Source organism: Cottoperca gobio, chromosome 16, assembly GCF_900634415.1.
Source record: "Cottoperca gobio chromosome 16, fCotGob3.1, whole genome shotgun sequence".
Taxonomy (NCBI): Eukaryota; Metazoa; Chordata; class Actinopteri; order Perciformes; family Bovichtidae; genus Cottoperca; species Cottoperca gobio.
This window is the reverse complement of record NC_041370.1, coordinates 13,254,013-13,538,849: the sequence shown is the minus strand read 5'-3', so window position 1 is coordinate 13,538,849 and position 284,837 is coordinate 13,254,013. Positions and strand designations below refer to the sequence as shown.

The following is a 284,837-nucleotide window of genomic DNA, read 5'->3' as shown; positions in this document are numbered from 1 at the left end:
TGCTAATTGACAGAAGTTTTGGGCATGCGCATTTTCCTACACTCCGGGCAAATTGTGGCGCTATCCTCACACAGGCTGTGTCTCAATTCATGGGGCTGCAGCCTGCGCAGGACGCAGCCTTCGCGGCCAGGACCTCCGTAGACCGAAGACTGAACCGAGCAGTCAACTTCCTGGTACGTCACCAGTTGTTCACGCCCCTACCTTTTGCCGCTCCCGTCGCCTAGCAACTCTCTGAAGTTATCAAGCACAGTTGACTGCTTACATTTGTTCCCAGAGAACAGAACCAGAGATAATACTTTTATTATTATTTTAAATCATTATTGAAGATGTGCTTTATCACCGGCGATCATGTATTGTAGATGATGCATCAGGAGACACCAGGGGCCTTATTGTGGCAGCCCATCCAAGTCCAGCAGCAAACTTTATCTGTATATACTGTAAATGTTATAGTTTTATAATACTTTTGTTTATAATAATCATTCAATAATTTTCTTTGTTCGATCATTCATTTCCATTCATTGAAAGTTTTCTAAATTAAATAATCCCTTTTCTAAATGAATAAATCCTATGTAGAAAATAAATCCTTCTTGAACCTTGAAATCAATTAAGTTTATTACATTTTATTTATAGTTCATGTAAATTAAATACACAATATATTCATCATTATATACATTATTTATTTCAATTAATTTACATTTAATTTGTCAACAAGTTTCTCCAGCAGAGAGAAGAGTCTGTCCATCCTCTCCTCTCCTCTGCCTCCGTCTCCTTCTCCCTAAAACAAAACTAAATGTTAGAGCACGTTTATTACACCACTAAACAAAAACAGATTAAATTGCAAAATAAGTACACATATTACAAATAATAAAATATGTATAATCAATCCGAACGATTGCACTGGACTTAAGTGATATTCAACTGGTAGAAAACCAAACAGGTAATATGAAGTATAAATTATCTATACAATCGCCACAATCTATGTAAAATATAAATCAACATTTAAAACTCTTTGAAAGTTAAGGTGTTAAAAGTTCTACTTTAAAAGGTTAACTTAGGTCGGATGCCGGCAGCCAAGCAGCCGCTCCTAACGGCTGCTGAGCAGCTAGCTTAACTAGCATCGGCACTAACGTCCCGTAACTTAACCGTCATTTTAGCGAAAATGTTATGTTTTAAGGTCCTTTGATTTTATAACATTTATATCGTTAGCTATTCAAGCGAGTTGAAACCCAATACTTACATTTAAAAGTATTTCCATGTGCCGCTGCTGCTGGGCGCCGTTCTTCGTCAGATTTTTGTTCTCTGGGCGCGCAATGAATCTTGGGATACCTGAGGCCGTCTGCAAATCTGGCAAAAGAAGACCGCTTTTGTCGGCTGCATTTTAAGGAGTCGCCGAAATGGGACAGCACTGTCGCGGCCGCTGTGACGTAATCCGCCTACAAATACAGCCTGCGCAGGCTGCAGCCCATGAATTGAGACACAGCCACAGTGCAGCAGAAAGAGTTACGACACTTCTTGATCTCGCCGCCACGCGGTCAGTGTGTATATAGTGTTACAGCGGTGACATGCGGTGATGTTCATGGCTGGTGAGGCACCGACTCTTTCAGAGTCAGATTTACAAATATATGAACCCAACAGAGTAGCTTACTGACCATTTTCTTAGCAGCATTAACTACTGGTTATGTTTCACATCAGCATTCTTTACACACACATATTTGGCATAAGCTACATTTATAGTGGCTGAGAGGGATTTGCTCTGCACCCTCCATGAGTTCTAAATGTGCAGACATTATTCTACAATTCATTCTCCTTCAATACAAATTAAAGTATTAAGTGGTGCGGCAAACGGATTTCAATTTTCAACATTAATCGAAATATTCAGTTTTTAAAAGCGGTTTTAGTCTGATGCTTTGATTAATTTTAATACAGACTGTTCAACAAAAGGATAACCAAAAAAACTAGAGAATATTTTATTGAAGGTCAACATCTAGTTTTTTATTTAAATATTGGATTGTTTTCTCTGTCAGATCCCATTTTCAATAAAAATTGTGGTCTTACCTTTACTTAAAATTGTAAAATCTTAAATTTCTGGCCGTCAGCCGACCGTCTCTACGTAAAAGAAGAGCAGCAACAAGAACCTGTGGGCTCACGTGCGCCCTCTTCAGTGCGGCCTTTTATGTTTTATGTATTGCATTAATCCAGAATTATTAATTTCTGAAATACTCAGTACCATTTAAAAACTGCTGCCAACAGGTGGGGCTTTGCACCACTTGCCTCAAATGACCAAACATCAGTATTAAACTACAACATAAATAATCAAATACTATGTAAAGTAGATACAATTAGCTCCAATTCAACTGGCTACATTAAAATGCACCAATAATTATAATTTGACAGAATATGCATAATACTCTGATTCAAGACCCAAGATTCAATACTTTATTGATTTACTTTTACTTAAGAAAATGATCTGAGTACTTCTTTAAACCACTGAGAAAAACGACTCAAAAATAGGATAAAAAAAGATAAAATCATAGGACCACTTTCTAATAGGCCGCCTATTAACATGTATGAAAGAAGGGGACCAAAGACTGAACCCTGAGGTTACAAGGTTCATGTTGAGACACATATTCTCTCCAAAGTTACCCTGTAAGTGTGTCCTTGAGGTAGCATGTGAACAGGGAGAGTGCAGAGCCTGACACCCAGTTACTGTAAGTTGATTCTGTAAGTACATTTGGATGATGACGCTTTAGTCCCAAATTGGACTGAATTTGTGTCTTTTTTTTAGGTTTTCCAGGTTGTTTATGACAGAATAAACCAAACCAAACCAAGACAAATTCTTCATCAATGATGTAATGTAACTAAATACATTTACTCAAGTTCCGTTCTTAAGTACAATTTTGAGGTAATTTCTTTGAGTATTTTATTTGAGTATTTTTCTTTTTTAGCTACTTTATACCACAACATTTAAGTGATAAATATTGTACTTTTTACTCCACTCCTTTTCTTTTACAGCTGTACAACTGGGCAGATTCTGTTTTAATAAAAAAAAAAACTATGACCGTTTCTTTATTATGATACATTATAATAGATTCAAATGCTAGCTGCTTATACATATATGTATCAGTAATAATAATTACATATATATAGCATAATATCACAGATAAGGGCCATTCTGCACCATAATGAGTACTTTTTATTTATACTTCAACATCTGATTTTCTGATTATACTAACATACTTTTACTTATGTAATGGTTTTGTTATGGAGTAAATGGTGGCTTTGCTACCTTTACTTACATAAAGTGTTGTTTGACCCCTGTTGTTCTGATCTATAATGGATTTGTAAATATTCTATTATTCTGTCATATGCGTGTTTCGGTTTTTGGGTGTATCAGGACTTTCAACTTAGTTATTTGAATTCCTCAAGGGATCCTATTTGTCATGTTATCATACTGTCGTGTCTGTTATGTGTAATGTTTTGCTTTATTTATTTAAAAAAAGAATATATTAACTATTAATTTAGGAACTTGTTTCTACATATTAGAAACTTTAAACATTAGAAAGTTAAACCTAAATGAATGTCTAGATAGAACAATGAGACTGTCTCACTGTTATCTGCCATACCCAGTTGACCCTTTAATACAATTTAAAAAATAGATCATAGATTACAATAAGAGATACACACGATTATTACACCAGATGTCATCATAGGATAGTAAAATTGTCATTGTGATTTGTAGGGACGAACAAACGTCCTGTAGTAACAGTGAAACCCAATCACTCAGCTGTTTACCTTGACTGCCCATATTTGGGTCGGGCGGGGTGTCTCTCTCGCGCGGAGACAGTCAGCGCCTACTCACGGCGTCGAGTAGAGGAAGTGAGTCACACTGACGGTAATCTTACGTCTCTGCTGCTGCAGCAGCGAGAGCAGAACAGAGAACAAGGAAGCAACATGTGCTGACCATAATAACTCCAACACATCAGCACAGACAGCCACGAGACAAGAGACAAGGAGCCGAGGGCACTGACTGCTGGGGATTCACAGACTGGACACGTTATTGTTTTTAAATCGTGAGTACCACTTTGTTTTGTAACTTTTGTGTTTCTTTCGTCTTTAATTAAAACACGTATTTCATAGTGAATGTAGCCTGTTTAAAGCACACGTATTGTTTGATTTATCACTGTCTTGTTTGTTACAATTGTGTTATAATTTAAAGTATTTTATGTCTCGCTCGTTGTATTTTTAATGATATTATTTTTCTTGACTTGAACATCTTTTTTCTAACTACCCTACTAAGTACCATTTTAAATAATGATTCATTTTTTTCAATTTAGGCTATATGCTACATATTAATGACAAATTACCATGATAAATTTGGTTACCTCGATAATTTACCTTCTATACATAAATTACATCCGTAGGCTTGTTTCTACTAAATTCCACTGGGGGGTTTCCGCGCTGTCAGAAACAAATGTAGTATGATGTCTTGTTTATCAAAGCAGAACAAAACGCACTAAAGAAGACAGATGTCGTCTGATCTTTTTTCTTTTTTTTTACTTCTCTTTTTCTGGTTATAATGAACTTTATGAACCCACATATGTGTGTGTATATATATATATATATATATATATATATATATATATATATATGTATATGTGTATGTATGTGTGTATATATATATATATATATATATATATGATACTATAACTCATATAGTGTACCTATGAGGAATAATATATTATATTCTGTCACCTTGGATCACAGAGTTGTGCCTTCTTTGTTTCACACAGACGTGGAAAAACTAGTTAACTTACTAAAAAATGAAATAACTTCAACCTGTAACGCATTTGAAGTTATGGTATGCTAAACCTACAGTGAAGCACCACAGCAAGCTTTTGAGTGACTCCCAAAAGAAAGGACCCAGCCTGTCTTCCCTCAATACACTAACATCAGAAGTTTCCATGCAGTATTAGCAGCAGGGGCTAATTCTTAGTATGCAAATGGTTCAAAAGGTGTCGTCTTCACACATGAACTCCAAACAGTATTAGCAGAGTCTGTGATAATGGCAGCAGGTCACTGTTCAGTAAACAGATACAGAGTAAACAGATTGAGAAGCCATCTCCCTTGTCACAAGCTTCTTATGTTTTTGTTTTGAGGATCACTGAAACTGATTAGATCAAACAATTGACATGCATTTGTGAAGTAATTAGAGAAGACCAACGCCATCAGTGATGTGAATGGCATTAAGTTCCTCTCTGGTATCTAGAAACAAACATTTGGTATGATGCAAGCTAGTTGAAGACATGACTCATCTTGGCTGTCTTTAATAGAGTACATAGTACTGAATCAGTCGTGATACATGGTATGTTGCATGTTTTCAGTGAACACCTGGCCCCAGGGACAAACATGATGTTATGATAATCATAAGAAAATGTTGTCCTGTGAAGAACATTCATCTCCAAACTATTAATTGTGTTAAGGGCAAAGCAAACGAGTTCTGTGTTTATATGGTTTATTAGTTCACAAAATTAATTTTTCAACCCATAAAGGAACTCCTAATCTTTGAGTTTGAAATGATTAATTGATCATTTCTTTGGGAATTGATTATTCCCGTAAGTGTGTGTGTAAATACCAAAAAATATAACTTGTTCCAGCTTCTCAAATATGAATATATGTTGGTCCTTTAAGGCATTTAACAGAATATCTTTGTGTTTTTTAGTTTTTTAGTGTTTGGACAAAACTTATATAATTATGGCGAAATTGTGATGGTAATTTTCACTTTTTCTAACATTTTAGTGCTAACTCTTTTTTAGCTCTTTAACTCTTTTAATGTCTTCTAAACCCTAAAACACAGCTTAAACACTGTGTGTGTGTGTGTGTGTGTGTGTGTGTGTGTGTGTGTGTGTGTGTGTGTGTGTGTGTGTGTGTGTGTGTGTGTGTGAAGCAAAACAGAGAGAATGAGGAAGCTGCTGCAACAACAACCCTGAAGAATACTTGCTATTTGACGCTGTTTATCTCGCAGACTAATGACTGACTGGAACAGCTATAACATTTGAACATCTATAATAAGATAATGGCAACACACATTTGTTAGGGACTTAAAGTTACTACTACTTTTGCTTGTTGTGTCACAGGCTCAACACTGCTCTTAAGTGGAGGCTGTGGCTTCGTCTACCAGGGCAAATAATAATTTTCTCTCACAACATATTTTACAGGCTGAAGCAACAGTGGTGTGTTTCAAGCCACAATAACAAATAACTGTTTGCACCTCAAAGTTCAAGGCACCACTTTCTTGTCAGAGACATCAGCAGGATGTTCGCACGCTGAGCCAGTTCAGCTGCAAACTTTGAATTGCCTTGGCCTTTATCACACTCTTCTCTCTGGTCAGGCTGACATTGGCACACAACCCAAACAGACACGCTATCAGAAGATAAACAGCACCGTGAGTTTATTGGATTTGCATTTGAAAAAAATGTAATGCCTACACGGTAGCGCTAGTTTGCATCTTGTTTGGCTGTATACAAACTCTAGTCCATGCCGAACACATTGTTACCCACGCTTAACACAAAGCTTCTCTGGAGGCAATAAAAATAGACTCAGGGGCAACTGCATAGGGAAGTGCTGTTATCAGTGAAACTGAAGTTCCTGCTCCCCCACATCTAATTGAAGGGAAGTCACAGTTACCAAAAACTCAAATTACTTTTGCACTTTGGTTTGCAAAAAAATGTGATTACATAGCCACATACTCGCATACACAGAAATGACAAGATGAATATGTTGGCGACCTCAAATGATGTTTTTTTTATCATTGGTTTCTACAGTCACCATGAAAAGAGAGGTGGAGGCTGGAGTCAACTTCCTGAAACGCCTGGCTGTGGCACATGGCAAGCTCAGTGAAGCCAAAGCAGACATGTTTTCTGAAAAGCTACAGAAACTTTTATGCAACAAATATGATGACCACTGGTACCCTGACTGCCCCAGCAAAGGCCAGGCATACAGGTAATTACACATATTAAATATTATAATAATATTAATTATCCACAAAAACTTTTTTGTCTCTGCAAAGATCATATCATTGTATCCCCTATTATAGTCTGAGAACTCTGTATTATAGAGGAAGACCTAAGAAAACACAGAATCTTTATCGTTGAATCCTTTCACAGATGCATCCGGATGAATAACGGAGTACCTTGTGATGAAGTGATCCTGAAGGCATGTGAGGAGAGTGAGCTCACACCCAGTGAACTAAGCCTTCCGTCTGAGTTAACACTGTGGATCGACCCACTGGAGGTGTGTGCAAGGTGAGTCACCGGCTGGCCTGCGGAGACAAAAGCAAAGAATGACACACACACACACACACACACACACACACACACACACACACACACACACACACACACACACACACACACACACACACACACACACACACACACACACACACAGTCATGATGCATTCTGTTAAATGATGAATAAAATGTCTGTTGTTTAAAAGAATGCACTCCCTCTTCACAGATCTGCAGAGAAAGGCCGGCCCTTCACAGTAGCCTGTTTTGAAAAGGAACCTGTGGAGGGAAAACAAGCTGACTCCTCAGTGGACTCCATAAATATGGACACGTCAGACTACCACTCTGCTACCTCTTCGGATTGTGGTTCCTCTGCGTCGAGCGACACAGAGGAGGAGGCAAAAGATGGTGAGACAAAAGGAGTGCAAGAAAAAGAAGAGAAGGAGGTCGTCAAGCAGGAAACGACAGGAGGCAACACCTACACGGTAGCAATGATGCCCAGGATTCGGAAGCGAAACGGAGAAGGACAGCATACAGTCAAATACATGAGAAATATGGTAATTTCTTCCCTCTGTTTGAGGACCATCTGTAGATGTCTCACAATTAAAAGATTAGGCCGGTGATATTCTATACTTCTCTCACTGTCAAGAAATCCCAAGAAAAAAAGACCAAAGCCAAAACAAGAAAGCAATGATATGAAGCTGGATATAGTTCTCTGTGCCATAGAGCTTAATTGTTGTATATAACTATTAAAATAGCCACAGTACTGTATTGATTAGTAGATTTTGGACAAATTGTGTGGTGAATTGTTTTATACTTACCTACAGTAAATTGACAAACTAGTATTGAAGCATACAACGTATGCACCCCTAAAATTGAAGAATATATGTCTATTTTGTGAATTAGTTGTAAGTTTATGAGTATTAGCTGCTGCTGCGGACAAGGCATTCCCCTGTAATGAAGTTTCAGTATTGCAATCTTGTAATCTTTTGTACTCCTTCCAATCTTTCTCTCTGTCCAGCTCCCTTCCAGTCTCCAGTACTTCTACCACCCTGCTCCGGTTTGGCCTCAGTACAAGAAGGGCGCTCCAGTGTTTCTCAACGCAGTGTGCACACCTCCGCCCCCTCCACCACCGCCCCAGCAGGTATTTGGCTACTACATCTTGCCGCAGCCGTCTCCGCAGTTCATTCTGCCTCAGGCCACGCTGCAGCCGTGGGGAGCTGTGAAGGGTTAGACCGTCCAGGAAGTGTGGCGTGAAGGTGGATGGAGCATTACAAGCTCCTTCAACGGAGCCATGTCGTGTCAGTTCTCTGAGTTCAGCTAAACTTGGGCTAATTAGTTTTTAACTGTATAGCTTAAAGTTATTCTTTGTACAACCTTTTAATGATTCCTCTTTCCTTTTTTAATTTCTGGTGACTTGTAATTGATGGCTTATACTCTGGACTGAAACTGAACTGGAGTGAAAAACTATTTTTAAAATCTGTCAGGTCTTCACTGCTGATTTTTTAATGTACTGTACACGTTAAGAATGACTTCAATCACTGGGTGCTTGGACTAACTCAGGAACTCTCAGCAATATCCTTAATACCAAATAATTGTCTCTTCAGGTGTTTATGTCTGTTATGTATGTTAATCCCTTTCTCAGTTCTCTCACCAAAATGGTAGAAGTCTGCACGCCACTGTTAATCAATGTAAAATGTGATTCAGGGGATTCATCTATTGTAGCTAAAGTGACAATATCTGTATATTAAGAAGAATATTTTTACTAAACTGCTTGTAAATAATACAGAACTTGGATACCGTAGGCTGACTCGCACTTTCTAATCTTCTCGTCTTTTAGTTGTAATTTATTTCGCCACCAGTGGATGGCACTCAACTCATAGCTAACACATGAAATTATATATTTTTGTAACAACAGTAGATGCTGCCTTGTGCAAATCTAACTTCACAGAACACAACCACGACTTTAAATCGCTTAAACTCTCTGCTATCAGTACAATGTGTAGATATTCAAGTGTATATGTTTTATGGCCTGCTTAGAGCTGTGTGTTTTTTAAATTTTTATTGTAGATAACTTTGCTTACTATGAAAATCTGCAACAGCTGTATGAGCTCTGAATACAAGATTTACTCACTGACTCTCATGTACTGTGATTATTTAATTATATTGAAGCATATTTATTTAATGTCCATGCAACCTCAAAACTCATCTGTATGCATTGTTTTGCTTTCACCTTTTTCACTATCCATTTACCTTTTTATCATTGCAGCAGATTAAATCAACTCCTACCTGAAATGAATAGGTGTGTTATTGTTCTTATTTCTATAATCAACACTTTTCAGAGCAGAGTTTGGTGCTGTAGAAGTATTTACTCTCTTAAAAAATATGTTGACTTGACCTAGAAAACACCTGTCAGTCTGAACGCTCTACTTACTGTCACTCAGAGTTGTAAGGATCATCATTACCGTTGGCACAATCAGCAGGATGCTGCAGCGGAAGGACTCCTGTGTGCTGGATGCGTCATTAAGCCCAAGGTCATGACGCTGTTCCTCCTTGAACAGGCCTAGCAAAGAGAGTGAGGGGAAAGTTTGTGCCGTACTTTTTGTTTTGCCTTGTGGAGTTTTTGCGGGAAATGAAAGGACCTCTTGATACTGAAATTTGATTGGAATACAGCTGGATTATATGGCAATTAATCCAAGAGTTAAGTATCGGGGACGGGAATGGGAAGTACTCCAATAAAAAATAAAGTAGGCATATTTATAAGACCGCGATAAGAAAATACTTTTTTTTAAATAGATGGCTGAAGAGTGAATGAACAGTTAAGAGTCATTGCCAATGATAGTAAACCTAACCTTGACTAATGTTTGGATTAGACCACAGCAAGTCAAAGCATGAAGGTACTCAACCACCAGATGTCACTCTACAGCTGTTGAGGAACTCACCACACAGTACACAGTGCCTTCACAATAAATAAATAAAAACATGTAACATGAGGTTCCTAGTGTTTTTTTTTTCAGATTTAGAAAGCAAATAATCATGTGTTTTGTTCCCTGACAATTAAAATATAAAACAGACTAACATATTGTCTAAAGGAGTTTTCTCAACCAAAAATAGAATTTTAATCTTATCAGATTTATCCAAATCAAATGAAGAATTATCTAAGGGAACATCTGTTGTTGTGAAAATACTCTTCTGAGAGTACACACGCACAGCACCAGCACACAAATAATTCATTTGGGGCATACTGACGCACACTCTTAAAATAATACCGCATGCAAATAAGAGTACATCGCTCACTGCATTGTATAAACGGCATTACTGCGCGTAACCACACCGCGCCGGTTGGTAGGAGTGTTAAGGTGAGGGTGTGTTAGAGGCCAAGTGTTTTGGTAAACCAGCTACTTCGATGAGCGTCAAGCGAGAGAAGGGCCTGGTACACAGTGCGCCCATTGGATTATGCCTTCCCGAACTCGGGAGGAAAGCAACGGGGAGACCGGACAAACAGAGGACGGAACAACGGACAGCGGCGACAGGGAGAGAGGGACAGGCGGCCGTCTCGCGTGCGCTCTGGATATGGAGATGACAAGCCTGCACGGCAACTCCAAAGTGGATAGTGAAAATTGCGATGGCTTGGTTAACCGAAACGGGGGGGACTCGGCAGAAGTGTCAGTGCCGCTCTCCCTTCCCTGGAAACGGACAGCTCACATGGAGGGAGACGACCTCTACAGACTGCGAGACAGAAAGTTTTTATTAGAGGATAAAAAGCGCCTTTGCGCGTTGGCTTTGGGGACTGCTCTGCTCGGGATACTGCTCACGATAATCCACGCCGAGATATGTCCCCTCGTTTATAAACCGGTAGGTTTGTATTAAACTACACCAAAGTACTGATTTAAACATGTACAAATTGACTGCATAACCAAATCATATAATAAGATTGTAAATGTTTGAAATGTGACACTTTTTTGTTTGCACTTGTTGCTAAACCATATCATTGGAGCATGTTAGCCCTTCTCGGTTTGCACATAAAATGTCTCACAAATCAAATTAAAACTTGACCTAATGTGACATATTGCACTTTAGCACACATTGCGGAGTTAGACGTACAGCGTGCGTTTGCATCTACATCTGCAAAGTTAGAACATTTAAACAGCATTATCTAAATGTATCCTGCTTTGGTTGTCAGCTGGTCAACGCATCATCAAATGATGAAATATTAACAAAATCATCATTGTCTTGCTTTCAGCATCACATATCGTCATCATCATCATCATCATCATCATCATGTGGAGATAAAGCCTGTTAACCATTGGTCTGTGTGGCTGCATCTTAACTCTTCTTCAACTCCTTGTGTCGCAGTTACAACTGCTCAAAATAGTTTTTCACCTAGACCATGTGTGTCAAACTCAATTTCACTTAGGGCCACATGGCGAAAGGCTGAATCACATCAAGTGCCAGACATTTATATTAATTGACATGCTTTAATTGAAAAAATAAAATATCTGTGATTATCCCATATAGCCTTCTCACAAACAATTGGTTCAATAAACAGCCCTAAGAAAGTCAAGAAAAGAGTTGTAGTTTACATGTCCCATACAGCCTATAGCCTTCTTGCATGCAATCGTCTGCACATGAAACCCTAAATATGACAAATAAACTTTGCAGTCAAGCAAAACCCACAAACAACCTAATTCACTAATCCTAAATGAGATGCATCATATTGAGATGCTATTTAACACAGATTAGCCTATTTCCAGCCACCAGCCACCTGCCATCTACTCTTCAAGTTCATAAATTCTTCTTCAGCTACAACAAGGCGGGCCAAAATGTTATGAGAACCTCAATTGATATGAGTGCCTGATCAAAATTTGCAAGGGACCAGATTTGGCCATGAGTTTGACACATTGACAAGAATGGATAAAAACAAATGAATACATTTAAATTAAACCATGTTATCTTTTATTTGTGACAAATTTCATTGACTATATTAATCATAACTGGTGCAGAAACACCCTTACACAACTGGCTCTATTTGTTATCATAACAACTTCCTTGATTAGCAGAGCCTCATGCAGCACAACAGCAGAACCTGCACCTGGGCTTTGAACCCCCCTGACCTACTGATTAGTTAGTCCATTTCCAGACGCACTATTTGGTTGCACAGCCTCATGACATTAACATGCAGATCTCAGTGGATAACAATGCCAGGCCACACAATCAACAAATTATTAACTCCCCCTGACATCCTACAACACACGCCAGTTCCACATGTGGAAAAAGGTTCTCATGCACGCCGCAAAAAACATCAGACCACCTCTGTGCTGTGAAGTCAGTGATTGATTACAGTGTCAGAGAGCCCCCACATTTCTAACTCACATCAGCTACAATCTTTTGAGAAACCTGTGGAATTGACCTTCAGTGTTGAGAGAGTTGGACCGGGAGAAGCATGGCTGTGAAATTAACGGTGCTGGCACGAATAGGACATTACTATTCCAGTTTACAAATATGAACCAAGAACAGGTGTTGTCTGTCCATTCCTAACAACAAGCATCAGCTTCTGTACTATGGAAATGCTGATGCACTGGAAAAGTGTTCTTTGCCGCAGTTAAAGCGTATTATTTTTTTTCAAGTGGCTGCAGTGCTGATTTAACCACAGCTTATATAACTGTTTTCATCTTTCAACTTCATGTGATGTCTAAGTCATGAAGGTGAGCTGTGAGATCTTCCTCCCCTCTGGACTGACATATAGGGGCTGTCTTGACAAAATACAGCCTCTATGCAGTGACCGGTAGCACACTTCAGTATTATTGTTTTTTATTATAAGTAGACTGCAGGATGTTTTGGAGCTACCAAAGTTTACAGCAGTCTACAAAGTTATATTTTAAGCTTACCTTTTCATGGTTATGCATGAAAAACAGGGCTATTTGTGGAATGCTTTTCCATTTCACCTACAGCGAGACTGCTCAGAGTACTTCAGGCTATCTTTCCACATCATTTAGTGTATAATTAGAGTGTTTGTATGGCCAGTCTAAAAGTTTATATGTCTTGAGTTTGGCTGTGCTCAAGCCAGGAGTGTGCACTTTTACCTGGATGCAACCCTGTGTCCTTTTTTCTACAAGTCTTTAACAACTTCTCTACAACCCAAAACTAAATTCACATATTGAGGCTGAAAGCCGAGCATGATGTCCAGTATTTAAAAGATTAAAATTACCTGCACAGGGGCTTAACTGGATAACTTTGATGAAGTCTATTCACTCGGGTTCTTAACCACTACATTGAACCTCAACAAGTTCAGATTTATCCAGAAATATCTAACTTCTGAAGCTGCTAAGATTTATTTGACATACTGTTTAACCTCTTTGTCTCTTAGAACTGATATAATAGTACAACCTGCTCAATCACAAACCTGCAGGCTATCATTATTGTAATATACTTCCTAGATGTGCTCTCCTTTGCTGGGATAATTTTATTAAATGCCACAATGTTTGTTTAATATACAAACATGTTGTTATGTTTGAACTGTTTCCAGTGACAGCTTAAAAGGTTTTTGTTTTGAATTAATTGCTTGCATTGTTGTATTTCTGACCGCCCATTATTTTCTTCTTTCAACTTTATAATCCCCCGTTCAACTACTTCATTACTGCCAGCTCGTTCCTGTTATGATTTTACATGCTAATTGTTTTTCTGTTTTAAGTAACATCTGGCCAGGGCCAAGGGCGGATTAAAGTGCCGAGTTATAATGGAGGGCAATTTCCTTTCAAGCTAGTTATGACTCATTAATTTTCCTTGCCTGTCAATTGCTAAATCCACACCTATAAAACTTAAATGTGTTCTTCCAGTATTGCAATTATTAATTATTATATCATTTTACTTGACAGTTTAAACAATAAACTCAAAAATATTATCATGGAAATGAACAGTAATGATGGCTCAGTTGAATTCAAGTGCTCCGAGTGAAAGTGGCAATGAGCCAGTATGCACGATACCAGGAACCTGAAATCAAAACAACTAAATGGAATTCAGCCATTATTAATGTCATTATTTACACCTGCACTTCTTACTGTGGCAAGTCAAAATGTCTTCTGTGAAAAAGGCCAAGACTGGTGAGACTGGATCTGGCCAGTAAGAAAGAAAACCATCACGGCTGAGAGTCCCATTGACCAGGATGGATAATCTGTTTTACAGGGCGCAGTGACATGTCCTACTCAACTGCTGTTTTCGAGGACAAGTGATCTGCAGGCTTTTGTTCATCTCTGACAGTTTATCAGCCACACTTGTCTTGTACAGTGTCTACCTCATCAGCACAGATCCAACCAAGAAATCTCCAACATTGGGATCATCTGATGCAGTGTTTGATCTGGTCACTCTTACTATAATGATAACAAAACGTGGTATTAACTAAACCTTCAAATCTTTTACCTGCTATGACTGTCCCACTGCACCAGTATATTATTCTTGTAGGTTCCTTTTTTCAAGCATATTATAGATTATAGATACCTCTAGTTCCACGAGCACAAGAATCTACATGAAAGCTAATGAAACCACACCGACTAACAAACCAAATAAGAACATTTAGGTCAGACCAGCTTCTTTTGCACTGGATTCAGTTTTGGCCACTTTTTTCTGTTGCTATGCCTTGGGTGGCCTTTACTGGTTGACGGTGGCTCGATGTATGAGAAACAATCTGTGTTAAGGTTAACCCAGATTAGGTTCACCGGGCTTGAATGTTACAAAAACAGTTTTAGAAACTCGGCAAGAAACATGTTGTTGAACTCTCTGTTATGGAATGTGGTGAAATGTTGAGCTTTTGTGGGGTCTTCTAATTAGCCCTGGACGAAATACAGACATAATGTGGATGCTACAAAGAAACTGTGGAAAATGGCGTACTTTGCCAATGGACGTCACACCATACCACCTACACGCTCAAGTTTCCTCAAGTTTGAAAGTTTGTAATTATCTTTTTTACTGTAAACCACATGAAACTGCACTTCCTCTTAAAAACTTCCATTGACGTTGCATGATGAATGAAGGGTATAGGTGCTCTAACCTGCGGCGACAAAGTTGGTGTGGCAGAAGCCTATGCTTAATTCATCTGTTTCCCTGACTGTTTGCTGCAATGGAAAGTATTTAATTACAAGAGCTTGTTACTGTAACTGAGACACTTTTAGTACTGTACATTTCTAATGAAGCTCCATTTGGAAAGGCACAAATGACATTGAAGCCACCAGTTATGCTGTTATAACACAATCAGCAGTATATTACATTTACGTTTGTTTTGCTAATTTGCACATAGAGTGAGTTGGAATGTTTAATTTAAGTTAGCTGTCACTTGAAGAGAGCTTGGAAGAAGTCCTTTGCACATGATATAGTTTACTGTAGCATTTTCTTTCTTTCTGTTGCTATTCAAGTGCACAATGTGCTCTAAATGTTGCATATGCAAATCCATGAAATGCTTGAAATTATGTAAAAATATAATGTCATGTCTTTGTATGTGTGTTACTGAAATAGGTCTTACCCTCTTGTACTTTAATTGACCAAATTTTGGTCTAACTAACTGTAATTTGTAGGTACATAATGTACTTATATAGGACACCCAGGGAGAAGCTTTTGTACTGCAAAAGGTCTGTCAGGAGGCCACATGGGCTTGCAGGGACCATGTGTTTCTAAGTCACTGTCTGTTTAGAACTTTTATTTGTCATTTTCTTTAAAGGCAGTTAAACTTAGTAAGCACTTCTACTGGATTTGGATACTCTGGTACTCTTTCCACCAGTTCAGTTCAAGTGCTTTGATAAAGCCTTAATAATGGAAAACATTAATGGAAATTAAATCTTTATGCCTTATCTCCTTTGTCTCCATTTCTTTCCCAGGGCTCAAACATTGCCTTATTCATCAACTGTTCCATCAGCCTGTCTACTGGGTGTCTCCTGATCCTCATTATAGCTTTCCATTATAAGGACATCAGGGTGAGTTTGGCTTTCCCCCTTTGTTTCCAACAGTTTGGGCGCCCTTGATGTGATGTGGTGTGTGCCCAAGTGAGAGCATGTGTGTGTGCATGCATAGGTGCAGCCATGCCATATTTTGTGCATCACTTTTTTATACCAGAAAATGTTTGTTCCTAATTAGCTTGGTTAGAATGATACTTTGTTTGAGATACCTGAGGGCAATCGTTTTAGAAGAAGCTGTCGGTCCACTGATGGTAGCCTCAACACTGATTATCTGTGTTATATTTGCAAAGTGTGTAAAAAACCCTGGACCAAACCCTCAGCCCACACAAGCATGCACAATAAAGCAGCTGCGCTATTTTTCCAATCCACATGGCTCGCTGCCATTGTGTGTGAATTCAATATACATGAGGGGATTTGGTTGAAGTTAAACAGAGTAAACATTCTTTCATTTGCCCTCGTGCACACTCACAGCATGCACAGTCAATAAAGTGCAGAACGAACACAAGTTCAGGAAGGTTGTGGTTAGGCTGCTGGGTTTATACTCTCACCTACAGTGTTGTCAGTTTGGTTGCAAGTCATATGTCTCTGATAGAAGCAGACTCCTTGCAACTGCGAAGAGGAGATAAGGAAGTGCCAGGGTGGAGACACACAGGCAGTGTTTTGCGATGCCTGATGTAGCTTTAAATCTTGGTTGTCAGAGTTTCAAACTAAGTCAAGCGAAGAACATCGAGATGCTTTAAATCAGTGGAGCAAGGAGAGGAAGAGAAAGTTCACCTGCTTAATTTCCTTTACTTTCTTGAACAAACTGAGGCACAGTAAAGCTCTATATTGAGGGGATGAACACATTCTCATTTTCTCACATATGAACTCATAAAGTATACAAGTTTTCCTCCTAGATTTCTTTTGGATATCTGTGGTTTCATATCAAATCAAATCAAATCAAATTCTATCACAAATTACACATTTGTCTCTGTGGGCTTTTTGGAGGCTTTAAAAACCTCTTCTCACAGACAAACATGGCTTACTGTAGATAACTGTTTATTTGCATTAAAAAAACATCTTTATTGTATTTAGCTTGTGGTGAAAAACACACTTAGACACACACATGTGCATATCCCAGCATGCCACATAATGAGATTAGTTTTTGTGTTTTTGCACTGTTGTCCAGACAGAATTATTAAACAGCAGTCGTATCAGAACGATCAGAAACAGGTCGCACCGTGCTTTAATAATGTCCTCAACTAGTGTCGTAGGAAAATAAGAAGTGAAAACAGAGCCAGTGAGACAATATAAAGTCTTGTGTATTTAAGTTTCAAAGAGAGAATAGGATCATTTCCACACATTAACATTAAGATGTGATTGTATTTTCACTAGTTTCCATCAGCACGTTTGTACTTTTCTTCTCTCATTCTGTGTCTTTACTGTCTTCCTCCATCTTTCAGCTGTTTGTCATTGACCACAACCAGGTGGACTGGCGTATTGCCATGACCAGCCACAGGGTGCTTATGATCACTCTGGAGCTGATGGTCTGTGTCATCCATCCTGTTGGCACATACTGTGAGGTGGGCCTCCACGCCAACTCCTCTTCCTCAGCTCCACTCTGTGTGTCCAACCACCATGGCCTGATGAACATGGAGCTGCTGTTATCAGTGCTGATGTTCCTCCGCTTGTACTTGGTACACAGAGCCATCTTGCTGCATAGCAAAGTGCTGCTGAGCGCCTCCTACAGGAGCATTGGCTCGCTCAACAACATCAACTTCACGTTCCGCTTCGTACTCAAGATACTGATGAACAAATACCCGGCGCGCACGCTGCTGGTCTTCATCCTCTTCTTCTGGCTCACTGCGTCCTGGATGCTTACTTTGTGTGAGAGGTAGGGAGGAGAACTGAAATGTAATGTAATGTCTAGTTTGCACAAAGAAAATACATTGTACTAGCTTTTTGCTAGTAGTATGACTTAACAGAGAAATGACATAATATCTTCACAAATAAGGAACACATAAGCACCAACCCTGGAGATTGTCTGTTTAAATGATGAGGGACATCCATCAAACATAGGAATAGTTTTAAATAGGAAAGCCTTTAGTGAACAATCGACCCTCAACTATGCTTTAATTCATAAACTTATATTATTTGCAACAGTTAAGTAAAAGAATATTGAAGGAGATTGACATCACTCTTCTGTCTGTGTGCTATCTATGAAGCTACAGCCAGCGGATGATTATCTGAGCTTAGCATAAAGACTGAAAGCAGGCATAAAAAGCTAGCGTGGCTCTTTCTAAAGTTTAGGGATGGTTATGTAGTAACTTTATTTGAACCTTTGGACAGAGTCAGGCTAGCTGTTTACCCCTATTTCCAGTCTTTGTGCTAAACTAAGCTAACTGTCAGCTGGCTGTCGCTTCAGGTTAGCGTACAAATATAAGTGCCGTATCAATCTTCTCACTTAAAGTGAGAGAAGCAAATATGTGCATTTCCAAAATGTCAAACTATTTGCTTCGTCATCACAATTTTTCCAACATACAAACATACAGCATGAAATAAAGCCAACTTCAGTGTAAAAGCTTAGCTTAAAATATCACCAGCCTGCAACAAGCTAATGTTCCTCTGACATTTCAGAGAACAATCTTTAGTTAATTTCTTTCTAGTTTTATGAGAGAGCTGTTTCTGATCAACAAATTTTGACTGGACGCAACATGTAGAAAAAGTAATAGCGAAAAAATGGCAGTTGATTGCTTTCCCCAATAATCACTGTGGCCATTACTTTTAACACTAACATTCTCCATGTCCTGTGTTAAAGTTTTTAAAACACTACACTCAGTTATCGTGGTTTGAGCAAATATGTGACTGCCCGAGGCACATTTGTCCAATGATTCAAAGTACAATCTAATTAGGTGAGTACGTTTCTTTTCCTCTTTCAATGGACGACTTTGTTAGGATTTTAGTTATCAGAGACTTCTGTGCCAAATAATGAATAGAGCTTTTCAAACCATGATATCTGAAAGAATAGACAAAAATGTTTCTGAATAGTATTTCGTAGTACTCATATATACAGTAAACAATGATTTACAAAGTAAACAATACCTGCAACAATAAATAATGTTTTATGATTTATTTTACTGTTACTAATTAGTTTAGAGAAATTAGTTTTTATTCTCATAGGTGCCTACACATACACACACACTACAGCTCTGTCTGTTACTATCTTCCCCCAAACTTCCACTCCCCGTCATACACATGCACATTAAAAAACCTCAAACTTTCCTATTCAGAATGGATGTCCAATAACTGATTTGATAATTATCAACTTCTATGTCGTTACTCTAACAAATTGCTAGAGCCAACTAAACGGCAACTTTATACTCCGCAGTCTGTTTGGCTGTTTGAACAGTGTGAGGTCATTCTTTTGAACCGTTATCAGAGGTTTAGCCTTCAGTTTCACATGTCTCAGTCTTGTATATTTTGATTAGTCAAAATTAATAAAGGAGCTTATGATTGATTGCTGATAAGACCACCAAGCCTTTTAACACTGAACTGTTAAACCAGCCATGTTGATTACCACATCCAGGAGACAGATGCACACTTACACACTGTATAACATCTTTGTGTGGTTTCTGCCAAGTGTACATTGGACTTGTGCTTTATAATGTTTTACAAGTTTACACTGGTACCCACTTCCTGACTTCCTAAGTACTGTCGAGCATCTGCACTGATAACACAGTTTGATTAACACACCACACCTTTATCAAACTCAGAAGACTCACTGTGCACAGGAAATGTTTAATTTATTGCTGTATCTGAGACATAAAGTTATGTGTAACTGATATCACAAGAAGGTTCCTAGGAAGGACGATCTAATTTGGTAGTAATTATATAGAAATGGATTGTATTGAACTGGAATGAATCAATTAGTAGACTTCCAATGTAAATGCACAGTAAGTAGGTCAGTGCAAAATGCAACAATTTAAAAATGTGTCTATAGGCAAACACTCAACAAATGGATAGGGTGGGGAGATGTCACAATATAGACAATGAAATCATATAAATGTGTCTACCGTCAGGGTTTTTGTCACAATGTTTGTTGTAGTTATCACTTTGATATGTTTAGTTTTAATAGACTGGATTGTTTTATGGAAAAAATGGATTTTTACAGGATTACACAATATTAATATTGCAATATAAGATTATATATACTGTGATAGACTATTTTAGTTGTGCCACCCAATACTATATAGGAGAATAAGGTTTTCATATACGATAAATGAATTAGTAATGGGCTAGTTTTAATTAGAGCAGTCCTTGTGATACTTCTGGAAATTGCCTTTAAACTCAACTCTACTAACTAAACTTAAATAAATGTCTCACAACTTTGTCTCTATTTTCTCTAGGATATTGGATTACAAATTAATTTCAAGGAAACTTCCAAGGAAATAATTGCAGACCCCTAAAATAAAGTGTTACTGGTATATGATTAAAACAAGAAGTTGAAAATGGTTTTGAGTGTTTAAATTGACCACGGTAAGGTTTATGTAAAAGTTAATTATGACTACTTTTTTGTTAAGAATGTAGCCGAGACTTCGGTCTTAACTGGCCTACTGTCTGTCCTTAACAACACATTTTGTTACGACACAGTCTCACTCCTGCTTTCTCCCTCCTGCAGGCAGACCCAAGCAACAGCAACAGGCCAAATGAACACGGCTATGTGGCTCATAGCCATTACCTTCCTCACAGTGGGCTATGGGGATGTGGCCCCCAAAACCAGCTGTGGCAAGGCGGTGTGTCTCTTCACTGGAGTCATGGTAACTGGGTTGGGTTGCTTGTTGAGAAAGCATATTATCTAAGAAACGTAATATGTCATGCTCATTTGAGATCTATTAAAAACTAATCGCATGCACACTGTGTGCATTTTGAAGTATATATATACTTATAAATATACACTTATTTAGGCATTCATGTTTAATTTTATTTCAAGTGCTTGCTTTGGCTTTGTTGGTCTCTTTTTCAGAAAATGACTTCGCCAGAACAGCAGTAGTGGTTTTAACGCTCAGTTTGATAAGCACAAAGAAAATGTTATCTTTGTTTCACTTCTGTGTGTGTTCTTAACCAAACCACCTTCTTCTTTCTTTCCTCTGCATGGACTACCAGCTTGGTGATGCACACGAACAAGAAGTTCTGTTGATGTTCTTCTCATTTTCATTTCATTTTGTCTTGTTGTTTTTGCATAGGTCAATATACCACTTTTGTTCAGATTTCCCTTGTTTTCTTTATATTCAGGTCTATCCTGTTCCGTTCTGTTCTGTTCCTCCCCAATATATTATGTTCTGATGTTTTCTATTTCATTGCCTTCTGTTCCGTTCCATATTGTTTTGCTCTCTTCTGTTCCAAATCATCCTCTCTGGTTTGTTTCATTCCCTTCCGTTTCTGTTCTGTTCCATTGCAGCAACCCGTCCCCCATTTTCCTATTTCGTTTTTCCCATTTCATATTGGGTCAGTTCAGTTTGGTTCACTTCTCTCCTGTGCCTTTAGTGTTCCATCTCAGCCTATTCTGCACTAGCTGCACACCCTAGCGGTGCTGACAGACCTGAATGCCTTCATTCCCTTGCGTGTGTGATTTAGATCAGCAGCTGTAAATGAATGGTTGTTGCTTCTGCAGGACCTTGGTGGTACCAGACACTCACAAGAAAAGACTAAGGGAGAGAAACTGTCAGCATGCAGTGGGCGCTGCGCGGTCCACACAAAACATCTGCATGAAGCGTGATGTCATTGTTTTACTGCCCTCCCTGACTTTTCTCTTTGCCACTCCTTACAGAGAAATTGTAAAAAAAAAGGTGGAAGGGAGAGTCAGAGAGATGGAGGGTTACAGAGATGGGGAAATGAGATACAACTTGAGATAAAACACAAAGAGTTACAGTAAAGTAAAATAAAAAATTAGTCACTGAGAGCGAGGAGTGGCTGCGTGTTTGAATAGTCAACGGATCTCACCTCTGCTGCGTTAAATTCTGGTACACGCCGATAAGAATCACTGCTGTGGTTCTGGATGTGGGCACGAGTCTGGTTCAGACACCTCCGTGACAGAGTGGAAAACCCCTCTCTCTCTTTCTCCATCTCCCATGTTTTTATAAGCTTCCATCCTTATAAGGGAAAACTTTCCACCATATCCATTTTTAGGTGGTTTATTGCATTTGGCACCACAACAACAGGAGGGTGTGCCAACCTGTGCCTGTGATTTGAGGAAAAAAATTCTTACTCCCATCAGGGTGGTTTTAGGAGCCAGTCACTGGGACTCTCACACCTGTAATATGGCTGAATGCCTCTATGGTCAGCACTTCTGCTCAACTCCAGCCATAATTCAATTTGCAGCTGTGTCCAGGGGTTGAAAAAGCTGTTTGCGTCCCATCACTGAGTGTGAATGGATCCAAGGAAAGAGTTTGTACCTCCCAGGTTGAACAAACCGTGTAACTCTATATATTTTGTGGCTGTTTGAGTGAAGGATAAATATATCATTTAAAACTGTGCTTACTTATGCTCATGCTTGATCTTGCTCTTTCCTTCTTTCTCTCCTAAATGCAAGCTGAAAAGAGGAAAACAGGTAAAGACATTTATTATTATCCGTGGTAGACATGAAATCAGCGCAGGGATTTTTCTGTGTTTCCTATGACGTGTCTATTTGTGTGACAATGTAAATGTGTAGCCAATCTGAATCCTCACCATCATCCAGTAGTTCCCTGTCCAGCAATAGCACACAGCTATTCTCAGAGGAAACCAGCACTATCGCAGTACCACAGAGGCCTGTGTGTAACCATTGAACTCTCTGTGTAAATATAACTTTGATTTATTGGACAAAACCATATGAGGTATGAAGAAAAACATTCAGATTTCTGAAGAAGTGCCGACCCCTTGAGGGAAACACACAAGACCTACTGTTGGGGATTTAGACAAATTCAGGCTTAAAATCAGACTGTGAAAGTTTCTCTTGAGTCCTGCCTGGTTGATGTCACTACAGTCTCCGGGATGTATCGCAAACGCTTACATGATTATTGAGAAACTGTAGAGAAGACAGGCATATGGTAGATACAGTATATCAGTAACCATGCCAAATCCAGCGTGTGTGTGTGTGTGTGTGTGTGTGTGTTGGGTTTTAGGGTGTAGCCTGCACTGCCATGTTGGTGGCAGTTGTTACCAAGATGCTGGCGTTGAACAAAGGAGAGAAACATGTGCACTTCTTCATGTTGGACATCCAGATCTCTAAAAGGGTAAGTGAAGTTATTCAGCAAATGTATCTTATATTGTCACATTTTACATCATGAAAACACAAACTATCTCTCAACACTCACCACTTTCTGATACATTTTTTGCAACAGTTTCACAAAAATGACCTTTGAATTTAGGTGCGTGGCCATTTTCAAGTGCATATACTTTACATTACTGCTATGTTCAAAGCGTGCTGTAATGTTTTCGATTTTTGAATGTACCTTCCCAACTTGCAGAAACTTGTTTAAGTTAGGTAATCCATCCCAATGAACACCACGTCTGTGTTTATCAAAGTCACGAGAACATTGCGTGTTAATGCAGCTGTGGTAGTGCAGAATGATTAGGAAGGTCTGTTCTGCAGTGCCTGACGACAATAACATAACTCAATAAAAAGAAAAGTAAAACACTTTGGTAAACTTTGGAAAATGCTTGGCAGTTATATCAAATATGTTATTTATATTGAATGGGCCAAGACATGCACAATTCTGGTCATTTCAAAAGGCCAGACATTTTACTCTTAACCTAGAGAATAATAGACATAGTCCAATAAATCACGTGTGACTAAAATGTATTTTTACTTTTGAAGAATCTCTAACGGGAACTGTAGAACCTGAAAAGAGTTTTTTATAAACTTCCCTAAATAAACATTCAGTAAAGAGTACAAATACGATGAATGACAAAGGATGGAGTCAGGATGAAAGCGTCGCTACTTTCAGTGTCACATGCATGTTTTGGTTTTTGAGTCTTATTATAATCATGTTTTTTATTAAATAAGAGACACTGGAGGACAGCATAGTGTGGGAAAAGAGGAGGGAGATGCTAACCCCTTTATAGCATTTTCAAGGCGTCAAACAGAGGAAATCATCTGATCTCTGTCAGGAAAGAAACTTGTGTCAGTTCAGGACTGTGCAGCAATGGGCAGGAAGCTGGTTGAGTTTACGTACGTGTGTGTGTGTGTGTGTGTGTGTGTGTGTGTGTGGAAGTGGCTTGCAGAGGACTCTGTTTGTAGGCTTGGACAGGATTCAAGTGTTTGTATATTGATGGGAAGAAGGAGGTGTCTGATAAATAAACACTTGAGGAAACATTGTCATAAAGCTAGAAAAGTGTCTTAGGACTATACATGAATGTGTATTGATAGAGTTCTTATGTTAGTGCTACAGCTTCTCACCAAACTGTAAAGCAGTGTCTGACCGTAGGTGCTTTGGAGGATACAACCATTTCCTTTCTCCCAGTAGCTGCATCCTGTCACTCGGTGCATCTTTATGCCTTGCTTGTAGTTTCTCTACAGCGTGTGTGTGAGTGTGTGTGTGCATGCGTGCATCCTTCTGAGCTATCTGGTGCAGTCCAGATTTACACTGATGGGAACAAGGGAAGACATCTGGTTGCAGACACTGACAGCCACTATTAATAACCCTGACAACAGGGCCATAGTGACATCATCACAGGGCACTTACAGTGATTTGTGCAGGAAGACAAACAGACATGAATAGAATCAAAGAAAAGGTGCAAAAAGGTGAAACCTCACTTTTAGTCTCTCGGGTGGCCCGTTCAAATTCTTGTGTAGGGGCATCTATGTGAATAGAAGAATCAGAATCCCAGGGCAAAAAAGCTCCACAGGAAAGATCACTTGGATTTAATCAGCTGCCTCGGGCGACTCACACTCATCATTTCTGTGCTAAAATGATTGATACACGATAAGCGCTGTTGGGTTTTTGTCTGTCAAGCCTGCAATTTTGATCGACTTTATCTTGATGGTCTTATCACAAAACGTTTGTGCTCATGCAACCTCCACAGTTTGATGTTTCTGTCCCTCCACCAGATTCGCCACGCTGCTGCTAATGTGCTGAGGGAATGCTGGCTTCTGCACCGTGCAAACCTGACAAAGGGCAACTGTGGTGAGCACCGAAGACACCAGAGATGCCTTCTGGAAGCCATCAGAGTGTGAGTATCACAAAGAAATAGCTTCAGGCAGGATGTGTGGGCGAGGGATGTACGTGGGTGGTGGGTTGTGTACCTTACATGTGTATTTTATGGGTCATTAACTTAGTGTCAACATACTTAACCACAAAGTCAGTTTGTAATGGCTAATTCAGATTAGTAATTAGATTTGTTGGCCTCTTTTATGTGGGCAGGGCATGTGTGAACAAGGGTCCACCCTTTTATTACACAGAATTGAAGGTAAAGGTATGCTGACAAATAACAAATTAAATGACCTTGTTTTGTTTTTTACTATTGACAGTAATAGACAACATGTTGTACATATTCTTCTGGCACACTCATCAAGAAAAAGAGGATTAAAGTGAGGCGTTGTCGTTATACTTTTCGCACAATTTTTTCTATTTGAGTATTTGTATTTTTGTTATTGAGCCCAATCTTCTAAGAAAAAGTGGATTGCACAAGACAGGAAGTCCACAAGTGTGATTGTATACTTCATTATCTTGACAACAGCGTGTAAGTGTGTTTGCCCGGGTGGAGGGGTTGTACTTCCTGCTTTACACCGGGCAGAGACTCTATAAATAAATACACAGTGGAAAGTAAGAGCGGGACGCACCTCTACTCTTTGGGATTAAGAACATCATGAGACTATCACTCCAATGCCGTCAGAGACTGGCTGCTTCATTTCAATATTAGTTTCCATACGCCAGATAATATGTTTAGCCCTTTTCCACCTTTATACGTCAAAAACCTCCTAGCAATGTTTTATAGCTATTTAACAAACCCAGCATGACTCCTGCATGTTGTTGAGAAGTGGAATACTCAGTTGTCAGCATATTCCTGCGCTCCACAAATCAGGGGTTCTGTGTTGTGCCAGGACCGTTCTGTTTGTCCAGAAATAGGACGATCCATCCGTAGATGTGCACTTCAGAACAAAGAAAATAAATGAAAACCAATTCTACAGTTATATCATATTGTCTTTTTTAATCTACTAAATGATCTCGCTCTAGAACATGAAATAACTTCAAACTGTTTTTTCCTTTTCTGTGTCTCAGTGTAACATTTAATAATGTAATTAAAATGCATTTATGTTTGAAATACATGACATAACCTTTTTTTATGCACAGATTTCGGCATTTACGCCTCAAACAAAAAAAGCTGAGAGATTACGTCAGTGAGATGGTGGACCTCCCGAAGGTAATCGACAGCTGTCATTGGAATGTGTCAATAGAAAGGTTAATGCCAGAGAAGATGACAAAGATCCCCCTAAAAACACTCACTACTTACATAGACTATTATGCAGTATTCTGCAATCTGTTTTTTATTGCTAGGTGTTCAGACACATTAAATGCTCGTTAAAGAATCTCCATAAAATGTCTCAGGAGTCATTTGTGTCAGGAATTCACAGGCCCAGAAGTTTTCCACTTGGAATAAACTCAAGATATAAAGACGCTACTTAGTGAGAGGCACTAATGTGTAATTTGTGCAGTTTAAAACGTATTTCCTGATTGATTTATATGTAAAAAAACAAACCTTGTTTTTTGTCCAGACTGCAAGTGTAGCCCCTTGGTAGGATGTAAAAGACTAAATCTCTTACTGACTGAACTCAGCTGAGCCACAGACACAGCGAGCACACAGGACTAAAAAAGTAACCAGAATTGTTGCTGTTGGCTCCATTTTTAAACCAAGTTGATAAAGGGGCTGCCAAAGGTAGTGACATAGTTTCTAAGTTGGCGCAATGGGATGGTTGTGTCTGCCCCAGTCAGTCAGTCAGAAACATCAACTAATCAAAACTTCTCTATGAATCGTAAACATTCTTTTAAAAATGAGTCTGCGCAGTATTTAGTAATATCAAGATTAATCGATGTAGTTTGACCCGTGTTTTCCACTTGTAAATACAAGAATCTTTGCATTTGTATTGTGTGGCCGATTCCAACAGATGCAGATGATCATGTGCGACCTCAGTGCCAATTGGAATAACTCCTATCGGGAGCTGGAGCTGCGGATCCTCTCCATGGAGCAGAAACTGGACGAGCTGAGTCACTGCTTCCAACAAACCTCAGAGATGCTATCTCAGGTCCTACGTCACCGCAACCCAGAGATCAGGTAGACAACACTTACAGCAGAGCTGCCCGCCACATTGCACAGATCTGCTACAAACACAGTGCAGGGTGTGACATTTAAAGATGTTTTTTCTCCCTCTTTATTTTTTTGTTTGCAGGTGACATGGCTACAAACACTTATTACGGCGACAGATAATTGTCTGCAGTGCTTTTATCTACAGTATCCATGAAAGTGAGAGGGTGAATCCTCTCCACCTAGAGCTGCTCCAGACTCTTAACATGCTGAACCACTTGGGAGGACTGGCATACCTACCAACTATCTCATCTTCTGGCCCTGTGCTGAATGCACGGCACAATGACTCATGGCTGCAAAATTATACAGATAAAATAAGACTCACAGCGCATTTTGAGGAAATCTCTTGTTTTTTTCAGCAGTTATGTGTGAGAGTGTACAAAGAACTGAATTAATCTTAAACAAGGACTGTGGAGAGCTTACACACTGCCAAAGGCTCCAGAACTTGATCTCTTAACTGCATTTTGTAAAGTTTCAATGATGGATTTCATCACTGCCTTATTCCTGTGGAATAAGATGCATATTTTTATATGTTATTATATATATATATTAAAATAAAAACTCTTGCAAATCATTTCATTAACAGACAGTTTAATGGTTAAATTGTTGATTATGTTTCACAAACAGGCTTATATAATGCAATCTGTAACAATTCCTCATTGTTCCGCTTTCCTCCAAGTGAATTGTGAATGAAATGGTGTTTTGATGCTCAACCAAGAGAAGAAACTTAAATTTAAGTGTTGTGGGGAAACACCTTTATTTAAAACTGTAAATCCTTGGGCTTTTTATGGGATGTCCACTGAAACTCATAGATTAATGTGTACAGTGTAAGGTTGTAATTGTCTGATGCAGGAAAACAGTTAACACCTGCTCTGGGAATGTGAGTTGTTTTGTTTTTTTTAGTACCCAAACAGCACCATCTAGTGGATGAATTAAATACACATAATATTGCAGAACGTGACTTCAGAACCATGAAGATTATATAACAATAAAAAAAAAGTAATATGCTATTTTCAACTTGAATACCGAGACCTCTACATGTCTCACAGGGAAACAGCATTTGAAATCAGCTGTAGTGAAAACAAATCTGGAAAAACAAGAGGACTCAGAAACTCCCATACAAACCTCACTGTTAAGAATGCACTTTGTGTGAAACATTTGCAAAACTGGATCAACTCTCTGGAGGATAAACTGGAGTGTTTTTCATTTAATCCATACTGAACAAAGTGCTTTGTGGGTTAATTTGTTCTCTGGTGTGTCGTCAAAAGAATTAATGACTTGTTCCAACATTGTTTACTATGTATCATTTGCTCATGGTGAAAACATGTTAACATCCAGGACACGCTTATAATTAAAATCCATTAAGAATTAACGTGCATGTGATTTTTACTTTGATTTTGTCTTAGAAAAAGAAAGAAATCCTTTTGATTGACCACTTTGTTTTAAAGTGTGATGCACAAAGCTGGAGAAGAGTACTCCAAAGCAATGGGATGTGTCCGCTTCGTCATTGCAAGGGCTTCTTCGATTGTTTAGTTTTTGTCCTGTTTTTAAGTTGGTGCCATATGTATGCCGAAGGCCTAAAAAAGAGTTGTCCACAGTCACATGTAAAGGGCATTCTGCACTTTCTCTTAACTTTACATTTCCATGTACGTCCGGAACGGTACGTCTTCCGTGACTTGCCCTTTATGTGCTCAGCTAAGAGTTTTGCCCCCGTGAAAGTCTCCCCGCAGCTGACACAGATGTAGCTCATGGTCTCCGCGTGCTGAACGCAATGTCGCAGCAGGTGCAGCCGGTGCTTAAAGGCTCGGCCGCACTGGCACTGGTGCGAGCGCTGGCCTCGGTGGAGGTAGCGATGGCTGATGATGAGAGAGGGTTGCCGCAAGATGGCACCACACTGCCTGCAGGGATAAGGGGCCTTGGAGCGCCAGCCAATGTTCATACGTTTCATCAAAGCCACGTCCTGGCTGTCGTTCTCAAACATGGCCATAATTGTGGGCGATGGTGGGGTGACAGGGTCGGAGGCAGCAGTGGCACCAGGAGGGACACATTCAGGTGCAGACAGAGGCTGGTTGGTTCGACCTAGGGCGCCGGCTTTCCCCGATCTGACGGGTGCCGCAGAGGCCGCCATGCACATAGTGGCAGGTGGTCTGCCTGCGTAGGAGGAGTAGGTCAAGAGAGAGGAAGGACTAGCGCACAGAGACCCTGCATAGGTCTGGGCAACACCGAGCTTTCCATTCATGACCTGGTTGACTACATTGCGACTACTGATTGCTGCTGTGCCACCTGGTGAAACCTTTTCATCCACCAAGGCTGATGGATCGGTAATAATGCACACCTTGGTGCTGACCACTGACGTGTGAACTCTGGTGACATGGTTTAACAATGTTTTCTCAGAGTTGAAAAAGGATTTGCATATCTTACACGCTTGCGGCATTGACTCGGCACAAAAGAGGACCAGACGTGATTTGGTTCCCTTGGGACACTGGTAATGTTGGTATGAGTTTTCGTGAGGGAAAACTTGGCCACAGATTTCACAGGAATACAAAGGCATGTAGTGTTCTTTAAGATACATCTCTGTTATAAAGAGCTTCTTGCACACTGAACACTGATATTTTACCCTTATACCACTGCAGTGCAGCAAATGGAGCTTCATTGACCGATATGGCCCTCTACCACACGCAGCACACATTGAAGGAGGGGGGGGGTTATAGTGCTGACCATGAGAAGAGCCACTGGAACAATCCGTTGAACTTGAGCCACCATCTGATTCGGGATCATCTGGACACAAGTCTTCAGTAGAGCGCGTGTTCTCTTGGTCATCAGATTCAGTGCTTGTTGAATCATCTGATTTCTCACAATCCCTTTCCATGTCAATATCATCTTCACCCACTATATACTCTACACTGTTTTCAGATGTCCCAGCCCTCTCAGGCTTCATCTCAATTTTTTGTTGAGGCCCCAACTCTGACACGGAGTCGAACAGCCCTGACTTTGTGCTTTGCTGTGCAGTCACGTCGTTAGGAAAGTTATTCTGACTCGCTGAAACCAAAGAGGGAGTTTCTTGAGAAGGTGTTGAGCCCAAACAATAAACCTCTGCATGCTTGTTCAACTCCCACACGGAACTGAAATAATGATTGCACTTTTTGCAGAGGGGTGGCGAGTGTGCATTATCCAGGTGCATGGAGAGTGACGTCAGGCGTCGGAAAGTAATTTTGCAGATGTGGCAGGCGGCGTTGATATTGTGGCTTTTGTAGTGCGACATCAAGCTTGTTAATTTGCTGAATTGTTTGCCACATTCCCAACATTTCCTTTTTGATTGTGCATCATCCACCTGACTTTTTGTGGAAACACACCATTCTCCATCACTGCTTGAGTCATCAGACATGAGGAACTGGTCAAGGCTAACCTCTGGGTGGTCTGCAATTTAAATCAGAAAAGACAGAAGCGATATAAATAATGTTTGGGAATGAATACATACGATAGGTTTCATACAAGCATCACAGCAGACAGCTATTTAGTTACCGTTATTATTTTATTATTGTTAATGATTATAATCAATGATATTTAGTTATTTAAATAAAGATGTAGCCAAACTATAGTAATCAGAAACAATGATACTATAAATCACTTAGTTGACTGACAAAAAAACGAATAAGTTCATATCATAATTTCTAATTATTTTGAGTCAATTACCAAACAAAAATGACTGCCTACTAATTTAGCTATCCCTCTGATTTTTAATCTAACACAATCATCAGGTCAACATTTCAAGCTGTACAACATTTTGGTTTAAGACTAAACACCATGGATTGTATAAAATAGCTAAATACCTACAGAACTAATTACATTCCCATCAACTACGGTTTTACTTAATGTATAGAGCTAATTAGCAAATGTTAGCATGCTAACAACTGATTGTATACTTGCTAAACAATAGCATAGCATTGTAATTGAGCATGTTAGCATTAAGCTCACAGCATCCCTGTGCCTTAGTACAGCCTCACGGAGATGCTAGCATGGCAGTGGACTATCTTATGCCATTGTTATATAATTTAATTGAACATATTTGAGCTTCAAAACCTTTTGGTCTGACATTGGGACAGGTAAAGCTTTGTCTTACTGTTTGACGAAAAACAATTAATCGAAAAAAACCGAACAATCACGATTAAAATAATCATTAGTTGCTACAGCTCTTGTGTGGTCAACTTTTGGACTCTTGACGGCACTCTAAACGCTGCCTCGTTTACAAGCCATGTAAAAGAAACCCTCTTTATATATTAAACTTTCAACTGCACAGGAAAGCTGTAACGCCACTTACCTCTGTCCACAAGTACTGGACCAAACACTGCCGCCTGCAGCACAGAGCAAAGGTGAAATAATTTGATAAATCAAAACTAAAAAGGTGACGGTTCGTCCAAGACAGTTCACGTTACTTAAAAAATACAGTTAGGGTTAACATCAACGTGTATGTAATGTTTCGGGTTGTGTCTGAAGCGCATCCATCTATGCAGATGGCGATAATACAGATACGTTTCAGTACATTACAAAAAGAAAAACACTTCAAATTTCACATTTGAAGACCCCCGTCATATACTTCATGGCGTCCACTCACCGAACTCCTCCATATCCGGTTAAAACCGGAAGAGGGACGCCTACACGTCCCAGAATGCACCAGAAGGTTTCGCTCCAGTATTTCCAAACCTCGTTGTTGATATACTTTAATAGTATTACTTTAAATTTACAAAGTGGAAACTTCATGACAAGTTCAACTCAAAAATATTTTAGACAAAAAAATAAAATAACAAGGATGGTCTTGAATTCTTGAAAACATTATTTACGTTTTATTATTATTACTACAGTATTTTATAATAAAGGCAAACAAAAACAAGGGTAAACAAGAATAATTGGATGTCATGTAAATACAGTAAAATTAACAACAAAACGAGGTTACAGGTCGAAATGATCCCTAAAGTGGCGGAACTACTTTTCATTATGATGTTTCATGACGACTTCCTTTACCAGACGAACGAGGTTCGTTTGTTTTGCTGAGAGTTTTTTTCAGCGCATTAATAATTGAAAACCGGTCCATTCTCGTACCGTAACGCTCGAGCGGAAAGCTTTAGCAAGCGTTACTAAAGTGCTTTGAATTGAACTTTAACGATGTCACCACTAAACGTCTTTAAACGTATTTGACAGTAATGGTCACATGGTTACTAACTGTGAGCAGATTTATAGTTTCGAAGATATTTTAGTGAAAGTGATCGTATCTTTAGCTCGCCTCTGATTGGACTGGGTTCCGATCGTTAACTAGCTTACTGTTGGCATCAGTTGTGTGTTGTAGTGAATCAGGTGAGCAGCGATATGTCAGAGTCCGGTCACAGTCAGCCCGGGATGTACGGACAGGGGCGCAGGAGGAGGCGACGCCGGGGAGACAGAGATGCTGGACCTCCGGGACAAAATCTGTCCGGTCCCAGTCGGGATCGAGAATATCAACCGAGGGAACGAAGGGTAGCTAACCCACAAACACTGCGTGTTTAACATTTGCACATCAGAATAGTGACCCACTTTAATTTGTCTGTTTAGGATGGGAGCGAGGATCCACCAGGCCCACTCATTCAGAAGACTCCCATCATTCTTGCAAAACCCCCTGGGGAAAGGGTACGTTGGCATGTCTCAGATTCTAAGTTCTTATTGTTATTTTCCTTATTGAACACAAACAATAATACAGTCAATAATAATGACATCAGAACATTTTGATTTGTCTAGGAGGTAGTACTTTGCTTGCAGGATTGTCAGATTGAAGTTAGAGTATGCATTATGTGAAAGCAAACATCATGTTATCAAATTTGAGAACAAAGTGAAACAAATACTTTTACATTAATTCATTTAGCAAACACTTATCCAAGACAATGTAAGGTATTTACACATTTGCTTCTTTCCACAACTACATTCACAATGCCAAAACAAATGAGTCACTGTTAAAAAGTAATCATTACATAAAGTACAGTTCGTATACATAAAGCTCTTCTACCTCTCAGGTCATTCCATCTATTCACTTGTTGGATCTTTTTCAAGGCCAAGCCTTCACAGAATACACCTGTCGGTGGAGCTCCGGTCCTGGAGAAGCCCATCATGCTAATGAAAGCCAGGGACGATGGAGGGAAGCCGGGCACTCCTCCAGAAGCGGCAGCTCAGCCCTCTGGTCCTGGGCCCTCCAAGATGGAGAGGGAGGGGCAGCGTCCCACCCAGCCTGTGTACCAGATCCAAAACAGAGGAATGGGTGCTTCTGCATCAAGCAGCGCTGTGGACCGTGAGCTATATTAGATTTCACAAAAATAACTTTTTATTTTCCTTCTATAAATGTACTCTACTTGGACGCACTCATTAAGGCCAAATTATGTGTGCAGAGAAAAGAAAAGTAAATCTTGAATCTTTTCATATGACTTCCAGCCATGGTTGGCCAGTCTAAACTCCTCCCTCCGGAGAAGATGAAGCACAGCATTAAGCTTGTGGATGATCAGATGAATTGGTGTGACAGTGCCATTGAGGTGAGTTAATGTTGAGTGAATTTAGTTGATTGTGGAGCCATTTTATTAAATGATTTATTAGTAATCTCAATATATTGTAGTGTATGTACTTAAAGGATGTTGTGTTGCAGTATCTGAGGGACCAGACAGATATGTTGGTGGTGGGAGTCATTGGCCTGCAGGGAAGTGGGAAATCTACCATCATGTCACTATTATCTGCCAACACTCCTGAGGAAGATCAAAGGTAAGGTTTGTCGTAACGCCAACAATGAGCTCAAGCTTGTAAACTGCTCGTCCATGTGCGAATGATACATTCATTTAAAGTGGAAATGGTTAACCTTTTAACTTTTCACCCCCCCTTGTGTTTCCAAGTGGTATCATTGTTGGTTCCGTCACCGTAAACTGGATAACTTTCCGTTTCCCTCAGAGCTTAGCAACAACCAACAACACAAGACACACTGCATTTTGTTTTCCACAGTTACAAAATCTGCCATTTCCGTTAATTGGGGATAGTAATTACAAATAACTGGCATTAATACTCTTTGGGAACTGGGGCTAGCTACCGATAGCTACCAGACAAAACAAAAAAATATGTTCCTGATGCCAGTATAGTGAACAAAGTAAAAATTACTGTTAGACTTACAGGACAGTAGTTACAGTGCTAGACCAACCTGTACTATAGATATACAACTATAGCATTGTTAAACCAGTGACGGCACCAGAAACGTATCATATGTAAGCATTAAGTAGTTAAATGCTTTGATCAGGGCTTCAATAGTCTGATAAAAAGCAGAATATATCATATTGAATTTGTCAGTCATGGTACACAAACATCTCACCTATTATTATAGAGAGGAGAATATGTTTTGGCTTTAATACAAATGTATGCTTAAGATAAGTTAACTGTGTACTGCCTGCCACAATTAGTCTCTCTGTTCATTTACTTTTCATATTGTTAAGTTGAAACGGTAGAAGTGTGGTGCTCACCCATCAAAAATCTAAATTTGTAAGCTGCACTTACAAAGTGAAGGTACTCTTTCTGAACACACGGGGGCGATATGATAAAGCCCGTCTGCTTGTGTAGAGTCGAGTCGAGTGTTCTAGCTAATCATACATTATCTTTATTATTATCTTATTATTATTATTATTATTATTATTATTATTATTATTATTATTATTATTATAATAATTTGGATTTATTCAAATCAGCTCAGTGTGTTGCACTGCACAACGTCCACACACCAGACAACCATATAATGAAATACTATTTGTTTAGGGAAAAGTAGAAGTTCTAACCAAAACACTTATTTAGGCCTTAACACCCTATCTATGCATTTATTAGATTACAGGTCATTTAGTAGACGCTCTTATCCAGAGCGACTTACAGTGAACTAACTACAGGGACAGTCCCCCTGGAGCAACTCGGGGTTAAGGACCTTGTTCATCCCTGGTATTGAACTCACAACCATCTGGTGTTTGGAAGCCGTACCACTAGGCCACCACCACCCACGTCTTTTTTTTTTTAAAAGGTTAACCAGTGAAGTTCCTCTAATTGATGTGATGTGTGTTTGTTTGCACAGAGGTTATGTATTCAGAGCCCAGACTCAAGAAATCAAGGAAAGAGGAGGAAACCAGAGCACAGGCATTGATTTCTTCATCACACAGGAGAGAGTCATCTTCTTGGATACACAGGTATGAATGAAGTGATTCGGACACAGTGACCGCTTCTCTTTCTTTTTCTGTACTATTTTCAATTTGCTGAGTGTAAGCAAGAACTGCCTGAATTGAAATGTCACCTTGGAATAGAGAGTAGTTACAGTTGGAGTGTATTTGGTTGAGGATTGATGAGTTGTGTGTGTGTGTGTGTGTGTGTGTGTGTGAATGCCTCATTTGTTTCTTCAGCCAATGCTCAGCCCATCTATTCTCGACCACCTCATCAACAACGATCGGAAGTTGCCTCCGGAGTACAACCTCCCTCACACATATGTTGAGATGCAGGTGAGTGGCTGGCCTGCATATGGCAGTGGGTGAAAACAGTAGTTGTTTATATGGGGAAAACAACCTCTAGGGACCTCTGGTTCACTGTTTAATGGTTGTTATTATTTATTCTGTATACACCCATTCACATGTGACCACATTAGTACTCTCTGTATAATCTGTCAACAGTCTCTTCAGATCGCCGCCTTCCTGTTTACAGTGTGCCACGTTGTCATTGTGGTTCAAGACTGGTTCACTGACTTAAACCTCTACAGGTTGGTACTTTCTTATCTGCAATGGATCTGTGTTATAGTTACTGCCCAGATTCAGTGAAAAAGAAAGAAGAGGGTAACTCTCAAATCCGCCCCCCCTCCTCCCGCAGGAATGTTGAGTATTTGAACTTGGTATTGAGAGGATATTTGTCTTCTGCTTTTTCATTAGCTCAATAATGTTTGTCCTTCAGGTCTTGTAGACAACAAGTGCGGTCAGAGCCAGAACTGTTGAGAATGACTTGTTATGTACCAGTATAACTGGTGCTCATCTGCTCCAATACACCAGTATCTGTTAAAGACACCCACCTGAACAATTCTAGTCAATCATTTGAATAACTCTAACCTCATGGTAAGATACTTTCCCTGTCTATACCTTATCCTATTTTAACTGAAAACTATGGATCTGTTATTTAAAGCAATAGCTGTATTCAGCTTGGTGGTAGTTGAAGGTCCAGGACAGCGATACTGGAAAGTGAAAAAAAAAAAGAAAAGCATTGAAACCAAAAGTAACAATTTACAGGTTTTAAATGAATTCTTTTATTTTTGAAGTAAGCCTTAAAACAATATTTATATGTCCACATGTATGTTGAAAGCACGGGTGCTCACTTTAATAATTCCTTCTGTCTATATGGGCTGCAAAGACCTTTCAATGTAAATGAGGGGGGGGGGGACAAAATTCAGTCCTGTATCTATCAAAGCAGATGGGTATTTTAGAAAGAAAAATGTCCACTGCTGCCATGTACACTCCGGTTTCTTTCACTTACACAAGATTTGAGTTTGAATGCATCCTATGTCTTAATGTCTCATGAATGCAGATCTTGGTACCAAACAGGAAATTTAATGTTATGTTTGTGTTTAGGTTTCTTCAGACTGCAGAGATGCTGAAACCTTCCACTCCGTCTGCAAGCCACGACAGCACTGGCTCTTCAGGCAATGACGATGGAGCGGAGTACTATCCTCATATTGGTGACTTTTTAAAGCAGAAACGCACAATGTCACACACCAACAAGGTTTCATGAATTCACAATCAACTTCTATAAATTCCTCCCTCCTCCAGTGTTCCTCCAGAATAAGGCCAGACGGGATGATTTCTGCCCAAAGAATCTGAATAACATGCATATGGCGGTGGACAAATTAATGGCCCACTCCCATCTCAAATACAAAGGTTCAAGAATATTCTCTTCATACATAAATATATTGTGTTCATGCTATCATTGTTTTTAAGGGCACAATCATGTCTAAAAGTGAGGGGGCTGGTATAATACCATGGATATGATTAGTTTTTTATATTGTTTTATTTAGCCAGGAAGGTCAACACAAAGGAAATAGTAAAAGAGGAGAGACATGTAGGCCATACAAGCAATTTCAATAGAAGGTCGAGTCGAAGGTTATGTAAAATGGCAACGTGATTTGCAACTCATTCCATGCCCAGGATGCAGAGAGAGATAAAACAGTATTTCATTAACAAAATAGTGAGGCCACAGCTGTTCTCATTTAATTGCATGACGTTTGTTTTTAGGTACATTGTCCATGCTAGACTGCAATATATTCCCTGGCTTGGGGCAGGACTATCTGGCAACTGAAGTCAACATGTTCCTCCTTCCTATGCAGGAGAATGATGGGGAGGATAATCTGACTAAAGCAGGTTATTGAGAATTTATCTTTACATAAAGGAAAAACTCAGTTGTCCTCCTGTATATTATGTAAAATATAAATGAATCTTTATACTGGGTTTAGGGTCGGGAACATACCCGCTCTTCTCTCTGCTCCCGGGGTACAGAGGACATCCTGCCTTCTCCACCATGGTTTCAAAACTCCGCAGCCAAATACTGGCCATGCCCCGCTGTCAGCTGTCACACACCATCCTCACTGAGAAGAACTGGTAAACATCACATTCTGCTTTTTCTCACCTTTTTATTTATAATCTTGTTAACCTCATCTGTCTACCACTAATCAAAAACAGACTGCTTTACATTTCAAAAACAACACAAAGCTACCAAACACAACAATATAAATGTTATAACGGCAAGGATGTCATTTCATGAACAGGGCTCCTTCTCCAACGCTGTATCCAGTTATCTTTATACATTCACAGCCCCCCCCCACACACATACATACACACACACACACTCACACACACACACACACACACACACACACACACACACACACACACACACACACACACAAACATTTCCTGTCTGCCTCTCTAATATACACATCAGTTTAAAGCAAAATGCTCAAAATATAAATCTCACTAAAAACATCCAAACACATATTTTTTTGTCAAGGTGAACACACTTTCTGGTCTTTATAAATGTCTCGTGTTTTACAGGTTTCACTACGCAGCTCGTATCTGGGATGGGGTGAAAAAGTCCTCGGCCCTCTCTGAGTACAGCCGTCTGCTCTGCTAACACCGAGGTTGAAGTGCTGTTGAATAAAATGGCATTTGCAAGCTTATGTCTGATATTCAGGTCACGAAAACGAAAAATGTGACTGTGAAAGTGGAGATGGTCGCACCTTACAGGAAGGACAAGTGAAAATGGAGGCCTGGTCAGTGGTGAAGAGTCCGATGTAATGCAGGACACCTTCTGTAGACTTTGGTCGGCATGAAAACCTGCGGACTCTTGGCGCTCCGTATCAGAAAGTTGTGTATCCATGCCACGTTCAGCAGACAGCTGCACCCTGAACATCAGTGGCCAGAAAGAAACAGAATACTTGTATGAACATGTTTTAGCAAAATGTGATTTTATTTTTTTAATTTGCAAACCATTATTGATTTATGTTATGTTGTAGTTGAAGTTTTGGTGTACTGATGGTGCACATGTTTTTCTGAGATGGAAATATACAGTTCAGCATTTTATTTGATTTCAAACATTAATAAATAAATCAATCGTCAATTACTCAGAAATAAAATGAAGCTCTAGTGTAAAGTATTTTTTATGTTTGGTTCATAAGCTGCAGGGTGCTTTTCATTGCCCTCTTCTCGTACAAGGTGTTACATCATTTCACAAGACACTGGTATCTGCTGCAACACTATGATACTTAATACAACACTCGTGCATATGTAGCTTTCATTTTACGTTAAAGAAATCACAAATTTACAAACACCTTCAATTGCCATTAAACCTGTTTAATCTGGATTTTCTTTGTGACAGCATAGACTAAGAAATTAAATTTAAGAGTTGGTGCAGGTGGGAGAACACTTTTTGAGCAAACAGAGATACATCTACACACAGTCCTGAGGTTGCATTTGAGGTATATGACAAACCTTTCTTCAAAGTTGTGTGCAAATCTATAATAACATTCAGATATCTGGCTTCTGTTATAACCCAATAGACTCCGAGAGGTACACATACTGTACATCTCACCTAACTACCTATAAAGTAAGATTTTGGACGATTGTATCAAACTACAACCTCAAGTTGTCGAAGCAGGAATGAGGGAGTGGTCTGAGGATGAAGTCAACTCCTAACAGATCAAACTCAAACTCAGTTGTGTCCTGCCATCTCAAAATGCATCTCCTCACGCTGATCTTTGGGATCGTGCTTTTCCCTAAAGGCAAGTTTTTCTTCTGTTATCTTTTTTTAATGTATGTAGAAAAGTCAGAACTGCGCATGACATCCACCTTCATGCTGTGTAACCCATTTTTGTAGCTGTACTCATAATTTGATTTAGTTTATTTCAGAGTTAAGGTGTTCAATTATTGTGTTCACCTCTTGTAGAAAAGAAAAGTAGATTATATGTTTTACTTATCTGAGTTTTGTGTTTTCTCAGCCTACACCCTGAGTTGTTATTCGTGTACATCGGGAAGCTCAGATATCTGCACAGACACAGAAGAATGCCCTTTGCAACGTCATCAGTGTGGTGCAATAAGAGTCACTTCATATCCAGGTATTGTAATTTGTGGTGCATTGTTTATATTGCAATACTGCTTTGTGGTGTTTACAAAGGTTCCACTTTCTCTTCTGTTGCAGGTGATCTCAAACTGGATGAAATCAACTCACAAAGCTGTGTTTTGCCTGAAGAGTGTCTTGAATTCTCAGTTAACTTTGGAATAAGCAGAATTACCAGCGAGTGTTGCACTTCTGAGCTCTGCAACTCCCAACCTGCCTCTGGTAACTTACTTATATTGTGTTTTGGTATTTAGATTCTTCTTTGCACTGAGAGCTGCTTTTAGTTGCATGAGTAAAAGCTGTTAAAATGTGAAAACGACTTCCTAAGAGTTAGTGGTGTTTGCATTTTCCATGTTTCAGATGATGAATAATGACTTGTTTGCTTTTTGTTTGAACATTTTGTTGTCTTGTCTTGTGCCAGATATACATTGTGAATGTAAGTATAGTGGATTGATGATGTCAGTCCATGTATCAGAACCTGAGACAATATGTTTGGAGCAGATGTGGTTAGAGAAACACGACTCAAATTCTAAGACGAGCCAGTATGAGGAAAATTACTTTTCCCTACATTCCCAACTGTTATAGAGAAGCCCAAGCAAATCACATGTCACACAATTTCCAACTGTACTATTGTTTTATTACCTTTGTGCCAATCATTATAACAGCCTACTCTAAAAACAATCTGCTTTATTTTAAGATAATCATATTCAAATCAGTCAATAAACAAACAAATGGCATAAATATTTGCATGTTGTAGACATGTTTATTTGAAAGCTGTTCATCAGCAAGGACACACCAACAAATCATAAGAAGAAAAGCATTGCATCCCCAACAATATGAACCATATTCTATGTTACAGGCCGCAGCAAGACCATTCCAAATGGTAAGAAGTGCTTCCAGTGCGATGGACCGGATGGAAACTGCACCACAACTCTAAACTGTGAGGGGAATGAGGACCACTGCATCACATCAACAGGTAACAGGGCTGCAGCATTAAACATTTAACTGTTCCATATATTTCCTTTGCTCAGAGTGGTGTGTAGTGATTCTAGTAGATGCATTAAAACTTTAAGCTCACACCCTGAATTTATTTTCATTCCCTCAGTGAAAGTAGGAAATGAAAAGAAGACCATGAAGGGCTGTGCCTCCAAGATGGGGTGCTCAATGGAAATTGCACAGATATCCCAAGTCATTGGAGCGGAAGGGTTCTGCTGTCAGGGGATCTTCTGCAACAGTGCCAGCAGCACAAGTGCTGGCCTTCTGCTCCTGGTGGCACCGCTGGTCTCTTTGGTCGTGCTCTCTTAACTGGTGGAGACGGCAGCATCACTGCATCACGGCACTTTGCATGGCCTCAAAGTGCTCACATTATTTTAGAAAACAAAGCCTTAAAATAGAATGTAAGTAACAATATGGTTTGCATTGGTCTCTGGCCTCATACAGTTTCTAACCAGCTAATTTGCTTATTTTTGAGGTGTTGCCTTTGAAGACAATAGCAACTGTATTGCGCAGACAACAGCTTTCTGTTTTTCTTTGGCAAAACAAGAAACATTTTAAATGATATATATTGAAGCAAACGTTTTTTGTTTTGAGTGATATTGTTAACCTGCAACCTATTTTTATTTATCAAGAATATTTTGATGTTAATGAATAAAATAAAAGCTCAATAAATACATTTCTTAATATTTTGCTGTTTATTTTGCTTATGCTACTGTGTCTCATTTAAAAGACATTTTTGTTATATAACCATTCAGAATACTTAGTTTTTAAGTTGGTACATGTAATAGTTTGCATGTAACAATTGCAAGTGTGTTCCTATGTTTGAAATACCATAGCTACCTAAATGCATTTTTCTACTCAACCCAGTCAGAAATTGAGTGGCCCAGGCATGAGTTATGCATGTCCAACAGGCCAGAATTACACAAGTAATGGTCGTAACTAGTGATGGCGAGATGAAGCTTCATGAAGCATTGAAGCTTTCCATCCAATTGGTTTGCATATGTGCCGAAGCTTCATGGTGCTTCCTTTGCTCTACTGCGCCATCAAGTGGACAATAAATGTAAAACCGGTGAAGTGCAAGGCTGCAGTAGATTTAAAGTATCTTTGCCCTGAAGATTCTTTGACGCACACATATAAGACTGAATATAATGTTCTATTTAAAAATAAAGATTGATGTTATTACGTGTTATTGAGAAGAGAGTGCCTGGAAAATAATGTGGGCTTTTTACGCCTTTTATTGATAGTGCAACTTTGACATTTAGCCCTCAAATGAGTAGTGCTAAAACTTGTTTGTTTATTCAATTTTACCCAGGAACAATTTAATGCTTCGCAACCAGAGATAGTTATTGTATTTTACTCCATCAAAAATGGACAAGACATGATGATGGGTCCTAAATATCATCTGGTATAAATGGCACAGATAGTGAGAATTGCCCAATTGTGATATGAATAAGTGATTTAGTAGATTAATTCAATTATTGAGATTATTTTTGTTTCGGATCTGTATATAATATTACATAGAAAATTTGCACTGACATCAAGGTGAAAAGACAAACACGTGTCAAAATGGGGATCGACCTCCGGCAATATTATAATACTTGAAGATAATATTATAATACTTGGAGATATAAATATTTACGTTGACACCCCCTCCTGTCACTATGCAGCCGAGTTCCTACACATTCTGGACTGTCTCAACCTCACACAACATGTTTATGTCCCCACACACACACACTAGGGGACACACACTTGACCTTGTCATCACAAACTCTGCCCCCATTAGTAATCTATCACAATGGAGCTGCCACTCCTGCTTCCCCACACTAAACCCAAGCATCAAATCCATTTCAGAAATCTGAAAAACTTCAACCCGGAGAAAGCGGTCTTCCACTCATCCCCCTCCCTTATCCTCACCAGATGATAAGTATTCCTAAGATCAAGCTTCGTAAATATCTTAGCATCTTTTAATAGTTCAAAAGCCGATGAGATAAGAGGGAGGGGGTACCTGTTCTTAATGGTGATGTCATTCAGGCCACGGTAGTCGATGCAGGGAGTCACTGACTGTACCGGAGATGCAGGATCCGCAGGTTGAGGGGATCTCCGGACAGAAACAGAATGAAGACAGCTTAATGAGAAGTCCTCTCCCCATCCCAATACCCTCCCGGTGGACCAATCCATTTTAGGATTATGTTTCACGAGCCAGGGAAGCCCAAGGATGAGGGGGTGAGACGGGGAGTTAAACAGGTGGAAGCTCAGGAGCTCCGTATGACTCGGGTCAATGGTGAGCTGAATGGGTCGAGTCCAGTGAGTAACTCTGCACAGCAATCGACCATCCAGCGCGTTGGCCTTTAGTGACTTTGGCAGAGGGTTAGAGTCCAGGTTAAGTCTCTTTGCCAATCTCGTCCGCCTCCGAATCCACCAGAACAGGATCAGGGAATGTCTGGGATGGCGTTTGGATCAGAGCCTGTGTCAGAGGTCTGGAGCAAAAAGCAGAGGAGGTGGTTCGGCTCAACAGGACCCTCCTTCTCACTGGTAAGCCTTTTACTGGACATGTAGAGACAAAATGTCCCTTCTGCGAGCGGTACATACACCTTCCCTCCCGTAGGTGGCGCTGATGCTCCTCGGAGTGAGCTTGGCTCTAGAGAAGTGAGCTGATCCTTGATGATGTCAGCCAGCCCATGGAGGAAAGCGTCGAATAGGGACCATGAATTCCAGCCACTGTCAGCTGCCAGAGTCCGAAACTCAATGGCGTAGTCGTAGACTCTGCGCCTGCCCTGGTGCAGGTTCATCAGCACTCTTGCAGCTTCATTTCCGGGGGTAGTATGGTTGAAGAAATAAAAAGTCCCAAGGAGCCACAGACAGGAGAATCTCTGGCTCACTCTGCGGTAGCCCAGGCCTCAGCTCTGCCAGATAAATGGGAGATGATGTACGCCACCCTTGATCGTTCCGGCGGGTATGAAGCCGCCAGCAGATCGAAATGCAGCCCATACTGGACCAAGAAAGAGCTCCCGGAATCCCCAGAGAACCTCTCTGGTCTGGAGAGATGAGGAAGCGGAGCAAACAGCGAACCCACAGGAACAGGAGCAGGAACTGGAACGGCGGCCGGAGCTGGCGCCGGGATGGAGGACGGAGCAGTGATGTGCCATCAGCTGCAGGAATTGGCCCGACAGCAGGGAGATCTGATCACCAATGGAGGCTTGGAAACCCTCCTGGTGCAGAGACAGCTCTTGAACCCCCTGGCCGATGGCAGAAATTTGCTCATCATGCTAATGGGGTCGAACCACCTGAGCCCTCAATGCAGAGCGCACCTGGCTAGAGTCGGCTCGGTCCATAGTTTGGCCAGTTCGTACTGTAATGCCGGTTGACAGAATAGGACTCAGACACAGGGGAATATCCAATATACCAATCTTTACTTGCCAGAAACAGGTTCGGTACACGGGTGATCAATGGGAGACAGGCAAACAAATCTGACAGGAAGCAGGCAAAAAGGCGTAGTCCAAAACACAGGCGGAGATCAGGAATAATCAAGAACATGGAGACATTTAGAAAATGCTGGGACGTTTGGTAATGAAAACACAAAGACGAACTGGCAACAAACAAAGGGGCTGGAGTGCTATATAAAAGGGAGAGACTAATGAAGGGAGTGACAACAGGTGAGGTGGCTGCAGGACTGATGGAACAGGTAAATATAATCAGGGCAGGAAGTGAAGTTGGCAGCAACGAAAGGAGAGGTGAGTGACAAAACAAAACAGGAAACAGATCAAATGAAACTACAATTAAGGGAGAGGGCGGGATGTTACACTGGACCCCTTTCCCATAGCCCTGGTCAAATCCAACATTTGTGCCATACGTCTCCTGATCGCTGCAGTGATAAACCCCTACCTCTAGTCTGGTCATGTTCCATCCCCTTTAAAAACTGCTGTCATCAAACCACTCCTCAAAAAACCCACCTTAGATCCAAATGTCCTTGCCAACTACATACCCATCTCCAACCTCCCATTTCTATCCAAGGTGCTGGAAAAAGTAGTTGCCACTCAGATGCAGGACTATCTTTACAGTCTGGTTTCCGCCCTGGCCACAGTACAGAAACTGCCTTGGTCAGGGTCACCAACAATCTGCTGATGACAGCTGATGCCGGATCTCCATCTCTCCTCATCCTCCTGGATCTAACTGCAGTATTTGATACCATCGACCATGACATCCTCCTCCATAATCTTCACTCAACAATCGGATTCTCTCACTTGGCCCTAAACTGGTTCACCTCATATCTAACCAGGTGGACTGAGCACGTCACCTTGAGAGTGGCAAAATCACAAACACACTCTGTCACCTGCGGTGTCCCTCAAGGATCTGTCCTCGGCCCCACCCTTTTCACCATCTACATGTCCCACCTTGGTCGTGTCATCAGCCAGCATGGAATATCGTTCCATTGTTATGCTGATGACACACAACTCTACATCAGAACAAACCCAACCCCCTCTGAATCTCTGCCATCATCCACATTAACCACCTGCCTGGAGGATATAAAGGTGTGGATGAAGCACAACTTCCTCCAATTAAACAGCTCCAAAACTGAAGCCCTTCTAGTTGACACCCCACATCAGGTCCAGTCATCCTCCATAACCTGCATCACCTTCTCGGGTCAGAACATTCCACTCTCATCAACAGTCATCAATCTGGGTGTTAAAATGGATCCTCACCTGATCTTTGAGGCCCACATCAAGCAAACATGCAAGAACTCCTTCTACCACCTCATAAATGTTGTTAAACTCCGCCCCACACTCACTCTGTCGATGCTGAAAAGCTCATCCACGCCTTTGTCTTCTCTAGGCTTGACTACTGTAACGCACTTCTCATCGGGATTCCTAGCAAAAACATCCAGCAGCTGCAATACATCCAAAACAGCGCTGCTAGGATCCTGATGGGAGTGCCAAAGTACGAACATATCACACCCATCTTCAAATCACTGCACTGGCTCCAGGTCTCACTCAGGATTGACAACAATATGTTATATCCTGTTTGTTTAATCCATCAAAAACAGTGACCACTGTGTATGACATGTAGGAACTCACTTTTTATCTGAAGGGTTTCAGAGTCTGAAGTCTCACCAGGAATAAACCGAGCAGTAAAGGTTAGATTTGAAACTGCCTCATAGGTATTGCTTGAGATCTCTTTGGTTTTGAACAAACTCTGCATGTCTTCGTAGTTCCACACGATACTTGGTTTATTTTTCTTACACTTGTAGGAAACAACGCAAATTACATTCTTTGTCACACTCTCCGTTGCCTCGCTTGGCCACTCAGTCATTTTGATTTCCTCATATGGACCTGAGCATAAATGTGATAGTGAGGTTTAAACAGGAGCATTTTCATTTGAATTCACTTAACACATGGTCTCACATTGTACTCACATTCAACATTCAGCTTGAGCTCACTTGTGGCTTTCTGGCCACCACGGTGGCTCACAGTACATGTCACACTCTGGCCTTCCTCTTTTACAGCCCAAGTTCGCTCAGCTGTCCTTTCCCAAATCCCATCAGATACCAGATTGTCCTTAATGATGTCTTTTCCAGGTATACCATTTAAGGTCAGGATGGGGGGAGCAGAGATACAGGCATGCTGCACATTGCAGGACACTGTGCTCTCCTCTCCCACCCTGGGGATACCAATGATGCTCAGCTGCGGTTCCTGTGCATGGTCTATAAAATCAAAGCAAGAACACACATTCGGAGAACTGCCTTTCTTGGAATTTGGATTGAATGGAATAAAAAGGGAGAATGAATGCATCCATATACGGAAAGAGGTTTTTTCATAAAACGTTTGACCCAGGGTGTGGTATGAGGTAATAGGGTTCTTGTCTATCCATGGGTAAAGTCTATCCTGGTTGTGTGACATATCCAGCTTCTCGATCTTGAGACTACAATTCCTCTCCCCCACAGATCCAATCACTCTGGTTATACTGTTAAACTTACTAATAATATTCTCTCTATCGTCAAATACAGGGGGGTACCCATTGCTCTGGTAAAGGTACCATACAACTCGGAGGTCAGCAGGCTGGGAGATACTGTAGGTGAATGTGCAAGGAATGATGATACATGAGCCTCTCATCGCAGTTATGATGCCGGGGGTGGTGAAGGACCAGCCGCGAGAGAGCATGTTTCCTGTAAAAAGAGGAAACATTTGAAGCAAAGATTTGTATAAGCAGTTCGAGAAATGAGTCGTGTTTCCACTTTTTTAGAAAAGTAATAAATATTTTAGTGTAACTATAATTTCTCTATATTCTTTTGACACCCAATGCTGGGAGATTTGGTTTTAAACAAGCCAGTTCATGTGGCTTTTCATTATCTAGGTCAGTGGTTCTCAACCTTTGTTGGGACAGTGCCCCCCTATCCATTATCCAGGTCCCTTATCCCCCCCCCCCAATCAAATAAAATGTAGGCTTCCTGTTTGTCTCCCCTGAATTTTAATGTTGATTATAATTCTGTTTGTATTATTCTAATTATTATTCTTAGTATTTATAATTTATATTACATATTGATTATATTAATTTAGTATTTCAATTCTTATAATATTTTTCATATTATTAGGCTGCTATATTATGTTATTATAAAAGCTCAAATTCGCTGAGATTGAAGTTACATAATAACATTTCAAAATAATAATAAATATTATATTATTAAACAAATGTTTTGTTGTTTTTACCTTCAATTGTCCTGATACACCATGTACCCAGGGAGCAAACAAAGACATGTTATTAAGGAGTGTTAAACAAATGCAACGGTAAGAAGATTCAAACTTTAATCAGTGTTAAACACAGAAGCCTCAGAAATGTGAAACAATTTGCACTCTTAAGTGATCCAGCAATAAACGAGCACAAAGGAACAAGTCTGAGGTGCTGCCCCCTCACTAACGGAACCCCGTGTTTTATTTTATATATATATACGGCCAAATCACAACTCACTTTTCTTTTATTAAATAAACCCAACGCTTGTGTTATTTATCAAATGTATGTGCACGTTTCCGTGTTTACTGCGTTGCTTTGAGCATTAATCACATTCTCTCCGTTTCGCAAACACCTCCAGTCATTACAGATCATTTAGCAGATGCTCTTATCCAGAGCGATATCCATAACGTACATTCTGCAGTTAAGGGTTTAGTGGCTCTTGCAGTGAGACCGCCCCTGTGTTGTACGGAGTACTCCACAGTTTGGTGGTCTCTCTCTATGTCCAGTGTGGTCGTCAAGGTGGTTTTGGATGTGCCATCAGACATGGAGCTTTGAGTTAGACTGTGGCTTCGCAGTGGGATGTTGAGACTCAAAGTCGGTGGATACGTGGAACAGGTGTGGTAAATGTGTCACGGACTGTCCAACCTTTTTGTTTCCAGAGATCATAATATATGGTGTCTCTGCCCTGTCTTTACAAAATGAAATGTGAAGAATTATTGATGAAAATATACATTCATTTGAAAATGTATCTTTTTCCAAGCTCCCCATAATTACTTACTCACTACTTCAACTGTGAATGTTGTATCAAAGAATCTATAGGTGTTTTTGTAACTGGGTCAATTTCAAGGCTGCATTTATTCTCATACATAGAAGTAAATACACACGTTTTTCTTTTATATATGCCAATGACATCGTTTGGGTACCAATCGTCATAAACTATAGGATATCCATGCTTTACATACCGATACCAAACCATACGATTTGGTCTGCGAGGTGGATCCCGATAATAGTCGAAGGTGCAAGGGATGACAAGGCAGGAACCCACCAATCCTTTGATATTGCTTGGCATCTTCACATGCCAAGCCCAGGAACCCTGAAAGAAAATGTATCCTGCAAGAGCACCAATAAGCAAAAGTACAATTACAACAACAATGTTAAGGTTACGTCAGCGTTTATATGTTTTAACAAAAGTTGAATAGAACAAAATCGCATTACCTAGAATACAGACGCTCAGGAGAAACGGTATTAGTATTATGCATTGAAAAAAATAATACGTTTGTGATTCTCTTTACATATTACTTACCTGCTTTTTCATAAAACAAATCAGATTCATTCTACGGCTCCAATGTAAAGGGGTACTCAAGCAATTTGGCATTGGATTTCCATAAAGTTGTGGGACTCAGATGAGACAGAATCATAGACTTATAAAAGAATGATCCAAATCAAGGCAGCAGAGGGTAACTAAGAGTTCCTGTTTCGTATGTTTCAAGCTCAAGAAAATGTCAAGTCTACAGAGGGTGAATTTCTGCAGATGTATTTGGCGGAGTATCACTTTATGGGCCTCACCCATATTTTCTGCCAACTTTTAGACTGTTCGATCAGAACAGGTTTTTGAAAAAGCTAATACAAACCTAACAAAGCCATGCATGTTACAGCCTGTTTGTTTATAAATGGCCCAAATATCATGTGATTTCATACAGACAAATAAATGGTACTAACACAATAACAGTGGCTGTCTGCTCCATCATGTGCATGTACTGGAAAAAATATATCACATTCAGTTGTTTATGTATTTATTGTTAGATTTAAACAGAGAAACGCAATTTATAATAAAAAATGACAACAAAAACAAGTAGCAAAGACAAAATAGTTAGAGACTAAGAATACATCAATACAGATTACTTAATGAGATACATGGTTTGCCATAGTAATAAACAAACCATATTATGTGGTTTTCTATAGAGCAAACACTAATAGTTAACATATTGAGATAATTCCTCTTCTAAAGCAGTGAAAGCTTTTAATGTTCTACATATATGCCAGCCAGTGTTAATATGGTATAAAAAGCAGAACAAGGTAGAGTTGGTCTTCGAGAAAAATATTCTTGAATCCACAAAGCTCCTGAGACAAGCTAATAGTAACAAGCAAAATCTTCTTAGCCTTAAGAAATATTGTTTTGTGTTGTCATATTCTTTATGTTTTCCCCCCACAGGAATCAGAATATCAACCTAAATTATAAAATGCAGGAAAAGGAAAGCTGATATACAGCATTATATATATATTATATTATATTTTAACTGAATTTATATAGGGTAAAATTATTATTATATTTCCTTCTCCATATGTACGACTATTACCATTATAAATCCATGTTTTTTCTCTTGTTTAATTTTCTTAATGACTGTCCTATGTATGTATCCGCATATGTATTATAATTATTATAGCACTTGTTTGACATTTTGGTAAATACACTCATTCACCTTTTTGCCAAGAAAAGATCAACACTCTCATGTTTGTTTGGTAAATATGAAACTAGAGCTAGCTTAGCTTAGCATAAAGTATAATAATAATAATAATAATATTGTGCTTGATAGGAGAGAATACAACAATAATCATGTATAACAAAACAGCAGTCATCAGATGCCCTTAATACAAATTATCATTATGGCCGTGATTAGATTTGTGTTTTTTCACATGTTTCCATAGATGGCGTCCACATCGTTCATGTAATCATCACCATTATCGAGGTCCTGGGAGAGATTAGGGTAATTATTGTCACGTATATTGATAGTGCTGTACATATGTAATTCTTGGGAATAAATAATTGGTGATTTAATAGTACCTTTTGGCAATTGTAGGATTTGGGCTGGCTGAGACCCACCAACAACAACAGCAATAACAAGAAGACACAGAAAAAAAATGACATAAGACATTGCTTTACTAATATGATGTATATTTTATCAACTGCTTAGGTTCAAGAGGAGTAAGCCAAGTACCTTTTGGGGGACGGAAAACGAGTCTTGGAGATTTTCTGGTCAGCACAGGATTTTGATTTCACATTCTTGGGACTGTGGATTACAATTCAGGTCACAACATGAAAATCCAACAGTTAGCTACTTAATTTTCTAATGTTTAACACTCACATATGACCCAAATCCACCGTGTCCCCTGTAGGCCTTCTGTTATAGAGAAAAAGTACATAATGTTATATAAATCATTGACATTTTAATGCAGAAAAAAAGCAAAGATATACTAGTTTCAGTAAAATTAAAATGCATTATCAAAACTTAAGTTTGATTTAACTGCGAAAACAACCAAGTGAAGAAAACACTTATGAAACGTATCACTGGTGGCAGGCATGCTAATGTCAATGATGTTCATTTCTCACTTTGAAAATCTGCTCCAAATAGATCTTCTGCGCAAAAAAGAAGAACAGAAACTTTGCAAATGTTGTCAGGCAATAAATAAAAGCAGAAAAGCACCAAACTTCTGCAAAGACATGCAAATTACAGTGAGGGCAACCATCCAGCTTTACAAAGCTGCAGGGATGGTACAGCACTAGTCACTAAAATAACAAAGTGTAATAAAAGCGATAAAGACCTTTGATCAGAACGAGATGGTCTTGGGCCATTAGAACGAATCCTGAAAATGTCACCAAAGAACTACACATCAGTACAAGTACAAGTTGCTGTAAAAACTGTGTTTGATGATAAAATAAAACAATCTTAAACCACTTTTTTCCTCACCTATGAGACAGCCTGGACAGCCGATTCCACACGCTAAATATGATACAGATAATTACTTTATGATAATGAAGGAATATCATTGAAAACATGTGGTATAAGTGTGGCTCTAAGAACTAAATCTAATTTACAACATGTTTACCTGCCGTCCCCACTTTGGAGCTCTGCAATGTGTTTCCTGAAGCAGACAGAAAACAATATTATTTTATTAAGGAGCACATATTGTACAGAAATGTGGGTTTTTTTCTCGAAAATGTGATTACTTATGCGATGTGCTCTGTCAAGCAGTTATTGTCAGTGTACTGCAACACTCACTTGTATCTCTTCACCATAAAAATGTAGAAGACTGCAAAAATCACAGCTGTACCAATCACCGCCACTGTGGGAATGATGATGTGGTTGGAGTTTTCTGTACCTACAAATATACAGAGACATATTTAAGGCTTCCTTTATCTTGCACAAATGGGAAGGGGACTACATCCAGTAAACACTGTACACTTCAACAAGATCTCACGTTTTACATAGAGTGTCAATTTCCCAGAGGACGTCCTCGGTCCCTTAAATGTTGCTGTGCAGATGATCTCAGTGTGGTCGTCCTTCTCCTCAGGAATGATGGTCAGGATGGACTCGGCCTCCCAGTAGCCAGATCCAATGTCTTTGTGGACCTCAATCACCTCATCTGCGGTGCCCTTACTCCATGTGAGTTCAGGGTTATAGGAGGGGCAGGAGTGGGTGACTGAACAGGTGATAGTGTAGGGACGTCCTTGAATGGCCGTCTTTGGGTAATTCAGTTTAGGTTTCGGAGGATCAGCTATAAATGAAAAAAAGGCAGAGATGAAGTTGGAGACAAAATATTGTAATGTAGAAAATCTGTGTGACCTTTTGGAAAGTTGGTGACATACGGAGCATTTTGAACGTGACACAATCCTCCACAAAGGAGAACTTGTCAGTGGATGTATCAGTCTCTATTTCTGCTAATTCGATCCGGAAACAGAAAGGGCCGTTGTCATGATCCATTATCTTCGTAATTTCTAAGGTGCAGTTTTCCTGACCCAGATGTCCCAACAACCGCGTGCGTTCCCTGAAGTTTTCCAAGACCTTCATGTTATCCTGGGAATAGATGCGCTGGTTTCTATCAATTTGACGATGCCAGATCCCTCTGAGTCTGGATGTGGGCAAGTCTCCTTTAGGATGGGTGAATAAACAGGGTACCACAACACAGGATGAGACCAGGGCCTCAAGGTGTTTTACAACGTTGGCCTTCCATTCTCTAGTAAACACAGGGCTGATAATAGCTGAAAGAGAGTTATGGAAGTCACAGAGAAAGAAATTACTTTTAGGAGGTCTCTTTGACATATGTTTTTGTTTAAGTGGGGTGAATCAATGAATGAGATTGTAATCAAAGTGGTGAGTGACTAAGTATATTACCTGCTAAAAGCAGACAGAATATCATCATCCTTCTCTGTTTGTCCATACTTCTCTGAAGTGTTTGTGGTACAATACACTGTGGGATGTTTAAATAAAAAGAAGCTATATCAAAAATAAAATCATAATACACTACCTACTACTACCATATGAAAATTACTTCTTCAAACGGCACTAACCTTCACATGCAAGACACATTTAATTATACAGCAAATACTGGCATTGTTAATATCCTCACACATCTGAAACCACAAAATACATTTACAATTTTTTTAATGTTCTCATCAAAAGTAAAAATGGTTTCTTTCATATATGCACTACTGCACTCTCTATTTGTATTCATTTTCATGACTATTTTAACAAAGTCGCACACACAAACCACAAACGATAATAAATAGTAGTGAAAGAATTCCTATGGTCGGGTCCATATCAAACCAAAACACCCAGAAATGCTCAGCTGCAGTATTTCTGAGCCCAGCAGTATGTTTTAAAAAATGTAATTGACATATTCAAAGCAAATGTAGTGAACCAACATTCATTAGATGCACTGTTGCAACATAATTAAGTATGGTGTAGAGTTCTTACCTGATGAAGCTGCGAGTTTCTACAAAAAACACCTCCTTAAGAATGATGACGTGCGGTGCACTATTCTTCAGTTAAGTTGACAAAAATATGAACTCAGGAGGCAACTGGAAAAACTGTAGACCACATTAGAAAACAATGTATTTCGGTTTTGAAGGTAAACACAGATGTAGTCGAGGCAATAGCTGTGGAGTTAATGATGTAGAAAGCCGGGAGTGGTCTCTTATAGAGTGGCAGGCATGCGTGATATGAATCAGAGACCTTTTCCTCGTTTGCAAGAAGAATTACTACTGCCACATGATTTAAATTAACAGTGATCTTACAGTGCAGTCAGAAAGAATCAGAACAGTAACACAACACTTTTGATTATGTTGGCTATTCTGGAGGTTAAAGTGTTGACTTTCAACTTACATTTTAAGGGTTTATATCCAAATCAAATGAGCAGAGAACAAAAAAGGGAACAGAACAAAGGCAGACATGTTGTCATAAACTGCACTTCAAGTGATAAGGGACTGTATTGCACCGTTACAATGTTTATTTTATTTTATCGCTGTCCAACAATAAACAATATAACTGTAAATAAATATAAAGCCAATACAGTGGACAGGCAATGACTTGCATTACTTTGTACCAGACCTAGGTTGTATCTCATTATAATTACATGTCCACAGCCTCAAATGAAGCAGACGATTACTTGAAAGAAAACGTTTGGTGTGTTTCGTGTGTAGAATTTGCCCCAAGCAGCAAACTACGGTGTTGAGAAATTAAGCCTAGACGCAAGTGCCCAAAACTGCAGTTCCTCCTCATATACGATGTATGTATGAGGTCATATAAATACACATTCAAGTTGCTTAAATTCTTCAAATATTTTGTAATTTGCATGTGGTCTTGTATGTAATTTTCCCCCACTTCTTTTCATTTAACGTCCCAGTGTTTTACACCAACCAAACTTCAGAGTAAGTATGGATGAAAACAGAAAGATGAGGATATTCTGTCTGTTTCTTGTTCAATTAGTCAATCCTTTGTTTCCAATCTCATTCATTCATTCATACACACCACTAAAACAAAAACAAAAAATATCAAAGAGACTTCATAGAACTAATTTATTTCTTTGTCACTTCCATAACTCTCTTTCAGCCCTGTGTTTACTGGAGAATGGAAGGCCGGTGTTGTAAAACACCACAAGGCCCTGGTCTCATCCTGTGTTCATTCACCCATCCTAAAGGAAACCTACCCATCCTAAAGGAAACCTACCCACATCCAGACTCAGAGGGATCTGGCATCGTCATTACATTCCATCCATCCATCCATCCATCGTCTACCGCTTATCCGGGATCGGGTCGCGGGGGCAGCAGCTCCAGTAAGGAACCCCAATCTTCCCTTCTCCGGGCCACATCCTCCAGCTCCGACTGGGGGATCCTGAGGCGTTCCCAGGCCAGTGAGGAGATATAATCTCTCCACCGAGTCCTGGGTCTTCCCCGGGGTCTCCTCCCAGCTGGACGTGCCTGGAACACCTCCCTAGGGAGGCGCCCAGGTGGCATCCTTACTAGATGCCCGAACCACCTCAACTGGCTCCTTTCAACGTAAAGGAGCAGCGGCTCTACTCCGTGTCTCTCACGGATGGCTGAGCTTCTCACCCTATCTCTAAGGGAGACGCCAGCCACCCGTCTGAGAAAACACATTTCGGCCGCTTGTACCCGTGATCTCGTTCTTTCGGTCATGACCCAGCCTTCATGACCATAGGTGAGGGTAGGAACGAAGATCGACCGGTATATTGAGAGCTTTGCCTTCTGGCTCAGCTCTCTTTTCGTCACAACGGTGCGGTAAAGTGACTGTAATACCGCCCCCGCTGCGCCGATTCTCCGGCCAATCTCTCGCTCCATTGTCCCCTCACTCGCGAACAAGACCCCGAGGTACTTGAACTCCTTCACTTGGGGTAATGGCTCATTCCCTACCCGGAGTAGGCATTACATTCCACTACATTTAATTCCATTACATTTAATTTAGCTGACGTTTTTTTGTCCAAAGCGACTTTTTTATTGGCCAATTTGCTGTCTAAACAGGTGGGTTTTCAGTCTGTGATGGAAGGTGTGAAGACTTTCTGCTGACTTGATATCAATGGGGGGCTCGTTCCACCATTTTGGAGCCAGGATAGCAAACAGGCGGGTTTTATTTGAGGGGTATCTGGGTCCCACTCGCAGTGAGGGAATAAAGAGCCTATTGGCCGATGCAGAGCAAAGTGAGCCAGCTGGGGTGTATGGTTTGAACATGGCCTGGATGTAGGAAGGGCCTGATCAATTCACAGCACGGTAGGCCAGTACCTGTGTCAGGAAGCGGATTTGGGCCGCTACTGGTAACCAGTGAAGGGAGTGGAGGAGAGGTGTAGTGTGGGAGAACTCGTGTAGGTTAAAGACCAGTCGGGCTGCTGCATTTTGGATGAGCTGTAGAGTTTGGATGGCACATGTAGGTAGACCAACCAGGAGAGAGTTGGAGTAGTCAAGGCAAGAGATGACAAGAGCCTGGACCAAAACATGCGTCGCCTTCTGGGTCAGTAGGGGACTTACCCTCCTGATGTTGTAAAGAGTGTATCTGCAGGAGCGATGCTGGAGAGATCGAGGAGGGTGACATGTTTTTTTGAGTTTGGAGAAGGAGGGTTTAATTCCGTCAAATTGATGGAAACCAGCGCATCTATTACGAGGATAACACGCAGGTCTTGGAAAACTTCAGGGGACGCACGCGGTTGTTGGGACATCTAGGTCAGAAAAACGGCACCTTAGAAATTAAGAAGATAAAGGATCATGACAACGGCCCTTTCTGTTTCCGGATCGAATTAGCAGAAATAGAGACTGATACATCCACCACTGACAAGTTCTCCTTTGTGGAGGATTGTGTCGCGTTCAAAATGCTCCGTATGTCACCAACTTTCCAAAAGGTCACACAGATTTTCTACATTACAATATTTTGTCTCCAACTTCATCTCTGCCTTTTTTTCATTTATAGCTGATCCTCCGAAACCTAAACTGAATTACCCAAAGACGGCCATTCAAGGACGTCCCTACACTATCACCTGTTCAGTCACCCACTCCTGCCCCTCCTATAACCCTGAACTCACATGGAGTAAGGGCACCGCAGATGAGGTGATTGAGGTCCACAAAGACATTGGATCTGGCTACTGGGAGGCCGAGTCCATCCTGACCATCATTCCTGAGGAGAAGGACGACCACACTGAGATCACCTGCACAGCAACATTTAAGGGACCGAGGACGTCCTCTGGGAAATTGACACTCTATGTAAAACGTGAGATCTTGTTGAAGTGTACAGTGTTTACTGGATGTTGTCCCCTTCCCATTTGTGCAAGATAAGGGAAGCCTTAAATATGTCTCTGTGTATATGTTCTGTTTGTAGGTACAGAAAATGACATTTTTATGGTGAAGAGATACCAGTACATGTATATATTTCTTTCTTTATTGGTCACATTTAATTAGAATTTGACTACCCATGTACTGTTCCATCAAACCTTCACACACCAATGCATCACTGCTTTTACAGTAATCTCACATATCTCTGCAGGAGATCTCTGCTGCTTTTTGACATGTAAAATGACTTATTTTTTCTGTTCTATTTTTTTCTGCGGTCTTATCAGGAGCAGAATCTAAAGGTGAGAAGTGAAAGTTGAGTTGGCTTCATTAGTTGTGATGTCCTCCCAGTTAAAACAAAGTTAACTCAAAAATGCATTTTCTTTGATATGTAAAGCTGCATTAATACATTTATGGCTACAAGGAGGCAGAAGAAATCCAAAAACAAGCTTGTTCACACACAGTTGCAGAAGACACAGAGCAACCCATATATTTTGGACCACATTCACACCTGGTATTATCATGTGAGCTGTATTTTAATAAGTGTTATAATCTATCAGGGGGTAGCCCAAATTGGATGACAAACAACTTGTCAACAAACATGGCACGTCTTAGGTCAAAAGAAAACAATGAGCTCAATATTTTTATGTTACTGAGCGAGGGCTTATCTGTAATCTTTTGCCTAGCTTCCTTGAAATATCACTAAGAGGTAGAAGTAGTTGTCCTTTCAACTTTTTTCTTAATAATGTGTTGACAGATTGCATTTACTCCTGGCTGAGAACTGATCACAGTGGTATTCTGATTGCAATGCATCCTGTGTGCATTTAAACCCTTGCATTGACCTGCAATCTGTCCTCATCTAAGATATCCAGATATAAATCACATATTAATACCAAGTGTAAAAGGTGGTGTATTTCTTTTCGCATTCCTGAGAGAAATGTGGTTGTCTTGAAATGCTAGATTCTGGACCTTCTTGGTCTAAAAGAGGCTAAAAATCCCAGCAGAGCTGCGGAGTTATGGGTTTAAACTCTGTGTGTTTGTAACTAAAACGGATCCCTTTCACTTTACATGTCATCATTTAACTTGAAGGTCATATATTATTGATTAATGCAGCTATAAGAGTCAAACATAAAAATCTAATTGGATTAAAAGTGCATTTTCTTGTTCTTTCAGATAATAAAAAGAAAGCAGAAGAAGTGGTAGCGGCCTCCATTGCTGTCGGTTGCTGTTTCCACAGTGTCTTTTTCTGATGTGGGGACAGCAAAGTTGGAAAGTTTAAAATGCTACAAGTGTTTTGAAAGTTTCATATTAATAATGCTGATAATAATAATTTTTTTACTGAAATTGTAAAGTCAATTGCTGGAATCTATTTGTTTTGTCTTGATTTAATCTTCTCACATTAGCTTCATAGAAATGGTATTAGGTTAATAGCAACTTTGAAAAATATAAAACACAAAAAACTAATTATAAAGTTCTAAATAAAGTTTTAGCAGCCAGTTCCTAGTTAAAAAGCATTATTTTTGTACTGTTCACAATTTAGTTTGTGAGAAGAAAATACACTTTTTAGTTGAACTCATATTCTGCATATACCAGGAAAACGTTATTCAACGTCCATTAGCACGTGCTGTTAGAAGCACGGTGTTTAGTGTTCTCAGATGATAATTATAGCCCGTGATGACACGGTCCTGTGCGAATGTGTGATTTCTGATTATAAATCGAACTGAACTGAAATCTATTTATCTAAATGTATCTAATTTAAATGTATTTAAATTTGAATAGAAACATGTTAAAACTATTTTTCCATATCAATACTTAAGAAACCCTGTAATTGAAATGAACTAACACCATTTCCAGTTTTCTGAACAGATACTGTTTACTATGAGCAACATAAACATTTTTCTTTGGATATAACATTTAGATTTGTGCTCAGTCTGTTGTGTGTATATCATTGCTTGTTTGGTGAAGACTTTGTCCTGCACAGGAGTGTATGTGAAAACCTACTTCTTTCTGTATATTTAAGTTTTGTAAACATTCAACAGTCTAAGACATTGACTTTTGTATTCATTAAACTTTATCTGGAGCTCCTACAACAGATTTGTCAGAGAAACCTTTTTTTGGACAATGGGTGGATTTTTTATACAAACCGCCCACTATCAGTACTCCTTCAGTCATGTCGACCAGATGGTGGTGACTATTTAAGAGTAGCGGAAGTCGAGCGGGAGTGGAACAAGAAGAGGAAGCAAACTGAATAGTGTGATGGAAAGTTCAAGAAATTCTGCGCATTTCCTCAACAACAAGATAGCTCAAGATAAAGAAAAAACATCTGTGCTACACAAAAAACATTATTACATTTCCATAACAATCACTTTTTAGTTTCCAAGTAATAGGTGATCTAAAATATGTTTGTATTTAGGAAGTTCATGAGGTGAGGCCTAAATGAATCTAAACTAAAATAATCTTTTAGCATCAGATCAGATCTGATTAAAACAAATAAGTGACATAAGTTAAGTTTGTGATTCTCCTCCTTAAAATCTAAAAGGATGAATAAGTCAGTTTTGATAAATAGAATATATGTGCATCCCTGTTATTGGTGACTAAACATATCTCCAAAAAATGTTGAATGTGTCATACAAAGAGAGAGCAACAGCTCTTGGTTCAAAAATAAAAAATGGCTGAAATATTGAGTAAACAGACACATGTTATGTTTGTCATCATTTTGGAGATTGTTAATTTCACTTGTTTTATGTCGGAAAAGGTTCAAATTAAAGTACACCATCTCAAATTATACTAATGGCCACTAATTTCCATACTTTTAATAGAATCGAGCCACATGCTCATTAAAAAATGGAAATGTTGCATATAAGAGACACTAAAACTGGAAAACTAAAATGTGAGAAAGGATGTTATTAACAAATGCCACAATTTACACTGTGACTGATTCGACAAAAAACTAACGAACGTGCACTTAATCTCATACACTTTATAGTTACAGTATACTATATTTGATATATTTAGTACACCAACAGTACAGGGATGAAACCTAAAACAAAAGAAAATCAAACTGAAACACTGATGATAAAAACTTAAGCTTACATACAACTTTTAACAAGATGAAATGTATACATGCTTTGATTGTGTGTTTGTGATTGAAGGAAGTTGCCAGCAATTGATTGACTGACTGATTAAAGCAAACAACAATTAAGAGATCCATTCATCAGCAGTGATGTAACATTTAGTTGCTGCTGTTCTTAATCTCATCCTGGGAGATACAATTAATTGTTGTCAGACGACCTTCAGTCTGCCCCGCAGGACTGGCTTTAAAATGAAGGAGCCTGACCCCTTTTCATTCAACATTGGAACAGCGGACACACCAGAAGTGAGGAGGGACGTCACTGTGACCTGTTTTAGTTATCAGGTAAAAATCTATTTGTGTGGATTCTACAGATTAGCATCGTATTTTTCATTAGATGTGTAATTTCTGTTTGGTACATTTTCTGTTTTTTGATTCACAGATTCTTCAATTCAAGCACATTTCCTGTCATGGGTAACTCAGGGTGCACCAGCTTCATCACTCCTGCTACCAGGAAACTGTACTCGGGATGCCAGAAAGAGGACACAGTCAAGCTGGAGGACTTTTTGACACAACGCGAGGAGGATCGCTGGAGAGTTGAAGGAAAGCAGGGTTTATCTGTGAAAAAGGTCCACCTCTCTCGCAACATCCGTTACGTGGACCTGGCTCTCCAAGAGGGCCGCAGCTTTCATCCACACGGGGGAGAAATGCTGAACCCTGCTTTTGATGGAGATCAAGGTCCATGAATGACTGAATTCACTGTGGACAAATTAATCTACAACTCAGTAAGAAGGTCGTGACAGTTGTGATGTTTGAAGGGGTAAAACACAGCCCCTGTAATTCTACTGCAACATGAGAGGTCTGTCATAGAGGGCACATTTGAATTGTGAACCTATGAACAGGAAGTGAAACCACAGTGCGAAATTTAAAGGAAATGGGTGTCTTTCTATGAAATGGGTGTGATATACGCGATGTCAAAAAAAACTATAAAAAACTAAGTATCACACATAGCTGCTGAACTGAGGCAAAGGAAATCTTGTCTCTGCATCTGTGAAACACAGTGTAAAGTAGAGTAAATGCAATTTTAGAAAGATTAACTAAATAAAAAGAGATATAATTTGCAACTTCTATAGACTTTTTAAGGAATGTACTTGTCATTGCTTTCAATCTGCACTTGCTGTTCAGGAAAATGTTTCATATTTGCATAACATGGATTTTATATAATTGTATTATATCTTAGCACATTGTTTTAAAGGTATTTTAAAGTCATTTCTCTGAAGCAAAATACAGTTTGTAACTAATATGTAAGAACGCAAATACATTCAACCTTCCAGCTGGTACGGTGTTCGCCTCTTGATTTGTTTTAGTTATACAATTGGTCACTTTTCTCTGTGGTTTTCCATGAGTTTTTAACCATTGCTTTCTATTGTTGTCTTTGTTCAGCTGAAAGAGCAAACACATTCACACACAGCCTGTTCAAATGGTAAATAGATATGTTAGAAAATGACACCAAAATAGTTGCCCATTAACAAGTGATTTAAACAAATTATTTTTTAAATAGCTTAATTTGTTAAGCAAATTAGGCTATTGTATTGCATAATTAAGTCATTTTACAGACTCATTGTTTATTCAGTAACTCTTTAGTAAAGGTAAATTCTCTTATTGAATTCAGAGTGGGTCTGCACTAATGAATGTTGGCAGTACTCACAGCAAGTCAATGCTTTATATAACCACAATAATCATAATGAATAATTAAAGGGACCATGAGTGAAGTTTGTAGTTCTCCATGTTGGCCTGGTTGTTGGTCGGTGGCAATGAGCTCAAGGAGTCTGGGCTTCATGAAGTGGGCAATATGCCTTACGAAAATAAAATTGGAGAAGTTATGATTACTAAAATAAATCAAATATCCAAAGATGGAAGTGAGAGCATCAGGATGGCTCACGTTGTGATAAATCCAAGGATCATGATCTCAGCTGCACCACGGAAATAAGATTAAAAACACGTTAAAGGTTATTTAAGCTAATTGAACTCTGACAGTAAAACCTGAAGGGAATAGTTCAGAGCCCAAAGAAAAGATTAATGATCATTAGTAGAATTCTCTACTATAAGATTCTTTTTTTAGATATGATTTTGTGTGTGGCGCAGTGTACGTGTGTTGCATTAAAAGTGGAATCGAAACTAAACAAGTCATCTCGCATCAGAGGGAAATGCATCGCCACCTGACAAGCCTGAAAATATTTGTCACTTTATTTGCAGGTCTGACCACGAGAGGACCAGATGGATTCGTTCAAATGGCCTCTGTTTTTTGTGTGCTTCTGCCTTAAAGGTATGTTACATTCTCTACACTGCATATTTAACAATACGCTTTTACTGCTCACAAGAAGTATAATTAAACAGTTGAGTCAGCTTTTTTTGTTTGTGTTATTATTTTTTATGCTCAGGCCAAGAATGTAATTTGAATTAGAATTTAATTTTGTGCGAGTCCTTTTCGCCTCTACTTTCTCTTTGATTCACTTCATCACATTTCCCTCTGCATTTTACTCCAGTTACTCAAACTGAAGCCTCATCTTGGACAATAGATGTGCCGTCCTCAGTCAAAGGTCTCCTTGGATCGTGTGTGGTGATCCCCTGCTCGTTTAAATACCCAGATCCAGGCAAGAAGGTCACTGAATTCACTGGGATGTGGACCAAGGAGACACATCAGCTCATCTATCACCCCGACCAGTCAAAGATTATCCAGGAGTATCGGAATCGGACAGAGCTGCTGGGAGACGTCAGACAGAAGAAATGTACACTGAAGATTGATCCCCTCGAACAAAGTGACCAAGGGCCGTTTCAATTCAGGATTGAAATTGCCAACTATGAAAAGTATTCTTACCGAGATAACGCAGTCTCCATCACAATGATTAGTAAGTGATATTAACAACTGTCACCAGACTTCTGTAACATTGCAGTTAACTCCTGCATTCCCCCAGAAGTCTGTTTTTAATGTTGCTATCAGTATAAATGGAGTCAGGAAAATCAGTAATTTGATTACCTTCCTCGTGTAATTGACTTACCTTTTCTTTTTCAGATGTGATCTTATATTTGTGCCAAGAATCGAAAATAAATCATAAGAACATGTTTTAAATTGACCTTCTAAACCTTATTTCAGTTGTCTTTGAAAGCTGGGTTTGTAACTATAACCTCAAGCAAAGTCCTCTGACAATACGGTGTTAACGTATTGATGAGTTAAGGTGGTCTTTTAGGTTTCGATTGTCAACAACTCTTCGATTACCACTTCCTTGTTTGTGCTATTCTAAATGGTTGCACAGTTGAAACAGTTTCATTTCTCCGGACAGCCAGATGTATGACATTGAGGCCAAATACAACCCATTTCATCAATTCCTTTGTGTTAAATCCTGTGCCCACAGTAGTTAAGTCAAGATTGTTACGTGTCCTAAAACTGCCTTTTGTTAAGCCAGAATGAAGTTCCAGCTCTATCATTTAAAAAAAATGTTTTAACCAAAACCAAATGGGTTCAACACATGTGATAGATGCAGTAAAAAGAAATGCAACATCCCAAGTAAGAACACACAGCACCCCCTGAATAAAAAACTGAAAATATGTTTATTTCTATACTATACCTTTAACTTACAGACCTCTCTAACATGTTTTAGAAGTTCCTGTGTTGAGTTTTGGTTCGATGATTAGAGGAGGATTTGGGATTTTCAAGATTCTTTTTTTTATCTTTGTCAAATAAAGTGATTCCAAATTTCTTTAATATCAAAGCAAGTGAGGCCAGAATACAAAGTTTCACAAGATAAAACATTGCTTTTAATAGACCAGTAGATGAAGTGCTCTCCCTTACTTGCAATATGCCTTATGATCTTTGCCATTGCCTATAATGATCTCTCTTGTTGTTACAGGTGAACTAAATCCCATCCGTTTCTCTGCGAAAGACGAGGTAAAGGAGGGTCAAACTCAGTCTGCATCCTGCTCTGTGTCTCACTCCTGCCCCGCCTCTCCTCCTGTCTTCAAATGGAGTCACCCTGGCGAGGAACATTTCCAATCACAGCAGCTTGACGATGGCCAGTGGACGGCGACATCTACTCTGAGCTTTTACCCAACCAGCGCTGATCACAACAAGCCTTTACAGTGCACCGTAACATACAAGGGAGGGCAGCACCACAAAACATCCAGGATCCTCAAAGTAATATGTAAGTATGGCAGTGGCCACAATAAAAACACTGTAAACTTAGAAAATAAGTAATACCTACTAATATATAGCACTTTTCTAAACCAGGGTTACAAAGTGTTTTACAGTTACAAAAAGATGCTGAAAAGCCTTTGAATCAATATGAAAAATTGTTGAAGAATTAGAGCAAATCGGGACAAGGAAACACCCATAAAGAGAACAAAGATGAAATTTAAAACCAAACCACACTGAGGACAAAAAGTGGAAAGAAATTGTAGTGTGATGATAGGTTACATACGGGATGAGGGGTTTTCTTACCCAAAGTGGAAGCTGTTTTACCAACACACATACAGTACATTCAAATATAGCTTCAAAGCTTCTCCAGTTTAGTCACTGTCAGAGGATTTACAGTCATCATGTATTCATCTGCATTGGAAAAAGAGCATTATGCTGGACCTTAATGTCATTTATCTTCTATGTGCACGTATAAACCTATTTAACAGCTTTTTAAAGTTATTTCCTATTGCTTTTTTAGTCACATTGTGGCGTGGCTCTTCCAGTCAATCACTTTTGTGTAGGACTGAAATATCTTAACAACTATGAGATAAACTATTATGACATTTTGGTCCCCAGAGGATATATTCTACTGACTTTGGTGATCCCCTGACTTTGCCTTTAGCGCCACCATGGGGTTGACATTCATGGTTTTGAGTTGAAAATGTCTTGGCAACTATTAGATTGATTGCAGACATTCATGTCCCTCTCAGGATGAAGTGTTCATTTTCCTTTCGCTTAACCATCTGGTCTAAATGTGTAATCCTCCAATACTATGGTTGATGTCTTCTCCACTATGGTAACTTGAACACTTCATTGTATGTTTCCATACAGACGGCCCAGTGAATGTAAAGATTGAACACAAGCCAGACGTAAAGGAGGGAGAAGCTGTGCGGCTCAGATGCTCCAGTGATGCTAACCCTCCTGCCAGAAGCTATCAGTGGCATAATGAAACTGGTGCTAAACTGCATGAAGGAAACATCTACATGTTGCAAAATGTCTCCAGACACACAGGAGCCCTGTACTGTACTGCTATCAATTCAGTAGGACAAGGCAAATCAAACCCTGTGCAGCTCAATGTGTTATGTAAGTAAACAATCAAAGAAATGTAGTGATGAAGGAGAGAGTTGTTGAAGTTAAACATGTATACTAAAAGTATGGCTAACTCGTAACTACATGTATTGTGCTTACAGATGCCCCTGAGATTAAGAAGGCCTCTTCCTGTTCCTCAGAGGCAGATATAATAAAGTGTGTGTGCATTGTGGAGTCCATGCCTCTCAGCATGCCCCAGTTTGTGCTTCATGACAGAGTGCAGCCAAGCACCACGGTAGAGAAACACGGCTCCCTTACCATCGGGACTCTGCACGCAGAGATTGGATCTTCTGATGTTGTCTACTGTGTGGCAAAAAACACGATTGGAAAGGCCAACATTACACTCTCTTTACCTGATAACAGTAAGGAAGAATTTTTGAGTTCATGACATTTGCCTGAAGACTATAAATGGATGCATTTTATACTGAGATAGAGAAAAATGACACCACATTGTTTCTGTTTGGACAGATAAGATGCTGAATCTTTATATTATAATCGCTTCTGGAGCAGGCGGGATTTTGGTAATGCTTTTAATAACAGCGATGGTTGTTAAGAAATGGTAAGTTGGTCCTGTCATGTTCTGTAGAATAATTATTCTGTTGTTAGTAGGTTTTTTTTAACTATGGCATTCAAATATGAGCGCTATAACACATTTAAAAAGTGTGTACATTTTATTTTAAATACAGCAGTAATCAGACATCAGAAAGAAATATAAAGATTTTAGTCACGCGTGAGGTGTTTGTTAATATAGAGTGGAAAAGTGTATAATAAATGTCAAGCCACATCCTTTTGACCACATGTTAGCCGAAGGTCAGCTTGCAAATTCTTATAGGGCATGACAGCCTGTGTTCAATGTTGCAGTTTGCATCGATGGGTTTCAGTGGTTGTGGAAAGTGTCAATTGCTTTTTTAGATTCCTAAATTAAAAAACATTATTCTGCCAGCAGGGGGAGGTCTGAGGAAACACCAGCACCTTGTATAAGCTCAGTGAAGGCAGAAAAAGTTGTGAAGCTCTCTCAGTATGCTGCAACACAAAGGTTTTAGTCATTCACCTCAGTTTGAACATAAAATGGCACAATGAAGCTGACCTTGAATAGTCCTGTGTGTATGTATGTTCAAAATACAAAACATGTTTGTTTTCTGCATTCTGTCCTCAGAAAAAAAGAGAAGAGCTGTGAGGATGTACATTGCTCTAGCATTTATGCCAATGATCATGTATATGGCAACATGGAGGTAATAGTAACGTTTTCTTCATTCAATCATTATTTCCATGCATGAGAGAAGAGAGTGAATTTATCTTGTTTCCTATACAGACTGACTGGGATGACGCAATATACGCCAATGTGTAACATCTTGAATGAATTGGAGGAACAGCTGCAGTCCCTCTCTGCGTGTTGTCCAACTGATCAAAAAAGTCAAAAAATATATATTCATATGATATCTTCTGTATACATACATGTTATTTTTCTCCTGTAATTCACATTGGCCTATATTTTCTGAAAAAAGTTGTCTTTTCCCTAAATGCTTGTCTGATCAACAGTGAAAAATCAACCTTTAAACTACTGTCATGTTTTACTTGGAACTATATAAGTTGCACCTTTTGAATTTCCTCTTTAGCAAGTATGTTTGCTTAATCAGTTTGACAGGAACATAGATAGCTGTTAAAGTTTTGAAACTCTGGCTTCCTGTTGAATAACACTTACTGTGAAGTACGGCTAAAGTGTTATTTTTTGTGCACTGCTATAAAAGCAACACGGTTAACAACACAGATGCACTGAACACATATGAGCACTTACAAAACAGTTGTAGTGTAAAGTAATGTAAAAAATCATTTTAATGCCATATTAACTGACTTAATAAGTTTAAGAAAGCTTGCACTGTAAATGTATCTGTATATAAACACATGCAGCCTCACAGATTGTATTCACTCATTAATCAACTAAAACAAGTGACACAGTGAAAATATTCTGCGCACTCAGGTCAATGTGGAAAACCCTTTTGCGTGGCATGAACGTGTGTCGATTGTCAGGAAGGCAAAAGTGAAGATGGACCTCATCTCAACTGCTAGATAAGAGTACGGAAGTGATCGTCACACATTTCAAACACAGACATCGCTCTATTCTAACCACGGCGCACACCTTGAATTTCAGATGATTATAAACACAAATTAAGATACAGTATTTGGTTTGAATCTTGGGAAAGATGCATCCTCCCCTGCACATAATAATAATAATAATATTAATAATAATAATAATAATAATAATAATAATAATAATAATAATAATAATAATAATAATAATAATATTAAGCTTTATTTGTATAGCACCTTTCATACAATAATTGCAGCCCAAAGTGCTTCACAGCAAAAACATAACAATTAGTACAAGATTAGACAGAATAAGAGCATTTACAGTACAATAATCACAGTGTAGATGTAAATGAGTCTGAAGTACCATTACAAAAATAGCAGAATTAAAATAGTATAAAATAGCAGAAATTAAATAGCCAGAATTAAAATAGTCTAAAATAGCAGATACAATAGCAGAATTAAAATAGTATAAAATAATATTGGTACACCATTCTTGTAAATGTTTTAAACTATCAGGGCCATATTTTAAAAGTATGAGATCAACAATGGGCCCCTGTGGCCCTTCAACTGGTTTACTCCCTTTGCTACCCATTATTTACGTGTCAACCTCTTTATTGACCTTTTAACGTATAAAACACAGACGTCTCCGTGAGTCCAGATTCTTTTGGCAAAATCTTGGTCAAAGCCCGCTTCAGAAACAAACCCCTGTTTATTAAGTTTTATGAAACCTATCGGTTAAAGCCAGTTTTTCTCCAATACATTCTTTAATCTTTCACTTTTCCACTAATTGTGTAAAGAACATGCAAATACATTTATCAGAGAAACTTCCTCTTTTTCCTCTATTTGATCTCAAGTTTTTCAAAAATACACACTCTGAAATGTATCTGTTACCTTTACACATTCAATGTTAAACCAGTAATAATTCACCATTAAAAGGCTAAAGTAAAGAGATATAAAATAACACTATTAAAAGGCTAAAGTAAAAAGATATGTTTTTAGCTTACTTTGAGCAAGCTTGCCTCCCTAATGTCTGCAGGTAAAGTGTTCCATAGCTTTGGTGCATAATTGTAAAAGGCTGAATCCCCAATTTTCTTTTGGATGTTTCTGGGAACATTTAATAAACCAGTAGTGGATGATCGTAATGTTCTTGGGGGCACATAGTTGATTAGAGAGTTGGCAGTGTAACTTGGTGCGATTCCGTTTAGGGCTTTGTATACAAGAAGGAGGACCTTAAAGTCAATTCTAAAAGTTACTGGAAGCCAGTGTAGCGCGGCTAACACTGGACTGATGTGGTCTCTCCTCTTAGTTCTAGTCAGCAGCCTCGCTGCAGCGTTTTGGATGAGCTGAAGTCTCTCCGTTGTTTTTTTTGGCCGGTAAAGAGTGCATTACAGTAATCGAGTCTGCTTGAGATAAAAGCATGGATTAGTTTTTCAGCATCCTTTTGATTTATAAATTGTCTGATTTTAGCTATATTTCTAAGGTGGAAGAATGATGTTTTTGTCACCTTGTTTATGTAGGATTTAAAGCTTAGATCTGAGTCTATGATAACACCAAGACTTGTAACTTCAGGTTTAAAGGAGTAAGTTTCCCCATGATATTCAGCATCATCTCTCTTTTTTTTACAGGACCTACTAGTAGGATTTCAGTTTTGTTCTCATTTAATTTTAAGAAATTATTGCTCATCCATTTATTTATTGCTGACAGACAGGTGGTGATGGAGTTAATAGCTGTAGTATCATTTGGTTCAGCAGAGATGTACAGTTGTGTGTCATCTGCGTAGCTATGGAAGCACACATTGTGTTCTCTAATGATGTCCCCCAGTGGTAGCATGTATAGGGAGAACAGTAATGGACCGAGGCACCTCCCTTGTGGAACTCCAAAGTGGGCATCATGCTTCTCTGACACATGATCTCCAAGCCTGACAAAATACTTTCTCCCTTTCATATATGTTCTGAACCAGTTTAATACACAGTCAGAATGTCACGTCTGTGCCTGAACTCGCACCTGCCACGCCCCCCTCTGTCTCCACTCACTCACCTGCACTGCATCCACAATCACCGGAATACTGATTGCCAGCACCTGTGTTCACAGCATAAAGTCTCCTCACTCCCTTCACTCCGCATCTGGCCTCGTACAAAGTGGACTAAACCCCATGGACTTCCTCCCCAGATTCTGCAACGCGATTTTCCTGCCTTCTGCCTTTTTGCCCGTCTGTCTGCCTGATCCCGGTATCGTACCGTTTTCTGTTTGCTCAGTTGGTTCTCGTTTGTTCCGAGTTCGACTCGTTTACCTTGTTTTGACGCTCCCTGTTTTGTACTTTTTAGTTCACTGTGCTTTTACGACAGTCTCCTTATTTTCCAGTGCTTAGAGCCTGAGTATTCCTGAGTTCCTGATCCTTGTGTTCACCCCTCCCCTGTCTGTATGGTGTTTCCATCTGCTCGCTGGCTGAGCCTAATAAACTATTGTCAATTCCATCTCTGAGTCCTGACGTCCGTGACACAGAAAGACCAACCAATTTTTCTAGACGATTAATTAGGATGTCATGGTCGATCGTGTCAAATGCTGCACTTAGGTCAAGCAGGATAAGAATTGAGACCTTGTTTGTATCAGAGTTTAGTCTGATGTCACTAATTATTTTAGTTAGAGCAGTTTCGGTACTGTGGCAGTCTCTGAATCCTGATTGAAATTCCTCCAGGATGTTGTTTTCTTTAAGAAAGAAGTTTATTTGGACCGAGACTCTTTTTTTCTAGTATTTTGCTGATGAATGGAAGGTTAGATATTGGCCTATAGTTGGTCAGCGTATTACTGTCTAGGTTAGGTTTCTTTAGCAAGGGTTTTATAACGGCTGTCTTGAAGGCGTCTGGGAAGATGCCCGTTAGAAGAGACGTGTTTATAATATTTAGGACGTGACTTGAAATGCTGTCGAATATCCGCTTAAAGAATGCTGTAGGTATCGGGTCAACACAAGAGGTGGAGGAGTTACATTCCATCACAGTTTTAAGAAGCTCAGTTAATGTGATGCAGGTGAATGTTCCCATGGTTGCATCACAATGTTTGCAGATGTTCTCTGTGTCTGCATCATAAGTGATGCTGGCTCTGATTGAAGTTATTTTTATTATTGAGGAACATTGCGAGTTCTTCCCACTTTGATGCAGAGGACTGCGGAGGGGTGGGGTCAGTGTTCAGTAGTTGGTTAATAGTCGAGAATAGTATTCTAGAATTTCCAACATTCTCTGTGATAATCTTAGAAAAGTAATCCTTTCTTGCCAGTTTCATAAAAAACAGACAAATACAGTTGCATCTAAGCGGTATTTAATGTTAATCAGACACATTTAAATCATATTGACAGAAGAAGACTTAAACAGTGAAGCATTTCTGAAGTGAATCTCCTGAAGTAAACACACCATGTATGAGGTGGAAAATAACTGATCATGAGAGGGACACGGTATATATAGATCAGTCATTTCTGGTCAAGTTACATTATAGTGTGCAGTAAAGTGTTCCCTGCCTGATTGTGTTTCAGTGTAGACCTATAGTTCACTTTTGGTCCAACATCAGGGTAATATTTCTCTTTCAGCTGTCAACAGCTGTAAGACATTAAACTACTGATTAAAAAACTTCTTGACACATTATTTTACATAATTAATTTACTGTGCAGGAGGAAAGCTGATATTCAGGTCATGCTCTGGGCTCACGTCATATTCTGAGAATCTTGGAGCTTGTCACGTGCTTCCCACCTCTGTACCGCACTATGCAGTTCAAAGGCTTGTTGAAGTCGGAGGGTCGAGGGGGGGAAAGGTCAGGGTTGACACTGTTTCCCACTTCCACGTATTCAGCCTCTTTGATCGGCGGGTGACGATTCCAGAGTGGCTCCAGGAGAGTTGAGGGGGGCATCGTTGGGCAGGAGTGAGACACAGAGCAGAAAGCAGTCACTTTATCATTCACCTCGACAGACAGAGATGGAGGCTGTGGAACGCTTGCAGAGTAAAATATAATACCAACATGACTCATAATACAATGATTCAAATACTATTAACAAAAAAGTGATTAAAAATAATCTCCAATACTCACGTATGACATCCAGGGACACTACATTTGTTTTGTACAAGAAGCTTTTGTATTGTGGCATTTCAATCCTGAAGTGGAAAGGGCCAACATCAGTCTTCCTGACACCATCCAGCATACTCCACAGGCAGTTTCCATTTGGGGAGATTGGTTGAGACAATCTTTTTCCCATTCATCCAGAATCCTCTCCACCTGTTCAGGATCTTCCTCAAATTGTGAGATTAGTGCAGTGTCTTTGGAGCTCATATTTATAGTCAAGCTTCACCCTTTAAAATTGCAAGTGTTGAGCTCATAATGTGAGTTGGTGTTTAAACAGCTACATCAGAAGCCCAGTAGATGGGTGTTGTTGCAATATGTGATTATTGTCTTGTTGTTTGTCCTCTGTTTAACATTTGACTTATGTTTCTTTTTTCACCAACAAATGAATACAGAAATAAATTCCACAGAACACCAAGTTCCAGAAATGCAATACGCTACAGTTTGTGTCACTACAGATGAAAAAAAAACATGAAATGAAAAAGATGAGTCACTGAAGGACTGTTGCGTTTTAAAGACCATCATATGCTGTCAACAGACATTTTGAAGTCGGTCAAATAAGGTCGAATCTCTCAAAGAAGAAACGGCATATTTTGTATTTTTAATAGATGTTTAATGTATTACTGCTATTTTGGTTGCAACTCAAAAAAATACAGAAATTCCTATGTAGGAGGTAACATTCAATGATGCAAACATTACAACATGGGTGGAGCAGTTGAACGCCGTGTAATATATTGTTATAAATAAGGATTTGTTTACTTTGATCCGTCACATAAGAGAAATTAGAGTATAGAGATGCATGGAAAATAACTCTACACTTACACAAATAGTCTGAGAGACAAACTCTGGCAGGAAAACAGACTCTCAGCTATGATGATAAGCCAGAGCCAAGTATGCAGGATACTGATACAACCAAGGTCGAGAAAGGCTCATTCCTCAGCAAAATCTCATCCGAATGCAACTATTGCTCACCAAAATTAAAACAGAAAACAGGAGCAGCTTCACTAACCTCCACTTCATTTACCACAGGCCTTTACCTAGTTGGCTGCTGTTTAGTTCAGTTTTATACACTAGTTGCAATGCAGTAGAAGAAGAGTAGACACAGCAATGACATCCACTTTTAACACTTTATGTATTGTTACAGTCATTGAGTCATTGACGAGGCGTGTCACATTACAAGTAATAACTTTATCTTCAAATACTGAATCCGAAAAGAAAGCAGAAGTTCAAGCTGACAGCACTGAACACACAGGAAGTGAATTGGAAAAACACATTGAGAAAGACTTGAAAAAACCACAATGTACCATTTTACTAAACCCAAATTTGTCAAGTGAAGTTGTACATAGAATATCACATGAACAGATTACACAGAAAACATAACTCTAGTCATGCGATGTTACAAAAACTGATGTGATAAATGTTTTATATCATTTCCTGCATCACTCAGTGGTGCAGAACGGCACTAACTTTGAATTCCAATGTTGTTCAATTCTACAATATCTGTCACCCACGGTAATGCTGGGGCAAGATCACGGTTAAGGCAAATAAGCCATGGTTAGGGTATTTGGAATGCTTGGTTAAGGGTTAGGGAAATATTACAATTAAAAGTTGTGCATCAACTGCATGTTACACTTGGCACATTTGTAAAATTAGTAATAATGTGTTCAGGCAAATTTAAAGCCCTGGCTCTGAGCAATAACATTATGTACATTATCAATGGTCACATATTCAGTGTGATATATAAAGGCCAAACAAATAAATAAATAGTTGGTGCTATATGTAACTCCAAATAGCTTAAATCTGTGTAACATTGGCTCCTGGACAAAGACAAATAACAAACGATACAAATTGACTGACCCCTCACAGTTTCTGCAACCACCAGCGAGTAAATACAGACTGATTATAACTGTTCTGTGTTTTTAATTTAATGGCAGGTAATCTTTATCTGATAAAGAAATCCCTGAGTGAACGCTGTGAATCCGCTCTTCCTCGTGATAAGAACATAGACATGAACAAGTGCACAAAACAATTCATAATGCAGAAATAGCGTTTGGGGTTCCTTACTGGAGCTGCTGCCCCCGCGACCCGACCCTGGATAAGCGGTAGACGATGGATGGATGGAGAAATAGCGTTTATCATGAAGTTCAACTCTAAATAGATTTGTGAGATGTAGCTTTTGAATAATCCACATTTGCATATATATTGTCTGTGTAGTCCATACTTTGATCCATCTGATCTGGAGGGGCCTGCAAAGACATAAGTTGTGTTACATGTTGGACTGTGGTTTTTGCCTTTATTACCATCTTTTTATATTAAACCGATCTGAGTGGAAGTATTGTACCTCAATGTTGAGGTAGACGGGGTCATCAGTGGCCTTCAGCTCAGGAAGTTCCTGGTTCTCTTGTTTGTTGCAAGATGCTTTTCTGAAGAGCATGAGATCAAAAATGTGTTATTATATCTGCAATATGCACCGACTGGTGGAATATCAGTTTTCTCTTCTAGAGTAAAAAGTCTTCATGAGTTTAGTATTAAAATGTGATTCTTGTAATGCTCATATACATATATATACACAGTGATGAAACATAATATATCCATTGTAATTTGATTTCACAATTGTATCATGAAACAAACCTTTTGGCTTGGTTTAATGATGCTCGGCTAAAGTTTGCATAATATCCAGATTCCTCCCTGGTACAAGGTTTTGACCTATGTAATAATTTAAAAGATATCAGTTTACCAATATAGCATAGTAAGGTCTGCCTACAGATATTTATATAAAAAAAAAACACACACACATTTAAACCCTCCAGACATGTTTTATGACATAAAAATACTTTTCCACAAAAAGTTTAAATACCTCAATAAAAATTATTTAAATTACATTTAGCCTGTTCCTTTTATTTTCCATGTCAAATATTTGGCTTCCAAACTTGTGATGCATATAATCTCACACAATCATATGTAGATGCCTTGAACTCAGATTCAAGGTTTGCACACAGATGAATGTCAAACATCCAATTGAAGTAACAATAAGAAAAGCTTATAATGTCTTTATAATGTCTGCAAATGCATTACATTAGAAAAACACAAGGATCAATCATGAAACAAAACACTCAATTAACAAACAAGCTAAAAGGGAAATTACCTTTTGCATTTGATACAAAAGACGATTCCAGCAACAAAGATGATGATTAGAAGTGCAGCAACTGATACAAAGATGGCCGTATAAATTAGTTTTGAAGTCTTCTGGGTCGTACCCACTGTGAAGGAATATACAATTGCTGTGAACAGTGATCTACAGATTTTGACATATGAAATGTTGATCTGAAACTGTCCTGAGAATCAAACTGTATAAACTTACTTGTTATTGCTTCAAAGGTGATCGATTGTTGTGTCATGTCTAAAAAAACAAATGAGTTTTCATTAGAATGAAATCTTACCTACTTTTTTTGGGAGGAATTATATTCAGCCAATTAGCAATTTGAGGTGTACGCAGAAACAAATTATATGAATGAGTTAATAAATACTGAAAGGTTATACCTGGATTAAAAGTGACTGTTTTAACACCTGGACCTGTGGATGAAACATGTGAAGTATTTATTTATTTCTCTTTAATATATATAAACATATATTTCTCATAATTAAAATGTACTAAAATTCTTACCAGACAAAGAAATGGAGACAAAATTATTTCTGAAACTGTATTTGTCCCTGTTTTTGACAACCCTCACATAGATCATTGGTTCATTATCCATGAAGTTAAAGATCTTGAGGGAGCAGTCTCCGTTGGATATATTTCCAGTGAGCTTGGTCCGTCCTCTGTACTTCTCAAGCACAAATATGTCATTTGGGTGAAAAACAAATGCATTAAGTTCGTTGTCATCAGTTTTCATAGGACTGCTCTCAGGCTTTTTCCAGTAAACTTGAACATATTCAGTGCCGCTTTTGTTCGGATAGGTAAAGTTACATCTTATGGTCACGTTTGAACCCGATCCTGCAGTAATGCTTCTGGGGACATCAATACTCCAGTTTGTACCTGTGTTCAATACCAAACCAGAATTTATATTTACATCTAACGGCATTCTTAAAATAAAATTAAAAACAAATACATCGAGTCAATATGTCACCCACCTTTTGAGCTAGAGGCCAGGAACAATATGAGAGTGAGATCAATCAGGCCCGGCATCTTCATCTGACCCAAGAAACACATTCTGAGGTTAACCGAGAAAACTTCCTGAAACCTTACAGTGAACGCACTTCTTTTACAGAGGTATCTGGATTAAATACTCACTGTGAGAGGGACCCAGAAGAGTTTGTAAGGCTTAGGTGTTCTTTGTCAAAATGTATTAGATCTGAACATCGGTGTGAAATGGTTGGGTGTTTCCTCTTTCAGTGTGACTTGAAGAAAAAAAAGGAAGTTTGCACAGAGTGTGAACACTGGCCACACTATGACTTTCTGTTTGAGAGAAATTATTATACACATTATGCACGTTGTTGGGAAGGTTACTTTTGAAATGTAATAGGTTATACATTATACATACCAAATAACCCGACACCATTCTGAGTATTGATTTTCACCCCAATATTTACGAGCTCAAAAGTCTCAAATGTAGTCCCCACTCATAATAAATAAATAAAATGAAATAAAATACATTTGCTTGTATCTGAACTTACCTTGTTTGGCCTTCTCTCTATAATTTTCTCAAAAAAAAAGAATCTTCTTCCTTGCGCGCTTTTTGCAGCCTGAAAATAAGCATATGAACAAAATAAATAACAAATAATATTATTTTGCGTCATTAATAAAATACAATAAAAGCATGTGACCGCTGGATAACTAGTAAAAAACAAACAATCAAATCTCATCTATTGTAGGCTTGCCGTGCCTTGGCACTTACTTAGCATGTTATGGGCCATGGAGCCCTTCCATTCAAGTCACACATGAGAACACCAAGCCCACATTCAGGGGATATGTGATAGAAATCTTTCATTGTGATGAAAGATTTTTGGATGGTAGGCTAAAGTTGACACTGATGTTAGCTATTTGCCTTGTAATACTCTCTGCCTATATTGCTATTGGTAAGTAATGAACTAATCAAACATTTTTTATTTTATTTAACAAACTCATGTCAAGACAAATCAATTCAAAGTTTATTATTTTCAAGTGCACACCAACAATGCAGTACAATTATAGCTGTTAGCGTCAATGACATTTATGCAAATTTAGCTAATAACTGATGTCAGAAGTCTGTGGCAAGCAACAAACTCAGAAAACACTTAAGAGTATAAAATACTATTAATTCTGAAATTAAACATATTGCACAAAATCAATCTATACATGTACCGCAGATAATCCCAGCATCTTTGACTTGAACCTTCTTCTTCTTCTTCTTCTTCTTCTGGTTAGCTAACGAGTCCACAACCGACTGGAGTGTGGATGAGATTATGCAAGAAAATAAATTAATAGATAAGTAAAAAGTTGATTATTTTATTTTGATAATATTGCAGTATGGGCTATCTTACCTGCGGTTTTCCCTAAGAGACATGACAATGAAAAGTTATGCTGTTTTTTACTTCCTTTTGATTGAAGGTGATTGCTCTTGAATTTTAGTTATGAGCGTTGAAATTATAGTTTTCTCAAGTGCCATTGTATCTAAATCAAAGGAGAGGTTCACATTTTTTCAAAGCTAATCCTATTACAATCCTGAAAGGTTATACTTAAAAGGTTTGGGCAGTCTGAGTGAGACAAATAAAGTTTGATCTTTTTGAAATTACAGTCCATGAAATCACATAGGAGGAATTTCGTACTAAAATGACAGCTAACAATGATGGATAGGAGGATGACAGAGATTAATAAACTTTTGCATGTGCATAATGTCAAAAATTACAAAGTGCCACTGTTTTTTATTATTGCAGGAAACCAGGAAAGTAGCACGTGGGCCTATTTGCCGCAGAGGGAAAACATGAGAAATGGCTACAAACTACAATTTTTAAGCCAGGGCTCTAGATTGAAAGCTGATATAACCGTGGGATCAAAACTTATAGTTTTAACAGGGACATTTTTGTCCTTAAGTGTTTGAGTGTCTATATTTTGAATACACAGTTTTTTAATAGACTTATTGTAGAAGCTGAGGTTGCAAAGACAAGTGAAGTTGTACATAGAATATCACATGAACAGATTACACAGAAAACATAACTCTAGTCATGCGATGTTACAAAAACTGATGTGATAAATGTTTTATATCATTTCCTGCATCACTCAGTGGTGCAGAACGGCACTAACTTTGAATCCCAATGTTGTTAAATTCTACAATATCTGTCACCCACGGTAATGCTGGGGAAAGATCACGGTTAAGGCAAATAAGCCATGGTTAGGGTATTTGGGATGCTTGGTTAAGGGTTAGGGAAATATTACAATTAAAAGTTGTGCATCAACTGCATGTTACACTTGGCACATTTGTAAAATTAGTAATAATGTGTTCAGGCAAATTTAAAGCCCTGGCTCTGAGCAATAACATTATGTACATTATCAATGGTCACATATTCAGTGTGATATATAAAGGCCAAACAAATAAATAAATAGTTGGTGCTATATGTAACTCCAAATAGCTTAAATCTGTGTAACATTGGCTCCTGGACAAAGACAAATAACAAACGATGCAGCTGCGTAGTCTTTGTAGTTTTATGTCTCTTGTTGTAGCCTCTTTGCAGTCGTTTTTCTTGTTGCCTTTATAAATGTGGCTGCTTTAAGCTTGTGACCCGATAGTATGTCCACAGTCTCTACAAAGCTGGTGAGAGTCGTCATTTTCTCTCTACCAAGCAAGTTCATGTTTTACAAACCATTCCTGACTGACCCCTCACAGTTTCTGCAACCACCAGCGAGTAAATACAGACTGTCATACAAAGTTGGCCGTATACATTGGTGTTGAAGTCTTCTGGGTCGTACCCACTGTGAAGGAATATACAATTGCTGTGAACAGTGATCTTATCCATAAAGGAAACTGAATTACAGATTTTGACATATTAAATGTTGATCTGAAACTGTCCTGAGAATCAAACTGTATAAACTTACTTGTTGTTGCTTCAAAGGTGATCGATTGTTGTGTTATAATGTCTAAAAAAACAAATGAGTTTTCATTAGAATTAAATCTTACCTACTTTTTTTAGAGGCCAATTAGCAATTTGAGGTGTACGCAGAAACAAATGATATGAATATGAATGAGTTATGAGAATATGAATAGTTATGCTGATAGGCTTAGACTGCCGGGGACACCTCCCTGCTCTCCTTCTCTTCCTCTCTCCTCCCCTCCCTCTCTATCTGTATGCATTTATGTAAATGTATGTTACTAACTCATCATCCGGGGCATCATCCCCGGAGTTTCTGTGTCTCTCATGTGGCAGGTTGCCACTGATAAAGTTTACGTCAGGATCAGAAATCGTGGCTGCGCCTGCTGCCCTGGTCCTTCTTTTTGACATTTTCCTGGATTCATCCAAACTTTCTCTTTTTCAACACAACATAATTTCTGTTAAATGTTGTATTTGTACTATTTGTTTATCCTGTAAGACTTCTCATTGTAATTCTGTCTCTTTACAGCTTTGGTCCATGCTAGCCTTCTATCATTGTTCTTTAGTGCTGTTGGAAATGGAAATAGTTTGAACGGGGGCTTGCAGTCGCAATTTTTGCAATCGTGAAGCTCACAATGAGATTCTGCCCATTTATTTAGCTTTCTCCCACTGTTTGAACATCCTTTCACCACACAATGTCGGTGTCCAAATCCCATAACTAGAAGAGCGATGATTACACACTAAAAACTAACAAAATACAATGTAAACACGCTTGAAGAATAAGCTAAATACAATGTAAACACGTAGAGAAGAAATCCAATATGGCGGCCCTTGAGGAGTTGGTGCTCACTTTTCTAGGCTTGCCACACCAGCATGCATTGCGATTCCACCGGAAGTCCGAAACTCCGATTCCGTCTATACAAAAAGAGCAAAGTAAATTTCAAGAAAAGTGGACAGAGGAATTTGTATTTGTCCTCCACGAGTCGAACCCTTCGTGAAATGGGTGGGTGTTTCTTTAAAGGAAGTTTCAACAGAAAGAGTGAACACTGGCCACACTATGACTTTCTCTTCGAGTTTGAAATTATTATACACATTATGCACGTTGTTGGGAAGGTTACTTTTTAAATGTTATAGGTTACACATTAGTAGTTACCATGTTAAAAATGCTGCTTTTATTAGATACAGCTGAAGATAGACAGTAAAGGGGTAGCGAGGGGACGACATGCAGCAAAGGGCCGTGAGTTTTAATTAAAATGCAGGTGGCTCAGGACACAGCCTTAGTACATGAGGGACCAGAGTTCAAATCTGCACTGCTTGTTTTGTCTAATCAACAGTCCAATCATATTTTCCATCAGTTGATTAATCCACTAATCATCTCAGCTCTACTTCTTTATTCTGTTGGGGGGTTTCTTTTATGACGAAGCATCATATTTTATAAACACTTCATATGTTCTGTATGAAAAAATGATAATAAAGATTTAATTTAAAATATACTAATTATATTAATGGGCAAAATGTAAACGTGTGAGTAAGGCTAATAGCCATATCTTGAAGGATTTTGGCCACTGAATAATCAAATATTTGTTTCTATTTAGGATTATCACAGGGTGTCAAGTCAAACTGAAGCTGTCCAGATAGTAATAGGACAACCCGGATGCGACTAATCTGCCTGAGTGTTTCCCCATTTAAAAGAGCGCCGCTTGGTGTTATGGCAGCGCAGAGAGGATGTGTTCTTGACTATGTCGAAATCCGGAGCAAGATTGTGCAGGACCCAAATATCTATCGAGACCGAAGAGGCAGCCGGTTAGACGCTGAACCTTTTAGCTTGAGAGACGGTTACCTGCTGGAGATCGCTGCCGCTACTCGTTTGATTGACGCTGGATTTATGTCATGATCGGTAGCGTGTGTGTGTGTGTGTGTGTGTGTGTGGCTCGGTGAGCTGCTTGTGTACATGTTTGCAGAACGGCCTGTTTAATTTCTTATATCGTTTGTGATTTAAAAACTGACTTCATAATTGTATGTAATTAAAAATGATGAAGTACTTAAAGTTAAAATGCCGTTAGAAGTACATATTTACTCGGTAAAATGAAATGCATTACCTGTTAAAATGATGACAGCAGCTGTGCTTGTTATGTTCATTTAGTGGGAGTGCATTTGTAAATTAATTTAAGGTTCTAATACTTGATGAAATAGAAATAGTTGGAAATTACAAATGTGTGTATCTTGCTATTGACATTTATTTGAGTTGCCGTGTAATATGTATTAATTCTCTTTTCTGTTTGTTTTCTATTCAAAAGGTTTTTCATCTAAATACCTAACCTAAATATCTAAGCATCAAGTGCTAACCTTGTCTGACTTTTGCTGAACTTGCAAAAAATAAAAGGAGGAAAAAAGGAAAACAGCAGTTTGGTCTTTTGAGTGAAATCCAGTTAAAAAACTTTGGGTAGATGTTTCCATCCCTTTCAAGTAGGGAAGCTGCACATTTAGAAAATAACTTGACACAGGGGCTTAAAACCTAAACCTGAAATAAGCTTGGTCCGAAAAGATAGAACCATAAATGTCTTGGTATGATACTGCATACCAAGGCCAAAACTTTGTGTGATGAATACTAGTAAATATTGTCTATTAAGTATTTGAAAACTTTAGGTCATTATAACTCCAAATATTATTATTATTATCACAATAACAGGAATTTACAAATAGTAACACAACAATGAATAAAATATAACAGGAAGGAATGACAACAAACAAACAATATAAATGAAACATGGGAAACTCTTGACAGTGTGACAGCCATACAGAAACATTAACAGCAGGCTACCAGGTGTCCTCCCATGCGTTGCCACTGTGAATTAGTACACATAGCAAAAATTAGTAAATACATTTAGTAATGGAATTTGGATTAATTTACTTTCATTTTCATTGGTTTTCCCATTCACTTTGCATCTTTTACATTTGTACATTGTTGTCCTAAAGCGTCTGAGTGTCTATATTTTGACTACACAGTTCTTTAATAGAGTATTGTAGGAGCTGAAGTTGACCTTCCAAAATTAGACAAAAACAAGAAACTAACACCTTTGCCAAAACGTATTCAATATGCATCAACACAGCCAAATGATCACATAATATAATATAATAAACTAATCAAATAGTCTAATAATCAAATATATTTATGATAATCCCACCATGACGGTAAATTGGATCGTATTCCTGTGTAGTGATGAAAAACCCTGTCCGACGGATTTATTTTGGGACACATTCTCTTCAGCCGTGGTTACAACTTTAGAGCTTGATGCTGTTAAATGAAACCACTAGGTGGGGTGACACACACTCTCAAATCCATTGCGAACTTTGGCACTGGACTCCAACTGGAATGTGGGCCAAACTCAGATCTCAAGGTGCAGTCATATGACTCCCAGATGGAAGTGTGTGTGAGAGAGAGAGAGAGAGAGAGAGTCAACAAATGGTTCGCTGAAACTCATTCAACAAGTTGTGTGATCCTGAATGAGTCGACTCCTGTTGTCAGTCCTGGCTGGTTTGAGTTCCAGATGGGTTTCGGGAAGAGACGCGTTGGTTAGGGAGCAGCAGTCGGCAGGAGGATGACAGTTTGCTGGCTGTTGACAAGCTCTTCTTCACCTGTGCGTGGTGTGATCGCGAGTACCCAAGGCACTGATGGACGATCTGAACCGCGGCAGTCCGCAGCAGACAGCCGGAGAGGAGACGAGCTCCCCGGACAGTCACCAGTCAGATGTCCGCTCCCAGAGGAGCGTAGCAGCGGTCAGCTCTCCTGCTCTGTCCGCTGCACGTCTCACCTTACCTGGGGTCATGGACGCAGAGGGGAGGGTCGACGAGTCAAGACTGAGGATGCATATTTTCAAAAACGGTAGATCTATCTATCCATCTGTCTGTCTGTCTGTCTATCAAGAACAATACATAATTTTAGATGCAGGTATTACAAGTGAAAGTGATTTACCTAAATAGCATACTTTTAGTATTTATATAGCTTGACTTTACATATCGTCATTATGACGATATGTAAAGTCAAGCTATATAAATATTCAAAAAACATGATTTTATGCAATAGGCCTAACTTTTTTGCATGCCTCACAAGTATTTGTCTGTGGCTTAGTTTGAACTTTATGCAGTAGAAACTAATGATTCTGAGGTCACAATAGGCCAAACTGAAATCCTAAATAATCCCATAAAGCCCATTTAGAACTATAAAGTCTTTGCTAATCCAGTGAAATTCATGTTTAAAAGATTATGTGTACGTTTCTGTATACATACAGTATGGTACAAGAAGGAAATGCTTGGCATGATATTCTTATTATTCTGAACAAAACATTCTATTTTTTTCCATTTATTTGACTGTTTTAATCAAATTTAGACAATCAACATGAGAACTTCCTAAAAACTGTGACAACACATGCATTATTTTGCTGCTGCAGTAAATTCTTCAACAGGGATTTATATTATAAGATGTGTCCAGATGCATCAATGAATTTAGATGCATCAGTGACCATCCCTACAGACTAAGAGGAAGTCAAGTGATGCTTTGCTTCAAAACATTTGATGAGCCACAGTCAAACCATTCTCTAAAATCCAACATCTGACCCCCTCAAGCAAAGAACCCCAGCGTGACTAAACAACAGATACCAGTTAGGCGGTTTGTAAGATTTCAAAGAGAGCTTTTAAATAAAATCACATGAGATTCACGAGAAAAAAAGATTCAGTGAAGTGTGTGACACAAAAAAATGCATTATACATATGTTTAACCAGCCCTAACACAGTCCTGCCACTCAACTGGTCCTGGTACTTTCTTGGCATGCTGATAGGGAACTAGGCACAGGGAAACAAACATCTACACAGAGGTGTTCTCGCCAGGGTAAAACATCACTATGAATCTATCATTTATGAGCAGGAATGTGAAAACTCACCCTCCTTTTCTTCGGCCTTTTGACCTTTTATGCACATTCCACCCCTACGGGAATTGAAACCAAATATTAAAGAACCCGCAGAGCGAAACATATTATGAGATCTCTCAAATCCCAATGAAAGCAGGGTAAAGTTCATCAAACTTTCTTAAAGATTTCCTCTTTTCTCAGCTAATTCATGCATGTGATCTGTTCAAGATGTTTGTTTTGGTCTAGTGGAGATTACTTTGACTGAATGATAATAGCTCAAATAACCTTTGAGTTTAAAAAACACTGGTGAGTCACTTATATTGACCACTTTAGTAAAGGATCAGAAGGTTTTCAATCCCTGTCCAGGTGGCGTGTGTCCCTCTGAGCGTGGCCTGGTGTGGTGTTTCCTGTTTGGGATGTACCCATGCAGCTCGGCAACTTCAGAGCGGTCTCTGCTGCAGGAGCAGATGGTTGTACGTTATCGGGTCATGAAGAGAAAGTGGCAGCAGTTCCTTCCTTCGGCCGTGCGGATGCACCTCAACGGCACAGACGGTAAAAGCCCAAACACACACCAACACAATAACGAAAGTCATACAGCTCTCAAGTGTGTCAACCTTTCAGTCTTGTTTTTTTTCTCCTTTCCTGCCCTACTTTCTCTTTTTTACAACTTCTATGACCACATGATCCTATCCTCTTTCCAGCTGAGTTGGTGGCAGCAGTCAGGTACTTTGACCAGAGGCAGACACAGGCCCAGCAACAGACCCAGGACCACTCAGAGGAGGTCAGGGACAGATTGGCTTTCTTGGAGCTTCAGGCACAGGTTGGATGAATTAAATATATGTTAGTATAAATAGGTTTTTCTTATTCAATAAGTCTATGCTTCGGTTGTGTTTTTAAGATTTATTTTGTTCCATTAAATATATTTTCTTTGCCTGACGTTGTTAGAAGAGATTACGTGTTTCAAGTGGGAGGAGTGAGGTATGTTTAGGGAAATTACACAACAGGATCTAATTATGTTAAACAAATGGTTAATCATTGATTTACATTTGGTATCATTTGATCTCTTTGTGCGCAATTAAATATGTAACCCTCTGTCTGGGGAGTATGCGCACATGGGAACAGCTGATGTAGATTTGTGCATTGAGATAGTGACACTTCACATGAAGCTTCAACAGAATTAACTGACTCTAGTTTACAGCCCTTAAATGATTATTTCTATTTCTAGTGAAGATTCAGTGTATTTAAATGTTTGGACTCCACTAAAGCAGTTCTCATAGAAATCACAATCAATAGTGGTCAAATATATCTGTCTCTACATGTCTCTCCTGTTACCAGATATTGTTTGAGCGGGTCACGTTTGATCAAGAGGAGCTGCGGGAAGCCACACGGATCATTGACAAAGATGTGCCGAGAACTAACAGAGATCTGAACTATTACCAGTGAGTGATTGTTAGCCATTGTTGTGTTGATATACTTAAGATGTGTCAACAGATAGTGTGCGGGATGCGATCGCTTTGTGAGAGTAAACTATTTAGTATTTAAAAAGGAAAAGGGATCATTCATTTCTGCTTACCTCAGTTGATCCAGAAATAAATACAACAAGCAATAGACATTAAGTCAAGATTAATATATTAATATAAGACTGTAACACCAACACAATCTACTGGCCACATCAACGTTTTAATGTTTACAAGAAGCAAGGATTCCTGGCATATTATTGCACAGCACTTCGTCAGAAGTGTCTGTTTTTATTTATTTATTTACAACCAGCTGTTTGTAGGCTATCAGCATTTTCTACTCTAACAGAAATACTTTTGTCTTTAATTCGAAGAATAAGTCAAATAAACACTAGGCAAAAACTTAATTTGGGAGCAACCTAGATATTAAGTCTCCTACCCCTCAAGGCTCCAGAACCAGTCTGACTGCTTCTCCTAAATACAAACAAAAAATAATGGAATAATGGAGAGCTTAATTTTAAATTGTGGTTTTTGAAAGCTTGAATATAAGCAATTTTGAAACTGCTGAAAATATATTAAAGAATAAAAACCTTTTAAGTAAATTAATTAAACTAATTTAGTATTTTCCTAATGTAAAAAGGAAACATACGTTCATTTTTAGCTGCCCTATAAATACGAGGGAGCAACTATCATCATACCTTATGTTTCTGTGAATTATTTTCATCACTATACAGAAGCTTACAGTATACCATAAAGCTGCCAACTCTATATAGCACACATCAAAATCTGCAGTGTTAAACTCATTCTGCTCACTCGTGTGTCTGCAGAGGGGAAGGTTTGGGCAATCTGTTGGTGTTGAGAGATATCCTCATCACTTATGCTGCTTTTCATCCAGGTAAACAACAAGAATAAGCACTTATAAGATCAGACAACATTAGAGGCTGTGTGTTGTACCTTTTAAAGACACTAACTGTTTGTTGTTTGTGCAACACTTGTCTCGATTGTTGATCCAGAGGTCAGTTATGCCCAAGGAATGAATGACCTGTGCAGTCGGTTCCTGGAGGTTCTTGACTCTGAGGTCGACACTTTCTGGAGTTTCTCCTGCTACATGGAGAAGTTCTCCAAGGACTTCCGGGCTGATGGTCTGCACAGGAAAATAGGTGGGATTATTGAAAAAGAAAGGCAACATTATATTAAAGAATGCTATGTTTCCAAGATGTTGTGAAATGAGATGTGTTCCTAAATGTAATCACAAAAGAGATCCAGGACCTCTAGTGGTAAAACAAGGTCATTGAACACAATCATTCCAGTTCATGCAATCCACTGTCACATTATAGTGATATTATATTTATACATTTAAGTGTTGGGAGTTTTCTCATGCAGTGTCTTGGACTGATGCATGAAAAAATAACTGATTTTTGAAAGTCTTTATTTTTCCAATCAGACCACGCACATCTTCGAACTCGACCTTCATTTTGATCAGGGCAAAAAGCAGACAAACACTTCAGTTTTGAACAGATTTAACTGTTCCACTACAGATTCCACTGCAAGAAAGTTCAGTGTATAAATGAGTTTAGATTCTGCAGTATAAGCATATGAAAGAGTTGTGTTTAATGTCTTTTAGAGTTGGAGGCAGCCCTGTTGAAGGAACTGGACCCTCAGCTTTATGCTCATTTGGTCACAGACAGCATGGAGAGCTTCACCTTCTGCCACAGGTAGATTTGTGTAGATCTTTGGTAACATTTTTTGAATTTATTTATTATATCTTTAAATCCACATGTTTGTGTGTCCATGGGTTGTGCGTCCTTTAAGGTGGCTGCTGCTGGGCTTCCAGAGGGAGTTTGAACACAGTGACGCGTTACGTTTGTTCGAGATCCTGAGTTGTGACCACCTGGAGCTTATCTCCCAGCAAGTAGACCGAGCCCGTTATCAGGAAAGGCTGGCACGAAAATGCAGCACAGGTGAAACAAAGAACTCAAGTTGATAGAATAAATAAAGAGTGTGGTGGGATAGTTACCTGTGTTGAATGTCTGACTTTAATGCAGTGATATGTCTCTGCAGAGGATAATTCAGAGTCACAGCTGAAGGCAATCAACACTGACTTCACCTTTGAGCTCTTCATCTGTGCAGCCATCCTGTTAGAGAACAGAGAGTCTCTGCTGCGATGCCGAGATAACGTACAACTCATCCAGTTTACCAGCAGGTTTGTCTGTATGCTAACACATGAAAAAACCTTGTCACAAAAAGGTATTGTGTGTTTCTTAATGAATGTGATGGTTAAACCTTGTCCTTTTTGTGCAGCCTTCAGGGAACACTGGACCTGAACAGCACGCTGAAGAAAGCAGAGCACCATTTGTACAACTACTGCAAGCGCTGTGCTTGGGACTATATGAATGGGTGCTGCAGACCAGACAACAGCCAAGAAGAGGACTTTCTTTATCAACTGCGTAGTTTACTTGTTTTAAAGTGATATCTACTATTTAAATACCTGATGTCAAACACTCTTATGAAACTGTAATTTGGAATAAGGGATATATAATCCCTATTTAGAGTTCTCCACTATGTTTTTATTTCTGAGGGAAACACACTGATGGCTGCTTACCTGAAGTCACTGCTGTTTATTATAAATGTACAGTATTTATTGTATGACAGTTGAACAACACCAACTGTGAGTTATTTGAGTTACTCTCATAAAATGCCATAAAACAGGAAAAGCTTAAACTCAATATCTTAGTAGGAGATAGGAATCCACGCTTTAAAGAATTTGTTTTTCTGGGTTATGCAATATTCAACAGCTAGAAAAAGCAACAACTATTTGACATGCATGTGTGAATACTAAGATATGGTGTGTCGCAACAGGTGGTGTCTGTAACGAACTGCAGTTATATTTAATGCCAGATGGCCTGTGTGTCAGAGAGGCTTATGTAACAGGAATAGACTTCCAGTTTTTTTAGCTCTGGCAGAGCGACCATGCAGTAAGGGGAAGAAAAACGTACTGCACTACTGTGTCTTAAATAGAGAACGAATCACATATAAATAATTTGTTTTGTTCATGCGTTAAATGAAAATCCCTTCATATTACTAACCAACTACAGGTAATAAATCAACTGGAATAAAAAAGGTATAATCAATTTGAAATATTAGAATGCAAAATAATAAAGTTCTCTCAGAAACACAACCACAGTTATAGATATTCATACATACATTCGATTTACTGTTGTGTGGTCCATCGGTGTAAATGGATTACATTTTTAATGGCGCTTTTCTGTGTCAACATAAAAAGCATTTTACAATTTTTGCATCACCCCACCCATTCACACACACACCGACAGCAGAGGAGCAATTTGGGGTTCAGTGTATGGTTCAAGCCCCCTCACAAAACACTTAACTGCTAACAGGTTGAAGCTGTAAGCTATCTATTTCAGGCCCTATACTGCAAATGATCGTCCGGCTGAGATTTGAGGCCTTTTATGATCAAACATCTGTTTGAGGAAAAGTGCACATTGATTGTCTACATGATTCCAGAAGTTTAAGGCTATCCAGAGATGTTCACAATGGTTCAAAAGTATGTTGAAAAATGTTACACTATGTACTGTTTAATATCCCAGCAGTGTGGGCAATAGAGCATGTGACCAACATTACCCATGTTAAGGGAACTACTTTTTCATAACACAGCTATGCTCACAAAATGATTTAAACAGGTTTGGATTAGATACCAAATCAAAGCCCCGTCATTTGACATCTTTACTTTACTTTTAGTTTGTTTTGCTCAACTAACAGAGGGCTACAGAGGTAACATCAGCAAGCTTTATTTCATGGGAATTCAGTCAATGAGCGGACACACGGGCCTAGAACTTTCCGTGGTGGTCACCTGACACCCTGATGGGCTCTCCCTGCACAGGGCTTTATATACACTGGAGAGCAGAGACACTCGTCCTCTTAGTCCGCCTGCCAGGAGAGGGAAAGGAGCGCATGCTGGAGAGAAAACTAAGCACTGCTCTAACTCAGTAAACTCTCAAGTCTTGAACATCTGACAGCACAAGGTAACCCCTTCTATAAGAAGCATTGCACTCAGCCTGGCTTCATAGTATGTCTTGCTTGCTGCTTTAAAAGCCTGCCCAAATGAGTGAGGCCTGCATGGTTTCTGTCAAACAATGGCATGACAAGCTGAAGAAGAATTCTTAAGAAAAACCACACAGTTCAGTGACTGTCCAGTAGAAATTCTCTTTGGCACTGTTTGGCACTTTTTGAAATTTTTTTATTGAGTGGCATTTTTTGCTGGCATGTGACTGTTTTGTATGACATTTTTTTATAAATCACATGAACATGGTCAATTTGATCTTTGTTTTTACAAAGTAGTTTTAACTACTTCTTCACTTTCTAAGTAAATTGTATTAACCAAGATAGATTTTCTCTTAAGGTAGGGTGCAAAGCTATGCTTTCAAAGCTTCCCAAATACTGCTCTTTGGATATTTTGATTATTCATTTATATATCAAAAAAGTGTCAATTGGATGTGATCTTGCCTCTTCATGGTTGCCTCAACCAGGGAAAACTGAAAAGCATTAACTATACCGTAATAGAAACAGCCTCCATATGTGTATCACTTTGTCACAGGCCACAGTGCGGCTCCAACATATGTTATTTGTACTGCACATGGCAAGTTTCAGATGTGGGCGTAGGACAGGCAGTGAAGCAACAGCGCTATGTCAGCATTTTCTGCTCTGTGTTACACAACTGAATAACAAGTGAAAACTCAATAGTCTCGTTGATGCAGTTCTGGGACATTAAAGGAACAAAGTTTCCACTTTCCCATTAAACATACAGAAGGAAAACTAATCTAAAATCTTCAAACTTAAATCAAGGGAGTTTTTTGCTCTATAATTTGTTTGACTATTTGTGTGGAATATGTGTTTGTGGTTTTCTCTGCTTCTAATCTGATAATCTAATTATGCCTCAGTCTGCTGTTCTTTATCAGAGCACAAGAAGAACAGGAAGCTTTTGTTGAGTTTTTTTAATTAAATAAATGTGTTACTGCACCTCAAAGATGTAGTTTTCTGTTTTTATCGGGACCAGGCAAGTGTACCCTCTAGTAATTGATGAATAATCTGTACATGTTTAGCCTCCTTCCATTCATTGCCATGCTCTGATGCTTATTATAGTAACTGTAAGCTATTTGGAGACAGCTGTCGGAAGATAGACACACTGATCACTATTCCAGGATCAGTACATCACATTTCACCAGCCTGAGTGTAGCTGAGGAAGGAGTGGAGAGAGAAGTGGTGTGGAGAGGGAATTGAAGGACAGTGTTACATAGTCCAGTCCTTTGGTCTCGAGTGTCAGGAGGTGGTTTAAGCTACAACACCATGAATGCCACTCCACAGCTAGCTGAGCCTCACGTGGCCTTGCATATGAACTTACGTAATAGGGACATAGGTATACGTGGGTGTATTACATTTTTTAAAGTCACAGTAAGAAACAATTACGATCATAAACATAAAAAAGAATACAAAACTTTATTCAGTGAGGACATGCACTAATATGGGATTACTGGCCAAAAAAAGGGGGGGCTGCAATTACTAACACGTTTCTTTTATCTATTTTCTTTTATCCAAGATGTCTAAAGGACCAGCAGTAGGTATTGATCTGGGCACCACATATTCCTGCGTGGGCATCTTCCAGCATGGCAAAGTGGAAATCATTGCCAATGACCAAGGAAACAGGACCACACCCAGCTATGTGGCCTTCACAGACACCGAGAGGCTGATTGGAGATGCTGCTAAGAACCAGGTGGCCATGAACCCAACCAACACTGTATTTGGTAAGGACTGCAAAACCCAAACTGCAATAGGCTCAGAAGGAGTGATGCAAAATCAACATATGACTTACAGAGTCTTATTATTTCACTTAAATCTCCTTCAGATGCTAAGCGCCTGATCGGTCGTAAGTTTGACGATCCTGTGGTGCAGTCAGATATGAAATACTGGCCCTTCAAGGTTGTGAATGACTCAACCAAACCCAAGATGGAAGTTGAATACAAGGGTGAGCTCAAGACCTTCTACCCTGAGGAGGTTTCCTCGATGGTCCTCACCAAGATGAAGGAGATCTCTGAGGCTTATCTCGGCAAGGTAGATAATATAATAACAATATAATAAATGTACGACCCTATGCTCAAAATGACGTAGGGTAGTTTGGTTTTAAGCAGACAAAAGGGTGGCAGTGACAAGCTGAAACTGTCAGGAAACATTATGCTTACAATATGCTGACATGCTGATTATTAGAAAGTAGACTAGTTTGAACAAACAAATGCTATTTATTAACTCAATGTTTTACTGTCCTCACAGCCTGTGAATAATGCAGTTATCACAGTTCCTGCCTACTTCAATGACTCTCAGCGTCAAGCCACCAAAGATGCCGGGACCATCGCTGGGCTTAATGTGCTGCGCATCATCAATGAGCCCACTGCTGCAGCCATTGCTTATGGCCTGGACAAAAAGGTAACTAACTAATAAAATGCAAACCTTAACCTCTTTCATGTTCCTATTAGTAATTCTTACCATTTATTTTAGGTTGGCGGTGAACGTAATGTCCTTATATTTGACCTTGGAGGTGGTACTTTTGATGTGTCAATCCTGACTATTGAGGATGGCATCTTTGAGGTCAAGTCCACTGCCGGTGACACTCACTTGGGCGGTGAGGACTTTGACAACCGCATGGTTAACCACTTCATTGCTGAGTTCAAGCGCAAGTTCAAAAAGGAAATCAACAACAACAAGCGAGCTGTGCGTCGTCTGCGCACAGCCTGCGAGCGTGCCAAGCGTACCCTCTCCAGCAGCACTCAGGCCAGCATTGAGATCGATTCCCTCTACGAAGGAGCAGATTTCTACACTTCCATCACCAGGGCCCGTTTTGAAGAGCTCAATGCAGACCTGTTCCGTGGAACCCTCGAGCCTGTGGAAAAGGCCCTGAGGGATGCCAAGATGGACAAGGCCCAGATTCATGACATTGTCCTGGTGGGAGGCTCCACACGTATCCCCAAGATTCAAAAGCTTCTGCAGGACCTGTTCAATGGCCGTGAACTCAATAAGAGCATCAACCCTGATGAGGCTGTCGCTTATGGTGCAGGTGGGTACCTCTACAGCATTTAGCTATATGCTAATATTCTAGTCATATTACTATTTTAGTATAAAAGCTGTCGTTCAAACATGATTACATGTTTAATTAAAGATTTCTTGTCGTAATTTGGAAACTCTTCACAGCTGTGCAGGCAGCCATCTTGGCTGGTGATAAGTCTGAGAATGTACAGGACCTGCTCCTGCTGGATGTCACGCCCCTGTCCCTAGGAATTGAGACCGCTGGAGGAGTAATGACTGTTCTTATCAAAAGGAACACCACCATCCCCACCAAGCAAACCCAGACCTTTACCACCTATTCAGACAACCAACCTGGTGTGCTTATTCAGGTAGAGCATTCTTGAAACAAAGAACAAACAACCCTTCACCCTCCATTGCCCCAGACTATTTACAATTACTCCTGAAAGTGTTCACTGATGCAACAGAATCTGATTTTTTCAGGTATATGAAGGTGAGAGAGCCATGACCAAGGACAATAACATCTTGGGCAAGTTTGAGCTGACCGGTATTCCACCTGCTCCCAGAGGTGTCCCTCAGATTGAGGTGACCTTTGACATTGATGCCAATGGCATCCTCAATGTGTCTGCCGCAGACAAAAGCACCGGAAAAGAGAACAAGATCACCATCACCAATGACAAAGGTGGGTAACCATATAAAATATTTACTCATCAGGAGCTGATGTAGCACAAAAGCTGAAAGAATGCTACATGTGACCAGAGAGAATAAATAAATATTGCACGGGTGGTACACGGCTTTGTTTTTCATTCTTTCATAGGGCGGTTGAGCAAGGAGGACATTGAGCAGATGGTGCAGGAGGCAGAGCAGTTCAAGGCTGAGGACGAGGTCCAGAGAGAAAAGGTCACAGCCAAGAACTCCCTCGAATCTCTGGCCTTCAACATGAAGACCACTGTGGAGGACGAGAAGCTCCAAGACAAGATCAGCCCTGAGGACAAAAAGAACATAGTAGAAAAGTGCAACGAAGTCATTGCCTGGCTGGACAGGAACCAGGTAAATATACTGTTGACTGAACTATTAGTCTTGGTCAGAAACGCAAGTTCTTCTTTTGCTCACATTGTGAAAGCAGAGACGTGCCTTAAGTTGTGTAAACATGAAGCAATTTCCCCACTTCCCTTCCACATAAATTTCAAACAGACAACTACAATATGTAGCAACCCAAAAAGTATTTTGTGACAATGAATTCTTTGTTCTTTGTTACCCAGACGGCAGAGAAGGATGAGTATGATCATCAGCAGAAGGAACTAGAAAAGGTGTGCAACCCCATCATCACCAAGCTATACCAGGGTGGTATGCCTGGAGGAATGCCTGGAGGAATGCCCGAGGATGCCGGAATGCCCGGAGGAATGCCCGGAGGAATGCCTGGCTTCCCTGGTGGAGCTGGAGGCAATTCCTCCTCCGGCCCAACTATTGAGGAAGTTGACTAGAAAAAAATGCTGACAAAGTCTTTATCTCAGATCCCAACATACACTTACTGCCCTAAAGCTATTAAACCAGAATGCACATCCAATAAACATTAGATCACAGCCTTATTTTGACTTCAATTTTTGCACAGTTAAAAAATTCAGTCACATAAGACATCATCAGAGGCTGTTTGTTGTCTTCATTATTTCCCTCGAATGATGAATTGCAAGAAGTATAAAAAGTCACCTTGTTTTATCAGTGGTTTCTTAACATTAAATCAATAAAGTTCACCAATGGCATTCTGATTGCATAATGTACTGTGTGTTTCTTGTGATTCATATATTTTAATACCATTACATTTCTCAATAACTCATATACAGTATTTTTGTTAGTGCATAAAATAGGTATGCACTGGGACTCTCAAGTTGCTGAAACTTGTAGATAAAACTGGTTCCTGTAAACACATCACTATGGTTTTGATCAATATCCTTTTTCCTGTTTATTAGCTTGTCTTACATACAGGAAATAGATTTTTTTAAGAGATGATAAAAAAGGTGTTGCTGTAGTCGTCAAAGATTATGGTGTGTATATAGCTTAACATATTGAATGTGATGCAAATGTATCCTGAACATGAATTTAAGAACACATGGATTGTAAAATTTGTTTGCTAAAAGCCACAAACATAGCATAAGACTAAGCGGATGAATGTTTCAGGTATAGCTCATTTTAGGTGCTTATCACCAGATGTTCTCTTCCCAGACTTATCACAGTCATTGATGTGTGTGGTGCAGCTGTACCTGCAGTATGGAGTGGTACACATGGATCTCAGGGTCATGTATGGGTGGTATACACCTATAAAAGCCAGTGTGCTACAGATATGACACTCAGGAAAGTGAACCCTGTTTGAGACATGGCCATGTTCTTGCTCATTAGTTGTTTCGCTCTTGTGGTCTCTGCACTGGGTAAGTGTCTTGAACTTTAGTATCGGATGCATTAATCTGTACGAATTGTTTCTGCAACAGTGTGGTAGCAATTCATTTTGATGTTTATCTGTTTCGAAGAATTTGAACACAATAGAACACTTCTTGGTATATGTGCCCTATTGTGTTACAAGCAGATACATTTTTTGATTAAGGCTGTGTATTGGCAAGAATCTGGCCATACAATGCATCATGACATCATGACACAGGGGTTACAATTCAATATATATATATTGATATATTAATATATTGATATATATTGCAATAATGTAAGCAAGTCCATATATTGTAAAAGAAAATTAAACAATTTTTTTGGAAAACTGTCTTAGTATAAAGAACACACCACCATATGTATACAATCTGAGTGTGTAAAAATGTGTGCATTTACCACAGTCACTGTAAAATCCAACATCATAGCACTACTTTGAGAGGGTGCATATCTTTGCAAGTGAAATAAATGATTGGCTGAGTTCTTCCCATGTTAATTATTAATTAAAAATCAATAAAGTGTTTTTGAGAATTGATACAGTATCACAAAACATATTACTGCGATACTAAGTGTATTGATATTTTCTTACACCCCTATTTTTGATTGTGTGATTTGGGCTCAGGGTGTGGAGTGCCTTCTATCAGGCCCCAAGTGAGCGGATACAGCAAGATTGTAAATGGGCAGAACGCTGTGTCTGGATCCTGGCCTTGGCAGGTTTCACTTCAGGTAACCATAGTAATAAAAAGTTCATCTGTAATTCAGAAAATGTCATTACGAAAAAGATTTTTGATATGCATGTTCAAACTTCTAGGATAGTAGAGGATTCCACTTCTGTGGAGGATCCCTGATCAACCAGTACTGGGTTGTCACTGCTGCTCACTGCCGTGTGTCGTAAGTAATTTTGTCGTGTTCCACATCTATAAAATCCCAACATTGTCATCTCTGTAATCACTCCTGTGTGCTTTTTGCTCCCTCAAGTTCTAGAAACCACCGTGTCATCCTGGGAGAACATGATCGTCAGTCCAACAGTGAGCAACTTCAGGTCAAGTCCATTTCTAAGGTAAGCAACACCATAAGCTTCCTTTTATTTCTGTTACTGGAATCAGAATTTCCTGGGTAGATATATCATTTTTAAAAATGGCATTATATTTGCTTATGATTTGTGCTCACCTCTCCACCCAGGCCATCACTCACCCCTACTACAACGCCCAGAACTTCAACAATGACGTCACCCTTCTGAAGCTGTCCTCCCCAGCTCAGATGACATCCCGTGTGTCACCTGTGTGCCTGGCCACCTCCAGCACCAACATCCCTTCGGGAAACACATGTGTCACCACTGGGTGGGGAAAGACCGGCCAAACCTGTGAGTGAGCCTGCTTTCTTAGAGACGTATGAACAGTTCCACAAAGGAAGAATATAAAAGCAATGATAAAATATCCACTATATAATAATGTAACCGGCAAGCTGCATCACTCTTCGCCGCAGAGATTTGACTACTGTCAGAAGAGACACAAGCCTCATCTCTTTTTCTTCTTTGTTCTCAGCAAGCCCCCGTTACCTCCAGCAGACTGCCCTGCCTCTGCTCAGCCCGGCTCAGTGCAAGCAATACTGGGGTTATAACAGAATCACTGATGCCATGATCTGTGGTGGTGCTTCTGGAGTGTCCTCCTGTCAGGTAACAACCATGTCAAAGCCTGAAATACATATTTGTGAAAAAAAATACTTAATTCTTAAAAACAGCAATCAGCTGCAAGTCACTCACAAACCAATTTTAATATTTACATATTATATAAATTATACATTATTTGTTGATATATCAATCTTTAAACATTAGGTAATGATTAACAATTCATTTAAAGAACTGTGAGAATCATAATTTGTTGATAAAAATGTATAAAACAAAATAAAGTGTTAGAAGTGAGTATTAGGTAATAGTTTGGAAAACTAAGAATTACTTAAACATTTAAAAATATGATACACATATTATCCAAATGGATAATGGATAATTCAATATTCACAGAACACATAAAAGTAGTATTTACAAACAACGTCATTCATTCATTAAGTAATGGGTCATGAATAACTTGATTATGAAAGTTTTACTAAAAAGGGTTCAATCTTCTTACTTAACAATTATGTTCTTGCCGTATGTTCTTCTGTTTTTGAGCCCACATCCCACATCCTGTACAAAACTGAACACAAAGTCCTCTCAATGCATCCCGAGAAACGTCAAGAGCTTAATCCTAGGTTTGATTTTATTATACGACCCCATGCATATTTTTGAAAGAAAAACATATTTGTTTCATTTCAGGGTGACTCTGGTGGCCCTCTGGTCTGTGAGAACAGTGGAGTGTGGTCCCTTGTAGGTATTGTGTCCTGGGGCACCTCTAACTGCAACGTGCGCACCCCTGCCGTGTATGCCCGTGTGTCCTACCTGCGCAGCTGGATTGATCAGATTGTTGCTTCCAACTAACGTGCATGATCACTGTGATCATCAATATTAGTCACATGGATGTTACTATTTCTATTAACTTTGAATTGTTACAACCACTCGCTGTACAGCTATGTTTGATGCATTTGTGAGAAATCATGCTTAAAATATAACTCTTAAAAAAACACTTGTGTTTGTTTCCATGCTTTACATTTGTGTCAGCAGGATATGCTCGAGTGTGACACATACAGTCTGTGTGTGTGTGTGTGTGTGTGTGTGTGTGTGTGTGTGTGTGTGTGTGTGTGTGTGTGTGTGTGTGTGCATGTGTGTGTGTGCGTGCATGTGTGTTTGTGGGTAGGATGAGTGTGTGTGATTGGGTGTGATTGGGTGTGAGGGGTAAAAGGTGTTACTGTGCGATACAACCATTTAAAGATAAATATCAAAATGCAATGAAAATAAGTTTTGAGTTAGGTAACCACACACAGGGGGTTGGGAAAAAAACATATAAGCCCTGCTCTACATGAGTAATACCCATGTGAAGCAATATTAGAGTGATGCTTAGTCAGCTTAAGTAATATCAAGATCATGCAATACTGTTGGATTTGCATCATATTTTAAGGTGTTCTTGTAATTTAATGCCTTTTTGAAAAGCCACGGTATCAGCATAAGTAATGTCTCATTGGCAGCTGCATGAACTGAGAAGGAGGAGTAATCAGGGAGAGGATGAGTAAAAGCAGAGCCAGATAGAGATCAACTCAGAAATAAAGACAGAGCCTCGCTGCACCAGAAAAATGGGGACTGGTAAGATACTTTTATCTACCATAATTTCTTGCCAGACTGATTTAAAATATGCACGCATAAACCTTAATTTGAGTTAATAAGTAATACTTTTACACAACAGCAATCGAGTAAAATTAGTGGAAAAGTCAACTTGCAATGTAATACAATGTATTTGTGCCTACTATAGTGGAAGACATAGAACATGTGACAGGACAGGAGCATTCTAAAATACAATAATAAATACTACAGAACAGTATACAGTTAATTAAAATCACATCATTTACACAATCTGGTTATACAAGTAATCAATTATCTGTTTTCTCAGTGCATATTAAGGAATTTGGCTGAAGGTACTAATGTCAGCAATAACACATTTGTTTTGTTTATTAGATAACACCACTTCCACTGGGGTTGCCACACATGTGCAGAGGGCCTCCCTGGCCATCTACTGTGTGATACTTATAGTTGGGACTCTTGGCAACAGTCTGGTTATCTACGTGACAGGCTGCAAGATGAGGAGAACGGTTAACTCAGTTTGGTTTCTGAACTTGGCCCTGGCTGACTTCCTCTTTATGATCTGCCTGATTTTCGCGATCATTTCTATCTCTCAGGAACACCAATGGCAGTTTGGACTAGTCATGTGCAAGCTCAACAACTTTCTGAATGCAGTCACCACGTTTGCCAGTATCTTTCTTCTGACAGCCATAAGTCTGGATCGTTGCCTCTCAATATGTTTGGTGGTGTGGGCACAAAACAAGCGCACCGTTTGCAAAACCCAGCTCATATGCGTTATCATCTGGATGACTGCTGGGGTCTGCAGCGCTCCTATAGCGTATTTTCGGAATTTTGGGGAAATGAATAAGAAGATGTACTGTTTTTATTCTGCATCAATTGAACAACTGTGGAGTCTGTATATTTTTCGCTTTGTGATAGGCTTCCTCATCCCATTCATGGTAATATGTGTATCTTATGTGGCCATAAGTGTTCGTGCTAGGCGTCTGCAGAGGACAAGAACAAAGAGATCTAACCGAATCATTTTCTCTGTCGTTCTTGCATTCTTCATCTGCTGGTTGCCCTATCATGTTTTTATGTTTATTGAATTAGCGTCCAGAAAGAACGAAGATCTCAAACATATTGCTATGATTGTCGGTCCTCTGGTTGTGAGTCTTGCTTTTATGAACAGCTGTCTGAATCCTATTCTCTACGTTTTCTTGTGTGATGAATTCCAGAAAAAGCTCAAGCAGTCCATATGCTCTGTGCTAGAAAGTGCCCTGACAGAGGACCACTTGTCATTTACGTCCTCTCGCTCCTTCTCGTCACACTTTTCTCGGGTTACCCGGAAGTCTGACTCTTCTGAACCTGTGGAGAGGAAAGCCTCATCCTGTAACACCGAAAGCCAAGTGATTATCACTGGGAAGAGAGACACTGAGCAATGATTAAGACTGTAGTCCGAGTCCACAATAACAAAAAAACTAACTCGTAATCAATGGTGAGAAAAGTAGAGCACAAACTGAAAATGACATGTTGAATTAATTTGGTCAGTCAATCTGTGCACAGAAACAAATAGTTGAATATTTGTATCAGGTGTTTTCACTTCCTCCCTGACTCCCCTGTTACTTATGTTGCACCTGTTACAACTTCCACCTTTTTTCTCATTACTACATTCATTTCGATGACATCACATAGCTCCCAATATGATCCAGGTCTGTTCAGCCAGAATGATTGAAAACACCTGTGTGGGTGTGCTTTAAGATGTAAATATTAAGTTCTTTGTGTATTTTGTGTTCTTTGTGTAACTATGAATTATTTTGTACCATGAAACGGAAACCATCAAGTCATCAGATATGGATTTGCCTATAATTCATATGACCAAGAGACCAGTTTTATGTTGATGTTTGTAAGCTTTTGATGCTCCAGTTTGTTTACACATGGGTATCGACAGGCTAATCGTCCATAGCAGCATTCGTGATACTGTCACACAAGACAATGCTTTAATAATTGAGCTACATGCATGTTAATACAGTGAATAAAAGCATATTTTTGATGAGTTGTTCTCTTCCTTCTACATGACAAACACGAGTGCACACTACACCCCAGGCAGTGTTTTATTTTACAGGATACCACAATTAGTTGCATTTGCAAAAATACTAAATCCGACCACTGTCAGATTAATTGAAAGCACACCACAAATCAAAAGTGCAGTTTGGAGTAAGGAAATAACAAAGAAAGTACAGCTATGAGAAACTATGATTGTATGTATGATTGCAGTTAGTTCCTTATCCAATTCACAAATCACTTCCTTCCTCTGCATTGTTTTGTATGCAGTTTCTAAAAGTATAGCAAATGAACTGGGGTGGATCCTAGTCATTAACTATATTGTGCACATAGAGTACTCTGTATACTTGCTTCAGTTTGGAACTAAAAAGGTTCTGATATACCATTACTAAAATAAATTGCAAGACAAACCTAGAGGAAATAGAAAAGTCCTAATATATATAGTATATATCTTTACAATTTCATATTTATGTTACGAATTGTGTCCTCTAACGACACCTGCAATTCAAAGGCTCTCTGTTCTGAAGCGAACTCTTAACGTTTTGTAAGCCAATAGAGCACATACTTGTGTAGTTAAAAAAGAAAGTATTAAGACAGTTACACGGTTTTCATTACTTTGTGCAACACTTAACAGATAAATCTGTAAATCAATGAAAATGTCGATGGATCAGAGATACAGTCGACAAACAGTGAATTTATGTGTAAAGAAAGGCTACACTTCCTGCACTGTTCATCTGGTTTAGATGCAATCTTGAGCACACCAGAGCACAAGTCATTGTATAATTTTCTGTAACTACCATGAAGTCTGCAATATTACAACAGAGAAGATGTTTTTAAGGATGTATTCATTAACTGACACTTGTGAGTATGAAATGTAATCGGTTAGATGTGGAGTTATAAGGGCTTTACCTCTGGCCTTGATGGTTGGTGCATTTTAAAAGAATGAGTCATAGTGAATATCAAATGTCATCTATAGGCTACTCCTATGGACTAATTGAATCTTCTAAATCAGACCTCTTGTAGTTTCTGTATTCTCCGATACTTATGTGTTGAAGATAAGGAAGTAAATGTGAAAGTGGAAAAGACAACAATGGACTTTATTATTGATGCCACAGAAAGGAGTTCAGTTTGTCTGGAAAACTCATTCATTTATTCAGAAATCTACACAGAATTTTTACAAATAAAAACAGTCCTCCATCACATTGAAACACATTCCTGCAATTGCAGCAAATTAAAAAATCCATCAAATTATTTATTTTCTGCAATGCATAGGACATTATGTTCTATTTAAGGCTCAAGGTTCTGTCCATGCTTTCCTATTAGATTGTGTAGGCAGGTGTGTTTAAACTGACTGCTATGCCATGGCTCCTTTCCAACTGCATAGAGTCCATTCTGTGGTGGAGAACTACAGAACAAGCCGGTTAGCGATCATAGAGCTCCTTCATCTCCTTCAGGACCTTGATACTCTCACTGTATCTTAACTGGTTCTTGTTAGAGCACTCCTTCCATCTGGAAGAAAAAAAAAAACGGGGTCAGCTCAACTCACTCCAAACGTTTGAATGCGTCAGTGGTTAAAGAAATGAAAACAACTAATTTACAAAGAAACTCGCCAGAATTGTACTTCATTACGAGACTTCGTACCGGTGACAGTGTGTTACATGTTGACCGAGTGAAACACAAAAACATCCATGGCTGACCTCAAGGTATGTTGACTACAGTCCACAGGTCAATGAAAATGTAAATAATTATTGTATTTTTAAGTTTCTTTTCATGAAAAACATACTTTTGCCTTATCTTTTTCCAACGTTCCATGTGGTCACATATGAGAGAACCTGATACAGGAACTGCATCTGTTAACTGTGGAAAGAGAACATGTTTAGATTTAGTTCGTTAGGCTTCGTTTGTTCACTTTTTAAATGAATGAATATGAGGTTATAATAGATATCACACGTTTAATATCAGAATCACTATGCAAGTAAAAAAACATCAATAATACTCATGCATATAATACTCATGCATATAATATACAGAACCTTGGTAACAGTGGGTTTTTCAGTCTGTGGGATCCTGAGATTGATGGGTTCACCAGAAGTGCTGACTGGACAGGAGGTTGGAGGAGGGAGTCTGCACACAATCTGACCTTTACCATTGATCATGTCTGTAAGCTGCAAAAGAAAGAAATTTGGATAAAAAGCAGCAATTTAAACAAAAGTATTCCTGGTGTTATGATGCCCAAAGACCATGGCGGCATAATGGCATCTTTAGAGCTAAGAAATCACTAATACTGTCAAGTAAGTACTATACATTTATGTTTTACATTTATGTTTTAAAAGGATCAGTTTAAATTACAAAATCCCAAAAACTTACCACTGGTGGTGTTTTAGTATATAATGTTTGTGGTGCTCACACCACTGAAAAATTACGACTGAAATACTTTAAAAGAAACCTGCCATCATCAAACAAACGCACTAAAAAGAGTTTTGATTATATAGCATTAACTACAGACATTGCGCTCTGCAATAGGGTTTCCAGGTGTACCAGGTTTACTTCATACAGGGGTAAAACATTGTGGTAGTGACAACACTGCAGACAAGTTCCATTATCCTTACCGTGACTACCATCGTTTTCAGAAGGAAAATAATCCGAATAAGAATAATCCGAGGTATAGTGTAAGGTTCATCAGTAGTAGCCCCTCAAAGTTTGATGCAATATCATAGTTATATTGTTTGTCATAAAACTTCTGGCCACCATAAGTATGGGACGCTAGAAACTTTTTAAATCCTCCGTTATAATCTACAGTGGATGAGTATTTCCAGCTTTAATGACAAGATTTTCAGTAAAATATCATTTTAGTTATACTTGACTGTTTAGTGACATTTGCATATTGGGTGGTGATGACCTAGTGGTACGGCTTCCAAATACAACACCAGAAGGTTGAGAGTTCAATACCAGGGCTGAACAAGGTCCTTAACCCTGAGATGCTCCAGGGGGACTGTCCCTGTAGTTAGGTCACTGTAAGTCGCTCTGGATAAGAGCGTCTGCTAAATGACCTGTAATGTAATATTTGGAATAAAATCGAAGTTATCCAACATAACTGCATGGCCTCACCTCATCCTCCACCATGCTGTGGGGTGGGCTTGGGGAAGCAGGTGGCACTCGAACAGAAGGATTGTTTCTCATCCAGGCACGGCAAATAGGATACAGTGGGGTGCTGGTGTTGAACTGAGCCAGATCCACACTGCGATCAAACAACTTAATAATATAAGCATCTAAGAAAGACAGACAGAAAATTGGAAGATTAAAATTGTACAATGAAGTGCAAGGCAGGTGACCACACAGTAACTGAAGGACAAATAATGTAATTTCTCCCTGAATAATTTACAATATTTGCACTAAGTTTACTTTGTTTATGTTGATTGCTCTCTGGTATGCCCTCATCCATCTCTTTTCGCTTCTTCCTCCGGTGCTGTGGAAATCGAGCTGACGGCCTGGAAAAATCAAAACAAGGATTCAGCTACAAATGTAGACAAACAAATATTAGGTTTTTAACTAACTGTCAGGTCAGTTGAAAAAAAGACACTTGCCTTTTTCCAGCAGATGATGGAGACAAATCCCTAGAGATAGCAAGTGAAAGATGACAACAAGCTTTTACACTTTATATTTAATGTTGAAATAACAGATGTTTAATAACTTCACCAGCTGCAGTATATCATACATTCTACAAAATATTTGAGATCCAAACCATAAATACATACTTGTTTAACGAGTCCGCTGATATTTTTCCAGTATCACCCTCATTTTGCTCCCTGTTAAAAACACAACAATATTGGTCTGATTGAAAAGTAATCACAATCATTAGATTATTTTTAAAATCTTAATAATAATAGTTTTACTGACCTTTCATTTTCACTCCTCTCTACCAGTCCCTTTAACACAGCATCCAATCTGCTGCGTGCTGAAGCCCCCTCTAAATCTGCAGAATAATGATATTGAATGTAAACAGTCGGTGTCTTATAAAAAAACAAGAATTAACGTAACTGACAACACTCACAATAAAGAGTTCATTTGAATGCATGACTAACCAAATGCAATAAGGTGGCTTTGATCAGGAGTGTACTTTTACATCAAATTAACTTTGGGGTGAAAAATGTAGTGACGTTACTCACCTAGCCTTTCAGTCTTGATCTTGACGTGGTGCATTATCTCCACCTTTCTTTAATTAAATGATATGGAACCGTAGCGATAATTATGGGAAACGACGACTTTTACACGTCCACTCTCGGTCACCGAAATGTAGTGTCTTCAGGTTGATAACGACTTGTTACTTGATAATACTAACACAGGACTGCTACTGGACGTTTGCTTGCTAACGTTAGCTAATTTAGCTTGCCGTTTAGGTATGTTGACCATCAGCTAGCCACCTTTTAGGATAACGTTAAAGCTAGTTTCTCAAGCCAAATGTTATCTAAATGTAGCTATGACTCTTAGGTGACTAACAGTTACCACTAGCGGTTATCATACATTCGCTGGAAATAAACTACAGACTGTGATTTTTAATTACTATATCGTACCGTTGCGATTACTGGTTCAAATAACCGTTGCTAACTTAGCTTGTTTTCGATCAACGCAGCCTTCACAGACGTTCCTCTTCCGCGCGCTTCCGATTTCCTATTAACTGATTGGCGCTTGGGCTGCAAGGACGTTCTACATGATTGGGTACCTTGTATGTCGATCATATTAAACTTGGTGCCTATTGGCTGTGGCCTTGTAGTAAAAGCGATCGGCATAAACATTGGCGCTTGCTTCTGGTTTCATCGATAATGTTATAGTTATCAAAAAGAGCAAAGTAATTATGCTTTCAGTTAAATAGTTAAAGTCTTTGGATGAATAAGACCTTCAAAGTGACCGCTGTAGCATTTTCATTGGCTATTTTATGGACAATGTGTGTCGTATTGGCGTTTGACTCCATGGTAACTTTCTTTTGTGGACATGCCATGTCAACTCGGAAGGCTGGTGGATAATGGTGTTTTCGTCTTTCTAAATGAACTGTTAGTTACATTACGGTAAGACGTGAGTAATCAGTCAGCCATGCCGATCCAGCTATAATGTATTGTCAAAGAGCTCATTTGGGACCAGGTCTAAATCAGAGCCACACTGAAACAACTTCTACTGATCATCTTTTCTTCTGTGCTACTATGAATCACCTCTGACCTTCTAAAGCTGTAATGAAATCCAGGTAAGATCTAAATATCCCATTTGTTTTAATACCCTTTAAAATAGTTACAGTTGGTTACAAGTAATCTTTACATATAGCCTACTGCAATTTTTCTTTACTAAGTCTTTGCAAACATGTCTATCACTTTGTTGTTCTTTTGCAGACTTTGAGTCCTGTACATTCAAACCAGCGATCCAGTCCTCAATTACACACTCTGAGCCCAAAGAGTCAACGGCTGTTTGAGCAACGTGACCAACTTTTTGCGGCCACGGATGGACAACCTGTTTTTACAGAGTCCTGGCCCTCCACCAACTGTGGAATTTTTCCTGCGAGCAGTACTTCATCTGACATGGAAACACCTAAACAGTCTGAGAGAGCAGCAAAATCCAGAGTTTCCTCAGAGTTAGCGATTCAGCAAGATTCAGTGCTGGCAAAGTATGCTTTAGTTTCATAGAGTCAAGACCATACCCTCAAATGTAGCAGTGTCTATGCCCAGAGCACTGACGGACTCAGGCTGTCTGAGGGACAGGGGTGAAAAAAAAAAAAAGGGCACCAGCTGGAAAGGTACCCTAAAGGCACTTTTTCATATTTTATGGCAGCCAACAGGGCATTTATGCAACATTTATTTTGGAACATGTGGGCACCAAGAAGGGCAGTCGCCTCCACTGCCCACCCCCTCACAACTGAGTCCACCAGTGGCCCTAAGTTATCCTCTTAAACTCAACAGTAACTTTTTCTCGTAAAGAAAAGTTGCAATATGTGAGGCATTACTGAAAATAACATAGTCATGGTAACTGCAATGTGAGGACTGAAAGATATAATCAACTGGTCAGTGGTCTGTTTGACTTACTATTTAAATCACTACTCATAAACCGCATTGACCTTTGCTCTCCCAGGTACATGGATCGCTTTCGCCATGGTCAGCCACAGAGTCGAGAGGAGCGCCAGCAGATGCCTTCTGCCATTGGAGAACAGCAGCTTCCTTTTTGGTGGATGTCACCCTCATCTTTACCTCGCAGTTCAACACCAACTAAAACAAGAGAAACGGGTACATTCTCACTAACTGTGTTTTAATGTAGGGTGTTATTAACTGTCACAAGATTCTACATTTCAATGTAGAAAGCAACCTTGCTGCTAAAGTCTTTCTGTGGAATCCTTTCCTCTGAACAGGTGTTATAGAGCCTGTGAAAGATGACCATGGACTTTCCATTTTCAGACATGACAGATCCTTCTCCCCAGGCAGAGGATCCTTAACTGTGAGTGCCTTTTTTGAGTTTACTGGGATTGAGCCACGATATAGCAGTTATTGTCTTTTATTAAACATAATCGATAGGGGCATTGATTGTAGGAAACAACTTATCTACACATGTATAGTTATATCTTTAAAGAGTACAAAATAATACACCAGATACTATTCCATTTAAAGTTTTATTCTTGCTGTTTTTAATGGACTATTGGGTCTGCACCCTGCCCTGGTTTATGCCAGGTTTGTCTGAATGCCCGGGATGCCCGGGAAGCAGAGTGTCTGCAGGAGAGACGCCTTATACCGACTAAGTGCATATAAATATTTGCACTTCAACACCACACCACATGTCCATTTGGAAACTTCTGTGTTTACTGAATGCCTAGGAATCCATTGTTTATGCAGCCATGTTTGACACATTTATGGCTTGTTCAGCCTGCTCATGTTAAATGTATCACCCTCACAAAAACATAAAAGAACCTCTCTGTATATTTGTTAGCCAGAAAAGGCCTATTTTAATTATCTAGTTTTATGAATTTATAGAGTTTTATAAGTGAAATATCAAGAACATAATTGTGATCTGTCTGTCCTCATTGTTTCTTAGATTTTGTCAGACACATCCCAGGGTGAATTGGATGACACAGAGATACTATACCTTCAAGAAAAGGCCAGCAGACTTCTGCTGAGAGGGTATGAAGACAAGGGGGTAACATTAATGATAACTTGATTTAATTCCTTCACATTTTACTTAACTTTGTGTCTTTCTAACAGTGAATGTACTCTGAGTGATGGATCTATCCCTGTCAGCTCAGAGGGCCTGGAATGCTCAGATTTCTCTTCTCCGATCAGCGTAGAAGAGCCAGTGCGAAGACCTTTGATTCCCAGTTTAATAAGATCTACTGGTAAGGCAAGAGTGTCGAGTAATATAAATTTTTTAGATTAAATATTGTTACTTTTCTTCTAATTTAAACCTGCTCATGGCCGTTCCTCCTTATGCAACTTGTAGTAGATGATTCCTCTTTTTCCATACTTGTTTTTAAACTGTAATGCAGTGTCAGTGTTATTCAGCAATGTGGTTATGGACATTTACAGCAAAGGCCTACTCGGACTCCGTTCAAGCTGTGTCCTCCCAAAAATCCTCTATCATTCCTTCCCTGGTGCCCCCCACACGCCGGGAAGAGGACATCTTGTTCCAGTGGCGTTTAAGGAGAAAGATTGAGCAGGCCAGAGAGTGGCCCCAGCCCCTGCAACCCTCCAGTTTGCTTGGTCCGACATTTAGCTGGCAGGCCCCCAGTTTAAGTCATCCCTCAGCCAGTGGACAGGCTTTCAAGGTTGGAGTCATGGTGTATGATATTTACTTCATGTTTTTTGTTTTGATATTTATTTCAGCTTTACACAATATTTAAATTCCCTCTTTCTTGCATCATTTATAGCCACACCAGAGTATTCAGCCTCATGAATTCTCACAACACGCTACACACCTGCACATCACAGCTCCCCGGCCAGAAACCAAAGAGGCTGATGCATCATGTCACCCGGCTTCAGGTCCACCTCACTTCCCTTCCCTCTCTGGCTCTTCAATGTCTCAACCCAGGACTCTTTCCCATGTTCCTGCACACATGCATTTACTCTGTGATGTCCTGCCCTGCCCAATCCAGTCATCGCATGCAAGCATGCAACAAAACATTTCAGAAAGTATAGATGTCTGTAAAAAAACCCAAGTCCCTGGAAACTCAATAAACACCATCACTGATGAGCCTTTTCGTGCACATGTGCCATCCCCACCACCTGCTTCATCTGGAGCTACAGAAAGAGCGGGGCTTAGTCAACACGAAAGATCTGAGAGGAACAAGAAGGAGAAAGCCCACACAAGAGGGTCGGAGAAGAACGAGAACAAGACAGCGCCGTCCTTCAGAAAGCAGAAGAAATCAACAAGGTAGATTGAAACATGCACACAGTGTAAAAAAGGGGTGAACAAAATGTAAATCTGAATGCTAAATGTACATTTTTTTGCAGATATACTGTGCATAGGGAACATACTGATGGTCCTGGCTCTACAGACGGGAGTTCTTCACTTCAAAGAGTTCCCAAAAAGGTCATGCCGCAGGTAGAGCAGCCTCAGCAGGAGCGAAGCCAGGGGTTTTCCAGTGAGAGGTGTACTGGCGATCATGCACCACCCCCTTCTCCGATCCACAGTGCCTTAGGACAGGTTCTCAAGTTATTTTCTTTAACGCTCTCCATGTGGTCTGATTTAAGACAAGGGCCCTATGAAGTCACGGACGCTGTCTGCATAGTTTTGACTTACTGTCATACTGACTTGATAACTTGCCAGCAGTATCACAATAAACTTAAAGATGTGAGTGTTGCTGCTCAGAATACCGTTCCCGAACAGAAACCCATACTCGAGTTATTTCAAGTTGTCTTCAAGAGATTTTGAGACATTGTATAATTTAAGATAAGCAGGTGTTCATGTGCAGCCCTCTTAGAATTAACTGAAATAAATGGCAAAAATTATTTAAATAAACTCTATTTTACCACTGATCTTGAATGGTGCTGATTTCACTCTGCACATCTTGTATTGTTTTGACGTCACGCATCATAATTTGGTGATGTAGAATGCCATTAAGGTCATTAAAAGCAGCATTAACCCGTAGGGTGTTCTCATTGTGCCTTGTCAGGTAGTTTCAGAGGTATTGTTCCCTATGGTGGATTCATCTCCTGCACAAAGGATCCCTGTGTCGTCGGTTTCTTCTCCGTGCACTGCCACTGCACCTCCACAATCCACAGTTCCTTCCTGCAATGCACAGACTTCTATGGAGGTCATTGCACAGCTGCTGCAAGAAGCTGAAGGTGAGTTTAAGGCAACAAAGGGTGCCAACCTTTACCCTGTAGTTAATTGTGGAGAATATATTCTACAACTTTCTCTGCACATGAATTCTGATCCATGTTGAATTGTGCTGTAGTTATAACTTCATGACAGTGATGGTTGATGATTTAAATAACAAAACAATAACTTATGGTGGTGGTCCTCTATATGAACAAGCTGATAATATTCTGTTGTCAACTTTAACAGTCCTGTTTTTCCCTTTTTCAGATTCAGATGAAAAAGAGTTTGAAGATGACCCTTTATTACAAGTCCTTCGCAAGCAGAGACAATGGGTAAAGGAGCAGATCAGGGTAAACGGATAACCTATACATTTAATTGTTCAACTAGCCAAATAGTTTGTCATCATTAATGTAAAATGATGTTGTTCCTAGAAGGCTGTTAATCCTAAAATCCTATTAATATAGTTTTTATAGCGTTATAATCTGTATTTTTAATTTCTTTTAGTGACGTGGACTCGATGTATGAATTCCTGGACGAGCAACAAGTTATTTGAACATTGACAAGAGGCGCTTGGTCGTTCTCACTTTTTTATTTTATAAAGAAATAAAGTTTAGTTATTCATTTTTGAAGAAATATTTCCACATTAAAGAGTTTGGAGATATGTTTGCGTGCATCATTAATCACAATTACAATACATTTTACAAAAGTCACACACACAAAAACAGCACATTGAACTATGAACGCAGAATATTTACAAAGACTGGTTCCTTTTAAACATCATGTAAGATTGATGAGTAATAGCAGAGCAGTATATACAAACCTCAGAGAGCAGTGAATATTAGAACAGAGCCAGGAACAAAAACAAATGGGTGTTTTGGCACATGCATGCCATGTGTTGCTGTGACTGAAGGAGCCTCAAGTTATTTCTGAAAGTGCCTGTGAGTTCTTAAAGGCTTCTGTTGCACATGTTTTCATGGTGAAGATAGCAGAAATTTGAGTGTTTGGCATTAAAGGGATTAGGTCACGATTCTGGAGTCCTCGGTTTGCAACATCGGTGCAGATATGATGAGGATGCCATCTGGAGAGACCGCTGACTCCAAAGCCATGGTGTCCACTCCCTTTGGGATTCGGTAGCGGCGGTTAAACTGCCGTGTTGTAACCCCTGCACCATCCTTCAAAACAAAACATTGAATACAAGTTTCAAGGATAAGATGAGCAGTTACTATTGTAAATAAACAGAAAATACAGAAATGTTCCTCCCGCAATACCAACCTTTTTTTCTTCATGCTTGCCTTGCACTTCCACAAAGTCCCCTGTCACTTTGACCATTAGCTCCTCTGGGTTGAAGAGCTTTACATCAACTTGAACGGTAAAACCGCTGTCGTCACAGTTGACCTACAAACATGAGTGGAAATACTGTGTATTATCTATTATTATTATATTGAAATAAAATGTCTCAAAGCACAGCAAATAGCACACACAAAAAAGCCCTATTTGCCACCATTCCGTTAAAAAGGTAGCCTAAAGGATATTTGAACATGAAAGTTACTCTTTCATGCTTTTTTGCTTTTTTTAAACCTGCTTCTTGGGGGTTTCATCAGTTGAAGAATGTTGTAAGATGAAGTTGAAAGCTCTGAAAAAAGCATCTAAGGGGACCATGGGTCAATATTCTTTGTCAAAAAAAAAATATATATATATAAAAAAAATAAAATAAAAGTTACCATGGTAAAAGGATATGTTTTTGTGTTTTCATGCAGTTCTATTGAGGCAAAGATAAATGCACTTACCTCTGCAGAGCTGGTATTATCAGTCTCTGGAATCAGTAATTTCGGGGACCAGTTATATTGTCCATAAGTCTGATTCAGCCGAGGAATAAGAGGTGGTAAAACCTTCTCCCATGGGATACCACCAGCTGGCAAAGTGGGAGGCATGATGAAGTCCATTTCTAATCAGGAGAAAAACAGTCTTAAAAAAATTGAGCAATTGAGGCTACCGACTACAAGGCATACACCACTTTCCACAACTTACCTCTTCTTAAATTCCCTGACCAAATGAGTGTGCGAGGAGGAAACGACAGCCCCTGTTCAAGTGCGTGTGTTCTCAGCTTGTGCCAAGTCCCAAATGAGGTGCTGTGAGTACCGATGGTGCGCCCGTCTGTCTGACTCCAAGCTCCGCGCTCTCTGGATGCTTGGCGTGACTGACTGCTACGGTGTGTGTTTTATACTGGAGTTGCATAATGAGCTGGAAATTTATAGTGGGGCACCTTGCCTCTGTTATGTCCTGGATGCGTACCCTTGGGTGTTCAGGCAGGGCCATATAGGATAATAGTGTATTGTTTTGGGAGTGACGCAGCTGTTGCGAGCTTATTAGCAATTAACGTGTTTATTAGCCGTCACCAATATTGTGTCCTACAATTTATTCCTACCTTTGATAGAAACGATACGAACAGACTGTTCAAGTTTTCTTATAAGACTTGTTACGAAATATACGCTTAAGGTCGGTTGTCAAGGAAGGTCTATCCAAAAATAAGTTCAAAAGAGATGTTGTTGACCCTCGTGAGCCAGACAGACAGTGACAGCAGGGACGTCTCCAACACATGCTAGAGCACGTGCGCTTCCACCTCATCTCTCACTGTGTGTGGAAGAACTATTCAGATTTTCTTTTCTTTTTTAAGTAAAAGTAACAATACCTCAATGTAAAAATACTCCATTACAAGTAAAAGTCCTGCATTCTATAATAAGAAGCTTTATCTGCTAAATGTACTTGTAAATATCAAAAGTAAAAGTACCAAACATTTTCAGAAATGCAGTGAAGTAAAAAGAACAATATTAACCTGTGACGTGTTGTGAAATATAAAGAAAATGGAAGTCCCTCAAGTGTAATTAAAGTACTTGAGTAAATGTACCACGTTACTTTCCACCACTTAGTTCAGTATACACACACATACAATAAAACTACACTTGAAATAATGTCCTTAAAAGGGTTCTTTAGTTTACTTGCTGTAAATTTGTTTTATTACGGGACTTCCTGCGTCATAAAATTACCGTGCGTGACGATACTCCTGACTTGTTCTTGGCACACTCCAAGCCAGTTTATATGGAGGGCACATGTTCTCCCAGTTAGTAATGTAGAAGCTGTCACTTAAGCTTTGACTGGAGTGACTAAAAATGGCACCGATTATGTTATGACTCATATAGGATGATAGGGAAGTGGCGACATTTGGAGCGATTAAGTTATTGGGTTTCAAAACAGGCGCCGGTGATTGTCCAGACTTTAGGAGCCTTCCATAACAATGCAAAACATTGGGAGTATATAGGGAGAAAATAGCTCATTGATGAGTCACCAAACAATAAGCCAATAATACAGATAAATAGATCCAAGAGTGATAATGATATGCCAACAGGAGTATGAACAGTACATGGAGGCATTATGGATTTTTGTTTTTATTTGTCATTCATACAAGTAAAATAGTTTGGAGTTCACAATCACACACACAAACATTAAACTCCACAATAAATCAAGAAAAAAATATTAATTATCCTACTCTAAAAATAACTTTCTCAAATGCCTTGGCAAGCACACAAAAAACACAAATGTTCGAATCCTACAGCATTTATCTTTTGAAGACTAAATGGGTTAGTTAACGTGACTCAGCTATTACATTAATCGCCAGAGACCAGACAAATCACCAGAATTTTTCACTGTAAAAGAGGAAAATAATTTTTGGTCCATTATAGTGGATCATTAGTTATTTTCAAAAGACCTGACAGAAGAATTTTTCAAGGAATGCCCAGTGGAATTGTAAAGGAGAGGTAATCTCCCACCTCCCCCCACTCTGCTCTGAAGTGCTGGAAAATTGTAATCCATGTGGTGAGCACTGTAACCCATAACAGCAACCCCAGCGCTGACCGCTTCACGTCTAGATGAAAAACACAGAAGTACTTTGCATTAAAACAATATACACACACACACACTAGCTTTGCCTGAAGCTTTCTTTAAAAAAGAAGCTCATAAAATTCTATAATCAACAGCAGCATAAGAAAATACTAAGACATATTTAAGTCATATTAGTTGATTTGCACAAGCTCTAAAAGTAAATGTCTGTTAATGTCAGCTTTACCAAAATATGTGATGCATATTTTGTCCTAATTTAAAGTCTTAGGTGTAAGGATTGATCAACTTCAATTAGATGAAACTAAAAGTGTACCGTTTCTGAATACATATTGAATAGGCTAATATGCTGGTAAAATCTCTGGTATTAAAGTAGCAGACACTTACATGCTTTAATCTGGAGCTGTTCAGTGTAATCTGGCTTTACAAAGGCCTCCTTAAAAAACCAAACAACATTCACCAGCCACAGGAATGGGAGAAATGCAAAGCCACCTGAGAAGAAAATGTGGAAAAACATGATCAATGAAAATACTACGGACTATTACAATTTAAAATTAAGGCAAATGTTATCAAATTACAAATACGTTGTTTTAGAAAAGTATCCCAGTCACTGGAACTATACAATTTTAATATAAATATATAACCTTTGGAGACAGGTGTTAACACTGCTTGGCTATATAGTTACCCAAAATTCACAAATCAAACGGGAAAAGTAAAGAATAGAGTTAAAACATTTTTGTATCGGCATTCTTTCTGTCGTGGCATTAATTTTTAAGCACCTAAATAATATTTTCGGCATAGGGTGAGTTTCTCCTCATTGGGCAGTCGTTCCAGGTTCATCGTGAAATCGTGTGGATCCTGCATCAGAAAGAAAAACATGTCAATAGTGCAGAGAAGACGTGAAACTTTTGTGACAAATGTGATGCTGGTTATGTCTCTGTTTAAAACGCTATCGTCTATTGGACTAAACATTATTAAAGTAAAGTAATCTTTAGACATTTGTAAAAATGTAAAGCAATAAAGCAGTCTGCTGACCGAGTTTGCATTGTCAGATGACTTGAAATCAACCTCAGGCTAACGTTAGCATTTTGTTAGCTTAACAATGTAGCATTAGGGTGTTCCAACTGCTACAAAACAACCGCATTAGTAACTTACACAGGTCTCAAGATTCTGGGCGAAGTCGTTTTATAATATGTATATGGGACTATGATACTGTACTTTTATGTGATAATTTACCTGATATTAGTAAGTCCAAAAAGTCAAAGAATCGTCGGGAAAAAACAAAACACGAACAATCAAACACTTCCTCTCTCTTCTTCTTCTGAATCACATTCTTCTTCTTTGTATTTTTTAGGCAAGCACTCGCTACCCTGAACTGCATACCGCCACCTACTGTACCGGAGTGTGCGACATGCGTCACTACTACAATTGGTCACAATGCCTTCATGTGCTTTCATAAACGGATTAAAATATATATACATACCGGTGTGTCCAGATGTTTAATAAAGTCGTCCTCCTTCCCCTTACCCGACATGTCTATATCTTTAACAATCCTTTAATAGTCCATTTATTCTCCAATCTCAAACTCCAGTAGGCCCCTATAGCTCTTTTCACCAGTGTGAGAAAATAAATGAGTTTGTCACACATGCTGTTACCACTCAGTGTTGTTTTTAACAGTAGCCGACACCTCACACTTGACTGATATGTTAGTATGCCCATCAAATCTTAAATACGCACAAGTGGTAGGATACTGGTTTTGAAAAAACGATATATTCCTACTGAATAGTGTTGTACTTTCTGTCAACATTCAATTATTAATGGAGAGGAGAATTTACTCAATCTACATTACTCATTTTTATAAAGCTTCCTTCAGCATTTTATTTTGCTATATATATATATATATATATATATATATATATATATATACACTACACAAGTGAGTTATATTCCATTGATGAAGATATCTGCTTCTTCCTCTTTTTCATCACCAACTTTTTCTAGGGACAATACAGATGCATAGTGCCATCTGCTGTATTGCAATGTGTAGAGACAGGGCACTAATCATCCAAATAGACAAACAAACTGCCTCTACATTCCTTTCCCTCTGCAAGGTGTTAGTTATGACTGTTTTGGTTAGAACCCTAGTTTGCTTCCTCGTTACATGTCTTGTTTCAGACTAGTGGAAGGAAAACATCCAAAATACACATTTTGGTGTTTATTTTGTTTTCTTTGTCTATTTGCATCTATAGATGTAACCTAAATTCACCAAAAGTTAACACTAGATAAATCCTCATTCACATAGGCCTATTTAAACATATAATTTCAGAAAACTAGTAATACAATTTTTTTTCTTTCTTAATTTAAGTAATTACCTGGGGAAGTTTCATGGTAATATCTATTTAACATTTTTACCCTCACCTTTAGCGCATATTTTTTATAAAACAACAAACAGGCAGCCTAGGAATACACCAAACATATAAAATATGTATATCAGTTATTTAGGTTGAGTTGTCATGAGTGGGATTAGGATGCATGCAATCTCTAAAATTGGACTCACGTCTATCTAGCGAATTCTGAATGGAGACTTCACGTACAACCACCACTAGATGTCAACCACCCCTCCCATTGGAGCCTCACCGAAAAACTCACTTTCCCTTGCAGCCTTGCGGCTCCCCCCTCCCATCTCGCGCCTTCCCTCTTGTCTCTCCTCGAACTGCTAGCCATCGGTGTGTGTTGTTGTTGAAGCAATGATGGCGGCAGCGGGATGCGGATCAGCAACCGCGGCTGCCGTAGGAGGCCAAGGTGGAACCGCTACGGCCAGAGGTCGTTTCCCCGGTCGGCCTTGGTCGTCACGCAGTCGTTTGCGCTCCGAGAAGCGATGGCAACTCGGACGATCAGGCTCAGAAGCTGATGATGTGACTAACGGAGGGCCAAGGCCCGCAAACCTGGTTCTATCGTTAAACGATGACCAGTCTCACTTACGTTTGCTTGGAATAGAGGCGAGCCACCAGACCCTTGGCCAGGCTGGATACAGCTCTAGTGGGAGTGAAGAGGTGAGGTCCCAAACCGACCCAGGAGTTAGTACCTTTATTTCATATTCTCATATGTTGTGTGATTGTGAAATGTGCAAGTATGAGTGCTGTCCACAGAAGTGTGACTGGTTAGTACCATGGAGAAATGTCAACATCTCTTTGCTAGGCTAACTTTAGCTTCAAGCTGGGTAAGCTAACATTAAATGCTAACTGAGATTAGCATAGTGCAGCTTTCCATGACATTTAATGAACAACCGCAACACAAAATACCACTTCAGCAAAGCAGCACAGAAGTTACATTAGCAGTGTTCCCTCAATTGGTCTCATGTACGTTAACATATAAGACTGTTAAAACATAAGTAGAGTACATTTTTAACATACCAATGAGTGAGTACGCTAATTCCTAAACAGTGATCGCAATTATTTCATCTATGGCCCGCTCGTTATCGGGCCAGAGTAGCAGCTAGCTAACAGTAGCGAACACAAAGAACGGGAGAGCTAGCGCCTCTGTATCCTGCATAGCGGCTAACGGCTAACTGTTCTGTTTTCATACGCTATCCAGATGCGGGCAGATTTGTCTGCTAAACTAGTTTAAATAAGACTGCACACACACATCTCAAAGGATCATACTTATCTGCCTAAGGTTACTGTGATATAAACACTCGGATAACTAAGTTTTAATTTTAGCTAGCTTTTTTTGCAGACAGCAGTGAGTTTAAATGGTTTCGAGAGGAGGAGATGGCTAACTGCTAGCTAATGTTACCAAACACGACAGGTTTAAATGGTGGTGCAGAAGTGTGTAAAAGCCAGTTGCTCCCCTTGTTAGAACTGAAAGCTCCGTGTTATTACACATGTGACGTTACGAGTTAATGTATAATCCTGATTCATAAGAGTGGAGCTGTTTGTAGGCTCTCGGGTCACAGTTGTAAGCATGAGGGAGATGTACAGTACTTGGAGGGAACCGTAATTACAGACATACCTTTCCCTACAGTTTTTTGTAGGTAGTGTAGGTGTTGGTGTGTGAGCCATACATAGGTTGTAGAGTTGTGATCTTCATTATGTGGTAAATAATCTAGATTACATGTAAATGCATCATGAAGAATTCAGGAAGACTTCCCAATGAGCAGTTAAATGCATTTTTGGTTGTTTCCAATGCAGGCCCTATTCATGTTTAATGTATGTAATGAATGAAAAGATTTGGTTTGAATGTGGAAAAATGAAAACAATTGTCCATTGTCTGTCATTGGTATTATTGTTGTAATGTCTTAACCGAATAACCAGTTGTTTATTATTTGACATAGCCGTTAGTCCATTACGCTAAAATAAACGTACATTATTATGTTGGGTGTTTTGATAAAACCATCATTATGCAAGACATGAATCCATTCTTCATATAAACTGTCAGAGACATTTTCAGTGTTCCTCCAGCTACAGTGCAGTGGAGTTTTGCTGATGATTTTGCAGCCTCCTGCAGAGTGGTGTCACTGTACTTCAAGTGTTAATGATCTGATTTTACTTTTAAAGGGAGATGACTTTAGAGGATTTGAAGCTGAGAGAAAAGGCTCCAAAGGACCTGTATGGTCACGACAAAACCCTTCCAAAGGTAAATAAAAATGTATTACTGCAGCACATGACATATTTGTTGTAATTTATGAACAACAAACGATTTTGGATTAATCATGCAACATAATATAAAAAAGGGTTGTTTTCTATTCTGAGCTTTGCATTAAGTGGAGGAGCCACGGATTTAGTAATATATATATAAAATATTTTTTGTTTTGTAGGTGATGCTGTCAGCACAAAATCTAAACGACAAAGTGAGAAGCTACCGCATAAAACGCCAGCAGTGGAGGCAGATATTACCCCACCTGATCATGTAAAGGATGTAAAATCCTTGGAGGAAACACAAGGATTATATCCTGAAGCAGAGCCTGAAAAGGATTGCAGGAAAGTTTTGAAAGGCAAAAGCACTATGGATCGACAGTCCACGAAAGGCGGAGCCTCATCAGCAGCACCAAGGATTACTATAAAGTTGGTGGCCAAAAAGAAAATTAAAACCGTAATGGAGCCTCGTAAAAAATCTGCAAAGAAGTTGAAGATAAAAGAAATCCAGGATCAGCCCAAAGCCAAGGATATTCAGGGCGACCAGATTTCAAGTGCTCATGTCAAATTAAAAACTGAACCGCATGAGGACGAACATGGCACAGAAGATAAGAGAGGGGGGACTGTACCTGCAAGAAGGCGTGGGAGATCTGCCTCAAAGACAACCGAGCCTGTCTGCCAGACTAGCGCCAAAGTTGTGGTTGAAGACCAAAAAACGAAAGATGGAAAATCGACCGATCTATTTGACACTGTAAAGGAGAGCGTGACTGTGGAGCCAAAAACAAATGCAAAGAAATTAAAGCATAAAGAAATTGTGACCGAGCAAGGTTTGGAAGTTAATCAACAAGTCATTCGTAGGAGCAATAGAGTCACTAACCCATTCACTAAAAGAGTCTCAGACAGTGCAGCTGAACCAGAAAGTCTGAATAAAAGTGATGCCATTCTGGTGGAGTCAAAGCCAGAAGTTTCTCAAACAGTGGAGACCAAATCATCAGTGAAAAGTGACAGGCGAAGGCAAAGCAAGAGGCTGAATAAGGATGCTACAGTGCCAGAAAACCATGGTCCATCATCCACAGAGACGGATCATTTAGCTGGATCCAGTGACAGTTTGCCTTTGAAAAACGAGGATATACGAGTCCCAAGTTTAAAGTTGATGAAGATCAAAAACCCAAAATATGATTCACAAGCCAGTAAGAAGAATTCTACTCGAAAGAAGAAAAAACCAAGAAAGAAATTTGTCTGGACTTTAACATTAGTGAAGGGAGAAAGCCAGGCAATGGGTACTGAAAACACTGTCAAAGTAACAGAGAAGACTGTAAGTGAAGAGGAACCGTCCACCTTTTGTGACCTCAGTGTCGACAAGAGTTTGAAGACTGTGGATAAAAAATCCAAACTGGATAACTCAGGCCCCACAAGAGAGTAAAAGCTTAGACAATAATGAGAATGGTTCCCAAAACGAAGTTGGCGTGTCAATTGAGGATCAGTCCACTTTACAGGTAGAAGTTGAAGTGGAACACGCAAATAAAACTCCTCCACAAGAAATTACTAAAATGGATTGCGGGAAAGTTCCACCTCTTCAGATCAAAAAGGTCTCCTCTCCTGGGAAACATAAAAGCTCAAAGCCATCCTTTTTAATTCAGCAAGTTAGCCCTGTGTCTGACAAGAAAGAGGATGTTCTGAAGGATCTAAGTGAATTCAATGAGGATAAACCATCATGTCTGGATACTGAAGTCCCACCAACTAGGAGACTAAGGAGGAGGACATCAAGCTTTGATTTACCACCAACAAAGTCTGTCAGTCATAAGCCAGTTACAACTCAGAAACGCAGGCTTAGAACAAGTCCACAGGATGAAGATACGCCGCAGGTGCGCGTTGAAGGTTCCTCTCAGGCTTCAACTGAAGATTCCAGCTCACACGGTCTTCCTAAAAACTCTTGTCAGGATTTGGCCGAGGACCCCGCACAGGAGACCAGTGTAAACTCCACTGATGTTCCTGATAAGGATTCCTCAAAGATCGCTGATGATTCCTCAAAGATCGCTGATGATTCCTCAAAGATCGCTGATGAGTCCTCAAAGATCGCTGATGAGTCCTCAAAGATCGCTGATGAGTCCTCAAAGATCGCTGATGAGTCCTCAAAGATCGCTGATGATTCCTCAAAGATCGCTGATGATTCCTCAAAGATCGCTGATGATTCCTCAAATATCGCTGATGATTCCTCAAAGATCGCTGATGATTCCTCAAAGATCGCTGATGATTCCTCAAAAATCACTGATGATTCCTCACAGGTGCCAGTTGAAGTTTCTCCACAGAAGGTGGATAATGAGATAGAACCACAGATCAAAGAGGCCAAACCATTGCCTGTGCCTTCCAAACCTAGAAGATGTAGAAATAATAAACTAGGGAAAAAGAGGTCTGTCCAAAGGAAGAAGACTATTGTCTCTCCTGAAACTGCTGTCAGCGCAGAGGCTACTGTCACCCAGTCTGTGCCAAAGGAGGATGCTCAGCCTTTAGTAACAGAAGTAAGCCAGTCAGAAACAAAAGATTGCACCCAGCCTGAGGCAAAACAGGACACTGTGTCAGTGGAAGAAGAGCAGATACTGCCATCGGTAAAAGAGGAAACCGACATTCTATTGATAGATAGTCAACCGTCTTTGGTGGCAGAAAGGCCAGCATGTGATCCAAAAACACCGCGGCTACAAAAGAAATCTCTCAAAAAGGTAAAAAAGAGGCGTAAAAGTTTGATTGGGCAGCGTCAGAAACACAGGCACAGGAGCAGAGATGGGAAGTTTGCTCCCCTTAAATTATCTGACAGTCGGAAAATTGTTGAGTGTGACAGTGACATTTCCACCCCGGTGGCAGCTATCACACCAACCCTGAGTTCCAAACTTATTGGAGTACATAAAAAGTACAGAAAAAGACCTTCTGGCCTTCATTTTATTGGGTCTAAAAGGCCAAAACCACACTCTAGAATCATTTCTAAGATAATGGAAATTGGACTTGAAGATGATGGTTTGAAGCAGGAAGAAACAGACACATTAGTCGATGCGGGACAACCAGATATTGTAGAAGCCCAGCCTGGTAAATCAAAGTTTGTCAAAAACATCAAGCACTTCATTATGCCTGTTGTAAGTGCCAGATCCTCACGAGTGATCAAGACTCCGCAAAGGTTTATGGATGACGCTGGAATGTCGGTCTTGCCTCGAAGAAACTCACCAAAGAAGGGTTTACAACTGGGCTTGCAAATGCGCCCGGGAAAGAGGCGAGATGATGGGACGGGCAGAGCAATATCCCCCATCCTGCCGATTGACGAGGAGGACATATTGAGTGAAGCTCAATTGGATGTCGATCTGTTTTCAGCTCAGGACCTAGATGATGACATCGATATAGCTGACAGCCTATTTTCTGAGAGAAAAAGTGGCAAAATTGAAAAGAAGAAGTCTCTTCTAAAGAACTCTTCTTTCAAGTGGCATGTGCCAGAAGAGTTGAGCAAGGAAGTATATACACTGGACAAAACGTCAGAGGACAAATGTGAGGATCGGTTTTTATCTACACCAGTTGATAAGCCCACAGAACTATCTACTGACCTTGATCCCCTTAAAAAGAAAAATTCCCCGAAGTTTAATAAACAAGCGGCTCAACTCAAGATCTATCAAAGGCTTAAAAAGGCGCACACAGGACTTCCCAAAAGCAAAAACACAACAGAGACGCATAGCGTGAGTAAACCTCTTCAGCCTCCTGTTGATTTGGCAGAAGGACTCGACGATGAGGCCATGAGCATCAGCCTTAGGCAACGGAATACAAACGCAGAGAAGGGCAAATCCAAGCTCAAGATGGAAGACCTCGATTCTCCTGGAGTGGTGAGAAAGCTGTCTGTGTGTGTTAGGACTCTGAACTCCAAGTCCCTTGCACTTCAGCATGGCAAAGAGGAGGATTTGGCAACGACTGTCCAACTTCACTCAGGTAAGCAACATTATTTAAAAAGCGTCAGATTATTTAATGCTAAGCAAATATTTGCTTATACTTACAGTGGACCAGACATTGGCATATATGGCTTTGTTTCTACAGGAGATCCGCAGGCAGAACAGAACTCAGGTGATGGCGATTTTCCCGGATCTGCGGAGAAGGGAGCTTCACAACGAGCGCGCCTCACTGGCGCAAACAAAAGAATGTTCAATCTCCTCAGGAAAGCCAAGGTCCAGCTCATTAAGATCGACCAGCAGAAGCAGCTCAAGTCATCTGGGGTAATGTCATGGTGTCATTGTAGACTGTTCATTATTATATATTATTAGTCTATGTAATAGGACTCGGTATAAATGTGGGAAATCTCCACAAATGTTTTGGATGATTCATAGGGATTTGTTTTGTTTTGAGGCTTGTATTGATGCACTGTTTTTGCTTGCTAACCCCGCAGCTGTTATCTGGCCCGACTGGCGGCAGGTCTCGAGATGTGACCTCTAAGAGACAAAGGAGGAAGCAGAGGGCTCAGCTCGATTCTGATGTTTCAGTCAAGACGGAGCCACCTCAAGGACAAGTAAGTGTGCAGATCAATAGGCCCTGTGAGGCAGAAATCAATCCCACTACAAATCTTCTTTCTGTCTTTGGTTGTAAGGGTTTATTTTTGTTGTTACATAACCTTCTGCCATAGTTGCAAACATGCTCTGTTCAGTCTACTTTACTGCAGTGTATAAGTAATGATTCAGTATTTGAGTCCTCTGTAAATTCCAGCATCTTGACGTCAGTGCCTCATATCTGATTTTGATATTTTAATTTTTCTAGCCACAGCTCATCTCCCCGCTGTGCCAGGAGTTCCGTCGAGCAGGAGGTCCACGTATCAAGCATGTGTGTCGTGCTGCATCTGTGGTGCTAGGACAGCCTCGAGCCTTGGTACCAGATGACATTCCCAGACTTAGCGCCTTGCCTCTGCATGAAAGAACTGGCATTTCTCCTTCGGCCATCCCTAAAGGTAGGTGTTAAGGATTTGTTTTCATTAGACACGCTCATTTCTCTCACTTCTCACAACTTGAATGTGTAAAACTTAATGGCAGCAGCAACAGTAGTAGTTGTAGATGTGGTGATAGTACTATGCGTGTGTGGCGCGGTTTCTATTTATTCTCTCCTTTCTTCTGCTCTGTAGGTGCGCACGTGTAGGTGTGTGAGCACGTGTAGGTGTGTGAGCACGTGTAGGTGTGTGAGCACGTGTAGGTGTGTGAGCATGTGTGCGTGTGTGCGCACGTGTGTCAGCTGCAAAATCCCGCCCTTCGCAAAACGGAAAGAATGTGAAAGCGCAAAGTAGACAGTGCACACTGAAACGTGCACATAAATTAAATCAATAACATAAGCGTGTAGTTTATTTAATAAAAGGGCACCGGTCAATGTGTAAAGTGAGTTGTGAATACATTTTTTTATTTTTTTTATTTTTGCGGGAAACAAAAAAAACACCTTGAATTTCAGGAGGGGCGCGGGGCTCCGTTGGCGGGGCTCCGTTGGCGGGGCTCCGTTGGCGGGGCTCCGTTGGCGGGGCTCCATTGGCGGGGCGCAGTGCCCTCCAAGACAATGGTAGTGGAAACACTGAGTTTCATTTACATTGCTAAAAACCTTCTTCTATAAATCTTACTATTCCAGAGATTTGATGTTTCATTAGCGATTGTGATTCTGTTTGATTGAGTCTGCTGATGAGAACATTTTTAAAAGACAAGATATTTATTATTTTGTTACTGAGCTTGAGTCAATGTCCACACCAAAATCTGTGCCACCAAATTATCTGCAACCGCCTCCTTAAAGGGGAATGATGAAATACTTAACTGACAAATGCCTACTGTTGTTGCAGATGTTGGGTCTCCCTCTGAATCAGACAGTCCCGGGCTGTCGGATCCAAAGGTCATCAAGGTCAAGAAGCCGTCGAATTTTGTGAAACGGAAAGGACTCGGGCCATTCGGGTATCGCTCTCGGAGGTGTGGAGTATGCAAAGGCTGCAATCACGAGGATGATTGTGGCAAGTGCATGAACTGTCTCGACAAACCCAAGTTTGGTGGTCCCAATACCAAACGGCAGTGTTGTGTGTAAGTTGACCTATATTTAATTCTTAGTTGTTGTAAACCTCGATACACAGTGTTTCAAAAATAATTAAGAATCTGTTTGTTTTTTTTACCACAAGGTACAAGAGATGTGATCAAATTGAAGAGAGAAAAGCACGCAGACTAAGTGGAAGAACAGCACCCAAAGGTAATTATTCACTTGAGCATGCAAGCTTCATGTTTTTGTAATACTTCCATAACATTCAGCGTGTTAGCTACATACCGCATCCTTTTTTCTTTTCTTTTAAAGGTGCCTCTAAGCGACGGAGATCCTCTCTCAGCGGGGGTCATTCGAGTAATGACGAAGGTATTGAGGGTGCTGCGGACTCACCATCTGGTCTCCAGGGTGACGGCCACAGTCCGTCGGTAAGGAAGCAGCCAAAGCGCGTTGTGAAACCCCGCGTCTACTTTGACCTGGTGGATTACGACTCTGATCTAGATGACAAAGCTGTCTCAAGCTCTGCCTCGCCCGCCAGGAGAAGGGGCGCAGGATCCCGTTTCAATCAAGGTAAATTAACATAAACCAGATGCTTGATTCATGATCCAGATTGTTATTTTTATAACCCCACAGCTGTGTGTATCACTATCAGTATTTTCTTTCATATAATGTAGAGCTGTAGTCTTTGCAAACACATTTCTTTTAAACTAAAACATTTTATTGCTACTAAGAGTATCAAGCCTTCTGATGTGCCTTTTTAAGTAATATATATTTTTTTCCTGCCCTCTGAAGACTTTGTGTCACTGGATGGATTCCTTGGAGACATTTCAGATGAAGAAGTCAGACATCGAAAGTCCAGTTCGCACCGCGTACCATCTGTTCGACGTAAACCTGAGAAGGTGCGTAATTCTGAGTTTGATCATTGCCAGTGTCGTGTTTGGACTACATAACTTGTATTTGTGTAGTCACCTATTCAGTAATGAGACATGGCAATGAAGACTTTACCTGGATATAAATCCTGTTCTATAAGTACGTCATAGCCCGCCTATAGCTTTATATCACGTAGTGAATGAAAGCAAGTATATTAGCTCTGTGTCCACTCCTGCCTACATTCCTGTTATTGGTTGTCTCTCAGGGTCCTTTGGAGCAGACTCCCCCCAGTGTCCTGGCTGCCCTGGCCCATGGATTTGAGCAGCGAGACACTGAGTCTTCTAAACCTACTTACAAAATCCGGGTTGACTTCAAGGTAGGTCACTTTTCACAGTACATCACATATATTGTATGCTACTTAAATGATGACGCTCAGAATCTTTGGGTGCCACAGCTATGTGAAGCACGATGGTTGGGGTTAAACATGGTTTTCTTCAAACATTATTCTTTCCACAAAGTGTATTCTTTTCAGAGTGTTCTGTTACAAAGTCACACATGTAGCAAATTAAAGTCATTGTGTAATTCACAAGTTCACATAACATTATTATTTCTGTCCACTAGAGGTCAGTGTTTGTCTGTAAATGAATGTAAACCCACTCCTCACACGGCTGTTAATTGTGTTGTGTACACGGTGTCTTTATTTTCAGGAGGACTGTACTTTGGACAATGTCTGGAATATGGGTGGTTTAAGTATATTGACCTCTGCACCGGTTATGCCGCCCTATGTCTGCTTCCTGTGTGCCAGTAAAGGGCAACATGAGGTAACTACTTCAAACTGTTTGCTCTATTTAATAGAAATAGTTGATTTATTTCTTTGCTCAATTTGTGTTAAGCTGGTGACTCACAAGGTTCGAGGGCTGTACTGAATGCCTTTTTATGTTTTTAATTCAAAGCTTCTATTCAGGTTTTCAAATGAAAACTTGTCATATTTTATTTATGATTTATTGTACTAATGAATAAGTCTTTTTTCTAAATCATCTTTCTTACGTGAATATAACTTGTTAGTTTCTTCAACATAAATACGTTTCTTTCTAAAGATGTACTTTCGCTGCAATTGTGCAGAAATACCGGCTTTAAGCGGAATGAATAGACAAAATAAAAAGCTGTGCATCCTTCGATCATTGAATTAGTATTTCAACGTCAACGTTATGAATGAGACTTCAAATATTCGATACAGCCCTACAAGATCCTTACTGTTACTGCTCCTAATACTAGGATGGGTTAATTTCACCGTGTGTGGTTATGTGAATGTTTGTTTTCGCAGATGCTGTATTGCCAAGTATGCTGTGAGCCCTTCCACCAGTTTTGCCTTGATCCAGCGGACCGCCCCTCTGAAGAGAATAAGGAAAACTGGTGCTGCCGTCGCTGCAAGTTTTGCCATGTGTGCGGCAGGAAAAACAAGCAATCAAAGGTACGGCCCGCTATCTGGACTTGTTTTGCTGTGTTTTACTTCTCATGTCGTTCAGTCAGTAAGCATTACACTTTTCATGTCTCCCTCAGCCGTTGTTGGAGTGCGAACGATGTCAGAACTGTTATCATACTTCCTGTCTGGGACCCAACTATCCAAAACAAAACAAGAAGAGGAAAGCTTGGGTAGGTGTCATGTTTCTTAGAAAACACAAAGTCATGTATGTTTACTATCAGCATGCTGAGGTTGGAGTGCATTAATTGCTGGTTTCTGTGCAGGTGTGTATGACATGCATCAGGTGTAAAAGTTGTGGCGTCACACCGGGGAAGAGTTGGGACACTGACTGGAACCACGACAAAGGACTCTGTCCAGACTGTTCAAAACTCAATGAACTGGGTGAGGGGAGAATTGATGAATGATCCGTCCCCTCCTTTATCATCTTCCAACATTACCGATCTATTTTGAGGCTAATATTTTCCGAATGCTACTTTCTCTTCATAAGGTAACTACTGTCCAATCTGCTTCAAGTGCTATGAGGACAATGACTATGACAGTCAGATGATGCAGTGTGGCACCTGTAACCACTGGGTACATGCGAAGTGTGAGGATCTAACAGGTGATTCTTTTTCTTTTCTTAATATTTTTGTGGGTGAAAGTACCCTAAGTGATGGCATCGAAGCAAGAAAACAAAGAATGTACAGAGTAGAAGAAAACAAAGGCGATATCTAATGCCTATTGTTACTTGTCATTACTTAGTAATTGCTGCGCGTACATATAAAGTACATGCAGTAGGTGTCTGTTGGTACATGCTTGTAGGTATGTAAACATGTTGTGGTTAGAAATGCATTTCACTAAATCTCCACTGCTAACTTCCTACATCCTGTAAAATAATATTTACAGATGAGCTGTATGAGATCCTGTCCAGCTTGCCAGAGAGTGTCGTGTACTCATGTCGGCCATGCAGTGTGACCCAGCCCAGTGCCTGGAGAGAGCTGCTCTACATTGAGCTCAGGTCTGGTGTGGAAAAGGTGCTGGCTTGCTTGCTCTCCTCCACCCTTACCCAGCACCTTGTGGTCTGCTCACAGGTAGGAGACATGGCTCTTTAAAAAAAAGAAGGTTTTATCAAATGTAAGTTGTAAGACTGTCGCATGAAACTTGATAAATGCAGCGTGACAATTATGCTTTGGTTTCTGCTCCAGTGTGAAAGGTTGGTTGATCCGGACAGTGGCATAGAAGGACAGCCAGCCTGTGACCTCCGAGCTGTCGGCAAGAAGTTTGACAAAGGCCTTTATACTACATTGGTGAGTACACAACCTCTTATTCAGTGAGTATTATCCTTTGAAGTGGAAAAATGTATTCAGTGATATTTGTATAGGTCTTCATGGATATTGACTACATTTCAGTAAGAATTGAGAGATACTTAAAACGAACAACAAATGCTGTATGTTAGGAATGCCTCAAATAGTATTTCTGCATCTGTAAGTGTTATTCTGTTGTTCTGCAAGGCAAGGGCCTTAATGGATAAGCATTTTTAACTGACAAATGGATTTTGCCTATTTTTTTTATTTGTTATATATATATATATAGAAAATGTTCCATGAAGATGTGGTTCAGTTGGTGCGAAAGAGGCTTGAGCAAGAGGAAGATCTTCCAGAGGAGCAGAGACCTACTGCCCTGGCACGCTCTTACTACTTAAAGGTGCTGTATGACAAAGATGCAACGATTACTGAGAATTGTCTATAAACATATTCATTATTTTGGGATGGGCATGTGAAGCTATGTCGTAGATTTAGAAATACAGGTAAGTCGGTATTTTTAATGAACTGATGTGATTTTTCTCTTTAGCTCCTTGAGGAAGTATTTAATTGGTTCAACAGCCAAGATCCAAAGGTGTGGAACTCTTGTACCAAAGACTTGCCCATGTGAGTAATGGTTTCCATTAATTGATTTGTATAATAATAATAATAATAATAATAATAATAATGAAGTTTTATAAACTCTGTTTTTAAAAGTTATTTTTAGAGATGAACCATCATCATGATTATGCATATGATGTCCTTTGTATACATATATGAAAGTTACAAGCACTGCTCTGTTTGTTTTTTTATGGCATGAAAAGAAATACTTATTATTCTTTTTTTTCTTTTTTTTTTAAATAGGGGGATGCTGTCCCATGCTGTCCATCCTCCTACAACAGAGCATGTTTACGCTCAGTGGCAGGAGAGGGAGGAGCTCTCGTCCAGGGCTCCGCTGGGAGTCCTGCAAGAGGACAATGGACAAAGCTTAGATGTAAAGGAAGAGGAGGCCGTTTCTCCGTTGTCTGGGGAACCAACAAGCCGGAACAACTTCAAAATCAGCAGGGCTGTCAGGCTCAAATTCAAAGGTAATGAATGAGAGCCTTTAATATAATTGGCTACTTTGTAATAAAAAAAAAAAAGATTTCCTGCAGTGTTTAGCCGTTTAAGTCTTTAACTTTTGTACATCTATGTAGGGAAAAGGGGCCGCCTTTCAAAAGCTGATTTAGACACCGGATGGTCTAAGGATGACGAGAGACAGTGCTCTTTGTGTCAAAAATATGGCGACCTCAAACGTAATGTAAGTAATGCATTAAACATGAAAATCAAAAGTTCATAATACATTGTCTATACCCAACTTGGAGAGTGAACTGCTTGTGCCTACTGTACATACAGCATTGATCAGTAACTCAAGGGATTTCAAAATGTATTTTTCTTTTGGTTCCATAGGAAGCGGGCCGGTTGCTGTACCTGGGCCAGAATGAGTGGGCACATATCAACTGCTGTCTGTGGTCAGCTGAGGTGTTTGAAGAAGACAATGGCTCTCTACTACATGTACACAGTGCTGTCACAAGGGGCCGCTTGATGGTTGGTGTTAATTTACCTCATAAACCTGTTAGTTTAATAATGTGTAGTCCTGTACAATAATAGTAGGAACACATTTTTTTGATGATTGATATTTGAGAATTAAAATAATCTGATAACAGGCTCTAATGGTGAGCAAATATGCATTCTTATAATTGATTGCTGTTCCATCTATTCCAACCCCCTTTTTAGCGATGTGAACGCTGCAACCAGACAGGTGCCACAGTGGGCTGCTGTCTGACATCTTGTCAAAGCAACTATCACTTCATGTGCGCCCGCTCCCGCCACTGCGTGTTCCAGGATGATAAGAAGGTCTATTGCTACAAACACCGACATCTCATCAGTGGCAAGGTACATTCTGCTCTTCTCCTTCCAACTACCGGGCTCTGACCGTATCAGTTTAAAGGTTTTGAATTTGATCATGGGTTGCATTATCACTTTTTTTCCTTTTTTATTGTACAGATGATAACTGGTCAAGACTTTGAAGTAAACCGCAGGGTTTATGTGGACTTTGAGGGGATCAGCCTCCGCAGAAAGTTTTTGACTGGACTGGAACCGGAATTAATCAACATGATGATTGGTAAGCACTTATCTTTTAGCTGGTTTCTTATTCAGTCTCTGGCGTTTACTGATCCGACCTTATGTTTGACTCGTTTGTATCCACATTGTCTCGACACAGGTTCCTTACAGATTGACCAACTCGGTGTGCTGACAGAACTTTCAGCGAGCAAAGGAAAACTGTTTCCTGTGGGTTTTCAGTAAGTTGCGTTTTTATCTTTTTAAACTTAATTATATAAATAAATCATATGGAACATGGAATGAAAAGCACTTTTTAAAACTTTATTTTTCCTTCCTCAGGTGTACCCGTTGGTATTGGAGTACAGTTAATCCATTGCGCCGGTGCAAATATACATGTACAGTGCGGGAGGTCCGGCCTGTTGTCCCTGAGAAGCCTGTTGAGGAGATGCCTGACCAAGGAGACAATAACACCATTGCTCACAACCCCTGTCCACTACCTGGTGCGTAGTTTTCTACTCAAAAACTGCATTACATTAGGAAGTGATTTACTGTTAATTGAACCATTCTTATGAATCTTCAGAATCTGAAGCCCAAGAGATTGATATAACGGAGTCCCAACCCCCAATGGAGGAAACCTTTATCCCGGGACCTCCCCCCAAGTTGGATCACGGTGCAAGGCCGAAGATTCCCAGGAGACCAGCTGGAGGAATGTCCCGACCTCTGCCATCCCCAGGTAAAATATAAATTCGTCATTTGTTTTAGTGGGAATCATTTACGTTAGCTAAGAAAAAATATGTTGACCCAATCAAAAGCACACAAATCTCATTCTGATTTCCTTTTAGGAGTAATCCAGTCGAAACCCCACCACATACTCACCATAAGTGATCTGGATGATACTCGAAGGGTTCGTCGCCACAGCCCACACTCGCAGACAACAGGCCTCCGCAGTCACATGCCCCCCCCTCCTATTGGCCCTCTGACTGGACCAATCACCCTCCGTGCTGGAAAGTCTTCCCTTCCCACTTCCCCACTTTTCCCACTTGGTGCTCCAGACAACCTGAACTCTCCATCATCCCGCCCAGACGGAGGTAGAAGTGCTTCCTCAGTCCGATGCCCTGGGAATACAATGACCCATTGTGCCTCATCTTTCTTTCCTCAGTCTGCGTGGCAGGAGGGTGCAGGAAGCTTTCCCTCTCCAAGTCTGTCTTTCTCGCCATCCATACAAAACCTTCCCAGAAATCGATTGTCATTTGATCTGAACCAGTCAGACTCAGTCGAGGTGCCGCACAACTTCTTAGCTTCACCAGAGCCTGAAGATGTCTCTCCAGCTAATGGTACATCACCCCAGGGGGGTTTAGACCAGCAGAAAGATGAAGAAGTGTTTCCCTACAGTTCATTCCACAAGGATCCCAACATCAGTCTGGGCCAAGAGATGAGGACAGAACTGGAAATTGAAGAGACACTCCTGAATGAAGGCGTGGCAATGAACTGTGGAGGACAAATAGTGGTGGAAGGTGATGATCAGGAGGAATTTTGGGGAAGAGCCCAAGAGGTGCACAAGAGGAAGACTCTTGTTGCCAACCTTCCGCGGTCTGCAGCCTCAGCCAGGGATGACGTAGGCAACACCTCTTCCGATGATGATATGGAGCACTATTTTGACTTCTCACGAACAATAGTCAGCTGTCCCGGATCAAAAGATCATTCCAAGTCTCCCTCCTCCCCTTCCTCCCGGCCTATGGCTCAGCTGGATGGTGTAGATGACGGTACAGAGAGTGATGCAAGTATAGTGACCAACGATGATGCTCAGGGTTCTAGTCAAGGTCCAATACAAGCCAAAAGCCTAAATAATAAAAATGTGCCTGAATCGGACACTAAAAACGGCACACAGGCTGTTCAGAGTCTGTTTCCCAAAGCATCATCCAAAGATAAGCATTCGGATTCGTCATCAGTCCCAATCTCAGTTGCCAGCAAAAGTCCTACAGATAGTTCACCTCAAGATCGACCTAAATCCTCTGACACTCCTTCATTAAATCAGGAGATCGTGCTTCCTAATCCAGTTCGTGATGCTCAGCCTAACTTACTCACAAAGGTGCCTGAGTTATTCCAGAGTTCCCGTTTTTCCTCTGGAACATCTCTTGTTCTTGAGAGATGTGACACTAGTCCACTTGAGACCCAACAGTCTGGAACTTATAAACCCCTGAAGTCAGAGCCTGACAGAAGCCACTCTGCTGTGTTGATTAACCACCTAACAGCTAATACAGTGAAACCCTCATCAGCAGATGCTGCCGATAACAGTCAGGGCACCCTTCTGGATCTTCTTCAGCCCTCCCCTGTACCGTCTACAGATGTACAGAACCCGTCTCAAGGCCTTGTAGACTCTATGCAGATGTATTCCTGTTTTCCAGGTTTTAGTCAGCCTCCTTTAACAAGTATAACACTTCAGCCAGTAACATCCTCACAGGAGTTAACCTTCCCATCCATGGGGCCTTTGTCTACTAAACTTACCACGCTCAGTCCTGTCGGAGACATAACACAAGCACTGCTAAACGTTGCCCCTCAAAAAGATCCACTGCGATCAGTTATGTCAGGCCCTGGTCCCCCAGCAGGAACATGTGGAACGGTCTCTCTACCGATCTACTCCACACAAACACAGCCATTGGGTTCTACAGCTGTCACCATCGTTTCTTCTTCTGCATCAATATCGTCTCTTTCTGTAATGTCAACACAATGTTCAAATGCTCAAACGTCAGTCCAAACCACCTCAGCCCCTGTGATCTTAAACGGTTACAGCGCTTCATCCGTGCAGAAGGAAGCCGCATCGGGTCACACAATCTCCATCAACTTTTCTTCACCCAGGCAAGTTTTAGAACCTCAACAGCCAGTGCTTCCCCAGGCTTTACCCGGACATGCTATTCTTACTGTGAAGGAGGTGGGAGGTCCCAATGTGGATCCTACACCACATGTTCTGCTGGTGAACCGCCTCGGGCAGATCTTCGTGAAAAACCCTGAAAGCAACACTTTCCAGCTGCCCACTCCCAGCTCCTCCTCCTACAACTGCGTCACCCAGATCGCCAGCCTTTTGCAAAGCAATGCCCTGTCGGCCACACTGGCAGCAGCTGGTAATATGACTGCTCCACTCCCTGGGGGCAACGTTGCGACAGCAGTTCCTCCAACAGTTACACCCACAGTTCAGAATCCGACCACAATAACTCAGCTGCTCACTCACAACAGCAACGGTGCAGTGACATCAGTTGATGTGAAGAAGCCAAGAAAGACTGTAAAAACACCAAAAGATGAAACTGCTCCAGAGTTGAAAAAAACAAAGAAGAAGAAGGATTCTAGTGCAGCCAAAAAATCCAAGTCATCCAAGGCCTCAGGGCAGCCTGCTCCGTCAACTGAGAATCTGCCCATGACTTCTGCTGAAAGTGCTCAGGCAATTATCAATCAAGCGATGGCGAGTAACTACACCCCCAAGTGGAGTGGGCTTCGAACACTAAGCCCTTCCTCACTCGTGTTGCCACCTGGCCTATTGATTGAGCCGGAGCCTCCAGTGTTGCCTAGCTCTCCATCAGTAACACCAACACCAGCTCCCGCACCCCAACCCCGCACACACGTCCGCATGAAGAGAGTGTCTTCACTTTCAGACCGTATTGTCACAAAGAAGTCTAAAGTTGACTTCCTAAAACCGGAGCCCCCCAGTGAGGAAGAAGAGCGCCGCAGACCTATCTTCCCAAGCATCTCCAGCAGGGCTTCAGGAGTCCGCATCAAGACCCCCACAGTGAAAGGAGTGCTGAACCTGGATCAGTTAAAGGAGGAGCATATAAGCGAGTCCGATAGCTCAGGGTAAGATTTTTACTTGTCTTCAATAGGGCTGCAACTTAACGAACAGTTATCTTCATTATGGATTCATTGAAGAAAAGTTCTTACGTTTTAGAAGCTGGAACCAGCGAATATTTTGCTTTTTTGTTTTGTTTTTATGCTCGAGAAAAGATCAACATTAACATTGAGTGCATTTTGTTACCGTTGTGTGTTTGAACTTTTCTACTCTTGTCTTTCTCAGATCAGAGCCTTGGGATTATATGTCTCAGGGCGAACAAGGCAAAACGCATGCATGGGAGCCGGTGGGGCACAGCACCCTGACTGACTGGAAGAAATACTCTGGTAACACTGAGTTTTAACGGCATGATTTATAAAAAAGATCTGGTCTTTCAACATATGGTTTGACACTAACTAAAGCATCCGACTTAGTTGAAATTGTGGCCACAGCATTTAAGGAACAGTGTGAAAGACGAACCATAAAAATGTTTGGTTTTTTTAGGCGCTGCTTCTACCTCAGATGATGAGCCACCGCCGTCTGACAAGGAGGAGGAATATCAGACTAACAGAGACTATCCACACTTAAGATTTGAGATAACCAGTGATGATGGTTTCAGTGCAGAGGCAGACAGCATTGAGGGTAAGGCTAATATTGCATAAGAAATATTTCCTGCAAATGATCAAACATAAAAATAATAAAACAATTTTCTTGATGTTTTTGATGTAGCACTGTTTTGTATTCACTTTTTTCTCAAACCTTCCTCCAGTGGCTTGGAAAGCCGTGGTAGACGGGGTGCAGGAGGCACGAGCTCTTGCGAGGTTGAGACCTCTGACCTTTCAGAGGATCACCGGCGCCCGTATGCTGGGTCTGGTCCATGATGCAGTGGTGTTCTTGCTGGAGCAACTTCAAGGGGCCCACCGCTGTCAACGCCATGCCTTCCGTTTCTTCAAACAGTTCACCCAGGAGGACGACCTCCCTGTCAATCCCAGTGGCTGTGCCCGCTCCGAGCTGTACCTTAGGTATGCACTCCAATTACGGTTTAAATCCGCTCTTGTGTCCTTAATTAAATCTAACATCGAAACAGTACAGGTGCTATAGCATTGGAAATACAAAAGTGTGACTTTGAAATATTTGAATTTTTTTATAAGTCCATACTCCTCTAAACATGATATCATTTTCTCTTTTCTCTCAACAGGAAGTCCACATTTGACATGTTTAACTTCCTGGCTTCTCAGCATAGACAGCTTCCTGACATTGGGCCTTATGACGATGAGGAAGATGAGGTTCTTTTGAAGTCGACAAGGTCAGGCTTCACTCATTTAGTTGCAGATTGTAGTACCACTTTAAATTGCACCTTGCTGTCTTTCCTCGATGTATTAAGTGAATTATCATCTGATCTTCCTCACAGACGGGCTACTAGTTTGGAGTTGCCCATGGCCATGCGCTTCAGACATCTGGAAAGGACATCCAAGGAGGCAGTAGGCGTGTACAGGTCAGCACAGAACTACATATACAAAATAATATGTAATGCTTAACATTTTTTTGATTTTAGTTATTGTCTTGGAGGGGCACCTGGGGACAACAGTGCTGGGTTTTTACATTTTGGGTGGGAACAATGAAATTGTATTTTATTGAATCTTTTGAACACAGTACTAATATTTTACACATACATAAGGGTATGGGTCACTATTTCTGTCGACTTGTAAAAGAATACATTGAAACAATATCAAAATTCTCAAGATAAAATTACAAATGAATACAACTTTTGGGTACATTTATTTTGTGTATATTTATTACATATACTTTGTATTCTGAGTAAATGTACAAAACAAACAAGCAAAGAAAATTATAGCAGGACAAGCCATCATGTCTGAATCCAGAGAGCCAAAAACATTATAGAAATTGTCTAAGAAAAACGTTTTGAGTGTTTTAATCACTTGACAAAAGTCATGCTGATGAGGATCATGATCTTTGGAGATCAATCATTTCTGGGAATATTGGGACAAGAATGAATTGTGGAAGAGTTTAATTGAGACAAACTATTGACCAATGGGTTTCCTGGTTCATTCAAGACGACATTTATAACCGTTTATGTTAAATTCCTGCTATAATTTAGTATTAATGTTTTTGGGGGATATCCAAATGTGTTGTGAAAAAATGTGTGGAAGATTGGATAATATTTATAGGTTAGAAATGACAGAATATCTGTTTTATGGATTGTCAGCACCTCGACAGACTCGCCATGACACAGTTGACACATCATCAATCAGCAAATGAACTTGTGTGACCTAACCGATTCTGACTTTTGTGTGTCTGTTGCAGGTCTGCTATCCATGGCCGCGGTCTTTTCTGCAAGAGGAACATCGAAGCAGGGGAGATGGTTATTGAATATGCAGGTATCGTCATTCGCTCAGTGCTCACTGACAAAAGGGAAAAGTACTACGATGGCAAGGTTGGTCGGGTTTCTATTTCTTTGATCGGTTTTATTCAAATGTAGTCTACAATAATTGAGCTTTTAATGTTCAGCATGGTTAGCGGGTGTATCAATAAGTTTAATTTTTGCCTTTGCAGGGTATTGGCTGTTACATGTTCCGCATTGATGACTTTGATGTGGTGGACGCAACCATGCATGGAAACGCAGCGAGGTTCATCAACCACTCCTGTGAACCTAACTGCTACTCTCGGGTGATCAACGTGGAAGGCCGAAAGCATATCGTCATCTTTGCTCTTCGGAAGATCTACAGAGGGGAGGAGCTCACCTATGACTACAAGTTCCCCATTGAAGACGCCAGCAGCAAACTCAACTGTAACTGTGGGGCCCGACGATGTCGGCGTTACCTCAACTGAGACATCCCTGTATGAAAATGGGAGGATCCTGTTTACTAGTAAGCCTTAAATTAAGGTGGATTGGGCTTGGGGGGGTGGGGGGGTTAGCGGGCAGTCCACACAGAAGGGGAATTCGCCACTATGAGACCAGTCCAAAATATTTGGCTGGTCAGAAGTGATAATTGGACATTTTTATAGATTGTAGAAGAAGAAGAGGAGAACCTTCACGGAAAGTTAATATCAGGCAAGTTCCTTGTTTTGCCTGTGAAAGGGTTCAGATGTACAGAGCAACGTCTTTACCACAGCAGTAAATATTGTTGAGGAAGTGGTTTTGGTGTTCATGTAAACAGGATATTTAAACCAGATGTTAAAAATGTAGGGCGTTCCTGGATCAGTAGAGGTGACACCAACAGGATTTCTTTGATACACACGTCAAGCCTTATCTGTTTTGAATCATTGCTGAAAACCTATAGCTAGGCTTTGAGAGATTCCTTATATGTTTTATTCATTTCTAGGGGGAGGGGTATGTCTGTCTATAGTACACTTGTAATCATGATTGCTCCATCCTCCAGTGATGGGAACATTATAACCCCATCCGTGCAGTGGTGAAGTCAGTTTTTGAGCCATACATTCACTCAAACCTTTATTTGTGTGTTTTATCTTGCATTTAACACTTCTAGCGTTGTTAATAGTTTTTTATTTTTTAGACTTTTTTTTTTGTTTCTCGGGAATTACAAAACAACCGCGGTGCTAAGTTTGGAAAGGTCTTTAGTTGGACAAAGATGTCCTGCAAATCAGGAATTGTTTAGCTGTTTATTCACCCCGCTGAGACCGTTTATCTTAATTGTATGCCCTCGAGCAGTAATCCCATCGTCATTGGAATGTAAAGTGTCTGCTAATTTTCACACTTTAGGATGTTGGTTGGCCGTGTGTCATCTACTCTCTTCCTATGTTGACTTTTAAAAAGATAGCAATCTAAAGGTTTCCGTCAGTAACATGGTGTCATATTTATAAAGACAGAAACGTGTCTTTAAGGTTTTCTTTCTAGATGTACAGTGTATGTAGCAAACACTACCCAAGCCAAAAGTGAAGAGTTGTGGTGAATATCAGTTTTTAAAATATATATTTTATTTCTCCCATAGCAGATGCTCATTACCTATTGCAATAAGATGTTGCTGCCCTACAGTTGCACATAAATAACCATCAAACGTACAACGTTATCTTCATCTTTGTGAAACCTGCTACAGTTTATCTCTTAATCAGAGAGAGCACTGGTACAAGGCATCGCCACCGTGTGTGTGTGTGTGTGTGTGTGTGTGTGTGTGTGTGTGTGTGTGTGTATTCAGCTCCTGCACCAGGCTTGTCGACAACTTTCTAGATGTTGCCGAAAACATTCAGTGTGAAATGGTGCTGAGAGAATGCACTCGGCACCTTTAAAATAATGTTTAATGTTGTTCTTAGTCGATGTTCAGTGCCGTCATTGATAAGGCTAATCTGATTCACACACTGTTCAAATTAGTAGTAATATTTATTCATGTGATTTGATTTCTATTTTTAATGGTAAAAGGTTGTGCTTTGTATAAACGGTGGCGGTCTAGTGTATTAGGAGATCTCCCCCTTATTTGTATCTTCTTTTTTTGTTTTGTTTACAACTGATATCCTTCTACTAATTTACTTGAATTTTCATTTAGGGGCAGTTGTGTCATCCATTTAAGCCTTTATGACAGAAGTTGTTCTAAAGCAGGTATTTTTAAAGAATCCTTTTTATTTTTTGTTACGGTAGATTACTGACGGTCTTAGAATCAGCCACAGGAGTAAAGTGAGCACTGTTTGCCTCCCCAAGCCCATGATCATCTTTGTTTTTTCCCCCACACCATCATGTTTTGTCTTGATCTTAATCCCCTTTCCTTCTTGCATGTCCAATCACTGGGATGGAGCCCAGAAAATAACTTGTGTCAATCACCTAGCTGACAACAAGAGCAGAGTCACTCCCAACTCCTTGCAAGGATTCTACCTCAGCTGTTTATACAGATGTTTGGGAATACTGATGCAAAAAGAGAGGATGATAATTTAAAGAGTAGCTTGGTTTTAATGTCCTGCAGAGCTGGTGAGTGTGTGCCTGTTTGTGTCATTTTGTGTGTGTGTGTGTGTGTGTGTGTGTGTTTGCTATGAAGGATAGAAAGCACTAGTCAAAACCTGAAGTTATCATGACCATCTCTCCCAGAATCTGTTAAGAAAGCTGTATGTTATATATACACACACATATATATAAAAAAAAAAAATTATATATATATATATATATATATATATAGTAGGGTTATTTTAAAGTGTAAAAGACATAAAAATGAGAAAATATGTGATCTTTAAATTTACGTCTTTGTTACCATGTACAAATAAACCCTGGGTTTGTAAATATTTGTATACATATTTCTAAACCTGTTTAATTTTTCTATGCACTTTTTTATTTATAATGTTATTTGCTTAATAAAGATGTTAAGATGTTTGAACAAATTCCGTTTTTTTTTTTTATTATATAAGGTGAAAGTAGTAAAAACACGTGAAGCAATAAGCTTTAAGCAGAATGTATGATGGAGTATTAGGGCCACAGGAAAAACATATGAATTAATTTGAGAATTAATTCATGTTTACAAGAAAAAGTTGTGGTATTTCCAGAATAAAGTAAAAAAAGTCATATTGAGAATAAAGTCTGACTCAAATAGGTTGCAGGTTTACGGTCCATAGGCTGTAGCCTCCTGTTAGTTTGACTTCTTCATTGTATCATGAGTGTAAAAAATGTTTTAAAAGTAGGTAACGATGGCGTAAACAATATATTAAAATATAGAAGATGTTTGGGACTTTCAGTTGCACTATTACAAAAAGAGGAATAGAGGTTCAATGCGGACATTAGAACATTTCATCAGCTCAAAATATACACGAACGGTACTTGAAGCCACAAAAAAGGGTTGTGCTGGCAGCCAGTCTTGTCTCGTCAGTGACGTCCATATATATACCTCTGGAATCTTCCTAGAGAAGAGCGCCAAGCGTGAAAGGGATTGCAATGCTGAGTGGCTGCCAGTTTAATCTTTGTAGTCTTCCTTTAGTATTGCATATTTCCAAAATACTGGGGTACTCGCTAAATACAAATTATAAAAGGTTGCCAAAGTGAGTGCAGCAGAGGTCGAGAAATGCTGACTTTTAGTCTAGTATGTCTCGAGCTCCAAGAACACTTACGCTTCCCATAATGCAACTTGATAATACTGTATATTTCACTAGACCACTTTTGTCTGATAAATACCAATGACTGCCAGAAAAAGCTCCCTATGTAGTTCACTATATTTTACCCTTCCTGTTTTATGTGTCCGAATTCTAGATGTGCAAGATTTATGCTCTATATACACAGTGCAATATACAGCTATTCACATGCTGTTCTATTTGCTCAGGAAAACTCTCTCTTCTTTGTGGATTCCTGGAATTGGTGGCACATCTTTGGGATGGATCTTTTGGAAATGATCATAGAAAGGCAAACATCTGCAGTCTTACCCATGCAGTGAAAGGCTTTGGCAGTCACATGTGGAAATAATGTTACACTTCCATCACATTCCGTCCAAGTTTGTCGAGAACAACTATGGCATCATTGCGCTCCATATGTCTGAGCAGCTTAGCCAGGTGCCCTACTGTCCAGTCGGGCTGTCTGCTGGTGATCCCCTCCAACACGGCTTTCAGGGGGCTCTTATTGTCCTTCATTGAGTAAGTGTAAGTTATCCAGGTGGCGGGGAAGGAGCAATGAGAAGCCAGATGTTTGGTGTTCTTTATTCCATTGTATTCTGGATCCAGCAAAATCACCAGCTCTTCCAAAACATCCAGGTTGTCCAGCACTGTCTGTAAAGGTGCTGACATGATGTTGGGACCTGCAGAAGAAAGTTGTGGGGTGTCAAAAATGCAATTTATTACATGACTTTATTTCATTGTTATTATCAGGGCTCAGTGTAATGATTGTTCCAATAATAACATACCTTGTTTTTTTAAACCAGATTCTGATTATAATAATAGTCTACAGCTGCTGTTCAGCCATACTCATTGTTACTTTTCCAGCAGATCAGGATGCATGAACAAAGAGATATAAATCAGTAGCTTCACACTACTGATCTATTCAATGATTGTCACAGACTGACTCGATCATTTAGTACATTTAGAGTTAGCAGAGTATTTCCACTCACTCAGAATGCCCTGCTGCTCATTGTTACCAGTTGGAGCAGACAGGGGAGAGAACCCTGCATTGACGTAAGAAGATCTTCTGCTGTAACTCAACACTGTATTCCAACCTGCATTAAACACAAGCATAAAAGAAACACCGTTATAATCAAGGCCAGAACCACCACAATTTAGTGCATTCCAGGAGGATAATAAACTGTCTGCTCTTTAAACAATAAACATGGTCAGTTTATGTGCAGTGTCCCCCATCCTCACTTGTCTACAGAAGACTTTCTTTTCCACTTGTATACTCATTTATCTATTCAAAACCTTAACTTTCAATATGCAAACCTCTTTTCCGCTTCATGTAGATAAGACGAGCACATATCACAACAAGCATGCTGGAAATTAAGATGACTAAAGGTACTGCCCCTGCAAAAATAGAAAGAAAAGGTACGATTAAATTCAGACATTGAAAAAATGTGTTCTTGTTCCAATATCAAGAGTAGGTTTAACGTACATAGTATTGCACCAGGACTAGGTGGTATAGTACGTGGATTATCCGTTAAGATGGTGCCTTCGCTTGTCTGACTCTGAAATGAAACCCAGAGTGAATTGTTTGGATAAGAAGTCATCTCTGAACCAGATCAAACATTAAACCCATCTTTCACAATAAACCAAAACCATCTTCCTGGTTCTGTTCCATGTAAAGCTTTGAACAACGACAACAACTTACTCTAGAGGAAATGTAATTGCTGTCTTGTTCTTGTACAACTAGCCTATTATTTAAATAGAGAAAATGTGAAACAACTGTGAGCAAATGGAATATGCTTATGATGAATTATGCGTATAATAAGTGCTTATAATAAATACATATGTTACTGTTATAAACATGTCAACACTCAACAATTTCTAAACTACTAAAAAAAATGACACTGGGGAAATCTTTCCAGTGGGTCTATTTCCCTTTTCAAAAATAAAGTTGACGTAATTCTTTTCTGCCGATTAGGATCAGTACTACACATGTACTTGGACTATTATTTACCATTTACAAGACGAATAATAATAATAATAATAATAATAATAATAATAATAATAATAATAATAATAATAAGAAGAAGAAGAAGAAGAAGAAGAAGAAGAAGAAGAAGAAGAAGAAGAAGAAGAAGAAGAAGAATGCTTGCTGCCTACTCACTGCCACAGGAACTCTTGTTGACCTGCTTCTATGGAAATTCAGAAGAAAAAATATGTTCTGAATAAGCTTATGCGGTCTTTAGGTCTACTGGGAAAATCAAATTTTGTTCACAGTGGAAAGATTAACACGTCATAGTTCGGTGTAATATGTCTAGCATTACTTTGTCGTATTTACTGGAGTTTATGGAGTGCAATTTACATAATTAATTTGGCCTTTTTTTAAATTACGTATCAATTACGTTTGGCTTTTTTCCAGGTTAATGAACATACTTTCTTCTTACCCTGGATCTTGGCACTTGGTGTCAGCAGTTGTGTTGCACGGACTCAAAATGTTATACCCGTGCGGACATGTGGTACAAGGTTGACAATATGCGCTGCTGCCATCATTAAAAGTATTGGCTTTGCACTCTGTGGCGGGGACATCGTGTCGCGATCCGTTGTCCTCATAACCACAGTTAGGGGTGATTTCATATCCTGTATTGTTAAAAACAACAATATAATGGAATATAATATAATATGATATGATATAAGAAAATAGAAAATAATAATAACCTACCTGGCGTTACAGGACACGAGACACATTTTGAAATAGTCCTATTCCAGTAGGTATTCAGATCAAGACAATTGGCAGAGTGCCCCATCACAAAACTGCGGCCAAAAGTAAAAACAAATCCGTATAGGCTACTGGAGACAATGTGCCTTCAACTTAATCACAGACAACACAGACATAGCTGTCTGGAAATTTAGATTGCCTACGTAAATGTAATCGTTGCTGGGTCCACACATTTAACTCCACCCACTCTTTTGACTTCTCTGAGTATGGAGGCCTAGGGATGGAAACAGCATTTGCTATCATTCTCAATCCTAATTTTCTTTTTTTTGTTTTGTAAAATAGTCAGCTTCGAAAAAGTAAATACAAATGGTATATTTATTCTACATAAGCTATAAAAACTATGAATTCAATTAAATTCATATATGTTTTATTTTGTTATTGTTGTCTGATAGCCTACAGATATGCAACGACGATTAGCTGGATAATATGTATGATGATATAGGGTTGTATGTTGGCTTTACACAGCTGGGGGCATTTATCATGCATAGGAAGTCTTACAAAATATGCTGTTTGGTTGCTTTATGGAAAATGAGTTTGATCCACACTAGGGACTAAAAGTCAGGATATCTCAGTGTGTGCTGTTTTAATTTTGACCACTTTTCTAACTGTTCTAAATATATTGAGTACCCCTTTAATAACAGAATGACTGGTTAATCATTCTGAACCTTTTGGGCTGGACATTAGACCGATAGTTTGTTTGAAAATTTAGATAATATTGGTTGTTGTGGCTGTTCACACTTAAAGTACAGAGAATACAAAAAAAGTTAAAGTTACAGATTTACAATGTCAGTAATACGGTTGATTTATAAAATAAGAAGAGTACTGAGCCCTATGTAATACTAGCCTAAATGTAATTTTTACGTCACGTCACCCTGTCAGAATCCTGAGTCTAACTAGAGTTTACATATGACCAAATTTGGTTACTATGGGCAAAGTCAGAGGAGTATGATGATGGAAGCCGTGAACATTGCACCATCTTTTTTTCCCTTTGACATAGAGATGACATCAACACATGTGACCAACAACACTATCTTACCACCAAAGTGGAAATAAATGGTTTAGGGTTAGTTGTAGTCAATTGTATCTTTAACACGTTTTAGTCTGCGTTTTTAAAATGTTTTTGGTGGCTAATCCATATTTATATATCAGTATTATTATATATATTATTAAACCCTTCAATGACATCATCAGGGTTATCTTGGCTTGACACTAAAATGTGAATAGAAAGTCTGCGTTAGACGTACAAACCGAATGTGAGTATAACGAAGTGGACCTGTTGCATTATGTAAATTGTGGGATCCATTGTTTTTGAAGGACATCTCAGACTGTACAGATTTAGATCTTTCTAATTTTTTTAATTATTATTGCCCTTGTGATTCCCTGAACTTCAAGGCTTTGCAATACTAAATCAATACTGCAATACTTTAAATGTATGTGCAAAACATTCGTATCTACCGCCTACCTTATGATTGACACAGATTGAGTTACAAATTAGAATGATTTTTGCTCAGTTAATAATAAACCAAAAATATATAATATTTATTTTCCAATCACTTTAAGTTGCAAACATTTTTATTTTTTAAAACCTACTAATATATTTAAATGGATCCTGTTATATTCTATTTGAGAAAAATATTAACATAAATCAGCACAGTAATCATCATTCAGTCACTGTCTTGTGGTCATTGCAACATACATGCAGCAATCCAAGGTTTTGCAAGTTCCTATCCTCTGAGTTATTTCCACCATACTCATTCTGAAATTCCACTTCTGCATTATTTTAGTCATCATTTAGGGACAAAGCTATAATCATCATCATCATCGTCATCATTTGCTTCAGACAGGCCTTCATTTTTAGAGTTACTGTCATCCAAACTGTCAGTTGGAAAGTCCATTATGAATTTCATGACAATCCATAAAAAACGTTGTTATTTTTTTATTTAGTGAAGCGGGACATGACAGAGCTAACATGACGGGGCAAACCAAACAAACAAACCACTAAAGAAAACAACAATTGGCTGTGGTGGCCAATGAAATACCTTGGTCTAACCATGTTTTGTTGTCTTTATTTGCATTTTCAACAGAAAGAAACATCCAAAAGTTGATATTTCAGTATGAACCAGACATTTACAAATAAGACGTTTATTTTCCCAGAGGATGAATCCTGCTGACTTTGGTGATTCCCCTGACTGCTCTACTTTGTGTTTATTGCTAATTAGCTATGTTAGCATGCTAACGTGCTACACAAAGACAATGAACATGGCATACACATTATACCTGCTAACATGGCCATGTTAGTATTGTCATTGGGAGCATGTTGGTATTCTGAAGTTAGTGTTTGGTATAAAGTACAGACTCACAGAGCTGCTAGTATGGCTTAGTCTGGTTTAACCTTTGGCAAGCTTCCTCTAGAACTAAAAAAGTCAAATGTTTTTACAGGCAGACTAGAACTCCCACATGACGAGTAAACTGACATTTTAATGTCAGGTCACCCATACTCTGTCTAATGTACTCCCACATGCTTACAATGTTTACATATTTTAAAACATCACAGCCTTGTTCATGTGTTTTTTGGTTTAGATAACTTTTGTCCCCTTTCCTGTGTAGATGAGAGGAACAGCTGAGTCTACTCTACTCTGGCAGAATGATGGAGCTTAGCTCCAGCTGGATCTCTGCAAGCTTCCCTCCTTTTTGTTGGCTGCTCCAATATCTTTTAAAGCATGCAGGCTGAAACAGCCTTTAAAAGTCCCTACATTGTCCATTTAGTAGCTTCTATCACAATCGTAGCAGTTGTTTAAAATGTTTAATCAAAAAGATAGAAACCATGTATTTATGTCTAATATATCTGTGTTTTGTACAAAGTCTGGAATATGACACTGGAATTATTATAGAATAAATTAAGAAAACAAGAAATCTGGGGTTTCAAAACTGTGTGAGGGTGGAGAAAGAATCCTTCATGACTCCTTTCCTTTTTCCACAGAGATGCAAACTCCTTTTTCCGGACATCATGTCAGGAGTTTTTCAAGTGCTTGCCAAGAAAAGCCAAGTGACGCCATAAAAGTACAGATTTGCAACATTTGCTTGCTTATGTCTCACAGAAACAGAGCAAGCCTTCTCGCATTGCTGCTCAGTGAGAGAGACCAAAACTGTTTCACGCTACCCTCAGTATGATCAGCGGTACAACCGCTCTAGGACTAGACGGAAGCACTACCCTTGGTGTGGCACACTGCTCGAAATTGCCACCGAATACTGCTTTCAAAGTTCCAAGGGCCACCTTGGTTGTTGAAGCCACAGGTGAGTAATCAATAATAATAGAGAAGTACAAAAGCGGATATGAAGCTTTAAAGGTCCCCCAACATATTTATTTTACTTTACCGAGTGGTATATAGCAACAGAGTTTTGTTAATCTTTTACCTAGATTTCCGCTTCCCCTCTGCTACATACATGTGTGGGTTTATATTGCAGTTCTTACAGCATTGCAAAATGACATTTCAGCAATTTTCATTGGGACTTCATTTTGGTGGTATATTCCGAAACTATTTCCACAGAGTTCTGCTAAAGAAACACTTTTACATGTACTTTTAGAACCACAAGGGACAATAACCAAATCACCCCCACCGGTTTGGCTGGAGGCAGACATCTCAAAACTGTCTGACTGAATACCACAAGTGGTAAGTGAAAAAAGTGTTTGGATTTGCTTTCATTACTTGTGTAAAAATTGTTGTGGTTCACATCTAATCCTTTGGCCAACTATGCTTCTCATTTACTGCCTATTGACATATGCATTTAGAGAGACATTTTTCTCTCAGTACAGTCAAGATAGTCTGTATTCCTTGGGAGAGTATTATATTCATTGCATTGTTCATTAAGGTAACCATGGTCAGAAAAAGGCCCAACGTTTTTTGAAAAACAGGAAATGAAATGTCCCTCACTCAGTTGGCCGGAATCCCTTATTTTTATATATTTTGTTACTGACTGTTCTGAACAGTCCATGGATTAGGGTGACCTTGAGGAGCAAAGGAACAATATTGGAATAAATTATTTAATTATTAATAAAAATGATTCCCCCCCCTAAAGAAATTGCCTTTGGCAAGACATTTACATCAGTGGCTGCATTTCAAATCACATACTTTTTCTTTTTAGTATGTACTGCAGCTGCCCTTACAAAGGGCCTACTGTAGCATGCAGAAGGCATACAATTGGGACATACTATTTTGTCATAACAATGCACCTTGAACTTTGACCCACTTGCTCATATATCCCCTGCGCAAAGGATTGTAGGTCAGAATAGCCAGAAAAAGCATGCTGGCTTGCATGCTGCAAAATGCGACTGGATGTAATAGGATGTAATCCTGGTATTTTTGGCATACTGCATTTGACATACTATGTATTAGGACATACTAAATCTTTTTCTGGCATACTAAATAGCATGATAGTATGGGTAGTGGAAGTTTCTGAAAGTATTCTTTTGAGGATGCATACATCACTAGCCTATACATACACATAGTGCAGCCTATATGAAGCCTGAGAGGCAAACAAAGTTTACAAAGCACTCACTGTTACTGTTGGAACGAGGAGGGCAGAAAAAAGCTTTTAAAAAATGAAGGGGACATGCCCCAATCCTTGTTATATCCTTTGTTTTGACTATTTCTTTCATAAAATAGCCATTAAACAGAGAATGTTTGTTTTTTGTACGGATTAAAGAAACGAGATATAACACGTTGTCACATTTTGTTCTTCTGTCCTTCCTCTTCAGCCACATTCTCCATTCCCAATCTCCTCCATTGCCATTTTCCTTCCATCCACCATCATCTGCTCTACCTGGCCTTTCCCGCCCACCTCCTCATCTGCATCACCCAAACACCCATCGGCTTCCAATTCCCTCACATTAGATCCAGCTCTACAAATACCAGACCACTGTCACTTTGCTTTTGCCAGTTCATCCTAGTTGCAATGTACATTATAATCTGGATTTCAAACAACCTAAACCTGAACTCTGTTCTCAGAATCTGAGTCTGTCAACCAGTAGCTGTACCTGCTTACCAACACCTGCCTGTAAGTTTATTTATATACAATAATCTCTTGAACTTCCGTTCCATTTGAGTTTGGGTCTTTCCCCTGCTGCCTGCTCTTCTAATCGTGACACATGCAAATTAGCTTTAGAGGTGCCTGTGTGTGTGTGTGTGTGTGTGTGTGTGTGTGTGTGTGTGTGTGTGTGTGTGTGTGTGTGTGCGTCATTTAATTTAGTTTTGTCATGCAACGTATCTCTTTCGAAATCATGCTTTGTGAGACAGAATGCAGTATCTGCATGAGATTGTTGGCAAATTCAGTGGTTACTGCATGCGTTAAACCAAAATGACAAAACTGTAATGACTAACGTCTGGAAAACATTTCTTCATAGTTGTGGACAATAAGAAGATATGTGGCCTCTCCTACTAACAAGGATGTCACCCTCACTTGCAAAGCTTTTAGGTTTTATCCGTCCATTTAAAATGCCTGTAGAACTGAGGCTGAGCTGCAGGCATTTTAATTACCGGTAAAACAAGAGGGAAGTTAAAAGGGTGATGTTTGAAAGATTGTAATAGAAGATAGAACGGTGGAAGTAAAGTGGAAAAAAACATTTTGGGAAATATTTGGTACGCATGTTATTCTATTTCCTTTCACAGATCATGTTCTCGTCCACACCAAAATCTATTTTGTACACTATCCAGTAAGTTGACATAATAAATATTTGTATAAGCTATTGGGGCTCCAAAGAGACTTTTTCCCTCCAGTTAATTTCAGAAAAAAAAGATGTAAAACACAACCCATACCCATAAACGATGTCATTTCAAACCCTAACACTCTTAACTAAAGTTACTATTTTGCAGTCTTGTCTTAGAAATGTTATAGCTCTTTTACCTCAGAAAACATCTTGACGTATTTTATAGTTGGAAAGGTTTAAATAATTATGTCTTATTTTCATTTATCTGCATCAGTTTCAGGGTCCTGGTAATGGCTTAATGGGACACTTGAATAGGACGGAGCCATTGTTAAAGTTAACACATGCTTTTCCTATTATGATCAGACAAAATATCTGCTGTGAAAGACCCATTGTGTTCAGCCCCTTCGGCAGGATTCATGAGAGCTCATCCATGATTTAATAGTTGACTCTTCAAGTGTGAACATTCAAACACATAGTGACATTTTGTGGCAAATTATGTGTACTTCGATAATAAAAAAAATAAGTGCATTGACATGTTTGACGGAACACTAACAGCCACATCGATCTCATTGTATACACAGGCATGATGAGTCAAGCCAAAAGAGTAGATTAGACCTGCGTCGGTTCCACTCCACCGACCGGGTACCCAGGCGCACACGTTAATGTCTCACGCACATTGCAAACTCCAAGCCAGCAGAGACTGGGGAACTTGCACAGACGGAATAATGGAGGAGAACAAAGACTAGTCTAATTAGATGTAGTAGTTACTTACACAGAAGACATGAAATATGGAAGAAGAAGAAGAAGAAGAAGAAGAAGAAGAAGAAGAAGAAGAAGAAGAAGAAGAAGAAGAAGCATAACATAAATAATGGCTAAACCTTGCTCTTACACGGACCTACAGTTGTCTCTTCAAACTAGCGCTGCACATGAAGTTTACAATAACATTGGTCCTTTTTGAAACTACAAGCCCTTGACGTCAGAGATAAACACAAGGAGGCGTCTCATTTCCAGTCGGTGTCATGCTAAAGTAGCCTCCCTCTGACAGGAAGTGTGCCCCCGGACGCGGAAGCGCATATTAGGCTAATATGCTTCGGTTTCAACCAAGTAGGATAAAGGGAAAATGGCAACATGTGGATTGTTTAATTCATAATTTTAGTATTGTTTTTATCATTGAGGTTTTGCAAAGTGCTTCATCTATCAAATTCCAATTTATTCTTGTGTTATTGAACGTCATAATAGCACTATTGTTTACTACTACAGTATAACGACAAATCATCTTTTTCCTGGTAAAGAAATGTTTTTTTTCATACAGTGCCTTTTGTAACACAAAGCGATGAAGTGATTTGTTTTCTTCGCATACCGTCTGTTTGTATTCACCCTCTGTCTGAAACACTCGCTTTTAGTGTGTTTTAACAAAATTGTGTTGCTACTTGCTAGGCATCATCTTGGGTCAACTTCCTGTCATTGCATAAACTGCAACCGGAAATAAACTAGGGCACATTTAGAATATTTACTTTAAAAAACTGTAGTTGTGACATCACAACTTTACACAATTTCTGGGGCCTCGTTTCTGAAAAAGGGCTGTGTGGATTTCTACATGGATTAAGGGTTTTGATACTTTATCAGTATTTATATATCACTTAGTCCTGCTTTTATAATAAATAAATATAAATAAAAACATAGCTGATGAGAGACTTTTGAGGGATACCATTAATTTAATGTGCATTAGAAAAAAAGGTTTCTGTTTAAAGTCAAAACACTTATCTTAACACTGTCATGAGTAAGGTATACGTGTTTTCTTTATTTGTACAAATGACAAATAATTGCCAAGGTGGCATGTCATGGCATATTGATCAATTCAAAGCCTATAAATGAACTGAATGAACTACTACTTTTCATTTGATACCCCATACACATTAAGATAATACTGTACAAAAAAACAAAAAATATTTCAGTGTCTTAAACTCTACTGAAAGCTCCCTCTAGGAAACAATGTGTACGGTTACATACAAAACATGATAAATATGACTTCTGGGATAACTTTAGTCGCATAACTTCTGTGTTGCTTTTTGAGATTTATGGCAGGTAAATACCGCTTGGTATAAATATATCCATAGCATGCAACTTGTGAAATAGGCAGCAGTGGCATCAGTGACTGATTATGCAGAACATCTACTTTTAATGGAAGAGTAAAAAAATAAAAAATGCTAAACTATTGTTTGTCACTAGATAGACAGACAAGGCTGCCTTCAAACGCTGTTATTCTCATCTCAATGAACCAGAGCAGTTTAATGAGCTGTCCGGTGAAATATTAAGATGCCTACGGCATTCCTTTTTGTCTGTGTTGCATAAATACAGTCCCAAATGTTATGATGTATGGGATTTGGCTAACTTGAAGTTGTGTTGACTGACACTGGAGAGAACTCTTCTCTTTCTGCTTTTCTCTGACTATAATAACACAGGATCATATAATGGCTGCAGGTTTTTAAGTGCTGGATCAATGAATGTAGTCTGTTTTTAAATGTTCCAGCACTTAATAAAAACCCTCAGCCACTTGACCCATCTTTACATGGTGATTCATTTGTGAGCACTACTACAGAAAAAAACCCTGATTTGTTACAGTAGTTGCCCTCATGAGGGCGCTATAAACCCAGGTCAAACTTACAAAGTTAACACATTACTGTACAATAAGCTGTTGCTGTAACTTTGCTGCATGGACATGACCTAATAAGAAATGGTAAACACTTTCAGTACCTTTTCTAACATGTCATTGGCAATTAGTGCAACATTTCTCTCTTCTATAGTTGTGAATGTGTATTCGGAGTAGTTTCAGTTTGTATAGACGTTATTGCAACACTTTAAAAACACCTTTAAAACAGTGGTAAGTGTTGTCAAAGGACCTTCTTGGTTTTTCACACCTTATCTGGGATTATCCTTAAGAAAATCAAATGATTAGCAGCTGTTATTCAAATGACATGATAGTACATAAGAGGCACAAATTCAAGCTACATTTATGAGAACTTTGTAAAGACAGTGTGCTGTGAGGCTCAGATGTGTGAGTTGTACAGGTAAGTGCTGTTGATGCTCCAGTCCGGAGGGAAGTCCTGCACCGCGTGGCTCTTGACGTGTTTGTTCATGGAGACCAGGCTATTGCAGAACTCCAGGCACACTGTGCACTGGTAGGGCGTGGCCCCGCCGTGAGTCCGCAGGTGCTTGATCATCGCTGAGTAGTCCCGTGAGCGCTGGCCACAAATACGACACTCGAAGGGTTTCTCTCCTTGAAGCAGAGAGGAGAGGACAAGGGGGACAGGAAGGAAGAGGGAGAAGAGAGGTGTGCGCACATGAGAGAGAACTTTAGGTATTAAAAGTGTCATTCTTTACCATTGTTCTACAATAAGTTACTATACTATATCATCTGACTAGATTTATATTTTCTTTTCAGATTGAGGGATACATTTCTTAATTTGATTTACCAAAATCAACTAACCTGGGTCACAAATCATCCAGATCTCCATCGATACGTTAATGCACAACTTGCATGTACGAAAAGCAAAATACAAATAGATGGATAAATGGGTATACACTATCATTTTGAACAAGTAAAAACAAGTAACATTAAACCTCAACAGCAAGTTATATAAGATACAATAAATATATGGTTGGCATCTTACAGTTTTAGGACACATTTAATATGTAATATTTAGATTAAAGACGCCATCAAATTGCTCTTATAAATATTGTTTTCAGGATAAGATTTAATTTTAAATGCTGACCCATTCTATCTGGGAAAAAAAGCTTTTTTGAAGGTGTATGTTTGAGCACCATTTATGTGGTTTAGTATGTTTCAACCACTTTACAACAAATCATCTTATAGGCTTTATATTAATCTTTTTCTTTCTTTTCTTTTTAATACACATGCTATAGTGTTTTACACAATGTTTCGTAACTTAAACTTTGCACAACGTCCAAATATGCAGAGAACACTGTCTGACAAAGATGGTCCTCAGAGTGAATATTCTGCCTGAGGTTACTGTTGTCAAAGCTATCATGGCACAACAGTTGTAAGGGCAGCATTTAAGTGTCATTACACCCCAGAAATAATCAGACTTAATCAGACAGACGGCTGTTAAAGCAGACTTGATGTTAATCGTTGCTTTGATGGATTTTCAATCTCACGCAAGTTTCAGGTCTGCAAGTTTCAAGTTCCTGTACAATGTGTTTCATAGTATCACAATTAGTTGAAACTGTCAGCTGCCTGGAAGTTGCTGAAAAAATCACAAAAAAAACACAGCAGTCTGCATTTTGAAGATGTTATTCAGCAATGCTTCGTAGTAAATGGTCTAAAACATGCAAACGTGTTGGTATGGTCCTGTGACGGCCCCTGCTTAACCTGTCTTGTGTCAGTCACTGTGTTGTATCTGTTTAAAGTGTCAGTGGTGTCCTGCCCTAGAGCCGGGGTTGTGACAGTCCTAATGGGCTTAAAAAGAACACTTGCACACAAAAACATTAACACCAGTAACAAACATATCTGGCCCAGTTAACCTAACTTCACTTTTGAAACTGGATTTTGGACAAAAACAAATGTGTTGCATTTTGAAATTCCCTAAGGGGTTATGTCCCCAAAAAACAACAAAAATTAGCCATCATTGTGGGTAGACAGTGTTCCTAACCTGTAATGTCCAACCAGTGAATACTCGGCAACACCATAAGTCACAGAGCTGCAGTTTAGTTATTCTCAGAAAAAAATCTAAATGCTACAGTTATTTCTGCTATCACTAATCATCTTGCACTGTCGATTAAACGGTGTGCTTACCGGTGTGAACTCGGTGGTGAGTGTCCAGCTGATGTTTCAGACTAAATTTCTTGGGACAGTGTTGGCACTGGTAGGGCTTTTGTCCTCTGTGTTCTTGTTGATGGCTTTGTGGTTCATGCTGCACCACATCTCTACTTTCACAGAACCGACAACCTGCACAAGTCTCATCTGTGCAAACAAGAAAATACAGGTTAAAGTGTGAACATTGCGGTGGGCATCGAGGATCCCCTGGCTCTTCACAAAAACACTTTTATTTAAATGTTTTATTACAATTTTAAAGGTAGATTCCTGCAAAAGCCAACAGTCCTATAAAGGTGTTGTAGAGAACGGTATTGAACCCCGATGTGTTCATTTATTATTTTCTATTAAACACAGTATAAATAAATGTGAGTTTATTAAAACTGGACTTGTTTTCTGCCTTTATGTGTTTCCTTTTGTTCTTGTGTAAATTGTTTGTTTATTGTCATACTTTATTCCTTATAGACAAAATAAAGATCATTATGATTTACAAGCCACCAAATGACCAATTCCTTCATTTTGGAATTGCTTAATTAGGCAAATGATTAATCATTTATCCCCTAGTTCCAGCTTCTTCAGTTTGAAGCTTTTTTGTTTTTTATATCTATATATTTATATTGAATCATTTTGGCTTATGGACTTTGGACTTTTGTTGTTGTTGGATAAAACAAGACATTTAATGACACTTTACCTTGGGCATTTTTCACTATTCTTACTTTTTCAAGACAAAACCATTAATTGATTAATTGAAACGATAATCAGCAGATTAATCGATAAGGAAACGGCACTATTTATTCAATCCTGCTTAAATCGACAGCAGAAGTCACATTTAGGATTATTATACTCCTGCACCTCGACATGATGACAATTAATTATTATACAATTAAAAAAAATAGTTTCTTACATATGCTTTAGAATAAGTTATAAACACACACACACACACACACACACACACACACACACACACACACACACACACACACACACACACACACACACACACACACACACACACACACACAGAGAATTGTATTCACCTTTCAGAGCCACAAGTCTATTTTTGGTCAGCATCCTGTTGCAAGACATACATTCAGTTTGTTCAAGTTTACGTTCCTGTGACACGTATCGTCTGCAGCCACGTATGTTTGTGAGTCTTTTAAAAGCACAAAGGTATGATTTTGAAGTATAAGTTTCAACTCTAAAGCCTTTCAGTACCTTATATATTTTTGGGGTTTCTCATGTTAAAACATGGGTCTCATAGTATAGACAGGATGCTGAAATAAGAAGGGAGGGGGGGGGGGAGAATAAACCACAACAAGTGAACACTCGCCATTCTAAACACAACCTACTGAGCCCTGCTGTCATTAGAATGCTTCCTGTCCAATATTTCTCTTCAGTTCTCACTTTGCAATACTTAACATCTTATAGAGATAATGCTTTAATTTGCATTTCTCTTATTAACATACAGTTCTATCATTTGAGGGAAAAGCAACAAAACAAAAAAGCAAAAACAAAGGATGTCGAAACAGTCTCATACCAACACTAAAGGCATGTGCTTAAATGCTTTATTTGTACTTCTTGTTGTGATGTTTTTGTAATTGTATATATTAGACATATTTTCAATAAGAACTTGAGTAGTATTATGTACTCGTTAATTATTACATTGCTAGGTGACTTGTAATGCACAGCTAGTAGCCTAATCTCTTCAAGTATGAACATAATGTTCCATCAGATAAAACATGTTAATCAGCTTAATTGCACGAGAACTTTCACGCATACACACACACACACACACACACACACACACACACACACACACACACACACACACACACACACACACACACACACACACACACACAGGTTGTTTACTGGTATTGCAGTGACTAACATTCATGTTATACTTAATTATAATAAATATATATATATATATATATATATAATATAATAAATCAATATATATGATTTTTGTTAGGTATAGGACAAACCACTGTTGCGATGCAGTGCATACTGTACTGCATATATCTAGCTGTATCTACAAACCACACTCCTGCTCCTGTGCACCATGCTCTCAAAACCACAACTCTCTTTATCACTTTCCATTGCGTAGCTGTGTAGCCTCTGCCGGGGTTAAGGGTCATGACAAGAACCGCCTTAAAACGCGATAAATTGATTAGTTCTACACAGGATAAGCACTGCTACAGCCTTGATCGCATTGGATAGTAATACTATGATCAATGTGTTCTGATCATTAAGAAATACCAGCATGTTTGTTTTTATAATAGCTTGTATCTTTACCTGGTGGTGTGGAGGCTGACTCCCGCTGCGCTGGATCACCAAGGAGGCTGGTGCTGCAGTGTTGGCAGTCTTTAACTCTCTCTCTGCTGGCCTTCGGTACCTCATGGTAACTGTGGAAAGTACATTTTCTGATGCAATGGTTGCAAAACAAATGAAACTAATTGTACATTTTAACAATAATAAAGAATCTGCTTTTATTTGTGCTCTAAACAGGAAAAATATTCAGCGAGTAAAAGTCTCCCATGAAAAATGTCAGTCTGCATATATTTTACAACATTATGTTATCACAGATCACATCCTTTTAACACCCTTTCCTTCCTCTTCATCCCCAACCACAAGATATTTATAGCGCTCGTTCAACGTAAAAGCTCATTTAACTTTCATATAATGTGAGAGTAGAAGGAGCAGGATAATGAAGAGGCACGGAAGAATAGCTATCTTTTCCCCCTAAAAAGACACATAAATGTTTTTGAACAATTTCTTGTGGTACAGACGTGGTGAGTACAAACACTGAAACTGCATTTCAGTGAATGGAAAATCTTGAAATCGGCTAAGGAGGGGAGAAATTTAGGGGGCTCCCCTTTAACTCTTTACTGCTAAAGTTGGTAAATCACCCAAAAACAAAGTGCGTTCCACACTAGTATCTCTAGTATCACAACTAGGGCAGCTGTAAATTCATTCAGAATTAGAACAAAGTTTGGTTAGTTTTAATACCACAAAAAAGTTAAAACTTAGATTTATCTTAATTGAAAAAAATACTTGTATGTTTACTCTTATGTGCTGTGTTAAGTCTAAACAAATATGATCATGATTTATCAAAACAAACAAAAAAAGGCTTTTAATGTCTAGTCCTGGCGGGGAAGGGTTAACTGGTGGAACTGCTCTAGTTGGAAAGTGCAGGAGGTTCGATAACGCACAGACAGCAGTGAGTCAGGCACCATAGCTGTCGCAAAGGAACAATTGAGCAAATTAGGTGATTCTAAATGACAGAGAGGAAAAATGAGGAGACAATGACGGAAAATAGTAAACAGAAGTTTCCAAAATCATGTCCATGTGCTGACTTACCTCGGCTCACTGGTTTGACCCGTCTCAGTAAATGCTCTTGGGCTGGGGTTTTTTCGTTTCAACAGGCCTTGCCTGATTATCCTCCCCATCCCTGTAGACGCAGCGTAAAGGTTTTGTGTATAATGTGGATGAAAGCCTAAGAAGCCCATTACAGAGCTGTGAACAGGGCTTTGAAAATGAGAGCTGAGTAGGGGAAACATGTTGGGGGTGGAGAGGGAGAATGGGTATGCAACAGAGGACTGGTTTGGGGACTGAAGTGGGTGATCTGCAATTGAGCTTGGATAGTTCCCTGCTATCCGCCTCAGGGTGTTCACAGAGCTCCACATGTTTGTAGGGAAATTCCAGGGATAAGGGAAAGAGGAACTACTACTGGTAGGCATGTTGATAACACAGTCTCTGTTATAGGATGTTGCTGACACAGGAGAGAGTTTAGGCTTCTTCCTCGGGAATGGCGGAATGTTGGGGTTCTTAGCAGGATCAGAGGGCGCTAGGTTTCCCATGACAATGCAGTCGCTTGCCTCATCCACTGGGGAAGGAGTCTCTTGGAGTTTCTCATCTTGAACTGGACTTCCTTTTTGCTTTTGAGTGATCTCCTCTCCTTCTTCTTCTTCTTCTTCTTCTTCTTCTTCTTCTTCTTTTTCAACGCATGTGATTTTTCTTCTTTCACCCTCCTCTCTGACTCTGTAGTAGAGATTGCCCAGCTGCTTCAGGCACTGGTCCTCCAACGGCTGCATCTCCAACAGCTGAGCAGCCTTCAGCAGCAGGTGCAGGTCATCCACAGACACCTCAAGAGTCTGTGTGTAGGTGAAGTCCAGAACTTGCTGGAAGGTGCGGGGTGAGAAATACTCCAGAGTGCAGTGGGCTGGGCTGTCTTCGTCTGCCTGGGCTAGCTGCTGCGCTAGTCTTCTGCTAGCACAAGCCAAGACTAGCCGATGAGCCCTGAAAGTCTGACTCTTTACTGAGATGATGGCATCACAGAGTGACCCTGAGCGACGTAAGGCATCTGCCTGCTGCAGGAAGTGGTAGTATTGGGTGTTGTTGATTCGGATCATTTCTGAAGTTTGTAGAAATGTTATCAAAAGTCTGAGAAGAGAAAGTCAAAGGAACAATAATAAAGGGAGATACCATCAGATTATGCCCACACTGTGTTACAATTAGTTCCATCTATTTGTCAGTTGGTTACTATGTGACATTTCTAGAAATGCTAAATTGTAAATAGGAAAATCACTTTACAAATCAACTGCAGGGATTGGCTTGTGATTATTAGATAATGTTTCTCTGTTATTTGTACAGTTTTTTTCCCCATCCTTTCCAGACAGCATTAGCTGTAGTGAGAGTTGAGGGGGCAGAATGTACCTAAGGGGATTTCATTATTTATTTATATTGCGACGAGTTGGTGTAACGGTGAATTGGATTTTCAACTAGTTCACAGAACAGTTTATAAAATGGTTATGGATTTTTGTTTTAAAGCAAAAAACCCACCCACATATTTATATTTTAACAGCTAGTAGGATTCCCACAATTTTCACTTTTTAGGAGACTCTCAAATGTGCTGAAAAACCTTCCACAATCACAACCGTGTATGATATTGTGTCTAAATGTCTGGCTGATGTGTGGAAATGTATTGTGTCTTGCTTTGATATTCAGCACTCACATACACACTATAAAGCCACAAAGCCCTAACAGTATATGAAACCATGACTAATGACTGTACACATGAGTAAACATGAGTAAAGTTTGAGCGTCAATAACAATAACTGTATTTGGTTGACTGTATTTTGGATACGATAAACATCAAATGCAAGTGCGCAGCAGGGGTGGAATATGTAAATACTGTATCTAAGTATGTGACTGAAATATATGGAATTTCACACCTACAATTGAGAATACATGGATGAAAACGCAGCGGCTGTTTGTCAAAACTACCGGATGCCTGAGAAGTCATCTTCACATCATCTTCGTCCGAAGTCTATAATGGATATACAGTGTGTGGTCGGTTTTTGCAGCGGAGGTCACAAGTACTGTTTTTGCACAATTGCAAACCCCATTCGGTCCTCTAATGGTGACTATAAATGGAAAGTAGATGCGAAACGAAATGACATCGTCACTGGATATTTTTTTTAAAATGCGTATGCATTTTTGCGCCCTCACCAGAACTCACTATCTGCTCTTAATTAACTAAATTAATTATTTGATTAAGTTATTGGAAAATGTTGCGCAAAAAATTTGTAATACATTTTTTTTGTAATTATTTTATTTAGAATTTAAACAAAACAACACGCAGAGCTAAGAGTGAAAGTGATAGTTTTTTTTAATAAAAGTAATTACAGTTACGCAATATGAAATGTTGAGTGCAAAGTGTTGAGAACAGGTAGAGAAATGAAGCCGACTGTATCGTCTGCGTACATGAATATAAAGCAGCAACCCATTTACGGCTGTCAAAAGTCATGCGCTGCCAGATCAAAATTGTTATATATTTCCTGCATATTACATCATACAACTTAGGCCAGAGTCATAATCGATTAAATTACATATATATATATGTATTTATGTCCAATAACATTTCTATGGTACATTATGCATTCAAGCATCTTTTAAAATTAATTTGAATTTCCTTTCACATAATTACAATAATACTAAAAATAGTATTAATAATCATTTATTATTATTTAATAATACATAACATCAATATATTTTATATTAAACTATAAAGCAACTTCAGTTAACAATTAGTTGTATGTGTAAGGAGATTTTGCAGAAAAGTAGTGCTGATTGGGAATCAGTTTTAACTTATTGTACTTTCAAATATTGCGGATGTCTTAATAACAATAATAATAATAATAATAAAAAAATGTTATAAGCGCACTTTTCATTTGCATAAACAAAACTCAAAGTGCTAGCCTAATCTAGTCTTCCTACTCACATTGATGTCATTCACCTAACATGTATGATTTTCAAATATGCATTTAAGTAATGCATGTAGTGGTGTCCTCCTGAGGCCACTGGCCATTAAATTAATAATTGTATTGTATTGTATTCTGTTTTATTATGTTTCAAGTTTCTTTCAAACCCGGTCTAAATCTGTTATATCATTAGAACATATTGGATTTTGTAATAAACCGGCTTGGGCAATAACCAAATTCCCCCTGATGCTTTTTCAAATCTACAATGCAGTCTTGCAGAGTTGTGACATAGTTAGGTGTCTTTGAGCTCCTTGCAGTCACAGTACTATCTCAATGCTTACACAGGGGAAAACCTTGCATGCATATGTCATATTTACACATCCTTTGACAGGACATGAACTTACAGCTAGCCTCCCCACAGCTCGCATGTAAAGGACTGGAGTCACAAGAGAGAAGCCTGAACTTAAAGCCTCAACAGAAGATCAATAGCGACACACTAGGTTGCGTTTACGGTATACGGCAAAAAAGACCAAAGATGAGCAGTGTCAAAGTGTATGTGGTATCGGAAACTTAAGAAGCAGCAAGCTGTGTGAATGAGACACTTACCCGGTGTTCAGTGAATATTCTCCCTGGAGAATAATGAGCTACTTCGCAGCATGACTATGAAGTGACTTGTAGAACGACATGTCTCTCTGGGTACAGGTTTTGGTGTGAGTGGTTTCCTCCTTTTTTGTCTTTACAGTCCCTCCTCTTCAAATGATCTCTTTCCCTTATTGGTTCATTGATTCAAAATAAAAATAAAAATCAAATTTATTTGTATAGCCTAATATCACAAATTATACATTTGTCTCAGTGTGCTTTACAGACTGTACAGGTTACGACACCCTCTGTCCTTAGAACCTTGCATTGCACAAAGAAAAACTTCCTAAAAGAAACCCCATAATTAAAGGGGGAAAAATGGAAGAAACCTCAGGGAGAGCAACTGAGGAGGGATCCCTCTCCCAGGACGGACAGACGTGCAATAGATGTCGTATGTACAGGATAAACAACATAGTACAAATACAACATTTGACAGAAAATGATGTTGTGTTGAAAAAGAGTTTGGATGAATCCAGGAAAATGTCAAAAAGACTTCCCGGTGTCCAGCAGGACCAGGGCAGCAGACGCAGCCACAATTCCTGATACAGACGTAAACTTTATCAGTGGTAACCTGCCACATGAGACACAGAAACTCCGGGGATGATACCCCGGATGATGAGTTAGTAACATACATTTACATAAATGCATACAGATAGAGAGGGAGAAGAAGAGAGGGAGGGGAGGAGAGAGGAAGAGAAGGAAGAGAGCAGGGAGGTGTCCCCCGGCAGTCTAAGCCTATAGCAGCATAACTAGGGGCTGATCCAGGGCAAACCTGAGCCAGCCCTAACTATAAGCTTTATCAAAAAGGAAAGTCTTTAGCCTACTCTTAAATGTGGAGAGGGTGTCTGCCTCCCGAACGCAAACTGGAAGTTGGTTCCACTGGAGAGGAGCTTGATAGCTGAAGGCTCTGGCTCCCATTGTACTCTTAGAGACTCTAGGAACCACGACAGAACTTGATCAAAGATGACGCCAAGATTCCTTACAGTGGTGCTGGAGGCCAAGTTAATGCCATCCAGAGCTTCTATGTCATTAGAAAATGCGTTTCGGAGGCGTTTAGGGCCAAGTATAATAACTTCAGTTGTGTCTGTGTTTAACATCAAGAAGTTGCTAGACATCCAAGTTTTTATGTCCTTAAGGCATGCTTGAAGTTTAGCCAATTGATTGGTTTCATCTGGTTTAATTGATAGATATAATTGAGTATCATCCGCATAGCAATGAAAGTTTATAGAGAGGTTCCTTATAATATTGCCCAAAGGAAGCATATATAAGGTGAATAGAATCAGTCCAAGTACAGAACCCTGCGGAACTCCAAGACTGACTGGCTGTCATGGAGGATTTATCGTTAACACATACAAATTGAGATCGCTCAGATAAAAAGGACTTGAACCAGCTTAGTGCGGTTCCTTTTATGCCAACACAATGTTCCAGTCTCTGTAGTAGAATGTCATGATCAACAGTGTCGAAAGCAGCACTGAGGTCTAACAAGACAAGAACAGAGACGAGTCCTTTGTCTGATGCCAATAGAAGGTCATTGGTAACTTTCACCAGTGCCGTCTCTGTGCTATGACGAACTCTAAATCCAGATTGAAAAACCTCAAATAAACTATTATTATGTAAAAAATCACATAACTGTTTTGCAACTGCTTTCTCAAGGATTTTAGCGAGAAAGGGTAGGTTAGATATCGGCCTATAGTTGACTAAAACCTCTGGATCAAGACTAGGCTTTTTAAGAAGTGGTTTTATTACAGCTACTTTAAAGGATTTTGGTACGTAGCCAGATTATAGAGACAGGTTGATCATATTTAATAACGAGGTGTTAATTAAGGGTAAAACTTCTTTAAACAGTTTAGTTGGAATCGGGTCTAAAAGACAGGTTGATGGCTTAGACGATGAGATTGTTAGAGTTAGTTGGTTAAGGTTGATTGGAGTAAAACAGTCTAGATATATTTCAGGAGTTACAGATGTTTGTAAAATTCCGGAGGTTGAAGTTAAGTCATTACCAATTGAGGTCAGGAGGAGATTAATTTTGTCTCTAATAATTATAATTTTATCGTTAAAGAAGCTCATGAAGTGGTCACTACTCAGAGATAGAGAATAGAAGATTATGGTACTAAAAGTTTTCTTTGTGACTACCTCCATAGTAAACCAGTTCTTGTAATTATTTTGTTTTGTTTATTTTGCTTAAAGCATGGAGGCAGATTTACTTTTTAATATTCTTCAATTGTTTTACAAGGTAAACAAAATACAGTATATTGATATTGTATGCAAATCACAATTTCAACAGAAGTAACACATTTTCTATAAGTGAGAGAGGTTTCATTTGACCAAATGATTAATGTATGTGTGTGATTGAGAAACAGGGACAGCAGTTAGAGCAATATTTGCATGCCCTTGATGCTGTATACCTGAGCATGCTGTACATGATATCCTCCCCTCCAGCATCACTTGCTGGTCACTACATTAATAGGCTGTTCTGTGCTGAGACAAAAACCACTTCAGAGACACTAATCTGTGACAGGAAACATACAAACAAAAGCCTGGTGGTACGGGTATGCAGGGCTAGGCCTCACTGAAACCTTCACTCTTGAAATAGAAATATCTGCTTCGTCTTTTTGATATAGTAGTCCTTTCAGATGTCGGTGTGACAACCTGTAAAAATAGGTCAACTGCAGAGAGCTGGTCAGTTTAGAAGAACTCAACGGTTGAGTACATTATGACTCCTTTTGATTGTCTTTTGAAAGCTTTATCTTACCATTAAATCATTAATAATCAGAATTATATATTTTTAAGATATAATCATGCATTGATACAACTTTGTATTATCTTGATATACATTTTAGAAGCACTTTGTTTGTTTAATTATATCATATTTGACCTATTTATACTCCCCCCCCCCCCTTTTTTTTTTGAAATCTTTGAAATACAAGAATTATTGTACTATAATTCATTTGATATATGTGGATACTTATAGAATACTTTTGAAAGCTTGCTAAATGTATTTGTTGACAACACATTTAGCAAGGAGCTGATGAACATAGTGGAGCATTCAGCAGCTAAAGAGCTGGATGTTTCTCTCGGGTTTGGGTGGAGACCAAAACAGAGCTAAAGGAGAGTGAATGTAGGCTGTAGTGTTGTGCAGGTTGTTGTCAAGGTCTTCTGCCCCAAGTGGCCAAAAGGTTGCCCCAATGTGAAACCATGAATTAAATAGGCAGCAGACAATCATGGAACTTTTAAGCAAACAAGAAGCTCCAAAGAAAACCCCAATGTAGAAAAAAAGGGCAGACCTCATATAGAGAGATGCATTTAGCACAATTGGACATGTAAGTGTAGAAAGAAAATAAATGCTGATTACAAACCGAAACAAAAACTAAATAACAAACGCTCCGTTAGCCAAAAGTGCTCTCCACTCTTTTCTTTTTAACAGCTGGGATAGATTGTTGCCGGTAAATTGCAATTGGGGAGCAGATGGCCGTATTTCTGATGCAATTAAATCTGATTACTAAGAGAGTGTAAGCCCATGTAATATAGCATAACAAAGCCCTTTGAAGTCACATCTGGTATGAATTGGGGTGATACGTAGTAGAATTGTATTGTCCATAGTCAAAATTCTGAAAGAAGCTTTCTTTGTATGATTTATTAATAAACACAGTGAGATCACCCCGTTTACTTCTATTGAAAATGTGAATTTAATGATATTCTATGTTTTGACATGTCTTCAAGATTTGAAAAGTATTTTTTGATTCAGAGACAAGACAACTTTTTATGCCTGTTATGTAATTTCATTCATTACATAATTCATTCAGAGTTGAGTGTCATCAGCATAGCGGCGAAAATAAAATTCCAAATGTATAGATTTAAATGAGCAGTAGGTGAAAAACTAAGCTTTGTGGTACACTCAATTTATTTAATGAAATACTGAGTCCATGTTACAACACACTACAAGTTGCATCTCCTCTAACTGAGAACTCAATTCCAAATATGTAGCATTCAAACACACATAGCATCCTTTACACTTGGCACCTATGTGTTCAGGTGTTAAAAACAAGGCGGTTTCCTTGTAATTGTTGTGATCACAGGTTTGAGATTTTTTCTTTCTTTTTCTTTTTCCATTTCCTACCAAGTTATAATTCAATTTTCACTGGATGTGCTTTCTTCAACAGCTAGAAATGACTGACCATCCACGATAACTTAATCTGTGCGTGTGTGTGTGTGTGTGTGTGTGTGTGTGTTTGTGTGTGTGTGTGTGTGTGTGTGCATGCATATAATGTTTAAGTATATGCTGACATTTGCATTTGTCTACTCTGCATATCTTTGTGTGTGTGAACAGTTATCGTCAAGTATTGCTCAAACCACTGCACAGTCTGATCTCATCTATTCCTCTCAGATAAATTAGCATTATAGCAATACTTAAATGTCATTGTGAGCTAAATGTGAAGGAGTCAGCCAGAGCTGATGCAAAGGGCTTCACCTTCCAGTAATATCAAGACAGTCAGCCCCCCACACCACATTCCTCAGCACCTGCTATCCCCTCACTGTCAGTTTAAGAATCACCATCAGACCCAGCATCAATGCTGACTCACTGCGATGTGGGGTATTTGAGGTAAATGTTCATCAGTGCACATTCTGCATTAGAGTGTCCCTCAGCACCCACACATCTCACATGATGTTAATGATATCTTTCTTTTAATTAATTTAGTAAGCAACTCACTTTTGATCTACCTACCAAGCTTTTTAATGTTTGCATACTAAGGGCTTTCATATTGTTTTGTTGAATGAATCAAAGTGGTACTGAACTAAACAAGATGCACACTCAGACTGCTATGTGTTAAAGTCAGGGTTAATATGAGTCTTCTTACATTACCACAGTAGCGGTGTGTGAGCAATCGACTTCAGAGGAACCACTACCAAGATGACTGATGTGCGCTGGAGGCATCAATGACAAACTGTCACTGTACAGCCACAGAGCCTTTTCACAGTAATCGGGGTTAGCAGGACTACCCGTCAGTGTTGTGGTTTGGAAGAAGTGAACCTGTGCAGGGCTAGGGGCTGGGGCTTGGCGCTTCTTTGTAATTTGTGGGTGAAGGAAGTATACAGCCTAACTTACCCACGCTAGTGACTGTCAGGTGAATTGGTGCTTGAGAACTGTGTCAAGGCAGCTAATATGTTGGTTTTACTGAGGGTCTGAAGTTTATTGATGCTTATTACAGCATTAAGGAAATGGTTTAAATTAAAATTATTTAATTAAAGCAGTCACTTGCATAGAAATGACAGGAAATTAACCCCCACAGCTACAGTATATCATTACTCATCGCACTACATGAAGTTCAAAAGAAAATACCCATGTTACTAACAATGTTACAAGGATTTGGAGATTAGCATGGGTAATTAGGGTAGTTTGTCTCCGGTGTTGGTCGGTTTCCTCCGTACAGTACCATTGTTTTGTACATGAAATGTTTTAGCCCTGGTGCCTCATATACACAGGTTTAATATGGGCATTCAAAACTGAATGAAACTGAATTAATTGAAACGTGTGTTTAGTTTCTTAAGTTTTGTTGTTTTTCTTTGGTGTTATGCATCACATGTAGTTCTTCTTGACATAGGAAGTGCACTGCAATTGTGGCCCAACAGAATTGACACTGTGGCTGAAGAAGTCACTGAAACTCCATACTGAAAACTGAGAGAAAACCTTATCTTGATCTTGGTTAAGATTTTTATCTTGCAGAAAGTTTTAATATCAAATGTGTTTTTATATTATGTCAATTTTCTTTTTTATTTTGTCATCACACCTTGTGCATTGTGGGAAACTTATTTGGGCATTGAGTTAGGAAACAATTGTGGTTTAGATTGTAATGTAAAAAAAACAAATGCCTTCTAAGTGTACTGTAGGTTTCTTTTTCCAAAGAATTCAGCTGGGTAGGTGCAAGAAAAGAAAAAAATAATTTTCCAGTATGAGTTAGTCAGACTGTCAACAATCCGTCCCCACCCCCACAACCACCCCCCCCCCCCCCCTCAACTGGGCTGGACTGTGGTTTTTACATCATAGGGTTTATTACACAGGTTACATGATCAATTGTAAATCTCCTGCGTGTTGCGTCTGTGAGATGAATGACTGAAAGAGGTTTCCTTATCACATGACTACAGTTTCAGTCCTTTTAGAGAGAGAAAATGTGCATGCTAAGCAGTAATCCAATAAGCACAGACACAGTATATTATGGGTCATTCATTTTTATTACACTATTAATTAGCTTGACCAGTTTTAATTTCTCAGATTGCTTGCAAATACAGTTACACAACAGAGAACATTTTGCCAAATAGGAATATCTGTCTGCTGATTTGTGGAGCATGTCTTTGGTTAAAGATCTGAATGAAAATGAAGAACAGCTCTCTCAATGGTGCAATCAACATCCCTAGAATCAATGTGGTTTAATTGAAATCAGACAGACGGAATCAATGGCTAACATTTAGCAACCTGTACACAAATTGAGTAATTTGGTTCTACTTGTGCTTAGTGCCTCTCCTTGTCAATTAGGCAGAGGCCATATGTCTGTCAATATTTCACATTTCTGAACGCTATAAACTTGTCAATTTCTTCTCAAACAAGCTTCTAAATTTACATTACAGGTGAAAAGCATGACCCTTGATCCAACTGATTATTACATAGAAATAAAAAATACAGAATAATTACATCCAAAACACAGCATTGTAAAAGGCAATAATGCAGCAATTAAAATCTCAATAACATTGTTTATATTTCGTTGGGAAGTAAGGGGACAGACCAACAAAGAAGTCTAGAATTTGACAGAGGACGTACGTACAAATGTGATTTGAGTAACTACAGTATACACCGTTCTAAGTCTGCTAAATGCTGGTAGGAAACCTTCAGTGGTTTGGGAAACACAGGCAAGCTTATTCTCATCTATGGTTTCAGTAGTATCATTACAAGATCAACTGACTTAAACTGTGAACATACAACGTTTTCATTCACTAACGTAGCTGTACAAATTATACAAGGGCTATGACTTCTCTTCACCTGTCATAACTTAACCGCAACCTGCAATTAACCTGCCTAGAGAGAGAAACTGAAGATTAATGCTAAATAAATCAAAACTCTGATAGTCAAACTCTTTTTGCTTATTTCAAAGCAAACTTTACACAAAGAAAAAACCACACTTAATAATTGAACGACTTTTCCTCTGAATGGACGAATGCAGGTATTTTAAAGAAAACTTCCACCAGTAAGAAATTAAATGTGAACTGATTTTGGTATGTATTATCTCTTCTATAACATAGTTAAAGACTGAAAACAAAAAGCAACATCCCACAATGTGACCTTCCTTAACCAAGTTGGTCTGAATTAGGTGGCTAAAGGAAATTCAACCTGACGCACTAAGCAGTTAACAATCAGTCAGAAAGAAAGGGGCAATTCCTTTTTTACTTACCTATACAGGGTACTATGTTGATCATAAATATGACAAACTACAATGAGTCATTCAGTGAAAAGCTATCTAAGAAGAGAGTAACTTAAATATAGCATCTATAGAGTACTAACATTCAATGTTGTTCAAATTTGTCAAACTGGGAGATTTAAAGACATACAACATGTTTTTCTAGTATCATGCCTGAAAGTGTGTGTAATAAATCCCAAAAAACAGACGACAGACACTTCACATTACTATAGCTGTGGCCTCTTTACCCCTCCCTGCTCTGTCCATGTATAACACGCCTAAGCTTTAGGTTCCCCTGCTCTGTTACACACCTGCCAAATGTGAAAATGATCAGGCTGCTACAGGAAGTGATGATAAGGGCATCAGGCATGTAGTTTGTCTGTTGGATGTGTTGAACTTCACTACTCCTATTAAGGTCTACTAGGGGAATGATGCATTACTAAAAATAAGATGGAATCTCAACGTCTACCTTAAATACATTCAGAAAGAAGTTACTGTGTCGTTGTCTTGTGCTGGTTTTTACAACAGTCCGTTTTCAATCAGCCATGTTAGGAAAATGTTTCTCCTTCTCGTAACAGCACAATTTACTTTTTTTTTATGTATTATTCCATTACATCGATGCAAATTAATCATAGAAATGTCTACATCTAGTAGTATGTATTTCTTACGTTATTTACAGTGTCAATTTTGAACGGTGACATTTCCGACTTTTCAAAAGCAATGACGAGAACAACACAAATAAATACAGCAGTATCATACACCAAGTTGTCATGCTTTCATTAAAATAACGAACTTCTGATTATTCTGTTTTACAGTTCTTTAGGTAGCAGTACAAATAAATTAAACTCATTCACTGACTAAATGACCTAAATGGAATATTTGGTATATTTTGCCAAATAATTAATAATATCATTGAGGGCAGATCCTCAGAATAAAAAATAAAAAAACACAACTTTTTTGTACTACCAGCACAGAGTTCTGTATCGACTGGTATGGTCTTTTTGGCCTTCTTTGTTTTTAAATTAAAGCCTAAATGTCTCACACATTCAAAGTAAACACCTCCACATCCTCACTTAACGCTCATGTCTTAATATTAGAGGTATTGTCCAATGTTACAGTAGCTCTTGGAGGTAAGGATAGTTTGACAATTAGCTTAGTAATTGCCCTTATATCACTGAGTGGGTTTCAAATTCAGAATTAAACCATAATTCAACTAGGCTGTCACTCACACACAGATACATTATATCTAACTGTGGTACAATTTGAATGAAAGAAACTACTACTGAAAAAGAAATAGGCCTACTATAAAGCATTATGCACCGTTCAACTTCAGTTTCTAGTGAGGAGCAATAGGTCAAGTCATGCCACTGGGATGGTTTTCCTGTCTATAAGGTGAATGTTTTGAGGAGTATGAAACGCTGTGGCACCGCTAATGGAAGGAACAATCCTCAGACTCTAACTCAGAGGAGTATTAGATTACAATAGGTGATGTGAGTTTCTATCATGTCTCATTATTCACATTCTGGTATTGATGATGGCTTGTTGTTGGTCATTTACAATGGGTTTGGGACGTACCCCGTACTTATTCAGATACTTTTGTTTGCAACACATCATAAATCCGTAAAAGGGAGTGTGTGTAGCTGGGACACCACTGTAAGGACGAGGAGGAAGGGGGACAAAACAAGTGGTCAGGCATGACTTGTTGGCAACCCCAGTACCTCAGTTCATCTGTTCAAAGAATTTGTATGTAGGGTTTTCATAGCCATGGTTTTGCATTTTGTTGAGCTGTCGTTCTTCCGGTGTCAGCATGGGGTCGACCTGCTGCGAGACACACAAAAGCAGTAATGTGATGTATACACATGAAGTGCAAGACCACAGGTGTGGTTCTTTAAGAGCTTTTGGCTTGAATTAAGGCCTATCTAAGATCGTACCTCTACGATGCCATGACTGATAGTGCCGTATGGCTTCCTGCGCACCAGCAGTAGACTGATTACCATCACCATGGCGATCGCCACGGCCACCACAAGCAAACCCACCATGGCGCCACGGTTAAACGTCTCCAAGGCATCGGGTTGCTGTGTGAAGAAAGAAATGTGCAGTGAGACATTAAACGATGGAGATACGTAGGGACACAATTAAATGGATCATTCTAATTTAAATTCATGTCACTTGTTTTAATATAAGGACATTATGATGCTTATACTCTCACCAGTTCATCTCTCTCGATCTCAGGAGGCTTGTTGACTACCTGCTTGAGCTCCACAGAGGTGTTGATCTGAGATGACAGGGAAGAGGTATAAATCAGGGAAATATTGGGACACAGAAACATTGAAAAGATAATATACATACACAAAGCACATATTTCTATGTCTAAGCAAACTGTTGGGAGTCTATTTGAAATATCACCAGCCTCTTAGATCATCATCTTACCTTTTCCTCGTATTCATAAGTAGGGCCTCTCTCAGATGTGGTATAATCGTATTCATCGACTGCAGACACTAAGGATGATGGGAGACAAAAGTGTAATAAAACATGTAGCTGTTAGCAAAAGTAAGAGTAAGTACACTGCAATCATTGCAAACAGAAAAAAGAACGTTTTAAAGATACTGAACACCAGCTCACCTTTCTTATTAGGCTGCAGATCTTTAGAGAAAAAAGAGCGGGAAAAAGCATCATTAACAACAGCAGCCTGTTTTTACATGCCACTTACACAAGTAGAATGGACATACAGAATTTGTATGTATGAGTATTATGTGGGTGTATACCAATGCGGGGAGGATAAGGCCTGTTCTGGAAGGCTCTCTCCTCTTCCTCCTCATCATCCTTTTCCTCCTCGCTCTCAGCCGGCAGAAGCTCTTCAGTAGTGCGGGTCTCGGAGAAGGAGGTGGTCATGAGCTCACTGATGTCTCCTCTTTCTGCCTTAACCAGCTCCTCTACAGGTGATACATAAAGAAAGAAGCCATTAAGAAGGATATGTGAAAACATGAAAACAACACACAGGGGCCTGCAGATTTGAAAACTGATAAAAACATTAGCTTAGCTTACGAATATCATTGTGCAGCTCCTCAGCCAAGGTAGGATCCTTGTACAACAGTGCAAGACTCTGGTTCATCCTCTCCTCAATTACATGGAGATGTGTGTACACCTGCAAAATGTAATTGTGCTTTGACTTTTTACCAAGAAAGGGCAAACAGAGCTCAAACAATGAATATGTGCGTTGAACTGGTCTTAGCTGTGAAAAGAGAAGCAGTGATTTGCTTCCTTAAATGAAGGAAAAATGAAAGCCCAGATCAATTTTCTATGGAGTCATGTGTCTAAGGCTGCGTTTGAAGTCAGCAGAGACTGGCTTTGATCTGATTTTAATGAAAAGAAGATTGGTAGCTGGTTCCCCTCTGTGGGTTTGGTATTTATTAACTTATCTGCGACACGTACTAACTTTTCAGCACACAATGTTCTGTGTGTTTCATGGTCAGCAGAAAGTACCATTGCTTTTTTTAAAACGCAGATGTGTGCGAAAAGCCTCTCGGAGGCAAATACCTCACGCACACTCAGACACGCACCTGGAATTTCATCTGCTCAGCCTTCTGGGGGTCGACAGCCGCAATATGCTGGTAATGCCTGAGTGTGTGTCTGCGGTCCTTCTGCTCCGCGGCCATGTATCGCTTCAGAGCCTGCAGCACCCGCTCTGGCTGGAAGACAGAGGTGAACGGAGGACAAAGTCAGGAAATGCCAGACAGTAAGATAAAGGCACACACAGATAATCAAAAGCATGTCTGTGAGTGTTGCCAAGTTTTACTTTCTGTTTGTTTACTCCCCTCTTTTGCACTTTATGATGGACTTACCTGAGGGGGATCAGACTGTACAGCAGTAAGGTAGTTCTCCAGGGCCAGGCGGCGGTTGTTGTTGAGTATGGCCTCCACTCTGGCAAGATGAGTCTCCACCAGTCGCTGCCTCTCTCCAGCGACCTGTTCCTCCAGTGTTTGCAGCACAGACTGGAAGTGCTGGTAGAGGAAAGATGAGGGAGTAGATGCAAGGATGAGTAAAGCTGGTGCTACATTGAGACAGGAGCTTTAAACTATGAAATAAATCCAATAAAGCAGGTTGGCAAATGTCTGCTTACCTCATTCAGGGCCTGTCGCTCTGACTTTGGCAGATTCTTTGACTGGTTGTCTGCCTCTGCCCATTCCTTCATGATCTGAGAAATTAAAAAGACATGATACCAGTTTATTTCTATAAATGTAACATGTCCATAATCATAGTACAAAATAGGGTATACACTGTATAAACAGCACACTGACGGAGGAATAATAAAATGTGTTTAGGTTGTCATATCACATAGAGTGCACAAAAAGCAACTTGTCTGTTAACTTGTGCACGTGTTAACACAATGTCACCGATTCAGACATAATTTGGTTTTTAAAACTTTGGATGTCTGGCTTAAAAGAAAATGTAAACATGTCATGTAAAACACTAATTCACTGGCTTGCTGAGTTAGATGAGAAGATACAAATCTGTCTCGTACCGCTCTTATCAACACTAGCCTGGCAAGATATAGCGTGTTATATCTATAATGTATGTTCAATCCTTACAAAACATGAAGTGTTTCACATGCTGAGACCTCTTCTTCACTGGGAGAAATTACTTCCTCACAGTGACAACAAAACAAGTAAAGGTATTTTCCAATTCTTTAAAAAAAGTTGGGCAATAGTTGTCATAACATCTTTTATCACCTTAAAGGAAAACGCTGGCAGTTACAAAGAATACGAAGAAAAACCAGGATGCAGTCATAGTTATCTGACTTACTAAGTCCTTTTTTATATAGATGGTTAGTTATGAAAAAACAGTAAACGCATCATAACTGTGCATCTTTAAAGACATGGTGCTTATCGAAACTGTTGAGCGAGATGGCTTGACAGCACTTATAAAAACACGGTATTTGTGGTAAAACCACAAATCAAAAAGACAATCTTGAAGTTATACATCTGCTGTCTTGAGATTGTGAGTGTGTGTGTGTTTGTGTAAGAGACGCACGCACGAAAACACAGTCAGATGTGCAGTGTGATAAATTCTTGCTGTATGAAACTACACAACCACTGCAAATAATATGAATAGTTTATTTAGAATGATAACTCCTGGCAATAAATGTTCACTATTTCAAAGTCTTGCTCTGCACTGAAATCCTATTCTATTGAAATTATAGAGGATTAATTATACATGGGACTATATTCTGGCCACTGTCCATAATTACATTTTAGGTCATACCAACTCCTTTTTTTTACGGGCATGTTTGAATTTTCCATTATTCATTTTCTTATCTGCTTCCCTGAATGCACATAATGCATGTTGAGAATTAGATTAGAAAATGAGAGCAATGGAACTGCGAGTCTCAGTCCGACCTGTCAGCCAACTAACTATAAGCCTGTTCTTAGCCCTGTGAAAGTCACCTCATTGATGCGCTTCATTCTGCGCTCCTCCAGGTCTGTTTTGGCACGCAGGAAGTTAGCATGCTCAGTGTCATCCACTGGCTTCTCAAAATAAACATCAACACCATCTGTGGGCCGTGGTGTAGTCACTAGATGGGACAGACAGGAAACAGAGATTATTACTGTCACGCAGACTGCCAGAGCCTAAAAGCAAGTATCCTGTAATTAAAAGAACAGCCTAGGTCAGAATGTGACAGGGTGTGCACTGCGAGAGGGAGGGAAGGCAATTTGAGGAAGGGAAAAAAGTAAACAAGCAACAATGGTACAACTACAACTGCTTTGATATGATGATAATATTTTATAACCCCAGCAGATGACCAGGGAAATATACATCACTTTGTCACATCACAATCAAGATTAATCATTACTATATGTTCCCTTGCTTTCAACTAAAGAAGATGATTGAAACAGTGCTGAAATCACCATTCCATTCTGCTTTATAATAATGTATCTGGGTTTTAAAATGAAGCATGCATTCAATAGTATAGTAGTGATAGTACAACAGCTCTTGGAAATAGATAAAATCAAAAGCATTCGAATTAGACTAATAGTGAACTGATTAGTTACAGCACATAAATAAATATTATACACAAATGTTTTTCCTATTTACTTACATAATATTTTACAATTTCTTTATTTGAAATTAAAATATGTACAGTGATAGAAACCAATAATCCGCTGTTTAACATATATGCATATATGTAATAAAAAAGAAATAGCATGAGGGTTTGTGCTTTAATAATATTTTTAGAAAAGATAAACCTCTGACAACCCTATGACAGACTCGACCCAAAACGGACTTTTCTTTTAAGTGCGTACACAGTTACCACACAGACAGTGAGCACTATTATGGTTTGCCATCCTGAGTTTGTTCTTAGTCAAGTTCATATGTATAGCGGTCAACTGCTCCATTTACTGTGCACACAAGCATGAGGCCTGGAGGTTGCTGTGGGTGTGGATGTGTGATGTGCACTAGATCTACATGACGAACATTTACATTTCGACAGAGACAATTGTTGGCATGTATGTGGCATGCATACACCATATTTACCATTATGCATGCAATGAGGTGCATGGATGAGTATGGGAATGTATGTGTCGGATGAAAACAACACTACAGTTCATACCAAGGGAGCAGGGCTGGGTATCATTAGGATTTTATCAATACTCCGGTTCTTTTTCATTACTAAATAATTATGTTGCAATTTATTATTTCAGAAAACAGGATTCTAATTCATTTATATTTTAAATATAACTAAATGTTGTGCATGTCTATGATTGTTGAACAGGTGTATTGACAAAGTATTGGTCTTTTATTCGCGGAGGTTTTATCCCACTTACAGTAATGAGCGTAGTTGGAGGAGCTCAGCCCCGACACAGAGAACGGAGCAGATAATAAATTACAAAAAACTTTAAAAAGTAGCGATAAAAGAACCGGTAATGTTAAGAGCTCATCAATACTCCGGTCTTTAATAATTCAGCCCCAGGGCCCGTTTAATACCAGGTTTTGGTACCCATCCCCACCCTGGAGTGACAATGTCAGCTGTTATTTAGTGCTTTGACTTTTTGTGTTGTTAGAACAGCTACCATGCCAAGGACTTTTGTTTTTATACAAACAATAAAAGTATTAATAGAAAAAAACGAGGGACACTCACAGCTGTCTCCCTTCATCAGAGGTGCGGAGGTGGTGGGTTTCTGGCTTTTCTCATAGTAGAAAGAGTCCAGATAGTCTGATGTCTGGTAGGGACCTGAGTCAATGGAGTATTCATACTCCTCTGGATCTTTCACAGCTACCGCCTCCTCTTCCTCCTCTTCTTCCACCTCTTCCTCATCAACTTCCTCCTCCTCCTCTTCCTCCTCCTCTTCCTCATCCTCCACCACTTCATCATCCTCCTCCTCCATATCGGCCTCGTCCGCGTCCGTGTCAGCAGAGGGGCTCGGAGTGGGGGCTGTCACTTTGGTGCTGTGGAAAAGCAGAACAGTCATTACTCTGACGAGCAGTGACACACACTCTCTCACCCTCCTACATCTGTGTGGTCAAGCTGAATTAACTTACACAGAGTTAAGTTTTCCACTGGTCTGAGATGTGAACGTCTGAGGACCGGCGGGGACGTCTCTTTCCTCCGTCTCTCCTTTACCGCTGGAACTCCCTCGGCCTGGGCAGCACACGTACTCGACCCCCCGGAAGTGGTCTCCACATGGCAACAGCATCCCGTAGCTGTGGAGCTCTAGATTGTCTGCAGTGCATTCCTGAGAGGGAGGCAATTCCATAAAGTTAAAAACACAATGTATAATGAGGTTGAAATGTATATTTTATGTTAAAAGAATGAAATGTTGCAAATTCTAAAAATAACAAGACAGAATTCTGAGTTTCTTCTCTCTGAATATTACAAGTTGACAGGAGGTGATATGAGGGAGTATTACAGCTTGAACTCAGCGACAATTCTGCTCTTTAAAAAACACCTCAGGTAGGCGTACTGATAAAGTATGACATGCTAAACAATACACCACTGTGCAGACTTGTCTAGTCTGCTATTGCTGTTTGGGCTGGAAAATGTATTGTGTATGTGAAAATGCCCCAGTGGAAATCTCATAAAAATCACCCTGCTGCTTTAACATGGCTTGAAAACCTTTTATTTTCCTTATTTATAGGTCTCCATTCCACAACTTTAACTGCTCTTCTCACCTCCTTAGCGATGTTGTGCCAGTACACGTAACTCTCGCAAGCATCCATCTGCTCCTGGTGGAGGAAACGGCATCGGTCGGGCACCAGCAGGGCCTCGCTCACATACTCGCCCTCTACAGCAGAAAAGGATTGAAGGAAAGGCTAGGTCAGTTATGATGATTTCAAACAGTGGGTGTATTTTAAGTGTGCTTTTATAAGGACAGAGAGAGAGAGTATATGAATGAATACAAACTGAGCGATACAAAGAATACATGAAATATGTATGATTGTGGACCAGAATAGTTACATTTGGTGCATATATTAGGACTGACGGAAAGCATAAATGTGTAATGTACAAGCACTTTGACTGCACCTACATACAGTAAAAATATCCTATGTTTAAAATGAATATCACACATTTATTATACAGATCATAGATGCAGATGACTACTTTGTTTTAGACAATAAACCATATAGAAATGAAGAACAGGTTTATTAGTCAATGTGCATTTAAAACATGTTCTTCATACGGCACTGCTATTTCATACTGGCCTTTAGGGCCCAAGCATAAAGGAAAGTGTTCTACATGTAATTAAACTAGTGATTTAACTACATTTTGCAGTAGCTTGCTGGTACTACGTTCATATTTGCATGTGCTTCAAGTAGTTAAATTAGTTTTTTTGTCATTTTTTGTGCAGTTAAGTACTGAAACTACAAACAAAAAGGAATACAAAATGTTTTCATTAAAATGTTACTGTTGCTTCTCTATTGTAGGCAGCAAAGTAGAGATCAAGCAAGTTAGAGCCAGTTCTACAGTGCTGTGTTCAAGGTGCTTCATGAATCCAAGGTGACTCACTGTTCACTCATTCATTCACTCACCCATTGTTAGCCTATCTGCCCCCCTAGTGGCTTATAGCAGCTATGGCCCTCCTGCAATACTGTTGAACTGCACATGTGTATCACTCTCATCAACAGTTCTAATAGTACTGTAACACAAATAGAAAGTCATGGCTCTTGGAGGGATGCATAGGATTTATTTATACTAATGTACTTTTCTGCTTTGACACTGACTCATTGTTTGTGTCTCTCTATTTTGTTCAATATACTGTTTGTTGATCTATATTTAGTCCCATTAGAACACAATGCTGTAGGCTGTGTAGTGTTTTAATGGTAACTTCTACATCTCAAAAAGATGTGTCATAAAATTGACCCTATGGTTTAAAATAAATGTGTGGCCTTGCCTATTCTATCTTGTGCAATAAACCAAGAAAGGAGAATCTCAACATCTTGGGAAAAGTCTTATCAGTTAGATAAGAAGATTGATACCACGAAACAAACAAGATGTAATTATTTGTTTAATTTGTACAAATAACGTAAGGTAAAAATGATTGTGTTACCTTTGGGCAGAGCCAGTCTAGTTGTTTCCCAATGGTTCAAGTATTTACGCTAAACTAAACTAAGCTAGGCTAGGCAAAATGACTGCTTTCTGTATTCGTTAACAGACAGACATGGGAGTAGTATCAATATTATCATCTAAAGCTCTGCAAAAAAGCCCCACTCTAGGTACTTCCCAAAATATTCATTATTGTCCTGTTGGTTAGTGGTCAAAGAGGCAGAGCTGCAACGTTACTGGTTTGAATTTGGTTGGCCATTGTTGCACGTCATTGTTCTCATTTTTGCTTTTTGTTTCCTCCGTCTACTATCAAATAAAGGTTAAACGCTTTTGAAAAAAAACAACTTAATTTTCTGAGAAAGATGGCATGACCTCAAGCACACAGTCAATCTAGAAATATAAAGGAGGAAAACTAAACGTATGTATTCTTAAAAGTGTTATTATATAATGACAGTGAGGTGTGTTCTTACCTAGACAGCGGTAGGGCAGGACTATGAATGGGTGTGGCTGGCAGTGGCCCCAACCTTTCTTACACCAGGCGGGGATGGTGACAGGTCTTTTTGACTCCTCTATATGGGAGATCGGAAGTGCTGGGTACATCTGGACGTACAGGTACATGCAGAGACGACGAGAGACACAGAAACAGATAGATGGATGGACAGAACAGAGGGTTTGAAGACAAGAGGAGCAGTGGAAAGGGAAAAATCGGTTAGAGGGGAGGTTCGGGAATAGGTTGGGGGGGTAGAACAAAAGTAGCAGGATCAGATCAGGGGAGAAGAGGGGGGAGAGTATAGTCAGTGTGGAGAAGACTAACAAGGGAGAGAGTCATGCAACATATTCTCTAACTACTTATAAAAAGCTGTGTAAGGCTTTTGTCTGAAGGCACATTTGACATGGTTTACTGAAGTTATCATTTCAATGAAGATTCTTCTTCTATTTCCAATTTCACTTGTGGCTACTTTCACTTCAACTCAAGGCCAATAATATAAAACTCATTATGAGGTTTAATAGTGGGATAAATGTAGCTGGCACAGAGACTGAATGCCAGAGTCTGAATGCACACTAAAATGCTTTCATCACAAATGTCAAGGAAAACAGGGATGCTTTGTGTAAAAGCCATCACAGATGCATAATGTGTCTGCTAATCGCATTACAGTCCATTCAGGCTCGTGGCTGCTGCACTCTGTTGCTGCAGCTATGTCTATTTTGACCTCCAGATGGCGCTTGGTTGCCTTTACTGTTGTATTTCAAAAATAAATAATTCTGAAGGAGTGTGTGGAGAGTATGTGTACCATTGATTACCTTCCAATAGATGTTAAATAGTACACATATCGGGTAACGAGAGGAGGGGAAGTGGATGGCGCTACAAATGAAATATAGGAATATTCCAACAGGCCACCATCACTTTACTATATATGGTTAAATATATAGATTTATAGGACAGGTGTTAGAAAAACCAAATTGTATGATAAGAATATGCAGTAAATGCAGTCTTCTGTTGATTTCATGAGCTCATTTTTGGCATTAAAGGGACAGTTCACCCAAAATAAATCCAAAATACATATTTCTACTCTTACCTATAGTGATATTTATCAATCTAGATTATTTTAGTGTGAGTGGCCGAGTGTATGAAATGACAAAGTATGTGAATCTAATGCCAAGTGCCATATAGTATCCATACATTGGAGAGAAGGCCAACATCTACATCACCAAACACTACCTAAACTAACACAATCTAGATTGTTAGAGGAGAAATATGTATTTTTGATTTTGGAGTGAACTATCCTTTTAAGGGTGATTCTGGTTTTATAATGCTGCTGTTAGAAGTATTAATCCAGACTGGTGTTCATTACAGCTGTTCAGGTTTATGTTATTTTGCTAGCAAGGTTCAGGATCCTACCTCCTGACAGTAGGACAGGATTTCGCCGGGCTCTTTGAAGCAGCCCTGGCGGCCCTGAGGATCCGGTTCCCACTGGCCAGTCTGTAGGTTCATGTGCAGGAGCTGACGGCCACAGAACATGGCAATCTGCGGCTCTGCCACCTGGGGGCCTGGCCCATTCACCTCGGTCATGGCCAGAGCCTAGAAAGCATAGGGAGGGGGGGAGAGAGAGAGACAATGGAGGTGACGAGGAGTCGATACAAACACAATGGCAGATTATATTGTGTTTGAAGCTGATCCAGGGCGGGTAGACCACAGATAATTCCTAAATGCACTTCAGCACTATCCAACATTAGACCAAAAGTGTAAGCAAGGGTGCAAGACTGAGTGAGTGTAAGATCGAAACAGAGCAGCGAGAATGTAGAGAAAGCTAATGCACAGGAGAATTGAGTGCACACTGCAAGCTTTAAGAGATTATCGGAGAACCTACAATTCAGGAATGAACTGTAGAAGAATCTGTTGAAATAACCGTGAAGTGAATGACAAGAAAAGCCAATAAAAGACCTGCGTTATTGACTCGTGGCCTATTCTCCCTGTGTGCTGACAGCAGTGACAGCTGAGAAAAGAAGGATGAAAAGGAAGGTGAATAGCAAAAATATATACAAGAGTATGTAAAAGATTCTCCCCCTTCCTTCCCCTCCTCCAGCAACCTTCTAGGATGTTATTGATCGTGGGATATGTTGCCTCTGCCTGGGGGAGGGCCCAGGGGACCCCACATAGAGGAAGAAACAGCAGCTAGGGCTGGGAGTCAGGTGTTAATACAAGCTCATTGACCGATGGGCCACTTCACTACATTAACACACAGCACAGAGACAGAGAGAGCCCAGGGAGGAATAAAGGAGGGGAGGGGTTATGTAGGAGGAGGAAAAAGCTCTATAAACAGCACAAACAAGGACTCCATCTGCCTTAACAGACAAAACTGATTTTTTAGAAAGTGTGACGGCAGCAAGCCCTCAAGAATCATGAGAAAGTATATCATGCTCCACTGGATGTCTGAGTCATCTCTGGTGCAGAATTGAGTTGTTTCTTAAACACATGCACACATTATTCTGCAGGTCACTTAGCTCAAATAAAATATGTGGCTTTCTCAGTGCATCATTTGACAGTAACATTTATGGTAGAGAACATGCGATAACGTTTACTGTCCAACCCTGATACTCCTCAAAAAGGCATCCCTGGGCCCGGAGCCTTTGTATAGCTCATATCCTTTCATCTGCACTGAGATACTGAGAGATAGACCTACTGACGACAGACAAGACGAGCGACGGTGAGCCAATTAGAAGGAAGTTGCCCAAAGGGAAGAAACAGAGGAGATAAAATATGGGAGAGTGACGCCTGATCAAAGGGAAGCCCTGCTTTGGCCGACTGGATCTCAGGTTTTTGAAGTCCTAATTAAAATTCATACTGAATAAAATAAATATATAAAACCCTTTGAGTGAATGTACAATAAATATAAAAGGCCCTGAGCGGTCTGTGCCTTATAATTACGCTAAGAGGAGTTTATGTTTTTGCATGTCCTAGCAGATTTCTTACAAATTACAAATCTACTTTTCATTACTGCTGACCATTTCCCAAAGCATAGCAGAGTCTTTTACATTTATGAATGCATTTTTCTACCTTACAGGCCACAGTTTTTTTCATTCATTTTAATATTGTTTGAATATAAATTACCAGAGGAGTACAAAGTTGCCTAAGACATGCACTCAATCACAGCCAACATGCTACAGGGTATATTAAAAAAATGACTTCCTCCGCTTTGAACATAACAAATTATTTAAATGCTACACAATTAACTTTTTCCTTTTTTTCCTATGCATACCCATTGTTTGTCTTCTGGTTTTTTTTTTGACAATATTGCTCCCTAAAATAATGCTGTTTTGCAGCCAATTCTAAAGCTTTGGCTGTCAGCACTTGCAGACAACTTCAGGTTGATGGATTACCCATCTCAAGTCCCTGCAAGTTAATCATCACCCCACAGTTATATGAATGGAAAAGATGGCTGCTATAGAACATATTGAAAAAAACTCATTTAAAAATAGCTAAACTAGTGCTTTGGAAAAATGTTGATTTAGGATTTTTAGTGAGTTCACAGACGAGTTTCACAGTAAAAAATGTTATATTTACAGAGAAAACTGAATGACAGTGTTTGTAATTGACAGTACTGAAATGGAGTTTTTTTATTGGTTAAGAGTACTGTTGAATGAGCACAAGCTGCTGAAACAGTCTGTCTAGTGCAGCTGCTGAGCAAGTGTCTACATACATATATCACTTTGGCTCAGAGAAGGTCAGTGCCACAAAGAGAAAAAAAGAAAAAAAAATACTTCCGGATATTTGAGAAGATAACCTGGCAGCTCCCCCTGGTCCAGCTCTCTCATTCTGCCTGCTCTCCACTATACTGCACTTGCTGAAAATCAATGCTGAGCGACTGCAACTGTATCGCCACGTTCCCCCCAATCAATAGCAGTCCATCAGGAGCCTGAGGCCCTGACCTCCAGCACGGCAAGGCCGCACAACCAGCCTTTCAGCTTGATCTGGGAGCAGATTAGATCTCCCTCTCGCGATAACCCTGAATACAAAATACTGTTTTAGAATGTACACTTCTTTTAGTCTCCCTACACAGAGCCACAGCGACGGCATCCCATAAACATCAATTAGGGGTTAGACTTGGACCCGCTCTGCTGTGTGAATGCCACACTGTGCCTTTGTTAGTGTTGCATTGTACTGTGTCATTGTATTCTCACAGCAACAGCAACGTCACTACTTACCCAAAAATGGTGAGAATACTTTTAAGGAAGCATCAGTTGCTGGAGAGAAATGTATTTCTTGTGGTATTTGACATCTTTAGTGCTCCACATAGATTAGTCACATTGTGGACCACGTTTTTGTAAAAATAAACACTGACTTACTTGATGCAATACTAAGGGTTCTGGTGAACATCTGGCAAGACTGTGCTTGAACCCAGTCATGACGATAGACGTCTGATTTCGTTCCAGTGAAAGTTGTTGACTGTACTTGTTTGGAGAACATACTATTTTCATGTTTAGGCACATGGAACCATACTATCTTACACTACAATATATAGCTTTTTTTAAGCCACACAATGAATGCTAAAATACCTTTAAATGTACTTTTTAAGCAGTTCAATTAATTTCATTATGTCAATCGTATTTATGTCCTAGATATCATGTCATTGGTATTTTTATCAAATCAACTCACTGACCTGAAGCCCAGCCAGGAACAGAATGCACATTATTTATGTACCACAGTGCTTCTGTCTGTGCAACAGAACAGTGGAGAGGATCTGCCAAGTTGCTAATAATGTTAAAATGGCAAATTGGTCAGTCAGCCCAGAACATAGTCTAACTGATAACAACAGTCAATTGAAAAATAAGTTCCAGATAGGTTGTAGGAGGACAGAGGAGGACACAGGAGGGCAGGGACATTCATGTGTAGCTAGGTATGGTGGTGTTTACAATTAAATACAATAAAAATGTCACTGTTTTCTGTTGCAGACATGTACTTTATTTCCTAAGCTTTGGTTCATACAGACCAAGCATATCCAAAACATATCCCTCATATAACTAATCAATTCGTGCACTTACATTGAATAGTTAACAATAAATAATACACGCAGCACTACAAGCAGCATAGCTCAATGGATGGCTTTGGTCCAGATTGAAATATCTCAAAAACTATTAGATGGATTGCCATAAAATATTGTACAGACATTCATGATCCCCTCAGGATTAAACCTACTAACTTTGTGATCCCCTGACTTTTCCTCTTAAGCCATCATGAGGATAACATTTTTTGCTTTTAGTAATATCTCTACAACTATTGGAATGGCTACCATGAAAAATGTATTGCATTGACTTTTTAAACCCCATGCCTTTTCCTCTTGGACCATCATCAGGTCAATAGTTTGGTTGATGACTTTGTGTTTATCGCTCATTAGTAAATGTTAGCTAAACGAAGATGTTGAACACGGTAAACAACATCCTCGTGCAATTGTCATTGTGATTAAGTTGTTACTCTAGTATTACAGAGCCGTTAACATGGCTGCAGGCTCGTTTCAGTGTAGATGATTCACAACATATTTTCAATATTACTGAGTATTATTTGAAAATGCTTTTTCAAAATCATTGTACTTAATTCACCAAAACAAGAAGGTAACATTTACAAAAATTCAAAGAGTAAAACGTGGCTTTCTCACAATTCTTTGAGGTCTTTAGACGCCACATTGCTGTTTCATTAGATACAGATTAAATAGACACAGACAATAGTCCTCTGTGGTGAAGGATTAGGCTTTCATTCACAGCTAAAAATAGCTTTTGCTACAGTGAATGAATCACATTCTCCTGCCTTGATTAAGCTGTTTGGTCTGTTTTTTATACTTACAATTTATAGCTGTTATTTCCTTTGGACTGATAAACATGCAGACAAAGATTTTCAGTGTCTTGGCAGTACACAATTTCCATTTTGATGCCAGTTTAACTTTAGTGTGTTAAGACCGTCGTGGTGTGAGCACGGCAGGTTAAGTCTCTCTGAACCTTCCCAGTCTCCATCAGGAGATGAGGCACACTGATCCAGTTGGCTTCACAATCTGTCAACAACAAATATGCTTCTCCTCCAGTAAAGGACATGCAGCTGAGCCGCTCTCCGTGTCTCAGTGAGAACATACTGTAAGAGTATTGAAGCATCTACAGTATGCAAGCATAGAGAGGGTGGGGGTGGGGGTTCAGAGGTTGGTATGGTAAACCATCCCGAGGCCCACATATCATGTCCTACTGCTGATGAGGCTTAACAGGCAGACAGCCCAGAAGCCTGACAGCTCCCCACTGCAGAGAATGCTGCATCATTAATAACGACCTGGTGATATAAAGCATTGATTGGCTTTCTGCCTTTTTTTCACCAGCTTCTTTGCCTCCGTTAGCTCCCTTGAAATTCTATTTTTCTCTGAACTGCTTCTCCGCATGCGTACTGACTGTGCTGCTTCACTTTGTAATCACACGTGTACGTCCACATTTGCAGTAGCAGAAAGCGCCACAAGGAAACTAAGTGATCCCACAGAGACAGACTGTGCAGTGTGCACTGTATCAGAAGTTGTGGAAAAGAAAGGAAATAATAAGGGTTAATGATATTTTCACATATATCCCTCGAGTAAATAATGAAGCAGTGTGCAGCATCCCACATAAGAGCCTACGACAAATATGATTTTGCAACATAAATACTTCTGTCAGTCAGGGCTGGGTTTGGGCCAGGGCAGTACATTTACATGTTCTTCCAGCATCTTCTACCCTGTTCTAATTAAATTTTCAGCACCTGTTCCACCCTTATGTTGCAGGATGACTTCATCCTCTGTAATGATGCAATCTCCCGGCCCTGGCAGGCAAGCCAGAGCAGTAGAGGAGGAGGGGAGGAGAAGCCCACCCATCATTTGTCACCTTTTACAAGTTAATGCCAGACTCTACATTGGAGAACCATGCCATAAATGCATCAGAGGCTTCCAGTAGATGCAATCTTTAAGTGCTTGAAGCAGCATATCTACAGTCACATAGGGTCCTTTGATATCATTTAAAAGCACATTTTATTCCATCGCATACAATTGTGATTCATAATGTTTTTGATCTTGTTTTCCTTTCATGTTCCATGTTGAGTTTAATTCATCAATAATTAATTTGTTCTATACTTCCTTTGTTATCGTACTCGCTCTAAATGACCTGAGGTACATGCCCCGTGTGTGTGTCTGTATCTGTGTATCTGTATGAAACACTTTGGTACATACTTGAAAATACACTAGCTACTACATAAACACAGACTCTCAGGTCAGGGATATGTTAGGCAGCTTGGTTGATAATTAACAAGAGACATCAGAACCCTGAGGAGCTAATCCCTATTTAGCAACAGGGATTTGGGATATCCCATCTAACCAAAATACACCATGAAGTGACAATGCAATCAAACAACCATACATCACAAAGGCAAAACAACTTGTGACATTTCAGAATCTAGGCAGCAAAAATACACAAGCATTAAATACTTCAAGTTATTATGTTTCCAAAGAAATACCAACATGTTGTGCTGGTGATAATAGCAATTATAAGCAAATTAGTTTCTGTACTATTAAATCTTTCTACAAGGTATGAGCTTTGTCACTCCTGGTTAGCTAGGATTGCTCGTGATTAGTATGGTCGACTGGCCACTTTCCATCATTCGTGCAGAGAACACACCCACGTACAAATGGGCCTCATCGATGCATAACGCATGCATGTATGAAACACAAACACACACGAACAGTCCTTCCTGAGCACGTCTTTGTGCTTCTCTGCAGCACAGATGGCTGAATAGTGGGTGTCTTCCTGCTCTCCGGGCCCCTCCTTCACTCTTTCTCCATATTCCCCTCTCTCCGCCTCCTCTCAAGGCCGAGCTTGATCCACCCAGTCACCCTATCCTTGATATCTCTCTTGTCTGCCCCTCCCTACCTAACAGCTTTCACACAATGCCTGACACACACTGTTTGGCCTCTCTCTCTAGGCTAGTGCTAAATGGCCAGAGAGATTTGGGAGCATTCATCATTGTAATCATGTTGGTAAATTATTCATAGGCTCCATCAGGCCTCTTCCTGGTGTGGCATGTAGTTATTAGGGAGTAGCAACATTAGTCTGCCAGAATCTCATGGTGCAGTGGGGACAAAGGAGGATAGAGCAGGTTAGCTCAGCACATTGACACTCGTTATTATACATCACTGACTAATGGCTAATTGCAGCCATTAATTCTCTATTCAGAAGAGACTGATGGGCAGAGTGGAAAATATTGCATTGTTCTATAGCTTCCAACTGGGATGTTACTTATTGAATACTAAACTGAAGTACGCATTTCAATACTTGATCGCTAGGTCTGCAATTTAAGATTACTCTCATTATCTGTCTGATTATTGTCCATCCTGTTTGTCAAAGTCCAAGGTGATATCTTTAAAAGTCTTGTTTTTTCAGTCAAAAAACCCAAAGAAATTCAGTTTAATGATATAAAACAAAGAAAAGCTGGAAATCTCCATATTTGTAAGACTTAAAACAGCATTTTCTGTCATTTTTGCGTAGATTATTACTTTAAACGATTAAAATACATATAAAAATAGTTTCTATAGATTATTTTTCTGTCGATCGATTAAGCGATAACTCGATTAATTGTTGCAGCTCTATCGCCAACCATTAAGACAACGGCTTTTGGTTGCAAAGATGACGTACACACATTGTGGCCTTCTCTATGTCAACTTCATCAATCCAGATTACAGCGGTCCAGCCTCCAGCTGGGCACACTGGGCGCAGATGGCCCCATAATCACCAGGGTTCATCTAGGTCTGAAACAGCAGCCAAAACCAGCTCCCAAAATTTGATTTCATTTCAAGTATAGCTTAAAATACAGGACATGTCAGATGGCACCGCTGCAAGAGACTCCATAGATCTGGAGGCTGGCAGTGCCAACCATTTCATGATTGAGGTTATTTAGGAACATGTTTACACAGTGTGCCCACTGGAGTCTGTGTGTGTGTGTGTGTGTGTGTGTATGTGTGTGTGTGTGTATATATATACATACACACTTTCTCAAGGTTTTAGCGTATATCTTTCCAACTAGCACACTACAGGCTGCAGCAGCAGGGGAATAAGAAAGAGATTTATTTCTTCTGTAAAGGTCACTAACTCCTCCTGGAATCACTAACTTAGTTGTTAGTTGGATACATATTTCCCTGATGTATAATATCACCATGGGACTCAACAAAAGCCCCATACGCACAGGAAGAGAGCCATCACCTTTCCCAGCTAGGACTCATGATAAATATCATGTTCACACACATCCTGCTTCTCTCTTCCCCTTTCTCTCTTTATAAAACACTCTATAATACACACACCTGCATTTTACTCCCATTGTGCAGGCAATATTGTTACAGATATGTTTCCTGTGAGCTCTTTTTTTCTTTTTCTTTTTAAACATCCTGCCTTTCAGCAGCATCCGTGGTTAAACTTGTCAGAAATATCCAAATGTAATCAGAAGAACAAAACAGGAAACTCCCACAGATAGAACATTGATTGTATCAGTGTTGTTCCCATTTCTGTGGAAAGGCTATATTAAGCACTTTTCCAAATGAAACAAGTGATTGTGAAACTTGTGTTGCATAAAGTAGGCTGAACTTATATGCATGGCTTTTTCTCCCCCCATTTCAACCAAATGCTTCTTCTGAGTCACCATAATGACGCTGTACTGCATGTTTTTTCTCCAGAAAGGACAAAAACACAAAGCGTTTGTCATGTTCCCGATTCCTCTCGATGCTACCGCCTCCTGTAGATATGTGGGAGACAAACAACTGCGTGATAATGTTTCATAAAAACAAATCCAGCCAGAAATACAAAAATATTCTTCCACATAGGCAAACTTGTATTTCGTCTTGTGGTAGCATTGTTGATGAATTTCTGCTGTTACATAACACTGCCGAACCTCCTTCACAGTTAAGCAACACAACATGGGAATGCCAACATGTTAATGCCAAACACTGTGAGCCTGCAGATATGATTTCAAGCTGAAGAGCTACCTCGGGGATTGAAGGAATCAAAGGCTTAGCAGAGATTTGAGCACTGCAGGTCCATCTGAAACATCCTAATGTCAACACAATTGCCACTGAATCAAGGATTTCCTGCAGGCAGATTGAGATTGACACAATGCAAACAAGCTCTCCAAAACTGTATTTAAATGGTAAATATAATAAAAAGGTTTTTTTCACATCTGGGACTCAAAGGTTCAAATTTCTATTAGCAAGTGCATGTTGTGCCTTGGGACAGCTAGAATGTATTAAACACTAAGTTCATTATTTTCTAGAGGCTATTTTTGCCTTTTTCCTCCCACATAGTTCAAAGCCTCTCTTTTAATAAACTAAAGAGAATATTTTAATGATTTAAATGCATACAAATATCAAATCATCATTATCCTGAAAAACCACAAAAGGAGAAGAGCAGCATTTCTTTTTTTGCTTGTTTTGAGTGATATGAAAACGCGTCCTCAGATGACTGACAGACTGGCTTTGAGCTGAATCTCTTGGTAATCCACCCTGGAACCAAATCCTATATTTAGCAGGTTAATGGAGATTAGGAAGTAACACGATTTTCAATTTCAGTCCGATACACAGATGATAACTTTACCCATAGTAGAGTAAGGTATCGGATAAGTGTGTATTGTGTGCATGGGGATACGGATTGGAGGTCTTAAAGCAATAGCATAATGTCCTTGAGCAAGTTTTAAGTAGATTAAGGGAATCTCAAAGCCTAAATGAGGGCATGTTTAGGTTAAAAGACTGTAATAATTGATCCACTTAAAGACAGACTGGCTTTCTACGGTCTCCCTGTGAAACAGCAGGCTGCCAGCATCAATAAGATCTTATGCTTTTTCTTGTTTCCTTCTTACACTCTGAGCTGTGTTGTACTCGGGGTATTCTCCTCTGGATCTGCACGTCATCTCTCCCACAGTTCTTCTTTTACTTTCCTGTCACTTCATGCACTTTTTGAGTGTTGCACATAGTTGGTAAGTGTACTCTCTAAAGATCTGTCTACACTGTATCTTGTGCTTGTTAAAACGTGTAAAGGAATCTGCCAATAGAGTGAAAGGTTTGATGATCAGCTATAATGGTTTGGAGTGCATCTTACAGGAAGGCAAATTACTTGAAATGCACTAAATTGCTTTGGAATTCAAATCTCTCAAGTACAATTTTAAATGATTTGTCAAGTTGTTATTCTTTGGGACATGCAGCATTTCATCCTTATGATTTATGACCTATGAAACGAATATTTAACCCACAAAATGACCATTTGTATATCAATTACTCATCCCATGTTACTTTGAATTCTTGAAGAAATCTTTGTTCTTATCGCATGCCTTGTTGTGTCGTAGTTAAACTTCAACTCTTTTTGGATTCTTTGTTATCATGGAGGCATGCGAGAAAAAAAGAAATCTTCAAGAATTCAAGGTAACACAAAGTGAGTAATTGATATACAAATGTTTGTAGGTGAAGCATTTATTTAATAACACAAATATGTAAATGAGAAACTGTTAATATGTTTCTGCTGTATGAGTATTCTACACCTTTTTATCTAATGATTGTAATTGAGTCTTTTAAAGTGAAGCATGGCAAATAAATAAAACTGTGCAGAACTGAATGTACATATACAAAACAAACAGAAGATGGAGTAATATACTGTATGGGGGGAGAGGTGGCAACAAAGGAGGGGAGGATGAAGAGCGGGTCATAACATTCATATATCTCTTTTTTTCTGTCTCTAATTTATACATATATACACAATTCTGATCACATCGTGTCAGCTCCCCTGGGAGCCTGTCTAGCAGCGGCATCTTATGGAAATAAGGTTATTTATGTTGTGTGAGCCTCACAAAGGGAACGTGAGATAGAGGCAGAGTGGTGTGTGGTTGTGTGTATTTATTATCATTATTACACTGTATTTGTTGAGGTGGGGGTGTGACCAGAAAGCTAAAAGCAATAATTGATCTGTGTGGCGGAGACCCGAGATCCATACCACATGCAATACATTATACACCACATTAAGTACAATGGTATGTATGTAACATTTAACTTCACAACATGATGGTTCATGGCTTTAATTCAGAGGCATGTGGTAGGGCCACAGTGGGAACAAACTGGTCTTTAACTCCCAGTGAGAGGTCAAATGCACACCATCGCTGATAAAAAGAGCCCAGCATGGCTAGCTTTAGCCCAACAAAGACATATTGAAGGAGTATCCTCTTCCCAGCTCTCTCAGAGGGTGTGCCCTGCAAGGCATCTTTGGCATACTGTTCATGGCAATGAGGTGCTCTGTTACTGAACAGCAGGATGAACAGCTAATGCTGCCTGGTGGCCCGCTGGGACCGGTTTGTACAAAGCAAAGGGAAAAGAAATCAAGGCTCTGCTACAGACAAACTTGATGAAAGAGCGGCTGACGTCGCTCTCCAACATTTAACATCAGCTTCTGCTCACTTGCCGTCCTCTTTATGTGTCTCACTTGTTCCCATCGAAACCCGTAAACATGCTTTTTTTTCTTCTTTTGCCGTCTCCATCTCAGCATCACTTGGCCACTGAGGGTGGTTGCCATGGTAACACCACTCACAGGAGCCCGCTACCGTCCCGGTTACCCTGGCAACTAGTTCCCTACAGAATTACAAGCCTCTCTCTCTCTCTCTCTCTCTCTCTCTCTCTCTCTCTCTCTCTCTCTCTCTCTCTCTCTCTCTCCTCTCTCTCTCTCTCTCTCTCTCTCTCTCTCCTCTCTCTCTCCTCTCTCTCTCTCTCTCTCTCTCTCTCTCTCTCTCTCTCTCTCTCTCTCTCTCTCTCTCTCTCTCTCTCTCATGAAAGAGTCCCCATGTGTTTGGTTGGACTTTCTATCCTCGGTAGGTCGCTGAACGCTGGCTTAATGGTTTGTTATCTTACCTTATCACTGGCTGTTGGTTGTTTACACGCCACTTAAATTACTTGCAATACCGGGCACTGCAGAGTTGTCCTATTGACTCAACATAACACAAATGTTTCTCCTTTAATATTGTAGGAATGTTTCTATTATGCCAATAATTTCAAATTATATAGCAGTGCAAATAACTGTAAACTGATGGTCGGACTGATTTTTACTCCTTACTTTAGGATCTGGGAAATTGTTATGGGCATTTTTCTTGAATATATTGTTTCCATAAATGTGATATGAAAGTAGTATGATATAATATAATATCATACATCAATTGTATTAACAATATAAATACAGTTAATACAATATTCAACATTTAACAATAAAAGATATGCTCCACCACACCACTAGCAGTGACAGTATTATATTGTATTGTTTTTGATGATCCCACTCTTAGTAAATCTCAATGTGATGACTCAGTAGCTGACTTGCTGATGCGTCACATGTTTCTCTGATTCCTCTGCTTCAGGGCCACACATCCTGCGTGTTACAACACAACTGATTTTCTTTCCATTTTGCTTGAATCAACTTCACCAACTGTCTGTCCTCTCAAGACTTTCTTTAAGTACGCTCATACATTACAAAAGATAGAAATGCATATCATCTTTCAATAAAGATGTAAATCACCTCACCAAGTGTCTGTATGCATCATATTAAAAACAAGAACTTGTGTATTCAGTAGCAATAGAAAGCACAGTTTGACAAATCCACTGACAACAAATAATAATGAAAACTGAGATTGTGTCAGGCTGACATGTCCTGTCTTGCTTTAGCCCTCTCAGTGTTATTTTAGACCGGGCCACTCTGGTGAGATAATGCGTGCTGGCTGTGCAGTCTGCCAGTCTCTGCTGCAGAATCACTCAGTAGATTAAATATTAGTGTTATCTCATTTCCTAAGGCTATGAAGTCTCCACAGAGGGTCCAACTGAAGGGAAAATGGTTTAATCATTGAGACAATCTGTACAAAAGACCCCTCACCGGGGCCTGGAACCTCCATTTGTGCTTTGTGCTTTCATTACATTCTTTTTCTAAACCACCGCTAGACTTGTGCGAAGAATCCAATTTGTCAGACGAGCTTGGCCTTGGCGAGCACAATGACCCTGAGCTGAGAAAAGAGCGTTATACTATTTGTCTCTCTCCATCACTGGCTGAATCTTATTGTTGATGATTAACAGCAGCAACAGCAGCACATGAGTCACTTTATCATCTATAGCTGCTGTACCACCAGCCTGGTTGTTGATAGTAGGCAAGCCATCTGTGTATATTGTATAAAATAGAGGCAGGGTCAATTGCAGGCAGCCTTTGAAGAATCTAAGCTTTGGTTGTTGGATACTGAGCTTTGAGTCAAATGCTGTGGGAACATTTAGTCTCAGGGGAAGGGAGGGTATGTTTGAGACTCCTTCGCTGGAAATAAACACTCCTCTACAATAAATGCCATCCTAAAACACATTAGCACGGATAAATAAACAACTGCTGGCAATGCTCTTGGTTGCATCGAATTTGACTTTCAAATATATGACAAAACAAGCATCTCATTGAACTGGTACTCATTGAACATTCAATATTAAGATAACTTTACTGCTTACACATACACCTCATAGCTGAATGCAACAAGTTCACACCAGTTGTTAGGGATCGTCAAAAAGCATTTTGGGGAATTGAGGAAATCCCTAAAAGATTGTGTAAGCAAGTATTATAGAACATGGGTACAACCAATAGGCAAATTACATCAAAATCCTCACAAAATAACTTCTGAGATGTGCTGATCAGAATTCACACTGTTGTATTGGTTTATATTGTAAGAATATCTGATGGTAAAACTTGTATTGTAGTGTATTCATAAGGTGTAGCGACAATAGAGCACCAGCATGTGCAAATACAGGACAGGCAGAGTCTGAAAATATCAAGAATGAAGAAACAAATGCAAAAGCAGCAAAGTTCAGAAAATAATAAAAATAAAACGAAGGGTGAGTTTGAAGCATGAATTATTCAAGAAAAATCAAAGTATACACAAGGAAAGAGAAAAGATGTCACTGGCCACTGAAAGCTGCTGAGGCAGATGGAGGAGCAGTGTCTGGGAGAGTGGGGAGGGGAGGGGTACGGAGGGCCATTGGGATGTGGCAGGGGAGACTGGGGTAGAGACAGGGAGGAGGGATGAAGGGGGCCGAAGCGAGGAGGAGACAGGCGTGTAGATTTTCTTTGTGTTCTGTAGAGCGAGGGTGGGGAGTGGTACAAAAACAGGGGGGGTGGGTGGGGGTAAAAAAACAAAAAAACAGGTAGTATGAGGGAGAGAGGATTGGCATCGGAGCGTGGAAAGGGTGCGTGACAACTGCCAAAGCCCCGTTGACAAGCGAGAGCCCAGACCTTTCCACGGCGTTCAATAATTGATGCACCTTCTACAGCGTGCCATCTTTATAAAGCAGCAAGTGTGTGGGGAATGTGTGTGTCTGCGTGTGTATATTTCTGAGCTCTCTGTGTAAGTGTGTGCCCTAATTGTGTGTATGTGAGTGGCTTCTACCCAACAAAACCACTGTACCTTTGTTACATTTGAGAAATTAGCTTTTAGTCCATCCGAAAGGGTTGTTTCGTAGGCAACGCTGTGTATGCAAATGATGGCAGAGCCAAACGACCTGCCTGGAAGTACATCCATTTCCCTCCATAGCAGCTCCCAATGTTCCCCTGCAGAATGTTAATACTGGACTGATCAGTCTCAGTGGACACAACAACCCCACACTCCCTACAAACCTGTAGACACGTTAAGGAAATTAGATTTTATTTTTACTCTGGCCACAGGGTTTTTTCTCCTAGCTGCCTGAGACCAGCAGCAATAGGGCTGGGTTCATCCATTAGCATGCACTCCACCCTGCAACCCACATAACATTCTACATGCTCTACATCACTTATACACTCTCCATCCTCCCTCACCCTCTCCGTTTCTCAAATCATCCACCGTGTCAGGGCAATCCTTCCCTACAGAATTACAAGCCTCTCTCTCTCTCTCTCTCTCTCTCTCTCTCTCTCTCTCTCTCTCTCTCTCTCTCTCTCTCTCTCTCTCTCTCTCTCTCTCTCTCTCATGAATGAAGTGGTTGGACTTTCTATCCTCAGTAGGTCGCTGAACGCTGGCTTAATGGTTTGTTATCTTACCTTATCACTGGCTGTTGGTTGTTTACACGCCACTTAAATTACTTGCAATACCGGGCACTGCAGAGTTGTCCTATTGACTCAACATAACACAAATGTTTCCCCTTTAATATTGTAGGAATGTTTCTATTATGCCAATAATTTCAAATTATATAGCAGTGCAAATAACTGTAAACTGATGGTCGGACTTATTTTTACTCCTTACTTTGGGATCTGGGAAATTGTTATGGGCATTTTTCTTGAATATATTGTTTCCATAAATGTGATATGAAAGTAGTATGATATAATATAATATCATACATCAATTGTAATAACAATATAAATACAGTTAATACAATATACAACATTTAACAATAAAATATATGTATATATAATATCTCTCTGTCTCTCTGTCTCTGTCTCTGTCTCTCTCTCTCTCTCTCTCTCTCTCTCTCTCTCTCTCTCTCTCTCTCTCTCTCTCTCTCTCTCTCTCTCAATAAGCCCTCAATATGTTTCACTGCGCTCTCTCTTTTTCCTCCTGAACATGGAGGACAAGTGTTATCACCACACTGCAGATGTTTTCTCCCACCTCCCACTGGCTGCGGCAGGACTAAACATCTCGCTTCGCTGAGGCGGTTATGCGGGGTGCGAAGACCTTGGGCTGCAGTGGTATCTCTGCCCTGCAAGACTCTGGAGAGTAGCCACAGCTGGATGTGATCAGGATGGCTATGCTAGTATCTCAATCGCTCGAGGTGACACTGAGCAAACTCATGACATGTTTTACAGACAAAGCCGCAAGCAATTTAGATTTGATCTGTACTCAAAGCTCAAAATTGCCCCGTGAATCTACATTTATGCTATATCTATATGTGACACTCAGTAAGTAGATGATGAAAGGTAAAGTAATCTTTGGGAAGTTAACGTTAGTCCTTGATTATGTGTAATTTAGAGACAACCGTGCAGTCTGACAAGCCAGATACATTAACTCATCAGATGCATCGCATCAGGTTATGCAGCTGAGACACAATATGTCAGAAAGGCCAGAAGACAAGATTGAATCGTCTAAACCATGATTTGGCAGAGCTTCTCTGAACCTATCAGCAGCATGGCGTTCAATGCTCGGGCACTTTTACGTCTTTCCTCACAACCCTGTCTCCTAAAAATGACATTATACAACGAAACTGCATTGTCAATAACTGTCTATCACACAACTACTTAGTTAGGTTTAAGAAACAATCATGGTTTTAGGTTAAAATAAGTATGTTTGTTACGTTACTGTTACGTTTGTGTGAAACAACCTTTCACACGGGACACGCACAGCGGTCTCCTGGGTGCAAGTCCCGTATTTTTTTCTGACTCATCCATCCAGCCCAACCTCCAACATTCCCTCGAAACATAATTGTAGTTACGTTGCATTGGAGTGTAATTATTAGGAGACAATGTAGCTCTCATTTTACGATGACTCTGCAGGATTAAAGCCAGGTCCTGTGAGTGTGCTGCGCTTCAAAACCCTTGGAAAGGAAGTCAGATTCAGAGAACAGGGGAAAAACATGTGATACAACAAAATGGTGCGTTTTATGCCCACTGGCACACGGATATAGTAGAGAATAGCAAGCGCACGGGAATCCATTAGTGGAACCTTATTATCTCCTGGCTCTTAAATTAATTAAGTGAGTTTGGGGCATCGTGTGTGCGTATGTGCATGTGCATGTGTGTATGTGTGAGAGAGAGAGAGAAAGAGAGAGAGAGAGAAAGAGAGAGAGAAAGAGAGAGAGAGAGATCTGCTTGTCCTTATCTTTTTTTCCCAACAAATCCTCTTGTGTTACTGCATTGCGAGGCAGATGGGGGTGGGAGGTGCATGGATCTGTATGGCTGTATTCCATCAGAAGGCCTTAAATTGCTGTTGGTGGGGATGTGGTGGTGGAAGGGGTGGGTGGAGGGGTGGGGGGGCGTGTGTTACACAGCGACTTTATGACTCACCATTTATATTTTAATCTACAGCCGTACTAAAACCTGCTTTCTATCCTTCTGCTCTTTCCTTTCATTTTCTCTCCCTCCCATTCCTCCCTTTATGCTTTATGTTATCCTACACCTTCCACATTTCCTGAAACCTGGATCGGACACCACCCTTCTTCTGCAGCCACTCTGGACTGGAGTGTTCAGAATCAGGTTCACACTGCAGTCATTTATCTTGATAAATAGAGAGCTGGTTGACTATAGCTGAGCATGTACATGTACCTGAGCATATATGCTCAGGTAGATGTACATGCTCAGCTATACAGCTATATATTTCATGTATATATACATGTACCTGTAGCCCCTACCCTCAGATTGTGGGGGGGTTTGTTACAGCAAGAACTCACTAGCTGCAGTATGGCTTTATGTTTTGTTGATAAGTGCATATTCACAATGTCAATGTGATTCCCTAATGTTTATGATCATGTTGCAAATCAATGAACAGGACTGCTAGATAACAATGTGAGATTGATGAGCTACTTGGATTTATTAGATTATTTAATGTGCTGGATTAGCCAAGACAAGACAAGAAAATGTAACTGTTTCTGCATTGATTTTTGTGAGAAAATTAACTACATCATGATAAAGCATGTAATCGATAAAACCCTCTTTATGGTTATATGTAATTTCATACAGTAATAAGTGCGGAAACTATTAGTCAGTTAATCAAGTAGTTTTGAATTTTGAAAATCAATTAGTCATTTAAATAACATATTTTAAGGCAAAACTCCAGCATTTACTGAATGCCTTTGGGGTTTGGAGTTGGTTGGACAAAGCAAGATTCCTGAATATGGCTGTTAATAAAAAATGTTTTTAGTTGCAGCGCTCATTACGATATATATACATTGTGACATAATAACATTTAGTTGAGAAATTAGAAAGAAACGACAATGACCTACTACGCCCAAAAATGTTCAAGGGATGAATGGCATTACACAAAATGTATCTCACAGTAAATATTGTTACATCGTGCACCCCTATAATATTACATGTATCAAAAATCATGATGTGATTTATATGTTATCCATATTGCCCACTTCTATTAAAGACACATAACAGCTACTGGCACACAAAACCCAACAAATTCAATTGAATCCAAACTTCCTCTGCTCCATGAATGTCAGATGATATATACATTTAGAGGCTGCCCATAAAGATGATTGTTTCTGTCATCTTTTCATGCATGACCTTTAGTATCATGTCAGTTAGCTGAATGCTCTGGGTGCTGCGACAGGTACAGTAAGTGCTATTGCAGCTGAAATACCTGGGAAGCCATTCCTGGACTTGACATACATGTTACATGTTACAACCTGACATCAATGTGTCTGTCCAATCAGAACACAGGATGATGCTAAATTTGTATTTCATATAAAAATGTATCAAGGCTCTCTCTACTAATCCAGAACACTGACGGGAAATTTTATTTGATTATACTCTGATTATCCCAGTGCACTGACAATAGATATTACACTATAAAAGACAGATCAAAACAAATTGATCCAATTTGCACATTTCTATCTGAATGAATGTTGAGTAAATTAAGGGAAGCTGACAGTTTTATTAGGACTAATACCACGGTATAATCCAGCCAGCCAACCCCCTCACAGCGTAATCTTCAGTGTAAACCTTCATGGGCAGGTCTCCTTGTATGAAGCTAAAGCCTGTTCCTCAGCATAGCAGTAATCCCACTAAGGCTCTTAGAGAAGTGAAATTATTTCAGAATGAAAGGAGAGGCTTTATGACTGTTACAGACTCACTGTGGAAGATGGCTAATAAATAAACATCTCACAAATCCTCTTAGGAACTTGGGGAGACTCTGAACCAACAGTCAGGATGCTCAGTATTCAATCTCCGACGCTGCAGCTTCATTCACTCTTCATTTCCAGGTGGAAAAGTATGTTTGACCTGAACCACAGCTCCAGCTGGGGCATCATGACTCATCCTCCCTCCTCCCCCTTCACACTCACCTCCAAACACCTCATTGCTCCTACACACAAATGCCCATGCTCCGACCTGAATTCATGCCTCAGGTCTATTAAAGGGAGGAGATGAAGGGTGACTGAGTAGTTATTGAGAGATAAAGGCAGAGTCCATCAAACTGCGTGTCTGCTGACGAGACAGGAGGGAGGTGGGAGCAGCTGTCGCTCTCTACCTGAGACTTTCACTGTCTCCTCTCTACCTATTGATGGAGACAGATGCCAATGGGATGACCCCATATCTTTCATTAGTATACTCTGTATCGCACTCTATATCCAATGATACATCAAAGTCATCCCCTCTTTGAGGATCAGTTCATTCACATGCATTTTCAAGGTATTTAGGAAAAAAGACTTATAAAAGAAGATCAAACTGGAAATCTGATAACGCTTTCTGATCCTCACTTAAATTGGGAGTTTTCTAATCTATTTAGTGCTCTGCCATGAAGACCAAATATGTAACACAGAAAAGCAACTGAATATGCATGACTCCATCCTTGTCAAGAGCTGCACCACTCCTCTAAAAAGGACGATGCAAGCAGATTTCTTCCTCTGACAAGGCCAGATGGGACGCAATGAGATGGGATTTGATCTCCATCCTTCCACACAGGGCAAAAGGCCTGAGTGACATTTTTTCCATGTCAGATACAGGCCCAGACTTGACGCAGCGAGCCGAATACACTGTAAACCACATCTCTATGAAGCCTCTTATATTTACGTCCTGAAAGTCAGCTTCCATTCATATGTTATTGCAGCATTAGCATTTAAAAATCCTCTCACTATCACTGCGTTTTCGTGGACGTTGTGTGCCATTACTCTTGTTGACATAGGACGCAGCCCGAGGATGCATTTGCAAATTAAACATAGCCTAGATTGATAAGGGTGCGTGTCAGCAATATGGAGATAGAGGCAGCTGTATGCGTGGCATGTGTAATGTCGACATGAACTATTATAACACAGCATTTAGTCCAAAAGTCACATCGACATTCAGCTAAACAGAATAGCAATGCGCCATCGGTACAAATGGTTCAGATTGTCTTGCTCTTACCTCGACGTTTTCCAACACGCAGTAGGACAATACAGCCATCAATATAGGTATTGCGGTATGTCCCATTTTCTCGCCTTCTTTTGTTTCTTTTTATAACGAAGTTGATTTTGTGAAATAACTGCCTCCAGCATACGCTGTCTGGTTACATCAGCAGAAGTGATGGACACTGCGTTCGTCGGGCGCCTTCCTGCGATATCTCCTGCGTCTGCGTCCTGTTCGCTCTTGCCGACGGGCTCTCCAATGGCAGCCTGTGATATTATGTGGATGAAGCCTGACAGAACCAAGCCCTGTTTCTGCGGGTATTTATCACAGAGTTTACTCATGGCGTCCTCACGGTGGCTTAGAAGAGGGAGACATCTGGTGGTGATGGGTTGAGAATGCACGGGCAGGGATCGCCTGCTGAATTTTTTGCATCAGTTTAAGGGAAGTATTCACCCAAAAATAGAATTAACATTACTTAGTAGTTTTAATTTGTGGATTTAAATAAATAAATAATTCCTTAAAATGAAGCAGACTGGCTGTATGGTGACGTAATCTTGGGGGAAATACTTAAACTGCACCAATATTAAACTGTGCTATTTAAAAAAAATATGGATTTAATGCAAAATAGTTAAATTAGCTTATAAAAAAAATTCACTGCTTGAATAAATAAATCAACTTTAATAGATACAAATACATCTGAATGGTCACGCGATGATTAAAAATGTGTTACTTAAATTTACACACAAATCTATTCTAATTCATCCTCCAAAATGATTCTAAAGACCTTTCTAAAATACACAATAACCTTCATGAATGGATAATGTATTGCAGGGCTGTTGTATTAGACTGCATTAGTTTCAGATATATATACATAATAAATTACTGTTGTAGTCTATATTTGTTTACTTTGAATTGTGTATTTATTTTTCTTGCGCAATACCTGAATACTTCAACACTTAAAATCGTTAAAATAAAACAATCTGAGATGGGAAAAAAATAATTCAAGTAGATGGATCTTCTCACAAGCCAAACATGTTGGACAACACTGGGATTTGCAGATGGAAAAATACACAGTGAGTAAAAAAAAAGGCTTTGTTAATTGTGTAGCTGTATTTTAAGGTGTTGAATTATATTAAATGGTGTACATAATATAATTGTTTCATGCATGTTAGTTGACCAGACACACAAAACCTCTGGAGGTATATCTGGAATCTCCAAAAGGAGCACTGAGTATAAAATAAACACAGCTCGAAAAATAAATACATACAAATATGAAATACTAAAATACTGTAGGCTAAAGCTAAAGCTAAAGCTTCCGTTTGTGTATTGTAATGCATCAGGAGATTGACTTCATTGCTTTGTGACGTATGCTTAAAGGTTCAACGTTTAATTCCATGCAACCTGCTCCAAAGAAATAGGGGGCAGTATTTCACCTCCCAACTGGGTCCATATAAGCTCTAATGCTTATATTTTGGTTGTAGTAGTTTGGCATATTTATTATATTATAATTTATTCTTTATATTGTGCACTGGACAGACTCCTCCGCATATCTTACACATTGAACCTTTAAAATACTAATGTTGTATACAGTATATCAACTGCAATAAAATAAAAATATACATGTTCGACGAAGCCTGTTTGTAATTACATTTTATAATTTACATATTTTCTAAAGATTCCTCACAATTAAAGGCACAATATCAAATCGAGCATTGTTATCATTTACCTTGCATGAATGTTTTTCAAACTACAATATGCGATTTATTTCCTCCAGGGTTATTGGCAGCAACATCCGAAAATAGTCAGCAGGGGTAACTGTTCTTTTAATACATCCATGGGGAACACACGGTATGAAAATAAAGAAAAACCTTCCTCTTACATGCAGAAAGTCTCCCAACGGATGAGCAGCATGTGTTTGATTAAAACGTCCCCCTGCACCATTTTTACATGTTAGTGGAGACTCATGGGTAACTATCCTGGTGCCATGTCAGTGTGGTCTTGTAGTTCAGTCCATGTGTTTTGCCCACTGACTGCTAATTACAGCTGCGACAGGTACACCTATTGTGGGCGTGGTTTATGTTACCTTTGGTGTGTAAGGAAGAGGTCGGTCTAAGTGTTTCAATATTCCCAGCTCGCGACGATACAGGAAGACCCACTGACATTTGGATTTAACCATTTAACAACGTGCTACTATACTTTTTAAATAAAGACTAAGATACAAATCCAAGATTTATAACTTTGCAACACTCGTGGGAAGGTGAACCTGATCCTGTCGGACTTCAGTTGGAGCGCTTTTGGAAGATGCATTCCGCCAGATATGAATACGACGTAAGTTTGGTCAAATTTAACAATATGCTTCTTGTCAATTACAATATGCAATGTTTTGTCCCACAAAGAGACACACCGCTTTACTTCATACCCACAGTTTGTTTGCTTTGGGCCTAGATTTTCTGGCGGAACTCTCTATCTGTTTACACGACTAGGCCTACTTTAACCGATATGTCAAACCTTCATACTTTGGCCTTTGACAGCGTTTCTGGATATGATCATCAGTATGTTTCCGCGCCTCTGTCATCCAAGGATCAGCACTGATACTAGGATGTAGTTCCCCCCTCTGCTGTGGATGTTTGAATGAATGACTGAACTAGCATTGTGTTGTGCCTTTTGTTTATTTACATCTACACTTCCATCAGAAAGGACATTTCAGTAAATAATAGGATACACTAAATGAAATATTAAATAATTGTGGGCAATTAAATGATCTATTCTGCAGAATATTTTTCTTTCACACTTAATTTCAAAGTTTATGTTTCTTTCACATGTTATTCTTTACAGAGCATAGTATTACTGTGAGTCACAAAGGCAGTTATGTGTATAAAATGCAGGAGGAAATACATAATCAGACTTGGATGCCATTTGCTGACTTTACATTGATGTTTAACTTTAAGATCACAGGTTATGATGCGTGATAGGTTACCAAAACAGGTCGCACAGCTTTAAATATATATATATATATATATATATATATATATATATATATATATATATATATATATATATATATATATATATATATATATATATTTAAAGCTGTGCGACCTGTTTTGGTAACCTATCACGCATCATCTCATAACCTGTGATCTGCATCTGGATACTGTACTTAAAAGAGTTGATCTCTGTTCGCCCTTGCAGAAAGAGGGTTAGAGGCCGAGAGAGCCTCAGTCAGTGTTGTGTGCACCAACAACAACTACAAGTTTATTTGATGGTGAAATACATTGAGTTATTATTGATTGAAAAACTAATTTCATGAGTATAATGGTATACAGTATGTACTAGAGATTAAAGGACGTAAACGTGTTGCCACAGTGATTTTAGATCAGCCACACTGTAAATCCCAGTTAAATGTATTTTGTGTTGTATTATTTAAACAGGCTTTTTAAATGATAATAGGATGTGGAAAACTGCCAAAGATTTATTTTGCCTAACCTATAGGTCAAATTATTCTGGAACATGCATACATTACGTAAATATCCATACCCTTCTTGTTACTACATAATTCAGTCTTGTTTGATACGAATGAATTACCAGTAGAGCTTGTGTGCAGAAAATAGTGTCGGACAGCCAAAGGTGAACTTCACTCTGCAGGGACTCATTAATGGTTACACGGCTTTGGTCAGTAATGCTGGAATTCACCAGCTCTCCACCACCTTTTATTTGACAGCTTCACGAAAACAGTCAGTTCCCCTGGGGAAATACACACTGCAGTGTACCAGTATGTGTAGGCTACTGCTGAGAATGTGGGGAAAACAGTATCAGGATGGATTCAGGCAAAAATAAAACGTTTTTCTTTCTTAATTTAGTGTGACATTAACAAGGACTTTAAAAACAAATTGCATGTTTATAAAACATATCCACATCTATAAAGCCATCTCCCAGCTCAGAGAGGACAGGGTGCCCACCCTGTAAGGCTTTTGACACATGAGAATTGTCAAGCGTGTCCTTACTTGAACCCTCTCTGCTTCCTGAGATCGAAACCCCCCCACCAAAAAAAAAAAAACAAGGGCTGCTTTTTAATTTTTCTATTTTAAATTACATAGGTTATTATTTGGAAACATGTGTGAGATATATCAAAGAAATGATGAGCTCCAGTAAAAGTATTTTCTTTTGTGTAAAAAGTTGTTTAGGTGGCAACATTTTATTGAAAAATCTAAAATATACTTTAAATGTTGCCATGCCACACCTTTTTGATTCTGAAAGCTGGGATAGATACTGTTTCAAATGACGTAAGATGCAGGGAAACTGTTGGGAAATTAACTTTACTTCCTTTGTTAATATTTGATTATTCATGACAATCAGGTCAGTCTTAAAAACTCGATCAAATGGGAATTCTATGATTATTGCAGTCATTCTGTTTCTGTGATGACTCAGCAGTGTGGTCAGTAAATAATTGTTCAGACAGGGCCTTACCTTTGTCTGGAAGTCTAGGCCACATTTCAAGGGCAATCATGTTGAACAGAATTGAAGTGAATGCAGTGCTCATTCAGTCTTTCTCAGTTCGGTAATGAGGAAGAAGCATTAATGGAGGATTTTGTTACCACCCTAGCTTCACCTTGAGCAGCAAGGCGGTAGTATGCAACGAGCCTGGAGCATCACTCTTCCTCACACACACTAATGCTGCTGTATAGGAGGCTAACTGCTAAGTGTCTGCTTAGGATTACTGTCAAGTAAGAGATGTGTGTAGGTATTTGATTGTCCCTTTTGGATGCAGTATCCAGGCTGGTTGGTTTGTATATGACAGATCAGTGCTGCTGAGGGCAGAAAAGGCATATGAGAGCTTTTTTTAGGTACACATCAAAGTCTGTTTACAGGTCTTGGGGGGGGGGGGCAGAAGGAGCTGTGAGACAACTGATGAATTGCCTTAGGTGATGTCACTTGAGGCATGTCGGTTGAAGCTGAAGACTAAAAGTTTGAAAGTGAATAAATCTGGGGCTGTGGAATTAAAAAGAAGTGCGCTTACCTTTTCTCTGCTTGCTAGCAACACAACGCTACATTATCTTCTTATAGCAAACGGGTCACCAACCTTTTTCAAACTGAGAGCTACTTCAAGGGTACTGAATAATACAAAGGGCTACTTGTTTGATACAAACTTCCTGAATAACAGTTGCACGGTTCACCATTAATGATAGTATTATCATTATTAATAATAATCATAATAAATATTCATTTATGTGAAGAGACTGTCTGATCACATGTTAATGTTAATTATTCCTCAATGATTTACCATGGTAGGAAACACAGATTTATTTATTTATGTTCTCAATCTATCTCAACATTTGAAAGTCAGAGTTATCACATCTCTGATATTTTTGTAAATATCTTTATTGACAGTTTTGTATGAATGAGCACATTTGTAGAATTTTGTTCAAACTCACACCTGTTATATTTTAGTACAAAGTATCACTTCTGTTAAAAAATGCAGGAAATCATTAACTGTCACATACTTTATTAATAATGTGCGGCTCTAAATGAATCTTCCGTTACTTTCTGTGACTTGTTCACCGGCCTCGTGAAAAGAGATGCTGCTGCCCAAATCTGCCTTTAACTCCCGGCTTGTTCTGCCCGCAGTGCTGCAGGTGTGTAGTTAGTTAGTTAGTTAGCATGGTAGCTTTGTGACACTGTACCAAAGTGTCTCCACAATGTGCCGCTTTGCCGTCGCCACGCAAATGAGACATAAACACTTTTCTTTCACTGTTGTAAAAAATAATTCTTCCTCCCAATCATTGTGAAAATAGTTATTTTCCTTTCGCTTTTCTGCCGTGTTTTAAAAAACGCACCTAGCGCCCCATCGTAGCTGCTCCCGCTAGCTTGTCTCAGCGAAAAGGGTTCATATATACATAAAACATTTTTGTTTTTTATATTCAAATTTGTCATTTTAAAATAAAGATTAATTCAAGTGTTATTGATAAAAAAAAACAGCAAAACAATTAAATACAAATTTTAGACCGAGCTCCATGGTGACTAGTGCTATTTTTAGAACATGTTCTGCGGGCGATTCGCGTAGTCCCTGCGAGCGACCAAGTGCCCGCGAACACCGTGTTGGCTACCCCTGTTCTAGCATGATGCGCTCAAATTAAGCCACTAGGACGAACGCAGGGTTTTGAAGCGGATTATCGTTGTGGCCAAACTGTAAAATTACAACTTCAGACTTGCATTAGGGAATTAGGGAATCTTTTTTGTTGTTGAGGTAAATCAACTTCTAAGTACGAACACTTAAAAAGCCCAATTTTAACTCACTAGATTTTAAAAATAGCCAAATCTAAAGTTATGGAGGCGGGTTTAAAGAAAATGTTTGTGAGCTTGCTCTTTGGGCCCCATGGATAATTTTACACTCAACAGTTGAGATCATTTTGGCCAGTTGCGTTTCATTGTGGGTAATGTAGGCTGCAGGTTTTAACCTGACGAAGAATGCTTCTCTGGTTCTGCTGCATCAAATTGTAATCTTTATTTATTTTAAACCATCCATCGTGAGTCCAACAATGTATTGGGGTTGTAATGCTAAAGGGTAGAGTATGCTTTTGAACTCTACCCTAGAAATGACTGTTTGGCCTTTTGACAGGTTATTCTGTGTGTCACTGTGAAACTGTGACTGCATCGTGTCTCTACTCATGTCTCTACTCATAAATTCAAAGTATGTCGACAAACCACTTGAGCAGGTGCAGCACTAAGAAATAAACACATTCACATTGCACACAAATGTAAAGTATTATGGAAAACAAGAAAGCACAGCATTGTAGTTGTTAGTTATATTTGTACCTTGGCATTTAATGCCTTTTTACAGTATCAATGACATTTATCCATATTGTTTTAAACTGATACAAAGTAGGTGTAGTCAACTTATCAGAGAAAGAATATTGGTCTGCACCTGTGTGAACAGACATGGTGATTTTGAAAAAATAGTTAAGCATATTGCTTACGTGCTGATCCCACCAAGTTAAGACTGAGGGTTTAGAGCAGGGGTGGGCAATTCATTTTTACAAGGGGCCACATGAGAAACCCGAGCTGTGTTGGAGAGCCGAATCAACAATAAATTGAACTTAATTCTGCTCAATATTCATTTTGTCCCATTGTAAAAAGCAGTACATTATATATTTTGATTAGCTGCTACTGGTAATCAAAAGAATAAGGATCTTCTCTTCCAATAAATATATGAAATTGTGGAGTGGGTCAAATAGGAAAATACTCCTAGAGAATAAACAGTAAAAACAATCATTACATCAGTATTTTATTTTTAACATGTTAATCTTCCCAAACCAATACTGAAAAGGTGTTTTACAGTATGTAAAGATAAGCAATGAATCAACTTTATACAAAAAGCAATAAGTGCTTTTGATGTTTTTCAGTTCACTTTACTTGTTCAGTGAGAAACATCCAGTCTGTCTTGGGCTTGAACAAGTGCACTGAAATGTGGTTGAATGTCTGAGGTGGATATGCGCAGGACAGCTGACAGATGATCATCAGTGATAGAGGATCTGTATCTGGATTTGTTGAACTTCATCACGGAGAATGTCTGTTCACATATGTAGGTAGATCCAAAGAGGACCACAATCTTTTGAGCATGTCTCCTCATGTGTGGAAAGTTCTCCTCTTTCATGGAAGAGTAAAACTCAGGCAGTGAGACTGACCTAAAGAGCTCTGATAGAAGTGTGTCAGACTGCAGGTCAATGAGTTCAAGCTGAACATCACTGGGTGCATCATCCACATTGCATGTAAATGGGGAAAAATCATGTGCATTTCATTCTCAACTGTTTTAAAGTCTTAAAATCGCCTCCAAAACTCACCATGCAGTGCTTCTAACATGGATGAGTACCTGTGGAGGTGATCAGCTGATGGTGTGGCTTCCTTTAGTGTTGGCAAGTGGTGAGAATGTTGTCCTCCATTTGGCTTGAGAAGCTGCAACTTTCTCATGAAATCCTTTACTGCGCTGTACATTTCATGCACAAAAAGGCCCTTGCATTGCAGTTTGACATTTAGTTCATTCATTAGTGCGGTCACATCTACAGCAAAACCAAGGTCTGCCATCGAGTCTGCATCTGAAAGCTGTGGGACGTCTTTTCCTTTCTTCACACAGAAGTCTTGACTCTTCTCTCAGACACTCTTTGCCCAGGCTGAGCCACCTGACAGCGGCGTGGTAGCCTATATCATGATATTCAGTCTCATTTTCCTCCAAAAGTGCAACAAACTGTCTGTCACAGTGCCTGACATCAAACAAGCTCTTGCCCTGATGAAGTTAACTATTTTAGTTACAACATCAACAACATGGTTCATTTGTAGAACTGACTTGCACAACACTTCCTGATGTATAATACAATGCAAAAATACCAATTTCTGTTCAGGGTTAATTTATTTCACTTCATACTGCATTCTCTTCAAAAGTCCAACATTTTTCCCTGTCAGATTTGAACTACCATCCCCATTTCAGTCCCAACTTGTCCACACATGCATTTACCTGCAAATCACTCCCTGTTGTTGTCCCTTTCATTGACTGCATGGCTTCTCAAATGCCTCCTTTTTCTCCGGGCATATGAGTGCTGCAGAATCCACCAAACACTCATTGATAAACTTTTTCTAGTGATTTTGTGGGATAAGACATAAATTGTCTTGACAGCTGCATCTCTGGATGTGCAATGTTTTGTAAAAAGTTTTGCAGTTTAGCTAGCAAAGCACCCGACTCCTTTTCCCGCTCTTCATCAGACAAGTTCTTGAACGGCGACTCAAATTGTAATCCTTTAACACAGCGACCTGCGCACCACAAACTAAGCACACGGCTTGACCTTTGACTTCTGTAAATAAATACTTAGCAGTCCATGTCTTCTTGAAAACGTGGCATTCTGTATCAATCTTTATTATTTTGGCGTGAGCAGACATTTTGAGGGCTAGCATTACCTGTAGCTGTTCACGTGCGCGGCGCACATACGTAACTAAAGAAAAACAGCACCCTTTTCAAAATAATAGCAACACAGTTAGAAAGTTATTTACACCATGCACGCAATATAATGGTGTTGCTTTTATTTTGAAATGGGTGCTGTTAAAAAAAATATATATACTTTTTCATATATGTTGTAATTTACGATTGTCCTTACGCGGGCCGGACAGGAGCGGCCAAAGGGCCGGATGTACAGAGATACAGTTTGTTGCACTGACCGTACAATGCCCAGGTCTGTGTTAGAGAATCATATTTGGTGTTGCTGCTGCCCTTAAATGGGGACAGGACCCGACTGACTGGCTGAGACATTAAAGGTTCAATGTGTAGGATGTGCCAGAATATAAACCCCACACACATTAAAACAATGAACTAACATTATCAACAGAATGTGAAGAGGTAACAGTGTTGGCGTTATGTCAAAGACATCTATGTGTTGTGTTGCAGAGATCTCTACTGAAATCTGGGATAGTCGCTGCACACTCCCCTCCGCGCGGAGGACCAAACAAAAACGCGAGTCATTCACTTGTCTCTGCCTCCCGGACCCAAGTCAACATACAAACATATAGACGCCGGTGTGGATGTTTTTCACTGTTTCAGAGGAAGACGACACAATAGTTTTGTGATGTACTGCACTAGAAAAAAAACTCCATTTGAACTGTTAGAACTGGTCTTTAAATCATCCATCGTTGCGCACTACATCTTGTACAAAAATGTGAAATTATCAGTTATCTTATCGGTATCGGCTGTTAGAAACAGGGAATTATCGGTTGTCGGTATCAACTGAAAGAAATCCATATTGTGCATCCCTACCAAGAATTTATCCATCGTTCATTTATCATTTACTCCTGTGCTTTTCCTACTGCGACATGTCAAAATGTCAGATCATTGTAACTATAGTTACCATGTGTAACTTTTCACCTGGTCACTTTGACTGGGTATCAGTGGCGTGCCGTGCATTTCACACCTAGGCCTTCAGTGATGTCCTACACAGTCCTACCTGAATTATTCCACCTCTTAATACCATCATTATGACGCCATGGCTCTAGAAACTATACATTTAGACAGAAACGCAGTATAACCGGGTGTTGCATCACCCTAACAACAGAGTTATATTAATATTTACGAAACCTTTAGTTGTAAATAGCAGGCATTCCCAGCAGTACAATGTGCAGTGCCTCTCGGAGGCTGTGAGCCGGGGGTACCGCTCGTAGTTAGTGATTTGAAAGTGGCGGACAAACCCTTTTCCCAGCTGTGATGGACGCTAGCGTCGGGGTTGGCCGTTCTCTTCTCACGATGTCTATCTTTTCTTGAAAAGTTCGTCTTGAAAATGGCGTTGTAATTATATCTGCGACCACATCGATCTCTTCTCCTCCTTCAGCCATTGTGGGTTGAAAAAAAAACAGCTTGTAGAAATCTACACAAATTAGCTTGTTCAAAGTTTGCTAGCTCTGCATAGCTCTGCCTCTCAATAGTGCGTATCCAATCAAAAGACGTGGACGTGCTGACGTTATCGTACGCCTGCTAGCTGGCCCCGGTGTCCCCAACTTGAAATCTGATTGGTTAAAGCCACAGTTTTGTCTCCGTTCACTTTAAGCGACAGGCGCCCGCACTGTTGATTCTGAAGGCCTAAGGGCAGATTTCTTGGACCCTGGCAACACATTATGGCTGAAATATGATTGGATGAAAGCTCTAACATAAAGGCCAGCCCTCCAAATCTCCATCTGAGGCTGGAAGCAGCGCAACCAAGAGGAAAGCTATGAAATGAAGAGAATAGACTATGGGGAATAATTTAATACATATTTGTGGGAAAAATATATAAAAATTAAATGTATATTCTGATGATGTTTAGCCCAGCAGAGAAGGCCTTGCAGGTCCTGACGGCCCACCACTGCTGGGAACTGTCAAAATTGCTTCACTCAGGATTAGGGTTAACAATAGAGCGATAAGGTATGGTTGATTTACTTCAATTAAATTAGAAAGGAGACTGAAACGTTGAATCAGAGTGAGCTGGGGCGGCTAAAACAAGACTCCCAAGTCTGTGTGCATCAGAGGAGGCTCTTGGGATTCAATAGCAACCCTACAACAACAGAGGAGGGAGATGACACAGGCAAAAAACAAAACAAGAGTTGCCTTAACACACAAACAAATACAGAACTGAAACCAGTTTCACACTGTGTGCCATGTTTCACTGTAGTATTGACTATGCTACTTCTCTATTGAGACAAATCTGTCTGAATGTAAATTCCCTTGTGTAGCGAGTCAGTAGATCAAAAAAATAGTAAGAGTTATTTCTTTATTACTTTTTTCTTAAATGTGTATAGTACATTATACATATACAGTGTGTAGTTTTTAGGGGGATCTATTAGCAGAAATTAGATATAATATTCATAACTATGTTTTCATTAGTGTATCATCACCTGAAACTGAGAATCGTTCATATCTAGCCCTTCATATCTCCACAGGGAGCGGGTCCTCCTCCACGGAGTACGCCATGTGGCACCACCATGTTTCTACAGTAGCTCAGAACGGACAAAACGTTGTTGCTCCTCTTGAGAGGGCTTTTTGCGTTTCTCAGAATGATGACTTGGTATCTCAAAATAATGAGCTTTCATAAAATAATGTTTTAGTATTACAACACAATGAGACGTCTCTCGAAATAATGACTTAGTATCTCAAAATATGTTTGTTTTTTTGAGATACTAAGTCATTATTTCGAGAAAGTTTCTCATAATGACTTTTTCATCCAAAGACTATGTTTTCATCTTATTTTTTATCTTCTACTGGCGGAAACAGGCTTCCATATGAAATGCAGTCATCAAGCGAATGTAATTACGCAAAAAAAACAAGGTTTGTATAGTCCAGTACACAGAAATAATAAGTGCCAGTATATCAAAGTACATTAAATGTTTTCCATCTCTGATTCATACGCTGACAAGAGATTGGTATTACACATTGTTGTTAACAAGGACCAGTGTTGTAATGACATGGTTGTAACTCTGCTTTAGTTTTTACCACACCCCACACCAGTTTTTTTTAAGTTGTTTCCCACTTGTCAAACAGGTTAGACTACTTGGAAATACTCTGTAGCAACTGACAACAGGATCCCAGGATTTTGATTGCTTTCTTGTCAAACATTAACATTTTCTTTTTGTTTGCGTCAGTATGTTTAGTTATGCTTTTCTTTATAAATCAGTGTTGAGAGAGAGAGCACTACTTCCTGTTAATAATGGCATAGCACACTGCACTGGTATTTAAAAAAATATTACATATAGTTCAAAACGTGATAGTATCTCTTTCTAGGAGTGAAGAATGGGAAATTATGAAGAGCATGTAATGGTTTTATGAGGCTGTGATCCGGTTGACTGATAGAGAGAGACCCTTGAGCACTTGCTGACCCCATCTCTAATGATTCCCCTCATTCTGGCCCATGATTGCTGTTAGAGATTCCAATTAGAAAGCATGTGTGGAAGCCCGAGCCGGGTAAGAATAGGCCTTAATTGCCGTGAGTTATCATCTAGACTCATGTAATTGAGCCCCCATCTTAAGGGGCAGCACATCTGACAAATTGATTTAATACCAAAGTGATTCTCCATCCCTAATGGCACTCAGGCTTCTTCACTCATGGGCTACAGGCACTGAATTCATTGTGTGTTGATTACTAACCGGCCAGAAACCTTTTTCTCAGTCCGCCCACTTGAAAGAGCTCAACAGAGACACACAGACGCACACATTACATTTGGCTGACACTTTTGTCTAAAGCGACTCACAATAAGTGCAAACACAAGTGCAGTAATAAAATAAAACAAACCCATGTAAATGCAGATTACAGAAATTATAGAATACAAACTCAACAATTACCTTCAATAAGCCAACCAATTGAAGTGCTACATACAGAAATAATAACTATAATATAATTATTATTATTTTAAAACCTTTTATTGGCCAAGGTGTTGAAACAGGTGGGTTTTCAGTCTGCGACGAAAGGTATGAACACACACACACACACACATATACATATACATGAACACGCACATATAAACTGGTTTATCCAGTTTTGTTTGCCACCATGTGCCTGTTTGAACTTGCCCCTCTAGTAAAGTAATTTCAGTTGTTTTACATCCTGTTTATTTTTCCAATACTGTGTCATAAATCAACAGTTTAAATATTGAGCTGTAAAACTATTCTTGTTTGTCCTGAGTACAACTCTTATTTATTTGATCTATTAGGAGAAAACATTTGTTCATTCAGAGACTGATGTTGACGACCCGATCCTTCTGGAATCATTGGGGTATCTGTTTTTAAGCAGAAGTTAGTGTCAGTGGTAATGGCCGATTTTAAAGACATTTTGAGATGGTAGGCATCGCCCAAAGCTTGTGCTCGCAAGGCCGATTATTTTTATTTATTTAAAATATGTATAAAATATTATTATTATTAATAATAATAAATTGTTGTATTTTCATATATATATATATATATATATATATATATATATATATATATATATATATATATATATATATATCTAGATCTAGATCTAGATCTAGATATCTATATATAGATATATATATCTATATATAGATATATATATCTATATATAGATATCTAGATCTAGATCTAGATCTAGATATAGATATATATATATATAGATATATATATATATATATATCTATATATAGATATCTATATATAGATATATATATCTATATATAGATATATATATCTATATATAGATATCTAGATCTAGATATAGATATAGATATATATATATATATATATATCTATATCTATATATCTAGATCTAGATCTAGATATAGATATATATATATATCTATATCTATATATCTAGATCTAGATATCTATATCTATATATAGATATATATATATCTATATCTATATATCTAGATCTAGATATAGATATATATATATATCTATATCTATATATCTATATCTATATATCTATATCTATATATAGATATATATATATCTATATCTATATATATATATCTATATAGATATATATATCTATATATAGATATAGATATATAGATCTAGATATAGATATATAGATCTATATTCTATATATATATCTATATATAGATATATAGATATATATATCTATATCTATATAGATATAGATATCTATATCTATATCTATATCAATATCAATATCAGCAATTGACCCCCCTGCTCTAAGTATTCGCAGCAGCAATTTAAAAACCCATATCGGTCGACCACTAGTTGATGTTACTTTTACGGTGTTACACTGCAGTAAAAACACTTCTCCCCATTGTTCAGTGTAATCAAAGTACATCCAGAACATGGCATACTTGCTGTATGTTTGCTGACTTTGGTTTTTCTTTTTTTCTGCATCAGGGCCGCAATGGCCATGACCAGCGGATTGACTTCCTAACCAACAAAGAGAAGGTGTCATCAAAGCGGAAGCTCGGCATCCTGATCGGAGTCCTTATGGGGCTTTTCATTCTTGCCGCCATTGCAGCAGTCCTGATTTGGCTGTTTGTCTGTGAGTATAATTGAATGCTTTCCTCTTCTAAATCACCCACGGTAGAGTAGTCTTGAAGTATAATACGATGCTTGAATATGTGTCGAGATTTTTGTACATAAATCAAGATTATTCTTAACAGAATCTAATGAGAAATTGTGAATATTTACATTTCTAACATCAGCTACTGCCAAGACAGGCATAACATCAGAAACTGCAGAGTGGATCATTCCCACTTGCTGTGAAGGCACAGCTCTTTTGATATACGAGTGTAAGAGTGGCTTGTATGGACTTTGTAATTTCCCTTTAGTGTTAGTCTATTTGACAGCTCTGACTTTCTCCTTTTTAATAATGCAAAAGAGAAATATGTCACAGAGTCCATGCCGCAGCTTCCTTGTCATTTACACATACAGGGTCTGATGAAAAGGCCTCTGAAGTCTTCATAAACAGCCTCTTGATTCAACTGGCTGTTTTAATTGCTCTGAGAGCCAAGCTGTCAGCTGGGTATAAGATCACACTGTACAACTTTAAAATGGTGCTTCAGGGCCTGTTTAAAACCCCAACTCTGCTCTTTCATCAGAGGCAGCTATCTTATAGCATTTTGTTGATCAAACACTTAACTCATCTGCTTCTCTCCTCCAAGTTAAAGAGGCTGATTCAGAAGCCACTTTAGGTATGCGGCTCAGCCCATCGGTGCAGGTCTTCAGTGGGCACATGAAGTTGGCTGACGTACAGTATAACCAGAAACTGGAGAATACCGACAGCAAGGAATTCAAGGAAATGGCCGACAACCTGGAGGCAGTAGTGAGTTTGACACCTTTTTGTATTTTTGTTCCCTTTCTTTCATCTATCTTATTAATTGTTTACTATTTTAAGAAACAGTGTTACACTCGGTTTGATTCTCTCACTGTAGATTAGCTGTTTGGGATCGTAGAAAGTGCTTTTTTAAAATGCCCCTCTCAATGCACAGAAACTGCTGAAGGCACAGTGCGTGGGTGGGATAAAACGCGGCACATTCTCTTAGTAATTCCCTCAACAGCATCTCCTGTTATTGTGGAGATGTTTGTAGCACCACTTAGGAGCATGTTGATGGCAAAAAAACATCTCGCTTAAACCCCATCAAGCGCACACAAAGCTGCTGAAGTGAGGATTTGAGTGGAGCTGGGATGTTAGATGACTCGATGATTGTGAGGAAAAGCTTTATGATGAACTAAGTTTGCACTTGCATATAACAAGAAAATGACAGCTTTCGAGGAATAGTTTCAGATTTAGGTTAGTGTTTACATGATGGGTACAAAATGTTGGAGTATGGTTTCAAATAAACAATGCTGGGCTAAAAGCATCTTGGAGATAGAGGCATTATGATCAACCAACTGTACTCTGCCGCGCTCGCACCACCTGTCTGTAGAGTCCTTGACTTTTGTCTCTTAAGTAGTTTTAGTTAGATGATAATGGTTTCGTATTTGATGTTGCTAATTCAAACTTGGGAAATGTATGATCACGGACCTTTTTGTCCTGTGAACAATCCTTTTCCTTTCCCTCCATGTCATTTTCTGCTTTTATCACTGACATTACAAAAGAAACCTGCTCATCCGTTCTTTACCCTTTTTATTTTGGTGCACGAGCAGAAATATTTTACCTGTTCTTTTCAGTAAAAATAAATATCTTCCCCACACAGCTAAATGAAAACTACAAGAAAGACAAGCTCCTCGGAAAATACTACACCAAGTCTGTGGTCACTGCATTCAGGTAATGTGAGATCTTGAGCTCCTTCTTTTTTTATACTGCTGAGCAGAACGTCAAAACTTAATGTAAAAAAAAGAAGAAGAAACTTCACACCTTTCATGAAGCAAAAGCTTTGTTTCACTGACCTCTGTGGGTTTCAAAGTTTCAAGTCTGTTGCATTTCTTAGAACAACCTAAATCAAAGTTAGATGAGGTCTGTTGACTCGTCACCTCACCCGGTTATGTGTGTAGCATTGCACTGTAGTGGATTGTGTATTTCTGTTCGAACAGTAGCAGTAAATCACGACAGTTCAGAGCATACATCTCCTGTTAGACTTGTCTATTGTGATTGTGAGTAATGGAAATCGCCCATGTTCCACTAATCTTTGCATTTTCTTGAATGTTGAAGCTTGTTACTGAACGGCCTCATTATGCTCTTCCTCCCCACCAGTGAGGGTGTGATCGCCTACTATTGGTCCCAGTTTGATATTCCAGTTGAAGACCTGGAGACCGTGCCGGAGTTCTCAGAGGAGCGGGTGTTGGAGATACTGGAGAATGGCATGAAGGAGCAGCGCAGCATGGCGAACCCAAAATATATCAAGATCAGTGAAGTCACTGCCTCATGTAAGTAACACCAGGGTCAGGTGGGAGAAAGGGAACGGGGAGTTGGGGAGGGGGGAACTGGGAATTTATTACATTATGACATTTAACAATCACCTAGGATAAAGCTCTGTCAATAGATCTTACCAATAGATCTTAATACATCTGCTATCAGCATTGGTATTCTGTATGCTTTCTATTTGCATTAAAGGAGCTCGCTCTGACTTGTGCTGATAAGATGATAACAGATAAGACAGACCTCTCTGCTTGTGCTGCATCTGAGATTGCACATTTTATGCTGTTTGGATCCTCTAATGATATTAGCTGGGCTGTGGCCTGGCTTGAGAAAGCCATTTTTCTTCCTTCCGCCCTCTCAGCATTCACATTGCATTTGTCCACATCCTGGCCACCAGCCAAGCGCTGGCCCTGTGACTCAGTGGTTTTTGGTCCTCTTTAAAATGATTTCTCTGGGTATGATTTGATGTTGCTGTCCCAGATAGTTAGACAGAGATGTATGGGTTGCTGCTGCGGGGCAAGGTGAGATTGAGCAGAAAGTGCTACACACCATCACCAGTTCCTCTAACTGCAGGGAAAGTGAACAAAAAATGTGCAATCCAAATATTTTAGGCTCATGCATCAAATCCTATCAGCCATTAGCAACTCATTCTTACCTTTCCTCCGGTTTCTCTGCCAATCTTTGTCCTCGCTCTCTCTTTCTCCAGTCACAGATCCTCGCATGGCCAGGAACCCCAGAGCCAGTGAGTACACGTGTCCCATTTCAATCACTCGAAGTTGTAATTTTCCAGCTGGCTAGATGCTCACCCACCTGCCAGTCTGTAACAAATGGCTAGCCTGGCCTGGCCTGTACTGTACATGTGCTGCTCTAGTCAGAGACTGAGAATCCTGCACTTTTTTCCTTTGACACCGTCTGCTGATTTATTACCTTGGGATGATTAGACTACATACATTACCATAGTAGCTGTACTATCCTTGCATGAATCTGTCTTTACATGCATATGTAACCTAAAGGATGGAAGAATTTGTGATTTTTAAATAGTGTTGAAATGTGTCATTGCTTTCCGTGATGTAAAACATGTAATGATTGCAAGGAAAAACAGAAAAGACACAATCTTTACTGTCAATATTTCTTAAGAAAACAGAGATGAGCTGAATAAATGAGCAGAAGAAGATGCAGAACATGATGATGATCAGATTTTAAATGGCAAGCTGTGAACTGCTTTTGTGCAGTAACTCATCATATCTAAGCTCAATGTATGATTTAACCAATGTTGTTGTTTTCAGAGGAGTGTTTCTTCCGTCTGGAGGCTACAGAAAAGAAACAAAGTTTTACATCACCAGGCTACCCTGTACACTACCCCGCCAGGTCTCGGTGTCAGTGGCAAATCCGAGCTTCTGAGAACCACGCCATATCAGTTTCTTTCCCTTTTTTCCACGTTGAGGATGACTGCTCTGATGACTTTGTCTCCATCTATGACTCTTTGAGTCCAGATGATTCTCAGGCCATCACAGAGTAAGTCAGAGGGCTGTGAATGTCACGATACAAGGTCATACTGGTACTTTTTCTTTTTAAAGTAAAAATGTTATGGATCAGGTTTTACCATTGTACTATTTACTCGTAGTATGCTGTGCAACATTCCTTGCACTAATGCATCTCACCCTGAGAGGAATTTTATTTGAAGAAAGGCAATACATTTTTGCTCCAGCAATACATCAATTTGTGACACAAATCACTTTTTCATTTTGCCTTAAACCTTGGTAGCAGGGTTTGTTTGATAGGGCTCAACCAACATTTGTCTCATTTATTTAGCCTTGACGATCAGAGAGAGGGGAAATATAGTCTTGCATGATTCCCAGAGGACCACCACTAAGAATCACTTGACTGAAATGTTGCAGAGGGATTTTAGGAGTAAAAGCTCTTTTGATGTGGGTGGAAAACATGTTCCACTTCATTCCTTTCACTCGATTTGTGATTACAACCTTTTTTTTTTTTTTTTGGCCCTGAAGCCTTTAGCGTTGCATGTCTCATTTTATTGTTAACTTTTCAGACCTCGGTGAGATTGAGTTGGCTCAAAAAAGACCTCTGCTTTCAAATCTGTAAAGGGTGCCAACCTGAATCCTGCTACACCACTGTGTGTAATTGCACTTTGTCTGCGGGGGAGGGCTATGATTCTGACACTACAGGCTCCTGAATGCAACATCAGTTGTAGCTGCAGGCAATTTCTAACTCCGAAACCATTGCCAAACAAATATGCGTTACCAAGCGATGCATAACATTTTTATAAAGCTATTGAGCGATCGGCTTTATCCAAGGTGACATGAAGTTTATGAGAGCCATAATATTATACTCTATAATGACATTATTCTAGTAGAAGTAGATGTATTGCTGATCTTGCAGCGTCATTCACACCTTCATTGCTCTGCCGCCAGCAGTACTGAAACTTTTTGCTAATGTACCTAATGTTTGACTTTGAAACTCCGTCTAAGCAATTTCTCTCTAGTGCTGGCACATCTCTCCTTATTTATCTCTGTTTCTACCCCTCTCTGCTTATCTATTGATTTTCCTTTTCAAATTATTTTTTTCTTGAACCGTTTTAAACGTGTTTGCTGAATTGACGTTTTAGTGCTTCTGACTACAAAGAATTACAGCTGTATTTCAGTTCCCTAAGTGTTGCGCGGGTTTGCGTGTTCTCTAAGGAAGGGAAAGACTCCATTCAGTAAATGCATCAGACTTTCAGCTCTTGCTTTTTATGGTTGTGTTTACAACAATTTGTTGTTTCTGATTCTGTAATCGTACCTCATTTGTGTCCCATCTTGCTTGACTACTCATCCTTCTGTTACAGGAAGTGTGGTCAGAGGCCCCCCTCCAACCGTCTGCAGGTGTTGTCATCCGGCAACATCATGCTGATTAATTTGATTACTGACAGTGCTGTCCAAAGGCCCGGCTTTCTGGCCGAGTATATGGCCATCCCCAGTTCTAAAGGTAATTCAGACATTCACGGCACTTACACCTTATTCCAGCTGCATTCTTTACTTCACTTCACCTTGATTTGTTTAGTTCGGTTTTTACTTAAAGTAGTACTTCACACTCAAAATGACTGTTTGTACATCAATTGCTCACCCGGCGTTACCTTGAATTCTTTTGAAGAAAGCTTTGTTTTTCCCACATGCCTCTATGGTGAACGAAAAAGAAAAGAAAATGGAGAAAAGTCTTCATGAAAAGAAGTAAACTATATTAAAACATTCATTTACAAACTTCCACACAACTCTTGCACTATAATCTAAGTCTCATTTATTCAGTCATGTGCTAACTGTTTCCCAAAACACATACATTTTAGCTAAAACCTTACTATTTGAAACACTTCCGCATTAACAGTCTCTCACTCACGCTGGTGTGGAACTCGTCCATGCAGTGTTTTAAATGGTAAGGTTGACGAATTCAACGTAACACAGGGTGAGTAATTGATATACAAATGGTCATTTTGTGGGTAAAGTATTCCTTTAAACCGGAGGTCTTCAACAGGGGGTCCGCGACAGTACTGCAGGGTTTTTTAATTTTATTTATTCCAACCAATTGTTTTCCCACAGATTTAAATGTCTGTAAATAAACATTAACATGAAGCCAACATATTGTAGCGAACGGATAGATTGAGGCAGAAGACGTCAGCAATGCACACATCCAGTATTCATTGATTAGCTTAGTCTTGAATGCACAATAACAGGGTAGCTATGTTTATACATGGCACTAGGCCCAGTTTAATATAAAACACAATTGTATACACTATGTATGTATGTATGTATATGTATGTATATACACACACATGTATGTACACATGTATGTACACATACATATAGTAGGGGGGGACCCTGCTCCATCTCACCATCAGTTTGGGGGTCCTTGGCCTGAAAAACATTGAAGACCCCTGCTTTAAACCCATTTAGAATGATGTTATATGCTCGAATGTGAATTTATGACGTGTTCTTTTCAGTTAGAACCTGTGGTGGCAAGCTTACTGAAAAACAAGGAGTCTTCACCTCCCCACTCTACCCCAGCTTCTATCCTCCTGCAGTGGACTGCAAGTGGACCATCAAGGTTTGAAACACTGCTCCTCTCCCTGGCCCCCTCCTCTACCTAAAACCCCTCCACCCACCTCCTCCTCCACCACCCTTAGCCTGCAATGAGAGGAATGCTGAGGCAGCACTATAGTAGCCAAGCTGTTCAGTACCTCCTCTATCTTCATCTGTCAGACCGCTGTTGCTGCCGCAGCTCTCGCTGAGCTGCAGTGCTTTGTGTGTTGGTTTTGTGTGTGTGTGTGTGTGTGTGTGTGTGTGTGTGTGTGTGTGTGTGTGTGTGTGTGTGTGTGTGTGTGTGTGTGTGTGTGTGTGTGTGTGTGTGTGTGTGTGTGTGTGTGTGTGTGTGTGTGTGTGTGTGTGTGTGTGTGTGTGTGTGTGTGTGTGTGTGTGTGTGTGTGTGTGTGTGTGTGTGTGTGTGTGTGTGTGTGTGTACACACGTACATGCACACGTACATGCACATGTGTGCGCCCACAGTCTGTTTAGGTGTGTTACAAACTTGTCCGCTTGCAGTTACATGGGATACAGATGCATGTCTTGGTGTGGAGGTGGAGGAGTGACATGCATGGTAAATAAGGTTTTTATAAACCAATCACCTTTTCCTCTGTGCTGTAGGTCCCTGTTGGGAACAAGGTGCGGCTGAAGTTCACCATGTTCCGTATGAAAGAGCCTGGGGTGGACATCAGGGTGTGTCACAAAGACTATGTGGAGGTTTTAGGCACCAAGTAAGACTTTAAGTCATTTAAATGACACCCTAAATGTTTCCCGTCATCCATCACAGTTTACAAATTTCCTTATTGGTTCAACCCGCTCCATTTGCCATATTTGTGCACGCACATGAAATTACTCACATTTAAGTCGCTCTCCCTTGCAAACATATTTCAACATTTCAGATGATTTACCTAAACTATTGTTTTGTTTATAAAAGCTCTGGCTGCTCATTGTTTTTTGCCCCGTTGCACGTTGTTGTAGTGATGTTTCCCTTTTCTCTAATCTTAGCGAGCACATTGTCATTATAACAACTCCAAAAATAAAACCCAAGTTGTAATAAGACTGAACTTTCCTTTTTAAATATTTGTCTTGTGTCCCAGGTATTGCGGAGAAATGTCTTCTTTGGCTATGACCAGCAGCACCGACTTCCTAGATGTAAGCTTCCACTCCGACGAGTCCTTCACTGACAAAGGCTTCAGCGCCGAGTACAGTGCTTACGATCCCAAAAACCGTGAGTTAAAAGTCACGTCTCGTACCCATATTTACACCACACTTGGCGAGATGGGTGAAGTGTTGTGACGTGACAGTGACTCTCATAGCCTGCCATTACAGAGCAAGATGGGGGGGTAGCTGTGTGGTCTGAGAGACGACGAGACGGCTGCTGACTGACGGTCAAATGGAGCTGTTTAGTGATAGAGGTTTAGAAACTGCAGCAGTGAAACTCAAGAGCTAGACTAATCACCAGAGAGCCTGTTTATTGGGTCCATTTTATTTGCGCTGTCAGTCAGGAGCACTCCACTTACAATACCCTTCGCTCTTTATGTTGTCTCCCAGTTTCACCCAAATGGATTTATAATTGCTCTGATCAACAGGGACAAGCATTGGCAACATGATGGATTTTGCGAACATGCACTGTCACTACCTTATCTTTCAACGTGTCATCATCGTCTATCTCTACTTCTTGTCTTTGTTCCTTCCCTCTTTTCTCTGTTTTTCTGCAGCTTGCCCCAACAAGTTTGCCTGCGCCTCTGGCATCTGCATCGCAGAAGACCTGAAGTGTGATGGCTGGAACGACTGCGGTGATATGAGCGACGAGAGGAAGTGCCGTAAGTTCCCCCTTATCCTACAAACATGAGAGTGGTATCAATCTTTTCATTTAACTCTGTGCAAGAAAGCAATTAAGCATATTTTCCAATTTTCTTTAATGCCAGCTATTACCTTTCTCTAATCAGCCTATCTTTTGACCTACTGGTATGTCTATGACTCGTATTCAGTACATCCAGTGAATTGGGTTGGTTAACGTGCCCTTTTCAAATCACGTATATAATCTTCATGAGTTGTTTTAATACGTGACTTTTCTATTACCTCAGAGTGTGAGAAGGATCAGTTTAGTTGTGCCAATGGCCTGTGCAAACCGAAACTCTGGGTGTGCGATCGCGTCGACGACTGCGGAGACGGGAGCGATGAGGAAAGTTGCAGTAAGTATTGCTAAGGTGCTCAAACCCTAATGCTATTCTAATTGTGCTAACATTAAAGCCACATCACTGCTAATGCTCTGGTCACTGTCTCCTGGGCTGTGTGCAGTCATTATTTTATCAGTAATGGAGTTTGTTTGAAGCCTTGCCCAATTTGCTCAGTATTTCTCCAGGCGCTTAATCATGTGTAATACATGCAAGAAGAATGGAGACAAATTCTAATGTCCACCGTGGCTGCACCGCTAATGTCCCTCTGTAAACGTATTGGCCTGTCTTCTCTTTTATTTAAGTTTTCATTTTTATTTTATTATGATTTCCTCATCACCATGTTTCATTGCCTCCTAGGTTGTGAGGAGAGTGAGTGGCGCTGTGGTGACGGGGTTTGTATGCCTCAGGATGTTGTGTGTGACAAGAAGAAGGACTGTGAAGATGGGAGCGACGAGGCCTCTTGTAAAGTCTGTAAGTGGCAGCACTTATTCTTTTCCCAGCCAGTTAAAGCATTTGAAAAGATCCCCTCCAGAGTCCTTCATAAGTATGTTACACAAACCATTAAGCAATTAACCTTTTTATCAGTAACATTTTTGACGACTTCATTCTTAATTTTAAGCATTTTTCACTTGTTCACATTCTTTCAACTCTTTTTCCCTTTTCACACATTTCACCCTGCTCTTTACTTTACTCTTCATCAATGTCTCTTTTACTCACTCACACACACACACTTACACACACACACACACACACACACATTTCCTTTTGATTTTGATTTCTGTGAATAAAGAGGGATATTAGACCTCAACCCCAATCAATACTCCGAATCAATGCAATCTGTTCCTCAATCACTACGCATTGTGCAGGCAAGCCTCACTCTAAAGCCTCGCTGATTGCATAGTATTTTACTGGTTAAACTTTGCAATGCTCTAACGCTTTGATTGAAATACGCTATGTGTTTTGATTTTGGGACCTGTCTCCAACCCATTGTAGCTCCAGGCATCTGCTCTGACTTCAGCTTCAAGTGTAAGAACAAGGAATGTGTCAACAAGTTGAATGCCGAATGTGACCGCGTCAGCGACTGCAATGATAAATCCGACGAGGACAGCTGCGGTAGGAAATGTTTTAAACTCTTTCCCTCTTACAAAATTAAGCTTTTTTTTTTTAATACCATTTTTAAAACAGCTGAAAGTGGATCTAATCTCTTCAGTGTCATTCAAACTAGATTATAGAAGAGCTGGGATGAGCGGCGCGGTGGGCTGTCTGTTAGAAAAGAGCCCCAGGCCTTGACTGCTTTATTTATTTAATTCGTCTTTGAAAGCAGCTCTTGTCATCTCTGAAGTTTTTGTTTTTTACGCCATTTAAGCCTCGGGGTGTGTCTGTTTGTTTCTGTTTTTTGATCAGCTAATATGCCCGTGTGCCTTATTAGAATTCCAAAGAGTCATAGTAGCAATCACAGTTAAAGCCGGCGTCTTGATAGCTTCTCATTGTCTGATTTTGCATGCCAATCTCAACAAGTATTTTGCACCTATCCTCCAACGCCCCTCCTCTCATTATATTCTCTGTTAAATATCAGCTTGTGGCACCAGGCCCTATAAGCTGAGCCGCATCGTAGGAGGGCAGAACGCTGCCGTGGGGGAATGGCCCTGGCAGGTCAGTCTTCACTTCCAGACCTATGGGCATGTGTGTGGTGCCTCAATCATATCTGACAAGTGGATTCTTTCGGCCGCCCACTGCTTTGCCACCAGCAGCCCAGAGTGAGTGACATCTTAAACATCCATACAGAGCAGGACTGTGCTAAGTGTATAATATGTAACACATCCCCTCCTCATATATTTTGCTTTAAAAACTATTATTGTTTCCCTTTTAATTTTTTTATTATTCATCAAATTTACGTCTCATCCATGAAAGCATGGAGCTGTATTCACCAGAGAGCCCTGTAGGTGGAGCACTAACCATGCTGTTCGACCTGAGCCACTTCTATTGTTGTTGAGAAGGGAATGTGTTCATTTTTACAGATTCACAGTTGGTATACAAAATGATATTTAATTTGCATGCATTTTCCAGATTACTTTATTTGGAATACACAACCGTTTTCTTTACAGTCATTAATCATCATAAGTAGTCTGTAGTTTTGAATATTTTTGTACAGAGGTGATTATATCATTACAATTGAAAGCAATCCAATCCCATAATCAAATATTACCTTTGTAGCTTATAATGTTCAGGTTTTGTTTTGCTGTTGGAGAGGATAAGGAATTCTGTTGAAAGCTGTTCTTACAGTACTTTACAGCTGCACATGTTGCAGGGCTATTGTGTTGATTTGTATTAGATTGCACACATATATTCATTATTTTGAATCCACCCCATCCTGGCTCCCACGTAACCTTTGCCCTGTGATGCTTCCACAGGAACCATGTTGCATCTAACTGGCAAGCCTATAGTGGCATGCAGGATCAGTTCAAGTATGATGACGTACAGCAGCCGAGCAGTGAAGAAAATTATCACCCACCCGGATTACAACCAGATGACCTTTGACTATGACATTGCACTGCTGGAGCTCGGCAAGCCGCTGGAGTTCACCAACACCATCCAACCCATCTGCCTACCCGCTCCATCCCACATCTTCCCTGCAGGCATGTCCTGCTGGGTCACAGGCTGGGGCGCGCTCCGAGAAGGAGGTATTATTCATGAATCGGTGTTTCTGGATAGAACTGTCGTCATTTGATGTTTTTTGCTTTAACTTATTATTGAACTTATTTTGAATATTCATACTGTTATTCCTCAATAATGGGTGACCCACTCTACAGTTGTGTTTTTCCTTTTTGCATATCTAACGCTCATTCATTCATTCTCAAATTAAGACATCCCACTCCTCCCCCATCCTTCTCACAATGAGCTATTCATCTCTGTCCTTCATCTCCCTTGCCTGCCTACTTCCTTCTCTTTCCTTACATCTCTTTCTTATTTCATCCTTTATTCCATCTTTCCTTTATTGTCCCTCCCTATTTCTTTATCTTTCCCATCATGACATACTTCTCTTCCGCTCAACCCTCCCTCTAGTTTCTCTCTCATCTTTTTTCTAATCTGCTCTATTCCATTAAGCCTTCTTCCATATCCATATATCAAGACAGACGTCGGCTCTCCTGGGAAGCCTCTTAAACCTTCATTAGCCAACACTAATCCAGCCTATTAACACCTTTTTGATGTTAGTGACGAACACAGAGGTCACGTGACCCCTTTGTCCTGCTCTTGCAGGTTCAAAGGCACAGGTGCTGCAGAAGGCGATGGTGAAAATCATCAACGACACAGTTTGTGACGTCGTCACGGAGGGCCAAGTCACCTCCAGGATGCTCTGCAGTGGATTCTTGGCTGGAGGAGTTGATGCATGCCAGGTGAGACAAATCAACAACCAGAATAGAATAAAAGGACAAAGGGCTGACAACCATATAATCATCACGCTCTCACATGCAAAGCATTGTAATAACCACTCTCCCCTCACCGTCGTCACCAGGGAGACTCCGGAGGCCCCATGGTGTGTTTCGAGGAGAGTGGGAAGTGGTTCCAGGCCGGCATTGTGAGCTGGGGTGAGGGCTGCGCTCGTCGGAACAAGCCTGGTGTCTACTCGCGCGTCTCCAAACTGATAAACTGGATCAAGAAGGAGACAGGGATTTGATAAGATCGGTAGAAACAGGAAAGGGATGCAGAACGGGGAATAACATCATAGTGCTAAAAATAATTGAGATGGAACATTTGAGTCTGATTCAGGACAAGTCTCTCCAAGATGTATTCATCTGGCAGCAGACTGAGAATACTGTTGCATGGACCCAACTACTCACATGGATGACTTGAAGCACTTTATTCGGTTACACACACACACACACACACACACACACACACACACACACACACACACACACACACACACACACACACACACATCTACACATTGAACAAGTTTTTAAAAATGTAAATTGTGCTTTTAAGCCTTAGTATTGTGTAACAGGTGAGAAGCCTTCATCCTCTTGTTGAACTTTGCCAGTGGGCTCATGCTGGAAATAGCTATACATTTTGGGTTTCATTTATCAAATATCTTAAAGGACTATAACTCTTGTTTTAGCCTATTTGTTTCAAATACATTATACAAATACTTATACATTATTTTTGACCATTTTCTAAAGCATAGCATAGGTTTTCAGATTGATTAAACCATTGTATCTACCTATCTGCCAGGCAGCCATTAGTCATTAGTTTTTATCAGTAAAGTTTAAACATTAACTTGTCGCGACATCTGCATTACCGTGTGATCATAACAGAAGTTAAGAGGAAACACAAAAGAACAAGAAAATGACTCATCATGTTGCGCAAGTCCATACAGGGGCATTTTCATATTCTACTAAAAAGCCCACAACAGTCATGTTTAGTATAACAGATTTGTAGTCTGTGGGCAAAACACCAGCGTGGTCCCTGAAGGATGTTCATCCGAGTTGATCTGGAGTGAAGCTTGAGTTGTTTTTAGTTGTTGTGGATCTGAACAGGGGACCTAGATCAGTATTTCTATAACATATTTAGTGATGCTTACTGGCCTTGCCTGGTCTGTGAATGGTTTGCCAAAATGTGATATTCAAAAAGGGGGGGGGACCAGAGGATGAGGATTAGATCCGGTTGGACAGGTCTCGCTCAGGGTGACTGGGGTCTTCAGTCCCACACACCTGAGAGACGAAGCAATTCACCATTTTGCCAGTGCAATGCAAGAAGTTCCTCTCTTTGGTCATGATCAACTCGTTCAACCTTTTTTAAATCTAAGATTTGACTGGATTCTTTTTTTTTTATTCGATTTGCCCTGATATCCGCCTTATCCTGGAAATATTGTATACTGCAATCCAAAGATTTGCAAACATATTATTTATTGAAGGGGAAAATAATTAAGAAGAAATAAGTGTTAAGGATATTGCTCGGCAGACCTTTTTTTAAATTAATTCCATAGAGCCTTACAGTGAAACTATGCAAGCGTAAATGTGTATTTCCAGAGAGTAGGGAGAATCCACAACTATTAGATATTTTTTATATATTTTCATGAGCATTGTACAGTGTGATTTGGAATATGGACATACTTTATAACCTTTCTTTGTCTGTGTGTTTGTCTGTTTTTATACGAAAGAGTCGTAGAAATAAACATCTTTTATCTGATTCCTCAGTACCTAATTGCATTACCTGTATTGTTTGTCTCTGACTAGGTCTTGTTTTGTATCATGTTGTGCATAATAAATGCGTGTCTTGTGAGACCTTGTCCCTTCTCACAGTAGAATTGTAATGAGCATGTACGTCTCCTCCCTGTCGTGAGCATCGTGCCTACCTGGGGAACAGAGGTGACAAGCTGAACTCGTATTGTCAGATAATACCTGCCTTTGTCACAGCTCTATCCTATTACCCTACGAGATGAGCATGTCGACTTCGGGAGGTTGATGCACATACAGTGGGGGTTCCACTATCTCATCTGTCTTCATTAAAAGCAGCGCACCACTGGGGGAAAAAGCACAATCAACATAGACGGTGCTTCTAATTTATGTATTTATCATTGTTGCTACATGTGAAGCTTTGTTTGTCGCGGTTCCCTACGCCCAATGAAGCTCCTCACCAGGCTGATTAACTCTCAGGATTCACACCAGCCAGTTCTTTATCGGAAATGGTTTTATTTAAATATAAATATGTGTACAAAGGTACAAGCAACGATAGCTCATTTTTACCAAATAAAATTCTTAATACATTATTAAAAGAATGAACAAACAAATGGCAATTAGTTGTGTTCCAAAACAAAGCATAGTAACTGCATTCAATGATTGATGAACAACTTAGAGAAGAAAATCTGTGGAGTCAAATAAAAACAACCAAGATAGATACATATGTATATAAAGATACTTTACAATAGAGCAGCTTACACGCTGTACATTAAGGCTTATATAAAATATAAAAATAAAGACAAGCGATGATGTTTGCCTCCTCACTTTAAGTGACATTTGTTCTCTCATCAGGCTGCCTGGTAACAGCTTTTTAGACAAATGGCAGTACAGGCGTCCATACTGAAACATCCAGGAAGTGGAATGCAACTGGGCCAGGTGCAGAAACCAATGTCTCCAACATGAAATGGACATGAATATAAACGCTGAAGATTTTTCACTAGACACATCATTTGCATGCAACAGAGAGAAAGTATGGGCTCAGCCATTTGTACAGATACTTAAGTGTTTCAGGGTAGTACTGTTTCTTGTAAACATATTGAGACAATTTGATTGAGTTGTAAAACTTGAGTGTGTATGGTCCATATTAGGACTGCCTTACACATCTTTCCCCACCTGAGCCTGCTGAAGATGACGCTGTATTCAAGTTTATTTCAAGTTCAAGATTGCCATCATTTTCCAAACCACCACTTTTGATTGTTCTGGTAATAGCCTCAACTTCATTTTAACAATCATAAAACAGTACCAGGAATAGGACAGCAGTATTCAGCCCCAGCCCCCGTTTTCCCCTATACAATTATCACCATCTTTGGGTTTTCATGGCTTTTCCTTGTCCATCTTGGTACAACACACAGGTAACATATAGCCCTCCATTACAATGATGGCTAAAATACACATTCTCTTCATATCTCCTTCTTTTATCCACCGGTAAGCAACACTGCAAGTCCAACGTGTTAGGGTTAATATCAGAAAAAAGATCCAGGAATACAGCTCAGGCCAGAAGTATTCCACCACTGATTAAACTACTACAGTGCCCGCAGCACTTGTTGGTCAGTAGCCTGTTGTGCAGAATAGTTTGTCTGTCTCTGTGGATAGCTCAGCCTTTTGTGAATGATAGAGACACAAATGTGCTTAGAATTTCCATCGCATGCCAACAAAACACCAAATGACAGACAACAATATGTCTTTCATATCAGTTTTTTTCTCAAATATGTCTTGGCTTGTAATATCTTCTTTCAAAGTATTTTAGAGGTCATGTTTGACATTAAGTGTTGACACAAAGTAAACTCTGAAAGGCATGTAAACAGCTACCCCAGTCATTTTGGCCACCCAAATTCAGGAGATGAATTTGAATTATTTTGTAGTTGACCCTTGCACTGACAAAATATCTCCACAGGTTTGGGTGGTCATCATGTGGGCATAACATGGTGAGGTATCACACTGTAATCATAAGTTTGACTTGAACATCACAATCTGTTGAATTCTCCAGCTCAGGAGCTCTACAGTCAGCGTTAGTGTAGATCCCGCCATCCATCTCAACAAATAAAGGTTGGTTATCCCATAACCAACATAAATCACATGGCTCCCTCCAAATACTGTCAAAACATGTCCTCGAAGGAGCGTCCGAGTAAAGTAAGTCTCTGTTCATGTTAGTCCAGCCACATGTGTATGTGGAGGTGACAATGGTTATCTACTCACTGCTCCTGTATTCTTTTTTTCACAGTTCTTTTGTACAATCAGACATGCGTCTGCATACGTTGTGAAGGCCGGCCATAGTCAGATTGCTGGGAGGATACTTGCGAAGAGGCATAAGAGAAGCGGGACGAGCTGGACACCTTGCTGGCCTGATCTGATTGGTCGTACGCGTCCACCTTCTCATAGGAAGCGGGCTTAACGTAGCTGGTGAAGGCGCGACCATAGGTAGCAGGTAGGTAAGCAGAGCCACTGTAAAGGGGATCAGTGGGATAAATGCTGGCTGGCTGGGTGGGCTGCTGCTGCTGCTGCTGGGCAGCTTGCTGCTGTTCATACGCAGTTCTGCCCGCTGTGGTAGTTGCATAACGGTGGGAGAAGTCATAGACGCGAGGCTGGGTGCCATGCTGACCGTACATGGGGCTGGGGGAGGGAAGCTGCGATGGAGTGTAGACTGGCCGAGTGTTGGGAACATATTCAGAGAATCCACTGCTGCGGATGTTGCGGTCTTCATGGCCACGGACATTGTAGTAGCCATTGGTGGGGTCCTATGAGAACGACAAAGAAAAATACATCATGAACTTTGCGTAGTTCACCCTTTATGTATAATGGATGAAAAGAATGTGTTCTTGCTGTTTTAAGAGTATTTATTTTAAGAAAGTATTTCCCGATTTACCTTGATGTCCGATCTCTCATCCTCCTCCTCTTCCAGGAGGTCGCTGTGTTCTGTGCGGGACGTCCCAGGAGACTCGCTGCTGTTTGGTGCCTGAGGGAAGACCAAGCATTTTTTGAAGATTTACTAGGATGAGCGAGACCTCACTTGAAAAAGAATAAAACAAAGTCTGAGCAGTACATTACAGTGTTAATGTGAATTTGCCATTAAATAGAAATATCTATATGGCATACAAAGACGGTGCTCAAAGAAACTTACCATGGGCTCTTTGACATCCTCCTCATCATCATTGCCACGTGTAGCGTTGTGATCGCTATGAACAATCTGAACTCTGATGTCACTCTTGGAAAGACGAGTGCATCCTTTTACCTGCCAGGATTGAAAATAAGAGGAGCTTTACTTGACATTAACAAGCAGACTTGTACATCAAAATTGACATCAACAATTCTATTTAATCACAGGGTGAAACGGCACAAAAATTGGACAAAAATAGTTCAATTTTCAGCTCACAAATGAAAAAGACTGTAATCTGTTTGATTTGAAGAATTGGCTGTTGACCCTCTCGCCCATACTAACCATTGAGCTCACCTTTGCCTGTGTGCCTGCAGCAGAGGGAGACCAAAGTAATGACACAGACGAGCAGGACACAGCCTCCACCTACTGCTCCACCAACAATTATCAACATAGGCAGCGCTTCTGTAACAAGAAAAGCAATAGAAGAAAAGTGTGGTGTAGGGGGTGGGAGTCGATGGTTGTCAGCAGAAGGGGAGGGATGAAATGAAAGAAAGTAGAACATAAGTGTCAGTGTCAAGAACGTAGCAGATCAGAGCAAAAGAAAGAAAGAGATCCCTTCATTTGTCTTGCTAATCCCAGAAACGTCAGTGTCTATATAAATTCATCTGCGGTAAGCCTCGGCTTGCTCATAGCTAGCGTATGCTCGTGCGGGCAATCCAGCATCCCACAGCCTGGCTATTGTCTCTAATCTCTCTGAAAGAAGGGTAACAAGGCCTGACATGCAATGAAGCAACAGACAGTAATCTAATTAGAGATTCCAGGAGATACCGCTGCCCATTTCTCTGGAGACCCCACTCTGCTACGTTGATGTAAATTGCTGGCGAGGACCTTATTTTTGGTGTCTGCTGCAACAAAGGCTTCCACCAGCATCAGTGTAGTAGTACTTCTTGCTTATTTTAAGATCACTTAAAAGGGACTGCAGCCTGAGATGCTGAACTTGGCTCTGAGACAGTGATAGAGAATAAGAGTGCAACCGCAAACACATGTGGCTTCCTCCAATTGACTTTTGCCCCCAATCAATATCTACGTTATGGGGCAAACATATTCATTAAAGGAACCATCTGCTGATTAAATCATATTGATTAGAGGAGTATAATTAAGATAAGCACGAGAGGGGAGCGCTGCTTTCGCCTAATCTGGCCCCCTTCACAGCAACGATTGAGAGGATCACTGTAAATTCTGCAGAGGGCTCTGGTGGGGGGGATCATTACTCCTGTCAGTGTGTACCTTGCTCCTTCAGTATGACCAGGGCGGTGCCAGTGCCGAAGCGGTTCCAGGCAGTGCAGTTGTAGCGCAGCTGGAAATCCTGCGCCAGAGTCTCAGACAGCACCAGGGAAGACAGGACCTCGTGGTCACTGGTCACTGTCTGCACTGAGTAACGACCGGAGGAACCGGAGGACAGGCTCACTTCTCCAAAGGTCCACACCTGTTGAGAGGAGCAGGAGAAAAGACAACAGGGAGTAAGTCAATTTTCTGTGAAGAATTCCTCACTGGTTAGCAAGCAGAGGCCTGCCCAGCTGTTTATCGTCAGATCCTGGCCTGCCGCTGACTGAACACCAGATTCTCTCTCTGTTCTGCACTCTCTCTGCCGACCTCTAAGGTGCTCCGTGGCTGACACAGCTCACAGGCTCATGTTTAAGCTGCCTCCCACGTCTGCCCTGCAGGTGAGGCCTAAGGAGGGTTAGGTAGCTGCACTATGAAATAAGGCTCCTCTCTGCTGTCTCCAGCGCAGGGCCAGCAGGGCACCTTTCTCTCACTCCTCCTCACACCCTAATTATCCTCTCAGCCCAGCGTACATTCAGCAGTTCAACAGGGTCAGCCGAATGATGCCTCTTGGGCCTCTAATTGAATGCAGTTTGGCTGAAACCTGCAGGAAGCCGGTCTCCCACAGCTCGCCCAACTCGACTGTCTCTCTAGTCAATGTCAGTGCAATTACAGTTGTGAATATGTGTGTGTGTGCGCGTGTTTGCCAGCGTGTGAGGTGGAGATGTGTTGAAGCAAAGGTGTGAAGGTGAGGTCGGGGTAAAGCTGCGCTGACTATTCCTTTCATGTGGGTGTGGCGAGGAGGAGCATGGAGTATGTAAGCTCCCAAGCACAAGTGAATGACTCACAACACAAATAAAAGGGCTCACTTACAATCTTATCAGGCGGGGGGCTGCTTCCCACCCGGCACTCCAGCTTGCCCTTGGAGTGCTTGACAGCATGCTGCGTGGCTTCCGCTGTGATGATCGGTGGGCCTGGTGTGAGGAAGAAAGAGCGACCGAGTGAGCAGAGCATAGAAATTAAAAATAATAATAATAATGGTGACCAATGCCAAATTGTCACATCAAAACACACATCAGTCCAAACGTAAACTAAACTACAGAAGCCACCCACCATTTACAGTAAGAATGACATCTCTTTCTGCAACTCCTATCCGGGGTACGATGGCCTTGCAGGTGTATGTTCCAGCATCTTCCTGAGTAACAGCCTTCAGCTGCAAGGTGTTGCCATTACTGAGCACCTAGTGAGGAATCCAGAGAGACAAGTGAGAAGAGTGTTAGAGAGAGAAGGAGCGAGAAAGAGCGAGGCGGCGGGGAGAATAGTCAGACAAAGGAAACCGGGACCTTTATCAGTAACCCACTCATTGTGGAGGCAGCACAGAGGTGGGCTGACCATTGTAACAAATGCTGGTGGTTTGAGTTTAATTTCATTGTGAAGAGCTTTAATCACAGCATTAAGCACTCCAGCCACCGCTGAGTGACCGTGCTGCTGGGGAGATTGTTGTAATTAAACAGTGGGGACAGAACGGAGAGCACTATGGTGTGAGTGGGCCCTAGCCTTTTGGAGCTGCTACACTCACTCACTCCTTAGCTCATTGATCCTGTCATTCCATCAAGCTGTGATTAATCCATTTACCCCCACTCCGTCCTCCTCCCTCTCTACACCCCCTCTTACTCTCTCCAATTTTTTTATTTCAACACACTTATGGAGTAACCCAATTAATCCATTACTATGTGAGGGACAGTGGCAGTGGGTGGATTAGAAAAATGCCTGGGCGTTTACCTCAGAGGGGCTGAAAGTGTTTACTCTCTGAGATGACCGCATTGCTTACGCCAACACGTGGCATTCTTTGCTGGGGGTGTTTTCTCCAGCACCGCCTCAGAAATGATATTAGTCGCCAAGAGAGAAGCTCCTATGGGATGTCCCCACTGAAAGCTTTTTACCAGGATGATTTAAAGGAAAGGGGGAAATGTCCCTTTTGTTCCACCTACATAATTGACTTACTCAAGTGCAGTGAAGTCGGGCCTTTTAATGTCTAAGAGGCAGGAATGCAGTTCTAAAAGTAGTAAATCTGTTAGAACAGTTTAATTGATCAATTTATTACATTTAGTTATGACAGAATGTCCTGCCCTGATGATGCTGTATGAATCTGTCAGTGGACAGACATATCTCTGCCCGAGGCTTTAGCCCTCAGGGAGCATGGAGAGCGGAGGTGTTGAAGATTCAGTCTAAAAAAATAATGTTTGGGGGGGGGGATGTGTGAGGGATTTGTGCCTCAAGGCCATGTGTGAATGTTTCTCTCTGGAGGGATGGTGTTGAAGCTTTATCACCAAGTTGAGGTGGCGACTAGTGTTTGTTGCCTTACCACGCTGGAGCCCTGCTTGGTCCAGGCCAGGGTCAGAGGAGGGTTTCCAGTCCATGCACAAGTAAAGGCTGCATCCATCCCTATATCCACTGTCATCGGCTTTGGCTCCGACAGCAGTCTGGGGCCAACTAGGGTGAAGCAACAGCCAGTTACAATCAATAAGAGACAGCTTTTACAACATATACCTCAAACACTGTATATATTAAACTCACATTGGACATCGACCAGGGTGCTGACATTGGTGTTGCCCACAGAGTTGGACACCTCGCAGGAGACGGGGTCTGTGAAGTAAGAGTAGTCCACTGCCACCTCAAGGCTGTCCCCATTTGCTTCTGAGATGGGAACTCCTCCTTTCGACCACCTGGAACAGATGAATAATCACATTATACAGTCGCATTAGTTCAGGGAAGATACTTAGCCATGCGAATCAAAGTGGCTATTAGCCGATTCATGGCTTGTGCCAATCACAATCAAACACAGCCAATCAAGCAGGCCATTTAACCCAATGAATCTACTAAACACTTGTACTGCTTTTTTTGGATGACATCTTTACTCTGGTTGGTGGCAAATAATGTCTTGAAATAGTTGTACGAGTGTGCTGTGTCATCATCTTAGACTGCTGGCTCTGCGTGTATGGTGGCAGGTTCAGAGTGAAAAAGATTAACACACAGGCTAAATACCTGTATCCGGTGATTTCAGGATTGGCCGAAGCAGAGCAGATGAAGAGAACCTTGGCTCCCTCAGTCACAGTCTGAGGCTGGACTGATAGAGTCACTGAAGGAGGGTCTGTGGAAAGGAAAGCCTTTATGTTACTGACACAAATTGGATTCAGTAATCTTATTGGCACTGTTCAACTTTTAAAAGTGCGACAGAATCAAATGCGCTTTACAGATCACTGTACATGGCATGCACTCTGCTACAACGTTTTGATATGTTGCTGTTTGCTGATGCCGGGACACTCACGCTGAACATTGATGGTGATCGATGTCTGTCGTCCAGCTGGGGCAGCCGGGTTAAGAACCCTGCAGGTGTAGGTGCGTCCAGAGTCACTGTCCTCAGGGACGATTGGAAGCATACTGATAGCTGACTCCTTCTTCCCGTCTTCCAGCATTGTCTGTAGAGTTGCACAACAATTGTAAGATACTGCTGGATGACTGAACAACAGTTTACAAACTATGCTTTTAAAGAAAGTCACTTGCCATTTGTGATCACACTACTTCAGGAATATCTCTGACACTGCAGGTCATGTGTAAGGCGTTAGAATTGCCGTCCCGTTCTTTGGCATGGCAGTTAAATCATATATTTTACGATACAGCGGGGGATATTGTGCTGTTCCCACATTTCTGAGAGTGTTCCCCGTCAGCGCTCCTTGTTTGTCATCATCTTTTAAATCTATTTACTGCTCACAAAAATCAATACGTCTAAGTGAGGAAAGGTGTAGATTCTGAGGATATGGCTCACTGCGCTTACTTTCTCCCTCTCTTACACACACACACACACACACACACACACACACACACACACACACACACACACAATCTGTGATGGCCAAGGTGCCTGCATGTCTGTTTTTTTGGGTGGTGACAGTGAGGAAGAAGTGTCACACATCTTAGGAAGAGAGCAAGGGCAAGCTGAACCTTTTCCCTGGACAGCCAAATCAATGGACACAGGCTTTTACTTTCTCAGCCATACGCACAAAAAGCACTTTTATGCTAGATCAAATCACATCCCTGCCTGTCACCACCCCTCACTAGGACAAAGCTTTCTCTGCCCCAAGTCTCATCTCTTAATGTTGGAAATGCTCTGTTTTTCACAAAGCTATCTCACTAGTTAACTCTATCTTCTCTTTTTCCCGTATATTCTTCTTTTCCTGTCCTCCCTCCCCCCTCCAATCCCCTTCCCTCCCTTCTCACTGCAGGCTCTCGCCTCCTTAAATGTGGCGTTTAGCGTCGTTTAGCGTGGTCAGAGAGCATGAAAAATGTGACACTTTCCCAGCCGTGGCTGGCTTACGCTCCGGCGCATCCCCATTGTGTTTCTGTATTGTTGTGGGTGATTTCTTCTCTGCAGAAACTCTACTGTATGAAACACTCATGCCTGTCTGAGCTTTGGCATGCTCCAGTTATGCTGTAGTGTCGCTGCATTAGCGAGCAAAGGGGGGTGGAGGGGGGTTAGCGAGTGAGGGGGGGAGGCAGAGGAGGAGAAGGCGGAGGAGGAGGAGGTGGGAGGTGGGGTCAGGCATGAGTGAAAATGGGAGGGGGACTGCAGAGAGTGAGCGAACAAATTGTGTGAGAGAAGGGTGGTGATATATAAAAAAAAAAAACTGAGATCATGTAAGAACGAAAGAAATAGGAGTACCCTAGGAGAAAATATTTCTGTTTTGAATAGCTTTGCATTTATTTCTGCCCGCTGATGTGTTGTAATGTTGTGTGGGTGTTAGTGATTGAATGATGATGCCGGGCATAGATGTGTTCTCACTGTACCTTGGAATAAATTGCCGTCTCCATGACCTCGCCATCTCTGTACCAGGTGATCTCAGCAGCAGGTTTGGCTCCTGAGGCTCTGCATGTGAGATTGTGTGGTGTGTGGGCCTTAAGACGTACAACAGGTCCGCCCTCCACCACAGGGTCTGAAGGAGGAACTGTAAAGCAGAACGAACAAACCACTCAAAACAAAAAGACTCATTACAGCTCTAGGCCAGCACAGAGCCACAAAGAAGTCATACTGTTATTGAGCTCGCTGTTGCTCTTAGCACAGCATCAATACATTGCAACAGCAAAATAGGCAAACAGTATAATCTTATGGCCATGTATCTGTTTAACAAGGTGTAGTTTCAGACATGAGAAAAGACCAAGAACAGTTGTCATTTGGAAGAAAAACAGACTCAACCCTATTTATTTCCTTTCTTGGGACTAGCATTATTACACTATTTGCTCTTACTGCTGCAGAGTGATGTTTCAACTGAATTGCTTATTTGTTCATTTATTTGCATGGTTTCGCACGCACCACTGGCAAGCCAAGCGTGCCACCCCTGATGAAGGCGTCTATCTCCCCAACCAATATGAGAAGGCGTAAACATGGGGTTTGTGCTGGCCTTTCTCGCTCCCTCTACCGAACCAATTTCACTGTGTATATCTGAATTGTCAGAGGTCCTTCCACTGCCGCGGCACGGACACTAATGGAATCCGAGTGCTAGGTGATTTTAATTTCCATGCCGATTCCCCTGACTGCACTCCCGCCGTTGACTCCTTTGACTGTGCAGGATTGCTTTGGTCTCATCTGGCCACATTAATTTGCACACACCCATACCGGCATAGGCATGCACAGAAAAAGCTCCCTTCTCTCTTTAACACTCTTATGTCCACAAATAAACATAAACCACAGGGTCCTGAGCGATTTCCTTTTATATATTTATGAAATGCATATATTGTTTTGTTTATGAACCAGCAGTCTTGGTCTTTCAGATTGCATTAAATGTAAAAGTGTCAGTTTCATCAACCTTTGTTGCTGCCTCCACATCGTATCTGTATGGCTGTGTGTGGGCATGTGGTGAGGACAGCGCTTTGTGCTGCTCTGTGCCACTTGAACGCAGGTGAGCTTTCTGAGTCTATTCATCTAGTTGTGAAATGTGCCTATGGACCGATTGTGATCTGCTTGCCTTTCCATGGCAACCCTATCTGTGCCGCTCGTCACCCTCGTGAACTCAGAATGCACACCTTAATAGCAACAGTTAGATTCAAAGACAGCAGGCTCTGTGGTGAAAGCTCTGCATTGTATCATGCTTGTATAATTGCTCCCTTTCCTTCTTTCTGTATAATACTTTCGTGTAGGTGAATATATGGACAATTAACGGTGCAAATGAATAGAGTGATATTCTATTGTATGCCACCAGATGCCAGCAGTGCTTTGCCGATTCCAATTCCCACAAGACCCGGCCCTCGTCTACCCCCCCTCCACCTCTGAACGTCTGTGTGAAGAAGTAGATCACTCACATCATGTTAATGTAAAACCGACTTGCGGTTGACAAATGTTGTGGCTCACTGTAAAATGTGCTAACTGTGCAGACCCTGACTTTCAAGCGGCTACGCAAGTCATTTGTGACTGCAGCAATCACATTATCCTAGACGTCCACAGTCTTGATTATCACTACTGAGAGCAGAGAGGTTTCCTTTTTTTTCTAGATAAATGTCTTGGCTGAGCCTTGCTTGGTTTGAATTATACTATCAGGACGTGATTTAACCCAGGAAACTAGATTATCTTTGAGTGGTGATCAGAGATTGTTTCATAAATTGCCAAATGAGTAATTTTGGTATATTCTTTATTTGTCTATCTTACGATGTGTTTTAAATGCGATCATCTTTTTAGGTATTGTACATGTGTTATTTGTAGATTTGTCTACAGGTTTCTGTGTTTTGTGATGAAGACACTCCCCTGATTGTTCTCAAGCGCTGCCAGCCTGCAGGCCTTGGCATGAGGGCTTGCTGTGGGGATCATGCATGTGCTGTGTATCTTACCTAGTACAGTGAGCTTGGCACGGTGGGAGCGCAGTCCCGCCTGTGTAGCCTGACACTCATACACCGCGTCATCCTCCAACTCTACCGAATCGATCATCAAGCTGTGCTCGCCTGATAGCGGGTCGCCCATTAAGGAATAGCGCAACCAGCCTGCGTGAAGCCAGAACAGAGAATAGAGTCAGAGACAAACAAACCACCCAACAACAAACACATAATGAGAGGACTATACAATGAACAGACCTCTGCGCTGAACAAAGGCTAGAGAAACGTGGCAAGGCTGTTTAAGACACAAATCAAAGCAAGCAGCACCTCACTGAGCCAGGCATTGAGCCGTTGTGTTAGCAGAGCTGCGTGAGGCTGGAAATGCAACATGTGAGAAGGCTGCTGCATGAGGAGTCTGTCCTTTTAAAGGCAGACACAATAAAGATGGGGTGGCTAAGGTGAAGAGGAAGCCTCTCCACCTTCTCTCTAGTCTGCCACACATTTAAATGTCAGCGCGTGACAAAAGCCAATTGATTATCTACCTTCCTACAAGACCCTTAAAATGCTAAACAACAAATGAAAGTTCGGAGTGTGCAGCAGTAGCCGACCTGTCTGCAGAGCATTGTTCTCTAAACATTAATTTGCGTAAAACTCCAGCGGTCGACACAGAGAGACTTGGTTTCTAATGAGACCTGGCATTGATTGTGGCAAGACAGACAGAGAGAGCAATAAAGACACAGAAAGCTGTAGAGAAAAGAGAGAGAAGTAAGAGGTCAGTGATAATACCTGGTAGGTCTCTCTCTCCACCCAGTGCCAGGCCATCTTTGGTCCATTGTACCATTCCCCGATAACCCACAATGACACAGGGTAGAGTCACCGATTGGCCAGATACAACCACCTGGTCCTGGGGCTGCTGGGAGAAGTAGGCTGCTTGGGTGGCTGCTGTGAAAAGAAAGAGAAAGCACTATTTGAATAAAAGGTCTTAGAATTCATAATTTCACGATGGTAGATGAACAATTCATATTGATACGTAGGTCCTCAGAATACGTATATAATAACAGTAGTAATAAAGTGTGACTGTAATGTAGGGTTGTGAAAGAAAGTTAATCTGAAAGAGGGCAGACTCCTAAGAACTGGTCTGCTCACTCCCTTGTTTTCATGGCACTCGCTGAGAGAGAGGACAAGGCCGACGTGTGAAAATATAATTTTTTTCTCCATAAATGTGGCTTCGAAGAGTCGGATGCGCCTCATAACTTATTTAACTGTTTCTCGAGACCATATGGTTATATGCTCGCTGACATGAAGCAAACACATTTCTGGGGAGAAAAATCTGCCACTCTTTCAGTGTGCTTTTTGTAAAAATGGATGTTAAACAATCAAAACTCCATTAAAGTTCCCGGGGGACCCATTCGTTTGAGCCTGCTGAAAGTCAGTGGAGACACCTGCCACCGTTCTGCTGCTGTGTTTAAGTACGGCACACAGTCTCACTGGATTGGCTGGCCTGCTTCCACACGCATGCAGAAACGCCGCGTGAATATGGATCCACGGCTTCAACTGTTTGTGCCACTATGCTAAAGATTGAGTATTACAAACCCGACTGGAAGGGGAAGATGGCAAGACTCCAGGGGTAACTAATCAGTAGGAAAAGGTAGGAGGAGAGGGAGAGAGGCAGTTGGTTGGTTATCTAAGTGGGGTGTCTGTTTGAGTCGGGAAGAGGACTTAACAAAAACCTTCCCTCATTCTCCTTCTTTCTTTCTTTGTTGCTCAGTGGAGAATGGAAGGGAAGGGGGACAGAGGAAGATAAAGAGGGTTCTATTCAGGCAGTGCTAAGCCCCCCCTGAACTGCTTCTCTTGGTGGGAGCGCTTAAACAGACAGGGTTGCTCCCCCCCAAGCAAAGAAAGCTGCTGAAAGGAGGGCAACATACGGCGGCCAGAGACGCGCTATTGTCCCCTTGTCCCTCTCTTTTAATAGGCCTCTTCATTTCCAATCAATCCTGCTAAATGCAAGTTTAATAGCTTTTCAATAGCAGCTTTTCCCCCCAGAGGGTAGCTGGGATTTTCTCTCTCTCTCACCCCTTTCCTCTCTGCCCCCTCTTTCTCACTCCATTCTCTTTAGTTTTTCTTTCCTTTTAAAAAGGGGGGGGCTTCCGAAGTTGTTGGCAGTGTTTATTCTGCACTCAATTATCCACTTCATCTTGGGGTGCACCATGGACTGAACCCTGCCCCTCGCCTCCCCTCTCCCTTTGCACCCTCCTGTCTCTGTCACCCAACAGCACAATTAAAGCCGCCAAACAGTGAGTTCATCAGGAACGTGAGTTCTCCATGGCTTAGACGACCGCTGAGGTTTCCCAACTGCCTCAAAAACCCATTTTCACATGCGCCCATTCTTTCTTATTCTCCATCTGGGCCAAAAGAGATGTTAATAGATAGCTGAAAAAAAAAAAAAAAAAAAACTACATGTTGTACATAATGTCTCCCTGTACATCATTTTACCAAAGTGTCTGAAAAGCCTATTGAGCTGTGGGTGCATACCAGGTATAGGCTGTATGTGTGTCACGCACTGTGGATCAAAGGAGGCCAATTTGAGAGCGTCAATGAGAAGTGAAACGTCTTCTAGCTCAGGCTATTAGGCATTTAGCGAAGGCTGGCATTTTCCCATCATACCTTAAAAAATGCTGTTTTCACAGTCTGCCTGCCTGTCCCTAACATTCTGCATTGCATGAGTGTTTTTTTTATATGCCTCCCCTTGTAAGGCGAGTTAGGGATTTTTCTCTTTGTACTTGCAACACTACAAACATTGATTGCAATTAAGTATCTTGCCCAGAGTGTCTAAATGTTTACAATGGGTAATAATTATCTGCATTGGTTTATTGTTTGGATGGATTACATGCACTGAATTGTTTCTCTTTACCTCACCCACATACGATTTCTCATGCTCACATATGGCAATTAACATCACGCGCAAGTACGCATACAATCGCAGGTGTACAAATATAGAGTACAGCGTATGTGCTGTAGCGAATGTCTTCACACCATATGAGTGATTCATTGCTCTCCAGATCCCTTATTGAAAATGCTCAACAGAACATCTCGACTGGCTAATGACTCATGCCAGATTCCTTTAATTCCTCCTTGCTGAATTAGACAATTCTTTGACGGTGTATTAGCAGCTTAATTACATGAATACATTTCTGACGGGGAGAGAGGGAGGAAGGGAACCAAACAAAGAAACTGGAGAAGAGGCAGTCAGAAGAAGTAGGGAGCTGTGGGTGTGAGGAGGCTTGTTCTTGGAGTGCTGCAGTACAAACATGCATGTACACAAACACCACAATGCCACCACTTTCAGTGTTTGCACCATACTCGAAATGAGGAGCCCGTCTGTTAGCTGCAATTTAATCGCGTTCAGTAAAAAAGATTTGAATCCCCTTGAAATCCCAACATTTCTGCAGTAGATGTGTTTATTTACCATGTCGTCTTGAATGTTACGCAGGTAAATATGTGCCGTGTAGATTAGATGTTCCACATGCTGTGTGCTTAATGCTACTTTAAAGGCAGTTACATTTCCCAAAAATCATCTCAAAAAATTACATCAACATCCACTCTGCTTCTTACCTTTGCTGTGTGTGTGTGTGTGTGTGTGTGTGTGTGTGTGTGTGTGTGTGTGTGTGTGTGTGTGTGTGTGTGTGTGTGTGTGTGTGTGAGAGAGAGAGAGAGTTTCCATCCCCCAGTAACAAGGTCAAAACACATTTGGCCTGATACATTTTAATCCGGATTTCTCAAAATGGAATATCATTTCACACTGTTGGATGCACATGTGGCTATGTTTGTGTGCGTGTGCGTTTCTGTCTGACTGCGTGAGCTCAGTGTGTGTGTGTGTGTTTTTGTGTCTAAAATTGTGCTACTTCCGTGTGTATGTGGCTGTGCGCATTTGAATGTGTGAATGAGTGTAGAGGGTGGGGCAGTGTTAATATGGAAAGCGACTTGTCAGGCACCGGAGGGCACATTTAGCAGTTACTTTGACACAGTGACTTTGCTGTCTCTGTCACATGGTCAGAGTTAAGTGCAAAACAGCCTCTCCGACTTGAACAAAACCTATTAAAGAGCTTTGCGCCGATCCTGGCTCTGCCTGCACTTTCTCTCCTCCATCTGAGCTGATAGAGATACATTCACATCAGGAAGGATCAGGAAGAGATGGACAGATGTCAGCAATGATCCGTCCACCACTGGACATCTGCCTTGATAGAATTAGATTGTGTGTGTGTGTGTGTGTGTGTGTGTGTGTGTGAGCGCTGGCCATGATGCTAAAGACTGAGGAAGATGATGGCACTGCAGATAACCTTTAGATAAAATGTGGATCTAACACACACAGTACAGTGCATTTACTACCAAGTCACCACAGTCATAATCTTTTACGCCATTTTGGTAATCTGCCAAAAAACTAAATATAAAATCCAGGCCATAAATCAGCATTCAAAAAGTCAGGCCTTTCAAATGAAAACATACAATGACGTCATACTCTCTTGTTTGTAACAGCTTAGGCGATGCACTCTGTCCATTTCCCCACGTTGTTACAATGACACTCAACTGCACATGTTCATTCACTCTTAAGAGGCTCCGCGCTGCGTTCGCAGAGAGTCCCTATTTTAGTCCTGATTTTATTCCATGTCCCCATTCCAATCCAGTGCAAAGAGTGCAACATCCAGTCCTGTGGGGTCTATAAATATAAGTGCTCTCAACTTGACTGGACAATTTGCTCTGTGCAGTAATAATTCAAAATGTTAAAAAATAGCGCCTGATATCTACTTGCGTTTTTTCCCCAGCGCTGAAGCCAGAATCCTGTGCCCAGCTGTTTTGAGTTTTCCACAATAAGAGGCAGAGAGGAGGAAAAAACAGACTCCAAAAAAACCCTTGCACAAAACAAGGCAATTGGCAAAAAAGTGTCAAGCTTGGAATAAACAACCCCTTTCCCCAAATGTCATCCATTGTGCCTTGTCTAGATAAGGCTTCTAAATCGGGCTGGAAAATGCAAGCTCCATTTCTCTCTGTATGGTATTATTATCCCTTTGTTTTGAGTCAGGCTCTTTTGTCTTCCCTTTCCTTTGTATGCGTGCGTGTGCGTGCGTGTGTGTGTAAGTGTGTGTGTGTAAGTGTAAACAGATAGTAGTGCGGAGGTAACTGAACCAAAGAGTATGTCCCAAAGAAACCCTGCACCCATCTCATGTTTGATCTGGCTACTAAACTCATTACAACAACTCCTAGAGAACTTCTGAGGGCTTGAAGAGGACTAACAACAGATACCACCCACCAACTCGTGGCAGTGTGGCGCCCAACACATTCACTGGATGTGTGAGGAACCTCTGTGTTTTTCTTTGACTTGGGCCGTTGTGAACAGCTTCAGCTTGTGCCTCTGCAGATGGCCTCTTCTCTCATACCTCTCACACATCGTGTGTCCCGGCCTCTCTTCAATCCTTTCTCTCATTGCATTGCATTTCAGCTGCACTCCCACCCACCCACTCTCACTATCTTTTTTCCCATTCTAGGTTTTTGTGCCCAAATTGCAGTCTAACAGCTTTTTAAGAGCTGTTTTGCTGGAGTTTAATCCTCCTAGCCTCCCCGTTCAGCCTTTATTCCATTGTGAAAATCTTGGCTCAGACCTGGACCCTTTTTCGAGAGTGGACCCGCTCATCCACCCAGCCCCCCCTGCTGCTCTGCTGATACCCCCACCCAGGGCATTCTTTACCATTCCTCTACAATCCAGCCCCATCCTCTCATTCCTCTGTTTATCACTCATACGTCTACAGTCAGTGAGCCGTGATCCCTGAAATCAATGCCCAGCAGACCCCCTTTGAGAGTTATGTAAGGTGTTACTAATTGTTGATTTGCTTTCTCCATGGCTCTTTCTGCCATCACTCTCACTGTTTTTCCGTGTCAGCTGTCATCTCTTGCCAGCCTCTCCCATGCACTTTCTCTCTCCGTCTCTTCCTCTCCTCTACCCTGTATCCCATGCCCCTTTTTCCCACTCTCTGCATCCCCCGGTGTGAAAATCACAGGGGTTTGTGTCAGCTTGTCAACACAACACTCAAGAAAGCAGGGTAAGGGGAACAACAGAAGAAGAAAAAAAGAGCCACTACATGTTAGAAAGACCGGAAAAACTGAGGTACGGTAAAAATGGAAAAAGTGGGCTCCTGTCAGCTTCCAATTGCAAAGGAGCTGGCCATGAGAGGGGATTGATGGAACGCTGTAATCAGTCTGTCTCCAAGGCTGTCACCACAAGGTTTTTTCTCTGCTGGAATAGGGCACTGCACACATCAGGGCAGCAGTGAGGCTGATCGCATGGGCGAGCAGCGGCAGAGTTTCTCCCCGGGTACCTGCTACAGCAGATGCAGTGAATAGAGTAATAGAGTGGTATGCATACAAGGAGAGGAAGAAGGGAGGGGAAAAAAGGAGGAGGCTCTGGGGGGGAGACCAAGAGTGCTGATGTGACATAGTCAGTGTGTGAGCGCATGTGATCGGTTCGCGTAGTCACTGTGCTGCAGTGCCCGACAATGTGCCATAAATACACTCATTCTTATACTGTCTTCACACACACACACACACACACACACACACACACACACACACACACACACACACACACACACACACACACACACACACACATACCCCACACACAGATGCACTGTCACACTCCTATATCTTTAGGGTTTCTCGTGGGCACAAGCATCTCTCTCAGTATTAATTCTAGCACAGCTTTTAAACACCCCCCCCCCACACATACTCTGAAGCCAACAGCCAAAGAGCTGAGAGCTGACTCCAAGTAGACAGATAGCAATTGACTGGCTGGCTGGCAGGAGGACAGGAAATAAAAAGCCATAAAAAAAGAGAGAAAAGGGGAGGGAGCTAGTGGTGGCGGTATGAAATTGTCTGTACACATCAGCCGCCAGTGTTGACAAGATGGTGATTGAGCTAGTCTTGTCATTTCGTGTCATTCCTGCTTACCCCCCGGTGTTTTCACTGCAAGACAGCTGCTGGCTGGATCTGTGTCACAGTTCCAGCCCTTTTCTGTCCCCCCTGCTTCTCTCTTTTTTCACTGTGTCTGTACCCCCCCCCCTCCCTCTTTCCCCAGTGTTTGGGTGGAATGGCTTTCAGTATAATTTACTGTGCTTTTAAATCATTAACTTCTTGTGCTGTTTGCAAAAGCCCTGGTTTAGTGTGCGCACAACAGCTGACATGGTGGATAAAACAGCAATGGTGCGCAACATGTGACTGAGAGGCTTTTCAAAGATGGGGCAGGAATAAAAAAAAGTAAATCTTTTCATAACCGTCTGCAGATATGACACGAAAACAAATACAAATATAAATAACTAATAGATTAATAATCCATTAAACAATGAAGACATCATGTTAAAATTGCCTCCATCTCTTGCTTGTTCTAAAAGGCGGTGGAAAAGAAAACAAAGGATTTCTCTACATAGATTCTGTACTGGGACTCTGGGCCTAATGCCCTAGGGTGTCAATTAATTTAGTCTAGGGATTTGCGGCCTACTCTTCCTAATTGAGCCCAGTGGAGACCCCCTTGGCTTTTCACGATAGGAAGTAGTGCGTTTCATAATTAATACTTTTTTTCTCCTTTTATTATTATTATTTTTTAATGAGGGTGGTAATGTTGTAAATGTATGCATCTCATTAGAGTAAAAGGGCCATCTACACTATTGTTCACTTCTGCAGTGTTGGGTGCTGGTGAGATGAACAAGAGAGACAACCTCATTCAGAAGCAGTGATGGCACACTGAAGTCAAAGCTGTGCTTTTGTGTGTGTTGGAATATAAAACACAGCTAACTCAATGAGAGTCTCATTAGTGTTGCTTAATATGTGTGCTTTTTAAAGCTTAGAGGTTAATGCCCGACTTCCCTCCATTTCACTGGAGCTCTTTAATTTGATGCATAATTCTTTTTTGTCAGCAGCTGACAAGAGCCCCTTCAGAGAAAGCAGCTGAGCTGTGTTGTGAACTCTGCATCCAACAGGAACACAAAGGCACAAAAACACTTCTAATTAAACCTGTTTAAAAATGTTCTCTTCTGCTCGCTCCACATTAAAGAAGAAATTTCTGAAATCTCCTATCTTCCAATCTCCCTGTCCAGAGAACATACCTCCTGGCGATTAAACAAATGACCTCCTCTCCCAGGAGAGCCATGGATCCAGTGAAAACAATAAGTGTGTGATTCACAATGCTGCCGCCTCTCTGTTCTTACAACGGCCTTCAAATTGCCATTTATTAATCAATGTCTGTGGTTAGTCTGTGACCAGAATTTCCTTTCCCTTTTCATCTCGAGGTGGAGAAAAGGCGAGTTTTAATTTAACATCACATTTTTATTCCGTTCATCAGATTGCCTGAAACTTGAATCATTCCTTGAACATTACTGATGACTAAGAGCTTCCAGAACACAAGAAAGGGAGGGAAAGAACGTTACCTGCCGACCTCAATACATCTTGCTTTGTGTTGAGAAAAAGAAGGGAAGGGGGAAACTAATTTCCTGAAACTCTATTTCTTAAGCGTTGATTAGTAAAGGAGCATAATTAGAGTGAAATGTGAAGTCAGGGTTTTTTCAGATTATGCCGCTTCCTCTAGAAAAATCAGGCCATGATTAATGAATAAATGATTAATGAGCAAACTAATTAATCAATTAATTATTAAGCAAGCACTCTGAACAAGAAACGGGTAGGATGACGGTGAACAGTGGATATAAGAGATGGTTAGGTTGTGTGTTAGAGAAAAAAGGATTTAGGATAATCTGCCTGTTTGTTCTGTCAGTTTGTTTTGTCTTCCGTTACAGGGGAGGATGAGGAAGAGGGCGGAGATGGAAGGCTTAGCCCTCCGTCTTGAGCTTCCTGAGTCAGCTGGTGTCATCTTCTTTGAGAGCATTGACCTCAAAAGGCTGCATTTGCAAGTCCCCGCCATATATCAAGGGGTCAGGTCTTTATGTTGCGCAGTAGTGAAACTTGGCATAACATTAGCCAACTACAGGGATGAAGTTTGCATTGGGCTGTAAAAGGCCACGTAACCCACAGCCAACACCTCTGAAAAAGCAGAGGGTAACACATAGTTCCCTTCTCCAACCAGTCATCTCTCCTCCCCCCCTGTCTTTAACTAGGACACCCTATCAATCTTTGATAATGTGCAGTGTGGGTCTCTCCTGTGTGACCAGGCTGATGAGACATCACAACGGGGATTGATGTATGAAATGCAGACTCTGAATGTAACTGTGATATACTGGACCGTTTCAAGTCAAGTTTGACCTTTTTTTCCCGGATATTAATCGCTGCAGTGAAAGAATATATGTGTGATACATCCCTCCCCCAGGAGCTCCGCACACTTTATTCTTTGACATAGGCGTCTTCTATACCTTTAGCTTAGTGGAGGTGGGGGCTTTTATTCGCCAAAAGTCCCCAGAGCTGCAACACAACAGGATATGGGACACAAAATATTATTTTATAAGCGGATGGGTTTATTGTTTCTATTAAAATGGAGCATTTCTGTATAAAGCTGCATTTTCCCCAACCCCCCTTGACACCCGGAAACACATCCTCAAAGCAAAAACATGAGAGAAGGATCTTTCATCCCTGCATATCTTTCCTGCCGTTTACTGCTGGCCTTATTAACAGAGTTGTGAGTGATGGAGGCAGGGTGTGCTGAGAGAATCTCATGGGCTTTGATGGAGGCAAGCGATGGAGCTGCAGCAAGCCGAGGGCGAGATCATGCTTGTGTATATCCGCTCAAAATGCTTTGTAAAGTTCTTTGTCTATGTACCCTTTTCCCTAACACTTCGTTTACTCCTCCGTACGTTCTAGTCTATTGTTTTTCTCAAACATCCACTGGTTGAACTAGTGCTGCATTCTGTCCTCATCATACCATGGCATTGCAGATTACCTCAGAGTCAACTGGCTGTGAATAGGTCTTTGTCATGCTGGGTGGGTTGGCTCATTGACTGTGAAACCCTGGACATATGGTGGCTGTGTGTTGGGATGTATCATGGCAGAGAATGCTGTGGGTTGGGCTCTTGACCCTTGCCTGGCCTTTAACACGTTACCGGCTGCACTGAAGTCTGTGGCTTGAAGAACTTAAACACTTCATTGTGCACTCTGTTTTTGGGGTGTGTTTTTTTGGGGTTTTACTCTGGGTGAAGAATGCATGCTTTGCAGTAGGGGCAGATGTGTGCTATGTGACTGTTTTACCAAACACGTAGCAGTGACACACACAGATGGACACACACTTTGTCTGTTGTTTGCAGGCTAAAGCTATGTCGAACGTTAAAAAGTCCCTGTATCTTTGATGGCCAGACTTCTACAGAGAAATCTCCTTTTGTCCTAGTGCAATAAGACTGTTAATTAAGGGGACGTCAAGCTCTTCCACTATTTCATGCATTCTATCGGTTTGTCTGCAAAATAAGACTTTCTTTGCAGGTCACATCTACGGAGAGGCCTCAGGTTTGGGGCTCTGATAAACATGTGGAGCATTACTGGCTCTTAAACCCATCTGGTGAGATGATCGATCATTAGACAGAGTGTGGAGATAACTCCCTCAGCTTGCCTGCTGGCTACCACTGATCCCATATCACCCTCGCAGGATATGGTATGAATCACAGGAAGTTGAGATCAATCTATATAGATTGTGCCGCTTGATTACAAAAAAAAAAAAAAAAATCCCATTTGGCTTAGCCACTCGAACGCCTCAGTCTGGCTGAGTGTGTAAAATAATAGCTTTTTTAACTTTCTCCTTTTACCGATTTCTGATATTTGTTGAGGCCTCTCTACAATCTGTCCTACCTTCATTCATTTTCTTTGCTCAGTCCATCCTGCTCTTAAATCTCCCTTCTTGAGGGAGTCGTCTTTTAAATCTTAATTAAAACAGACTCCAAACCCCCCCCCCCCCTCCCAGGGGCTGGCTGAAAGCAGCTTAGAACAATCAAGAGGACGGATTAGAAGTGAGAAGAAAAGAAGAGAAGAGGAGACTCAAAAGGGAGGGAGGAGGGAAAAAAACAACAACGAGAATGGAACGTCAGATGAAAAATATTGAGAGGAGAGAGAGAGAGGACTGACCCCTTTCCTTCATCTCCCTGATCCTCTCTCCTTCCCCCTTCACTCTGTCTCTCCCTCTCTCTCAGGGCTCTGGAGTCTTGGCCTGACCTATTGACATTCAGCTTCTCGGCAGATTAAGCAGCGAATGGAGCCTTTGGAAAGGGTAAACACACTGGAGGAACAATGACCAACAGGCGGCAACCTTATTGGATTCTAATTAACTGCCAGGAGAGATGGCTAGGAGCATGTTAAGTGCTGTGGGACACAAGTTAGAGCCCCAGACCTTAAGTACCTCAACTCCCCTCATTTCTTGTAGATTGTCTCTATCTTCCTTAATCTTCCCCTGTATCTCTCTATCCTTACTATTCTTCTCTCTTTCAATATATTTAGCCTCTGTTTCACATATGGCCCATGAGAATGGCAAACAGAGGCTTTTAAAAGCACTCCTCGGAGAGCTATTTGCCATACCTTTTTTATTGGCTCCTTTTCTCTCTCCCCCTCTTTTTTTTTTAACATGATGGAACGAGGCTCATCCCCCAGAGGTATCTGTTTGAGCGATAAGGTTAAAATGGTCTGAAAAATTGAGAGAGATTATTTGATATTGAGCAGATTGAATTATCTGGAGTGAGGGAGAGGGATGAAGGAGAGCAAAATCATTTTTCTGCATCGCCCTCGGGAGCAGCGCTACCGGAGGGAGTTTGGGAGCTCAACGGGAAGGAGCTGAACCTCACAGTGGTCACATCTCAGAAAATACGTCCGGCTCTTTTTTTGTGCTCCTATCCCAATTTCCGGGGGTCCCCTATATGGAACCACAGGCAGTAATTAGACTGGTCTCATTAATGTGTTAGTGTGATTGAGGACCCTGGCTATCGTGGGTTGTAGCTGACACAGAAGAGAGAAAAAAAGCAATGCCCTGCTAGAGACAGGCCATCGTCACCTCAGCAGGCAAATAAAGCAATTCATTAATAGGTGTGAAAACACACATGAAGCCACACATGTGCAAACACAAACACACACTCTTACACCTCAGTGTGAATACACATACTAATGTTATGGGTATTCCATGAACCCATTGCTTGTTAACACATTACCTGGGATCAAAGAGGCAAAGGCTGGAAGGAGAGAGGACTAGAGCAGTCATTATTTGTAGAGGAAAATTGCAGCCCAGTGTTATGTTTGTTATGTTATGTCCCTCGGCAAACCTGGCAGAATGGAGGTTTCATCCGCTCCACAAAACGGAAGGATCTCTTCTCTCGTTACCATCATGTGAGAGTCTTTGAAATCCTCAGAGTACTTTTTTTTAATCAAAGCTGGAAGGAAATGAATCGGAGCTTCAGTTGCGATCCAAGCCTGGAGGTATAAAAGAAATCCACATGACCACTGTCCATTTTCACACCATTACAGCAACAGTCATGGCTGTAATAGGTTGAATTGGGCCATTGATTTCTCTCATGCACCCTCTTTTTCACCCGAAAAACTAGTCCATGCCAGTTCTGAGATACGCCCAGTTCTTTTTAACAAAACATCACATGCTCAAAGACAGCTCACACAAAACTTAAACCTTGGCCCAATAAAATCACACACACACACACACACACACACACACACACACACACACACACACACACACACACACACACACACACACACACACACACACACCGCAAATACAATATGTCCCAGCTTGAGTTCCTGGGGAGTTAAACAAAGGACTGAGTTTAAATTGGCTTTTAAAGAACTCCCCAGCACAATCAGGGAGTTGACTGGAGCTATACTATAGTGTGTCAGAGAACTGTTTAGAGGAAGAAGAGTAGTTAGGCCAGAGGTCTATAGTGCAGTGAATGCCTAATCTAAAGTGTGACGGCTCAAGAGCTTCTCTCCACCGGCTTCAATAGGCCTCCAATCAGGCCTGCCCCTTAATCTTTGGTCAGCTGTTTTAACTGGCTTGTGATTGAGTGGCTTCATTAAAGGCCTATTTATCTCCCCCTGTATCACAGTCCTGAAAGACTGGTGACACACTCAACACACCCACGCACCGCCTATACATGAGCCTTAGCACACGCAGCATATCCGGCAACACAACAACCAACTACATCAGAACATGTTCCCTTTCAGTTATTTGAAAAGATTTACAATCTCTGTACTGGTTTTTAACAAACTTTCATCTTATTTCTCTCTCTCTTGCCAGACAACCTACATCTTCTAGTCAGCTTTCCTGCAGCTTTGACGCCACAGAGAGTCACAAGTTCTTTCTAAAAATGGTCCCGGGCACTGTAGCCTGTGATACCTTCGAGGGTTTGGCATAGGGCTGTGTTGCAGTGTAATACTGTCTGAACAAAAAAAGCAGGCCCGGTCAAATCATGACCTCACACAGACCGAGACCCTCCCAAACAAGCCACAACAAACAGCTTTCAGTTGCCACTCTCTGCCTTTGATCTGAAGAAGCAGAGATGAAATCTGTCTCTTTCTTCTCTTCTCTTTTGCCCTTTTCTCTTTTTCTTTACGGCATCTCCTTATATCTCTCTATCCCCTCCCGTTGAGCAGGTGTATTAAATGAGGTGACTATTCCAACAGCATTGGGCCGCACCTCAAAGTGCAGTCTGTGAAGAGGGCTTTTCTCTCCCTCCCTCTTATCTTTTATCCCTTCCATCAGCCCATCTCCTTTACTCTCACTTTTCCTTTCCCTTTATCCTTCTCCATCCCCTTTACTTCTTTTAACGCGTTCCCTCGCACTCTTGAATGTGAAATAGAGAGGGCCATACCTCTTATCTATTTGAATTCATCTACACCTCCCTGTCTATCTCCCTCTGTGCATCTCTCTCAGCCTTTTGTCTATTTAGCTATATGTCTAATTATGCTGTCTCACTTATGTAATTAGCGCAAAAATAAATGGCTGCCGCAGCTTTGTCTCTCCCCTTCACCCCTCCCGTTGCATGCTCTGAGAAAACAAATTATGGAGAACAATAGGTACAAATGGCTTCTGCACCAAACCACATGATGGATGCAGCCTGGGTTCCCTGCATCTCATCCCTTCCTCTTTTTCCTCTTCCTCGCTTACTCTCTTTACTCTCCCTCCCTTCTCCATTATCTCCAGCTCTATATGTCTCTGTTTGGAAACAGGGGAGGACTTGAGCACTCTCTCGCCCAACTACCCTATCATTGTATGGCTGTATCATCTGTCTTCCCTTCTTGGCACTGACACTATATTCACACTGACATCATATTAGGCAAGGTCCTTTTTCTATCCCTTTTCTTTCTCTTTTTCTTTCTCTTTTTCTTTTTCTTTTCTTTCTTTCTCTTTCTCTTTCTCTTTCTCTTTCTCTTTCTCTTTCTCTCTGCACTCTTCCCCTGCTGTTGTCTACACTGGCACTCTCTTCTCCTCTATCCCCCAGAGCATTCTATACACCATGACTGCAAAGCAAACGCCTGGGACTTTCTAAAGCAAACAGCCAGCATCCTGTGCCGTAGACCCATCTGTGGATAGTCTGAGCAGGGAACAATCAGTCCCTCTCCGCCACTGCCTAGTTCTCTTTCCAGGCCCCTGGGATTTGCACAGCACTAGGATGCCTCAGTCAGACGGGTGCAATGTGCTGGAACAATGGTTGGGATGCTTCCTCCAGGAGGGGTGTTAGGTTCACCTCAGCCAGCTTGGGAAGCACTTAGCCATGTGTTCTTGCCCTCCTTGCTGCAACTTCACAGGAATGTGGCAGAAGCAGAAAAGCCTCCCACTATACACCTTCCTTACCCCACCCTTATACACTCCCCGCAGCCACAACTTTAAACTCACAAAATGACACATGCACACACACAACCACTTTCTGCGTGTACAAGTATACACCTGAGATCTAATGTTTAGCCTGACGTGTTTGAATATCAACTTTCTAATAATGCCCCTCAGACTTGCAGTCAGTTACACCTTTGTTATTTTATCACCTCAGCCTTTCTGGAAGAAAAACAGCAGGTTTGGTTTTCACCAATACAAGCATATCCATTACCTGGCTCCTGGCAGTAAACCCCTTTGACCCCTCTGCCTTCCCTTTCTTGCTTTCTTTCTTTCTCTCTCTCCCCCTCATTCTCATGCCGAGCCCATTGCCGTTTCAGCATCGACTTTCATTGGGCAAACAGACGGCAGGAAAGAGACACACCTTGCCCTCCTACCGGTCCACCCGCAACCCAACTCAACCACCCACGCACTTCACTGTTCCCCACGTCTCCACACAGCTCAATAACATTAACATGTTTTGCCATTGAGGGAGCCGCAGTTAAAAGCTCGATCGATAAGCTTTGACTGACATCCCTCAGTTGATAGCAAATTGGCTGCCTCTTCTAACAGACCTCCCAGGGCGAGGTTCTCAGCCTCCGTCCGAAATGTAAAAATGGAAATAAAAGACATTTCTCTAACCCTTCACCCAGCCTCCTACAACAACAGTATTTAATTTTGCTGAGGAAGAAGAGACTGAACCACAGACAACCCACTATTTTGGTTAATAGTGGAGTGACTAACACAATATTAGCCCTGGCGTTGCAGGCAGTTTGAACTGTCGGGAAGAAGAGATGAAAAGAAGAATAAGAAGGGGAGGGGGGGTGTGGGTTGGACTTCAAGTAACGAGTAGTTGTAGTCCCACAAGTGTATGCATGCTGCTTCCATCACTAATAAAGTGAGCAGCAGGCATCTCTTGTTTCCTTGAATGTGTTCTTACCCCTAGTTGGTTAAGGAGATGACATATCCTGATTGCTGGAGCATCATTAATTAGACAGTTGGACTTTGACTAATCGCTCCAGAAAGGGCACACAGCCCTGCAGATGCCAAACACTCATCTCAGCTTATCATCTTCTGTCCCAGTGTGTGCCCTTGACCTCTGTGTGTGTGTGTGTGTGTGTGTGTGTGTGTGTGTGTGTGTGTGTGTGTGTGTGTGTGTGTGTGTGTGTGTGTGTGTTTCTTCCGTGAGCTCCTTGTGAGTCACTTCTGGATGATGTGCACATGCCACAAGCCCTGGTACACCCAGTTGAATATTTCAGATCTTGTATTTAGTGCCACTGACTATCACATTTCATATAAGGAGAGTAAAAAGAGGAGTTAAATGAATCAGCATCCAGTATTAAATAAACATTCAGTTGTTAACTGAACTTTTCTATTTCCTGAGCCTCTTCTCAGCTGCCAGAATCCTTCTCCAACAGAGCTATCTTTAATACAAGGTTAAGGAACATGGCTGGTGAAGATAACACAGGAACAGATATTGCTGCAACGCAGAAGATAAATTTCAATTTGCTGTTGGTTTCTGTGTCTCGGCAGGAGATATGAAATTCTTGTCTTGCAGGGCAGGAATTGATTGGAAAATAAAAATGAATGTGTGGTCTAGTATGTCTGCAGTTTTTCTGTTGTATGTTGGTTTCTGGGCTTAGGGTCTTTTGAAACGGTGATACATCTTTCTAGAAGGAAGTGACGCTTGCATTTTAGGGGACGATAAATGCAATCCAAGTCTTTCTTAAAAAAGCTGCTACTGTATGAATGTGACTGTTTCCCTTGGGGGGCTGTTTTAATGACATGCACACAATCCCTGTTTCTCACTCTCTCTCTCTATTCTTTCTATTAGTGTGTTTGTACAGAAAAATAAACATGTTTGTGCTGTAATGGGGGAAGAAGACTCCAGGCGATGGCAGGAAGCTGACATGGCCCTCCATTGTCCCATTCCCTGTCATTTCCTCCCCGGATCCTCCGACTGCCCCAGAGGAAGACAAGGTGAGGATGTGCAGAGACAGACACAAGGAGAAAGCGAAGACAAAAAGAGGATGGGCGGGTAGAGGTAAAAATAATACTGGAAGAGGCCAAGCGCCATCCACAGTTTGCTACCTGCCTATTTTGGCTTCCTGTGTTGAGCCATACCAGCGTACACATCCAGTTAAGTTGCTAACAGATGATAACAAAGCCTCAGAACACACTGCCAAGTTCTTTATCTGTGTTTACCCGCATGGCAAAGCTGATTAGAGACGGGCAACATTATGAAGCCCTATTGTTTCCTTTCTCCTTCCAGTTTCTCCTTCCGTACACGTAGCAAGTGCGTGTGCGAGAAGAGGGAATGGGAGGATATCTGTTTATGAAGAAGGGCGGAAAGACAATGGCATGCGTGCAAGACACGTCTCCAGGATGAGAAGAAACAGCAGGCCATTGTTTAAGATCTTGATCATTCATTACTGTCTGTCTGTGCATGCGTGCCTGTCTGTGTATGTGTGTCATGCATATCCAAATAAAAGTGAAAATCTCGAGGCTTTGTACAAGAAACATTCAAACATTAACTTTTCAATTTGCTTAAAATGCTTTGGTGAACTAAAATACATATTGTAGGATGGATATTAAGGTACAGCTACAACAAATGTATAGATTTCTGCACTTGATTCGTGGCCACAAATTAATCTACATAATTCAGATACAATGTTCAATTCAACACCCCAGCAGCAAAACAATTACACAGAGCTCATATAGACAGGAAATCAAAGTAGGCCAAAATTCATCTATATCTTTGCCATGAGTATGTCTCCTAAATAATGCAAGACACTTCTGTTCAGGACTCAGCTGTGTTCGGATTCTGCTGCGTATGCACTATTGTGCACTTTGTATCTAACACTCCTCATAGGCTGGCTGGGGTTCTTGCCTTCAAACTTTCTACACTTTACCTACTTTATCCTCAATCTCTTTGTATCACAGAGGATTGAAATTGATCGAGGGAGAGAAATGGAAAACTGAAAGCAGAGATTTGAGTATGAGTATGTTTGTGTGTTTATGTGACAGAGAGGGAGACAAGATGGAGAAAAGGTTAACGATGCTCGGCAGTCTTCCTCAGTGTTTCCCCATTGCTTGTCAGCTTAATCATCGAGACACTGGTGACACATCCAAGTCTTATCCCTGCAACACGACCCCCACCCCTTATCATCTTAAACTCTGTTTCCCTCTGCTCAATCCTAACTTACTCCACAAGAAATCAAAGAGTGGCAGTTCATGAAATACGCACATTTCCCTAAAACCAAACTTTTGGGTCACGCTGCCATGCACTGCGTCCACAAACATATCGGCGCTGCGTGAGGGAAAGACAAATCTCTGGTAATGGGAAAGGGAAGGATGATGTAGTGGGGAAGAGAGGGCTTGGTCAGGGCTTATCACTTCCCCGGCTGGATATCAGTTCTCTGTTTGTGCCTGTGTGTGCTTGCATTAAATATGTGTGTGAACAGGCTTTCAACCTTCGGTGAAAGTCTGCCAGCCGCCTGCAGCCCATTAAGCAGATACGCTCTCATTTCCTCCTGTCCCACAGTCACACATTCTGCAGCCAGGCAAAAGAGTTGTGAGAAGAAGCAAGGTGGAACATTTCCACGGCGTTACACTATAGTCAGGCATGAGTGGCGACACGACTTAAGAGGAAGGGAGAGAAACTTGTAATCTCAGCTCACAGCCTTTGAACTTGGCCCGATGAGACTCAAGCGACCCAAGCAAAAGGTTCCAAAGAAGAGCTCACTGAAGATTACTCAGAATACTGATGCAGTGTGGAATCCAATTCCTCTGAGAGCCCAGGGGACTTTCTGAGGAAGTAAATTATCTGCGTTGTACAAGACTACATAGATACAAATGTACGCTATATGCCATACACACATTTCAAAGTAAAGTCATGTGGTGCGGCCAGATTTTGACTGTAAAAAAGGCTCAATAAATGAGGTCTAGGGTCTCTTAGGTTCTAATTAGGGCAGCTGGTACCATTTTCATTATTTGTGTGTGGGGGTGAGAGAGGGAAAGAGAGAATGTGTGTGTGTGTGTGTGTGTGTGTGTGTGTGTGTGTGTTGGTGTGTGTGTGTGTGTGTTGGTGTGTGTGTTAGGGTCGGGGGAAATATGCCACTGTCTGGCTACCGCCCCCTTCTCATCCAGCTGTTGCTAGTCTGTCAGAGAGCAGAGGTCTACTGGTGTCATGTCCCTCCCCCGAGCTTTGAATAATGACAAAACCATGCGGAACCGGGGCTGAAGGTAAAGATGTACTCACAACAAATGGCCATTAAGCACGCTTTGCTATTTGTCATCTTGAAAGCTGATCTCAACATTGCAAGTGATTCAGCCTGGAAGCTACAAACGCTGCTTCTGGCCTAGGCAGACAAGTAAAAAAAAAAAAAAATCTAAAGGGATTTTTTGATTTCATTATTCCACCCTTTGTCTCTCACAGAGACTATCTGTGTACTCCCTCATGTTTAAAGCTAATTATTTTTATTTTAAAGTGTTAAAACCACAAACTAGTTAATCAACAACTCTGAAAAATGCTGATAACCCAACAGTTGCTTAGTGTTAATTGCGTCAAGAGTTCATTTTAACAGCTGCTCAGAGAGTATGCTTGTTCATAATGATTATATGTATACTGGAAAAGCATAGATGTTCTGTTCTCTGTCTCATGTTAATTATATTACAAGATCACTTTAATTATAAGATAGACATGGTGATGCATATATTATTCACATACACTTGGGAAAACTACCTTTATAAGACAGCCATGCAACAAATGAAACACTAAGTCATTGTTTTCAAAAAAGCAAAGTTAATTTGTGTCATTTTTGCATTAAAACACACTCATAGTCAGATTTAAATTGATACTGGGTAGTTTGAGTTTAAGCATGGAATATGATTAATAATCCATAAACAAACTACTGTAGGCAAATCGATTGTGCAAACAAAAAACAGCAGAAGGTGGTGGGGGCAGACAGGTGCGGTATGTCTCTGCCTGTCTCCGTGTCTCTCTCTCACACACTCACTCTCTCTATCCCTTTCGTATTCTCTCTCTCTCTCTCTCTATCTGCCTTGCTCCATCGCAAATATACCCGCGAGACTGTGCTCCCCTCATGATGCACCCTTTCATCTGTTTACGCACCGTTCATAGTAACCACGATTGTGATGGATTACGACTCAACTTCAAAAACCCGACCATAACGGCCCCCTAGCAAACATAATTTACACATCGTTTCATCGGGCTTAACCGCTTTATTTAGTTTAATAGAAATCATTAAATCAATGTGTGGAGCCCTGATGAACTTGGAGAGGGAAAGAGGTTGCAGAGCTCTGCACGGCGCTGTCTCCTCTCTCAGAGCGTTAGTTGTATTATACATACTGCTTATACTGTATATCAAAGCATTTTGACCCTTTTTGTAAAACACGAGATAATATGCGTGCACATGCGTTGGACTCCGGAGCAAGATTAACACCAGGTTAACACAATCTTTTAAGTTCAACTTTCCGTTCGTGCGCCCTGCATCCGCAATCATCCCGATCCAGTAAAACACCAGATAGTCTCTCTCACACATCCGACATATGAACCAGAACAGAAACCCCGAATTACGCAGTGCCATTATTCATCGATGCTTCGGGTCGGCTTGCAGACAGTAAAACCTCCTGTTGTAATCACTCTCACAAAACTAATTAAACATTTACCGACAATTAACAGCAGTGGATTGTAGCACTGCAGCATATCAGCTGTCCCTGTGTAACGGCGCGCTGGATGGCTTGACGCATCGCGCCAGTGTGGAGCGCGTTCCTGTCCATCAATAAAGACCTGCATGCTAAATGATAACAAACAAAAGCATGTCTTACCTGTAGCCATAAGGCAAAATATGAGGTATAATGCCGTCATTTTAGTAGATCTGGACGTGGATTGTGTTGCGTGGAAGGATTCACTCGCTCCGTCTATGCGACTGAGCTGGTTATGGTCCACCGCGGCACCGGGATCTCACCGGACGGTCAAGCGCACTGGGATTTGTCTATAATAGCATCCAGGTAAAGGAAATGTCTCTGAATGGTCCAGACAGTTTGTAAACTCTCAGTTAACAAAGCATCTCCATAGTTGGTAACTTTCCCCACTGCATCAGCTTCTTCTATAGTGTCCGTACCCTCTTACGCTGGCACCGCTTTTACCTCTCACTGCGCTCTCTAACAGTCCATTAGTGAATCGTGGGGTTTCATTCAGTAGCTTCCTCCACAGTTCACTTTTTAACCTGTGTGAGCATGCTGCGCTCGAAAGCGATCTCTTCTCCTCGACAGTGCGCAGTGATGAACCCCGGTGAAGTTGCCTCTCGCCCCCTCCGCTGGAGTCTCTCTCACACTCTGTTCCCACTGTAACACACTCACTGCTTCTCTCTCACATACTCTTCCCCTGTCGGTCTCCTCTGTTTACTTCTCACTCCCTCTCGCCAATAGGAAATGCGCACTGACAGTCATCTGGTAGGGAGGGGTACACCAAATCTGGCAGGAGCTGAGTCGGAGGAGCCCCTCTGCCTCAGATGCTTACCAGGGGGGTCCTGCGGCCCCCGCCTCCAGGGCCCCGCTATTGGCTGAGTGGGCGTCAGGGGAGGGTATTTAAAACACTTATTCTGAGTTAAATGACTGCCGTGGCATTTTTAGATTGAGTAGCCCACATGGAGACTTCAATCATATTAATGATGGACACTCAATTTGGTCCATGGGTTGCAGGAAAAATCTAGACACGGTTGTAATCTAGAGGTACATTTTGTAAAATGCAGCTCAATTCCCTTATATGAATATTAAAGCAATGTGATATTCATGGTAGCTCACTATAAAACTTAATTTTCAGCATGTTTCATCCTTAACTCTTATTTCACCTTTTACTTGCAGATTTGTGATTTAATCATGTATATACTGAACAATATGTACGAACGTTACAGAACTACCCTTCGCTTTTGTCAATCATGGTTCTGATTAATATCAATTAAACTATTGAAAATGAGTATCCAGTTCAATCCATTCCCTCCTTTACCCAACATACTTAGAACTTTATTATGGTGAATCATCCATTGGAGCAGAATCGGCTGCAGAGGTTTTTGCCAAATGGTGAAACGATCACTTGAACTAAACTCTAAAACCTCAACACTTGAAAGGATAAATCAATTGCTGTATTAAACCAGTAAAACTGTCAGCAAAACCTACATCTGTTGATGTCTTTTGTTTACTTAGCTGTACTCCAAACAACTAATGTTATTTAACCTATGTATTGCTATTTCAGTTAACTCACAAATTAGAGTTTTATAAATTGAAGTACCTCAATGGTTTATGCAGTGGAGTTCATAGACTTATTGAGTATTTTTGCTAGTTATTTTCTTTGAAGTTTACTCACAACATACATTTTTTTCAGGTGCAGTTTGATCTAAAAAAGAGCCTATTGTTCATTGTCATAGAGTGGGTGCTAACATGAACAGAGAACACAATCATTATCATTATTCAGCAAAAGCTAAGGCTTTTATAAAGAGATGAAAACAGTGTAGTCTATCACTTGTCTGTGTTTATAGGCTTGTTCTTTGAAGTTGTTCATTAGTTATTCAAGGATCTATTGATTAACCAAAATAATAAGCCTTGCAGACTTCTGGTTAATCAGTCTTTCACTTGTATGTGTATTGTACCAAGCAACAACTTAATACATTGTTAACAACCCCCACCCCCCCCCCCACACACACACACGCGAACACATGAGCCCTGTTAGCTCAACCAGGTGGTTAGCGCTCCAGACTGTGAAAAATTCATCAAAGTGTGTAGATTTGGACACTGAGGACTTCAGCACGTGTGGATTTTAGAGAACATCATCCACAAAAATATTATTTTTTTCTTACGTTTCACGCTGCATTTAATTAAAGGCTGTAGCGCACAATGATTAGGGCTCACTCCCCATGAGGGTTCCCCCGCCAAACAGTAGTTTTCAAACCCCGGGGCTGGCCTTCCTGTTTATTGCCTCCCTGTAATGCAAACATAAGGGTCCCCTGCCAGTAAACACATGTTGATGGAAGAAACAGCTTGCACAGCTGGGAAGCCAACCCAGGTTAGTGTGAGTGAGCACATGGGTAAATGAGCGTGTCTGAATGTGTGTGTGTGTGTGTGTGTGCTTGTGTGTAGGAAGAGATTCTTGTTTGTTGATTTTACATGTGTCAGAATACGATTTAGGTTGTGAGTAGGAGCTTGAATGTGAAAGATGAAGAGTAATACAAATAAGTGTGTGTGTGTGTGTGTGTGTGTGTGTGTGTGTGTGTGTGTGTTTGTTTATGGGCCATAGTGTGCACGTGTGAAAAACAATAATGAATGACTGACAGCAGGGCTTGGGTGAGCTGTAAAACAGCAGGGGGTCCCCCACCAGTTGTGCTGTGCTAATAAAATCAACATCCATTGTGTAAAGTCTGTCACCGGGCACGATGCTGTGATTGAAATGTATGATCTCCTACGGCTCACACAGATGGACAGATAGATGAGGGTAAAACAGATGATACATTCACAAGCATCATCTTGAGCCAATAGTCTTAATTATGCTGGCCTCCGTGGCATCAAATGGAGGCCGCCCATGCTCCCCAAGCTTTTGAGTCTGTGAATAATTTATAAATAAAAAGGGGGTTTTCAGCTGTGGGTTTATCAATAATAAATATGGTTTGATATTTACTAAACTGTTCAGAGGGAGAAAGGGGTGACAGTTAAGACGTCGTTTGCATGGTAATTGTAAGGAGGTAATAAATAAGGCATGAAGTGGAGATATATGGAAATGTGATTCATAGGGAAATGAGAATAATTTAACAAAATATTATCCCAGTCCCAATTTGACTCGGGGTCAATTAAAAAAGAGATGTCAGTCGTGGCGAACGGCATGCTTGGCCTTAAAATAACAATCGCTTGCGTTCTCTTTTGTCTATCTGGAAAGCGGATCTAACGTTCAAGTGGAAGGAAATGTATTCATACAGACGCAAACCATGTGTTTAGTTTGAATGAATATTAAACTGAATAAAATCAACTTCATTATCTAGCACAAAAAAGAAGACATTTCTCTCTCAAAAGTAAACTCGCTATAACATGAGCCAGAAGTTGAGAAATGTGAGTTCTGCTTTGTTTCAAAACCCTCTACTGCTGTGGGAAAAACTCCACATAGTTTTCCATGAAAATACAGATTGTACATACATTATATACCATTTTATATAAGCATATGAAATAATCATATCGTCATCATGTATTGTTAAAACACACACTAATCATTTCCCCTTAATTGAATCTGTATCATAATTAATAAGCTTTGTCTTGGGATTTGAAATATGGCCTTCTAGATTGATGAATATTAACTTCCTGCTCTATATACTGTACTGCATGTCTATGTTGCAGTGTTTGGGTTGCCCTAGGGGTCTAAGGTTTATGCTGCTATCCATATGAGAAACATTACACCAGCTTTTACTGTAATTGTGATATTGAATGTTGAGCTGATCTGTGTCAACCATAACTCTAAATGCCGCTACAAGCTCATAACTCATAAGGACATATACCTTTGCTAGGCAGTGGTATCCATCCACCCAGCTCGCAAGCAATTCAAAACCTGTCTCCTATCTCCCATTCCAACAATATGACGTCAGTCCACTGCACTGGTTTGAAATGTGCAATTAAGCATTTTCTTTATGTGTGATTGACGAGCAGGAGGAGGGCCATTAAAGCTGAGCATGGACCCGCGGCTCACTCTGCAGTCTATAGGACTATTTCCAGCCACATATCAAATCCGTGTCCTCTGCCCTAATATCAGAATATGACTCTGGCCCCCCATGGATTTTGTTTTTGTCTGTAATGAAAGTCTCTCTGGGGATCTGGTTGAGGGATTCTTTTCCTCGGGGGTCAAGGAGAGGTTGAGACTTCTGGTTCAAGCTGCGCTTAGAAAAGGGTGTGGATTACAGGAATGTGGATTTCTAACTCCATTTCTACAGATGTATGGAAAAGATCTGCAGTCTGACATGACAGTAGTCCTGACTATAGTGACTCACATGGTGATAAAGTCATCATGACAAAAAGGAAGGGAAGCCGCATACTCTTTAGCTCTGATGCATATTTATCAAGATAAAGACTGATGTTTTGTTTGAGGATTTGAGCCCAGATGAAGATAGTTTTGTCATCTAATAAAAATACATCAAAATAAAAGCCCTCTTTTTGCAAGCCAGCACTGCTGTGCGTTCTTTTTTATACCCACTTCTTAAATAAAGTGATTAGAACATCCCCCAAAATTTAAGATTAGATTGATTGGGTCCTTGGCCAGCCTAGCCGTGTCTCCACTGATAAGTACAGCAGTAAGCTGTCTAAAATATTCATGCACTGATGCAGAGTTGTTGTCCCTTGATGGGCCTCACCATGTGCAACATCTGTTCCTGATGTCATGCGCGTTCCTGTGTGCCAGAAATGCCCTGATGGCGGACGTGGCATCTCTGCTGTGCTAAGCCATGTCCAGACACATGGCGCTCCACTCAGCTGCGATAAATATCTGAGATAGTGATCCAGTCGCCTGGACAGAACTATTGAACACTTCTGCTAATCCATACACATAGATTAGCCACTGCAGTCTCACACTGAGATCAGCAGTTCTGCCACTCACTGATGGATGTGTCAGTTGATTGTTGGCTCTATCAACAGTTCATGATTGTTCAGAGAATATTCAACTCCGACTCCTTACACCACGTAGTACACATTAATGTGTTATGACACAAATACTTAGTAAGCTGCCAATGCATTAATGCAGCTCATTAACAACGTAGTGAATATAATTATTACTGTTATCAATGGTGCAGTGAGAGCCTCATCATACCTTTAAAATGAAAGTTAAATAAGCAGCCACATTGCTTTGACTAATCCACGGTTGACTATGACCTCTCATGTCAATGATATAAAAGAGAAACAATGAGGGGGACAGAGACGCAGTCAGCAACAGTCAAGGTGAATCCTGTCCTGGGTACAGTGTCCATACTTGGTCTCAACTACAGTCACAGCTTCCTCACCACTGGGCTTGCCTCACTGTCTGCTGACAATCACATGAATAGGCCACGACTGGCTGCTTGTTTTGTGCCATGATCCCTTGCTGCTCATGCTGCTGAAAAAATGAATAACCCAGCTCTGTGCTGCTATAAATAATGGATGACTCGTCCACTGTCACTTTTCATAGCATGTCAAGCCACAGCCTGGCCATTATTAAGGTCTGTCCTCTTCCCCTTTTGTGCCTCTGACTCCAGTTTTGTTATTGTTCTGGTCGACTTGCCTGCACACCTCCTCAGTGGGTCGACTGTCAGTCTTTCTCTGGGTTAGTGCAGTTGATGGTTGCCACAGAGAAGAAAGAGATGCTTTGGGGCCCTAAAACAAGATGGGTGATACAACAAGCCTCTGCTAGAAAAGCAACAGCAGGAAATCTGCCTTGACCTGGAACAGGTAGCTATAAGCACTTTCAGCTAAGATGTCATCTGTCTGCCTGCGTTAGATAACCTGTGCTAAGGTGCTGCCAGGGCTGTGGGTAGGGAGGGATTGACCTCATCATCTTGAGACAGACTTTCTGTCGCCCGCAGACCCAATGAATAACTAACAGTGTTGCTTTAAAGTCAAAAACTGGTCTACACCCCTGGTGCAAAAGAGGAGACTGCTTACTTAAACAGACACACAATATGCCCCGATCCACCCAGCAGGAGAAATCATAGATTATTTACATATGCAGCTGTGTCGAAGAAAAATGAATGAGGAACAGCTGGCTAAATGAAGGGATATGAGAGACAGATATGAGAATGATTTAGTCATTTGGCCTCCGTAACAAAAACACAAGTGTGTGTTGAGGAATCAGAGGAGGATTTTAGGGGCAGACACTGAGAGAGTAAAAATGTTTTCTACCCTTATCGGTTTCAGCTCTCTGTTTGTTCAAAATGTGCTTGGGTGCCACCAGGCCAGGCCATAGGCAAGTGTTGTCCACCAGCAGCTCTCGGTTCCCGCAGACTGAGCCAGTCTCTCCATCTGCAGAGTAATAGCATCAAATCAAGGCCTGCAGCAAACAAACCCTGACAGATACTCTCATTTGAAGATTCACTTTGGGACAGCGGTGGTGCCATCCAAAAAGGGGGACGGAGAGGGGGAAGCCAGCAGTCAGTAATCTATGCAGAGTGTCTGCACGTCCTGGATGACAGCAACACGAGCGCTTGTCACAGGAGACATCAGTTCTACTTAGTCATAGCGCTGCGGGGCAATCCATATGACTGCAGTGCTGTGCGAACTCTATTAATAGTTATCTACCTTTCAGGAGTTATTATGCTGAGTAGGGAATGACAGAGGAATATAAAGGAAGAAGTCCCAAATGAGGAAAGGAAACAGGGTTTGCGGAGCATCTTTTGTGCCACTTGGCCCTTTACAACCTAAGAATCGTCCTCCAAACTCTTCTCTCACCCTACTCCTGTTAGCCTGTGTGGCTGGGCAGCCTGGTGCCAGAGCCACAGTTTAAGTGAGAGGTGTTATCAGGATTAGTTATTGGGCAGGAAGGGGGGGCGGATGGATATAAATATCAGCAGAGGTGGAGTGCAGAGGAGGTACGAGATAGATGAGGAAAAGGAGGGTGGGATTGATAGGCGGTGCAGGAGACTTGTTTAAAAATCAAGGTCCTGAGTTGACCATGGTTAATTTTTCATCATACTCCTAAATTAAAAATGTGAGAGTCATCACTTATTTGTCAAATTGTCTTAGCTCAAAAGGTGGACGTCACATTAGGTTTGCAATAGGTCAGGGGAGCCAACCCGGCAGGGAGGAGGAGAGTGGATCAAAGACTGCTTATCCCACCAAATGCCCTGCAAAACCACCTTGTTTAAGGGGCATTTACTCCAAATGGAGTTCTTGGAGAGTAACACTAAGTAGAGATGACATGATTTAAAATGTAACATCTGGAATGGCTTTGACATACTTATTCGACATACCTTCAGTCCTACATGAATATAGCAAAGATATAAACAAAATATATCAAAGCATACATTTATCCTAAGCCTAAAAAGCCTGTAAGTTAATACCCATATGCTCTAAATCAATACCACATTCCTTTCAGTGTAAGCATAAATATATATACTTACTTTTCCTGTGATTATCGTAGCGACTCACATTTGCAGTAATCATCTCACAACGCTTCTTCATAAGCATGAATATTTAGATATACTATAATGTAAAGTGAATCCATTAGATTTCTGCAGATTATTTGACTGACTGTTACTGTCCATCATCCCACGACTCTTGTTATTTCGGTTCTCTTTGGAAAGGTAAAGCAGCATGTCTGGAGGAAAGAACCATACAAATACACAGCTAGAATAATCAACCTCCCCTGGCGGGGCTCAGTGTGCCTCATTTCCAAGATTTCCAAGATTTCCAAGATTTCCAAGATTAGAAAGAAGAAGAAGGAAAAAATTATAGGCTGGTTGCTCCTACCTCTTCAAAATTGCAAATGTGTAGATCTATGGATGAGTGCTTAGCTCACAGCTGCCAGCCAAAGGAGACAGAGACACAAAGGTCCCTTGTGTTCGAGGCTAAAGACTGGCCAAGAAAGGAAGCTAAAGATCTACTAGTGTACCTCAGCTGTCTTTAGATCCTTCCATTCCACTAAATAAGCCTACAGCCTCCACTGTTCTGCCATAGACAGGCCAACATTGGTAAATCAATGTTATGAAAGACAACACAGTCGAGTAAAAAAAACTTGACTGAATTGTTTTTATTCCAGCTTCATCTCTTTGAAATCATAACTTCAACCATTCAAAAACAGTCACCAGCTCAGATTTAGTTGTTTCCTGCTTGAATAGGAAACACAAAAAAAAGACGAGAGTGAACCAGATCCCCGGCATTGAAAACATGGCCCTTGTTTTGTTTTTGCTCATCTGGCGAACAGGTTCCTTTCGCTTCACTCCCTCATCTCTTCTCGATATAGGCTCAGGATAAACATCTGTTACCGGGGACATCTTGGGAGATAGGGCAGCCTAGCAGATTGTGTTTGAGCATCAGGAAAAGGTTGTTTTGATTCAAAAAGGAGGTGTGATTTACCACATAGGCTTCCTGTTAGTCTCCTGACCTTGCCAAGCAGAGGAGATAACAAAGTATGATTTTCGCTGGAGATTGCGTTGGAGGATTTGAAAACTGTTAAATACTGATTTGCTTTTTTCTTCCAAAAAATGGCAAATATGGTTTTTGCAGTGTTTAAGTCTCTGATATTTGTTATGATGTAAAACTGAATTAGTTGGTATGTGAATCTTGTAATCTTGGTGTAGGCTATTTAAATTAGAAGGAAAACAAATTCTACAGAATTTAATAATATTGGTAATATTTCATCCGCATCTGCACATCCAGCTCATGGAGACTGCTGGAGTCGTGCAAATGATGAACTCATTTTCCTGCTAGACCAGATTTAAAGCAGTTAGTCGACGTATTGTTTGGGTTACACTGCTCTCGTATCAGCTGTTATTAGCTGGCCACTCGCTCTCTGCGGTTGCCTTCCTTCCAGTATTTCCTGATTGCATTTTTCATCCCTGTCTCGACTGCATCCCCAGTTCTAGTGTGCTGTGTACTTTCCCTGGCAGCTCCTGTGTAAGGCCATATCCTCACTATGATTAAAACTGTTTTTAGAAAATAGGATCTAAGACGAAGTTTATCATGCCCTTGCCATACCAAAGCAACATGCCCCGAAACTCCACCGAGACACGCCCCAATTACCTTTGTGACTTAATTATATTTTACTCTGGAGGTTGTAAGCCAAGGTTTCTTTCAAAAGCACAGCCAACGACACATTACATGATGCGCCGATTAGTGTTCCCAAACTATTATGCCTGGTAGAAAATAAAAGAGGTAGGAGGAAGTGAGACCTTATGTAAATATTAGTGTTATTATTTCATGGCTTGGCACAGACTTTGATCCCAAGTGACTCACAAATTCTGGAACCCATTTGCAAAGCTGAGCTTTGCGCCAGAGAAAAGCAGGTAAAGTACATTGCTCAAGGGTACAACCGTTCCACATAATACGTGTTGTATTAAAACAGGTTGTGCTCAAATTAAGTGCACCCATGAATTGAAATGAAAAAGGGATCCTTTTCAGATGAAAATAGATTAGCTTTGCTGATAGATGATCACATGAAAGCTCTGTGATGTGAATAAGTAAATTTTGACCAGTTGCAGTAAAGCTGATTTATATCAGTTAAGACGTTGTCCTGGGGGCCACTGCAGGAGGGTGGGGGATATGGCAATTTATCCATGAATACATCAAAGCCCTCTAAAGTGGATCATTGCTACAGATATGCTTGTTCATTGTTTACATTGTGTAACCTAATTTATTTTCCTGAGAGTATTTCCTTAACAGAATTTAAGCGTTACATTCTTAAGACCGTCAAGTTAGTAACATAAAATGTGGTATGTATTTGCCAAACACTCCTTCCTGTGTAAGTCTGGTGCAGTACTGACCTTTTAATAAGACTATTTAACAAAGATCACTGTGGTATTATTCATTACTGTTGTACCATTAGCTCAAGCACTTTAGTGGATACTGAAAATTGTGGTTCCCCTCAACCAAAACCTGCTCATTATTGTCCATGTGAACAGCTTGTCTGATTCATTATGTGTTTCCCGCACGATGTTCTCAAGAGACAAAGAGAAAGTAAAGGAAGAAGGAACTGTAGGAGGGAGGGATGATGATGGTAGGTTGTGGTCTAGCTCGAGCGTGCTCAAAGTGAAATATGATTGATTAGTGCATTCTTGGGTTGACATGCCCTCACTGCAGCTGAAACCTGTTAACTCAATGTGCACAGACTGGGCTGAATGAGGAGTCAAATCAGTTGTGACTGCCACATGGCAAATACTGTAGTTGGCTGCCCAGGCCACAACCTAAGTAGGGTAGAAGATATATAAACAAACAGTCTACTAGGGATGGAGGGTGTGTGTGACACTGCATGTCCATTTTTGGCAGAGTATGCATACGTGTTCTTGTGTTTGTATTTGTATACATGAAATGATGGGCTGTATTTTTCCTTGGTTGACATGAAACATAATACAACATGACAGAAGCTGAGTGTTCCTTAACATCTGTTTTAAACAAACATGGTGTTATGCACATTTGACCAGAGACAGACACTGCTCCATTCTTTAGATTACTGAAGGAAGTAAACCAGGACAATGTAATAGCACATGGGATATTACATTCAGAGTTAATAACACCAGCTTGAGTCATCTTTGTTGAATCACTATTACAAATAGCTTATTTTCTACTCCATATATCTCCATTAATCCTAGGCGGGTTAATGTGGATTTGCAAAGGTCAGATTAAATCAATTCTTGGTAAAGCCAGAGCTTGGTCCTATAGTGAGGCTGGGGTAAACACAATAAGAAGCAGCGTGATGAGCGGGGTGGGAGGCTATCTGTCAGCAGCCATTAGCGGTCACATCAAAGCCTCAATGAAATCAGAGTCTTGCTGAGAGCCGTCATTATAGGGCTGTTTTAGAGTCTGCAGGGCCAGGTTCCAGATCTCCCTCGATCCCACAGTGCTCTATGGGGACCGGTGCCTCTGCAGCAGCAACCACTGCTCAGTATTCATTCAACTGGGCCAAGTTCACACCACTTTCTGCCACTAATTAGCGAACAATAAGGTGAGGAAGAGAGACGTTTTGAATTCATGATGGTATCAAAGAGGTTATCTAAAATTGCTGCTCCACAGGTGTCTTTATCTCTATAATGAAACTGGCATTAGCACATTTTCTCTCCTCAGCAGGACACAGGAATTATTTCTCACACAAAGAGATGTGTAAAATACACCTTTCCCATAAAGGTGAACTATCACTCTTTGCACTGCCAAAACCCTGAGCATGGTTGAATTGGCTTGAAATGTTAATTCATAAATACATGTTTGCATAAGTCACTGCAGGAGAGTCAGGTGTCACACAGCTTCACATGCTGATTTCAGGGAGTTCCTGTCCACATTATTCCTCCACAGACACAGGAATTTCAGCCAGTCTGTCTAAACATCTGTGTCTGCAGCTCCATGGGTGGCCTGTGCAGTGAGGACATTCATTGTAATCTTGACCATGGTAGAGGAAATAGTAGCTCACCAGGGGTTCAGTGTGGCTGTCACAGGAGTCCATGCTTGACAGGCTCGCACTTGAAAGGTCCCCATGCTGTGAGCGACTGTCCTCTCTTTCCTGTCTACCCCTTATCTGCTCCCCTCAGCCCCCTGACACACGCACGCACGCACACACGCACGCAAGCAAGCAAGCAAGCACGCACGCACACACACACACACACACACACACACACACACACACACACACACACACACACACACACACACACACACACACACACACACACACACACACACACTACTTTTCTTCACCTGTCTCACAATAGTGTGCCGCAACAACTGTCTCCCTCGGCCACCTCTGTTCCCTGCCCACTCAGGTAAGATGACATGTGTTTGATGGCCAAAATCACTGCACTGTCTACCTTCTCTGTCTCCTCAGCAGCAAGCACACCACAGCTTAAGGGTGTGTGAGTTGCGAGGAGGTTGAGTGAGTGGCATGTTTGTACTGCTCAGCGCCTTCAGAAGAGATTTAATGTAGCTGATATGTTGTTTTGTTTGTTGCTTTGTGTGTCTCTCTTAATTAGCTCCATGGACAAACTGTTTGAATGTGCCCCCTCAAAGCCACTACAGCTAATCAGGAATGCTGAGGAGCCAGAGATGAAGAGCAGAATGATGCTGACCTCAAAATGTCAGCTGGTGTTGCATTTCTTATTGTTTGCTCTCACTATTCCACGCACTGGTGTGCATGTTCATGCTTAAGGCTCTTTGCATATTTGAACTCTGTTTTTTGTCCAGTTATTTTTTCTAGAAGGTGGGATGGGGAAGAAATTAAAAAGGCTAAAAAAGACTTGTGGCTTTTTTGTTGAGAGGATGGAAGCTCATTATGGGGAAACAGACTGAACCTTGGCCGCCCACGCCATTCATTTGGGGAGCCATGAGGCTCATTATCCTTTTGAAGAGACTATAGGTCAGTGCACCACAACCTGCCCTCTGCAATTGCCACAGCAACAAGACTTGTAGAACTCAGAAGTGACGTTAGACAGCACATTATGGTATTTTGTTGTTATCTTATTTGCTAGTCGGCCAACAAACCAAGATGAGTTCAGAAGGATGAGATGAGAAGAGGTGACAGCCGGCAGTCACTATGAGCTGAGGTGATTGATGGTGGTAATGCAGTCTGTTTAGGGACATCAGCATCACTACTCCTATTGTTCTTAAAGGTTTTGCCCATACAGGTCCTGACTTAATGCAATGTCCCACAGCTACATGGACAAGGGTAAGACATTTAATTCAAGGAAATATGTGCACACAGGGAAATAATGGGATTTATAAATGACAGCATGTTCTACTTGTACCATGTGTTCAATGCACTATTATAGGGTGGTGGGTGGCCCTAAACCTGACACAGGCACACCTGAACTACTAAAATTCCTGGCTTGGGCCATATTTAGTCATGTTATTTTAAGAAGCACATGGAACCCACTATCATTGTTTGTTTGGTTGACAGAAGACATTTTCTTCATGTTGATTGCACCCTGGATACGTCAATTGAAAATCCTCTGGAACAACAACGCAGAGATTTCTTAATCTTCAACATGGAAATAGGGAGTCTTTCTAACTGTGTTAGAAATTCTCCCTATTTCCACGATCCTTTTAGTCAGATAGCCTATGCACTGGGTATGGACCAAAGAGCTCAAGCAGAGTAACTTTCAAGAGGCACATAAAAGGGCCCAGACTCCAGCCTACTTCAGGGTTCTTGCCTCTATGGAGCTCTACTTTGTGAGCATGTTTATGACTGTAATGGGCGTGAGAGGCCTTATAATGCTCCCGAGAGTCTCGCCCACACATTGAAGAACTTAATATTATGGCCATACAGACGATGAAGAGAAAGGATGTAATGGAGAGGTTGCAAGGTCTTTATTATCTATCTGCCAAAACACATTCTGAGTCTAGTCTTCAGAGTCATCTTGCTCCTCCATTCCAGGTGAACCGTGTATCTCCTTCTCCCCCTGTGTCCATGCAGTCAGAGTTAATTCCCTGTTGGAAATGATGCACGCCATGTGTCCTGCCATGTGAGGAGGAAACAGCCAGCTCGCATGCTCCTCTCATGTCCACCATGTTCTTACTAAACTGACAGCTAACTGTTGCCAACTTTGCCTGTTACTTGTGTTCTGTGCTCCCAGGAGCACAAGGTCCTCATACTTTCACTGATATGCTAATGCACCAGCTCTTTTGAACGCCAGCAAATTCTCTGTTTTTCTGCAATACAAGTTTTATTAACATACAATTAACACTGACGCTGCATTTCATAGGCTTAAGCAGCTTAATTTCCAAGTTACTCACCCATGTCTCTTGCCACAATGCTGCCACAGTCTTTAATAATAAGAAAGAGAAAAATAAATGTTCATTGATAAAAAAAAAGAGCACCATGTTAACTGTTACTCTGGCAACAAATCTTTTTTGGTATTTTGTACCTCTCTTCTGTCCTTGGGTTAAACAAATCAGTAGCAGAGTTCTGCCATGGGCACCAGCTGTTTTTTTTATCAGTTTTTGCTATTAGAAATGATAGCTCTTAGACTCAAGGGCCCTTTCTTAGCCTTGGTAGAGCTAGCTATTCTGAGCCTCTTGGCTTTTTCTGTACCCCTGGTAACAGTATGGCCACAATCTGCCCTTATCACTAACCCCAACATGGCCCCCTCTCTGAGTCTGGCTCAAGGGAAAGGGAGGGATGGAAATGGGGGTTTGATAATGTTTATGATTCCCGCTCTTACTGCCTTTTCATACTCCCCACCCTCCCGTTCCCTGAATCCCATGGCTGACTGATAATGGAACAAAGCTGCTGTTCAGTCATCTGTGTATGTGTGTCACATGTCCAGCTCGAAGCCCCCCCCCTCAGTTATGGTGAATCATCGGCGACAGAGTAACTGGAGCACATGGTCACTCTGCCCCCTGGCTCTGCCTTGCTAGTGCCAGTGCTGAATCCATCGCCTGCCCAGGGACAGTAAAGAGAGGGCAGGCAAGACTTTGCTGAGATCTCTACTCCCTCTACCCTGAAGCTCGCAGAGATCAAGCCTGCATGGGTGGCCCTGTCTGAGGCAGTTTGCTCTTAATTGAGTTGCTCACTCAGCCACTGGCCCTGGGGGACACCTCTGTGTCACTTGTTATGATTAACCTAAATTTCATCCATCGTCCAAGACTGCTGCCAGATCTGGTAAGGACAAGAAGTATGTGTTGAGACATCCACAATAAAAGAGCAAGGAGAGGCAAAGGAAAGGGTGAGAAGAGGGCCAAGGTAAGATTTGATGATGGTGGCAGAATAAATCCACCCATTAATGTGCACATCTATAGATAAAACAGAGAAGTGAGGATGAAGATAATTACAATACTAGGTAAAAGGTCCAATTTTCCTACCTCAGCAAAATATACACTCCACTGATGTTGGCCAACCTGCATTGAGCTGGTCAAGTGGATTTTAAAAATGGCATCTTGTCATACTGACTTCCATTAAACAGCATCGGTGCAGACCAATCTGGGATTTTTAGCTCTGGCATAGCTCCAGGGAATAGGATGGTAATGTATGGGGCTTTCTTTGAGTTTGTCTTAGGTTACGTTGCTCATTTTCCCAGTAAGTAGCAGCAGATCAAACGCAGTCAGTGAAGAGCCATTCTGTCCAGTTCTACAATAGGCCAATCAGACCTGCCATTTATTGGCACACCAAGAAGCCGTATAAATCACATCAACCAGCATCGACCAGAGTCCTAGTCATAAACAGTAGCTCGCAACAACACATAGATTTGCTGCTATCTTTGATAAATGTGAAGTTATATAACAGCTTTGATGGGCGACCATCGTCGAGTACCATTGTTTTCCTTTTCGGTTTTCAGAGCTTTTTCACTCTCACTTGTTTTCTGTCTCACTTGCTTCCTTTTTCATCACTATTTTGTTTTCCAAACACTTGTGTGCATCGGCAGCCCTCTCTCTGCCAAGGCACTCATGGAGAAGTGATAGGCATGGGGAGTCTGTGGGCCAGCAACCATGAAATAAATATGGATGGTCATGAGTGAGATGAGCGAGGATCATCTGTTTTGCCATCTGCTTGTGCGAGAGCGTGGATGTAATGACTGTAGTCCTGCCTAGCCCAGTGAGCCCTCCGTTGCTGAGAAGGCGCCTGATAGAAACGCACACTTACTGGGCTCACAAAGTCACACAAAAAACACACACACCATGCATGTACATGTACACATTCATTCATGAATTCACACACACCACACAAAGTAACACCACTTATACTGTACACAGTCAGTTGTTTCCTTGTAAGGATACAGTACACACCAGTGCCTACACACAGAGGCACATATACGCATCACAACACAGCAGTGGCTTCCCTGCTCGGCTCAGGTACAAAGCCCGGGCTGCTGCCTGTGTGCAACTGCCCTGCCTGTTCTGTAAGCATCTGGCCCACCGTGGCCATTAAAAATGACAGGTTGACAATTGCCAGGCAGGATTGGTGTTGGTGATTGTTCAGCTGGCAGTGTCCTACCATTAGACAGTCTGCTAGTGTGTGGAGATGAGGAACAACATGGGACCTGTGTTCGCAGCACTCTGGGCATTGAGGGGAATAAAAAGCTGCACCAATCCACCGACACCAGGAACTCCCCCACCACCACCCCTCCGCTCTGTCCCCTAAGCAGACAATCCTCTTTTTTCCTTGGATGGCGTCGTCGCTGAGGCCTGGTAATAGTATGAGTGTATGTTTAGAAAAAAAAGAAGAAAAGGAAAAAAACAGGCTGTTGAATTATACATATTCCTTATGGAGGGTGACACAGTAGGAGCTCTCAGAATCAATCTTGACGCTTGGATGGAATCATAGAGCGCAGAGAAAATAGCAAACATTGCTGTGGCTCAATGGCCTGATGCTCTCATAAATATGTTTTTATGGCCCTGAATGAGTTGGAGCACAGAGATGTTTGGTGCTCGTAAAGGTGTGTGTGTGTGTGTGTGTGTGTGTGTGTGTGTGTGTGTGTGTGTGTGTTAGAGTGTACAGTATAATGCTTCGTACTGGAGGTTATAAAACATTCATAATTTAATTAGCTTATACAATATGAAAATCAATAGCACGCCAATCATAGATTAGCTAGTTATACATAATAAATCGGGAGTTTAGTGTAAGAAAGGGACTTGATTGCTGATACTATCTTGTTTCTCAGTCTGTCTTGCAGAGGATGCTATTACTACACACAGTATTGACCATTTGCACAACAAAGTTACAAATGGATCTAATGCAACACAACACTCTCAAATCAAATCCCATCTCATTTACTGGATCCTCTGTGGAGAAATTGAACATTCTGCTGCCTCTGATTTTTCATCCATCCTTTGGGTTAAGCGTTGTCTTGGGAACTCAGTGAAAAGCAGGCGGCTGGGGGTGGAGTGGGGTGAGGGAGACTGTTAAGAGGCTCTTGAACTATAGTCTACTGTCAGTGGAGAGTGCTGAATGAGAAAACTGTCCAAGAGGAGAAAAGAGGAGCAGAAGAAGCAACAGATTCATGGCTAGGATGATTTGTTTTGCTTGTCGACACCCCCTCAAGCTACTAGCCTCCTCTATCAATGAAATACACTTGAGCAGAGCCAAGCATAGTTCCATGCCTTGTACAAAGTCATGGGATGGGAGAGTTAAAGCTGCTGCGCCACTAGCAATCTAGCTTTTTTTGCTGTCTGTGTTGTTTACAGTCTCTGTTCCAAAGTTCCCTGTTTCTTCTTGTCTGATTAGACATTTCACAATGTTCTCTTTGGTAAAAAAAAAAAACCCTCTGTGTACAGAGAAACAACGAAGCCATCTCTATTGAGCTGTGATGTTTTTCTCCCTCATTCAGTTTGAAGCTTCACCAACTGGCATACTCTACTGCTTTTTTCATGTTGCCCTGGCATTTAAGCTACAGCAAAAGCAGTCTTTGAAATCTGTGGCTCAAAAAAAAGAAGAAGAAGTTATAGCCACACCCACTGATGTGTGGCGGTCACAGGACACACAGCTATGTTTTGAACCTGTGCAATTTGGTGATTAATGTTGACCCTGTCTGCCTTATACCTTATTTATGTGCCGTTTTATTGAACCATGGGGAATCGCAAAGACTGCAGAAACTCAGACTCTGGATGCAGTAGTGCGTGAACATGATGCAAAGGGAGTCCCATACCTCTTTCCAGGCTGTTCTTTTATGCCCTTTAGCTCTCTGATGATTCACCTGCCAATAATCAAACATACCTCACTTTCATGTCTTGTATGCTCCAATAAAGCTTGATAACAAGTTGTGGATTTAAATAGCACAGGCCAAACTCTGGAACCAGCTCTATCCCTTCATCCACATAGGGCTAGAAATAGCCTAGATCTGGCCAAAACGTCACAGGGAAATTGGGATTAAGTTCAGCTTGATGTCGCCCGTCTCTCCACTGCCCAGATTTCCACAAGCACTTTCCCAGCAGCACTCTTACATCTTTGTGGGTCACATCACAGAATTCCTGTCATCAAGGGCGGCGGGTTTTAACGTCAGGGACTGTGATATCTCCTCCCCAAACCCTTCCCTCTTCCCTTTCCCTTCCACCGATAACAGCTAATCCTTGCCTCACATTAAACTGTGACCAAGATCAATTAAAACCCTGCCTCACCCCGATAGCAATCTCCCTCCGCAGCAGCCAGTGGTGAGAGAAGTTTGTGTGTCTGTCTGTGTGTGTGTACAGTATGTGAGTACACATGTGGATGTGCCTGACTGTGTGTGCGTGTATGTGTGTGTGTGTTAAAGGAAAGAGCTGTAAAAGAGCTCTCCATCCTCTTCAATGGGTTTCAGTCGGTTGCCAAGCCGCAGGGAGAGCCTGCCATTGATTTTCATCGCCTCTTAACAGAGATGAAAGACAATAAAAAACAATAACAGTGATGATCACAACACTGCTGGCCATGTATGCATATAATGATTATCCATATCGTAATTAGTATTCTTTCCTTTGTTGTAATTATTTTTTATTTGGCGCCGGCCTTGTCATTGTTGAATTCTGTAACGAAAATGAATAATGCGTAGTGTGCTCATATGTGTGTTTGTGGGCAATACAATACTGTTGAATGTGGATCTGCGGCCGACATTGTTCTTCTTTCTATTCTTTCTCATTTTTGGATCAGTCCAATGGAGATCTCTCACACAAAGAGGATTCTCCTAGCCTATCGTTTTTATTTAGAAAGTTGAGTGTAAGTGGGCAGTATTTTCTGTTGTGTACGGCGTGCCAGTTTCATGGTGCGGAGTTTGTTTCCAAAACCATTGGCATCATAGTCAGACTGACTGGCAGAAATGGAAGGCTTGGTCCTGGGGTGCCAAATGTGCTTTGGCATGTGAGATGGAGGGTTGGGTAGTGAGAAGTGGGGGGCGCCATGAAGGTAGAGGATAGGGAGGAGATGATAGAGCGCACGGCAGGACAGGGCGGGAATAGAGGCGGAGTGGAGTCTCAAGCGTGCAGAGTGGCTGCCAAGCCGACTGTCATGTTAGCCACTGGGATTGGCTGCTGTGGGCCTCAGGTTGTTTTGGTGTGTACATCAAAAGGACAGACTGCGAACATGAAAACACAACTAATTTTTCCTCCATCTTTCGCCTTCACCTTCTCCTACACTACTTTTTTTCCCTTGCTCTTAGGCTCTCTTTTCGTCTTCTTTCCCACGAGATGCATATCCAAGGTGCTGCAGAATGTTTGAGCTCAGGAGGAGAGATGGCGTGCCTGCAGGGTTGCCACGACAAAGTGCAGGAAAAACCCAGGAGAGGAGAGGAAAGGATAGATGTTGGGAAGAGAGGTGGCCAGCAGTCTTTAAGACGCAAGCCTAACTATTGTGTTATCAGAGATGACAGGGGAAATGTGTCCACCCTAATTTTAAAAGAACAAATGACCCAAGAAAACTAAACACAAGCTTCTCACTGCATCAAAACCACAAGAAAAGTACCATCTGCTGCCATTTTCACCCTCTTTAAATTGTGTCTGTGTTTCGTCTTTTGCACTGCTGTCAGCACTGTTTCAATTACATCCTGCAGCTTATGTCTATAGTCGATTATACACCAGCTTGGTGTTCATGTGCAAGGCTGCGGGTTGACTTGTGTTTGTAGGCTATGCAGGGCTTTCTTCTTTTATTGTTTAGTCCAAAGACAAAGCCGTTCTTGGCCTGCGAGCAGTTTCCACCCCTTCGAGCCGCAGTGCAAGAATTAGGTTGTGAATGATCCAAATTCAGAACAAAGAGATCCAATTCTGATCCCATAATGTTGTTGTTTTTGTTTTCTTCCCTTTTTGTACAACACTTTTTATTTTTAGTTGATGGGCCTTTTTCTTCTCCTAGATTGGCTCTGCTTAGTTGTGACCTAGTTTATTGAAAGGGGGGAGTTTGGCCGAGCCATGGGAATCAGGAGCAGATTAACTTTCTGTTCGTTCTCCCTAGCACAACTCCATATGTCAAAGCCGGTGCTGTAAAAAAAAAAAAAAAAACGGAAGTCACTTAAAGAGTAAAATAACTTGTAGGCGTGAAATGTCCCCTGCCAACTGAACATCTCTAACATGAACCAACTAAAGGCTGAATTATGTGTTTATTGACTGATTTACAGTCTCCCGCTCACGTATTAGATAGAGAACAACAAATGCAACAAGGAAAAGGTTTGGAATGGAAATGGCTTTGCTAGATAACAAATTAGTTATACATCTAATATAACTGCAAAAGAGAAAATTACATGCATGTTGTCTCCACTGTCAACTAACACAACTAGCACTGGAAACGTGTGGGGAAAAACACAATGCTCAAAGCTCAAGAGGGTCAATCGCAATATTTTCAGTCTCCACACACCCCTGTAGCCTTGATGTGTACTGTAATTACATTTCCGAGGAGGTGCACACCACATCACGTACAGCATGTACCTCAACACCTCGATGCAGAAACATCCTTCAGCCTTGAGAGATTGTGTCGGCTGCTTAGTTTAGAAGCGAGTGGCGAGCAGAAGGAAACAGAAATGGGTTTTATTGCTTGATTAGTATTTCCAGCTGGAAGTTTTTCAGGACAGTATCGAACACAACCCGCCAACACACACAACATCACAAGTTGATTATTTCATTATTGGGAAGAATAACATGCATTTGTACCGTGCAGCTCATCTTTTTAAGTGATGGGGCTGAAAACATCTTAGGAACATCTTGAGTCATCTGTCATTTGCCCTATATCTTCATTGTTTATCCGTCCTGGTTGTTTTGGCCCCATTTAGTGTAAACAAATTCATGTTATTATCCGCAGACTTGCTTGTAATTAAGCATATTCAGGAGTGATAACCTCATTGAATCTTAAAGCATTTACAGGGTTATCCAGCTGAAGTCGGCTTACAAAGAAATCAGGGATCAGTAGTAAATGACAAGAGGATAAAGGGATAGGAGATAGGAGAGCACTGGGGAACAGTGCTTTCTTACTTTACTGCAGTCAGAGGGCGGAGGCTGGTGATTATTTTGCTTTTAAAGCGCTACGAAAGATCTTGAGGGTGTTAGTTTGAATTCTTTCTTTCTTCAAACTGCTGTGTGGTTTCTGTACAGAGCTTCAGTAAATGCGATCTCTCACTTATTGTATCACATGCTCACACTCATGACTCAGTAACACTGTAGCGTCTTGATTTGGGGCCTATCCCAAATAAGAGGCGAATCCTTCTAAGCCTCACACATACGCACTGGACCTAGGGGCAGACCAAAACCAGTTGAGATGAGGGAATTACACATCAAATTTCACAGTCAGATATTACAGTTGGTCAAAGTCAAATATTCAAAGTTTTGTTTTGACAACTTGTAAATTACTGTTAACTTGTTAATAGCAATCGGCTATTCCACATTTCTCTGGTTTGCATAGGTCCAGGTCCTAGCTTTTAAATAACAGACATGTCCAGTTATGCATTGCCGGGTCTTTTTGGGTCTGGGCACAAGTATTTGGACCCATGAAGGCCTCTACCAATGATAGTGGGATGTTACATCCAAAACATTAGTTTCCTAGTTATGCAATATGCTAACACATGTACATATTTGCATGGTGACACAGAATGCATAAGTGTTCGCATCATGCGTATAAGACACACAATGATCCCTAACCAAATAGTCACCGCGCGCGGGAACATTTTGAGCAAATGCCATGAATGCAATGTGGAGTGAGCAAACTAATGACTGCAGAAACAAATGGCACACTCACAGTCAGAACACACAGAAGCACAGAAGCACTAATCAAGACCGGTGAGTCCTGCAGGAAGATCACTCATCTATGTCTCTGCCTTTCATTACCTGCCCTGCTTCATGAGCGGGCAGTTGGATAGAGCTGCCTACTCCCTCTGCAGAGCATCTCTGCAGGGCCCACTCATGGTGGTCCCTCCCCCTGTCCCCCCTCCCCAACACTGAAAAACTACCCATGGCTACTTTTAAACTTGTATCGGATGATTAGACTTGGGTTGCATCCCAGAACACCGCTCAGCCCCAGCAGGGATTCAGCAGGGAGCATCGCAGCCAATGCATAATTTCTCAAGATGGGGAGACTCACACTGAGCCAGCGAGTCCCAATCCTGCAACGTCAGACATGTGAAAAGCTTATTGAAGAACTAAATAAGACAGTATTGAGCAGATGTGGAAAAAAAAAACAAGTTTGGACCTTTTCTCTGACACCTTCAGATAGAGTAACCAGTTTAGTAAAATTCCAAGTTAATGCTCATTATTTGGATAAAGAGGAGCTGGATATTTCCTTTTTATCCAAGGGGATTAAGCTCACCTTTATACTCTCGTCTCTTGTTTCACCTGCTTTATACATCCTACCGTCTTCTCTTTCCTCTCCCTCACTCTCCGTAAAGGGATGTTCAAGAATACACTCTCTTCTCAAACTTATCCACATCTTAATTAAAGGTTTAACGGCTTTCCTAAGTTTCATTTTGTATTCCTCTTATCTAAATGGTATAATGGAAGGCAATTTTCTAAAACTGAAGAGAAAAACTGCATTTTTGGAACAACAACAACAGCAACAGCATAATGTTATGAAGATATTTGTGGGCCTCTCTATCTGCCAAATGAGGAGATTGCAGTCTCTTTCATCCAGTTCTAATCAACGCTGAACATGTGGGAAACTAATGGTGTTTTTCTGTTTGCAAAACAGCGCTCGCTTCACCTCTGAGTGGGACAGTATACCGGATTGAACAGATTATAGACTGTGCTGTACATAACAACGGGTCAAACGTACAAAATGTGCATCTTTTATTTTTAATGGCTTATGAATATTTAACTGCGAGGGTCACTCCGCAAAATATTTCGACAGTGGAAATCAATAAATAGTTATTTTTTTTAAATGGAAACCTGGGTAAAGCATTTAGTCTCACCAAAAATATATACAGTATGAATTACCCTGAGTTTAATCTATTGAGCACTCTGCCAGGGAGAAAAAGCAGCCGTTCCTGACAGCATTGAGTGTGTGAGAGAGTTTTTTATGCACGTGTGCATGGTTGCATATTCTTGATTTTCTGTTGCAGGCCTTTTATTGTGCCTTTTGAACTGTTGACTGTGCTTTTTTGGGTGTCTGTGTGTACAGTGTATGACTTAATTCAAGCAGGAGTTATGTATACAGTATGTGTTTCTGCAACTATAAAGGCATCTTTCATTCTGTCATGCTCATAAATTTAATTTCTAAGTCAAGAAACAGGAATTAAAAAGCAGACTTCCACTGTGGCAGGATGTGCGCCAGCATACTTTCAGCCAATGTTTTCAAGCTTTTTTCTTTATCCAACAGTAAAACGTTTTAACTGGGGGGGATTTTGCAGACCTATCTGCCAAGGGTTTCAGGGAGAGCAATGGTGTTACCATGGTGCTTGCACCCCTCTCGGTATTGTAAACAGGAGCCAGTGATTCCCCATTGGGATGATTTTGCATGCAGGTTGGAGAGAGAAAGCTGCTGGCCCCCCAAATGCATTCCATCACTATCGCCCTAAGGGTCCACTGCTGGAGCCTTATTTCAACACATAGAGGGAAGGAGGGACAGAGAGGTTTGAGGGCATAGAAAGGAATGGGGATAGAAAGGGAGAAAGAAGGTTTTCACAAGAATGTGTTGAGGTGGATGAGAGGGAGGAATGTATTAAAGAGATACAGAAGAAAACAGATGCAGAGAATGGTGAGGATGGGAAATAGGTGTGTATGGTGTGACCTGAGTGTATAGAACCTGGAAGAATTGGGGAAAAAGGTATAGTGGGGTTACATGCTTTGAAGGTATAGCTGTCTGAATTTACATACCAGTAACATTTTACCCAGGATAATCACTCCAGTGTAGCCGGGGGGGGGGGGGGAACTCTTTTGCATCAGACTTCAAAAATCAGCCCAAGACAACTATAAGCAGCACAATCCTAACATCAGTGGTTTCTCCAGGAAAATGTTATCAGAAGCTTCCTCTGTGGTCTTAGTGAGGCCCCATACAGAGCTCTGGTTAGTGATAGGGGCCATACTTATGAGCAGTCCCGATTCAGTGTTAGTCTAAAGCAAGCTGGTATAGCTTAGAAGCTGGTGTCTTATCTCAGGCTTGATATTTTTTATTTACTTTTTGGTGTCCAATCCTTTTATCTGTGATCTAACCTGCAATGACGAGATAAAGCTGTGCTGACTTTTCCATAAATGCACTTATCAGAGCTGTACAAGCTCTCCAATTCCAATGAGATGGGCAGGATGATCACTTAGCATTCAGTATGCATGCCTTCACCTGCGCTGCCCACAGACACACAAACAAGCACACACACGTATAGTACATGCGCTCATACACAAAGCACAGAGGCGCACAAACGCACTTTTCCACTTGGGTTGCTGTGTCTACAGGCTATTCACGGTAATAGCTTGGGCTTTCAGCCCTAAGTGTGTTTCTTTTCTGTTCCAATCATACAATAGTGCCTGCTGAGCTGGCAAGTAAGAATATCAAACAGCAAATGAAATGTCCCGGTTCCTTTTGCACCAACACCAACTTATAACAGGAATTTTTCATAATTTGGTGTGGTAATATTACCTCATTAGAGTACTCAGACAGCTATTCAATAGGCGTCGTCATTCTCCCTGCCAAGACTGGATCTGTGTTTGTATCAAAACAGCTCGCCCCCTGCACACACTGATATCCGTACACACACACACTCATAATGTCTTGCTGTACACACATTACACTGACATGTAATGAGGGTCATCATGTGTGACATGGAGGAGACAGTCACTGGGGACATATTGGGTACAGTGATTTGTCTCATGTACAATCAAATATGTAAAGTGAATGCATATTATCCAAACTAAAATATTTAGAATCTTTCTGTCTCACACAATCTTTCCATCTATGTCTATCTTCTTGCCTGTCTCACCCCATCTCTTTCACCCAGCCTTCTACTCCTACAGGGATCAAAAGGTATCAGAAACGGAGCGAGATGGGTGATGGGAACTCACTAAGAATTATCAGCACAATTGCGATTTCTACACAAATATTCCAAACAGGTCTTAGGAAGTCGAAGTCACTCCGATGTGGTGTATTCATTACTCTACCGGCTCTCCAGCCTTATGCTCACCTGCAGCCGACAGCTGCTAGCTCTTTTGGTGGGTTGAGCCCGGTGTCCTGGTGGAGTCAGGGTTATTTACACCTGGCTGTTACTTTTTTGTGGGATAAAAACATGACAGGTTGGTGGGACATGGCAGATCTTCAGCATCTAGCGGGAGTTCAACACACGTGGTGAGGAAGGGCTAGCTGGTTATTTATTATTTTTTTTCTGGCTAGGAAATGCATTTTAAAAAGAGGAGAAATGGCCGCTTGACAACGAGTCTCAGTGAATCATGGAGTAGCTGCATCTTTCTTTAAGTGTTGAGCTAAAAAGAAGAGGATTTGGTGGCATGTTGGGGAAAAAGCTTGCCCTAATTGACAGTAGGTGATGCAGATGCAGAGAATGGGGATTAAGTGGCATCATGTTTTCATGTGTATGTTTTGCTGAGTCTGTTCCACAGTCAGGCTGGTTCTTCACCTTTGATTGCAGTAAATTAGGGGGGTGTAATATGAATGAATTCCAATATCACGGTATGTAATTGTATAATCAATTTTACGGAAAATCAATGGAGAATTAATTAAGAGATCAAAAACAAACAAAAAAACAGGAATAACTGTTCCAGCAAAGTCATTGATGTCGACAAATCACAGTACCTTATCACATGGAGGAAATACATGTTATAAAAATCCACTATTTACAATAAACAACCTGATCATTAATTGCCCAAAGTAGCCAAAACACCCACCGATGTTAAAAGGATAGTTACCACAGTATATAAACAATATATATATCGTCATATTGTTACCCGTCTGTATTAGTAATGTCTTTTTTTTTTTTTTTTTTTTCAGGGCAAGCAAGTAGGGATTTGTTAAAGAAGTCCACCCCAATCTGTTCCTGTGATATAACTATAAATATATATGTATGTGTGTCTCAACAGGTCTTAATCCACATTACACGGATTTAACATGAGATACACAGGGATTTGAGAAGATCAGCGTCTGCTCAGAGACAGAGAAAGAAAAAAGAAAAATCTCTTTCCTCTCTTTTTGTCATCCCTATATCAAATGGGGCCGTGTGTGGAGGGGTGCTGCAGACATTTTTTTTAATTCTTATAATCTTTTTCTCGCATGTTCATGTCAAATACATTGTGATTACAAGTCCCACATCTTTCTGCTCTCATAAGCCCCAAATCCTTTATCACTGTTGTTGTCATGTATGCTTAGCGCAGTGATGTTTCCTGTCCAGCCCCGCAGCCCACATTATGTTTCCCGTTGTAATCATCTTATTTACAGGTTATGGTCCCATAAAAACTGCCTCTGATAATCTCAGTCGCAAGAATTCATCGTGATGAGGCATGACATTCATGATGGAATCAGGAATCACCTCCTGACTAACCAGTCTATGGCACGGCTCCACCGGCTGCCTCTGCGTCTGGTGGAGCGTGGTGCATTGTGTCGTCTCTGACTTCCCCCGGCCTTCATCGCGCCCAGCCCTACAGCACGCAGCACAGCTTCCGTTCGCCTCATGCTGAGAACCAAATCTGGCACAAGGCTGCTTAACAAGAGATTTCTGCGCTGCATCGCTTTACATTGAGAAAGACAATTAGTCTTGAATCTGAGCATATAGAGATCCAGTAAGACTTTCCCCTTTTATCTTCTCCAAATCCAAACTGATGAGCCAATCCTCAAGTACAATGG

The 284,837-nt window shown here is 40.4% G+C and overlaps 23 protein-coding genes and 1 long non-coding RNA gene across 27 annotated transcripts in view; 12 read left to right on the top strand and 12 right to left on the bottom strand.

Annotated features, from left to right (window-relative positions):
- The window catches only part of LOC115021143 (uncharacterized), a 23,777-nt gene extending 23,643 nt beyond the window's left edge, over positions 1–134 (bottom strand). The window contains exon 1 of the long non-coding RNA XR_003833702.1: positions 1–134. This exon is cut by the window's left edge and continues 296 nt beyond it. This is a non-coding gene — a long non-coding RNA (uncharacterized LOC115021143).
- A 3,758-nt stretch (positions 135–3,892) lies between these two features.
- Positions 3,893–9,581, top strand: LOC115021135 (maternal B9.15 protein). Its single transcript, XM_029451309.1, has 5 exons — positions 3,893–4,070; positions 6,822–6,999; positions 7,164–7,301; positions 7,516–7,843; positions 8,308–9,581. The coding sequence occupies exons 2-5, from the start codon at positions 6,827–6,829 to the stop codon at positions 8,518–8,520; spliced, it is 852 nt and encodes a 283-aa protein (XP_029307169.1). The 5' UTR covers positions 3,893–4,070; positions 6,822–6,826; the 3' UTR covers positions 8,521–9,581.
- Positions 9,582–10,496: 915 nt separating this feature from the next.
- Positions 10,497–28,919, top strand: kcnn4 (potassium intermediate/small conductance calcium-activated channel, subfamily N, member 4). 2 transcript variants are annotated; one of them, XM_029451297.1, is made up of 11 exons: positions 11,000–11,141; positions 11,530–11,595; positions 14,469–15,228; positions 16,151–16,246; positions 17,671–18,101; positions 20,886–21,024; positions 23,368–23,478; positions 25,296–25,417; positions 26,539–26,608; positions 27,351–27,517; positions 27,633–28,919. In XM_029451297.1, exons 3-11 carry the CDS (start codon positions 15,133–15,135, stop codon positions 27,634–27,636), a joined length of 1,236 nt encoding a protein of 411 aa, XP_029307157.1. In that variant the 5' UTR covers positions 11,000–11,141; positions 11,530–11,595; positions 14,469–15,132; the 3' UTR covers positions 27,637–28,919. The 2 variants fall into 2 exon arrangements, with proteins under 2 accessions (XP_029307156.1, XP_029307157.1); XM_029451296.1 differs by lacking the exons at positions 11,530–11,595; positions 14,469–15,228 and having other exon boundaries at positions 10,497–11,141.
- On the bottom strand, positions 28,122–32,227 carry LOC115021120 (zinc finger protein 208). The gene is made up of 3 exons (XM_029451291.1): positions 32,160–32,227; positions 31,866–31,899; positions 28,122–30,964 (listed from the first exon to the last, which is right to left on the bottom strand). Exon 3 carries the CDS (start codon positions 30,930–30,932, stop codon positions 29,052–29,054), a length of 1,881 nt encoding a protein of 626 aa, XP_029307151.1. The 5' UTR covers positions 30,933–30,964; positions 31,866–31,899; positions 32,160–32,227; the 3' UTR covers positions 28,122–29,051.
- Positions 32,228–32,573: 346 nt separating this feature from the next.
- smg9 (SMG9 nonsense mediated mRNA decay factor) lies at positions 32,574–39,259 on the top strand. The gene is made up of 13 exons (XM_029451298.1): positions 32,574–33,055; positions 33,131–33,205; positions 33,623–33,857; positions 33,998–34,095; positions 34,206–34,318; positions 35,655–35,766; positions 35,977–36,072; positions 36,241–36,326; positions 37,183–37,289; positions 37,381–37,488; positions 37,843–37,968; positions 38,061–38,205; positions 38,659–39,259. The coding sequence occupies exons 1-13, from the start codon at positions 32,909–32,911 to the stop codon at positions 38,735–38,737; spliced, it is 1,527 nt and encodes a 508-aa protein (XP_029307158.1). The 5' UTR covers positions 32,574–32,908; the 3' UTR covers positions 38,738–39,259.
- A 6,866-nt stretch (positions 39,260–46,125) lies between these two features.
- LOC115021060 (B-cell receptor CD22-like) lies at positions 46,126–49,508 on the bottom strand. The gene is made up of 6 exons (XM_029451189.1): positions 49,505–49,508; positions 48,805–49,048; positions 47,006–47,443; positions 46,626–46,921; positions 46,288–46,542; positions 46,126–46,133 (listed from the first exon to the last, which is right to left on the bottom strand). Exons 1-6 carry the CDS (start codon positions 49,506–49,508, stop codon positions 46,126–46,128), a joined length of 1,245 nt encoding a protein of 414 aa, XP_029307049.1.
- Positions 49,509–49,714: 206 nt separating this feature from the next.
- LOC115021128 (myelin-associated glycoprotein-like) lies at positions 49,715–53,906 on the bottom strand. Of its 2 annotated transcripts, none has more exons than XM_029451301.1 (12): positions 53,692–53,906; positions 53,110–53,185; positions 52,584–52,976; positions 52,196–52,492; positions 51,997–52,096; positions 51,824–51,859; positions 51,685–51,717; positions 51,539–51,580; positions 51,082–51,117; positions 50,935–51,006; positions 50,781–50,808; positions 49,715–50,688 (listed from the first exon to the last, which is right to left on the bottom strand). In XM_029451301.1, the coding sequence occupies exons 2-12, from the start codon at positions 53,153–53,155 to the stop codon at positions 50,629–50,631; spliced, it is 1,143 nt and encodes a 380-aa protein (XP_029307161.1). In that variant the 5' UTR covers positions 53,156–53,185; positions 53,692–53,906; the 3' UTR covers positions 49,715–50,628. The 2 variants fall into 2 exon arrangements, with proteins under 2 accessions (XP_029307161.1, XP_029307162.1); XM_029451302.1 differs by having other exon boundaries at positions 52,584–52,865.
- LOC115021059 (myelin-associated glycoprotein-like) lies at positions 53,737–57,357 on the top strand. The gene is given in 6 exon segments (XM_029451188.1): positions 53,737–53,741; positions 54,826–54,913; positions 54,915–54,989; positions 56,369–56,597; positions 56,689–56,985; positions 57,332–57,357. Coding segments are annotated over 6 exon segments (720 nt in total).
- Positions 57,358–62,265: 4,908 nt separating this feature from the next.
- Positions 62,266–67,352, top strand: LOC115021126 (sialoadhesin). Its single transcript, XM_029451299.1, has 9 exons — positions 62,266–62,440; positions 62,661–63,023; positions 64,023–64,313; positions 65,180–65,431; positions 65,539–65,799; positions 65,906–65,996; positions 66,381–66,473; positions 66,594–66,669; positions 66,750–67,352. The coding sequence occupies exons 1-9, from the start codon at positions 62,392–62,394 to the stop codon at positions 66,783–66,785; spliced, it is 1,512 nt and encodes a 503-aa protein (XP_029307159.1). The 5' UTR covers positions 62,266–62,391; the 3' UTR covers positions 66,786–67,352.
- Positions 67,353–71,283: 3,931 nt separating this feature from the next.
- On the bottom strand, positions 71,284–76,024 carry LOC115021058 (uncharacterized). The gene is given in 11 exon segments (XM_029451187.1): positions 71,284–71,406; positions 71,408–71,491; positions 73,801–73,872; positions 73,968–74,049; positions 74,258–74,332; positions 74,772–74,886; positions 74,988–75,026; positions 75,167–75,199; positions 75,291–75,662; positions 75,758–75,818; positions 75,918–76,024. Coding segments are annotated over 10 exon segments (1,056 nt in total). The 5' UTR covers positions 75,918–76,024.
- A 6,103-nt stretch (positions 76,025–82,127) lies between these two features.
- On the top strand, positions 82,128–88,187 carry LOC115021127 (TBC1 domain family member 15). Its single transcript, XM_029451300.1, has 10 exons — positions 82,128–82,571; positions 83,959–84,144; positions 84,294–84,412; positions 84,928–85,031; positions 85,877–85,944; positions 86,063–86,209; positions 86,674–86,764; positions 86,862–87,010; positions 87,111–87,252; positions 87,351–88,187. Exons 1-10 carry the CDS (start codon positions 82,361–82,363, stop codon positions 87,517–87,519), a joined length of 1,386 nt encoding a protein of 461 aa, XP_029307160.1. The 5' UTR covers positions 82,128–82,360; the 3' UTR covers positions 87,520–88,187.
- Positions 88,188–88,939: 752 nt separating this feature from the next.
- Positions 88,940–93,904, top strand: LOC115021117 (heat shock cognate 70 kDa protein-like). The gene is made up of 9 exons (XM_029451289.1): positions 88,940–89,092; positions 90,664–90,868; positions 90,970–91,175; positions 91,392–91,544; positions 91,617–92,172; positions 92,307–92,509; positions 92,622–92,820; positions 92,956–93,188; positions 93,401–93,904. The coding sequence occupies exons 2-9, from the start codon at positions 90,664–90,666 to the stop codon at positions 93,620–93,622; spliced, it is 1,977 nt and encodes a 658-aa protein (XP_029307149.1). The 5' UTR covers positions 88,940–89,092; the 3' UTR covers positions 93,623–93,904.
- A 109-nt stretch (positions 93,905–94,013) lies between these two features.
- Positions 94,014–97,041, top strand: LOC115021137 (chymotrypsin-like protease CTRL-1). Its single transcript, XM_029451310.1, has 7 exons — positions 94,014–94,561; positions 95,191–95,294; positions 95,380–95,459; positions 95,547–95,628; positions 95,751–95,931; positions 96,113–96,243; positions 96,880–97,041. Exons 1-7 carry the CDS (start codon positions 94,510–94,512, stop codon positions 97,039–97,041), a joined length of 792 nt encoding a protein of 263 aa, XP_029307170.1. The 5' UTR covers positions 94,014–94,509.
- A 626-nt stretch (positions 97,042–97,667) lies between these two features.
- Positions 97,668–99,823, top strand: LOC115021132 (chemokine-like receptor 1). Its single transcript, XM_029451306.1, has 2 exons — positions 97,668–97,800; positions 98,170–99,823. The coding sequence occupies exons 1-2, from the start codon at positions 97,791–97,793 to the stop codon at positions 99,213–99,215; spliced, it is 1,056 nt and encodes a 351-aa protein (XP_029307166.1). The 5' UTR covers positions 97,668–97,790; the 3' UTR covers positions 99,216–99,823.
- A 1,138-nt stretch (positions 99,824–100,961) lies between these two features.
- lin37 (lin-37 DREAM MuvB core complex component) lies at positions 100,962–104,536 on the bottom strand. Its single transcript, XM_029451314.1, has 9 exons — positions 104,001–104,536; positions 103,732–103,807; positions 103,590–103,640; positions 103,419–103,448; positions 103,237–103,322; positions 102,943–103,103; positions 101,868–101,999; positions 101,618–101,691; positions 100,962–101,343 (listed from the first exon to the last, which is right to left on the bottom strand). The coding sequence occupies exons 1-9, from the start codon at positions 104,032–104,034 to the stop codon at positions 101,256–101,258; spliced, it is 732 nt and encodes a 243-aa protein (XP_029307174.1). The 5' UTR covers positions 104,035–104,536; the 3' UTR covers positions 100,962–101,255.
- Positions 104,537–104,541: 5 nt separating this feature from the next.
- Positions 104,542–109,780, top strand: proser3 (proline and serine rich 3). Its single transcript, XM_029451288.1, has 13 exons — positions 104,542–104,550; positions 105,055–105,070; positions 105,213–105,484; positions 105,946–106,097; positions 106,220–106,305; positions 106,897–106,982; positions 107,064–107,194; positions 107,385–107,623; positions 107,726–108,228; positions 108,309–108,501; positions 108,971–109,142; positions 109,387–109,468; positions 109,624–109,780. The coding sequence occupies exons 1-13, from the start codon at positions 104,543–104,545 to the stop codon at positions 109,670–109,672; spliced, it is 1,989 nt and encodes a 662-aa protein (XP_029307148.1). The 5' UTR covers position 104,542; the 3' UTR covers positions 109,673–109,780.
- On the bottom strand, positions 109,693–111,329 carry hspb6 (heat shock protein, alpha-crystallin-related, b6). The gene is made up of 4 exons (XM_029451315.1): positions 111,148–111,329; positions 110,907–111,064; positions 110,392–110,514; positions 109,693–110,291 (listed from the first exon to the last, which is right to left on the bottom strand). The coding sequence occupies exons 2-4, from the start codon at positions 111,060–111,062 to the stop codon at positions 110,136–110,138; spliced, it is 435 nt and encodes a 144-aa protein (XP_029307175.1). The 5' UTR covers positions 111,063–111,064; positions 111,148–111,329; the 3' UTR covers positions 109,693–110,135.
- Positions 111,330–112,544: 1,215 nt separating this feature from the next.
- Positions 112,545–114,406, bottom strand: psenen (presenilin enhancer, gamma-secretase subunit). Its single transcript, XM_029451316.1, has 4 exons — positions 114,247–114,406; positions 113,790–113,868; positions 113,398–113,502; positions 112,545–113,038 (listed from the first exon to the last, which is right to left on the bottom strand). Exons 2-4 carry the CDS (start codon positions 113,848–113,850, stop codon positions 112,899–112,901), a joined length of 306 nt encoding a protein of 101 aa, XP_029307176.1. The 5' UTR covers positions 113,851–113,868; positions 114,247–114,406; the 3' UTR covers positions 112,545–112,898.
- Positions 114,407–115,745: 1,339 nt separating this feature from the next.
- kmt2bb (lysine (K)-specific methyltransferase 2Bb) lies at positions 115,746–138,546 on the top strand. Its single transcript, XM_029451278.1, is given in 37 exon segments — positions 115,746–116,087; positions 117,567–117,645; positions 117,827–119,049; positions 119,051–121,604; positions 121,710–121,885; positions 122,056–122,175; positions 122,421–122,607; positions 123,472–123,703; positions 123,799–123,866; positions 123,969–124,226; positions 124,449–124,555; positions 124,792–124,902; positions 125,234–125,347; positions 125,851–125,997; positions 126,087–126,179; positions 126,273–126,390; positions 126,497–126,610; positions 126,895–127,079; positions 127,194–127,295; positions 127,582–127,692; positions 127,840–127,916; positions 128,154–128,377; positions 128,486–128,589; positions 128,739–128,876; positions 129,066–129,224; positions 129,336–129,453; positions 129,553–129,631; positions 129,732–129,892; positions 129,973–130,125; positions 130,235–133,235; positions 133,453–133,553; positions 133,711–133,848; positions 133,976–134,228; positions 134,405–134,512; positions 134,618–134,701; positions 135,532–135,661; positions 135,781–138,546. Coding segments are annotated over 37 exon segments (11,733 nt in total). The 5' UTR covers positions 115,746–115,757; the 3' UTR covers positions 136,057–138,546.
- Positions 134,969–142,180, bottom strand: igflr1 (IGF-like family receptor 1). Its single transcript, XM_029451308.1, has 7 exons — positions 141,977–142,180; positions 141,702–141,894; positions 141,422–141,449; positions 140,747–140,819; positions 140,578–140,658; positions 140,253–140,357; positions 134,969–139,943 (listed from the first exon to the last, which is right to left on the bottom strand). The coding sequence occupies exons 1-7, from the start codon at positions 142,059–142,061 to the stop codon at positions 139,618–139,620; spliced, it is 891 nt and encodes a 296-aa protein (XP_029307168.1). The 5' UTR covers positions 142,062–142,180; the 3' UTR covers positions 134,969–139,617.
- A 7,356-nt stretch (positions 142,181–149,536) lies between these two features.
- zbtb32 (zinc finger and BTB domain containing 32) lies at positions 149,537–159,535 on the bottom strand. The gene is made up of 5 exons (XM_029451293.1): positions 159,441–159,535; positions 155,932–157,014; positions 154,867–154,976; positions 152,551–152,718; positions 149,537–151,014 (listed from the first exon to the last, which is right to left on the bottom strand). Exons 2-5 carry the CDS (start codon positions 156,981–156,983, stop codon positions 150,785–150,787), a joined length of 1,560 nt encoding a protein of 519 aa, XP_029307153.1. The 5' UTR covers positions 156,984–157,014; positions 159,441–159,535; the 3' UTR covers positions 149,537–150,784.
- A 6,147-nt stretch (positions 159,536–165,682) lies between these two features.
- On the bottom strand, positions 165,683–198,349 carry aplp1 (amyloid beta (A4) precursor-like protein 1). Of its 2 annotated transcripts, none has more exons than XM_029451047.1 (17): positions 198,066–198,349; positions 178,360–178,539; positions 176,930–177,059; positions 175,088–175,200; positions 174,458–174,651; positions 174,057–174,364; positions 172,363–172,490; positions 171,039–171,113; positions 170,761–170,919; positions 170,479–170,607; positions 169,964–170,063; positions 169,684–169,851; positions 169,541–169,561; positions 169,349–169,416; positions 169,128–169,193; positions 168,850–168,993; positions 165,683–168,736 (listed from the first exon to the last, which is right to left on the bottom strand). In XM_029451047.1, the coding sequence occupies exons 1-17, from the start codon at positions 198,129–198,131 to the stop codon at positions 168,638–168,640; spliced, it is 2,148 nt and encodes a 715-aa protein (XP_029306907.1). In that variant the 5' UTR covers positions 198,132–198,349; the 3' UTR covers positions 165,683–168,637. The 2 variants fall into 2 exon arrangements, with proteins under 2 accessions (XP_029306907.1, XP_029306906.1); XM_029451046.1 differs by having other exon boundaries at positions 165,683–168,739; positions 198,066–198,347.
- A 1,744-nt stretch (positions 198,350–200,093) lies between these two features.
- st14 (ST14 transmembrane serine protease matriptase) lies at positions 200,094–226,308 on the top strand. The gene is given in 20 exon segments (XM_029451074.1): positions 200,094–200,375; positions 212,404–212,551; positions 213,174–213,334; positions 214,209–214,279; positions 214,706–214,878; positions 215,577–215,612; positions 216,157–216,385; positions 217,716–217,855; positions 218,862–218,965; positions 219,560–219,669; positions 220,036–220,166; positions 220,657–220,761; positions 221,026–221,133; positions 221,476–221,589; positions 222,112–222,231; positions 222,695–222,875; positions 223,530–223,601; positions 223,603–223,799; positions 224,377–224,513; positions 224,633–226,308. Coding segments are annotated over 20 exon segments (2,526 nt in total). The 5' UTR covers positions 200,094–200,348; the 3' UTR covers positions 224,795–226,308.
- Positions 226,309–226,791: 483 nt separating this feature from the next.
- kirrel3l (kirre like nephrin family adhesion molecule 3, like) lies at positions 226,792–258,851 on the bottom strand. The gene is made up of 15 exons (XM_029451076.1): positions 258,320–258,851; positions 238,420–238,575; positions 237,652–237,801; positions 235,621–235,778; positions 234,104–234,254; positions 233,821–233,926; positions 233,353–233,501; positions 233,141–233,268; positions 231,889–232,015; positions 231,649–231,749; positions 230,740–230,938; positions 229,795–229,914; positions 229,477–229,580; positions 229,222–229,311; positions 226,792–229,093 (listed from the first exon to the last, which is right to left on the bottom strand). The coding sequence occupies exons 1-15, from the start codon at positions 258,357–258,359 to the stop codon at positions 228,593–228,595; spliced, it is 2,280 nt and encodes a 759-aa protein (XP_029306936.1). The 5' UTR covers positions 258,360–258,851; the 3' UTR covers positions 226,792–228,592.
- Positions 258,852–284,837: the final 25,986 nt, after the last annotated feature.

Excerpts from the sequence above, each read along its gene's own strand:
- LOC115021126 (XM_029451299.1), top strand. The coding sequence starts at position 62,392 with ATGGATTCGTTCAAATGGCCTCTGTTTTTTGTGTGCTTCTGCCTTAAA. Across the intron at positions 66,474-66,593 it reads CAGTATGCTGCAACACAAAG|AAAAAAAGAGAAGAGCTGTG; the intron begins GTTTTAGTCATT and ends TTCTGTCCTCAG. Across the intron at positions 66,670-66,749 it reads ATGTATATGGCAACATGGAG|ACTGACTGGGATGACGCAAT; the intron begins GTAATAGTAACG and ends TTTCCTATACAG.
- zbtb32 (XM_029451293.1), bottom strand. The coding sequence starts at position 156,983 with ATGATCCGAATCAACAACACCCAATACTACCACTTCCTGCAGCAGGCA. Across the intron at positions 152,719-154,866 it reads GTCAGCCTCCACACCACCAG|ATGAGACTTGTGCAGGTTGT; the intron begins GTAAAGATACAA and ends TTGTTTGCACAG. Across the intron at positions 151,015-152,550 it reads TCACCACCGAGTTCACACCG|GAGAGAAACCCTTCGAGTGT; the intron begins GTAAGCACACCG and ends CTCTGCTTCAAG.
- kirrel3l (XM_029451076.1), bottom strand. The coding sequence starts at position 258,359 with ATGACGGCATTATACCTCATATTTTGCCTTATGGCTACAG. Across the intron at positions 233,502-233,820 it reads CCTGAAATCACCGGATACAG|GTGGTCGAAAGGAGGAGTTC; the intron begins GTATTTAGCCTG and ends CATCTGTTCCAG. Across the intron at positions 229,094-229,221 it reads ATGAGAGATCGGACATCAAG|GACCCCACCAATGGCTACTA; the intron begins GTAAATCGGGAA and ends TCGTTCTCATAG.
- LOC115021060 (XM_029451189.1), bottom strand. Across the intron at positions 47,444-48,804 it reads ACGTGTGTATTTACTTCTAT|TGGAAACACGACTCATTTCT; the intron begins GTATGAGAATAA and ends TTTCTAAAAAAG. Across the intron at positions 46,543-46,625 it reads GCTCAAGCTGAATGTTGAAT|GTCCATATGAGGAAATCAAA; the intron begins GTGAGTACAATG and ends ATTTATGCTCAG.
- psenen (XM_029451316.1), bottom strand. The coding sequence starts at position 113,850 with ATGAACCTGGAACGACTGCCCAATGAGGAGAAACTCACCCTATGCCGA. Across the intron at positions 113,503-113,789 it reads ATGCCGAAAATATTATTTAG|GTGGCTTTGCATTTCTCCCA; the intron begins GTGCTTAAAAAT and ends TTTTCTTCTCAG. Across the intron at positions 113,039-113,397 it reads ACAGCTCCAGATTAAAGCAT|ACGTGAAGCGGTCAGCGCTG; the intron begins GTAAGTGTCTGC and ends TTTTTCATCTAG.
- aplp1 (XM_029451046.1), bottom strand. The coding sequence starts at position 198,131 with ATGGGACATACCGCAATACCTATATTGATGGCTGTATTGTCCTACTGC. Across the intron at positions 175,201-176,929 it reads CCTGCCCTACCGCTGTCTAG|AGGGCGAGTATGTGAGCGAG; the intron begins GTAAGAACACAC and ends TTTCTGCTGTAG. Across the intron at positions 169,852-169,963 it reads GGAGCTGCACAATGATATTC|AGGAGCTGGTTAAGGCAGAA; the intron begins GTAAGCTAAGCT and ends TATCACCTGTAG.
- LOC115021127 (XM_029451300.1), top strand. The coding sequence starts at position 82,361 with ATGGACGATCTGAACCGCGGCAGTCCGCAGCAGACAGCCGGAGAGGAG. Across the intron at positions 82,572-83,958 it reads GATGCATATTTTCAAAAACG|GTGGCGTGTGTCCCTCTGAG; the intron begins GTAGATCTATCT and ends ATCCCTGTCCAG. Across the intron at positions 84,145-84,293 it reads GCACCTCAACGGCACAGACG|CTGAGTTGGTGGCAGCAGTC; the intron begins GTAAAAGCCCAA and ends TCCTCTTTCCAG.
- igflr1 (XM_029451308.1), bottom strand. The coding sequence starts at position 142,061 with ATGGGGCACTCTGCCAATTGTCTTGATCTGAATACCTACTGGAATAGG. Across the intron at positions 141,450-141,701 it reads ACCAAGTGCCAAGATCCAGG|AAGCAGGTCAACAAGAGTTC; the intron begins GTAAGAAGAAAG and ends GAATTTCCATAG. Across the intron at positions 140,659-140,746 it reads TAGTCCTGGTGCAATACTAT|GGGCAGTACCTTTAGTCATC; the intron begins GTACGTTAAACC and ends CTATTTTTGCAG.
- LOC115021128 (XM_029451301.1), bottom strand. The coding sequence starts at position 53,155 with ATGGACAAACAGAGAAGGATGATGATATTCTGTCTGCTTTTAGCAG. Across the intron at positions 52,097-52,195 it reads ATTGACACTCTATGTAAAAC|GTACAGAAAACTCCAACCAC; the intron begins GTGAGATCTTGT and ends GTATATTTGTAG. Across the intron at positions 51,007-51,081 it reads ACGGTGGATTTGGGTCATAT|TCCCAAGAATGTGAAATCAA; the intron begins GTGAGTGTTAAA and ends TGTAATCCACAG.
- proser3 (XM_029451288.1), top strand. Across the intron at positions 106,983-107,063 it reads AGCAGACTTCTGCTGAGAGG|TGAATGTACTCTGAGTGATG; the intron begins GTATGAAGACAA and ends TCTTTCTAACAG. Across the intron at positions 109,143-109,386 it reads GCTGCTGCAAGAAGCTGAAG|ATTCAGATGAAAAAGAGTTT; the intron begins GTGAGTTTAAGG and ends TCCCTTTTTCAG.
- smg9 (XM_029451298.1), top strand. The coding sequence starts at position 32,909 with ATGTCAGAGTCCGGTCACAGTCAGCCCGGGATGTACGGACAGGGGCGC. Across the intron at positions 34,319-35,654 it reads ACTCCTGAGGAAGATCAAAG|AGGTTATGTATTCAGAGCCC; the intron begins GTAAGGTTTGTC and ends TTGTTTGCACAG. Across the intron at positions 38,206-38,658 it reads ATCCTCACTGAGAAGAACTG|GTTTCACTACGCAGCTCGTA; the intron begins GTAAACATCACA and ends CGTGTTTTACAG.
- LOC115021135 (XM_029451309.1), top strand. The coding sequence starts at position 6,827 with ATGAAAAGAGAGGTGGAGGCTGGAGTCAACTTCCTGAAACGCCTGGCT. Across the intron at positions 7,000-7,163 it reads AGCAAAGGCCAGGCATACAG|ATGCATCCGGATGAATAACG; the intron begins GTAATTACACAT and ends ATCCTTTCACAG. Across the intron at positions 7,302-7,515 it reads CCACTGGAGGTGTGTGCAAG|ATCTGCAGAGAAAGGCCGGC; the intron begins GTGAGTCACCGG and ends CCCTCTTCACAG.
- LOC115021120 (XM_029451291.1), bottom strand. The coding sequence starts at position 30,932 with ATGTCTGATGACTCAAGCAGTGATGGAGAATGGTGTGTTTCCACAAAA.
- LOC115021117 (XM_029451289.1), top strand. The coding sequence starts at position 90,664 with ATGTCTAAAGGACCAGCAGTAGGTATTGATCTGGGCACCACATATTCC. Across the intron at positions 90,869-90,969 it reads CCCAACCAACACTGTATTTG|ATGCTAAGCGCCTGATCGGT; the intron begins GTAAGGACTGCA and ends AATCTCCTTCAG. Across the intron at positions 93,189-93,400 it reads CCTGGCTGGACAGGAACCAG|ACGGCAGAGAAGGATGAGTA; the intron begins GTAAATATACTG and ends TTTGTTACCCAG.
- lin37 (XM_029451314.1), bottom strand. The coding sequence starts at position 104,034 with ATGCACCACGTCAAGATCAAGACTGAAAGGCTAG. Across the intron at positions 103,808-104,000 it reads GATCAAGACTGAAAGGCTAG|ATTTAGAGGGGGCTTCAGCA; the intron begins GTGAGTAACGTC and ends ATTATTCTGCAG. Across the intron at positions 103,449-103,589 it reads TCAGCGGACTCGTTAAACAA|GGATTTGTCTCCATCATCTG; the intron begins GTATGTATTTAT and ends TGCTATCTCTAG.
- hspb6 (XM_029451315.1), bottom strand. The coding sequence starts at position 111,062 with ATGGACTTCATCATGCCTCCCACTTTGCCAGCTGGTGGTATCCCATGG. Across the intron at positions 110,515-110,906 it reads ATAATACCAGCTCTGCAGAG|GTCAACTGTGACGACAGCGG; the intron begins GTAAGTGCATTT and ends TCATGTTTGTAG. Across the intron at positions 110,292-110,391 it reads GCAAGCATGAAGAAAAAAAG|GATGGTGCAGGGGTTACAAC; the intron begins GTTGGTATTGCG and ends TTTGTTTTGAAG.
- LOC115021137 (XM_029451310.1), top strand. The coding sequence starts at position 94,510 with ATGGCCATGTTCTTGCTCATTAGTTGTTTCGCTCTTGTGGTCTCTGCA. Across the intron at positions 95,295-95,379 it reads CTTGGCAGGTTTCACTTCAG|GATAGTAGAGGATTCCACTT; the intron begins GTAACCATAGTA and ends TCAAACTTCTAG. Across the intron at positions 95,629-95,750 it reads AGGTCAAGTCCATTTCTAAG|GCCATCACTCACCCCTACTA; the intron begins GTAAGCAACACC and ends CTCTCCACCCAG.
- kcnn4 (XM_029451296.1), top strand. The coding sequence starts at position 10,743 with ATGCCTTCCCGAACTCGGGAGGAAAGCAACGGGGAGACCGGACAAACA. Across the intron at positions 16,247-17,670 it reads TCCATTATAAGGACATCAGG|CTGTTTGTCATTGACCACAA; the intron begins GTGAGTTTGGCT and ends TCCATCTTTCAG. Across the intron at positions 26,609-27,350 it reads AGATGGTGGACCTCCCGAAG|ATGCAGATGATCATGTGCGA; the intron begins GTAATCGACAGC and ends CGATTCCAACAG.